The 272,453-nt window shown below is 33.0% G+C and overlaps 2 protein-coding genes across 3 annotated transcripts in view; both read right to left on the reverse strand.

Moving 5' to 3' along the window:
* Positions 1-5,410, reverse strand: part of LOC118182570 (dehydrogenase/reductase SDR family member 9-like) — a 43,620-nt gene extending 38,210 nt beyond the window's left edge. The window contains exon 1 of the mRNA XM_035351942.2: positions 5,257-5,410. The gene's annotated coding sequence lies outside the window, so the exon portion shown is untranslated. The remainder of the gene's footprint in view (positions 1-5,256) is intronic.
* A 99,605-nt stretch (positions 5,411-105,015) lies between these two features.
* LOC118182569 (laminin subunit gamma-1-like) lies at positions 105,016-236,190 on the reverse strand. Of its 2 annotated transcripts, XM_085825058.1 has the most exons (27): positions 235,985-236,190; positions 232,218-232,531; positions 206,864-207,165; positions 202,876-203,006; positions 200,269-200,450; positions 170,935-171,123; positions 169,557-169,674; positions 167,439-167,546; positions 163,855-163,991; positions 160,760-160,882; positions 157,659-157,961; positions 157,054-157,278; positions 155,738-155,923; positions 151,557-151,686; positions 151,350-151,462; positions 146,957-147,262; positions 146,593-146,730; positions 144,758-144,949; positions 136,035-136,344; positions 131,756-131,893; positions 128,057-128,234; positions 123,566-123,688; positions 122,787-122,901; positions 119,403-119,602; positions 113,567-113,725; positions 111,021-111,120; positions 105,016-105,900 (listed from the first exon to the last, which is right to left on the reverse strand). In XM_085825058.1, exons 1-27 carry the CDS (start codon positions 236,173-236,175, stop codon positions 105,647-105,649), a joined length of 4,965 nt encoding a protein of 1,654 aa, XP_085681184.1. In that variant the 5' UTR covers positions 236,176-236,190; the 3' UTR covers positions 105,016-105,646. The 2 variants fall into 2 exon arrangements, with proteins under 2 accessions (XP_085681184.1, XP_085681185.1); XM_085825059.1 differs by lacking the exons at positions 200,269-200,450; positions 202,876-203,006; positions 206,864-207,165; positions 232,218-232,531; positions 235,985-236,190 and adding an exon at positions 188,762-189,292.
* Positions 236,191-272,453: the final 36,263 nt, after the last annotated feature.

The following is a 272,453-nucleotide window of genomic DNA, read 5'->3' on the forward strand; positions in this document are numbered from 1 at the left end:
TTATTAAACCGATAAAAATAAGGCTTACTGTGTTCTTCTACTGAAAATTTAAACTTCGCCGTTTTAAATCTAACATTGGTAATTTAACTACTTTTCTCACGAATGGTTTTTGCCAGCAAATATTTAGTTTGTTATTTCTCTCTTTGACCAAAACTCTCTTACGAACACTGTACAAAATACATGAACAATGCACGAAACGTAAACGGTTACAGCCGAAAACATCGCGGCAAAAACATCGCGGACGTAACGTCGCGGAGAAAACAACGCAAGGCGAAAACGTCGTACTACAAAACATCGTGGAAGAAAACATCGCAAAGAGAAAACATCGCAGTTCGAAAACATCGTGGTACAAAACATCGTCGTCGAAAATAAAGCGGTTCAAAAACTTCGCAGTTTAAAAACATCGTCGTCGAAAATATCGTGGTAAAAAATAAAGTATCTACAAATCATCGCTTGACGATAACATTGCAGACATGCTTTTTTCATACATGCTTTTCGCAAACATGCGTTAACTGTAAATGGATATTCCCATAATGATTTGTGAGCTCAAAATGGAAAGAAGGATAATTTTTACTTTCACATTTTTTTATTAACTAATAAATTTTTTCTGAAAAAGTAAGAAGGAAACTTAAGCATAGCAAATTAATGCAACTTATAGCAATTAATAGAATTTTAAACCGACATATTTAACTAACAAAGGCCATTAATAAATAATTTTTTATAAAGTTTTTACTGGTAATTTTTCGTGAAAAGTATAATCTATAAGTTGCATTTAATTTTCTATGCTTAAGTTTCCTTCTTACTTTTTCAGAAAAAATTTATTAGTTAATAAAAAATGTGAAAGTAAAAATTATCCTTCTTTACATTTTGCGCTCACAAATCTTTATGGGAATATTCATTTACAGTTATTAAAGCATGTATGCAAAAAGCATGTCTGCGATGTTATCGTCATGCGATGATTTGTAGATACTTTATTTTTTACCACGATATTTTCGACGACGATGTTTTTAAACTGCGAACTTTTTGAACCGCTTTATTTTCGACGACGATGTTTTGTACCACGATGTTTTAGGACTGCGATGTTTTCTCTTTGCGATGATTTCTCCCACGATGTTTTGTAGCACGATGTTTTCGCCTTGCGTTGTTTTCTCCCCGACGTTTTCGTCCGCGATGTTTTTGCCGCGATGTTATCGGCGGACACCAACGTAAACTTGTTGAATAGCGGCTCCGTCAAGTAGCTACACTTGCAGTTACTTATTCACTATATTTATTATTCTTTAAATTATTGCTGCGAATTTTGTACTTAGATAGGTAATTTTAGTAGGAGTGTAAGTAAAATTGTTGTATTTCTTTGTGACAAAGGGAAAGAAGGGGGACACCAACTGAACAGAAGCTATGCAGAAAAAGTAAGGAAACAGGGGCAAGAGCATTTAACATTGAGTAAACAGATGTCTGCAGGGGCGTAGCTAGAGGGGGGAAAGGGGGGACATCTGTCCCCGGGCGCACAATCCAAGGGCGCCAAACTACTGTTACGACATTTTAGAATTAAATGTTTTCAATCCTTGGCAAGCAGTAGTGTGCGCGAAATCTTCAGTTGTCCCTGGGCGCTGAAAACCCTAGCTACGACTCTGGATGTCTGGGTAATTTGACGGGAAATCACCAAAAGTCACTAAATTTGGTGACCATTTGGCGACATTTTGATCCCATCTGTGTCACCGTAATTCGTATCGAAACTGAATAAATGTAACTGACCACTATGTTAGCGGTAACCGTAATTACTCCCCTCGTATTGCTTTCCAGTAATTTCGAGAAGCGGCACGTATTAGAAGTATCTCCGTCAGTTTGAAAACTATTTAAGACCGAATAGAAAGCATTTACTCTTAGCTGCTTAGTTACTGTTGTTTGTGATGGTATCTCAGTTCAGGCGGAACTAACGACTCGGGATTAGTTTCGCGTGAATTTAAATACTATATCCGAGTTAGCCTTTTTCTTCAGATGCGTTTTGCATTGCGTTGTTTACGTTCTCAGTAGTTTACAACATAACTATTAATTCTGAGTATCGAAAAGGAGCAATAATAACAAGGTAAGCCTCCCTGTTACCTTTATTCTAATATGCAATTGTTTTATTAAGCAATCATTGTTTAATTACGTATTTGGAATTTATTCTTCCCCCTGCTTAACTCCACTATTGTCGTAATGAAGGTATCATGAGTGATGTATTCTAGCATAGTATCAGTGTACAATTTTCTCAACTATTAATACCTTTTCCTGTAGCGCGTCATGGTTATTTTTGAACACAGTATTTGTTGTTTATTTATTGGCCCAAAGGGGCAATTTGGTTATAAGGGCTATTAATTTCGAGTTGGCATTTTGCGTCGGTATGTGTCTGTTAGTTGGTTATTGCGTCGCTTCACTATAAATGTCGGTTCGCTTTTTGTTGCCTCCAAATATTAGAGCCCTGCATTACATTTTAAATAGAGAAGAATCTGCATGAATGTATGTATGTTTCTCGCATTGTGAAAAAATAACGGTACCTAGAGATATCAAATTTTGAATAAAGTAGTCCTCCATTAAAATATGAGCATCCGGAAGCCAGAACTTGAAACTGATTATCTATTTCATATTTTGTCAAACATTAAAGACTTTTTGATTAATAAATTCAACGATTTCAAAGCGAGCAATAAGAAAACTGTATGACAAAAAAAAAAAAAAAAAAAAATCTCCACCACGCGAGACTGCGCATCGGAAATTCTGAAGTTATGCTTTTTTAAATACTTCGGGATATTGCTATTGAATTGACTTTTATGGTTTAAATGCGAAGAGCATGATATTTAATAAGTAACGGTAACACTCAAACTGTTAACAAACGCCCCTTTGGGAGTAATATAAATTCTGAAACCTTTCAGTTTTTATCCCAAAGAAGTAATTGGCCCAGAAGAGCTATTAATTTAGTTTCGGCATTTTGCGTTGATTCACTATAAACAGCGAATGCCTATTTAAATTGTTGCCACCAAATATTAGAGCCCTGTATTACAGTTAAATAAATTAAATAATGAAGAATCTGCGTAATGTATGCATGTTTCTCGCATTGCGATAAAACGACGGGATTTAGAGCCATAAAATTTTGAATGATGTAATCTTCCACCGAATATGGGCATCTGGAAGCCCAAATTTGGAATTTGTTTATTATCGATTTTATATTTTTTGACACTTTTTTCATTAAATAACTCAACAATTTCAAAGCAACCAATGGCCACACTGCACGGGAAAAAAAAAAAAAAATATCTCCAGCGCGCGAGACTGTGTATCGGAAATTCTAAAAACATGCTCATTTTAAAATTATTTTGCGATATTTCTGTTAAATTGAATTTTATGATTTAAGTGCAAAGAACATGATTTTTTAATAAATACAGGCAACACACAAAACGTTAAAAAAACGCCCCTTTAGACCTAATTTAAAATCTGAAACCTTTCAGATTTTGTTTTCCATTGCCTTTATTCGCTTTGAAATCGTTGAGTTTATTAATCAAAAATTCGTTTTAAAGTTATACAAAATATAAAATCGATAATAAAACAAATTCCAAATTTGGGCTTACGGATGCCCATATTAGAACGGAAGACGACGTTATTCAAATTTCGATGCCTCTAAGTACCGTTGTTTTATCACAATGCGAGAAACATATATACATTTATGCAGATTCTTTAATTTCTTCGAATATAGTACAGGGGGATAATATTTGGTGGCAACAGTTTGAAAAATGAAACGGACGTTCAGAGTGATTCGACGCAAAATCGCGAAACGAAAACAATAGTCCCTCAGGGACAAAGCCTGTTTGGACTAAGAAAATGTAACCAAGTAAGCAAGCAAAAAAAAAAAAAAAAAAAAGGCCAAGTGAATTTTTAATCATCAAAATGGGAAAAAAAATTTAAAAAAAAAAAAAAAAAATCTGAAATGTTTCAGATTTTAAATTACGTCCAAAGGGGCGTTTTTTAACATTTTGTGTGTTACCTTTCTTTATTAAATATCATGTTCCTCGCACTTAAACCATAAGATCCAGTGCAACAGCAATATCGCAAAATAGTTTTAAAACGAGCATATCTTTAGAATTTCCGATACAGAGACTCACGCGCTGGAGATAAAAATGTTTTTTCTGCACAACGTTGCCATTGCTCGCTTTGAAATCCTTGAGTTTGTTAATCAAAAATTCGTCAAAGTTTTAAAAAATAGGAAATCGATCATAAAACAAATTTCAAATTTCAAATTTGGTCTTCCACATGCTCATATTCGTTGGAGGATTACGTTATTCAAAATTCGATGACTCTATGTACCGTTGTTTTATCACAATACGAGAAATATACATACATTTATGCAGATTTTTCATTATTTAATTTCTTCAAATATAATGCAAGACTCTAACATTTTATGGCAACAGTTTGAAAAGTGAACCGACATTTATCCGTCCGACGCAAAATGCCAAAACGAAAGTAATAGTCCTTCGGGACTCAAGTCCCTTTGGACTAAAAAAAATAGTAGTAGACTATAATTTTATTTATGAAATTTCTCGAAAATGTTCCGGTGTACGATCATTTTTGTGGCGTGTTTTATCTATGCCCCCTTATTTTTTCCAATTTTAGAAAAAGAAAATAATCAATAGTAAAAAAAAGTTAAGTTTTATTTAAAAATGGAGATGATATGAAAAAATATTGGGTTTTATATTCGAATTCAATTTTTCGCTACAGCGCTTTTTCTACAAACTGCACACTCTTTCTACAAGTGCACGAACACGATTGGGAGCCATTGTACATATAAAATATTTTAATCCATCCCCCAAAATTAGTATTTTTATAGCTTTTAGGGCCACCTTATAATAATTTGTACTAATCCGAAAACTAATTATTTTCCTAATGAATTAATTTATCAAGAATAGAATAAATAAATTTATTTGGAATAACGAAAATATTTATAACTATTCTAGAATAAAATATTAAGAGATAAAATTCCCGATGAAAAGCTACTGTTAATAATGCTAGTATTACTTTCTTGGAAGCATTCATCAACAATTTAAAACTATTATAATTTGTATCTTGTAAGATATCTTTTCTCAAAACGATCTTTTTTCCCTCACCTGATATCGAATTTATGATCTTTTAGTCGCACAAGAGATTAGAATCTAACTTCACAATAACGTATAAATAAACGCTGCCTTTGATTTATATTTTCAAAAAAAATTTTTAATACATGAAATGAAAACATACCTTTTACGTATTAGATGATCATTTACTGCAAGTGACTTGAAGATAATTCCGCTGCTCTTTTAATCCTTGTTCTCCGGCGCGAGACGTGACAACGGTGAACAAAACCGAAAATATTTATGACATCCACAGCGCCCCCTGTTGGTGACAACAAAGAAAACAATCGTTTTGAGTGATTAAATAAAGAAATAATTGTATAATTTTTCCTCAATTTCGTGAAACATTAAAACCCTAATTAAAAATACAGACATCCCAAGTTTCTTATTGCACAAAAGTTGCATCTAAATCTAGATTCTTAGTGCTTTTAAAATACTAATTTATCTTGAAAAAGCATTAAGATAATAAAGTAACACTTGACTGAATGTTCTTTAGTCAATAACCCAAGGTTCCCAGTTTAAGGTTTTTTTAACCAAACATCTTTGAACGATCTTTATTAAATAGCTGAGATTTGCTAGATAGGAATTTTCTTTAAAAAAAAAAATTCAGAATTCTTTTACTTGCTTTAACTGACATCTGAAAATTCATGAATGATTTTTTAAAGTTTTTAGGCTTTCTTAAAACAGTAAAATTATGTAAATGAAAAATCCTATACAGTAAGTTTTTATACTGCCGTAGAAGCTTTTTCTCAGAGCCAGGAATGTGTACAGAAAACATGTTTACCTCCAACTTTAACTTTTGAAATTTTTTATATAATTTTGCCAGAAATAATGATAACAGTAACAGAATTCTGAATTCAAGTATCTAGAACATTAAAACATCTGGATACAATTTATAATAATAGGAATAGAAGATAAAACGCCATTTATTAGCAATTTTGTCTTAGCTTCACTAGTAACATTAGTTAGCAAAGTCATGGTCTGAAGGATATTTTCTTTATTATCTGTTTAAAGGTAGGTAGGAAACAAAAAGTATTCGATGTATTTTGATGACGTTATGAGACTTCTAGTAGAATACTAATTCCGATAAAATGTTGAAAAAATTTCTCTATATGCTCAGAAATGGGGGTGAAGGGATTTGGAAACTTTAATTTTCAGCATAACATTTCGAGCAAGAGTTTACCATTTAAAATTTTTAAACATCAAAATATTGATATGATTAAAAAAATCGCATAAATATCTCGCTTCTTTTCTTAAATAAAATGCTTGTAATGTATATGCTACTATAAAACTTCATCATAACTTAATTTTTTCCCAATAAAATAATCCAACTTACTTTGGTCCTCAGAAGCACACTTTTGTAATGTTCAATAGAAATGAAAGATCTTATTCATCGTCGATTAGCGAAAGCTTGTAAGATGAGCTTTATGGGCAGATTCCGTCCATTTCAAAAGGTATAAGCAAATACCATCTATATTTAAAAAAATTAGTTCGATGATAAGAAAAAGTATTCATAAATTTGAGTGGCTGTTTCCGTATTTTTTATTCCATTTTTGATTTTAGAAAAATAGCCATACATTATACAAACACACACATGTATGTGTGGTGTAGTGGCCGAAACCGCTATGCAAACCCTGGGTTGTGACATCAGGTTGAAAACAAAACACAGCATAAAAATTTTATTGAACGTTAAAAAAAAAAAAAAAACGGCTACATACAATTCTACAAGAGAGAAACTTAAACTTTTTTAAAAATCAAATTCTATACATCACTCGTGCGAGAGCCATGTGATACTTCTTTGGCGAAATGAAGCAACTCCAATGATAAAACACAGCAATAACTTTTATTTAACACTCAAAAAATGGCGACATACAAACAAGAAGAGAAAACATATTCTAACATTTAAAAATAAATTAAAAAATAATTATGACTGTAATACTTCTTTGGCAATATGAAGCAACTCCAATGATGGAACACAGCAATAACTTTTATTTAACATTAAAAAAAAATGGCGACATACAAACAAGAAGAGAAAACATATTCTATCATTTAAAAATAAATTACATTCTTCGTGCGAGAGTTGCACGTGGCACTCGAGTCTGGTTTCAAATATTGCCATTAACAAATACCTTAATGTTCATCTATTTAAATTATTTAAACTACAAGATTTTAATAATATGTAAAGCTGTTACAACCTCTCCCCTAACGGAGAGACTTTTACCGAAGGGAAAAGTTCTGTAAAATTCGAAGGTTTATAAGCTCGGCATGCTATAATTCACAGCAAAGCATTTCCTCAGTTCATCTGTGCCTTTTGGATAATATTCATTTGTCATTTGCTTTCGACAATTGTTTTCTTCGTCTATTAGTAGCGGCTTTGATATTAAATCAAAAGCCGAAAGATGATGATAACGCTGCATTGCAAAATGATTCTCAGTATTAATTTCTTCATCGTTTTTCAAATTTTCGTGAAAATCTTCCACGTTTAATTCCGGCGATTTAACTTCTTCAAAGATATCTCTGGATGCTTTATTTTCTTCTTTCATCGGCTCCAAGATCTTCTCTTCAGCTATTTTTCTTTTCCTTTGAACTCTAGTAGAGACGGCATTAACCTGGGGAGGATGATTATCAGGTTCCTTTCTTTGTTTATTCAACAGTGCAAAAGTTCGATTGCCTAATAAATACCTTCCTTTGTCGAGTTCATTTCTAATAATGGCAGCCTTAGTTATTACTCGCCCAAGATCGCAATTTAGTTCGATCTCAGCCAATGGTAAACAGGTTGGATTCAAATCTAATGGCTGTTGCACCCACACATATTCACCTGTCAGCATTTCCAGCGTGATGTATTTGCGACAAACTGTATCAATACTAGCACCTGAATCCCTTAATATAGGAATTTTATGACCATTTACGTAACCCATACTAGTATAAGGTAATAGAAATGTATCCTCTGGTTTTGCACTAATTCTGTTAAGATTAGCAGGAGATTCAGTACTATTCTCAAGTTTTGGACATTGGGGTCTTAAATGTTGATAGGATCCACACTGATAGCATTGTGGCGTTTTTCGTTTTTCATATTTATCATCTGGACGTGGACTTCTAGGTCTATGAAACCAGCTTTGCGAATTAAATCCTGATGAAATTTTTTTTTCAGTTTTATTTTATTATCTGAACTCAATTTACCTTGAGTTAGTGCATCGTATCTTTCTTTCTGCCGATCCACTACAGGCCTTTTTTGAAAGTTTCCGCAAACGTTTTCATAGGCATCAAGTTTTTCAGCTAATTTTTTAGATGAAATCATCTCTACCCATTCATCAAGAAAATGATCTCGAATTTCAGGAGGAACTCGACGTTTAAGTTGGTCAAGCACCATCAAATCTAGCAACTGATCAAAACTCTTAACTCCTAGACCAGTCACCCATTCTTTGCAATAATTTTCTATTTCATAATTGAAATCCACCCATGTAGATTCGATACTCTTTTGATGTTTCATAAATTTCTGCCTAAACTTTTCCGGGCTTAGTTTAAACCGTCTTAACAATAAATTTTTCACGTGTTCATAGTCTTTAGCTTTATCGGAGGGTTCTCTAGCTATTAACTGGGTTACTTCGTAAGGAAGTAGTCCTAGTAAATGAGATACAAATTCTTCTTTATCAATTTTAGCCCATTCTGCTTGCCTTTCAAACAATAGCAAATATAGACTGATATCTCCTTTCTTGTCATCGAATTTCTGCATAAGGTGACGCAGCTCCGTTTTCGGCCGGATCTGTCCGGTATTTTGAGACTTTTTCTCTGCTTCAAGTCTTAATCTCTCTAATTCATACTGTTCGTTCCTTCTCCGCTCTTCTGCTTCTTCCTGTCTCCTACGTTCTTCTCTTTCCTCCCTCTCTTTTCGTTTTTCTATTATTGTGTCTAAGACTCCTTTGACGAAGACTTCATCATAATCTTTACTTTCAACAATTTTCTGTTTTAAATCAACTATTTTCAAATCTGCAGTCACATGAACTCCCAGTTCAGCTGCGAGATTTTGCAAATCTTCCTTACGAGCTCTTCCTAAGTAAGGCATTGTTTCTATGTTTAAAATTAACGAACACTTTGTTTCTTATATTTCCTCAAAATAGCTCAAAAATGAAATATTTAAATTATATTAAGTTCATTCTCTCTACCACATTAATGGTGACTAAAAAAGGATAACAACATAGAGCAATATATATATCTACTGTCTGGACAACTAAAATGAATATTAAAAATAATATCCAATACGGTAATAAAATAAGACAATTCAATATTAAAAGGAAATAATAATCCGGTATCGCTAATATTGCGTTCAGTGATGAACTAATGACATAAAGCAATTCCTTATTAACAGGAAGTAATAATCTGGTATCCCTAATATTATATTCAGTGATGAACTAATAAAATAAAAATACGCACGATTATTCGATCTCGCCGGTGCCTCCAAAATAATTATGACTGTAATACTTCTTTGGCAATATGAAGCAACTCCAATGATGGAACACAGCAATAACTTTTATTTAACATTCAAAAAATGGCGACATACAAACAAGAAGAGAAAACATATTCTATCATTTAAAAATAAATTACATTCTTCGTGCGAGAGTCGCACGTGGCACTCGAGTCTGGTTTCAAATATTGCCATTAACAAATACCTTAATGTTCATCTATTTAAATTATTTAAACTACAAGATTTTAATAATATGTAAAGCTGTTACAGCCATACGTGGCTCTCGAGCCTGCGTTTTAACATTGCCAGCAATTTAATATTATTTTAATAACAACTATTTTTTTACAACTTAATATTATTTTAATAACAATTAAATAATTATATTTAGTCCCGTGATTTCATCACTTATATTGCACTCTGAATTTGCAATTTGAAATCATTCGTCGTAGATTTATGCGACCTTATCACAACTCCTCCCCTCATAAAGGAATTTTTCTTGACTATGGAAGGAAAAATTCTAAATACTTTTCACTGCTTTCAAAACACAAGTGGTAACCATTTAAGTGATAATAGAGAAGCCAGTTACATTACCCTACACTTATTTCTAGATAACATAACCGCATAAATACAACAAAAATAATTTAAACTACTCCTAATGTCTGCCTTATACAAAGCATATTCCTCAAATTTTACACAATGCTAATACTTAAGATAAAACATTTAATTCTAGCAATTTTTTTGAAAATGAAACACACAATGCAAACAATTTTGAATATACACAAATATAATTCCAAAACTCTACAAAAATCATTTTCACCCATTTTCATTACTTTTTACCTTACTTTGTATCCACTAGTGATATTCAGTCACTAGACTAGGGCATGACTCAAGTCATCTGCGTTACCGTGTAATTTGCCTGGCCTATGAACAATTTCAAAGTTGTACTGTTGGAGACACAATGCCCGGCGAGTCAAACGAGAATTTGATCCCATCATTTTGTTTAAAAAAGTCAACGGATTATGATCCGTTTGGATCTTGAATTTCTGTCCGTCTAAGTAATGACTTAGTTTCTTCAGTCTATAAATAATGGCCGCTAGTTCTCTTTCAATGGTGCTATAATTTCGCTCCGCTTTAGTAAACGTTTTGCTAAGATACAGTATAGGGTGTTCCTCACCATCCTGAATTTGAGACAACACAATACCCGCACCATATAAGCTGGCATCTGTCTGCAAAGTAAATTCTTTAGAATAATCTGTTGCAAATAAAACCGGACTTTTTTCTAGTTTGGTCTTCAGTTTATTGAAAGCCTCGTCGCATTCTTTTGTACAAATCACTTCTTCTTTTTTGTTTTTCCCCTTCAAAGCGTCTGTCAAAGGTGCCGCAATACTGGTGTAGTCTTTTATGTACCTTGCATAGTAGCCCACAGTACCAAGGTAGCTATGTATGTGTGTTTTAGTAGTGGGGATCGGAAAATCTCTGATTGCTTGAATCTTGGACTCACTAGGCGACCTTTTCCCAGACCCTACTTCATGACACAGAAATTTCACATGTCTTGTGCGAATTTGCATTTCGAGGGCTTAACAGTCAATTTAGCCTCCTGAAGGCGACTTAAAACCACATCCAAATCCTTCATATGCCTGTCTCAAGTCGGCGAAAAGACTGCGATGTCGTCAGTATACGGTAGAACAAAATTGTCCAGCCCTCCTAAAACTTGAGCGATCAATTTACAAAAATAGAAAGGCGCATTTAAAAGCCCAGACATCATTTTCTTCGGGATGAAAGACCCAAAATGCGTCACAAATGCGGCATACCTCCGTGCACGTTCTGTGAGTGGTATCTGGAAGTATCCTTTGGTTAGATCTATGATTGTGATAAATGGAGCTGCGCTGACTTTTTCTACCACTTCTTCAATATTGGGAAGAGGGAAAAATTCGGTCATAGTTTTTGAATTTAATTTTCTGTAGTTTATACAAGGAAGAGGATCTTTACCTGGGACCTCTACTAAGATCATAGGCGAAGCATAATCAGATTGCCCAACTTCTATGACTCCTAACTCAAGTAACCGCCTAATTTCCTCTTTTAGGATGTCGGTTTGTCTCGCCGACATTCGATAAGGCCTGACTCTAACCGGAGTCTCATTCAACAATTTAACATCCATTTCGACCAAAAACGTACAGCCGGGGTCGGACGAAAACACCGCTCCATACTTCCTTATAACTTCTTAGAATTTTCCTATTTCCTCTGCCGAAGCTCTTTCTTCTAGCTTACTATCTCCAACTATTTTCCAAAAATCTACCTGAGTTGGATCAGCCAAGGAATAAGGAATATCCACTTCTCCCTCAATATCTTCCATGACCTCCTCCATCACAAGATCCACAAACTCGGGGCGCTGATAATAAGGTTTCGTCAAATTTACGTGATAAATGGTGTCACTGCTACGCTTACCCGAAATCTCTACCGTATAATTGGTTTCGGAAATCACAGTTACTTTACCTGGCTCTATCCAGTTCAGAGCCATTTTGTATGGTTTAGACGTGGCTAAAACAAGCACGAGATCTCCGACCTTAAACCTTCTCGTAACAGCGTTGCGATCATACCAGAGTTTCCTTTTACTCTGACACATTTTCATCCTCTCTACAGCCAGCTCCTGACACTTCTTTAATCTGTTTATTAAGTCTAGAACATACTCGACCACAGTGGGGGTCTGAACTTTCTTCCTCTAGCCAGTTTTCATACACAATCGTTTGAGGCATTCTCAAATTTTTTCCATGTACTAACTCGCAGGGACTAAAATCTGTGCTCTCATGGCTAACAGTTCTGAGGGCGAACAAAGCACATGGCAAACATTCTTCCGAGTCCTTCCCGCTTTTCCAAGCACAAAGCCTTCAATACCCTTTTCAAGGTGGAATGCAACCTTTCAACAGAATTGCTTTGACAGACACAAAGAAGAATGATAAACCTTAATTCTGAACTTACTAAAAAACTCAGATGTAAGTTCACTGGTAAACGATCTACCCAAATCCCTCTGAATTTCCTTAGGGTAACCTGATCTAGAAAAGATTTGTATAAAGGCTTGAATCACACATTTACAGTTTAAATTCTGTACAGGAATGGCATCTGGATATTTGGAAGGAACACAAATAGACGTAATTAAGTATTTTATTTTCACGCGAGCTAGGGATCAGAGGTCCTACTGCATCAATATTTAATCTGCTAAACACTTCTGATATAACAGGCACAATCTTCATAGGGGCTTTCTTTTTATCCTTATTGTGATCTACACGCTGACAAATATCACACGTCCTCACAAATTCTTCAATTTCCTGGTAGCAATTAGGCCAGAAATAGTGTGTCAAAACTCTATCCTTGGTTTTTGTTACCCCTAAATGACCAGAGATTTCCAGACCAGAGGTTCATAGCGTAACTTCAAGATCCCTTTCCTAAAAACGAGAAGCACACACAGTTGACGCTTATCTTCCCCTTTTTTAGAAACTGCCACTGTGAATAGTCTTTCCTTGACTATTGTAAACTCTTTTTCATTTTCACTTTCCCATTTCTTCCACAGGGTTGCTAAACTAGCGCAAGTTTTTTGTGCTTCCAAGAATTCTGCTGGTGAAACATCCGCAAGGATAGCCCTTTCTTCTAAACTGATGTCTGCAATTTTAATTGCCTCCTCCGTATTACTGGTTAACTTCCTTTCTTCCGAATGCTCATTATTGACAAACTCTTTCACTTTCTTCCGATCTGGAATCCAAGTCTTTTGCACTCGCTCTCTCTAAACTTCTGCGCGCATGCGCCTGACTACGAGTCTCCACAGCATTCAAGAGAACCGGTCGTTCCCTAATTTCCTCAATCAACTGTGCAGTTTTATTCCCTAACAAATAGTACTCTTTTATCTAACTCTACAGGAGTAACCTCTGCCTTTGTGGTGACCACACCAAAATCACCTTCACTGGTGACTTTCGCCAAAGGTAAACATTTACATTCTGTGTCCAAAGGCTGTTTCACCCATACAGTTTCCCCTAATAAGTCACCAGTATTAATCCAAGTACTATTACACAGATCTATACCAGCTCCAGTATCTCTCTGATATTCTCTCTCTATCCCATTAATTACTGCTTTCTTGAAATACGGCTCAAAACATTTTCCTAAACTCTCCGTTCCTAGATTATTCACCAGATTAGCCTTATTTGTTTCCAGCGATGGACAGTTAGGTCGGATATGTCCGTCTTTTCCACATTGGTAACACCTTATTTTCCGCTGTTTCTTGAAACCTGCTTCATTGAAAACTTGCTATTTTTTTAGGAGCCTCCACTTTTCTATGCTCTTATATTCCACTTTTCATGATTTAATTCTTTGATGACCACTACTTTTCTGATTATAACTGCAGTTAGAATTTATATACCGCTCTCTATCTTTCTCAAATGGTTTCTTTAACCCCGCTCTATGTTCTAACTTCCTCGTATCTCTTCGCAAAGCCTCATACTGGTCGCATTTCTCTGCTAAAATGGAAGCTGTTTTAAATTCTTCCCAATTGTCTAAGTAGTGCTCTCTTATTTCTAGAGGGACTCGCCGCTTAATTTGCTCAGTGAGCATAAGTTCCTTAAGACTTTCAAAATCTTGAACTTCTACTGAATCCAACCAATTCTCTAAATACACTCTCAATTCATACACTAAATCCACCCATAACATTCCGTTTTTTCTAGAATGTTCTTCAAATTTTGTTTTTAGTGCCTAAGAACTAAGCTTGAATCTCTGCATGAGTAATTTCTTAACACGGTTCTTTCACTATTAACTGGGCTACATCGTGAGGTAATAAAGGAATTAATTGCGAGAGCCAATCAATCTCATTAACGTTCTCTTTTTGAGCTTGTTTCTCAAATAGCATAAAGAATAACGAAATATCTATATTACTCGGTTCAAAACGCGGTACTATATCTTTCAAATTAACCTTTTTTTCTCTAGATTGTTCAACTTTCGAAACCGTGGAAGCTAGGCTATTAGTCTGAACCACATTCATCAGTTTTAACCTTTCCAATTCAAAAATTCGCTCCCGCTCCCGTTCCCGTTCCGCTCTCTCTTGTTCACGTTCCCTTTCTGCTCTCTCTTGTTCGGCTATTTCTTCTGCTTTTCTCTGCTCATCCGCAGCCCAAATTCTTGCCGCGTATTCTTTCGCAGCTTCTTCTTCATAGTCCTCGGGATTTAGAATAGCCTGCCTAAATTCTCTTACTCTATTTGCCTGAGACACATTTGTTTCAAACTCCTCCGCTAACTCCAATAGCAGAGCTTTAGTAAATTTCCTCATAACTCACCCATTATGGAAAATTAAAGACAAATAACCTACGAGAAAATACAATAACACAAAAACAACAACAGGTCTATCTCTCCAAAACTGAATAATTCCGTAACAATTCTGAACACAAATTGCCTTACAACACTTAATGATAATACCTATGCCTACAAACAAAGCGTATATAAAAAATGCTAATTAAGAGGCAACCTTTTCCTGCTCTATATTCAAAATAAGCCTAGTCTCGAATAACTGGCATAACTTCTCCAAAATCACAAAAATGGTACTCACCAATTTTGAAGACGCCTTCGATTGACTCTCCTGGCACTAGTTGGATATTCTTCCGGGAAATTTCACTATTTTACGGCATTAGATCACGCTTCCTCCGGCGTTCCCTTCTGACACACTGTCACTTAGCACTGAAGAGGCTTCACCACGCGAACTGTCCTTGCACGGAAAATTAGATCGTTCTTGAAGAGAAGAAAGTCTTGACTGTTCACATAAAAATCAAGTTCACAGGCGAAAACGTCCGTTCCTAAATTTACTCTCAGGAACAATCCCTAAAAGCTGCCACCAACTTTTAATATTTACTGCTGTGGTGTAGTGCCGAAACCGCTATGCAAACCCTGGGTTGTGACATCGGGTTGAAAACAAAACACAGCATAAACATTTTATTGAACGCAAAAAAACGGCTACATACAATTCTACAAGAGAGAAACTTAAACTTTTTTAAAAATCAAATTCTATACATCAATCGTGCGAGAGCATACGGGGCTCTCGAGCCTGCGTTTTTAACATTGCCAGCAATTTAATATTATTTTAGTAACAACTATTTTTTACAACTTAATATTATTTTAATAACAATTAAATAATTATATTTAGTCTCGTGATTTCATCACGTATATTGCACTCTGAATTTGCGATTTGAAATCATTCGTCGTAGATCTATGCGACCTTATCACATATGCAAAACGTCCTCCAACTCCATATATGCCAAAAGTAAGAAATTTAGGACCAAATCCACAAAGACCCGAAAGAAATTAATTATAAAACCAGTAAAATCCAAAATTCCCTATATATACGTAAAAAACTAATTAATCATCGTCAAATTAGAAGAAATACATATATGGGAAACAAAAAAAATTACAAAATGTATATAGGAAGAAGGATGCAATCAAAATCTGATTCAACGTTATCAAGAAGGGGTAGATCAGACTCAATTGAACCTCTCCCTCCATGGAAAACCACTGCCTTTCTGTCCATTCAGAATTAATTGATGAACCAATCTAAGTTATTTAATTATAACAGTTCACCCGAAAATTTTGAACTCCTCCTCTGCGCGCAGGAATCCCAAAAATGAAATGAAAATATACAAAAATATTGCTTTACAGACACACACACACATATACATATACACCGAGGAGCCACTACATTATGACAACCATCCATCTATAAGAATGGGCTCACCCAAGAACAGGACAACTGCGCGCGCGCGGTTGATGTTGGAGTACATAAAGCGGTTATGCATTAGCTTTCCAAACAAATTCTAGCTGAGGATAAGAAATACCGTCCGTTGGCCGCCCATCTTCTGAACTTAGACCTCGCGGACCAACCCGGAGACTTCAACTCACCGAACGCCAACTGACAAGATTAGTGAATCTGTTCTCCTGAAATAAGGACTGACAAGTTAATTAGATTTCTCAGCGGACATAAATTCATTTTGTGATCATTTTAAATGTTCACACTGCAAGTTTCGATTATAAATCCATCTCTAAATTGAAAGAGATGGAAATCTACTGCTTTTCTTCCCATCTCCAGGATCATGTGACTGCGCGGACCAATGTGAAGACAGGATGCCTTCTTAGAACTGAACGATGACTAGATTGGTCATTTCCTTTTAACTGAGGCACTTAAGGACTCAATTTGGAGTCCAGAATGATCCGTGATCCGACGATGTGAACTTCAGTCAGGCAGTTTCCACACAGAAGTACGGTGCTTCGCGTCTCTTTCCCTTCAGATGAAACTCTTCGGGAGTAACTCTCTACCTGGATTTCTCACGGTCAGGCCCAGAAAGGGATTAAAAAGACATTAGTAAGAGCAGGCAATAATTACCTGTTGAACGCCAGTATAATCCCAAAGTTCTTTCCAAACATAGCGCGATTAGCGACATAATGGGGAAAGCAACTGATTTATTAGACTTTGATAAAGGTCGAATTGTTATGGCTCGGCGACTGGAAACATCAATATCAGAAATGGCGCGTTTAGTGTGCTGGTCACGTGCAGTTATTGTGAGCACATATCGAAGTAGTGTATGGATGGTGAAACGACAAGTCGCCGCCCAACAGTGTATTGTCGACGGCGCATTGATTCCAGAGGAGATTGCTACGCATTATTCGCCGTGACCGAAGAGCTACAACAGTGGCGACCCAGATAGTGATTCTCGACACACTGTGCAGTGTACATTGCTGCGTACGGGCTTACGCAGCAGGAGGCCGAAACATGTCCCTGCACTGACAGCACGTCATCGTCAGCTGCATCTGCCACGAGCCAAGAAACATCAGAATTGTACATTAGAAGAATGGAAGAAAGTTGCATGGTCCGATGAATCACATTTTCCGGTCCATCATATCGACAGGTGTGTGATAATAAGCAGAATTTCAAACAAAACCCTGGCTCCCGGATGCCCTTGGACGGAGGCAAGCCCGTGGGGGTGTTATTATGGTGTGGGCAATGTTTCCATGGAACACATTAGGACCCATAGAACAATCCCTGACGTCTGTTCACTAAGTGAACATCGTTGCAAAGCAAGTTCACCCTTTCATGACAACAGTATTTCCGACGGCGGATGCTGTTTATCAACAGGATAATGCACAATGTCATAAGGGTCGAATCGTCAGGAAATGGTTCGAGGAACATTCCAGTGACTTTCAAGTCATGTCTTGGCCTCCAGATTCGCCTGAGATGAATCCAATAGAGCATTTAGGGTTCTACCTGGAAAACCAAATTCGTGCTGCCACATCACCCTCTCATAATGTGTAGGAATTGCAGGACCACTTTGTGACAGCTTGGTACCAGACGCCTCAGACTACCTATAAGCATCTTGTGGAGTAAATGCTACGCCGGGTACTGGCGGTTTTGAGGGCCTATATGTTATTAACAGGGTGGTCATAATGTAATGCTTTTCGGTGTATATGTTACGGTGAAAGACCAAAATCTGGAGAATGTCGACTTTCACCGGTGAATTTTAACATTCACATAGTCGCTTGGTGTACGTCCGAAATATTTTCCAAATACTCTTATTTCTGACATACACCGGTGAATGTCGACATTCACCATGTAGTAATGGTGAATGTTGAACATATAAGAATATTATATTTCCTTCTCCGTAATTCATTCGCGAAAAAACGCACTTTACATTCAGAATAAGAACTTAAAACACACAGTACATTCAAAATGAGAAAGGAAAATAATAGAAGTTATAAACTTACCAAATCTTATTTATTGCAACAACTTAAACTATTATGACACTTTGAATTGCACAAGAGGCCCTTGCTTTTACAACTGCATTTATTTGTGGAAGACTTCCTTTTGGAATGGCAGCGTGTACATATACTCTTCTCTTTTCGACCTACACCAGAGCATATCTGTGATTGTCGACGTACACCGGTGAGGGTCCGAATGTACAAGAATGTAAAGAAATATTCGATCTTTCACCGACGTATTTGGTGAATGTTGACATTCTCCGGTGAAAGTCGACATTCTCCAATTTCGGTCTTTCACGGTAACATATATATATATATGAAGGTGCAAGCCCTCTTTTCTTCTGATTAATAATACTCAAGAGAATATTGATCTGTTCCAACTAATTAAAATCACTGCAGGAGATGCTTACTTTTCGTAGCGACTTACTTGTATGCAACTTGCGATTTTTAATAGTCTATAATAGTGGATTTTAGTAGGAGCTTTGTTTTTTCCCCTTCACCTTTCACACAGCCACAATTTCCTAACAAATTTGTCAATTTTCTTATGTTTCTTACTTTTATTATTATTAATTTTAACTGTAGGTGCATAGTATAATCGTTTTAGGGATAATTCTCTAGTTAAAGGAAATTTATTTTATTAAATTATTTCATGTTTTGCTTACATTAGTAAAGAACAGCGTACCAGGCTTGCAGTTACATGTGTGTTATTTTTTAACTTACTATTACTAATTTATTTTGCAATCTGACTGCATTTTAGATTAGTTTACAGCTGTTTACAAAATTCCCCAAATATTTCTCGTTATTTCAAGAGAATAAATAGGAGAGCTTTATGAGACATATTTTTACTCAAGATGATTTAGCATTATAATTAACTCTGTGAACACCAAGGTCAATTGCAGGTGAACAATATGTTGCGGACAGAGCGATAATATGGATGACGCCTCTGGCAATCTACTTTCTAAAGCTGACCAGAAATCAAAAGGCGGGGATGGGTTTGTAGAGTCATTAGGTTTTCTGATGAAGGAGAAATGTGAAAAATGTACAATGCCCTCGCCGGGATGCGAAATACCCGGACATCTCGAATGCGCCTCGAGTATGCTTCCAATTACACCACGAAGGCATTCAGAAAGAAGGGAGATAATCCCCTTGTAAAGGGTGACTGGGGATTAGGAGACCTACTCGCCAAATGCTGGTGGTGATAAAATTATCGCCCACTACCTTTTAGTCCAATCGCTACTTGTAGAATAATTTTGGTTTTTCGGTACTGAAGACGTGAAACATGTGTAGTGCTCTTGCAGAAATTCAAACGCCTGACCTCCCGATTATGCATCGAGTATGCTTCCAACTTCAGCATGAAGCCATGCGGAAAGAAGGGAGAAAATTCTATATGTTTACCAGATGATAGGCTCAGTAATTGTAGATATCATTACTCGTCTATTGTTTGCTACTTTAGAACAGGCATTTCAAAATCTTTTTTCTCTGGCTAGCCTCGTAACTATGGTAATAATTTCTGCGGAAGTTGGTCGAGTCCTCTAATTTGCTTAAATCCTCTATCTTCTTTGTTCAATGATGGCAACTCAGGTTACGATCGTAGAAGACGGAAGGACTGTTGCAACCTATAAGAGGTTTATTTTAAAGTAACGGTCTATAACAGCTGGTAGAATAGCTGTAGAAATAACTGAAAATTACCACTAAATGAGACGATCATGATTTTTAACTGGCACCCTTTTTGCTTGAGACCAGCGATTTCTCTAATACAGTAAAAGATGATGGCCAGACTCATGCGTCTGGCATGATTGAGACGCTGAATGTATTTTCTGTGATAGAATCCATCTGAATACACCACTGAACTGTCGTATTTTCTCTGTCCATGAATAACCTATACCTCTAATTTATCACTCAGCTTGATTGAGGTAAATTATTTGCCCTTTTCCAAAGTTTCTTTCCAGAAGTGCGAATTGTGCTTGCAAAGATGAGTTTCAAGAATTTTAAATACTTAACAGACCTAGACCTTCACAAACAAAATTTAAATAATTTCATTTTTTTAAAAGTGACCTTGTGCAAAAAGATGTGCATGAAGCATCCTTATTGGACAGATTTTGCCTTTTATAAGCTACAGAAAATGCGGAACTACAAAATAACTTTTCATTGTCGGAATCTGGATTTTCTAAATTACTTATTTCTTTTACCCTGTATCTTTATATTGCTATATTTTTCTCATAATTTTAACAAACCACAGTTAATAATACTTACTTTGAATTCTTCTCATGAAGACTTTTCACTTTGAATTCATCTGAAATTTCATAAGACTTAATTTTTAGACATAGCATTATTTTCAGTAAATCTTTTGATTGCTTTTTATCCTTGAATTCTTGACTTTTGTAGAAGGTTTTGGGGAAAATAATGAGGAATTTATTTCGATTCCTGGAAAATCTTTTAGACTTCTCCGAAAATGGTAAGCTAATTGCTTTTGCTGTTCTTTTCATTATTTTGACTATTTGTGCAGTTAAGGCAAATAATAAACTTTTTCAAATCAGCAGAAAAATATAAAGCTTCTGCTTACATATTTTTCAGGGTTAAAAACATAACAATTCCATGTTAAATTATGCTGCACTTAAATGCTTCAAATGGCAGAGGTGTTTAAATGCAGCCAAAGTTTTGCTTTCAAACAAATTTTTGGATCACTTGAAATTAGCATAGCCGTCATGAATACTTGCATCGCTCTGGCTGGCTGATCCAGCATGTTTACTTTTAAAAATATAACGCCGGATTTGGCAGCTTAGAAGCAACAATTTAGCTGTCAAGCAAGCATTTTTTTTTTTTTATAATGTCAAGGAAGTTTTCAACATTTTTGTTCGTTCAATAGGCGATAAGGCGATCTCATCTGATGAGGTAACGAAGATTTCCATCGAAGCATAATTGCTTTCTGGAGACCTTTTTAGAGCTGAATTTGCTGATGGATTCATTGATTTGATGGATTCATGTCAGATAAATTACGAAGTTTCTTAAATAAGCCGAAATAGAATAAAAACAGCCATTTGGAATATTACAGTTCCACTACTAATGATCTCTGTACAATAATAAGCCTTTTATTTTACAATAACTAGATGTTACTAACTGAGCTTCATATGAATAGTTAAACTTTTCTTGTGTGACAGAAAAAAAGATTGCAGCCAATTTGAAATTCTTTCCTTAGACCAACATTTCTCAATGTTTTTCGAATGATGATATATTTAGTGAATACCCGCGATCTTCCTATATTTCATATATATTGTTTGTTCAATCAATTAAAACCAAACACATGAGGTCTTTCTGCGTAAAAGAAGAAACAGAGCGCATTTCGAGAGAAAATAGCTTACACTCACTTTACATATTGTAAAAATTCCAGAAATATCCATGCAATCAGTCCATTCGTTGGGATTCGAACTCACAATGCCAGCTTGCAACAATCTTCTCCTTTTATCACTGGAGGGGGAAAGTTTGAATGATTATTACTATTATCAGTTTCTGTTTTTGTTTTACATTTAGTTATTAACATAAATTTCTGGATTAAAGTGATCGTCAGCATTTTTCAAACCTAATTTTATGGTGTATAGATAGCACGTAAATCACTTTCAAATGCCCCAGTCTCTTTTCCGCTTTATACTTAAAGATTTCTTTTCTTTAAAATATTGAATAAAAACGACTTTTAATTTTAGCCGTTTTATTTTTCTAATTAAAAACTATTGTGACTGATTTATATACCTCGTAAAAACAGCGGGCTGGTCTCGTTCAAAATGTTTGAAATTATTTTTAAGAGAATGTAAAACCAAGATTAATTTTTATTTTAGTTTAAATATGGATCTAGGAGGCTTCCATAATCCAGCCTTTGATAGTCTGATAAGCTTATAATATATTTTCTCCTTCCTTTCTGCGGGCCTTCGTGGTGTAACGATAGCACACTCGACACGTATTCGAGGTCCAGGTTCGAGTCCCGACTAGGGCATTGCTAATTTTTCATGAACACCTGCTTTAAAATAAACTACTAAATATACAATGGCGCTCGAACTAAAAGGTGGATGGTAACTCTTCACCACCAGGATTTGGCGATTGGGTCGCCTAAACCCCAGTCGCCATTTAAAAGGGGGGAGTACATAAGGTATTTTCTCCCTCTTTTCTGCATTTCTTCGTGGTGTAACGTATCACACTCGGCGCATATTCTAGAGGTTAAGATTCGAGTTCCGACGAGAGGATTTATCATTTTTCAAGTGTCCAGCACCGAAAAAAACCTAATGACTCTACAAGCTTGATCTCAGAATAAAATGCATTAATTATTTCCATGGTAAATATGCAACGTGCTTTTGTGTAGAGCAATTATGGATGATTTAAGAGTTACAAACGAAAACATCGTCGACGAAAATGTTGCAGAGGAAACAGAGCAACGCAAAAACATCGGCATAGAAAATATCGTGGGAGAAAAGAAATTAAGGAAAAAACATTTAAAACATAGCCGCCGAAAATAAAGAGGTACAAAATTCAGTGCAGTTTTAAAACATCGCAGTAAAAATTATCATGGTTAAAAAAAAAGCACCTACAAATCTCGCATGACGATAATATTTCAGAGATATGTTTTTCAGTCTTTGAAAGCTGTAAATGAATATTTGCATATTGATATGTGAGAGTAAGAATGAGGAATAAATTTATGTCCATATTTCAAATATTTGATTAATTAAAAAGCATTTGCTAAAACAGCTAGTAGAAAACATAAACATTCTAAAACTGAAAATGAGTATAAAATTAATCCTAAATATAATAGTTAAGAGAATTTTAAATTTATGTTCTTAACTATTAAAAGTTATTATTTAATTAACCTCTTTTATGAAAGTGTATTAGCATTTTTTAATGAAAAATGTAGTCGGAAAAAATTACAAAAAGGAAGATGAGTAACTGCAAGAGTTTGCCTACATAAAAATGTTTACTTAATTATCAAATTGTCAAATTATTTTATTTTACTTGTGGTGTTCCACCCTTTTATCAAAAAGCCAAAAGTGTAGGAATCTCGTGAACAGCTAAGCGAATAAGCTTTGGTTCAGGAACAGAGACGTAAACTCAAAAAAGGTTAATTACCCTTTATTTCTCAAAATAAGAATTAAAACAGTCGGCCCCTTTCTCCGGGCGTACAGCAAAGCCTCCACTTGGACTTGAAATCAAAATAATAAGAATAATAATAAGAATAAGAGCGTAGTAATAGCTTAGAGAGAGAGACGTAGCCAAAAGGCAAACGCCCGCTAGTCAGAAACTCTGAGGCTCTTTATCTCAGACAGTGGAACTTCGACTTAAATGCCACTCTTACTCATTTGCATTAAACGCGATTCTAAAAACACATTCTGGTAGGAAATTCGAAGCTGAAATTAGGAAGGACAGGAAAGTAGCTTTAACTAAAATTAACTATAAGAAACTTAGAATAAACCTTACATACTTCTTAATTTGGTGTCCGCCGAAAACATTGTGGCAAATACCTCGTAGACGAAAACGTCTCAGAGAAATCAACGCAAGGCGAAAATGTAGTCCTACAAAAACACCGTGGGAGAAAATAAAACAAGGAGAAAAGATCGCAGTTCTCAAACATCGTGGTACAAAACATCGCCGTAAAAAACAAACCTGTTCAATACTTCGCAATTTAAAAACATTGTCTTCGAAATTATCATGGTAAAAAATAAAGCAACAACAAATCATAGCACGACGATAACATCGCAGACATGCGTTTTTAGGTATTTAAAAGTTGTAAATGTATAGTCGTACAATGATTTGTGAGATGAAGAAGGAATGACGAATATTTTTACTTTTATATTTTATATTTTTCAATAAAATAATAAATTTTTGCTTAAAAGCTAAGAAGGTTATTCAAAAACTGAAAATGAGTAGAAAAATAACACTAGGTACAACAGCTAATGGAATTTTAAACTAATATAATTAACTAATAAAGGTCATTAATCAAATAATCTCTTTTATTATGTTTTATTGGTATTTTTTATACAAAATATAGTCTAAAATGATTATAAAAAGGAAGATGAATATCTGCGTGCGGTTACCTCTATTAAAATTGTTTAATTAATTTAGAATAATAAAATTCTATCAACTGCTATGAGTAGCATTAATTTCCTAGTCATTTTCAGTTTCTGAATGCTTAAGTTTCCTTTCTAATTTTTAAGCAAAAATTTATTAGTTAATTTAAAAAATATAAAAGCAAAAATATTCCTCATTCCTTCTGCATCTCACAAATCATTATGCAATTATGCAATAATAACTTTTAAAGTCTGAAAAACACATTTTTGTGATGTTATCGTTATGCGATGGTTTGTAGGTGATTTATTTTTTTACCTTGTTATTTCCGACGACGATGTTTTAAACTGCGAAGTTTTTTATTAGCTTTATTTTCGACAACGATGTTTTTACTGCGATATTCTAGAATTGCGATGTTTGTTTTCTCTCACGATGTTTTGCACGACGACGTTTTCGCTTCGCGTAGTATTCACCGCGACGTTTTCTCCTGTACCCCTTAATTTAATATATTGTTTTAGTAAAAATTAGTTTCGAGCCAATTAGTTAAATAATTTTAATATAGGTAAGCTCACGCAGCTACTCATCTCCCCTTTTCTGATGTTTTAGACTACTATTTTTTTTTAGTCCAAAGGGATTTCAGTTCCGAAGGACTATTGCTTTCGTTTTGGCATTTTGCGTCGGACTCATAAACGTCGGTTCACTTTTCAAACTGTTGCCACAAAATAGACAATGTTAGAGTCCTGCATTATATTTCAAGAAATTAAATAATGAAAAATCTGCATAAATGATTGTCTATTTCTCGCATTGTGATAAAACAATGGTACATAGAGCCATCGAATTTTGAATGACGAAATCCTACTGCGAATATGGGCATCTGAAATCCCAAATTTGGAATTTGTTTTATTATAGATTTTATATTTTGTAAAACTTTAACGAATTTTTGATTTACAAACTCAATGCTTTAAAAGCGAGAAATGGCAACGTTATATAGAAAAAAAAAATACTTTTATCTCCAGCTCGCGAGACTGTGTATATCGGAAATTCTAAAGATATGCTTAATTTAACATTATTTTGCGATATTGCTCTTGAACTGAATTTTATGGTTTAAGTGCAAAGAACATGATATTTAATAAATAAAGGTAACACTCAAAACGTTAAAAAAACGCCCCTTTGGACGTAATTTAAAATCTGAAAAATTTCAGATTTTATTAGTTTCTACATTTTAGAATAGTGGTAGATTACAATGATTTTTTTTTTCCCGAAAAACGGCCAACACATCTTCATAAAAAAGATTAACTAAATAATATTTTTAATAGTTAAGTACAGGAATTTAAAAGTTTATTAGCTGCCATATATTAGATTAATTTTTCATTTACTTTCAGTTTTTAAATGCTTATGTTTCCTGCTTGCTTTTTTAGCAACAAATTATGAATTAATTCAAAAATATAAAATATAGAGCTAAAATATTCCCTATTCCTTTTTGCGCTCATATATCAGTATGCTCGCATACTGAAACAGCTCTTAAAGCCTAAAAAGACGTCTGACATGTTATCGTCCTGCGACGATTTGTAGGTGCTTTATTTTTGACGGCAAAGTTTTATACCACTGTACAGACATTAAGATTAATTGGAAAAGCCGGAGAGATGAAAAATTAGCAACCGCCTTCACCGAGAACCGAACCACGTACTCCTGGAATACCGGCCCAGCGTGCAGAACCACTACACCACTAAGGCATGCTAGAAAAGCGGGAGAAATACCTTATATACTTCACTTTTTAAAGGGCGACTGGTGTTTTTAGGAGACAAAATCGCCAAATCCTGGGTGTGGAGATCCTTATCCAACACCCTTTTAATTCGGACGCCACTGTATAGACATTAGAATTTTTTTGGAAGCAAATAAGATGAAAAATTAGCAACCGCCTTCGCCAGAAATCGAACCACGGACCTCTGGAATATCGGCCCAGCGTGCAGAACCACTGTACCACGAAGGCATGCTAGAAAAGCGAGAGAAATACCTTATACCACGATGTTTTAGATCTGCGATATTGTCTCCTTGCTTTCCCACGACGTTTCCGCCTTGCGTCGTTTTCTTCGCGATATTTTCGTCCGCAATGTTCTTGCCACGATGCTTTCTATAGAAGCTTATATAAGTGCATATTTGTGAAAGAAAATTCATCCCGGACATCGCAAATCTTCATGAGAAAACTAATAGGTCGCAATTCATATTTTTGAAAATATTGGCTTAAACGCTCTTATTGATTAACTTGTTTTTATGTCTTGCCTTTTTTTTTCGATATGTAGCGTGCTTATGAACCAGTTTCCTTAAAAATTTTCCTAGCCGATGGCACCTCATTTGCTTTGGCATTATCAATTTAACAGCAATGACAACAAAACAAGCAAAAAATATTATTAACCCAAAGGGCATTAGCCCAGAAGGGCTATTAATTTCAAAACGGCATTTTTCGTCGATTCAGTTTTCAAACTGTTGCATTATCGACATGCATTATATTTAGGAAAACAAAATAATGAAGAATCTGCATGAATGCATCAATGTTTCTCACAGTGTGAAGAAACAACAGTACGTAGAGCCATCAAATTTTGAATTTGTTTTGTTATCTATTTAAAATTTTGTAAAACTTTAAAGAATTTTTGATTAACAAACTCAACGATTTCAAAGCGAGCATTGGCAACACTGCGCGGAGAAAAACATTTTTATATCCACCGCGCGAGAATGTGTATCGGAAATTCTAAAGATATGCTCTTTTAAAAATTATTTTGCGATATTGCTGCTGAACTGAATTTTATGTGTTTTAAGTGAACATAATATGTAATCGATAAGGTAACACACACACACACATACACACACACACACACACACAAAAAAAAAAAAAAAAAAAAAAAAATCTGATGTGTACACCACATGACTTCCTTGTACGGAATATTAAATTATATGCATTTTTCTTGCATTTTATTTAAACTTATTAGATTGAATTAAACCTACTTCGTCGACAGCGCATAAACCACAATAGAATAAATGCATTCACTTTGTTTACCATAGCGACACTCTGGCGCTAGGTTTACTTAACAGTATTATATTTCGTTCATATTATAACTCAGAATGCACAAAATTTATATCATTTAAAGAATTATCTAATCGTTGCCACATGTTCTATTCAACTACTATAATAAAGCTAGAACGATGTATAAAAGAAATTAAGCAAACAAAACAAAACAGAAACAGATTTTCACAGACGATTGAGTATTTCTCATTTAATTAATTCAGTTCTCACTTCGCGAGAAGGCAAAAATACATAAAAACTCAAAATATCTATATTAAAAATTACGAAGTAAATCTCAAACGTTTATTTCCTCGAAAAAATTCCAGAAAGAATCATTTAATTGGCAATAATAAATGAATGCGTTATCTTTGTTGTTGCGAAGCTAAGTTTCTCTAGATTGGCAACAAATCCACTAGTCTCCTGTTTCAAATGTAAACATCAATGGTCGCCATAAAAAAAGGCTTAGCTGCACTTAGACAACTTTCAAATTGTTGATAATTCTAAAAATATTGCGTACAGATTTATTAAAGGCATAAAATCCTTAACCGGAAGATAAAAACAACATAATTCAATCATTTTTAAAGCAAAAAATGTACAATTTACAAACATATAAGAGTAAAGAAACTGAGATCACTGAGCCGGGTAATAGAGTGGATATATATATAAATATATTTATATACGTTTGGTGCCGCCGATTGCAACCAAAATACCAGGTGCATATCTACATGTTATAGCAGCCGTATATACAAAATTTCAACGTTCTTGAGGCTACTCGTTTTTGAGTTATGCGAGATACGTACGTACGTATATACGTTCGTACAGACGCCACGAAAAATTCTCTTCAGAATTAATTTTAAAGCAGTTTTATAATTTTTTTGAAGGAAAAGAGTATTTTATTCTGTCCTTACGTACAGATATGACGCAAAAACATCGTTAAATTGCGTTCGATAGCGGTCAAAATGGATATTTTCGTTGAAATATGCTGCCTGAAACTTTTCGCAATTACAATACTTCCTTTTTACTTCGTACAAGGAAGTAAAAACGACTTTTGGGGCGCAATATTAAAATCTGAAAGCTTTCGGATTTTTTATAGTCTTTTGCAAACGATATTTGAAGAGTTAGCACTGAGTAAAAAGCAAAATCTTTAACACCAATGCAAGCATTTTGTATTTGTATCTGCTTGAACATGTCTTTTAATTAACTCGCGTAGATAGATTCTGTTGTTCTTTCAAGGAAAACCTAACTTCACCTGGAGATAATTTCCTTTGTCACATTTCATTCCATATTTCATCATGTTTATACATTTATACATAATTAGATGGTCACTAAACGATTGAATCTATTATTTAAATGAAATTTATTTTAGGCCATCAGCAACTTCTTATAATTTAGTGAGTAATGGCAATCGAAAGAAACAAGGTAAGAAATCCGGTGTTCAAATCTTTACAGGAATCTAGAAGATTGCAGTAATGCCACGCTACAAGAGAACCTGAATGGGATGAAATGGGCCCAAAGAATATCTTAAAGTACTTCGCGCACTTTTCATTGGACTTTGATTTGTAGAAGCTTAGTCATCAAGTTTTGATTTTCAGAAAGCTTCTTTCGACCTTATCAGTTGAAGATCAATTATGAGTTGACGACTTCAAGATTCATGACATAACATAAAATTATTTTACTATTTTTTATTAAATATTTCATAAAATTGCCCTAGGAACTTATTCGAACAAGCAACTCATCAAGCTATTAGCTTGAAACGAATATCAGTCATCATTGAAGCAAAAAATTTTCAATATGAAATCAACTACCATACCACTGCAAAATAATGATTTATGAAATTATCTAATGCAACTCTAGCGGAGCAATTTTTTTATAGCCAATCATAAACGTTAAAATTCTACTGGAGTGTGAAGTTAACTGGTGCAGAAAAGAACTTTGAACTACTAATAATGTCAGAGCTAATCCTGTGTGTTAAAGTCTCAGTGATGTTCCATGTCTTGATCATGTTGACTGCAGTGATGCAGAATACCTGTTTAGAGGTTAGCTGCAACAAATGTCAAAACTAAAAATACGGAAAACGTTCTATCATGAAACATTTACAGAGGGTGTTCGCATATTTTTAGACGATTTCCTTGGCTGTAAAAAAATCTTCTACTTGGAATTTGTTTTAACTGCAACTATATTTTTCAAAATACAAATTATCGTCTGCTACTTGACAATTTTGTTTTCTTGCAAAATGTCGCTTTTAAAGAAGAAGCAATGAATAAAAGGTTATATTTGTGTTCTTTTCGAAGAAACGTAATTGTATCCAGTTATTAAAAAACGTTGTGAAAGCCATGGGGTTTATCTGAAGGCTACTGTAGGTAATGTTGTCAAAAAAAAAAAAAAAAAAAAAAAAAAAAAAAAACTGAAAGGTTTCAGATTTTAAATTACTTCCAAAGGGACGTTTTTTTACCGTCTTCTGTATGAGCTTTATTTATTAAATATCATATTCTTTGCACCTAAACCGTAAAATTCAGTTCAATAGCAATGTTGCAAAATAATTTTAAAATGAGCATATCTTTAGAATTCTCGATACACAATTCCGCGGGAGCTGGAGATAAAAAGGTTTTTTACTCCCCCCCGGTAGAGTGTTGCCATTGCTCTCTTTTAAATCGTTGAGTTTGTTACTCAAAAATTCGTTAAAGTTTTATAAAATATGAAAAGTTTCAGATTTAAATTTGTTTTATGATAAAAATTTAATAATAATAAGATAAAAAATTTGTTTTATGATAAAAATTTAATAATAATAAGATAAAAATTTGTTTTATGATCGATTGATCATAAAACAAATTCCAAATTTTAAATTTGCTCTTCCACATGTCCATATTCATAGAAGGATTACGTCATTCAAAATTTCCTGGATCTATCTACCATTGTTTTATTACAATGCGAGAAATATACATACATTTATGCAGATTTTTCATTATTTAATTTCTTCATATAGTATAATGCAGGACTCTAACATATGGTGGCAACAGTTTAAAAAGTGATTTGCCGTTTATAGTGATTCAACGCAAAATCGCAAAATGAAAACAATAGTCCTTCAGGAACAAAGCTCCCTTGGACTTAAAATAAAAGGAAGAAAGGAAAAAAAAAATTTTTTTTTTTAAAATCTGAAAGGTTTCAGATTTTAAATTACGTCCAAAGAGGCTTTTTTTAACGTTTTGTGTGTTACCTTATCATACTCTTTGCACTTAAACCATAAAATTCAGTTCAACAGCAATGTCGCAAAATAATTTTAAGAGCATAATTAGAATTTCCCATACACAGTTCCGCGCGCTGGAGATGAAAAGTTTTTTTTCCCTCCCGTAGAGTGTTGCCATTTCTCGCTTTTAAATCGTTGAGTTTGTTAATCTAAAATTCGCTAAAGATTTACAAAATATGAAATCGATAATAAAACAAATTCCAAATTTCAAATTTGTACTTCCAGATGCCCATATTCGCAGTAGGATTACGTCATTCAAGATTTGATGGCTCTAGGTACCGTTGTTTTATCACAATGCGAGAAATAGACATACATTTATGCAGATTCTTAATTACTTAATTTCTTCATATATAATACAGGGCAATAGTATTTGGTGGCAACAGTTTGAAAAGTGAAACGGATATTCAGAGTGATTCAACGCAAAATCGCAAAACGAAAACAATAGTCCTTCAGGGGCAAAGCTCCTTTGGACTAAAAAAGGGATGAAAAGTCAAAATTTAGCTTCAAGTGGGAAAATTGCTCCAAATACGTGCCCAAGGAAAACGCAGAATACTTCGAATGTTGCAAAAGTAAGCTCTTTAATGTTAAAAGAAAATTCTCCGATTCAAAGCGCATTTGCAAAGTCATTAAAATGCTCAGTGTCAGATGTAAACAAAGGGATTAATGTTGATTCGAATTTTAAAAATGTGAAAAAACCTAATGCACATTGTCTTTCTCCACGACTTAATGATTGTAAAAGAACTGATTGCAATAAAAAGAGATCCATTTGTTATCATCAAAGAGGAGAAAAAAAACATGGTTCAAGGAATCTAAAGAAAGGTTTTATAAGGTATTTATGATTGATTCTAGTTTTTTATACAACGGTAGATTAAAAATAGAATAGCGCAGAAAAATGTTAAGAACAACTCCACATATTATCAAAAACATATTTTATACCCAGTTTGCAAATATGAAGGAGCTTCTCTTTACACACAATATGATCAATCAGTAGAACTGCATCAAGACAAAGAAAGCAGCGACAAGTCAAAATCTTCTGTTAATTTCCTAGAAAAAATGGAAGGTCGATCTACAACCTCCTTAGATTTTGGAAAGCTATTCCAGAAAATGGGATAAAATATCTCTTCCAGTACTACAAAAGGCTTTACTGTCTTAAAAATTACTGCATATAAAGGTAGTGAAGAATAAGGGTTATCAAACAGAATATTTGAAACATAAAAAACGTTAGGTAAAATATTTCTGTAATTAAAATGAAAACCAGCTAAAAAATGTTAGAACAACCTCGGTATAGCTTGAAATTTTCTCAACTTGTTTTTTTTTCTACCATTTAACATTAGTAGTTTGAAATGTTATATCATTAAACTTATGTACTTTAATGATATCAATTTCTATTATTAAATATTTAAATTTATCATTTTTCCTACCGTTAAATTATTTATTTAATAATAATTTTCTATCATTAAATATTTAAAGTTTGAAAGTTTCTCAACTTGTTGTAATTCTAAACTAATAATTGTTTTGAATCTTTAATTACGGTATCAAGCGAGATTAACTGTTTCGCTATTCTAAAAACATGCTGGTTATGCAATTCGAAGTAATTATTAAATGACAGTAAATATTCTAAGAAGGTTTAAACTATTTCCTTTCAGATTACTACTCTAATAATCAATGGTACTGATTATAAATGAAATTAGTTTTCACGCAGTTCTATTTACCTTAGAAAATGAATCTGCAAATGAATGTGTATGATATGTAGATGAAGCAAAACTTTTCGACAAATACATAGAAGTAAGCTTTTCATAACATATTGAATAATGAGCTAATAAAGAGGCTATTCGTCCATTATTAGACGACTTTGCTGTAAAAAAGTCGCCTGCTTGGAAAACGTTTTTAACTGAAGCTATATTTTTGAAAGCGTAAATTAACGCCTGCTATTAGGCAATTTTGCTTTCCTGCAAAATGGTACTTTTAAAGTAGAAATGAATGGAAGGTTACGTTTGTGATTTTTCCCAAAGAATTATTCGTATTTAGTTACTAAAAATGCTGTGAAAGCCATGATTTTTCGATACCTAAAGCAACGATAAATAATATTGTCAATAAGAAAAGAAGAAAAGGTCAAAGTTTGGCTTCAAGGAGAAAAATCGTTCAAAATACATATATAAGTATAAAACGGAATGTTTCGAATATTGCAAAGGTAAGAACTTTAATGTTCAAAGAAACTTTTCGAAGTCATAGGGCAGTTGCACATTCATTACAATGCTCAGCGTCAACTGTAGTTTTAAAAAGGAGAAAAAAACGTATCGTCTTTCTCCACGACTCCGAAAGTAGAATGCGCTGCAGAATTCTCTATGAGAAGCAATTATTCGGACAAAAATGGAAATGTTTTGTGTCACAGTTGATGAATTTTTGGTGTATCTAAATAACGGCAATAAAAAGCGACTCATTTATTATGATCAAAGAGGAGAAAAAGTTCTTCAAACATGGTTCAAAGAATCTAACGAAAGTTTTTCAAAGGGATTTACGATTGTTGCTGGTTTTTCATATGGCGCCAAATTAATAATCGGAGTGGATAAAATGTTAGTGGAGTGGAGGTAATCTTAACTGTACATATTATCATAAACATATTTTACACCCAATTTTGGAAAATGTAGTACTTTCTCTTTACCCATAGTGCCATATATCAGTAGAATTGCATAATGAGAAAGCAAACAGCCTCGCATTAAAATTCACTTTTAATTTCCTAGGGAAAAAATGGAACAAGAATTGGGAAACACAAAACTTTTACTTAAAATATTTCTGTAAGTACAATGAAAATCGTCTAAAAATGTGCGAATAGCCTTAGTATACAAAAGTAAACTATTCACAACATATTAGAATAATAAGCTAATACATGGAAGCAAAATATACATAATAATAAATAATATATAGAATTCGTAACATATAGAATACTAAGCTAGTATATAGAAGTAAGCTATATTCGCACATTATTCTTGTGTTTATTGTTAAAAAATTATTACTGCTTTCCTTCTGGTATTTATATATTTTGATCTTTTGTCAAAATGGCTGTGGATAAGTGAAATTCGCGTTATTTATTCTTTTCCTTTAACTTATATTGATTGTTTAAGACTTGCAGCAACTTTATGCTCGTATTATTAAGTCAGTCGTTTATTATAATTAGTCTTTAGCTTTTTTAGCCCACCAGCGGCAGAGCGGTAAAGTCGCTGAACACTGGTAGTTCGGTCCGAGGTTCGAATCCCGCGAACGGGCTGGCTGCATGGGTGTTTTCGTGGTTTTTCCCATGTGTAACGTGTATACGAGCCAGTTTCCCTTAGAAAGTCTTCCACGAAGGCATCCCTCCCTTTAGGCAGATAGCCCTAGTGTGCTTTGCCATAATTAAATACACCACTTTAGCTTTCTATATATAGGCAAATAATGAGTTAAAATGAACATAAGCACACGACATTATTAATGTGTTCTATATGCACATAGTTACAGGGAATCTGGATATTGTGGCAGACTTCTAGTTAAAACAACTTCTGAAATTAGGTATCAAATTTAGGCCTGTTACTAGTTTTAGCAAAATATTTTTCTTTAAAAGTATTGAAAAGCAACATCAAGGAATTTACATTTAGAACAAACTACAAAATTAATTTACCTATAGCTACCTTTTTAGAGTGAAAAAGAATTATTTTAATTAAAATCAAAATAGAGCTCACAAAAATTCATAATTTTCGGCCAATTTCCCTGGAATGTTTTAAAAAAATAAAATAGTTGAACTCAAATAGCGATTTAATGTAAACAAAACTGATAAAGCAAGTAATAACTTCAGTATTATTTAAAGCAATTCTGTAGTTCATTTACTGACACTGAACTAAATCAATGGATTACTTATAGGAAACTAAAACTGACGTTCTCTCCATTACAAAAAAACTTAAGGTATTTCATCGCAAACAAAATATTTCTGTCCACTCAGAATACAACAAATTTTTCGAACCTTTATTGGCCAAATTCCACAAAACTTCAGTCAAGTTTAGATTTTACCATAAATTTCACGAAAGGAATTCATTTTATTTTTGCTCTCAAGTTTAAGAAAATTTGTTCGATTATTATGGCATCTGTCAATAAAGAACACAACTTCAGTTGGATTACTAATAGTAACCAGCTGGTGATTACTAAAGTTAAGAATTTTTAGATTAATAACATCAAATACTACGGTTTTGCGAATTTACTTACCTCACTTCCTGTGAAACAAATTTACAACAGTCTAATTCATATGTCAAAAATATTTCCAGAAATGCTTACAAATTTGGATAAAGACAAATGGAAAGATTTCCTTAATTGGACATTTTTTCATAACTGCACTTCTGGCCATAAAATTGCAACATCACGAAGGAATGATCTGACGAAGGTAAAAATCACTTGAAAGGAAGAAGTCGGGATATGCAAATGATTAATATTTCAGTAGCAGGAGAGAGAAACGATATCTGAAGAAGATTTCTCATTCGGAAAGTGCTTTGTAAGGTTGGAGTTTGCTCAAAATATTGTGTTATGCATCGAATAAGGAGAGGAAATGCTTACGAGCAAGTTTCGAAATTCGATAGAATCTTCGCCTATCGAAAGTGTAGATTATCGTTCCGCGATACTGCCGGTCGCACTGGTCGACATTCAACCACTGCCATGTGAGTATGGAATCAATGGATTGTTGAGGGTTATACTGAACGGCATGCAGAATCTCAACGTCCTGCCATGACTAACGCCAGAGAGAACAGGCATATTGTGAGGTCCGCCCTGCAAAACCGTGCGACCACATCACGGACCATTAGTCAGGAAATGGGCATGTTCGCAACACGCCCAGTATCAGCTTGTAAGGTGCATCGACGTTTGCAGCAGCGTGGGCTATCAGCAGAATGATCATTACCTCGGCTTCCCTTGACAATGCAGCATAGAGAGAAACGGTGACTCTGCTACGCCGGGTACCGGAGTGGCGCAATATCGGCTATTCAAACGAGTCTCGGTTCTACGTGCAGTATTCTGTTGGCCGTATACGTGTCTGGAATGTCTGAGGAGACCGCACGTGGCCTGCTTGTATTCGATATCGGCTTAAGGGCCCTGCACCTGGTGTGATGGTTGGGCAGCCATTGGGTACACGAAACGCACATCTTTAGTTCCGATCGACGGTAACTGGAACGCAGATCGGTACATTTCTGACATCTTACATCCAGTAGTTGTGCCCTATCTTCGAGGCCCACAAACGCCAACAAGGTAATGCAAGACCACAAATTGCGCGTCGTGTTCAGACCTTCCTCGATACACAGAGTATTCGATTGCTGCAAGGTCTCCAGATCTGTCACCCATTGAAAACATCTGGCCATGGGTTGCTGAGAGACTGACCCGATACCCCTCTCTAGCTAATTTGGTTGATGAAATGTTGCATAGACTTGAAGCAGCATGGTATGAGTTGTCCATTTCTGTCATCCAAGCTCAGTTTGACTCCATGCCTCATGGGGTAGAATCGTTTTAGCTGCAAGGGGTAGCAGCTGTTTCTACTAATTTCGCATCTCTGTAAACCTCCAAAATGCTTACAAATTTAATAATTTTGTCTTCATGCCATACTGTTTATGTGCAATAAATACCTTTTTTGTATTTGCTTTCCTTCATGGTGTTGCAATTTTAATGACCAGCAGTGTACATACAATTTAAAGACAGTATTTCTCGGCAAATTAATGAAATTCCATTGGGTACTATCTACCTCACACAAATTTATAACCTTTACTTATTTTACAAGGAATTTCATTCCCAGAAAGCACTAAACAGGGAACAACTAAAATGTTTTGCTAACATTTACAGGTGCATTGATGACATAATTGTTGATTTTGAGACTCTTGAAACTCCACAAATTTACCCAACTTGCTTAGTCAATAAGACGAATGCCAATCAAAAAGAAATTGGGTATCTTGAGTGACAAATAATTAATTGATTATTATAAAATTAAAATTTTTGATTTGAGAAGTGGGTTTAATTTTACAACTATTTAATTCATTAACTGGCAATCAAATATTCTAAGGAAGTAACTGGTAACACGATTTATGATCAATCAATAAATTAGAATTAAAAATATCTGTACTAAAGTTTCTTGCTTACAAGAAGAAATTATTTTACTTAAATAATTTAATTGAAAACAATTTTCTCCAAAAGTTTATTAATTGTTTTTTTCTTAAAAAGCTGGCATTAACTACAAAAATTACTACTAATACGGCATCAACTACATTTATACCTCAGTTAAAATAATACCCAGGATAACGATTATTGGAAGAGTTAAAGCAAAAAGAATCAGCATAATATCTATAAATTTGCAGGTCTAGTTTCGAAGGTTCGAGACATCTTTACAGCAATAGAAATGCTAAATAAAGAAACATTTCTTTTCCAGCACTTTTCATTTCAAAAATTTCATTCCAAGAGAACATGAATCTTTGAGATTTTTTTCATTGATTATACAGTTTTAAGAAGCTGCGTTTCTTTATCAAGGTCTTTGCAACTATTTTCTTTAGTAACATTTGACAAATTTAAGCAAATAGCGTTATTCTGCAAAATCGCAGTCCCCTCATTTCGCGATTTAGCCTCGTTAAACCTATTGAATTGGTCGGCGACAGAATAGACAAAATAGCTGAACATTAATAGTATGACTCAGGCTCAGAACTTCGCAGACATTAATTAGATGGGCATTTGGGGGGTTTTCAACATTTTAATGTGAATGCGAGCCAGTTTCATACAGAAATGCTAAAAATCTTCAAAGCCATTCTTTTCTTACGGAAGTAGCTATCACGAGCTTTTACTTAATTCAAATTAACCATTCATTGAATCTCACAATTAAGGATTTTTAAAAGCCAATCATTTAGAAAACTGATTACAGAGTTTCAACAGTGACACAGATTTCTCCTTAAAATGTCATTTTGGAGCTTGGCTCTTTGTTTAACAAAGCCTTTTCACCTCTAGATGTATATTACTTAAAGATAAATCCACTCGCTAAATTTCCAGAACTGATCATTAAGGGATAAAACTTTTTTTCTGATTTGGTGCATTTTTAACAGATTAAAACATCGTAACATGTACCATGATTATTCTCATTTTACCATTTATTGACAATTTAGAGGATAAAGGCGATGTTCGAGGTCTACGTTAGAAATGCTATTTCTAAGCCCTCTCTGGCAATAGATATTCAACTCTAGGAATCTAGCAATGACAATAATTTTTTTAGAACATTGTAATTCAGTTTTAGCTGTTATTTTTATCTAATTTGAGACGCTGCTACCCATTTTATTTGAACTTGCTTTTCTGATGTTAAATTTACATAGCTGATGTAGGTATTTCTCATGTTAGATTTATGTAGCTGTGAATAAATGCTGTGAATTTTCTACATATTTCTTCGAAAGAATTTTTACATCTACTGATTTGTGTTGTATGTGGAGAATGAGGTGACCCTGACCATTATATCTTTCATTGCCCACTTACGGCTAACCTATACGTCGAACACCCTATTCAAGTGGGAATAGAATTCAAAAGATTCCTAATCAACCATCAACACCCCTACAAAAGCATCAAACTGATCATAGACAAGCTACAACAAGTAGGTAGAGAACTAATCCACTCATAAATAACAAAACCGATGCAATGATGAATGCCTAGCAATCTAAGTGCCACAACACAGCTGTCCAAAGAATCATGACTGTTTGCTCACCTCCACTGAAGAACGACTTCCAATCTACTGCTTCACCATTTAACTACCCATGGAAACAATATAAAGTACTCACTTGATTCAAATATGATATTCAACAGGGAGTGCTCCTATCCTAAGTCTATTTATACTATATATACAAAGTCCTACCCTAGTGCAACTATTTATGCGTGTAATCATTATCAACTACCAGTGCCTTCAAACTGCCAAAGAGCGATACCAGTACTCTACACTCTGACGCTCAGATATATGAACTATGAACATTACATTATTATCTGATGCTGAGAATACAAAGTGCTCTCCATATTGCTGCGCACAATTCTGTGCACATTAAACTCTATGTACAATGAACTTTGTGCACTCTGCGAAATCTGTGCACAATCACACAACGACACCACCAACACAAAAATATCATAGCATTATAACTCACATCACAAGCCATCTTTCCAAATGATAATGTATTCCTTCAACCACACCAACAAATGTCAAACTGTAAAACCTAATTATTTGTAACATATTATCTGCAACTTGATTCCTGTATACCAATATATCTGTACCTCAATTACCTGAACCCCAATTTGTCTGCATGTATGTTCTTCTTACCTTGTAGGGTTTATATTTATTTTAACTAACATTTATTTTAAGTTTAAACTATCTTTCCTGTCAAGCCTTACTTTCCCCTGGAATTGCCAATGCCAGAGTATATAAATTTTAGTAAAACGCGCAAGGATTCAAATTGTCAGCGGAAGTATTCTGAGTTAAATAGAAGGGAAACGAGTTCGAAAGTGTGCTTTCTTGCTTCACGAGCGGGGAGGTGGCTAGTTAGAAATTGAAGTACCACGCGTTTTGGCCTGTGTGCTTGCCTCGGCAGATTGTTAAATCTTTCAACGTAATATTCAGAAGTTTGCTGAATTATCAGCGGTATTTTAGAACGCGGTTAGGTTAGTTACGTTTAGAGAGCCTCGTAGTTAGTCACTTGTTATTATCTCTTTTTAGTTTCTTATTTTTATTTTACCGCCGGGTCGGCGTAGTTTGTGAGCGTCAAGAGCACGCATCTGTAATTTCTAAAGTTGAATAAAAAGGGATTTAAACCCTTCTCAAGACTTTGTATACTTTCCAGTTCATAGCAGTCACCACTATTGTTGCGTGCAGGTTGGAAGCGCGCAACATTACAACCTAAATAACTTCTTATTTTATATAATTTATTATGTCAACAGTGTAAGGTAATGTAACCTGATATGTAATCTTTTGTTTTTATACTCAATAAATGCCAGAAAAGGTTAGTGCAGCGGGGCAATACCATTTTTGTCTATGACGATGTTGTGGTGCCCCCTTGCACGTTTTCCTGTCCTGCCCTGTGAATAAATGTTTATATTTTAATTCCTGACTTCAGAGTGTTGATTTTATTACAGTCATGGAGTTCCAAAGCTATAACTCTCTCATTCGCCACATGTAAGGAATTTTGCAATGCAATTAACTGATTTATGTTGGCGTTAATAATCATCTATCACATTTAAGATAATATATGCAAGCATACATTTAAATCTCATGTTATTTTTGTTATTCAGAAAAACGAAAGTGTAGATTTTTTGTAACTGTATTATACTTCTAAAAATTTCTAAAAGTTCGTATGCATAGTACCAAAGTGTTGGTCATATTGAAAAAAAAAATATTGAGAGAAGATGCAAATATAAAGTAAACAACCAAAATGCGAAGTAGTTTGTCTGAATTCTTGAAAATGCCACTGAACAATACAAACTTTTTAATGTATCACTGAAGCAAGTTATTCAATTTGGGTGCCTTTTGACTTGTCAACATTTTCTAAAAGGAACAATGCTGGCAAATAAACATCTTTTATATGGAGATTTAGATGTTGACTGATCCTAATTGAACACATTTAGATTTAAAAGTGTCTCACAGCAATATTTTTTCTTCTTTGCATAAAGTAAAGGAAGTACTGTAATCGCGAAACATTTCGGGTACCATATTTCAGCGAAAACACCTGTTTTGACCATTCTTGAAGCCATTTGAAAGATGTTTTTCTGTGACATCTGTAAGTACACACAAAATAAAGGACTCGGTTTTCCAAAACGGATTGTAAAATGGCTAATCTGTACATACGTATGTATGTATCTCGCATAACTCAAAAACAGGTCTCCAATCATTGAAATTTTGTATATGGGAATGCTATAACATATAGTTGTGCAGCTCCCTTTTTGGTTGCAAACGGAAGTACCAAAAGTATATAAATACATAAATATATGTTTATATAAGTTTGTTATATATATACGTTTAAAAATACTGGAGGATTTCATGTATCATTAGAATGCAAATTAAAAATAATTACAAAGAAAATTATGCATTTATAAATATTTCTCCACTTTAAAAAAATAATTCCATAAACATACTAGAAGCAGAATGTTTACAAATAAAAATTCTTAAGCACGTGATATTCGCGCAAAATTTCTATACATGCGTGATTTTTCTTATTTATTGCAATAATTAAACATCCACGCTATGCGAATCTGAAGGAATTTTTTTTTAATAAAATGCTTCTTTAGAATCTATTCGTGGCAAAAACAGAGCTCCTGGTTAGTTATATTTAATTTAATATTAGTAATATTTAGCTTCTGTTTCGTAAAAGTATTATTTCGGCTTTTGCCCCATCCCCCATACTCAATAGAAAAGGCTGAAGGCTGGGGGTTAAAAAATTGCTTTTCAAAAAACTTCTATGCATTCAGAAGACAACCATTACTGACTTGAACAAAAAAAAAAAAAAAAAAAAAAAAAAAAAAAAAAAAAAAAAATCTGACATATGTCCCAAATAAATTTTCAAGGATGTTTTGGATCCTGATTGCTAACAGTCTCTTTAAGAGGGGACATTGAGTGAAACTTGGGGGGGGGGTGATTATTTCCGGTGTTATATGCGGATATTAAATATTCAAAAAGTGTACTCTGAAGCAGAAACAAGCTTTGAGAGCTCAAGGTGGCCCGCGGAAGCCATCTCTAAAATTCGTCTCTAAACCTTTTAAGTCAACATTTTTTATTTGTTTATTTGCTTCCTTGTATACTTATTCCAAGAAAAATGTGTCTTGCATGTTTATGATCATGATGTCATAAAAATTAAATTTCATTGTAAAGCTTAAATAAAATCAAATGGTTTTCTATATTACATGTGTGCAGCTTTTGGCATAAACTATCAAATTTACCATAATCAAATTTACTCTTTATTTTATATAATGTATGGGATAATTTGTAGTATTTTTTAAATTTTAAGTCTTTTTTAATTTAAAAATATTTTTTGGACATGCACAATTATTTACATTTTCGATTTTTGAAAAAAAAATATTTAATTAGAATTTCATGTTTTATATCTATAAGAAAAAGCGCGATAAGAGACTTATGTTAAAATTTTCGTATCTCCACTACAGAAAAGTAGACTCGGGTGAACCATTGCTTGATGGTTTTCTCGTCCTGACATTATTCGGCCGAACACAGGAGCGTAATTAAAAGCACTTCCCCCATGCTTGGTGCACAGTGAAATTACGGCTGATGTATTATTTGTTCAATACCACGAAAACACGAAGGCTGTCTACATAAAGGCGCCCTCGTGGAGAACTTCCAAGGAAATTCTGACTTCTGTTTAAGTTACGCAAGCCAGAAAATAAAATAAAAATAAAAATAAAAAATAATGATTAAAATAAATAAATAAATAAATAAATAAAAAAACCGCACGCAGCCCATTAGCCAGGATCAAACCGGTTAGTCCAATATAAATTCAACTGTCTTAATTACTATGCCGTTGATGGACCAATGCTTAGTAAAAGCTTATATTTAACTTTGGGGCTGAAAGCTTACATTTTCTGCATTATAAAAAATCACATAACATTATTGAAGTACATTTGTTCGTTTTGAAAGCTGAATCATTATTTAAAGATAAACGAGTATATTTAGGTTTCTGTTTGATTTAAGAGTTGCTGAAAGCATGGTTTCTTATTTAAAAACAAAATAGAGTGAATCCGTGCCCTCTCCTCCCACAGATAACACCTCTGAAGATGCTTAATGTATTTGAGAAATAAATAAACATCACCATTGATAATTTAATAGAATTTATTCTGTAAGACGACCGCATTCTAACCGAACAGAAATGACTCAATATGCACAGCAATCACCAAATTGTCTAATTTCGCTGTTAAAGTAAATTTCTTTATGTGTTTAATATGCCCAATGAGTTATTATACTTCCCGCTCTTATTACATAAGCTAAATTATTTTTATGGATAAAAAGTTCATCATTAACTCAGCGTGATTTGTACGGTAAAAGACATCACACGACAGCTTTTTGTTCATCATGTAGTCTATCCCATAGGCTTCCTTAGAACTATTTACGTTAACAGATAATTTGAATGGTCTGTCACATTTTCAGAGTGTTTATATTAATGTTTTCATTTTCTCTTCTGAATAGCTAGAACTCATAAAATAAAAATAAAATGGTCCCCAAAGCAGCTGTTTTTTTATTTTTGCAGTACGATAATTCGAAAGTGAGAGTTCAATGTAACCATCTATATCTTTTTTTAACTGCATAAATCTTAAGTAATTAGCCTTAAAGTAGAATAAAATAATTGCAAATAAAAAAAAAGAAAGTTTTGAATTTAGAGTCATGGTATAAAAAAACACCCTGAAGATATCACAGGGGTCTCTCTCAAAAGTCTAGCAGACTTCAACTGGTCAATAGCGTAGTGACCGGTGAGTGTTTATGAACTTACTCAGTGAAACATACTCGTAAAGTTTTATCTAACTTTCCTTATATTTTATATTTTTTATTTTTCGTCTTTTAGACTACAATTTACTACTGCAATTTAGAATTAGACTACAATTTAGAATTTCGAAAGCTTGTTGCAAAGTAATTTTTTATTTATTTTTGCTAGTTTTCACTGTTTGCCTTTGTAACTAATTTGTAATTTAATTAATATAAGAGTATTAATAAACTGACGCACCACAACGCTGATGGAACAAGACAGCTTCCCTCCTAATGCGACCTAATAGGCGCCTATCAGAATTAATGCCGCCCCCTTGGATCAGTCTCCATGTAGCGACCCCACAGAGCAAGGGCAGACAAGGCAGTACCAGTACGGTCCCTGCCGAGCCTTACTCTGTCCCTCAGGCCTTCTGTGAAGTCTGTTATTATGCCCCCGTGGTTGAGACTGCCTAGGTACAGATCCTAACCAGTACTTCCCAGGCGTTCGCCTGAGTCAACCCCCAGGGGGATACCCCAACTTTTTTTTAGCAGAGTCCAAAAACTTGAGCATGATAAATCTGTCACGCAAACCGGTATTCATCATCATGATGCTTTTTTAAGATATTTCCACTAACACAAAAAATTTGTGATCATGCTAGAAAACATTCATTATATATCGATTTAGAATTAATTATTTTCATCTATATGCTTCTGGCATGTGACAGTTTGCATTGTCCTATCACTTTGGACTTTGCCATGAGCTCGTTCCCTCCAGAAGTTTATGCAGATTTAGAGAAAAGCGTAGGGATTTAAGCAGTAGAAGGTAAACGTTCAGTCGGCGACAGCTTGCATTTGTTTAATGTCCGATGTCTGAGCTGAGTCTGGTCATAATCGTGGTAGATCATAACAATAGAACGATTGGAAGCTATAGCCATTGATTATTAACGTTAGAGTAAGTAACGACGAGAAAAAGACCTTCCAATCGTAAGCTAAAGATTTTATGCTAGCTTTGATGAAAAGTAGTGGATTGTGGTTCCTCGATCCTTGAACTGTGAATGCTCAAGAAAAGACTTTTGAAAGTTTTAGTGTTAAATCCTAGTAAATTTTCATCTGAATGCATTTATCCCTTCCATCTTGATAGCTCGGGAAAGGAAGTTAGTGGCATTTTATAATTAGATTTTATACAGCTATTTGTATTGGTCACTGTAAAGCAAGCCTCAGAAAAAGTGTCATAGGCAAGTTATGTAAAAAATCACTGAAGTCGTGCAGTAATGTCCAATTGTTTATAAACAATTATATTCTAATTTAATATTAGGTAACATATTTTGATTAAATTTTACTATAGCCAGTAGTTATTTCATTGTAACGTGCCTTATAAAATAATAACTCCGATTTGAAATTTCTGCTATAAATCTTTGCTGCGATGAACATTAATGTGAAATAAAAACTGTACATTCATCAAAAAGGAGAAAGAACATTAAAATTTGATTCTGAAAATTAAAGTAAAATGTATAAGAGAATTTCTAGATAAATCCGAAATAGTTTCCATAAGAAGAGGTATATCTGGTTATTGCAAAGAGAACAATGAATGACTAATTATGGCAAAACTGACATATGAGCCTTTTAGGGTATAAAAAGTGTTATTAGAGTTGTATTTCTAAGATTAACGGTTCTTTTTTGGTTTTTTTAGTTAAAAATTGAGTAATATTTTTTTTTTCTCATCTAGAAGAATTTGAGGCATTGAAATTGTAGATCCGTCTGTGTTTTCAAATTTACTGGAATTATGGTAAAGGAAATTAAGAACATTTGGAACAAAATCCTTAGCTGAACTTAATATAACTAGCTGAAACCAACGCAGATAAAAAATTGTTAGTGTTGAGGACCAGGACCATCGGTTGTTGGCAATACCCTGCTGAGCCAGATGCTCCATAACAACTATTGACCATTCTTCTGGTCTGGAATACACGTCTTAAGGGATTTTCTTGAAAAAAATTCGAGAATGGGTGTGAATTACTGTCATTTGTAGGTTTTTCAAATATGATGAAAATAGGATCTCTTCCGATTGATCATTAAATGATTGACGTACGCATTGTTACTTAAGCTTCTTTTCCCATTTACTTTTCTGTCTCCTTAATGGTATTTTTGCTTTAAATCATAACTTCTAAAATACAATAAATATAAATTGATAGAACTATAGTGCTTTGTATATGTTATCTGCTGTAGCCAATGTTAAAGTCAGATTGCTCACAAATTTCGAGTTTAAAAATCTTTTCGGTGAACAGATTGTAGAAGCGTATTTGCTTGTATGGTGATTCTATGGGCAAATGTATTTATAGCTAAAAAACGCTTTCAACTTATAGCTAAGTTCTGAGAGGTTACAACTTCATATCATTATTTATGTGAATATATAAATATTTATCTACGCTCTTCATGAGTGCAGAACGATTCAGAATTCTTTCTATGATAACAACAGAAAAGCAGATTCCATGTTCCTGTATATACATTATGTGAATTCCCATATCATGAACCTGACCAATCAACCGTGCAAAAAATGTGAAAGAAGATAATGTTAATAAGTTGATAACCGCTCAGCTCAAATGATCTAAAAGCTTAATGCACAACGTTTATGTGCTGTGATCCTAAACAATTTAAGAAACTTCCATGAAGCCTGAAGCAACCTTACAAATTTACATAAAGATTTTTCTGTCAGATTCAGAAATTAAGGAATCAATCACCATTCAAACGTACAGAAAAAAGTAATAATAATAAATTTCTGTTACATAATAAAAAAGAGCTAACAAAAAATGGATTAAATATGGCGAAAGTTTAAGAAAATTTTTATGAAGCACAAGATACTAAAATGTGCATTTGTAGTTGATTAAAAATTTTCTGGAATACTCTTTCGATGCTTTTTGTTTTATGATTTCGAATATTAGGAATGACTTCGGTGTTCCAATATTCCTTTAAATGGACGGAAATATTCCGACTTATTTCCAGTAAACATAAATAAATGAAGACGAAGATTTCTGCATGCCTTAAACAATAGATATAGTCACTGGTGTGAATATTGCCTATTTTGCGAGAATACTTAGTCAAAGCTTTCGTATCTGTTTGATATAATTTATAATTCCATTATTTTGACTAATTTGACTATTTTTAATGGATAGGTCAACTATGGGCATGTATGTTTTCATAAATGATTAATATTTTGCACACAGTATTAAACTTTTCAAGTGGATAAAAGTTTAGTTTTAATACAGTTTTCATAATTAGCAAAAAGGAAATCTTTTTAGTTTCCGAATCAGACTGAGTACTTTTGTCTGCATACTAATAGTAAATATTTATCACTATGTCTAATGTTTTAATTTCCAGATCGTACTATTAAAAGTTTTAATATTCTGCTGTAATAAGAATCGGAAAAGCATTCTTTAATTACAAAGGGGAGATTCGATGGCTGTTCAGGACGTAGTTCTTACAAATAGGTATTTCATGGATCCATGGATGTAGGATTCCATGGACGGAAATCCGTGGAAATAGGATTCCATGGACGTAGTTCTTACAAATATGTATTCCATGTTTGTAACATCTGTTTTACACAGTTTTGGTAATTTAAATGACGGAAACATGGCAAGATCATATTTCCCTCATCCGCAAACGTAGGCGTTAATTTTATTTAATAATTATGTAGTAACAATTATGCCCCCCATGAAGGCCTTTCGCAGCTGCTATTCGCTCTAAATTACTTCGTACCGCATCCTAAATATCCTCGAAGAAACTACCCATGTTGGGGCTGCTCTCCAGAAAACAGAGTAAAATAATCTGTGAAGTTGTCCTTTGACTTCCTTTTGAATATGCGATCGAAGTGAGTGTGTCAACAATTACGATCCCCAAGGTATCTCATATTTCTAACTATTTTAATATTTTTGCCAAGATGGCTGATGCACGTTGTTCGTAGATGGACCTACCTGGGCAGGTAATCATCATAATTTATGGTCATTGGCCCATTTGGTCATCTTGTCCATTGCTTCTTACGCCCTAGTCTCATATGCATTATAGCTGTGCCTTTTAGTAACTAGCGAGAAGTAATCTGCATAAGCTAATATTTCCGTATGAGGATCTGGCATTAAATAGAGATTCAGTGCTGTGTCCGTTATTTGATTCTATAATAACAGGCATGAACACAGTCCTTGACGGCAACCTTTACTGATGGATCGTGAAGGAACACATGCTTCCGTGTAGCTTGTATGCGGCGATTGTTAAGGTAACTATATACTAGGTCAAACAGGACCTTTGGGCAATCCAGATCCTGTATTTATCTTGAGTTCATGAGTCCACCACAACCAAATCGAAGGCTCCCTGTATGTTCACTAAAAGAATCAGACTGTATTGATTATTTATTCTGTTAATTAGTATTATTTTTCGAGTGTGTTGCAACGCGTGATAAGCCCATTTTTCAGGAATGAAACCATATTGCTTTTCACTTATTTTTTATACTTTGAAGGACAATTCACTCTAAAACTTTCTCCAAAGCGAGAAGGAGGTAAACGGGCCGATAGGACAACGCTACATTACAATCTTTGTTCATTTTTTAGATAGACACCATTTCAGCAAGTTTTGTACTGGCTGGAAATTGCATGTTGCTCCAAAACGCAGTTAAGTAATCAAACAATATAAAATGCGCGCTGTTTATGAGTCGCAAAATACCATTGTCTACACCAGGAATAGCCAACGCATGGTACGCGTGTCATAGTGTGGCACTGTGAAGTTTTAACTGTGGCACGCGAGAACTTATTAAAAATATCGTCTCTATCAACTCCGTTCATAGATACACACATAAACACATTATAATAAATATAATAAATCAATTTCTCTGCAAGGCGTTAATTGTTATCCAGCTAGAAATCCAAATAGAAATTATTAACCTAGAATAGCATACTTCACGGAAAAACAAATGTAAGGAACTTATTTCAATTGCAAGGGATCCAAATTATATTGAATTTTAGAACTTTGTACCAACAAGCAATTTTCCAAATTTACACGATTTGGCTGTCAGATATTGTTGTATGTTTGGATCAATATATGTTTGTGAACAAATGTTTTTCTATTATGAACATAATAAAATCAAAATATCATTCAAGATTAACTGGTATGCGCCTAAAACACCTAATTTTGTTAGCATCTTCAAGAGCTAGTCCCAATATAAATGACTTGGTAAAAAAATTACATATTCAAAAACTTCACTATTACTTTTTCCATAATCTAACTGACTAAACCTTCAAAGATATTTATTAACAATAAAACGTTTGTACGTTTTTTTTATTTATTATATATATTTTTTTAAATGTCCACTACTAAGACTTACATAAAATAATGGGCTACCTGCGTAAAAGTCCCATAACCAGCGCATAAAAATTTTTTCTAATTTTCGGTATGTTGGAAAAGTTGGAAGTGTCACGTAGGACTTTTGTCAGATAGTGGCTCTGTTCCCCAAAAGGTTGGTCTCCTCTGGTGTACACCATCAGGCCCTGGGGTTTTGCTAGGAAGTAATACTTTTACAGTGTCGCCCACTTCTTTAGAGGTTAATTGCGACTCTTAAGTCTATTATCTTAGTTCTGTAACATTGCCCAACGCCAGCTGTGATATTTCGTTTTGAGAGATTATCTATATCTTTGTTATCAGAGATTTAAGACACTGTCCAGAATGTGCGCGACTACTTCTGCGCTGGTATCTGTTCCATGGCTTATTGTGGTTGAAAGACTAGAAGGTTAAGGTATACAAACCGACTTCTCATCGACTATAAGCTACAAAGCTATAGTTTATGACATTATTACAACAATAAAAACATATTCAGAGTTAGACATTCTTTTTGGAAAAGACGGGGAAAAACCAGTTAACTGTCTAACATTTGTCAAACTCGGCTAATCTTCGGCCGTTGTAACCATCTGCTCTGCGAATCGATGCATCGAGTCGAATTCTACTGCTTTGCTAGTAAAGATTATATTTTAACCTATGGCGCTTGCGGCAAATTTGTATAATAATGGTCTGAGCCTGTAACGTGACTAAACGAGGCGTGAATGAAAGAAATTAAGGTAAAACTACCTGTTAGTAAAGCGTTAATCATAAATGTTGTACAATTATTAAACGTGTACTAGGGGAAACATGTCCGTTCTTATTAAAAATCGTTTTGAAATTTGTGTAAACTGGAAATTAATTTTAATTTGCTCACACATTCCTAGTACGTAATCTTCAGTCACGAAATTTAAGTTGAAACAAAACAAAATGGAAAAACAGTTCAATCGGCCTAAAAAGCGTCCGGGACGCATATTTCACAAGTGCACATCAGCGTAGCCATTGAAGGAGGGGTTTCGAAAATGGACCAATGAGCTTCTATTGCTCTTGTGACGCTGAATCTTCGTGCATGTCAGCGTATGTTGTTTACGTTTTAATTTGCATTTGTTTCGCAGTTATAAATGTATTGCGTAATAGTAGAAAATCTCGTAGTGCTTTTGTTTTATGAGTTTAATTAATCGCTGACAATTCACTTTCGCGATTTTTATCACTCATTGATATTTGGATTGATGTTCACGGCCTATTATCGCTCTTTACGTCGAAAAAATTACTCAGGCTAGAATTAGCCTCGAATATTATGCATTTACTAAGAAATGTGGATTAAGAGAATTCATGTGTAAAGTTTTTTTTTTATTTTTGTTCTTGAGCTGAGAAGGACTGGAAGTGTTACAATGAATCTAGTGTTTCTTATTTCAGTGCTTGCATTCTTTTGAAAGTGTAAGATTCAGAATACATATTGTGTATGATCTGATCATATCCATTGTTAACATTAAAAGTTATATTTGAATAAATTGAATATATTCGTTGTGAATAGATAAATTAATTCTGTTTGATGAGTATTTCTTGTGTAGATAGTATATTTAAGAGTGAGCAGTTATTAAATTGAAATTTAACACACTAAATGCAAATTAGTGTATTACGAATGCAAATTAGTGAAGTGAATGAATGAATAAAACTTTGAATATAATTATGCATTATCTATTATTGTAGAACATCTTTTTCATATAGACTGCAACTAAAAGTGCTGACTTTCTGTAAATAGAAATTTACATATATATAACTGGTGTAAATATTTTTCTCATATGCATAGTTTTATGTAAAGATAGCATTTGGGCTCAGATGTTTATCACATATTTCTTTCGTCTTATTTATCACTTATTAAGTAATATTTCGCATGAATATTTTTTCGGAGTATCCAACATGTGTTTGTATTTATTTCAACCAGGTAGTGAAATCTTCATAATTTCCTATATTTGATCTAACTTCGCAATGAAAAGTTTCAGAAGCAATCGACGATGCTTTAATTATTTTGTACAGAAAATTGCATGGCAGAATATTTTCAACCATCTTGCCTAAATCTTAAAGCACGCGAAAGGTCATGTGACATGACAGAAATATTACTGGATGCTCATTGGTCCATCCTAGAAGCCACTCCCTCGGTGGCTACACAGATGTGCACTTGTGAAATATGCGTCGGGAACAAACTACCGCAGTGTTCTGTGAGGTTAGCTACTCTGATATAATCAACCAGAACAGTAATGGAATCTGGCATTTGAAAGATAATTTTGCTAAGTATTTAAATATTACAATATTATTTTTCTTCTAAAAACTTAAATGATTGTGTATTACAAATAATCTATCCTAAACAAATTATGCAATCAATGATAAATTAAATTATTGCTTTAAATACGATTAATATCTATTTTCTCTATCAGTAGCAAAAAAACCGAATAAATCTTTTGCACCATATCATTAGCACAATAATCTGTCACTTAGATTTGAAAATGACATAAATTATTGCATATTCGAAAAATATTACCATTTTATGGAAATAAACAGTTTTTCAAAAACTAGAAATTACTTTTCCGTTTGCAATATTTGTCACGGACGTCGAAAAATGAATTCAAACGCGGCTTATTCCAATATATTTTGTCATTATTTCTAAAGCTATTACCTTACGACTGCATGAAAAATTCAATTTATAGAACGAAAATTATATGGTTGCTAAAAGTGTAACATGAAGTGCATTTACTGATATTGAATGAATTTTGATAAACTGCAGTTGTATATTCTGTTACACCATTCTGAATACTGAATACTCTTATTAATAATAAAATCAATGGATAACTCATAGATAACGGGGTGTTAAACAATAACAAACGAGATAAAACAATTTTTAGAATCCAGAAACGAAACCTATGAAGAACGTAGCTGATCATAGCTGTTATCTGATTTAGCCTTTCTTACAGACTTATCAACCAAAACGGATAAATTAAATCTTCATCTTCAGGAGAAAGAAAGACTGATATTGAGTTATTAGGAGTTATAAACACATTTAAATCAAAAGCAAATTTGTGGAAAAAATGTAATATTTTCCATAAATGAAAGGAAAGTAACTTTTGAATAAGAAAGAGTAAATAACTTTTGTAAGTTTTAAATGTAACTTTTAATTAATTGAAACAATTAATTTTGTGAAAATTTTGTTGAGCTTAAAAATTATTTCGAAATTAGATTTTCGAATTTTCGTAAAATTCAGCCTATTGTTTTATTTATTTCAGATCTTTTTGTTGATGCTAATATTTCTGAAATATCGCAACAGATTGCAAATATGCTTAATAAAAATTATACTGATCTAGAAGAAAAATAATTGGTTTTCAATCTGATCTGTAATTAAAAACAAGAATACCACAAACAGACTTTTGGGTACTGGTAGATGAGGAAAACCACTCTTAAAAGAAACCTTTCCTTTCTTCCTTTAAAAAAAACCTAAAAGTTTTAATACTGTTTTAGGCCAATTTACCACTGTGAAAGAGTTTTTTTAGTAATAAGCTTATTAAAAGTCAAAGTTCAGATCAAGGATATGAAAAGAACATCCGAGTAACTGGACGAATTTAGCCATAACATCACATGCATCAGAGTACATTTAACTCGCAGAAGATGTACAGTTTTAGGTTTCGCATTAAAATATGCTTTTCCTGTATTTAATTTGCATCTTAATGAACTTTTAATAAACATTAGTGTAAAAAGTACATAATCACACTTTTTCTTTAACATATTACAGCACGTATTTTTATAGTTTGTGTATTATATATGGTACGGTGAAACGCCGAAATCTGGAAAATGTCGACTTTCACCGGTGAATGTCAACATTCGCCATGTACTAATGTGAATGTTGAACATATAAGAATATTATATTTCCTTTCTCCGTAATTCATTCGCGATAAAACGCACTTGAGACTCAGAATAAGAACTTAAGAATATAAGAACTTAAAACACACAGTACATTCAAAATGAGAAAGGAAAATAATAGAAGTTATAAACTTACCAAATTATGTGATTGAAATCTTATTTATTGCAACAACTTAAACTATTATGACACTTTGAATTAATAACCACAAGAGGCCCTTGCTTTTACAACTGCATTTATTTGTGGAACACTTCCTTTTGGAATGGCAGAGTGTACATGTACTCCTCTCTTTTCGACCTACACCAGAGCATATCTGTGATTGTCGACGTACACCGGTGAGGGTCCGAATGTACAAGAATGTAAAGAAATATTCGATCTTTCACCGACGTATTTGGTGAATGTTGACATTCTCCGGTGAAAGTCGACGTTCTCCAATTTCGATCTTTCACGATAACATATACATTTATAAAGGGAATATTAAAAGTGCAGTATATAATTGTGGCTCGCCAAAATTTTTTGCCCAAAGGGGCGTTTGCCCAGAAAGGTTATTTTTTTTTTCAAAACGGGATTATGCGTTGAATCACTATAAATGTCTGAATCACTTTTCAAATTGTTGCCACCAAATATGATTCCCCTGTATTATATTTAAAGAAATTAAATTTTGAAGAATTTACATGAATATATCCATGTTCTTCGCATTCTGAAAAAAAAAGGTACCTAGGGCCATTAAAATTTGAATAACGTAATCCTCCACCCGAATATGGACACTTGGACACCCAAATTTCGAGTTTCTTTTATTGTGTATTTCATATTTTGTAAAACTTTAACAATTTTTTGATTAACAAACTAAACTACTTCAAAGCGAGCAACGGCAACAATGTACGAAAAAAGGCTGTTTTTCAATGTTTGTAACCTAAAGTAGAGTTAGCTCAAATGCTCTCGAAATGTGTGCGTGTCTGTAAATGAAAAAAAAGTCCATTTGGGCGTAATGTGAAATCTGAACTCTTTCAGATTTTTATTTGTTTATTTTTAAATTCTAAATTGGCTAATTTCAAATCAAAATTTGGTCTAAAGAAACGCTTGTCTTTTTATGTAAATGTTAGCTAATAAAATCAAATTATTTAATTTTCTATTTCGTTTCTTTCGTGAAGTATGTAAGTTTAATACGACGGCCTAAATATGTAATGATTTTCTTCTTAAGAAAATTTAAATAAAATGCAGTCGAACTAAACATATATTCCTCACTTCCAACATTAACTTAGAAGTTCAAGTGAGGGACCTTACAAAGTAATAAAGAAAAACTACTCAAAAGAAAAAAAATTCTTAATAATAATTTTTATTTAAAACTCATACAATGAAAATGTTACCTAATATATACCATTGCACCCTTAAGGTGTGATTTCACAAACCTTTATTATTTTTTCTTATTGTTAATGCAACCAACAATCCATCTTTCAGACTTGTCAATAAAAAATATTTCTGCATAAATAAGTAGTACAGATGAAAAATCTGCAATCAATATCTAATAAAATTCCCATTATTGAGTAAAAATTCACTTAACTGCATAATTTTTCGATTTAAAAAAGTTCTGTGTTGTTTTCGAAGTTTGAAATTGTCCACAATGTTTTTTCCATCGTTCAGAAATGCTAATCTGAAAGAAAATAAGTACATCTGAAGAAACCTGCCCTGAAATCTGAGATGATAACTATTATTTTATTTCCATAAAGTTTAATGATGTTTCAAAATGAGTTTTAAAATATCACATTTTTATGTTACCATAAATTTTACATTCTGAGCCTCATTTGATACTGCTGCTAAATTTTTTGTTGTTTACATGAACAGAGTTCTTTTCTTTTGTTTCCAATAAGTTGATTTACCAAGAAAAATGTGTAAAGAACTTTATGCAATAGTATTAGCAAGGTATCAACTATAAAGAAGAATATTTAATGGTGACGGTAACATCAAGTTTCAAACTTTGATGCGTATAGCAAAAGACAGTTTTTTTGATTTTGATTCACTATATTACAGAGATAGCTATGGAAGCTTGGTTATCAACATCGTCTGCTGTAAAAGGCAAAAAACGAAGAGTGGTAAATACAAAGAATACGGAAAATGTCAATCTGTCAGCGACTTTCCAAAAACGCTACGATCCCTTTTTCTTCATTTTCGCAGTTTGTGGAATACCTGTTCCAAAATATCCAAAGCGTATGTATAACATAGGATGGATTTTCGGAGTTATATTCCATGTTTGTTGGATCATATCATTCTTTCTTACTTGCGCATGTCTATCAGAGGGCTACTCAACTTTCTACTTGTACTCATTCGGACAGAAAATAACAATATTTATAGCTTGGTGCATCATATTCGTTAAAAGGAATAGCTTTTCGGATCTTTTAAGCAGTTTAAGAAGCATACAGCAAAAAGTAAAATCAGAAATGAAGTTTACGATTATGCGTTATGGAAGAATTGCTTTCTGTATACATTTTTTAATAATTTTTGTTCAAGCTGCGCGATCTTTAGTTAGAAATTTGTACCACGCAAGGGTACCAACTTGCCAAGAATTCTGGTTGCATCTAACTGCAAATAAACGAGGAATTTATTACTTCTTCATTGATATTGCCCGTAAATTCGTTAACTGGGAAGTTCCCTTCTCGATAGCAATTTTTTATAGTCTTTTCTGCATCGAACTAAATACTCAGATCAAGTTATTTCATAAATATTTAACTCGCCTTCACCGCTTTACAGTTACGGAAGCGAACCAAATATATGCAAACATAGTAAGCACCATTTTGAAATTGGAAGATTCCCTTTCATTGTGTGTATTTTTTGCGCTGTTTATAAACTTTCAAGAACTCTTTAGAGCCTTCACGTTGTTCTACTTCATGTCCAAGAATATGCAAAGTTTGCGGACAATGCTCACTTCTGTCGTGTATTTCTTGCAGTCGGCTACACTTTTCCTTTTGTTGATTTTTTCCGCCGATGGAGTACAATGTAGTTTTAATTCTGTGAGGAAAGCTATTCTAAAGATGAGAGACACACGAGAGGAGGAGAATTCAGAGATTATTTTCAGTCAAAAACTGAAGATAATAGAAGACGGAGAAGTGGTAAAATTGACTGCTTGGGGAATTGTGGAAGTAAAAAGGACTTTACTACTTACAGCTATAGCGTCGTTAATTACTTATGGAGTATTACTTGGACAATTAAGCACTTAAACGTTATTTAATCCAACCATATACTTTTTTTTGATACCCTTAGATCAGGGATTCCCAACCTTTTATTTGCATCGATCCCTTTCAAAAGAATAATTTACTTCACCGACTCTTTTACATTTTCTTCTTTAATACAGAGCACACAACATAATCGCAATGGCGGGAGGGGGGAACACCAAATAGCCTATAGTGTTTTGTCAAATGTACAAGGTATACTTGCATATAGTTTACATAATTATTATTATTTACATAATTTATTATTTATTATAATTAGCTTCTGTTAACAAGTTTCAACAGCCGAAATGGGTGAGAAAATAGGCGCAGACTTTGCTATGGTTTGAATATCATATTTCAACGAAAATATCCATTTTGACCACTGTCGAATCTGTTTGAACGATGTTGTTTCGTAACATCTGCACGTATTCACAGAATAAAAGACTCTTTTTCCCAAAACGGATTGCAAAATGGATTTAGAAGAATTTTTTTCGTGACGTCTGTACGTACGTACGTATGTACGTATCTCGCATAACGCTGAAATTTGGCATACGGGACTGCTATAACATGTAGTTGGGCCCCTCTCTTTTCGATTGCAATAGGCCGCACCAAACATATATAAGTTTGTATATATACGTTTATTATATATATATATATATATATATATATATATAGACGTTCAATGTATATACGTATACTTTTATAGCAGGGTATATATATATGTAATAATAAAATTCCATAATCAAGATTACACTTAAAGTTCTAATTGTATGTTCTTTTCATTTTTAATGGTGACTGTCTCCTATTTGAAAGTACGTGGAATTAAATCCACAGCCCCGTAGTCAAGTTGTTTTTCCCGCCTTTTCTACACGTACAGTTTTAGAATGTTCTGGAGATATTTAAAACGAACTGGCTTAACTGACGAGGCTGACGTCATTTCTTTGAAGCTCCGCCTTTCCAGAGGCTATAAAAGGACTCGCAAAAGAATATCGGGGGGCCTTTTTCTTAAATGTCACGATGCAGTAAACTTCATACAAAAAGTTATTAGTAATTGTTTTTATTTACTCCGGATATCTGATTTTGTAACTGCTATTTCTCCTGAATAATAATAAATGGATCCTGTTTTTTTTTTTAAACTTATCGTCTGATAATTTAAGCTACGACTACATTTATGATTCTTCAACAATCTATTTATTCCTGACAAAAGCTGGTACATCACACATATATACATACCCACTCTGTTACACGGCTCAGTGAGCTTAGTTTTTTATTCTTATGCTGGCAAATATTTTGTTCTTATATTAGTAAATTATGCATTTTTTGCTTAAAGTTATTGAATTATGTTGTTGTTATGTTCCAGTTAAGGATTTATGCTTTTAGTTAACCTGCATGCAATAGTTGTAGAATTATCAACAATATAAAAATTGTTTATGTGATGCTAAGCCTAATAAAACCGCCATTTATTTACATTTAAAAGTCTTAGTAGAACAGTGAATTAAGACAATATGTGCACCAACTTCAGTGTCTTTTTTGCTGAGTGGAAGCAAAAGTAAACTTTTAATTTTGTGTCCCGAAAAATCTGTTTTGCTGCCCGCTGCCCGAATTGTAAAAAAAAAAAAAAAAAATTAATTGTTTTTAACTGTATTTGGTGTTTTACGTGTTTCTGTATTTTACAACTTTAACGAAGATGTTTCGATTTTTTTATGTATTTTTATCTCACCGCGAAGTATAAACTAAACTAAATTAATTGAATGAGAAATACATCTGTAATGAAATTCGAAGAAACAAGCTTAAATGATATGCAGCAAAAAATGTGTATAATTTAATAGGCCGTACGAGGATGTCACGTGGTATCCACATCAGATATTTTTATTATGCTTTTTTAAATTCCTACGTTTTACTTTTCTATACTGCACTTTATGGCTTGAAACGATTTATCTATTTGTAAAAAGTATTAGTGATTTTAAAAATCTATTAACTGATTTTTGAGTGTTTTCCCCCTTATATTCATTTTTTATGATTTCTTTCATCATACATTAGTACTTTCTTCGGCAGTACATATAGATCAATCAATAAACGATGACTTATCAAACGATGCCATATTTTTGTTATCAAAGAGATACTGATTGCGCCGATCATTGGTCTATACGTCTTGCACTGTTGACCCCCAGTCGACCCTTGGCCATCATAGAACCCTTTTAAAATTTCATCAATCCGTAAGGAATCTATACCAATCCAATATAATTTCCTTTCATAAACTTTCAAAGAAGATAGCGGAAATTTAAAATAAATATAAAGAGGTATCTTAGTGTTCGAGTGAAACGAATTCTGCAAAAGAGTAACGGCATTATTTGTGAATATTCAAATAAAATTTAATACATGAAATCAAATATAGAAAAAGTAAATTTTCATACAGAAGGCGAAAACCTTTATTTTTATAAAGCAATTAGACAATATAAATATTTTAAAAGATTCAAGATTAGATCATCCATATTGGACCTGAATTTCGCTTGAATTTAAAAGCCTTTGATTTTAGTTTATTTTTTCGATGTTTTCGAATCGTTAAGATCAGCCATTCGATTATTAACAGAGCAGTTTCCATGATGTCACAGATGGCAACCAATGAAATTCCTAACCAAAGGCCCAAGTATCCTCCAACATATGAAAACAGAGAAACATTCTGAAAAGAAAAATCTTTCAATAAGCGAAGCAAAAATAAGAAATTAGACATTTTATTCGTAATAAATTAAGTACGATTTGATTTTCGATTAAGTACGATTTGATTTTCGATTAAGTACGATTTGATAAGTTAAAATTAAGTACGATTTGATAAGTTAAATACAAAAAGCAAATAAATAATGTTGTTTTTAATTTTCTTGATTTAAGTACTAATGCTTAAAAAATTACGTAAAAACTGGGTGCAGCCATGAAAGAATGAAAAGAAGACATGTATGGAGATTGATGAAACAGTGATATAAACTGAGCATATTGAATAAACCTGTAATAAATAATTTATATATATGTCACAGTAAAAACACACTAATTTTTAACAAATCAATTAAAAAAAATTAATTTTTTAATAATTTAAATTCTAGATTTGTAGCATTTGACTTAATTTTTCTACTTAAATATTAGCTGTCAATATTGCTTACGTCTGTTATAGTAGAAGGATTGAGTGTATTAATGAAAAACACATTAAATTTCAGATTGTGGTGAAAATTCATTGTGAACAAATTTTGGTAACATTAGATTTTCGCAGATCTCAAATAAAATAATCATTAATATACTTTGTTAATGATTCTTTTAAAGTTATACCATTTTAACCTTTTTTCACCTACAATGCGCAGGGTGGTCATATCAGTTAAGGGGACTCGTGCACTTTAAAACCCATAAGATCTTTAAATATGTGACTACTGCAAGAGTTGGGATAACTTATTTATTTTGAAAGCAATTACTACCATTTTTTACAGCTGATTACATAATATAGCTGCTTTCGGAAATAGTGATCAGACAGTTTGTGCTGCCAAAAATATTTTTATAATTTAATCCTCTTTATGACAAAAGTTTTCGTCATGTTTTCACCTTGCGCGCACAGTTTAAAACATTCTGTTGCACAATTTAATTCCATATTTAATATATAGCTTTTGTACCATTTGGAAAGTACTGTAAACCAAAAATTCTAAGAATTTTGTGTTAAATTTTTATTTTATTTGGAGTTGAGTTTATAAAATGTATTTTGATAAAAAAATCTGTAATGTTTTCGTGTATAAAATTTTTTAATATTAAAATATTCATCAGATTTTTGGTTCAGTTAGAAAATAGTGTCAATATAAAGAATTCCGTCAAATTTCAAATATGTACCAATAGCCATTTTTAAAATATCATGCGCGCAAGGTGGAAACGTGACGAAACATTTTGTCACAAAGCGGATTAAATTACAAAAATATTTGTGGCAACACAAACTTTCTGGTTAGTAGTTCCCAAAGCAGCTATATTATGTAGTCAGCTGAAAAAAGTTGGAAGTAATTGCTTTTAAAATAAATAAAATATTCCAATTCTTGCGACAGTCACATATTCGATGATCGTAAGGGGTTTAAGGTGTATGAAACTTAAAGAAAAAGTGTGCAGAGCTATGAAATGAAGTAAGTCTCGGATAAACTCATCAGGTTAGGTATATTAATTTAGTGCTTACCACATGTTCGAGGTATGAACAGGTCCCTAAATAATCAGTGGGGAATAAGGTATCAGAGATTTTCTGCTGTATGCCTTCCATGACGACTTTGTTCTGTTAAATTTTGTTTTTATTTAAGAAAACCAACCCAGTAAATAGTGTCTAAGAGTCTCTTACTTGTTTTCCCCCTTTGCCCAAGCACTCAAAAGATCTTATGGTGCGACATATTTTAAGCGTGCTCATTCCACAAAGACACTACTATTGTAAACTCCCATAATTTTTCAATGATTTAAAGCCAAACCCAGCCTACATAGTGTCAGCTTCTGCAAATCACCATAGTTTCAAGAGTGACCCACCCATCACGAGTCGAGAAGTAAAGCTGAACGCTGGTGGTTCGAACTATGCTCGATTCCAGACGAACGGGCTGGCTACAATGGTGTTTCCATGGTTTGCCCCATGTGTGACATAAATACGAGCCTGTTTCCCTCAGAAATTTCTCTACGAAGGCATCCCTCCCCTTAGGCAGCTAGACCTCGTGTGCTTTGTTGTAATCAAATAACCTTCAACAGCGACCCAGATAGACTTTTGTACTCTTTAGAACGTGAAGTTTTGATTTATTTCAATGTTTTCCAAAGAAACTCTAGCGTGAAAGCTGCATAATTAAGCTCTTTTTCCTTGCGATTTATTGAATGGAGGAGCTTAAAGAAATAATTCGCATCATAATGCTAAGAAAGAAGCGTCATAATAAGGCTTCAGATCGATTACTGCTTACCAAGCTGAAGCTGAATGCATAAAGCTCTACCAGCGTGCTGGTAATATCCAGGCATTTCTAATCTATATCATAATCCGTAGAATATCACCACTTTCGAATTGTGGAGATGCTCCAGGTGGGAAATATATGTGTAAGCTCTAGTCTTCTCTCCCTCGCTATGGAGGACTCCATCAATGTCGGGGGGGGTAAGTGCACTGAATAATGGTAGTTCGACCTGGATGCGAACACAGACGAACAGGTTGGTTGTCCATGCAGCCAGGCTATTCGTCTAGGTTTGAAGCCTGGGTTGTATTTACATAATGCATGTTTTTCCGATTTTCAGAGGGCAATTGGTCCCCGAAGACATCCTTCGCAGAATCCTCTGGAAAAGACATCCTCCCAAAGAATCCTCTGGAAAAGACATCCTCCCAAAGAATCCTCCTCACACAAAAGACATCTACCTAAGGGGATTAGATTATAGCTATGATAATACCTCTAGTATACACTAATAATACCTTTAGTATATCTGCGTGACGAAAACTTCTCGGATGGTGTTTCAGAGCCATATCGGTTTCTTAATTTTTATTTTAGCACAAGAAACAAGGTGGGGGGGGGTAATTCATATCCTTAGAGCAAGCTTGAAAAGTTTGATTTATAAGCTAGTTTTTCTCATTTTATCGCGTTCCCAAATCACGTGATTGAGAAGGAACAGTTCACATAATTTGTTATTATAAATACTGAAATAAATATAACTACTGAGGAAAAAGCTTCCATGATTTGTATTTCCTGTGTAGCTTTTCTGTACCCTGAGCTACTCTATAATAAATAGTTTTACTTTACTCTATACCTGCTCTATATTTACTACTCCAACAAATTTTTTCTCTTTATTGGCTAAAGCAGTTTCTTTGGTATGCCTGTTAAAGAAGTTTTCCCTAACAACTATATATTTCACATCTAAACTCTTTTCTAACTTACATACACCGCGGACAAATGGATCAGACAAACGTCTTCGGCCTGTATCCATGAAAGTTACATAAATATTAAAATACAAACCGTCTTATATTCCCAAACCACCGCTTCTTCGTGTTTAGAAGCAGTATTTTACGGTTAACAATATACGAGCGGTTTTTATGGTATTTCTTGTATGAAGCTATTTTTAGCTAAAATTTAAATCCATTAACTACGATGAGAAGGTAGAGGTAGAATTGCTCAAGTACTCCGTAGCACCCTTACTTGGTCTTTTGTCAGTCCGATAGGGAGATATGATGTAGTTTCATAACATTACTTGTCGTTGTTTAACACCTTTTTCAATGAAATACAGGCCAGGAGGGTTGCTGTTAAATTATAAAACAAATGCTGCCCAACTTTATTTTCTTGAACCTGAGCAAAAAAAGGCTATTTTCATATGGAATTAAATAATACCTTAGGCTAGATAATCGGCTACACGAGTAATATGTCAAAAATTAGCAAAACATATTTACGCATTTCAATGGTATGGCTAGCTCATTTCCTTGATTTCTACCTCTGTCATCTTGAGTTCTAAAGATAGCCTAAAATACTCGGTATTACAAAAATATAGTCTTGATTTTAAAATTTTGGAATATGAATAAAGCTACAAGTTGAATAAAAAATTGAAAAAGGTAAAAATTTAAGCAATTTTCAGTTTTATGAGATTTTGTTGAAGAACCGTATTTATAAGTAATAGTACACACTATTATTTTAACTTTCCTAGTAAACAGCATATTTGTAAAGTTCTCTAGTTTTAGAGTTTTAATGTAAAAAAAGGCATAAGTTTCATGCTAAAGGTGTCAGGAATGAAATTATCTTTAACTACGCAGCTGTTAGCTTCTAAATTGAATCACATCTCAGCTTCTAGTGTTCTCACAAACACATTGCTGTCTATCATAGACACACTGATTTACATTCTTGTTTTATGATAAAATCAGAAAAAAAGGTAGGTTGCTATTTTTATTGCTGTTGGAAACGATTTCTTTGCAAGCTACTTCTGTGTCACTCATAACATACAACCCAAAATAATCCTGCAAGTTCAGAAAATGCAACAATAAAAGTAGCCATTCTCACCCTCATAATACTTTGCAGGAATGCCTTTAGAAATACACTTAAATACCTCCATTTATTGAAACAACCGTGACTTTTCTCATACTACTCAAAGTAAGAACTATGAACTAACTTCATACTGTGAGATGTGTGACAGATACACCAGTATTACGTACTCAACACTGTGTACCATGAAATGAATTCATAAACTGTGTGCTGATCTATGAACTGTACTATGAATGAACTTATAAACTGCAAACCATATAGCAACAAAAGACCAAGCAAACAACGAACCACGTACCATAATCTTCCCCCTCCCCGCCAACGAAACTCCAAACTGAAACAAAAGAAATATGCATATACAATCTGTAAATAACTTGTTGTATTTATCCATTGTAATTATTGTATTTATCCATGCAACTGCAAAGTACCCGTGTAAAGTGTATCTTAGTCAATATTGTCTATAATGCAAGTTGTGCACCATTAATATGTAACCATTATGAATGCTGCATTGTAAACATATGCCCGAGCATGGCGTTAGCGTGCCCCGTGAGGGTGTACTTCCATAGATGGTTAGGGCAGTGGCGCGATACCAATTTTGCCCATGGCGATGTTTTCGTGCCCCCTGTACTTCTTTCGGTCTGTCTGTCTGCAAGCTGCTTCTGATGAGGAAAAAAATCCGACTTTAAGTCATGATGACAAATTTACTTTTACAGATATTTTTATTCACATGAAAAGAATTATGCATTCATACTGTTTCTCAATGCTTAATATAGACTGGTTTCCAAAAATTAGGGAAAAATCACAAAAATAGCGATAACCCTTTCAAAAGTAATCCAGTTCGAATAAAATTTGAATATGTCGTCAAATAAGAGTTACTGAGTGAAGCAATAAGTGGAGCTGCAATCGGGATAAGTCATCTGCAAGCAGCATAAAATTGCATGTTTGAGAGCAAGCCTGCAAACTTCGCAGTGATACTGAGATAAGAAATCTGAGATAACCAGTTCGTATCGATGACTCCAAGGCATCATTTACCCAAAGAACTGCGATAGAGAGCGATTGTGAGACTAGGGGCAGGAAAATGTCAGACAGAAGTGGTAAGATGGCTATGTGTGAGGCCATCTGCGGTTCATAGACTTTGGCAACAATTTCTAATCACAGATTTGGCATCCAAGAGTTACATCCAAGTACTACCAACCGCTAAGACGTGCGTCGATGACCAATATTTGTTGTTATGCATACGAAATAATGGAACCACAACTCTGACTCACGGTTGGTGTGAACGTTCACCGTGTTTAGAAGGCATCGCGAAGGGGGTCTGTACACGAAACGACCAACCATTTGCCTGCCGCTCACGTCACGTCATAGAAGGGAACGTTTCAGATGGGCACGCCAACACGTCCACTGGATGGCTGATCAATGGAGGGCTGTTCCCTCTACGGATGAGCCCAGTTTTACCCTCCAAAGCGATAGTATGCGTTATTTGATTTGGAGAGAACCTGGAACCCGTTATCATCCATCAAACATCTGTGAAAAAGATGCATACGGAGGACGCAGTGTCTCTGCTTGGGGTGGTATCTCTTTGGGTGTACGCACAGACCTCCATGTCTTTCCACGTCGAACCGTGAATGTTCAGGCATACAGAGATAAGATCCTTGAAGCGTGTGTGCACTCTTATACCGGGTCAATAAGGGATGTTTTCCTGCTACAGGATGAGAACGCAATACCACACAGGTCTCGCATCGTGGATGATTATCTTTAGTAGCAAACAATTAAGCGCATGGAGCGGCCAGCTCGATCATTGGGGACCTGAATTCTATCGAGCATGCTTGGGATGTTTTAGGAAGACTTATAGCCGCTCTCAGTCCTCCTCTTCAGATCCTTACCACGCTTGCAACTGCTTTGCAAGAGCAATGGCTCTCGCTTTTTACGGAACTGATAGACCGCATAATTGACAGCATCAGACATCGCTGTACCTGTTCTATTGTTTTCAGGGGAGATTATACTTCAAATTGAAGGTAGTTTTCTTATACCAAACTGACATATACGATTTGTTCATTTTATTCATATCCTAATTTCTATGACACCATAATTGTCTGGCAATTTCTTTTCCTATTATTTTATACCTTACTATGCGTTGTATACTGTGGGTTTCGTTAAATTTTACATATAACTTTTTGAGTAATCGTCATTTTTGTAAATTTTCCTTAATTATAATAATCAATGCATTATTATTATAAATCCTTTAAGATATCACCACTATTGAAATTCTTTTTTCGAACAAGACATTCCTGTTAATATGTACTTTAATGAGAAAGTTTTAGGACTAGTTTAAAAAGACTACTAAAATCCCGTATGTTTGAAATAAAAGGACCTACAACAGCAAATTGAAGATTTTAAAAATCACTTATGTATATTTAGTGTTTTAAAGCATTTTTAGGACTACTGTGCTTTTACAATGGAACTAATTTTAATAGATATTAAGACTTTCCAATATATTTAAAGTGAATACAAGCAGATGTGATTTATCAGAATTGAGATCTACTGCATAAAGATGAGATACTAGAGCATATACCAGGATTTATTCAGAAATGACCATGTACGGGTGAAAACTATCCGCATTACCTCGTATTTTGGTGAATGGCTGTACTTTAGGACTCCCATTTTATTGAAAGATATGGTGATCACCGAGGTGCACCTAAAAATAAAATATAAAATGAGAAAACTTTTGGCTGGCTATGTGTATTTCTAACAATAAAAATTCATTTAATTTTAAATTAAACACATTCGATCAGTTGAGGCTCAAGAAAATAAATAAAATGCAAAATATACTAAAAACTAAATTTTACCTCGCTGATTAAACAGATGCTAATTCAAAATAACATTTAAAAATTTTTTCATACAAATTTTTAAAAAATTGAAATACCGCACTTTAAAATAACTGCACTTTTTTTTGAATGATTCTGAATTTAAAAATTATCAGCGGATTCCTCATTTTCCAATAAGAAAATGTAAAAGATGTTGTGGCAAGTGGAGCACACGCCCACAAAACAGATCCTTAATAATATTTGAAGTTTTATTGTAGTCTTTAAACTTCTCTTACTATTTAACCAAACAAATAAAGCCGTACTTACATATTTTTTCACTTGAGGCAAAAAGATGTATGTGCCCTCCTATGCAATATACAAGTTAGGCTACGTATAATAGATACGTACACTTTTATATTCAACCTAAGTGCTGATTTTTAGCGTAGCCCAGTTTAACAGTTATAGGATTTCATTGATGTTTCATATTTTATCCCCATTACTCTTCATCATTTAGATCACAGGGCTTCAATGTCTTAAATTTTAAAAATTTGATAGCTTTTTGAGACTATTACGTAAAACGTATTTATGTAAAACATCAGTCACAACAATAAAAAAGTTGGTAATCCCCTAATTAATTTTGATGATTTTATTTTCAGTATTTCTAAGCTTATTTTCATATCTTTACCATTATAATTACTTTCTGCGTGTTGTCTGTTACAGGACAGAACGAGGCAAAACATATACCACAGAAAAATTTGCATACCAACGTTGCCTGTTGGTCGCAGTTAAATGCGTTAATCTTATGTCTTGCAATCTACTCTTGTTCCAAAATGAGTATTGTAAATAAAATGTTTAGAGCATGTTATTATTTTTTATTGATATCATCAGCTTAAAAAAGCATTTCTTAAAAAATTTCACAAAATTAAATGTTACTGATGACGCATTGTAGGAAGAAGAACTGTAAATCGCAGGATTTTGCCTCAAAACAAGCAAGGCGTAATCTTTATTTTTAAAGAGCAATGGAAAATTTGCTCCAAGAACTGTTAAATACCTAGCAATTAGCGTGCCACCGTGTTGTGATTGATGTCACAATGTTCCAGGTGAATATACTCTTTATTGAGAAGTTAAAGGGACTAGTAAGTACTTTGCGCTCATCTTTCACCTATGCCAGTGTCAACGTGTAACTTTTCTGTAAAAGACTTGCTATCATTACTTTGGTTTGCTATTTCCAACATATTGTTGATTATCATCTTATCTTAAGTATCGGGAAATAAAGAGCTTGCCATATTTGTCTCCATTCAAATAGTTTTCTCAGTGCAGGCAAAAATGTCACCCCTCTAAAATTTGGGCATGTGTGAATGTATATGTGCGCGTGTGTGCACATTTTGAAGAACTGCTGAGAATTCATACTCATTGCTGATTGCCGTGAAGCTGAGAAGTAGTGTTATGAAGATTTGGTGTGTAAGTGGAAGAACAACTCACAAGTCGCGATCTACGGTCATGTGCAATGACAAGGCTCGCTTCCTTGCCTTTAAAGATGCCCGGCTGATGCCTTTCGAAGATCATTGACCCTTTCCGGGCAGTTCTGCAGCGCTTCTAATTTTCATTTCATAGGGCATGCGGGCGATTCCCCATGGCAAGTTGAACAAGACTGTTAGAAGGTGCTAGTTTCATCTCGAGCCTAAGTTCCTGTATGAAAACAAGAAGACTTCAGAAGTTAAGTATCGATGACGAGTCAAATTGCTCAAACCTAGAACTAAACACCTCGCGGCACAAATACTGGAATGAGCAATCATTAAATTGTGTTGGATTCTGGCTATGACTATGGATTCTGCTTTGGACTATGGAGTATCTAAAAAATATTGATATCTCCCCTTTATTTTAATTTTTATTTTTCTAACATAAAATCTCTACGTATAATAAAAGAAAGAGTCTGTGTGTGTGTGTGTGTGTATGTGTGTCTTTCGTTCGCGCTGCGCGTAAGCTAATAGACCCACGGCTACGAAGTTTGGTACATAGGTGCATCTAGACAAGAGCCAGTGCACCTCGAATTCAATTTTTTCGAAATTCGATTTTTTTTTTTTTTTTTTTTTTTTTGATGTTTTGCGACAAAATCGCGTTATTTTGAGACATAATGGGTTATAGGAAAGCGAGATTTTACTCTACGCACTCCATTTTTACATCGTCATGAAACGTAGGCACTTAGCTATTTTACGAACTTAAAATAAATTTAGTGTTTCAATAAATCGATTGAATACGAATTTATTTAACAAAGGGAGCTTAACACCTTTTCAACGGGATTTTTTCTAAAAAAGTTTATTTTTAAAAATGTACAGTTTATTTTTCTTTGATTTTTGGAAACGTTAAACTTTCAACCCTGCGACTGCTTTTACGAAAAGAATTTTGGAAAAATGATAATATTATGTATTTTTAAATTTTTTTAAATGAAGTACACTTCTCACATCTTTAAAAATGTGATTTTGGCAACAATTTTCCTGTCTTATTGTTGTTGATAGATTTTTGATGAAATCGCATCATTTTGAATAGTTTCATTCTTTTAGAAATATGGGTTTGGCAACAACTTTTCATCGTATTTCTTATGTCACTGTTTTTAAGAGATTGGCATATTTCGTTGTCATTTTTTTATATATATATAATACATTTTTATTGATTTTTTTTTGATAAAGTTGTTCTGTAAAGTAAACTTCTGCACGGAATTTTATGTTTTTTGAGTGGCTTTCATGTTATTTATTGCTCATTTCACTGTTTTTAAGATATTGAAAAGTTTTGAGTGATTTTTGTTTAGGAAACGAAGTTTTTAACCTCCTTTATACCATTTGAGTTCTTAAGATTTTGCAAAGGGAAGTTGGTTAATTTATTTATTAGGATAATTAATATTTGTATTAAGGGATATTGCTTATTTCATTGTAATTTTGTTATACATAATAACTTTTTTTTATCGAATTGTTTTGCAGAGTAAAATTCTACGCAGTATTTAAACTTAACGTTTGGTGTTTTCTTCAGCCATTTTTCCAGTACATTTAAAAGCCAGACGAAGGCTGGCAGCGAAGCTGCTAGTTATATATATAAAGAAGGAAGTTTTTGTGTTTGGCCTCTAATAACTCAGTCACTACTATATCGTTACCAAACTTTCTACAATTCTTTTTTTGGGTTCTGGAAAAGTTCGACGTGCACTTGTTTTCCGAAAAAAAAAAAAAAAAGTAGCTGAACAAAATTTAACTAAAAACCGGAAAAAAAGATAATTTTCGTCCTCATTTTTCTGAATGACAACAGTCTCGCAAGCTGGAGATGAAAATATGCTTTATTTCGAAAGTTGTTGCGACTGCTCGCTTTCAAATCAGCAAATGCTGAGTTTGCTGATAAAAAATTTCTAAGTTTTACGATAAAATAAAAATAGCATTGCCAAACATTTAATACATTATTCCCGATTCCAAAAATTCGTGGCAAGCCATTTCGACTATTCCCATCTTCTTACGACTTTAATCAATCGAAATACTAATTAAAAACTCTGAAAGCGCTCATTTTCGTAGTCATTTTTTCCGAGTGGCAACAGTCTCGCGCATTGGAGATAAAAATGCTTTATTTCGAAAAGTGTTGCTGCTGCTCGTTTTCAAATCGTAAAGTTTGATAATCAAAAATTTGTGAGTTTTACAAAATTTATACATATAAAGAAAATTTTGTAAGTTTTACAAAATTTATACATATAAAGAAAATTAACTGTTTGTGCATTTGTTTTTCCGCATTATTGATTTCTGATCAATTATGATGCATTTTTTGGCAAGTTTAATTGACTAAAATTGACTATAGGTGAAATATTGGATGAAACTTGAGCTTTTACGACTATTTGATTAGAAAGACGAAAATCATCAAAAACTGCGTGCCATTGCTGCTGATATAATGAGAGATAATTAGCTTATTTTTCTATAGAAATTTTTATGTGGGTTCCATATAGCATCAAACTGAAAAATATATGATTATGAATCGTATTTTTTGCATCTTTATTAGAGAAAGATTACAGCGGTATTGTACTGGAATCGGGTACTTTAGCTAGTTAGGAATAATTTAATATCATGAATTCATGTGTAATTACTTCATAATTCATAAAATGTAATTGAATGCAATAAAAATTAGAGCAACATATAAAGTTAACAATACAAAAGCGAAAATTATGAAAGTGATAAAAAATACAACATTTTTAAGCAAACTGAAAAACTAAATGCTGCTATCAAACAACTTCAGGGTGTATTGCGACCTCATACCCTTGATCATTTCAAACATTATTCAAAATAAATTTCTTTGTGCAAATGGTATGTAGAACTAGTAGTTAGCTAAAATGCTATATAGTTTGAAAAAGTACAAATCAAGAAGCGATTTAAAATAAATAAAATAAAAAAAAAGATAACTTCCATCAGCGAAATACAAGTCATTAAGGCTAAAGTCACATTTATAAGAAAACTGTCTTCAAAGTATGCATAAATAAGAATAAAAATAATGAAAATATTACCTATTTTCTAACGTACTACTTACTCGTTTCCTTTAGCTATTTAGTTTATTAAACGTAACTACTTACTCGTTTCCTTTAGCTTTTGCGTGCTGAAAAACAAAATTTTAAAATGTTAAATTATCCTTTGTTGAAATTTTCCAGATCTAATCAAAAAAATATTTTTCTACTTTACCTTTGACGTTTGTTTAGAATGCTCTTGAATGTCAACAGATATATCTTCCCGACTGCAAATAAATTCAAATGCAAGATACGCAATCTAAATATAGCTTGAAGTAAATATTCAAAAACTGTTTTAAGCAAATATATATAAAAAAACATTCAATTCATATTATTGTCTAAATCCCTAAGAAATTTAATACAAGTATTTCTTATGGACAAGCTGAAGCAAATTAAAATAGTTAAACACTAAGAACTGGATCATTTTTTATCTTTTATAGAAAAATTGAGAATAATTAATGAAAACCCTTGTATAGATTTAAAATTTAACGAAGCATTTGTAAAAGACCATTAATTTCGAGAAGTATTTCTTTTATTGTGATAACGACCTTTAGATGTTCATATAAAGTAATAAAGGAATAAATGCTAAGCGCATTTATTCCTTTATTACTTTATATGAAAAAGTATAAAAAAGTAAAAACAGATCAAAATCTAATGCAACTGTGCGTTGATAGCAGCAACAATTGGTAGTAGTAATGCAAAATAAAATAAAAAATAAATATGTCATCTCATATTCAGTTCGAAATAAACCACAAGCAAAAACCAAAAAAGAGAAACACAGTAGCAGACCCCAAGAAATGGAGAACAAAACAGGCCAAAACCAAAACTGAAGAATGAAATTTACTCTTTCGGCTGTATCATCATCATATGGGTAATGCAACAAAAGAAGTAAATAAATAAATCAGACTGTTGACGAGCTGGCAAAGACACAAATTAAAGTTTGAAATTTAATAGTAATCTTAGAAAAACAACCAAAGTAATCTGTTTCTCTAATCAGTTCAACCCCTACAAGCCGAAGAAAGCAGTGCAATAATTGTAGTACCAAAAAAGAAACAAATTAAAAAAGCCATATAATAGAAAAACCTAAAAAAAAGTAATAAATATATAGTTATATATATACAGATAGAGAGAGAGAGATGATCAGAATTAGTAAACAGAGTTATTCCCTCAGTACAAAACTGCCCACGTTATACAGAAACTAAAAGGCTAATCATTGAAAACTCGAACATATAGCTATAGTGCATGATACAGTAAGAATAAAAATGTCATGAGCATATATATTTAAACATTAACAGAAAAGTCTGATATGGACACCACATGACTTCCTTGTACCGACCGATTAAATTATACACATTGTTTGCTGCACTTTATTTAAACTTATTTCCTCGAATTTCAGTAGACGTGTATTTCCTAGTCAATCAATTCAGTTCCCATACCTCGGCAAGGCAAAATTACCTAAAAGCTCAAACATCTTTATTAAATACTGTAAAGAAGAAAAGAATACAAAGAAAAAAACAAAGGAAAAAAACTCTCTAAAATATCGAATATAGTTAAAAAAAAAAAAAAAAACAGTTAAAAATGAGTTTTTGCAGGTAAAATTAGAGATTCTACTTACTCAAAAACAAGCAATTCGGTCAACATCCAAGAAGACAAAATTTTTGGTGCACAAAAATTTAAAGTTAACTTTTGATTTCATTGAGCAAGCTATTGCTTAAAAGCAAATGAGATACTGCGGTTCCCGTGTAAAATTTTTTAATACTACGCAAAAATAAATTATAATATAAAAAGTTAAAATACAAGAAGTATGAAATACCAAACAAGAAAAACTGACAAATAAAAAGTGAATGTAAAACTCAATTCAAATTTAAAAGTTAAAAAATGTTGATGGAAGTTTAAACAATCCTAAAACATTTTAAATTTACAACAAAAATTATTGAAAAACACAAGTAAAATTACAAAGAAACGGTAAATTATAAATTAGCCTAATTCGAATCTTATTACGGACTTATCAAGGGAAATGCACAATGAGTTTCGAATCCAGCTAACTCCATAACGCGTTTCGTCAAAAAGAAGAATTGAGACTGAACACGAATAAACTTTTTGAGTATTAAACATACAAAAATACCTAATATAATTCAAGTCTCAATTTTTCCGTTTCATTTCCCGACGTGCCTGCTGGTGAAAAGTAAATGAGAAACATATTAATGGTGGGGAAAAAAAAAAAAAAAAAAAAAAAAAAAAAACACTATACAAACTATCCTGGTAAGGTAAATGTATAGAATAAAATAAATAGCGAATTGCTATTAGTCAACATAAAAATAAATACATAATTTTAAGGAAGTACCTACTGAGCTCGAAGAGTTAAAATTTTGTAAAAGAAGCAATAAAAACTTTTTAAATTTAAACAATAAAGCGCAACAAATTGGGTGAAGTTTATAGTATATACCGCCTTGTTTTATTTTTGGTCATAGATGTATTTTTGGTCATAGAATAGTAATGCAGAAAATTCATTTAAAAAGGAATAAAAGAGCATATATATTTTATTCGTACTCACTGGCATGCTTGTGGGCAGCCATTTCTACATTGTCGATATATTTCCGAAATCTGAGGTTCTAAAAAGCAAAAAGAACGGTGAAATTTAATTAGAGCCACTTATTTAACAATTTAACGATTTCTAAGTGTCACGCAATAAAGATGAAATTTGTGTATTATAAGTAAAATGTTGATTAAATTTTTAAAACACTGTAACAGTACGAAATGCTAAAAATATACAATATTAATTACACTTTCCTCTTACAGGTGAATTATCAAATTAGCAAAATATAATTATTATCAATTAGCAAATATAATATCAATTAGCAAAATATAATTATATTTTTATACAAAAATTATATTCTTGCTATATCTATTTAGTTAACGAATAATCCTAAAATTTAGTTTATTTTATTGAGTTGTATTGATTAGCGTGGTAAATTTTAAGGCTTTATAGCCAGTTCAGTACTTTTGCGAATCTTTCTATTATTTTACTACTAACTGATAACTTTCTACTTTAACTTGATTGCGAAATACCAATCTTCTTTTTTAAGTGGAGAGGGAATTATAAGATAAAATTCATCTTAAATTGGTATATTGGAACTTTTTGCTTATAACATTTGTTGCGAAAATTTATATTGGACAAAAGCTATTTTTCAAGAACTTTAGATAAAACTTAATTATTTTAAACTAAAAATTGCTTATATAGATAATAACTTTAAATGATATACATTTTATTTTGTAAGATTTATTACTTACTTATATTTAATAACTCTCCACGTAATTACAATAAATAGCTCATAAACTTTATTGAAAAGAATATTCTCTCTATAGTACATAATGAAAGTTCTAGATGAATAGACTTGCATTACTTATAATGAAACTAGATATAATCCTTTGAATATTTTGATTATACGCAATATATTTTAACTTTTCAGTACATCTATGTGCTGAAATTCAAGATACTTTTTGTGCTACAATTTGGAGGAAAAGTGTAGCAATTTTGAATCATTTGTGAAATTTATAGAAATGAGTTTAATTTTTTTTTTCAATTTTAAAAAAGTAAATATTGGTTTCAAGTGAAAGAAAGCACATCAACTGCTGGAAAATTATTTTTTAAGGTAGAAGAAATAGAAAGATAATAGCTTTTCTATGGTTACTCAATCGGGTCGAATCTTGAAATAACATTAGATCTTTTTATTTTTCTTGAAGTATTATATATATATTCACGATAGAAATAGAATATTTTACAGGGACTCTTTGTCAAAATTCGACCGATACTATTTTGAATGTAGAAGCGATTTTTATGGAATTTTCTCATATATCCTAGCTTAACAGTCAAAGTTTTCATTGCAGATGTTCAATCTTTATATCTTCGGGTGTACTAGAAAATTGTTTTGAAATGAAATTTATTCGGAATCTTTAACAAAATCTATCTAATTTTATGCAAAAATCGCTTTTGGGGCAGCTAATAATGATGGATTATTAATTTAAATCGTCAAAGAAAAATTCAAATACATGTGATAAATATAAATCTTATACCAGTGGATGATTTTAATTTCTAAGCTGATTTAAAATCATCCACTGGTTCCTGGTTTCTAAGCTGATACAAGAATTAATTTCCTACGTTTAGATCTAATAATTTAATTTATTATTTTTACACAATTTCTAAGGACTAGAGTATAAAATTAAATATGTTCAAAAAATTTTAAACTGTAGGATTTCACTACAATATACTCAAAAGAAATATCTTTCTTTTTCTCTCTTAAGGTATGATATTAAATTCAATTTAAATTTTTAATTTGAATATTTGACTTAGGGATGTCATTTCGACTCGCATATTACCATTTCCATTGTTCATTAGAATTGTGCTAGTGTTCTAGTGCAATGCTTTGATGAGTGTCCAAAGATTTTTATTAAAATAGTATTTTACTTTTTGTGCTTTTTATTAAAATTATGTAGCTATAATATTTCTTTAATATATATTTTATTTAAGCAGTTTTATCGCAGTATTCATTCAGCATTAATTCAGTTTGTAATTCAATGAATGTTCGGTAAAACAGCCAAAGAAATGAATAAGCTCTGGATATCAGAACTGAACATTTCTTCCCAAATGGTAATTTTGAACTTAATACTCAACTTATTATTTGAGCCATAGTATTGTATAATAATCCTTTGAACGCAGACAGACAACCAAGGGTATCCAAGTTCTTAATTTTTTTTAAAAAAATGTAAGGCATAGCATTAACATACCTATAGTACATATCTTGTCCATATTTGGATATGTAATAAAAAATGGGTCAGCGCATCCTAAGTACTCCACAGACTTATTCAAAAGGCATTCTTCTGTACATAACTGTAAAATTTAAATAAGAAAGTGCATTAATAATAGTCATTGTGTTTAAGACTTTATAATCGGTTTACAGAATATATATATATATTCTATAAACCGGAAAGTATTGAAATTATATTACCTCGGATATTTATTGGGTAGGCCAATAAGACCTACAAATGTTAAACACAAATAACTTTTTATTTTTGGATATAATTTTTATTTTGCAGGTTATAATTGAATTCTTGGAAATTTATTATTTAAATTTATTAGCAGGGTTGCCAGATTGCGCGATTTTGCGAAAATTTGCGACTTTTGACAAACTTGTGCTACTAAAATTTTAGTATTTGAGATTTTGTGAAATTTTTGCGACCTGCATCATTTCCTTATGCTACTTTTTGCGACTTCAAAGATTTTTTTTTGATATATCGTAAAAAGAAACTGTTTGGATCCTGGAATTGATGGAGCATCTAAACTATGTGGAGTAAAACATTCGCGTTTTACATTAATGAAGGAAGATGTCCCTAATTTGATATTAATTAAATGCATCTGTCACTCACTGCATTTGGCTAGTTCGCATGCATTCGAAGAATTCCCATCTAATCTAGATTACATGATTAGAATAACTTATAATTGATTTCACTTTGCTTTAAGAAAGGAATCTTATAGGAATTTATATAAGAAAATAAATGCTGGAAAGAATCCTCTCCTATTGATTTCTCTCTCTGCAAACAGATATCTAGCAAGAAGCAAGTGCATCAAAAGAGTTCTTGATCAGTGGGAGTCTTAAAACTTCATTTTCAGATTGTTTCATCAACATGTGATAAACATTTAGCTTCAGAACTACACAAAATGTACATAGATCCAACAAATGAGTTGTATTTAACATTCGTAGCGCCCATTTTATCAGACTTTGAAAGAGTCAAGTTACCTTTTCAAAGTGACTAAACGGATCACTGTAAATTACTCAGAGAAACTGAAAATTTTACACATTCTGTGCTCAGAAGGATAATTCACACAGAACATGTAAATTTTGCAGTTAACATAATCTGTGCGTCTATTTATTTACCAATAGAAAATGTTAATTTTGGTGATTCTTTTTATCTCGTATGGCAAATAAAGCTAATGAAATTTCAGCAGAGTCTCAAATTATTATTTATAAAAGATGTCATGAATTCTTAAAAAAGTGCATGTACAGAACTTCTTAAACGCATTTCCCCAAATTACACGGCATTAAAAACAATTGAGAACTTTTCACCCAATAAGTGACTCAGTCAAAGTCGCTCTTTGTTTTCTGAACTTCCCATAGAATTTACAAATCAATCTACTAGCTTTATATTGATTCTTTCTTTTATGCCTCGTTTCATCATATACTCCTCAGTCCAATGGTTTCTGCAGACTTTATGTCTGGCATAAGTTAAATTAAGAAGTAAAATACTAATCAGCATGACTCATAACAGAAGCTTGACTGTTGCCACTGTAAGCATATTTCACAAATGCACATCTGTGTAGCCACCAAGGAAGTGGCTTCTAGGATGGACCAATGAGTATCCAGCAATATTTCTGTCATGTCACATGACCTTTCGCGTGCTTTAATATGGTTGAAAACATTTTGGCACGCAATTTTCTGTACAAAATAATTAAAGCATTGTCGATTTCTTCCGAAAATTTTCATTGCGAAGTTAGATCATATACAAGCAGTTGTGAAGATTTCACTACCTGGTTGAAAGAATTTGAAATAAATGTTGGACATCCCGCAAAAATATCCATGTGAAGTATTACTTAATAAGTGGTAAATAACACGAAGAAATAAATATGTGATAAACATCTGAGCCCAAATGCTATCTTTACATAAAACTATGTGTAGAAGAAAAATATTTGCACCAATTTTATATATTATGCAAATAGAAGTCAGCTCTTTTTATTGCAGTCTATATGAAAAAGATGTTCTATAATAATAGCCAATGCAGAATTTTATTCAAAGTAAACTTTGCTAATTTGCATTCGTATATATTTAGTATGTTAAATTTCGCATTTGATAACTGCTCGCTCTTAAATGTACTGTCTACACAAGCAATGCTCATCAAACAGAATGAATTTATCTTTTTCACAACGAATATATTAAATTTATTCAGATATAACATTTAATAATAACAATGGATATAATCGTGTTATACACAATATGTAATCTGCATCTTGCACTTTCAAAATCAAAAGAATGCGAGCACTGAAATAAGAAAACACTAGATTCATTGTAACCCTTCCAGTCCTTCTCAGCTCAATTAAAAAAAAAAAAAAAAACTATAAACTTGAATTCTCTTAATCCACAGGTGTTAGTAAATGTATAATATTTGAGGCTAATTGCAGCTTGAGTCATTTGCTCGATGTAAAGAGCGATAATATGCCGTGAACATCAATTCAAATATTAATGCGTGATAAAAATCGCGAAAGTGAAATGTCAGCGATTAATAAAAATCATAAAACGAAAGCACTATGGTATTTTCTATTATTACGCCATACATTTATAACTGCGAAGCAAACGCAAATTAAAACGTAAACGCTCACATGCACGAAGATTTAGCGTCATAAGAGCAATAGAAGCTCATTGGTCCATTTTCGAAACTCCTCCCTCGGTGGCTACGCTGATGTGCATTTGTGAAATATGCCCACCGTAACTGCTTACTTAGAGACATGAGTCACTGATCAGAATAGGTGTGAGCTCCTGATATGGTTGGTACAACACTTATCAACCTGGTATGGTTGGTAAGTGTTGAAAGTTAGCTGCACTTTGTCTTAGCTTCGTGCAGATTTGCTGAAGTTGTAACCCAGTTAATATACAGTATTTAATATATTTAATACGTTCCAATGAACCGTTAAAGCAGTAGAGGTGATAAATTGTTTTGTATTATCTGTTAGCTTAGGCTCTTAGCTGTAATGAATGAAGTTTTATGTTTATTTTTGCATTTTTGTGTTGTATCTTACATCCACAATAAGGCGATAAATTACCTTAATATGTAAAATAAAAAGGAAAGGCGATAAATTACATTAATATATAGAGATAACTTCTAAAGCTGAGCAATTAGTTACAAATAATAAAATTAGATATCCTTAGTCATAAGGATATCTAATTTTATTATTTGTAACTAATTGCTCAGCTTTAGATTTACATGGTTACAATTACAGTTTTTTTAATTTCTAAAAATAACATTGAAAAAGCACCAAGAATATTTTACAGCAGATATAATTTATGATATTTAATTTAAAATGATATTAGTATAATTATGCATTAAAAGTTGTAAACCATTTATGCTTCGTAGCAGCAACAAAATATTTATACGTCTTTTTAATTTGAAAATTTTCCAGATATTTAATTTAAAATGATATTAGTATAATTATGCATTAAAAGTTGTAAACCATTTATGCTTCGTAGCAGCAACAAAATATTTATACGTCTTTTTAATTTGAAAATTTTCCAGATATTTTAGATAATTTACATTAATTTCCTTCTCTTTACCTTCTTTTCTAAGTTAATTTTTTTTCAATAAACAAGTCAATGTTCCCATTAGTCTCTGCTTCATCTCCTCATTTATTAACGTTTCAACAATGTACATTTGAAGAATAAGTTTCTTTCTCTTTATAAAATCAATTTTTTATTCAATGAGTTTCCTCTTCATTTTAAAATATTCAAATTTAATTAAAGATTCATGTTATTCTGAAGATCTGCTTGCAATTGGAATATATAGAAGGCACTTTTCGTTTTATTTCTCTAATAATATGAGTATTGAGATATAACGTCAGAGGCAGCGCCAAAGTGTGGCAGAATTTTTAGAATTTAGTGAAGGATCGACCAACAAAATTTAAGGATGGCAAAATTTTTAGGATTTGGGGCAGTCAGTGGAGTTTTGGATGGTGCACTACGATATACAAGATGAATCTTTTAATAAATTGTCGGCTTTCAGTTTCTTTGCTTGGTTCAGTGCTCGTGTCTAGTGAAAAGTTACGAAAATAAGGGGAAGGTAAATGGTTTAACCGGAACTTCTTCGGATTCTTCGAATTCAGGAGAAAACACGGATGTTTGTAAATGTATAGTATCAGCTCGGCATGGGGACTTTCTAAACATGCGGCCATATTGAGAGGTTGTTGGTAGGCCTGGCAGAACTGGGCAAAGTCATACTATAATGGTGCTCAGTGCTATTGCCAACGACGAATAAAATCTTGCACTCCTTGCCACGAGGAAGTTCGTGTGTTTGTTCCAATGTTACTCTCAGACAAGTGAGATAAGTCACTACAACAACAGTTTCTAAGGAAATTTTGTACTGAAATTTACTCACGCTTTTTGTCAGAGGAGTTCTACCTGAGCGTTTCATCCACAGAGCTTTGTAATCGTAGCAAGCAGTAGTATAAGGGGGAGGCAGAAGTTCACTTACTTGCTAGAAAACAAAAATGTGCATTCAAGTTGAATAAAATATTTAAAAGTTAGATGCTTAAATGAAAGTGTAATTAAATAATCGGACAAAGATCTGTTATTTTAAAAATGTATTCTAAACTGGAGAAAATTTCATAGTTTAGAATTTAAAGTACTTAGTAAATAATTTCTTTAAATTATTCGCCTTCTTAGAATAATGATATTATATTTAACTGTGTAAGGATCTTAAGTTTTACTAACGTTTATTTTTATTTTAAATCTTTACTATCACTTCTTATTTTCTACTTCCGGCCAGAATTAAAAGCGTTAACTTATTTATGCAAAATTTTGTCTGGCGAACGCCAAGTACTTAAGTTGTGGCTTTTTGCCAAGCGAGAGAGAGGAAGGAGTTAGTCGAAGCAGGCCGCTTACCTTAGCAGTTTTACTCTGTTGCTGGTTGCCTTCCAGGCCAGAGGTTTAATCCTCGTGATAATTTTTTAAACGTATTGTAGTGTTAACAGTTCTCTGTACTACATACGGCTTCCTGTTAATATAAGGCCAATCTTCCACGTAGGCCCTTGTTTATTATTCCAAAGTTAAGTTAGAGTTTAGTTAAATATTTTTATATTCTTTCGTTCAGACCACAAGTAGTTGGTCTCTGTATTCCGAAGTACGGAAATTATTGTAAAGAGTGAAAAATAAAGGGTTTCGTATACCCTTCCTGTGTATCTTGTCTACTTTCCACATTTATTGAACATAGCTTTAGTAAGCTCCCTGTTCCGAGTCAGGTCTGTGCATGTTCCCAAAGAAAGTAAGACGGAACATTGAACCTGATAACTGTTCCTATGTAAGATGAATCTTAAATAATAAAAGTTTTTTTATAATATAAAGAATCAAACTTAAATTTTTCAATGACTCTTTATTTTATATAGCGTTTTCTAAAATTTAAGCATGTTTATTAATAATATAGCATGCAAAATACGTGATCAAGCCGTTGAAATTAAAAGAATTATCAATTTCAATATCCTATTTATTTGCGCCATTATTATAAATTATCTAGCTAAAAACAATAATTAGTTAAAAATAAAATTTGCTACTATAAATGTGCTGCTAATGAATGACACTTACTCATGATGTAATTAAAGAGAATTCTATTTTTTTATCAAATAATCTGATGTGGCCACCACGTGACTTCAATGTACGCCTATTAAATTATGCACATTTTTAGCTGCACTTCATTTAAACTTATTTCCTCGAATTATTTTAACTTAATTAACCGATGTCTCAAGGGAAGTTGAAAATTACATTATAAATTGCAAATTTTGAAACTAAATATCCGGATAATTTTTATCGAAGGGGAGTCAAACTTCTTATGATTTTATCTTTTCGTAACGAGCACAAAACTTACTCAGATATTAGTATAAGAATCGGTAGACAGCATTAAAAGTTAGATTTGGTTATTTTTCCCCACCCCCCTCCCAAATTTTGTTTTTAAATTTGAACTTCCCAAAACATGAATATTTCGTCACTTAAAACATTTCCACATTTGAAAGTATATGTCTTCGACCAAGGCCGTCTAAGGAATTTTAAACCTGGAAGTGGGAAGTTGATATACTCAGATATACATACGCTTTGCTGCCGATTGCCATAAAAAAGGGAGGTGCACAACAAGATATTAAAGTTTTCCCTTATACAAAATTTCAATGCTCTACGGCTAATCGTTTATGCGAGATACATATGTACAAACGTACATACAAACATCGCGAAAAAATCCATTTTATAATCCTTTTTGGAATACAGATTCCTTTATTCTATCCATACGTACAGACGTCACGAAAAAAAAAAAAAAAATTATTCAGAAATGGAATTTCCGTTCAAATCCGAAACCTGAATTTTTTTTTGCAATTACGAAACTTCCTTTACTCTACAAGGTAGTAAAAATACAACACAAATGTATAATATCTTAGTACTTATTATGCAACTAGGAAATAAAATGAAAAGAAAGCAATGAAAATAATTATGGTATGCTTCGATACATTTTAGCAAAATTTTGAAAGTATAGTACCAAATGAAAAATTAAGTTTGTATAAAAGAAGACAGAATACGTCTTACTTTCCATGGGAAAATATAGTAGTTGGAGCATGGTTTTATAGAAAATCCACTGCTGAATGGATTGACAATACTGTAAGGACTATGAATTGATAATTGCGTGACGAAAGGTGATGAAGAATAAAATTGGTTCCTTCGTGTTCTTTCTGATTTTAGAACTAGAATAATAACTGCAAAGAAACAATGCGATTTCAAATACTTTTTCTTGCACAAGAAAATTAAGTAAGCCATACAGTTATTAGAAAGGATTATTCATAAAACTGAAAAAATATAAATGAGACAAAATGTATCAAATCAAAACTCACGTGTTTTCGTTTTAATACTCCTAGCTACTTTCGTCTGACCCCACAGACTGTTATAGGCATAGCAGTTGGAAGGAAGACCCATCGTATCGAAAACATTCACCATTTGATAATCTTTTCTGAAAAAGATAATTATTATACGATTTATGTTTATTTCTATTACATAGAGTATTATAATACATTGGAAGCTTGCCCTGCCACGAACAAATCAGTTCAGGGTCAAATTTTGCAAATGGAAAATGTCTAGAATGACGAATGATGTCTCAAGATATGAACAAATAGGTTGGTAACAAATGATATTCCAAAATGCAATTAATGCAGTAGAGAAAGAAGTCTTCAAGAAAGAAGACCGAAGGAAGGATGTTCCTAGTCATCTGACCCGCGGAATCTGTGCAAAATGGGGTAACATGCAAAGAGTCATAGAATATTATCACTGTGATAAAGCAGTAGTAAGCAATAGCAAAAATGTTCGGAATGACAATGCCATGTCTTGCTTTAGTAACATTTTAAAACACAGACAGAAACTAATCACAGTGGATGAATTTTTTATGGGGCAAAGATTCAGCAATTTTTGTGTAGAAGGCGAGTGAAGAAAGCGAGAAAAACATTTTCCAGAAAAACAAGAGTATTTGTATGGTATTATTTCTAAGATGGCTTCCCCGCAAAGCAGTTTTAAGGTTGCCATAAAATTGCAAGAAAGTCCGGGTTGCCACATTTGGTGAAAAATCGCCAATTTGGCGACATTTTGCGACAAAATTGGCGATATGCCATGGATGAATGGAGAACCTTCTGGAACGAATTCTTACCGGTTCAGCTTATAATGTTCTCGAACACAAGCCGAAAGCTATGATATATAAACCCTGCTGGTCCTCAGTGTGTGTGTGTGCCTCGTCTAGAGTGCGAGATAGTCTCGACTTAGTCAGTCCGTGCGGATTCGATCGAGTTGACAGCCGGGCAGCGAGGGCCGAGTGGGTCGTCGAGTGCATCGAAGAGTCTCTCAGTGTATCGCGATTATTGCATCGTTGAGAGAGTGTGTTAAGCTCCGGGAACGACTGAACCGAAAAGTCGGGAGCTGTGCTCTGTGTGTGGATCGCGAGTTGTAGCGTGGAGAGTCTCGAGAGTACGTGGAGTTCCGAGAACGACTGTGCAGAGTCGAGTACTGTGCTCTAGTGCTTTTCGGTGAAGCTGTCTCCGCCGTTATTGCCTGACTGTGTGAAGGCTGTGTCGCTGATTGTTCCAGCGTGTTTAGAGTAGATCTTCGACGACTGTAAAAATGTTTTGAAGCTGTTCTGATTAATATTGGTAAATAAAGTGTGTTTCGATACTTCATCAAGTGTCGTCGTTATTCACCCCAAATCCACGCGAACCCCGTACGAACGTGAAGGAAAAAAATAACGTAACAACTGGTGACAGAAAAAAAAGTAACAATATAATACTGGACCTTTAGCTTCTTCACCATTTCATCAACTTTCCTTTGTAGAGATACGGTAAAATTTAATTCAATTTTTTCTATTTTTTGTATGTTTAATACTGTATATATTAAGACACAATAACACGCCGAACAAATATTAATTTAGAAGTCAAACAACAAAAATCAGCGTTATATTTTCAAAATTTTCACAGGACTAGTTTCGATGGTTTTACCGAACCATCATCCTCAGCTTCAAAACCGCAAATGAACGAGATAGGATCATTCTAGCTAGTTCATTTGCCTTTTTCCTGAGTGAGAGTAGATATTCACTGAATGAAACTTCCTAAGGCTAAATCCTAAGGCTAAAAAAGCTAAATCCTGAAATAAAGGAAACAAATAAACAACAAAATAAAGTCATATCTTTTCAAATAAAACTCGTATCAAAGTATATTCAAAAGCAGTATCTTTTTCTGAAATAAAGGAACAAATAAAGTCGTATCTTTTCAAATAAAATGAGAGTTTGGAAAATAGTCCAAGTGTCAATAGAATGAGAACTAGTATTTAGCATTACTATGTACTAAGCATTTAGCATTACTATGTACTATTCTTGATGGCATTACTATGTACTATTCTTGATGGCATTACTATGTACTATTCTTGATGGCATTACTATGTACTATTCTTGATGGCATTCCTATGTACTATTCTCTTGGTAATACAGTCAATTGTAGGATCATAATTAGTAACTGCAGCGATTTCAGGATAGATGGAGGTGAGCATATTATTCAAAAAGTAGTGAGAATACATTAAAATATAATCACGAATATTTGGTATGTCGATGCCGCGGTGAATAACGGAATTTCTAGCTAAACCAAAGTGCACCAAACATGGTGCTAAAAACTTTATTCTGTAGAATTTCAAATTTTTTTCCAATAAGTTTTGGGGGCAATTGCAGAATTACATTAATAAGAATTGGCCAGATGAAAGTCAGTAAAGATTTCGCTTGACACTAAGATACAGTTTGGAGTTTCTTCATTTCAGACAGTAAACAGCCATAAAAGCTGCAATGGTTTTATTGATAGCATAAACTTTTTGGTCTTTAAAGGTAAGTTTTTCATCAAATATAACACCTGAATACTTACATGACTGAACGATTGGGAGATTAGTTCCATGAATAGTAATTCGTGTCTGAAACAATCGATTTTTATAATATTATTACGAAATGCCCAGCTGCGGTAAGATAGCTTCCTCGTTAAGCGGGCTTAGGGTTGCCAGAAAATGGCAAGAAAAGGCAGGGTTGACAGATTGAATGCGAAATCGCCCATTTGGCGACAAATTTTTTCGATAATTAGTTCGTCTCCAGCAATAAAAATTATACTCAATTCGGCCACGTCTGTCCACAAGTCTCTCCTTCGAGGTAATCTTTCTAGCAACGTATTAAGTATTATGCATTATAACTCTGTCCGCGTTATAATCTCTGCATTCTAGAGAATCATCGTCAAATTGTTAAAGCTTACTCCAAGTCTTCATATTGCATATATACAAAAAACTTGGGTTTTTTTCCTTCACTTAAATGAGCCAGCTCATAGTATTACGATATATATACTATGACTGTGCAAGTAATAATCAATTTTAAAATTAAATTCTGTAAACAGAATAATATTAATTCTTAAATTCTGTAAACAGAATTAATTTTTATTTTTGTAATGTATTTGGTTTATCTTTAGCCTTTTTAGGCTTTTTAGATAATTTTTGGCATTTGTATATACTAATTGCTTGTACTATATGAATGCGAAAGCGTGTAGGGAAAAGAACTAAATTTTATGAGACTTTTAAAATAAATTCAGTTTGAAAAGAAAGTAGGATTAATTTAAAGTGGTTTAAAGTGTCAAAGAATTTAGTGGAACGAAACACGTTTTTCGTCACTCATTAATCAACTTGGTTTAAGGCTTCAAAACAGTTTTCTCTTGGCAAGTTCTATTTGAAGCGTTAAACTGAGGAGATAATTTTTTTTAAAATTTTTTATTGTTTTGTTTTAATATGTACTAATTTCCCGATTTTTTTTTTACATTTTTTCCTCTCTGAAGTGAAAAATTTTATTGCCATTTTATAATTCTCTTTGATTTGCGTTCTGCCAGTTTGTATTGTAACACGGAGAAAATGGGATTAACCTTCAGGTATTTAGATGCGGCATGATTTTGGAGTATTTAATTTATTATGTTTAAATCTTGGAGCACATTGCGCAGATTTGTGTCTCAGTTTTAGTTTCTTTTTGTTTTTTAAACTCCTTAAAATATTTGCAAGAATATACATACACACACACACACACACACACACACACATATATATATATATATATATACAATATATATACTAAATAAAGTTATAAACCGAAATCATCCGAAAAGTTTCGCATTTTCGAGAAGTCTTCGCGTTGTCTCTTCATGCCATTTAGAAAAATTTTAACTTAACTTAAATTCACTTTATAATGTATGATTTAGGTTCTTGAATTACTTATTTAAATATGATTTTGATATAAAGTACGTTAGTATTTAATTTCAACTTGGAATTTTCCTACACTTTTATACTAAGAAAATACTGAGTAGAGAATAAAAGCATTTAGCAATAAAAGTACTTTTAAATATGATGAAAATGAGATTATCAATTAATGTACATATTACAGTGTGCATAAACTTAGCAACAGACAATTTATTGATGTAAAACAATATTAAATACAAATATTAACTGATTAAACATTGATTGAATCTTTAAAAATTAAACAAATGTCTATAGTACATTAAAGCAAATCAGATCAAACAAACTTAAGAAGAAAAATTATGCTGGAAATCATTACGGAGGGGGGAACGGATTTCACAAAATTTCACTTTCAATAATACATAAATTTAATTTATTGCTGGCAAACATTTACTTTAGCAGTTCTTCTTGGTAAAGGCTAAAAATTAAAAATTTTGGAAAACAGTGTCCTCTGAAAAGTGAGCAAAACCGAAAGACTCGGCTATAAAATCAGCGTTGAAAACTTACAAGCAGTCTTGGACTCTTGGTGAGTCGTATATGATGCACTGTGTTACTAAATCTTCTGCTTTCATACCCATCTCTTGATATTCAGAACGCGGTAGAGGAGGCAAATGTCTAGGCGTAATTGTTGGAAACTGAAGAGACTATAAATAAATAAATAAAAACAAAATTTAAGAGAAATCAGGAAAGGCTTACAAATAAGTTTTAAAAAAAATCTGAAAAGCTTTTCAAATTTTATATTACGCGTTTATTTCGTTTAAAGACATATACACGTTTTGATAGCATTTGGACTAACGCCATTTTGAGCTCAAAATATTTTAAAACAGCACATCTTTAAAATTTTCAATAGACAACCTCACGCGCTTGAGATAAAAATGTATTTTTCCGTACCACTGCTCGCTTTCAAATCGTTGAGTTCGTTAATCAAAAATTCGTTAAAGTTTTACAGAATATGAAATAGATAATAAAACAAATTCAAAATTCAAAATTTCGGCTTCCAGGTGCCCATGTTCGGGTGGGGGATTACGTTATTCAATGTTTGATGACTGTAGATACCTTCGTTTTTTCACAAATGCATACATTCATGCAGATTCTTCAATATTTAATTTCTTTAAATATAATACAGGGCGATAAATTTGGTGGCAACAATTTAAAAAATGATACCCGTTTATAATGAGATGACGCAAAATGTTGTTTAGAGACTCTAGGTTAAAGCTGCTCCTTTGGGATAAAAAGCAAAATAAAAGAAACAAAAAATATTCCCCATTAAGAGATGGAAGCAATATTTATCAAGAATTTCAGTAGCTTTCATGTATGAATAATAATAATAATAAATATTAAATGAAAAAAATAAGCGCAATATAATGACTAATATCCTTCTCCACATTAAAATTAACGAACTGTTTTGAAATAAAATCTGACCTCTTTAACTTAAATTGTAGATACATTAGGTTTTTGGAAGCAAGAAGAGATGAAAAAATTAACAACGCCTTCGCCGGGAATCGAACCACGGACCTCTGGAATACCCGCCCAGCGTGAAAAACCACTACACCAAAAAGGCACGCTAGGAAAGCTGAAGATATACCTTATAAAATTTACATATTCTTAATATATCTTGCAGACTTCACATTGCAAGCAGGATCATAACTGAATAACATCTAACACCAAAAATATATTTAAAACTAGTTTATTATACCAGATAAAATGAGTATACATAGACAAAAGAATACTATATTCTGTATTAATGAATTGAAAAGAAAAGAGTTGTGTTGCCGCAAGATTTGATAGGAATAAAAAGGTATGCAAAATACTTGTATTTCCAATTGTAAAGTTGTAAATAATATAATATCAGATTTCTGTATTATACTATTGCAAGCCAAATGTTGCAAGAATAATACTATTGCATATACTATTGCATATACCATTGTAACCCAAATTGTCTTCTCAAATGACTGATAATATATTTCATCGATTCTGATTAATGAATAAAAACCACGAAATATTATTTGATATTTCTTCCATTTTTTAGCCATTTATTTCCTTACCTTTTCTTTTTCATTTTATATTTAGAGTTTTAAAACTTTATAAGAATTTTCAGCTTTACCTACTTTTTTAAATCGTCAGAAAAGTTATAAAACTTCCAAAACTTCACTAGATATACTCCTGAAATGCAACACTTTACAATCATATTTTGTTATTAAATAACATATCCATTTTGAATAATGATTATCATTTGGTTTATAAATTTTTTATCTTACTGAGTCATTTTCTTCTAGCATATAATTCATATCACAAAGCCTTCGGTTTTTCTTACAAAACTCTTCCAAGCTGCTGTTCGAAGAACACAAGTTTGGAAATCTGCTACAGAAAATCTCAGATTTTATGCTGAAAAGAGAATGAAATAATGATATATTTATTTTCAAATTATTTGATGCTTTTAAATGGAAAGATAAAACTTTCGGATTACATGAGAATGGAATTAAGTCACAAGTAACTTCCAAAGGCATTTGAACAAGTTACAAGTTAACTCCTAGAGTCATTTGGTGTGATCACTTATGTCATCTTTGTGACTGAATATTTCTAATATTATCAAAACATAATAATTAATATATCACCAGTTATCCGGTTAAAAAATACTACATAGAAAATAAAAGATTTTTAGAATAAACGATGGAACCTAAATTAGTATCAAATATTTCTGAAGAATTAACTAGTTCAAATCCATCAAAAATATAATGTGTTGAGTGCTTTATTAAAAACTTCAGATGTATTAAAATATTTCACCACTTACCTATTGTGGCTACAGACAGACAATGCCGGCAGATCAAAAGAATCTGGGAAGTAATACTGAACATCGATCACGGTGGGATACGTCCAATAAACACCTAAGAAAGAAAGTGTTTGCCAAAAAAATCCAAAAACGCAGCAAACCAAAACCACCACTCTCAGGCATTTTCTACTAGCATTTCTCTTGTCAACAATCTGTGGTATACCAGTGACCACAGAATTCTTCAAGAGCTTTTTGAATCGATTCCAAAACTTCATTTTAACTAAAACAAAACAATATATATAGAAACAAACAATTGCATTAAATATGTATTATAGCTTAAACGAAGTTTGAAGTGATAGTTAAATTTAGAACTTCGCTTAAAAGATAAAAACTGATGTAACTATTTTATGAATTAATATATGCCGTGAAATTATAATCAGCCGTAATACATTGCACAGGTTACATTAAGAACCCAAAGGGCCATCCCCTTTTGAAGCCTTTTGCCACTACCCTCTCGGTGCAATCACTGCGGCTTCTAAATTTCACCGTCTAAGTAACTCCTTGAATTGTAAACATTCTGCTGCTCCAAAATTCTTTCTCCTTGAAACATTTATTAGCTATAAGCTTTGAGTACGTGTGAACTATAATTAAGTGAAAACAGGCAATTAATTGCTTAAATGTGCATTAAAAATTATTTTTTGATACCGCCACTCCATACACGTACCCTGTATTTCAGAAATCAGAGAAAAACTAAATCATATCTCCTGTTTTCTTTTTCACATCAAAGGTTGTACACTTATTTAGTTGGGGAACTACTAAAATATTTATGATGACACGTGTAGCCCAAGGAGGCCTGGCACAAAATACTAATGCTGAACTAATAAGTAAAACATTATAAAATATCAATGCGTTACTATTGAACTAAAGTGACGGACGTGTAGGGCTAATGCATTTTTTCACTGCAGTTCGTGAGATCAGTCTGCATTCAAAAACATGTTGAAGGTAAGAGTAAATGGACGCAAAAATACTAAATAACTCGTATTTCTTTTTCTTTTATTTTTTCTTTCCTTTCTTTCTTTTCTGTTTCTTCATACATACGATATCGAAATGGAGCAATCAATCGTAAAGTAACTTTACAGTCATTTGCTTGTTCCTAGAAATACTGTTATTAAAGAGAAAGCTAAAAGCATCAATTCCTCCACCCACATTTAAGGCGAAATGAAAGTTATTTAGATATCTAATAAGTTCCTTATTCAAAGAGATGGCATGAAATCGATGGCTTGTTTTCATTAAAAGGACGAGCTAAAAATGTATAAAAATATGATGAGTTAGAATAGCATAAACTAAAGATGATAGAATAGTCATCAAGACTAGTCATTACTATTAAAAGCTCAAGCTTGAATTTTTTTATAATTTAAAATAAGCATATATATCAATAGCCGAACAAACGACGCAACGGTTATAAAGAATTTTAATGTGGAATTTTGAATTCCTTGTGCCATATTAAAAATCCTTGCGAGACGGATGTGCAGTTTTTCGATGATATATAACAAGGATGGCCAGACTTCAAGACAATGGGAACCACATTGTCTTGAATGCAATTTATGAACGTTCGAGAGCCGCAAGCCCAAAGGTTTCAAATATAATGAGACAAGTTTTAAATTTAAAGAAATTTTTGAAGTAAATTAATGAACATGTGATTAACATCATTACGTATAAATATGAATAAATACACCTTATATGTACTGTTTTATGTTGAGAAAAGTTAAGTCGAAAGAATATAAAAATGTATAACTCTTGTACTGGGCAACTGAGCATTTTTCTTTGGGTATCGAAAAGAAATTCTTCTGATTTCCCTTATACCTTTCTGCTTATAATTATTGTTGTTTTATTTTAGTAGAATTAAAATGAATCGGAAGTATTGGTGTATTAAATGATTCACGTCAAAAGTGCACTGCAGAGAAACTGTTAGAGAAAGAATATTTATTTAAAAGTAAGCTATTAACTTGTTTAGGCTTTTGCTTTAAAAGTAATTTTGTTTTTTGTTTCTTCACACAATTAACGTAAGAACCAAAATACTGAGATCATTCGAATCTTTGGATACTTACCTGAGAAATCGTTAAACATTTTCCCCTAAAACTTTGGAATAACTACTTTTACCCAGTATAGAAGAATTCACGAAAAAAGAATATGATTGCAATTCCAGTGGTATTTGAATAATCAGTATCTCTCATGACGGCTCTGACTGGCACAGTATTTCAGCGTGTCATGCTGCAGATTGAGTTCGATGCGTGGTATCCAACGCAATCTGCAAGAATTTCGAAGAAATCAGTACACTGCGCATCATTAAAAATTCTCGAAACTATCTCTCAGATCGCCTCGATAATTTTGGACATAGACAAAGAAGTTTATACACATTATTGAAAACTCTCGAAACATTCCGATAATTTTGGACATAGATAAAGAAGTTCATGCGTATCATTGAAAATTCTCGAAACCACCTCTTGAATCGTTACGATGATTACATAACCTATTGCTAATAAATTTAATATAGTTCTTGCCGGATAAAAACTGCCGGATATAAACGCTTCGTCGAGTACTTATCCCATCCGTCTACCAGCTGAACTCTTCAACCTATCTATTTAATTCTGAGCAGTTTTTCAAATACATGGCAAATCAAAACCAATGCTACAAAATGTAACATACCATTCAATACTATAGTGAATTTATTTCGAAAATGCAAACATAACATTTAAACGCATAATTCTTCATATTTCTATGGACATGCGCAGGTGTTCGATGTAGAGGCCTTTTGTAACATGGCCAGACGTCTGCACAATAGTTTAGTTCCTAAGTTTTTGCCAAATAAATGAACGGATCCACCATATTCTAACTGCTGGATCCATAAAGGCGATCAAATGACTTACGGTCTTGTCTTGATTTTCTAAGTAAAATAATTCAGAAGAACGTTTAAAATAAATTATTATCAGCATAACTATCATACAACTTTCCATTGGGTTACCTAATCTGTGCACAGAAAATAAATCTCAAATGGAGTTTGAAAGAGAGTCTGTAGGCAGATGATACTTTAGAAAACAAAAGTTGAGACTTTAAAAATAAATGTTTACGAAAGCAAATTTTCACATTTATTGCCTGAAATTTGTAGTGATAAAGCAGTGGATCTTTGTACAACTTTTCGTTTGGCTACTAAGCTTTCATGAAGGATGTGTCAGACATAATGATCTAAAATTAGGAAGACAAAAAATATCAACAGATTAAAAGAAGAGTAATGCAGGCATCAGAGCTGGAGCAACCGGTGTAGCTACAGAGCGGCAATACTAGAGGGTGAACAATTTTAGATATTTAGAAAGTAGCAAGATGCCTCTAGCTAGCCTAATGTAATATTTACCGGCGACTCTAACCTAGTGCAACAAAATGCCTCTAATCTATTGCGAGGTAGAAAGAAATAAGATATCAAATAAGAAAAAAAAAAAAAAAATACTAGAAAATTATCGCAAACTAAAGAGATTTCAACAATATTAATAAGCCGATTCCGACTGAAACTTTGGAGAAGAGAGACATTTGTGTTCTGTTGATCCCTCATTGCTTGATGTAACGTTATAGATATGAATATTCCATGATTAAAGTGAAACTTTCCATCTGGAATAACAATATTTGATAAAATGGGAATTAAAAATTTTGACTAAAATTTAAATTGTTGCCAAACCAGTGATTCTTCTCACAACTCCAAATATTTCAGCATGCACAACCATTGGTGAAAAAAATGATGATCGCTGCCTGGGATTACCAAGGAACTATTATGAAAGATAGAGATTTATGTGGGGAAAATGTTCATTAAGCATATTATTGTAAGTGGTTGAAAAATACATAAAAATTGCATAAAAATGCCTGTCGTTTTAGGGATAGGGAATTAATTATGAAGGAGGTCTCCAGAAAATTGAGATAAGTCTCGTAACCAAGTAAGAGGCTGAAAGCTTACACCACCAGAAATAAAATCCTTGTAAAATTCTTCCTCAGAACAAAAGAGCTGAATTGCAAGGTGAAACATGTTTCTTCAGCAGTTACTCACGCCATCCAAGGACTGAATAAAAGTAGTACCCTTCAACGAATACCAAATCTTCCATGTGGCTCACAAATGTTATGAACAATGTGATCACACAGGAATGCAAGCAGATACTGCCTGAAGTAAAATTAACTTGAGAGAAAAAATATTAGGGAGAAAATTTAAATAAAAATATTAGCATTAAGTTTTAGTTTAACTTCGTAATTAGTGTATTCCGATGACCATTTCCTGTTCAAAAAGTAACATAACTGAAAAATGTAATTATCAGAAATGGAATTATTTGTAATTTTACGTATTTCTTGTTCTGACGATAAACCAGCAGTGGACAGTTTCAAATCTATCAAATGTTTTTATATATAATATCAGAAATTAAATTAGCAATTAATAAAGAAATGTGGCACGGCATGATTTCTATTTAAAATTGCATTTGCATTAAAGAAATAAACTATATTTATTCAAAACAAGTCGTATTTCAGACGGCAAGGGACCGCAAATAGCTCATGAGCCGCACTTAAGGTGTCGGAGAACTGCATGCGGCTCGCGAGCCGCCGTTTGGCCATGTCTGATATAGAACAAGTGTGGTCACACTTCAGAACAGCAAAAGCTTTATGTTAGGATTCAGAAAATTCCGAGAGCTGCAACTAGATTTTCTAAGAATTAAATTTTTTTATTGACAGTGTTTTAAAAATGATAAAACAAATTTTTATGAAAAGAAACGTTTGAAATAAATTAATATGAATTTCGCATTATTTGTATAATCAACATAAATATAAGTAAGAATGTTTTTTTCAGTTGTTACATCTCACCTACTGTAGATTCGGAAAAAACCTATTTATACGATATACAGATTCGAATCAGTAGTACAATGCAAATGACCATTCTTTTTTTCAGAAAGAAAAACAAAGCTTTCCTTCTGGTTTCTTTCAGTTCTTTCCTTCCCCTTCCTCCCTGTTTGTTAGAAGAGGATAGATTTGTGATGACGACAACTGCAGCGTAAAATGACATTCAATTATCTATTCAACGTAAAATGATTCATGTGAATAAAGAATAAAGCACTAATTGGAAAGAAAAATAGACGCAGTTTATTTATTTACTTCTTTAAAAAAATTAACTCATACGCATTCTTCTGAAAAGAATCAAATAACGTAAGACGTGAGAGTGTTCTGTTACAAAAAAATTTCTATTCGAGAAAGGTTAGTTTGAATTTAGCAGAGAACACAAGGCCTATCTACCGAAGGAAAGGGGGGGCCTTCGTGTAAGACTTGCTAGCCGAAACTGGCTCATATGTGTCAGGATCAAACACTAGCTGTCCAATCTGAGTTGAAATAACACACCGAATAGCGATAATTGAAAGTGGTAAGGCAACAATAATCAGCATAATATTCATTAATTTGCAGGATTATAGTCTGTTGCTTTAAAATAATCATTGCCATCTCTTCTTGTCCGCGATCGTAACTCGCGTAACCATCACCTCACAGCATTTGTATATTTCCACCCCGTCATTGAAGACTGTAGTTCAAGTCAACCTTCATTCCCGCGCTTTTCACGCTAAACAGAAATGTAATGGGTGGGGGAAACTAAGCGAGGCGCTCAGCTGTTATTCCCGTGGTTCTGAGCCAAATCGAGCGGCGAAAAATCTCCTTGAAGTTCCTGTTTTAAAGTAAAAGATTATAGTTTCGAAGGTTTTTAAATATAGAACCTTCTTTAGTTGCAAGAATGCAGAAATTTTAATTAATGTATTTTGTCTCTCCAGAAGCTGAAGAAAGAAGGTAAAAGGAAGTTGTAAAAAATGGAGTAAACCTTCTCCCTACAAATTCGTTGATGCTCCTTATGTCCGGTGCAATGAAAATGAAGCCATGACATATCACGGTATGACGTCATGGTCGCTGCTACAGACGAACTTCTTGTTGGTTTTGTTTACATTCTAATCAGTGTTGCTTATATGCTAGCTAGACATCATTCAACGTTTATAAATCTGTCGTTCTAATTTTAATACTTAACATAATTGATTTTCTACTTAGATATAAAAAAATCGCAAGATCTAAAATAAATTTTCATATTTAATAAAATTAATGAAAGTGTGTAAATGGTAACTATAAGACAAAAGTATACATGGTAAAACCTGCAAGACCAGTGAAAGATTTAACGGTATTTTATGCAAATTATGCCTAAACATACATTTCTGAAACTGCGGACGTTGATATTTGCTCTCAAAGTCACGTTAGTTTTATTTAACAATATGTTTACGTCACCTTGTTGGCATTTTCTTGGCTTCACTTTTGTGACGTCATGCTTTCTTCATTTATTTTAACCTCCTTGTTTTTACATAACCATCCAGACTAATACTGTAAATTAATGAATATTACGCTGATTCTTGTTACATTACAACTTCTAATTGCTATCTATCGATTTATATTTTTCTTGGATTTCTTGGCAATATTCTAAAAGAAAACCACGTAACAGAACGGACGTTTCCTTCTGTAAGAATCTATGTTTAGGTTATAATTATGTTTGTCTTGAGTAAAAATTAAACATCGTTGTTGAAAAAATGACTGATCGCTCCTTAAAACACTACTAGATGAACCATACCACATACATACGTTCTTCAAGAAAGGAATAGCTTCAAAATAAGCTATTAACTTTTTCAAGATTCTACATAAAAGTATTCTCATACAATTATCGCAAGGATTAGTATGCTGAGCTCGAAGTATATACGTCTAAATAAATAATCGATTTAATTCTTCAGATGCGAATTGGATTATCAGTTGTGTTTTATTTTTCTGACATTGGTATTCTCAAGTCCACAGATCCTGCTGATCTTCAAAAGGATTTCACAAAATTTGGATCTTAACGCCATTTTTTAAAATATCAATTACTTTTTATTCGAATCTCCAGAATCCCAGCCTAAGAAATCATCCACGTTTTTAATTCTAAATTTTAAACAGAATAGGTGTATTGGTTCACTAAGAAACTAATGCGATTTTTGCACTATCAGTGGTAATTGAATCACTGAATTCACTCCGTGACGGTCCCCTTCTTGTTTCAGTATGGCGTCCAACGAAATCTGCCAGAATTTGCCACTTAAGTAATCGACGTATTCAATACTCGGAAGTAATCCTCGAATAGTCTTAATAAAGTATGAATTTAAATAATCTATTACAAATAGCTCTTGAATATTTTTAAGAACTTATGGCATGATGTTTAAAAGCTGCGATGCAAACATGGTCCAGTTTCTTGTCAGTTGAATTATTCAGCTATGTTTGCTGAGTTTTGGAATTTTTAATTGAAATTTATGCTCAAATATGTTTAACACACTATACTGAGCAAATGACCAAATCAAGATCCAAAAGTTATAATTTCATATTTCATTTAATAAATTTTATTCCCATATTTTTAATAAATGCAACTGTGTAGTTAAAAAAAATCTTGTTATCTTTGTTTTTCACGAAACACAGATTTCAAACTTTATTTATAAATCTAATTTTAAATACATTTTTTTTCCCCTTTTTATTCTTTGTTGAAGGATACGAGAGATCTCTATCCAAAAAATTCGAAAATCTTTCAAGCTTTGGATTCAAACTCGAAGGAATTCAGAATTCAACCGTGTTTAATTTTTCCAATACAAATTAAAAATTATGCGTATTCGTAATATTTATCTGAAAAATCTGAGATACATCATCGTAAATCCAATATATGTAGGTTCATTTAAAAATTGTGCAAAAGACAGCGACGTTACAAACTGAGGGACGAAAATGGAATGAATACGAACCCCCCCCCCCACGCCGCCTGTTATATCAACTTCGTCATGAAAACGCCGATTAGAACAATAAAAAGGAAGTTTTATGAGCTAAGTTCTAACTGAACGGTTAACTAAATGGAATGATCGAGAATATGAAAAAGAAGAACCACATTAATATTCCTGCCAAAATATGTCACAGAAGGAGAGTTTCGGATCGATAGCTTTTACAAATGATGGACCTTTTCCGACATATCGTAGAAAATATAATATAAAATACTGTACATGTCCGTGTTCCAGGTCCAATGCTGATATTACTATATAAGGTATTTCTCCCACTTTCCTAGCGTGCCTTCGTGGTGTAGTGGTTCTGCACGCTGGGCCGGTATTCCAGAGGTCCGTGGTTCGATTCTCGGCGAAGACGGCTGCTAATTTTTCATCTCTCTGGCTTTTACAATTAACCTAACGTCACTACAGGGGCGGCCGAACTAAAAGTTGGTGGATAATGATTTCTCCCCACCCAGGAGTTGGCGAATGGGTCCTCTAAAAATCACAGTCACCCTTTAAAAGGGGGAGTATATAAGGTATTTCTCTCACCTTCCTAGCGTGCCTTTGTGGTGTAGTGGTTTTGCACGCAGGGCCGGTATTCCAGAGGTCGATTCCCGGGGAAGGCGTTTGCTAATTTTTCATCTTGCCTGCTTCCAAAAAATCCTAATGTCTCTACAACTATATTATTTTAGAATCCACTTCGTTTCAGAGTGTATGAAAGAACTAGTGATCCTATAAAATGGTTTAGTGTGATCTAAGCAAGAAAAAGGCACCATGTATAATTAAATACGAGGAATGTTAAATATTATTTGAAAAATAAAAATTCTCCTGTCTGTACATAATAAATATATTTTTTATTTTTCTATATTTCCATTTTTACTTCCTTGCACGATGTAAAGAAAGTATTATTAAAAGCAAAAAAATTTTAGGTTTCAGATTTTAATGGAAATATCCATTTTGATTTGGTTTCCCCCCTTGATGTCTGTACCCACGGACAGATTAAAGGATTTTTTATTCGAAAACGGCCTGTAAAATGGAGGTTATTGTGACGGCTATACGTACGTATCTTCATAACTCGAAAGCGATTAACCGTAGAAGGTTTAATGTTTTGGGACTGCTATAATATGTAACTGTGCACCGCGCTTCTTATTGCGATCGCTGGCACCAAATATACAAGGTGTTTTTGCAGATCGGCAAGTTTCAGGAGAGGTAGAGTGCACCTAGAGATGATGGAAAATCACATAGCTATGCATGGTCGGAAACGCTTTTCTGGAGCAATAGTAAAAACACAAAACACAAGAAAGGAAGGACACGTTCAGGGTGAGAAAATATGTTTACTCGTATTTACTCGTACAACAGAAACCAAGAAATAAGAACAAAAACAGCCAACGATTATCATCAAAGAAGGTGTTCGAAATTACGACCCCGGACCGTGATGCAGGCCTAAATCTCGGGCCCATGGAGGACCTGACGTTCTGGGAAATACCAGACACGTCCCGGACTTTCTCAGCAGTGCCACGATTCCTGCAACATGTTCCTCAGAACTGTTAACGGAGTTTCGTACATCAGTGTCTTGACGTACTTCCAAAGGAAATAGTCAATACAAGTGAGGTCTGGCGATCTTGCTGGCCAGTGCACTGGACCTCAGACTGGAGTGTTGAGGATAAGTTGCGAACGTAATTTCGAACAATTTCTTTGATGACGATCGTCTGTTTTTGTTCTTATGTCTTGGTTTCCGCTGCACTAAGCATAGTAAGCATATATTTTCACCGTGTTCATGTCCTTCCTTTCTTGTGTTTTGTGTCATTACTACTGCGCCAGGAAAGCCTTTTCGACTATGTACTGCTGTGTGTTTTTCCATCCTCTATACCCTATCTCTCCTGAAAGTCTGTGACCGATTTGCCGAAACACCCTGCATATATGTAATACAATGATTTGGGAATAACCGAAATAGACTGGCAGATGGACGTGACCAAATTCATCATAGTTTGGTCATTGAATAAAGCAATTCTGGAGACATAATATTGTCTTAATAATAATCACACATGATTATAGGTACAGTGTCCTATAATCATGATTATAGGTACAGTGTACATTTTGAAAGCTATAACGTATTACATCTTAAATAATAAAAGATACTACAAAACGGCTAACAGATATGGGTTAGCTAAGCATCAGCAAGCATAGAAAGAGAATGAGTAGTTGGATTGTAACGGTATTTTGCTGCCTCAAACTTTAATGAATCATCAAATTCGTTTCCGGTATGTAATATAATGACATATTCAAAAGTGCTGTGAAAATCATTGAGTATCTGTAAGTTAATCGAAAAGAAAAGGTGTTTCGAATCAAGGTCAGTGCCGCAACGTAGTGAAATATGGTTCATGGTTCTCGCTCGCTTCGAATATTCACAATGTTTATGCATTTCCGATCATGGCGTAAAATGAAAAACATCCAAAGTGCTTTAAAGGTCAGCAACCTCATCAGCGAAATGTGAAATACCAAATAGTATTTTGTGCTCTTTTGCGTGTTCAGTGCTTTATTCGACAAATGCTTCATATTCAAAGAACGCAATATTATCAAAAGTCATCAAATGGGACAGTGAAGTGGTATATAAAGTTCCAAATTGAGTGAATTAATATTTCATAAAAAATTTACATTTATAAGTTATTGTTATGATTTACTGTTGGTAATATTTTGCTTAAATCATTTTGAGATCAAAGTTAATAATTCAAAAATTTTATGATTTATTTAAAATGTAGTTTTATATTTCTGAATTAAAAAAAAAAGTTATTGATAAATTTGATAAAAATTAAGTAAAGAATTTGAAGGTTTTATTTAGGGAAGGTTCCTAATAGGAATAATATTTTTGTACGATTGTTTAAATCTGTTTGAATTTATATTTTTGAATTTTTACTGTATTTTAGGAATGAAATTATTGTTTGAAATTATTGAATTGTAGGTATTTCTTTAATAATGTTTTTGAAGATAAACGTTGAAGGCTCTCACCTTATGGAAAAATACATTTTTTTAAATCTATGTATTTTTATTTTTTCATAAAATACAGTGTGTTTTTAATTTTTATAATGGATTGACAGCAGTTCGAAAAAACGGAGGCCTTTTCTACAGTAAACTGCTAATTCAGCAAATCCTTGGCCACTGGTGAAGAATAACCATCAGTTTGCTCAACTGATATGCCAATATGATTGATATGTTGGTATTTAGAGAAGGTTGTGGGGTCTTCATGTTTAGTAAAAAGTAATTGGTATCTCAATCTGTATTACAATAGAAATATTTTCATGAACAAAAATTGGAAAGACTTATTTGAACATATATTTTGTGAAAAAATTTGAGCGTTTACTTTGTGAAACTATTTTCATCAAGACCTTTACAAAATTTCATTGGACATACATTATCTCAGAACTTAAAAAACTATTATTGAATTAAAAATTTTATGACTTTCAGTGAAATGTTAAATTGAGTCAAAATATCGGCCAAAATTCTATGACAATTTTTTGTTTAAAAGTTAAATAGGTTTGTTAATATGTTTTGTATTTTCAAAATTATATCTTTCATATTTTGTTGCTCTATGCTTTTTCTTCTCCCCTGCTCACCCAACCTTTATTTTGAAGGGGGGATATGTAAGATATAATAAAATACGATGGCTGTTTTGAAAAATAATTGGCGACTTCGGAATTAACATTCTAAATTTGGTGATCTGCCCCTAAATTCATTTCTTCTCCCAGATACTAGATTTTTATATTTTACGTAACGTTTTAATGCAGATACCACTTGTCCAATCAAATTAATTGTAAACCAAAACTCGGAACTGAAACTTTTCCGACTCCCCACTTTTTTCCTATGAAATACTGTGACAGTGTTCCTTTTTCGCTTTTCGCATAAGCTCTCCTGCTGGCAAGGCGCATTTCATCTATGCTGCTGCTGCTGCTTACTTTCTTAAGATGATGTCGTGTACTTCAATATGGAACTTATTGTATTCAAATATAATTAGGAAATATTTTGTCTGAAAAAGGATGATTTGATACACGTAAAAAAAATAAAGATTGTGATCCTTCAAGCTCATTTGTAATAAATGCGTCGTTATGCTTTTCCACTCAGCCACCTTCAAGCCACTACGGTCTTCTCAGCCATCTACGCAATATTGAAAGCTAATAGTTCCAATGCCTTCATCTACGCATTTAGAATCATTACATATGTATGTATCCATCTCCTTACTCGACTTTTATTTTCGCAATCGTTCGTCGTAGGCATAAACTTCTTACAATCACACAAAAGTTTTTTTAAATGACGAAAATATTCATGTTTTGGCAACTTCAAATTAAAAAAAATTAATGGGGAAAGTGAAGAATCACCCACTCCTTGGCGCGTTTTTAAGAATTGTACAAACTCTGTGTCCATGTTCACACCGACCTATTTTTACTACACTATCACTATCAATACAAGAAAATTGCACAATCTCGGCATTGTGCACTCCCTTGACTTTGTCCCTGTACACACTGATCTATTTTTACTTAAAAATTCAAAAGAAATTGACAAAAATCCAGTTCTTCTTACTCTTGTCAAAAGCGGCAAATAAGTGGGCGATTCTGCACTTCACACAAATTAATCTTGAACAGATAACGGCATGTAACTTTTAAAGCTGTCTCTCGGATTCTGTACTTCTGTTTGGGAAAAGTTTTATACACATTATGAAAATAAAAATATAAGAAGTCTGACTCCAGTACGATTGAAATGGACCGGAATATTTAATATGCCATATCTGTTGGTATAAACTTGTTTGACGCTGGACTAGCTGTTCTTCCAATCAGTTTTTACAAATATGCTTTGATATACCCTACAAAAGATCTTATATTAATTCCTGGTAAAGCTTAATGGTGGGTCGATACAAATGCAAATGCATATAACGAGTTGTATGTATTTGAAAATTTCAGCTGAAGGTTTGAAACAAAAGCAAGTACCTAGTTGAAGTCTCTAGAATATAGCATTTTGAAGTTATGAAGGTTTAAAATGTAGCCTGAAGTGCTACGTAAGTATAAAAAATAAAACATTGTATTTCAAAATTGAAAAAAATTCCAATAGAATTTTACCTGTAATAGTAAAGTTTAGAGTAATTAAGCAGTAAATCGTAATATATTCTTATTTTCAGCTACCCGCTTTTGTGAAGAACCTGCCAAATGTCAGGAAGACCAAAATATCAATACAAGAAGGAAATATGATAATTGTAACGAGTTAGAAGGGAAGAGGTTCATCGAGCAACATGCGAAAAAATATCTTACAATCATGTCACCAGCGCCAGTATACCGTATTTTGAAAAACGCTTTGTGGAGAAAGAAACTTATGTCTGCTAGGTTTATTACCGCTTGACGTGATTATTGCGGTCAGTCCCATGAAGAAGTCCACCCTCCTTACAACCACAAACATTTTGACATGCACAAACAGATGAGGTAAGTGATAATCTCTGCCTAGGATTACCAAGGCGTTGTTATAAAGAGTTCTAGCTGGAGAAAGTACGATTGCAGCATATTATTACCAGTGTAGCGAAAATTTTCTAGAAAAGGTGCAAAATCACTGACTTGGTTAGGGATGGTAGTGAGAGAAGCAGTTGTAACTCCATACGCCTCATCAATCATAGTCCATACAAAAGTCTATCACACCTCAAATATGTCTGTAATTTGAAACAGCCCTTGTAACTTAGTGAGGTTTTCTTCACCTGCAATAAGGTATCTTCAGAAACTGTTCAGGCCATTCGAAGACTGACCAAAAAAAAAAAAAAAAAAAAAAAAAAAAAAAGGGGGGGGGTGGAACAACATCCAGCAAAAAATACGTAATTTCGGAAACTTCAAGCAGGAGAACTGGTAGCAGTTTTAACGCTGAAATTTATATATATTTTCAAACTAGCACAGACCTTTTACCAGAAGAAAGCTTCCAACATGCAAATTTATACACTTTATCACCAAATCTGCAAGAAAATAAATTATGTAATAGTTGTCAGGTTGATGGTGATGCTTGGCATTTCGTGGTTGATTGTAGTTTAACAGTCCCTATTAGACAGATTTTTAACATTACTGATTTTAATGTAAGTGTCATTAATTTTAAAGTTTTTAAATCATATTCTATTGCTCTAATGAAGATTATGAATGAAAATAGGACGCTAGTAGGAATCTTCTCTTAAAATTGAATTTTGTATTTATATGGGTTTTGGATATCTGTGGTGTTCTATGTTGTGAATTTGTGTTTATGGGTTTTTTTTGTTTTGTTTGTTAGTCTGTAATTTTGTGTTAGATGTGCTTATTTAGTTTTGATTTAGTATTTTTGTTTGTTGTTTGGGGGTGGCTGGGTTACTGGCTGCCCTCGTTTGTGGAGATACGGGGCCCCTTCTTTTGAGCTATGGGGACACTCGTGTCCAGGTGGGCTGAGGGGAGCCTCCAATTCTTACACTTTATCACCAATAGTTCCTTAAAATACACACCAAACGTGACTTTTCAGGGCTAGATTTATGATAAGCACATTTTGGTATTCTGAAGATAAATAAAGCACAGATCATATCCTTATTAATTTATAAAATTTCCCAACGAACTATATCATGACTATTGCAAAATACTTGCATAAAAGTACTCCATTACTCCTCACTTGAAATGGCCACCTTACGGGGTGTCAGCTATAAAGAGTTTAGATGTCATCAAAAGATAGGCTATGGCAGTGAGATGAGTTCTGTTGAACTGACCACTTATAGATAGGAAACTAGTTAATGATGACAGGACACTTTGATTTACAGAAGACTTGAGCACTCGCATCCCTTTCAGCAATCAGGGAAAGACAAAATCAATACAGCACTTTAAGTTCATCTGCAACTAGTGAGTAAGTCTATATCCTATATCTAAAGTTCCTATCTCCCGTTCTATTGGGCTGATTGTCAAAATTTAATTTGCGTTTTTATTCATGTCTCAAAAGCATGGCTTAAGATATATATTAGATTTCTATATAACGTTGTTCTAACATACGCATATTGACATAAAATCGGACTTTTTCTGACATGACATACCTATTTTTTCCCATATTTTGATTCTATGATTCAAATTATACCCAAATATGAAATTTCGTAAAATTTAGTGAGAAATTTTAAAACTTTTCTTGGCGCACTTTTTCAGTTTGTGCCAAGAATAATTCATTTAGCAAAATTCTTAATTTACAGTAATCTATTTCCCTTTCCCTCTTTTTACTGTGCACAAGCAGGAAAAAAGGACCATTGTTCATTCTTTCAAATAATTTTAACAAAGTGCTTTAAGCACATTATTATCGCTTATAACAAGTATGCCAAATTTCAAAACGCGCCAATATTTAAATTCATATATATCTTAGGAAATTTTGAATAAAAAGCTCTAATTTTTTGCATGTATGCTTAGAAATACATGTACTTTAAAATGATGGCAAAACTTTTAGTTCAAAATGTTTTTTGAAAAACTTATAAATGCTATTAAAAATACAAATTTTAAGAACAAATAAAAAAAGCTACAAATTTTATTTAGATTGAACCTAAATTCTGAACTTTGAAAGAAAGAATCATGCAAGTTTAATAGAAAAGAGATATTAATAAATATATACCAAATTCAATTGACACTGAGATGCTAAAATGTTGAGAGCTAATTTTTTAAAAACTCCTCGTGCAATTTTTACAAAATTTGGCACTTCGGCATAATCTGAGTCACAAAATCGAAATGTGGAAGAAAATAGGTATTTCATTTCAAATTTGATACAAAGTCCGATTTTGTATTAGAATATCTATGTTAGAACAAAGCTGTGTATTAGTCTAATATATATCCTATGTCGTGCTTTTGAGACATGAAAAATGCAAGTTAAATTTCGTCAATCGGCCCATAACCTGAATTGGCTGAGTAGACTGTTGTGCAGTTTTCAATGACCGAGCCAATTTTATTTTGTGCTGATCTATTACTACTAGTATATTAGTGGCCTATGTTGACCAGTTTGTGGAAGTTGCTTTTTTAAAGTGGTATTCGAATATCTGTGGGCAGTCAAACATACAGTGGTCTACTGTTCCTTCCCTACTTCACATACAATGATTTGCGTCACTGTGCCAGAAGAAGTGCAGATTTGCTGGGAATGGAGCATGTTCAGAGAAGTGAAGTGTCAGTGAAGAGGAGCTGCTGCATAAATTTGCTGCCACCTTTAGAAAGGAATTCTTTGCAATTCATGGTGGCTGTGAGCCATCTCTCCTGTCAAGTTTTGAGCATGTGCTCCTAAGTAGTCCACTTAAGATATAAGAAGGAGAGTTGAAATCACTTTTTCTTGGACATTATTTGCTGTCACCTTCACCAGATTAAAATTCCAAATCCTAATTATGAATTTTGAGATATCTCTGCTTGTTCTAACATTGTGGAGGGGACATCAGTAATTTAAAAGATACAGTGATAATTTTATTTGATTCCCAATCTAAAAAGTTCTTATAAACCCCAATTCATTACTTCTGTCTTAACAACTTTTGTTTAAGTACCACAGTTAAGTTTTTGTTTTTTAAATCATATCACAACTACAGCTTGCTCCTCAGTGCATAAGGTGATGTTTCATCGTCACAGAGCTTAAAATTCAAAGCTAAACAAATAAATACAGCGATGGGGAATACGTAAAAATAATTAAAATATATGAATTATTATAAATTTTACCAGCTGATCAAATGCATATCAATAACAAACAAAATGTGTAAGGTATTTATATACTTTTTAGCTTCAAATGAGAAAAGAAGTTAAGAATGTATGGAAATAAATCACTACAAGAAAGTAGTTTATTTTCTTTATTGCTTTATATTAGTATGTACATTTTATATTAGAAAACATATGTGAATACATTTTATTATTATTGTTAACAAGGAATAGGCACAAATTTTCTGCTTTGAAATGGAAGTCCAAAACATATTTAGTATATTGCAGTTTTACAAAACACAACACATTTTCTTTTTCTGATTTTAATGGTTTCCCTTTTAAGAACATTGAACTGTCTTAATTTAAGTAATATAAAGTGAGATACACTTTAGAATTTATGTTACATTCAAAAATAAATTATTCAGTTGCTTAGGGTAAAAAATAAAGCAAATAAAACATAAAAAACTTTTTGTAATTTCACAAATTTATCCAAAATTTATAAACTTATAATAATCAAAATACTGTATGAATAATTAAATCAAAAGACTTCAAATCTAAGAAAGTATAAGGATATAATTCTGGAAAGGTATGCATAAAACTATATGTATAATATTTTAAAAGGATTGCCCGAATTATTATAAATTTTACCAGCTGATCAAATGCAATATCATACAAAATACAGTATTGTACTTAATGAGAAGTGTGCTATTGCAGCACACTCTTTGGTAATGCAGAAAATTATTTTAAGTATTGATGTTTCAGATAGTAATTAAGGTTCTAAGACTAATCTTCGATAACAGTCTTCTGGTAATGAATGTCTGATAGCTGCAACATTTGCAACATCTTTTTTGAGCTGTTCAATTTCATCTTCATAATCTCTCATCCACTGCTTTTGCTCTTCTTGTGCTTCCTTCAAAGCTTCAGCCCTAGCTCCAAGATCAGCATTTATAAATTCTCTCTCAGCAAGAGCTAGAAGTCTCTCTAAATCATCAAGCTGTGAACTGTCAACTGTATCTAAATCAACTACATAAAGGGAAATGAAAACATTAATAAATACCTAAAGCATATATACAACGATAAACATTCTCAAATAAAAAATGCTGAAAGAAACCAATATTTAATATTGCAGTCCGACATAAGGAATCATCTACGCAGTCTAAACATTACTTTCCAATGACAGGATAAGGCTTTTAGTTTTTGCTCAATATTTCAAGTATTGGAACAAAATAAGAATTATTCAACTAAGAACATTAATTCGCTTGCAAAATTTATTTCTGGTTAAACTACTTTAGCAATACGTCTTTTAAAATTCAACAGCATTATAAAATAAAATAAAAAATCTGGAAGCTTTCAGATTTTACATTATGCCCAAAGGGACTTTTTAAAACCTTTTATGTGTTACCTTTATTTATTAAATGTTCTTTGCACTTAAACCATAAAATTCAATTCAACAGCAATATTGAAAAATAATTTTTAAATGAGGATATCTTCAGAAGTTCCTGATACACAGTCTCACATGAAAAAGACTTGCTTTAGAACACCGTGTTGTGAAATTTGTAAAAAAATATCATTATCATTAAGTACTAGGTGTCTGAAATGGTACTATCATGTTATCAGATTGGAACCATCATTTACTTCCAGTTCTCTTGCAAAACGTCAGCTACAGAATGTCACCAAATCATGTATACAGCTTTAGGTACTAATGTTGTATCGTATGACAATGTGAAGGTTTGGTACTGAATGTTCAAAAACAAGGACTATGATATTAAGCAGGGAACTCTGGCTGGCCTACCGATGCTGATGAGGCCTGCCTGCGAGAACTTGTGGAATATCAGTATGCAATCACTAGTAAGCTTGCTAAGGAGTTACACATCAATACTATGTCCATTAGTCATGCTATGCATTGCATAAAATTGATGTACAAGTTCAATTGTTGAGTGCTGCATGAGTTGACTCAAACAGATAGTGCAGATTAGTGCAGGAGCAGATGTGTTGGCTCCTGCACTAATCTGCTCGAATATCAAATGCAAGAACAAAATTTTGGATTGGATCATCACTTGTGATGAAAAGTGGATTTCCTTCAAAGGAGGTTGCTCTGCACCCGCTGAGCCTGTCGGCAGCGGTGCAAAGCCTAATCTAACTAATATAAAGATCATCCTTTGTATCTGGTGGGATTGTCATGGTATTATTTACAAAGGTTATCTGGAAAAAGCTAAAACCCTCAACCGTAAGGTGTACAGTGAAATGCTAGTCCATGCTAATGCTGCTATCAAGGGAAAATGTCAAACTGAAACAACTGGTGCAAAAACATAATGTTCCATCAAGATAATGCAAAACCACATGTGTCTGAATTCACTGGATGGAGTACAGACTCAAATGGGATCTTTTGCCACACCCACCATATAGCCCCAACATCGCTCCTTCAGACTTCTACCTTTTTTTCACACCTACAGCTACATCTTGCTGGTGCTATGTTCCATTCAGCACAGGATGTCTGAAATGAGTTGATCTGTTTTTGGATTCACAGCCACTGTTTCTGGGCTGAAGGCTCTGAAAAACAACCAAAATGTTGGCAGAAAATCATAGATTTGGGTGCTGATTACTACTTACACTATAGGCACTGCTTTCATGTTTTTTTTTTTTTTTTTTCCTAACTTTATTAAGAAAGTTTTTTCGTAGAAAACTTTCATTACAACCAGATATTTATTTATTTATTTTTTACAGTTCTAGATATTTGAATTGGTTATGTATTATGCTCTATGTATTACATTCTTTTAAATATCATTGAACATTTTGTTTTTACTGTTACAACTCTGCTTTCTAAAACTATATTTCTAACAATGCTTTATACTAATTCTACATTATGTCAAAACATATGTAGTAAAAATTTTAATTACTTTTAATGTAAAACATCATAAAACTTTCTAAAACTTAATTTCTATAGAAATTAGGAGCTAAATTTTTATTTGATGCAGTGGTGGGCACAGATTGAGCAATATTTTGCACTCTGTAGTTATACGATACTATCTTTTCATTTAGCTCCATTTTTAGCACTAAATAATTTGTGTTCCAGCCTTTTTTGGACCAGCATATATTTCTGAATGGAAATTGGGACAAGCGGCACAACTATAACAGCCCTGCATGAAGCTTTGCTTATTTCCCAAACCTCAAAACAAAAAATATGTTCCCTGATGATGAAACAAAAATTACAAAATTATTAACAAAATTTTGAAGAACAAAAAGATAAAATATGAGAAGTCTGAATAATTGTCCATACATGTCTGACAATTTGCATGTCAAAGCTTTACTGCTCCATTCAATGAAATTCATTCAAGATTATTGTGATCACAGTTTTAACCAATATTCAAAGTTCACATTACAGAAAATAGCTGTCATAAAAAATAGAATTAAAACACCACGCTGATCAAAAGATTATTAATTTATTCCAGTTTACAAATAAGATGTTGAAATCAATTTCAGAAATAAAACATCTGATATAGATGAAAATTATTGTTGAGTTATCTATTCTATGCAGTGCAAGGGCATAGAATCTCTCTACTTCATACTGAAGTTTGAAAAGCTTCAGGCAGTATTTATTAGTCAGCACCCGACATAATTTTTCATATTTTTAACATCTTAAAGCTAAATATGGATATGTTGGATCTTTTCTACGTGTAAATAGCCTAATTATAGTATTGTCTGCATAACAGAAATGAAATTATAAGACAGTAATTTAATAAAATGGTATTTGAATAAAACACATCTAATTTAACAATTAATATATTTTCAATGTTCTCACCACACACTTACTAAGGCAAATAAACACCTGAATTTGTAAAAGTATCTATTTCTAATCCTTTTTATTTTTACATTTGACAACATTATTTAATGCTAATAAAAATTTTTCTCAAATATTATCAGGATTAATTATCACATTTAGTATATTTAATACATTTAATTTATGAATAAGTATTTTGAAAATTTATATGTAACTTATGATCATCAACCTTATTTAATTTAATAATTTGGATATATATATATATATATCTATATATATATAATGAAGCAGTATACTGAGATGTAATGTTCAGAAATAGTGATGGTGTAGAATGTTGAGATGCTTCATTTCTAAGATGTTGATCTCTAATGAACAGCAAACTTGGGCACGGAGGCAAATTAAATATAGCTAGGCCAAGCTACAGAAAGGAAGTGCCTTGTTTTCATGAAGAGTGAATTCTATTTGAAAAAATGAAATGATGAGATCTTAATTCAGAATGAGTTAGTTTCAGTTTCAATGCATTCAATTAGATAATTAATAATGTTGTAAAATTATTATTGGCTGTTTGAGTTTTAGTTCATTTACATCACAAGCATTTATTAAGAGTATGTGACAGAGTATGTGATTAGTCTCAAAATAGCACAGTGCAGAAAAAGATATTACTATTTTTAGAACAGAGAGGATAAATACTCAAATTAAAATTAAGCATTATTGGGCTACTGCTAATTTAAATTGCAATTTACATTTAGATATTTTTTATCTTACATATTAAATATGTAAATTATTATTATAAATTAGCAGCAGCCCTTAATGTTTACTTGTAATTTATACTATCAGACACACACACACACACACACATATATATATATATATATATAATTTTTTTAAAAAATTTTCATCAACCCATGGTAAATTTTTTATTTTATTCACATTAATTTCACAGCATTTTATTCTAATAACTTTTAATAAAAGATATTCTAATTTTGTTCTCTTTTTCTGCCTGCATATATTAAAATGCATCAGTATTTTTAAATATTTGCACAAAATTTTTACGGCAGATATATGCATGTATGTCATAAAAACATGAATATTTGTTCATATCTTATACTTTTAATTATCTGAATTTCATTACATATGGTTCTTTTACTAAGTAAGCCTGGAAGGCCCACCAGCAGCCGAGCGGTAAAGTCGCTGAACACTGGTAGTTCGGTCCGAGGTTCGAATCCCACGAACGGGCTGGCTGCATGGGTGTTTTCGTGGTTTTTCTCATGTGTAATGTGTATACGAGCCAGTTTCCCTTACAAAGTCCTCCACAAAGGCATCCCTCCCTTAGGCAGATAGCCCTTGAGGCTTTGCCGTAATTAAATAACCTAACCTAAGTAAGCCTGGCCATTTCTTTCATACCCTCAGTGAAGAAATGCATTACAGGAATTAAATTGTTTGTAACTTCTCCAGCTTATATAATAACAGTTTATTCCTTAAAAAAATAAATTCAATACTGAGAGATAATAAAAAAATAAGTCAGCTAGTGATTAGTGCTCCAATACTGATGGCATTTCTAATATTCTACCAAATATTTTATGATATTTTCACAACTTCTAAGTTTAAATACAGTTTGTAAAAAATAAATTTAATGCTTTCTATGCTGTTTATGGGATTGATAGGATAGTGATAATATGTGTGAATTTCAAGGATAACACTTAAGAGGCATAGTTCAATGCAATACACAAAAAGCATAATTAACATTACTAATTTATGATTTTAATATTCTCAATACTGATATACTAGCTAGAAATCAGACGAATTTCGCTCTCTTCTTGCTTTATGTGGAGACAAGCAGTAATTCAATTATGATCTGAAACCAAAATTCAGTTTAAATGTATTTGTAATTTAGCTCACAGAATACTAAAATTATTTAAGGAAAATCTACATCTTCTGGCCCATACAATGTTTTTTTTTTTTTTTCAGTTCTTATGATTTTATGTTAAAAAATTAAATGCCATATAGAATAGAAAGTTCCAGCAACTTACTGATATTTTATTTGAATTATATGCTTATAGAGCAAACATTTGTTTCTCAAATTCAAAAGATCTGAGTATCAAAGTGAATCTGTTGTAAGAAAGCAAGGAGATACTAAACCCTAATAAGATTTGCATTAAAATATATAACAATTTTGTTAAATATGTATAAAAGATGCATTAAAAAAGTGCATACAAAATTAAAGTAAAAAATAAATCAATTACAAAAGCTTTTCTTTTTGAAATACATTGATAATACAAAAATATCACCACGAAACATAATTACTAAGAAATAGTTACTAGAATAATCAAAATCTTCCAAAAAAATCCAGAAAGATAATAAATACCTAAAGCATCTAGAATATTATCTAATTTTGCAGTAGCAGTTCTTCCTTTATCAATAGCTTCTACAGCTGCAGTCTTTGCTTCATTTGCCTTCCCTAAAGTCTTTAAAGAATAAAATAATGGTTATAGTACAAGAAGATGACATACTTTTTGAAAATAAACATATTTATGGTCAAAGTCTGTTTTAGGTAATATGGTGATGTTTCACATAACGAAAACTTGCAGGGACCTATAAATGTTTAGCAGAATGAACCATGTGTGATTTTCATTAAATATCAAATGCAGACGAATTTTTTAAAATTTTATTTTCTGTTTTAATGGTGGGTAAATACTTAACCCCATTCCCCCCCCCCAAAAAAAAGAGAGAGAGCAAAATAATGGATGAATAAACATATTTCTTACTATTATAACTTAAGAAGTGCAAGCTATTCTTGAAGATGATGGAACCACACAGGGAAGTTTTCTTTGGTAAGGAAGAACAGGAAAAAAAAAAAAAAAAGATTCATGTCAGCTGCAGCTAACAAGGAACTTCTGAAGATTCAAAAATTAGACTTAAAATGAAAATGCATTGAATTAGAAGTGGGAAGAGGTCCAGGTCACAAACATGATGTGATATCTCAGGAAGATGGGATGAATGGAATAAGCTATCCATTCAATGATAATGCTATGAATTACTTCTGGAGCATTCTAAAGAAGAATATTTCAGAACAGTCCTGAAATAGTGTATTGCCATTTCAGATAACTTCATAACATATGGATGTCTCATAAAACAAAAGACAGATTTGCAAGCAAGGGAAAGAGGGGTGAAGCTGTTTAACTTCCAACAGACGGCTAGAATGACAAATTAAACTGAACTAAAAAATGTGAGGTTGCATATAAAAATATATAATTATTGCATATATAAAGTATCCATACACAAATATTTTATAACTCAGTAAATTTCCATCACTTCCAACACTGGTGGTAGTTTTAATATTCTACATAATACTTTTATGACCATTTCACAATTTTGGACCAGGCCTAGAAATGAATTAAAACTATTTCCCTAGAAAGCTATGGAAAACAGCATAACACATAGAAAATGATTTGCATAGCGGATTTGCTATTGAGGAACAGACAATACTCATTACGTGAACCACCACTGTAATTATGCTAAAATGTAACATTATTCTAATTGTATCACTTTTTTAAGAAATTTAAAATCTAACAATGCAGAAACACTATTAAAATAAGGCACATTTCATCTTAAATATTATAAAAAATATTAACTTTCTTTTCTAATACTATAAAAGAGTGATTCTAACCTAAAAAACACTTTTAGCATAAAATTAAACAGGGCGAAGAAGTAGCTAACAAAAATTTTTATTTGATTTGCATTTTATATTTTCTATATTTTGCTTGCAAAGTAACTGAAGAAAAGTAATGTACAGTCAAAAGTTGTTAATCCGGACACCCATAAACCGGAATGATCTATAATCCGGACCTCAAAGCTACAAATTTTCTGCGCATGCATCAATGCATTAATGCGTTGATGCATGCTCGTAATACGTTTACGCATGCACATAATACATTTACGCATGTGCATTTAATGTGAAACCAACAGTATAAGCTAAGCTCAAATTATCTAATTATCTATTTCAGTTGATGTTGCAGATTGCGTTGTTCCTTAATCTTCGAACTGGATCCGGCTTATTATTTTTTTGCAGACTGTTAGAGCAATTTTATAAAAGTAAGTTGGAACATTCGATTATGTCAAATAGAATTTCCAATGCTGGAGCTGCAAAAGGATCTACAAAGGGAAAGCATGTTTCGAAGTCCATCAAACAAAACGTGGAATTGCTGAAAAAATGGATAAAGGCATATATTTTGTTTCTCTAACCATTCCAAAATATGTTTATCAATTTCACGCTGCTCTGCGTGGGGTGGGGGAACGTCGTGGCATGCAATGAACTGGAAGTTGATCTGTCAGCACTATCCTCATCTTCAGGGCAGATGGTTTTATTTTATTCGGCTTATAATTCCTTACTAAATGCAGTATTTCATCTCAATGTACTCCGTCTTTGATATGATTTAAATAAAATTCCTCGTCATTATAAATATCACAAATACAAATCAAATAGTTTTCTGGTTGCAATTTTTTAATTTTGACTATGCGCGCGTTGAAAACATTTTTTAATAAAGTAAACAAATAAATATTAAGCTTTTTTTTTGTAAATTTTGATACCCTTTAGATCATAATTGCTCTTTATTTCATAAATTATGGTTTCATATTTTTAATTTTATAAATTTTGCATGCCATCTTACTAGATTTAAACTGATGATCTATAATCCAGAAAAATCGATAATCCGGAATCGCCGACGAGTCCGGATTAAAGACTTTTGACTGTATAAATATTTTCATTAAAATATTCTCTGAATATATAAAGAAAATATAAGAAAAGTTATCAATTAATTTACCATGTGAATAGTTATTAGTTTGCTAATTTAAATAAAATTAGCATTATTTGAAGACAAAATATCAACATAATGATTTTTAATTTATTCTTACTTCTTTTGCCAATGCTCCTCCCATCTCTGCTTCATCTTCATAACGTTTCATTCTGACATCAGTATCTTCAATTTGGTCAGTCAGCTGGCCAGCTTGATCTCTTAATTGACCGGCCTGTTCTTTTGCCTGTTCTGCTTCTCTGCGAATCTCACCAGCATCCTAAGTACAATTTACACAATAATAACATTTTCTTGCAGATATGTATGAAAACATCACATAGAGTGGATGTGAAAGATTGAATATTATAACACTCCAGAATTAAATGTAAGACATTAAAAATGATAATAAGCATAATACAGTGCATAGAAAAAGTATTTCAGAACATCTGTTATATAAAATTGTAAACTTTGCAATATAACATGACACAGCTTGATTGCATCTGTTCAGCCTTTGTGCATAATAAAATTAACTTTCTGGATGTAGAAATTTACATGCTATATTGCATGTCAATAAAGCAAGCAAGTATAACTTAAGGTTTCTCACTTCTTGAGACCATTTGAAAGCTGAAGCATTTACCAGATCTTCTTGGTATGTTTCTTCAAGAACAGAGCTCAGATGGAGGCATTTAAATGCTCAAAGCAAAAACCACTGCTGGCAGCACTCTCAGTATAATAGCACTAGGAATATTGTCTACTTCATGTGTTTAAAATTAATTTTTAGGGGAACATACCAGATCTGATATTACACTAAGCAACTACCTAGATAATTTCCCCCTAATTTTAGTGCCCAACTATCAATGTTCACTTTTTAAAAGGAAGTATAATCAAATGAAGTATATTTGTAAAGCAAGATGATATTTTCTACTCTTCTGTTAATGGGACCGGATTGAGAAATGTATGTATGTATGAATATATGTGCATATACGTGTATGTGTTTACACACACATACACGCATACATACTTATATACATACACACATGCATACCTACATACATTTCTGAATTTCATCCTGATAACAGAAGAGCACCTGATATTTTTCACATTTGATGTTTTTATACTTGTCATATTTCTGAATATGCTATTCACATAAATTTATATTAATTGAATTTCCTGTACATAAGTATCTTATTTAATATCATTAAATTTTAATGTAGTTTTAACTAATAATATTAGGGTATTTTTCTGTAATTTTTTGCTCAATTGTTTATTGACTTAAAAATATTTATTAAAAATTACTCACTACCACTCAAAATTACATTTTATTTGTCATTTCTAAATCTCTCTCTTTTTAAATCTACTTAATGTCATTATAATTATTTTATTTCATAATGTTACAAGATTAGAGAAATATTATTAACTTTTATTATCAGCTTGAAAAATTTTGGTCATAAAAAGGATGAACACAAGAAAAAGAAATAAGGTTGAATCTATACAATAACACATCACTATTAATTACATAAATTGCATCAATAAAAATAGTTAAGAACAAAATTGGTATTACTGATGACCAACAGTTTTTTTTAATGGATATTTTTTTAAAAAACTACTAACTGTCAACATGATCATATTAAATGGTTAGTATTGCAATTAATTACATCTACAGAGAAGCTCTGAATATAATGATTATAAGTATACTTTTTTTTTGGTAGTATTATCTATAGCCTTAACTAAGAAATAGAACAAATAGAACTATATATACGTACATTAAATCATTCAAAAGCTGAAAACAAAAACTCAACAAAAAAAAAAAAAAAAAAAAAAAAAAAGAAAAAGAAAAAAAATATCAAACAGTTTCCAGTAGATAAAAATATTAGATGTAAAAACTCAAATAAGGCATATTTCTTTTGAATGACCTTGATGTACTAAACTTTGCAAGTACCTCCTTTTTTGAGAATTGACAGCTTCTGGAAATTTAGTTTCAAACAAGTGAATTACTGCCATTTTGCATATTTCATTTCTTCACTCCATATCTACATCATATTTTGGGAATGCTTTTAACATTTTAAACTTTTTCATATATTTAAATTAGGCCATTTATGTAATGACTTACTTATTGGTTCATTGCTATAACTTGCAACGTTTATTTTTTTTTTTAAATTTCAAACTTTTAGAAGAATTACAATTTACTTACACATTTCTTTATACATGCTTAAAAAACTCACAGACTCCCGATTGAATTTCAGTCAGATATACTACAAAAACTTTTCAATAATGATGACTGCTTACACAATGTAAACTAGTTCTCAAATTTTTTATTTTCTCATTTAAATCTCATTTCTCAGAGCCATATTACTAATTTAAAACATATTAAAATAACTTATTAGATTGGAGATGCATATTGCATGACCATTTTGCCAATATCAGCTTATTAAAATTAAATTTACTGAAAATAGGTACACATTGAGTAATAACTTGACGGCAGTAAAAACGACTCATAAGCAATACGTGACTATTGCTGCATTTATTGTGAACAAATGAGGTATTTAAACCCCTGAATTAGCTTATCACTTTTATACAATCTAAATTACTTTGGGCAGAATTTCAGAGATCATACACAGATATTACTAATGCACTAAGTTCCCAAATAGGAATTTTTAAAAGTTTACTTTTACAATGAAAACATTAATTTATTTAAGCCCCCTATTATGCATTACTTTTTTAAAAATGATAAAATTTGAATTTTTTCCCTTTAAGATGAAAAAGGTGCAAGTTATACATTTGACTTTTTTCATACCAATTTTGCATGTTCTAGATTCATTTTTTAATCCCTAAAACAATCTTAGGATAAGAATGACTTAGTGAAAAGAATTTTTTTTTCACAGAGGACCAGAATAAAAATTTTAATTTATAAGCTTATATTAAAAGGTGTCCTATGACCCAAAATGCCACAGTCTAAAAAGCTTCTTTATTTATTTAATTCGTTTTTAAAATTAGAACTGTAAGTCTATGATCAATTTCCCACTTAACTGTGCAATTTTTTTAAATATTCTATATATAAAGGTAAGAACAAAGACTAATAACATTTAACTCAGTGGTTCTCAACCTTTTGACTAACACATACCATCTAAACAAAAGCTAAAAAATTTTAGTACCACCACTACATTTTACGATGATTATTTTTCAGTTTTTCAACAGAAATATTAATACATATATATATATAGAGAGAGAGAGAGAGAGAAATTGCCATTTGCACAACATATTGGTTATTTTTATTAAATATGCACACATACAAAATATTAGATTAAAAATTGGTTACCATTTTAATTATCAAAATTTAAGTTATAGTGTTTTAATTCTAAAATTTAGTGCAAAATTTGGGCCTGTTTAAGAGAGATAAATTTCTTTATGTCTGGCCATATTTCACTTAAATTTAACCGTAAATTAGGATCCACTTTTAATTTTCTTCCACATTTATTTTTCAGATATAACATAGAAGAAAATCCTTGTTCTTACAAATAGGTTGTTCAAAAAGGCCATAAAAATTTAATAGCCTTATTTGAAAAGCCTTTAAATTCTTTTTTTTTTTTTTGGTTCAGCCAAAAGTTAACAAGCGTGTTACTTTTGAAATTTTCAGTTATATTTCAATTACAGGAAATTTTTATCATTTGTTCTTTTTCTTCACGAGGTAAAATTTCAGGTACATTTGAACAAAGTGAATTTCTAATCCAATTTTCTTTTTCATAGTTCTCGGAAAAATACATGTTGAAATTATTTATCAAAGAAAAACATAGATTTTTATAATCTGATGCTAATTCTTCTTTTATTTTCAAATTACTTTCAGCTAGAAAACTTTCTAAAAGTGGTAAAAAGTTTAAAATATTATTATGCAATTCTTTGATTATTAGTTCAAGTTTTTTTTTATCACTGCATTTATTTTATCTCTAATGATAAACAAATTAAGACTTTGTTCTTGTAATCCTAAATTTATTTCATTTAATTTTCCAAAAATATCAGCTAAATTCTAACACGCCAATCATAATTTACTAAATAAACATTTCTGCAATTCAAGTTTTGAATCACAAAAGAAAATTTGAATTTTTGATCAAAGTTGAAAAAACAATTTAAAACTTTGCCTCTAGATTTAAAACCTTACTTCAGAATGCAATAAAACCGTTTCATGTTCACTGCTCATCTCTTGGCATAAAATTGTAAATAATCTTGAATTTAAAGTTTGGCTTTTATTAAAATTAACAATTTTCACAGCTTGATTCAAAACGATTTTCTGGTTTTCAAGGATTGTAAAAGCTTTACGATGAATGGAACAGTGAGTAAATTTAGTTTCAGGCACAACTTTAATTTGAGAAACAACAGCGGAATATTTTCCTGTTAAAAACTGAGCTCTGTCACTGAATACAGCAATGCACTTATTCCAAAGAATATCATTCTCAGACATAAAACTCTCAATTACTATGAAAATTTCATTTGCAGTTGCTCTATCATGAAGATATTCACAAAGTCAATGCTCTTTGTTTATCGCAATTTGTTTATCTTCTTCGAAACGTATGCAAACTATTAACTGAAGGAAGTTTGTTATATCAGTATTTTCATCCAACTGTAAAGCTAAATACTCACTGTGTTTTATTTTTTGAGTAAGTGTCTTTTGTATGGAATTTGCCATTTCATGAATTCGTTTACTTACTGTATCATTTGATAACAAAATATTATTAATTTCATTAGCCACTTTTTTCTTGAATACTGTTAAAATGATATCTTTAGTTGCTAGTAATTAAAGGTTTTTCTCCAATAGTGTGAGCCTGCTCAATCATGGCAATTTGTAGGCTTACTAAGTAACTAGCTACCAAAGCTTTTTCACTTGAAGTAACAAAACCTTTCATTACTTATTTACGTTTTTTAAACTCCTATAATTTCCTCTTAAAATATTCTACAAATTTATTCTTTAAATTCGCATGCTTGGATTCAAGATGTCTTTTAAGAAATGATGGTTTCGTACTTTGAACGGATAACAATTAACCACAAATAATACATTGAGGTTGAGGGTCCTTTTCATCTCCATTCCAAGTAAACCCAAAGGATAAATAACTTTAATTTTATTTTCTATAAACAATTTTCTTTTTTTCCTCCAATATTTTTAATTCTAGTAGATTGTTCGGTCTCCAATCACCTGTGAATCATCACTTTTCCGCTTAGTCAATATTTTTCCATTTTGAGAATCTAGGTTTGTTTTGTTATTTTTTCACAAATATTTAAATAAACAATATATTACGAGTTTTTTCAAAACAAACGAAAATATTCTCAAACTACATAACAAAGTAAGAAACAGATAGCAACAAGATGACAAAATAACTGCTGTTAGAGACAGCAAATCGAGGTAAAAAATTTCTAATTGAAAATAGATCAACATGAGTCAGGAAATGGTGGCGACACAAAGTGTAGACATGCTATTAAATGGATCAACTCTAAAAGAATTAACAAGTTACTATTATCTTTTTATAGAAACTATTTTTATTGCCTATTAAATACGACATCCATTTCAATTACTCCATTAAAACACATTATTTATGAGAAATTCTGCTATGTCTATGGCTAAAACGTATTTCTGAAAATAAAAATGGATTATTTTGCTTAAGTCTACGAGCGTCTACTAGCCTTGAACAAAGCTCAGATCGCATAAATTTATGAGTGTTATGGAAAAAACTTAAACAATATATTGGGGTATTTAATGTTTGAATTTAATAGTTAAAATACTTTGTTTCTTTGTGTACTAGTTGAGAATCGCTGATTTAACTCAAGACATGGATTAAGCATGGAATTATCTATTTATAGCTGTTTAAAGAAATCGGTTATTATTTTCCTTTCTTCAATTATTTATGTTTCCTAATCACAGTGGATGTGTATCTTAAAAACTATTAAAACAGGATATTTAAATATGACCTCACTTTTGATGACTGTTCCGCAAGTCTTTTAGCTTCTTTAGCTATATCACGAGCATCAGCTGCATCTTGAGTAGCACCACGCAAAGCATCTTCTGCATCAAAAGTTTTGTTTTCAGCTTCTCCAACTTTTCTCTTGACATAGGGTATCTTTTTTAAAGTTTCATTTGCCCTTTCTTGACTTTCTCTCACTTGCTGATCAAATCCTAAGCAATTTTTTAATGCACCAATACATGGTGCATTTAAAAATTAATTAATTTCATATTTAACAATTTAAAATTAATTTCATATTTAATAAATATGAAAAAAGTATTAAATTACTTTAAAATTAGCTGTTAGGTAAGGCATTTTAAAAATATAATAAATTGTATATACAATATAATTTATTTTAAACATTATGATATGAATCATCAACAATAATTAAGTTATTCCAATAAAATTAAAAAAAACTTTGATAAGATTCTACAGTGAAAGGCCAAAAAGCCATGGGAGCAACGCCAACATTTTACACATTAAATAATTACTTTGCATATGCAAAATGGCATGGAAACTAAATCAATCATTTATCCTGGCTCACTTATTATTTAACATGATTAAACCAAAGAGTTTGCACATGTTATGACTATTGCTTCTAGAAGGATGGCTCATGTAGTTTTAGAAATCACTCATTTCCATTCACATAAATTGATAAAAAACTGTATATTGAAGAGCATACTTAATGTTACCTTGCATAATTAATAACGAATCACAGATGAGCTATAATGCATGAAACTGATATCAGATTCAGTGCAAGGTTCTCATAAAATGTGCCTGAAAGGAATGTTCATTGTGTAAGGATTTATTTTGTTCCAACCAATTATTTTTAGTTTTCCTTTATCTTCTGATTTCAGTTTCCTGCCACAATGTAAATTTTGTATGATGTACTATTTAAATTTAAACATGTTTCAGAAGCAGTATTTAAGCTGTGTGTCAAGAGTTCAAAATGAGGAGTAGCGGACTTAGTTCCAAGTTTATTTTGTGTGTTGAATTTAGCTCTCTATCTGGTGTTAGACACCTTTCAGTTGATACTGATATATTTCTCGGCTCGGCTTTGCTGTGTGCAGCCAATTTAGCATTAGTTAAGCTAAGGAGCCAGCCATTAGATATCTTAATTTACTAGTGATTTATTACATTCTTATTTTGTTAATTTATTTATTGTAATTTTCTGTAATTTTAAATAAAAACGTTATTTAAACCTTTCTTCTGTAGTCTATTCTTCAAGAAATAGCGAGTATTCGCTACTTTGTCTTCAACGTAAAGTGAATGTTGTATGCTCCTTAAAAAAACATGCAGACTCTATAATTGCACCTCTATAATTATACCTTGATGAACATTGTAGAATTCTAGGACTGGAAAGGGCACGAAGATATGAACTGGATGACAGAATGGCATGGTCTGATGAAACCAGATTCTAAATCTTTAATGTTGACCTGATTAGATAGTAGTATATACTCCACAGAGCTCTGAGCCTGCATGTCTCTAAGATATAATATAAATTGGTGGAGATTTTGAGATAGTTTACGATGTGTTCATATGGTTGGTTTCAGGCTTTCTATTTCTTTCACAGCCTATTCCAACTAGCCCAAGATATATCAGCATTAATTAAATAATGCAATATGCCACTAATCTATGGTTGTTATTAGATGCTTACAAGAACATTACATAGATTTTACCATCATAATTTGATCACTGTTGTCCCCCAACACAAACTTCTGGGATCATTTATAGAGTGCACAGGGAACAAGTTAAATGATTTAGAAATGGGCCTAGTTACACCAGTGCAATGCAATTTGGGAATACACTGCAGAATTGTAAGCAGCCTTTTTGAATGGTATCACCAATTCATTGATTTTATGCCATGATGTATGAGATACTTCTGAGGACTACAGGAGAGCAACCTGTTATTGAGCTCTTAATCCTACGAGTTTCTGCCTCACTGTATACACTGACTACCAATAAGTATTTGGACACCTATGCAAATGACGATATCTGCGGTCCTAAGGTACGACACGGACTCCGCTGGTATATATTGTGTACGAAAAAGCATCGGCTTTAGTTGCATGCAAGATGCCTCGCAGTTCAGAGCTCTCTGATTTCGAGAAAGGTATAATTATCGGGTATCACAAATGTGGCCGATCCTTAAGGGACATATCTAGCGATCTGAAGTACCCAAAACCGACAGTGGCCTATGTGATTAAGAGTTGGAAGGTGAGCGGAATGTGCCCCAAGTCGGCAGACCAACGAAACTGGGAGATAGAGACCTACGAGTGCTGTCCAGAGAAATTCAGAAGAATCGCACCCAACCGATGGCCGTCATCCGCAAGGAGTTTCAACAGGCATCCGGGAGTATTGTTTCAATGAATACCATCTGTAAGAAAGCCCATCTGCTTGGTTTTCATGGTCGTGCTGCTGCTCACAAGCTTTTGATCACAAAGTCCAACCGCGCTGCTCGGTTAATGTGGTGCAAAGCACATCGAAATTGGACCGTAGATCAGTGGAAACGGGTTCTTTGGAGTTACGAATCAAGGTTCACCCTTTACCGTTCGGATGGCAGGGTCTACCTGGAGAATGTCTCCTGCCAGAATGCATTGTGCCAACAGTCAAGTTCGGCGGAGGTGGAATTATGGTCTGGGGGTGTTTCTCCTGGTATGGGCTGGAACCCTTGGTCCCCATTCATGGTAAGCTCAACTCCGATGCCTACTGCACTATTTTGAATGACAATGTGCCTACTACGTTGTGGCAGTTTTATGGGTTGGACCCCTGTTACTTTCAGGATGACAATGCCAGTTGCCATGTTTCGACGTTAACTAAGGCTTGGTATGGTACCAATGTAGTTCATCGAATGGACTGGCCTGCCTAGAGTCCAGACTTGAACCCTATCGAGAACCTCTGGGACGAGTTGCATTGCCGAATTCAGGGGTACACTACCCGTGCGAAATCGGTGAAGGAACTTGTATGTCTTCTCCAAGCCGAGTGGAAGAAAATACCACTAGCTATCATACAAAGACTTGTGGAAAGTATGCCCCGGAGGGTCCCCGCTGTAATTACCTCTCGTGGAGGCTCTACCAACTATTGATTTTGAATAAAGTTAGTTTTTCTTTTCTATCACAGGTGTCCAAATACTTATTGGTAGTCAGTGTATAACACAGAACTGATAACACCCATACCAATAGAAGAAGCCCTATATTGCAATTGATAAACATAAGTTTTTCAAAATACTACTGCAAATGTTATACAATATGAAAATTTCAGAATAAAAATTTTAAATATGTTCAAATAAGTTAAATATGTTAAATTATTTAAAAACGCTCATATAAATTAATAATTTTTAAATGATTTTGATAAATTTACCCTTTAATGTATCAAGTGTTTCTTTGGCATCATCTAAAATCTTTTCACCAGATGCTATGGCATCAAGAGCTTTAGCTAAAGCAGCATCAGTATCAGTTAGAAGCTCATCTGTAATCTACAAGCACAAAAAAGTTAAGTAAATTAAACAATCTATTATTTTTACATCAGAATATTTTTAATAAAGTAAATATATTATTGAATTCATTGAACATTGTTTACATTTTATATGCATTCAGAATATATTATGTTGATGTATTCAGTGAATTCATCTTTAGTGCTTTAATGTAATTTCATATTAAATGCATGTTAGAGAAATTTAAATCAAACTTACTGAGTTTCTTTTTAACAATAATTTGAGTGGAAATTGAATTTACTGTATACTAAAAATATTATGACATCAGAAAGAAATGCATCTCTACATCTAATACAAATTAGTACTTTAACAATTTTAATATCAATAATCAAGTTTTTAAGAGAATATTTTGAGTACCTTAGCACCACGTGAAAAGGCCAGGTTAATTTTTTCATATACCAGTAGTATTATAAGCAAAAATAGGTTTATACGATATCAATTAACTTTCAGATATTCTAATTAGATTTGTATAAAAAAGATAATACATTAAAAAAGTTAATGGACTTTTATTAAATCATGTTGTGTCTTTTATCCTATAAACTGGACTAGCAATAAGTCAGACATATTCTTTTAAAATTATAGTGTATTTTTCCCCTTGACCAACTATTTTAAAGGCAGTAATCTTTTAAGAAGGCACTAAGTATACCTGTTGTTGCCGTATTGCTTCATTCAGCAAACCCTCTGCATCCTTAGTCTGATCATCAAGCCTGGACAAAGTTTCTTTATGTTCATTAGCTAAACTATCAGCTTGTCCTTTCACTCTTTGTGCCTGAAAGCAACATTAATTAATATTAGTTTGAACAGTGTTAATATGGATCAGCTCTTAGTCTTTTCTTAAAATACAAAAACAAATTTTTATAATTCAGTATTGTTTATAAAATAAAATTATAAACACTAGAATGCAGTGAAATTTACAACTAATAAAATTTTTAATAAGCCATAGAAAGCATTCATGAATGTTATTAAAACTTCTCAAACATTACTATTAAATTATTTATTCTTAAGGAATAAAACCAGAATTCAATAAAGGGATTAAGATAATTGTAATAAGCACAGTAGATGATAAAAGAAAAATATATGCACATCATACATTATAACACAATTTGCCAATTAAATCAATTAACAGAAATTTACAGAATTATATTGAATTATGCCAAAATTTCATCTAGTAAAAAAAGGGAAAGAAAAGAAAGAGAAATGCTATCACAAATATAATAAACTAATTATGAATTTCATAATGATGATGAGAGTTAATAACTATTTCCATATGTCACACAAAATAAACCACAATTACAGCTATCAAAAATACAGTAGCAAAAATGCATCTGCATGGATTATTTTATTTTCCTTTCTATTATCTTTCCCTAGGTATAAAAGAGCTGTTACATTGTGGTAGAGTTGCATTTGAATTCTGTACTTACTATTACTGTTTTTTAAGTGACTGTTTTGTTTCAGGGTGATATGTTTGTTATATAAAGTAAAAAAAAAATTCTTGTATTCGTCAGTACTCGCCAAAAATTAGAGAATCCACTGAGAAACTGAATGCTACCTGAGAATTATAAAAATAATGTCAAACTGCATCATAAACTGCCTTTCTATACAATAATTTAAAATATAAACTGTAATTTATTACACCAGACAGTTCTTAAGTACAAGAATATGAAGTAAAAGAAACCCTAAAGTTTTCCATGACAATAGTCATCACAACATATTAGTCTCATATCATCTTGCAACAAGATTACAGATGCATCCCCCCCCCAGATACTATCTAAGCTTTATAAAGCAGGGCACATTAACTATTACATGGAAACATTTTTACATCCACATTTCTATCTCTGCTATTGTGCATATATTACAGCTAAAAATGCTTCACTGTCGGACAGAAACAAATTCTCATATTCTGTTACTTCATTAATCCAAGTGAATGATACATATCAAAATTATTTTGAATGGCTAGGTATTACTAAATGATTACTAAATGGGGGTAGGGAATGTTTTATTCAGCACCATTTTGTATGGTACAATAGAAGTACTATTAAAAACAATTTAGAAGGAGGAAAAGTCTTGAGCAAAGTAAAATCATGAAACAATATATAAAACTGGGCTTTAATTTTTATTGGTAGAGAAGACTAGTGGATAATAAAATTTGACATTTTTAAACCTACTTTCAGATTATTTACTTTATTTTGCTTTTTTACAGTTTTGGGTATGACAGCTCAGCAATGAATCTTGCATTATAGGAAACATTGAATTTTTCCCATTAAACAAAATTAAACAACCTGCTTAAACAAAACTATTACTCATACAAAATTTGCTTACACAAAAATTAAGAAACTTGCTAAAAGCAGGATTTTCCAAGCATAAAAATTAGGCAGTTTGTTTAATTTATTAAAAGGAGCATTTTCTAAGCATTAAAATTAAGCAGCTTGTCTAATTTCTTAAAAGCAACATTTTCAAAGCATTTCTTGAATGCATAATAAATGCTGCCCATAGAACAGTATATTATAATCAGATATTTGGGTCAGCTAATCAAGAATAAACAAAATAAAAGTTTACAATCTAAGTTAGCAACTTTGGAGAAACGTTTTACAGTGTGAAATGAGTCTATTATTTTAAATAAAATCTCACTGCATTAAAAAAAAATGTTTGTTTACTATTTCCATGATTATGACCCAGAATAAATATCCTACTCAGTAGTCCATTGGTGAAACACACATTTTGAAAATCTTCTTTAAAGTTATTTTCATCAACAAAATAATAATGTATATTTTATTATTTACTCTAAATGCAAAATTTTAGTCAAATTTAGTGAAGTACATATATGATTTATTCTTATTTTAAATGTAAGAATTAAATTAACTTAAGTGTTAGTATAAATATCATTAAAATATATCTTACAGAAAATTTTATACACAGTCATGTAGCTTACTGGTCAAGTGACTAAAGCTGCAAAATGCTTGCAGTTTGCCCAATTCTAAATTTACAGAACTTGGAACTGCTGGTTGTATGGGGTTTCTGTGACTTTGCAATAGATGTGAACCTTGAATAAAAATAAGTTCAGTTTCATTTAGGAAGTCAAAGTTCCTTCAAGAAAGCATCCATCCTCTAAGCAGACAGTTCTTGAACATCTTACTGAAATTAATTAACCAAACATACATACATAACAAATTCCTCCTTGAATTTATAATGCTATTTTTTTTAAACTCCTCCACTTTCTTAGGCTAGTTTATCTGCTTACTATTCCAGCCACCCTGCATCAACTGCTTTCTTGAGAAGTATTTATAAAGATTTAATCTTCACTTATTGAGGAGTATTTAGAAAAGATTTATCTTGACTTTTTGAGAAGCATTTATGAAGGTTTTACCTTCACTTATAATTCACAGTCTTAATCATTCGTTTTTTCCACATATGCTTTGCATTTACTTTCATTTCATTCTCATCTCCATATGCAAATAGTAAATAATACAGTAATTACAAAGATGGAAAATATTATAATAAAAATTAACAAAGTTTACAAGGTTAGTTTCAATGGCTTTAATTGCATGTTTTTTAGACCCAATAAATGATACTTTACATATGACTACATGCATTAGGAATGATTATCAGAAGTTTTAACTTCAACTAATCTTGAGTGTATTATTAGTGCCATATAATCATGGAAGATAATTTTACATATCTTTATATATTCAGAATTATACCAAAGATATTTCTAGCACTACAAACAGCTAATTGATTAAAACAATTATTCAAAACGTCAGTTCCTTAAAAGTTATTGTTCTTAACAAAGCTTTCTGCTTATTTATTATCATTTTCAAACTTTTGAAAAGTTTCTTTTCTGGAAATGAGATTTTTTCATTAAAAATAAACAGAATACTTCTGCTTGAACTTTTCTATTATTTATCAGCTATAAACTTTACCAGATTCTCTAACAGTTTAACTTTTAAGATATTTTCTCTTCTATTAGTAAAATTCAATGATTTAGGGCTTAAAAAACTTCTTTCTTATCTAAATTCCAAGATCATTGACAGTATCTCTTAATAATAAGGCTTACAATACCTTTGGCCCAAAACTAAGAAAACAAATTACAAGTTCAGAAAAAGAAAATGTTGACAACTGATAAACACTGATAAAGTTAAGTCTGATGAAGAAACTATAGGAATATTTTATAAATTTAGTTGAAAAAAATTATAAATAATTTCCTAATACTTGTTCTTAACGTGTACTTATTACTTTTGGCTTTAGCTGATCAGCAAATAAAGCCAAAATTTACTTGTATCTTTTTATTACAAGGATTAGGAGAATAACAAAATTATAAATATTTGTTATTTGGAAAAACTAGCCCCTACTGCCTTGCACAAAACAAGCCATGCAGGGAAAATCCATGTAGAAGTTACATGATTAACACATTGCAAGAATGACAAAATTGCATTTTGCAAAGTTAATTTCCTATGGAAATTGGTTAGGTGCAGTTCAGATCAAGAAAGGAATGAATAATTTACACAATCTTAAATATTACTGTAATTAAAAGGAAAACTTGAAATAAATGTTGTCTGAAAGGATTTCTTATATAGACTTCTTTAATCATTTTATATAGTTTTCCCCTGGCTGCCGAGATATTTCGAGTACTTTTTGCTTGTCGAAGTTATTGGAAGGCATATGAGGTACAAATGATGCTACATTTACACAGCTCATCAATTACAATAGCCATTATACAGGAAACAGAACAAAATGTCACCAAATGGTAGCCAAGTTTGGCGGCTTTTGGTATTTTCTCACCAATTTAGTGAGATAAGACATTTACTCAGTGTTAAATAGACTTGCCCCTACATTCTTATTTTTCAGGCATAGTGTCTTCTTTTTCAAGTATTTCTTATTACATTATACAAAAAATATTACAATTTCACATATAATTTTATTTAAATTATTTACTTATGTACAAAATCTGTAACAATATTTAATATAGAAGATTTCATCAACATGACATATTTTATATAAAACAGTAATAGTAAAGACTAATTGAGAATTATTTATTATTATTATTTTGTTATTCTATCAAACATTAATTATTCAGTTTTCTTTCATGAAGAAAAACTTAGAATATTAGGCAAAATGCAGTTTTCTGTGAATGAGTTATTACCTCTATTTTAATCCTTGATGCTTCATTTTTCATAGCTGCAACATCTGCAGTGGGCACATTTAAAGAACTTGCATCTGTATAAATGCCTAATGCTTCCTCATATGCTGTACCTGCTTCAGTGTTTGCATCTTTGGCTAACTGCTTTGTTCTCTGCATAAAGTCAACCAAATCGTCTAACCTGCAAGAATGAAGTTTAAAAATTTTAGTAATTTTGCTCAAACAAGCTACTTATTTCCTCACAGAAGAATTATTTAAAAAGTTACATTAAAATATAAAAGAGTGACATATGTCATACAGTGAAAACTCATTGATATTCAAATTACCAGCAAAATTATTTCTCAGTTAATAAATTTTGATTGACAAACATTTTTTAGCAATTCTTCCCATACTTAATGAATCTAATCTAATTAAATGCAACTACCTCAATGTTCAAATTGCATGCATGAGTATTAATAAAGCTGCCAATAACCATTAAAAAAATCAGTACTTTTCATTTTTCAAAAAGTATTTTTTATTTCTGATTAACATTTGGATCATTTATTTATTTATGTACATATAAAGGAGTACACAAGAACAACAAAAAATATTAAGCTATTATATTATACTTTACAATGCCCATTTTAAATTCCTTCACATTGTTTTGCATCAGTATCAGTAAACTTTTTTTCAATGCTTTGACAATTACTGGAAATAGGGAAACGGTTTTCACTTGCTAGTGCCTCTTAATGTTATGTGCCCTTAATGGCATTATGCATGATTAGCTTTGGTAAGTAATACCGCCCTACATCAGGCCATATAAAAATATATCCATTAACACAGCAATTGAAATAGTTTTGGAATATTTGACATGTAATGTTTCAGCGTAACAATGTATTTTCTTGTACCTCATTCATATTATGCAACTGCTTTTCGAGAGCTTTCTTTAGCCATGGGAAAAGGAAAAAGTCAACTGAGCAAGAAGATTTCATGAGTAAGACACAAGCATCATGTTCGTTTTCTCTAAGAATTGCCAGATGAGAAGAGTTTGTTCAGATATCTGCTGAATTGTCTTTTGATGATTTTCATTAGTAATCTACTGCACTTTTTCAGTATTTTCATCATTTCTGTTCTTCAATCGATAGTCATGGTATAGCAGTCTTCATTTGACGTGTTGCCATATTTGAAAAGGTAAAAGAACTTCTGCATTTGTGATTTACTCAAAGGTTTACTTAAGGTTACTCAAATGCTACTTGCGATTTACTTCCTCTTTGGTAGACAGACATTAGAAATCCTAAGGTGACCTACCAAATGACATGTTTCATAAAAAAAAAAAAAAAAGCCTGCTTGCAATGCCCTCATTTTGAAGTACTCTTACATAAGCATTTCAAATCACATACAGTACAAAGTCTGTAATCCGGACGTCTATTATCCGAAATGATCTATAATCCGGACCTCAAAGCCACAAACTTTTTTTTTTCTGTATGCTTTACGCAATGTTTATGCATGCAAGTTTAGCACAAAAAACGAAGCAACTTAAACAACTTACATTGAAAGAAATGTTTAATAAAGTAAACAAATAAATATTGAGTTTTTTTTTTTTTTTTTTTTTTTTTTTTTGTAAATTTTGATACCTTTTAGATCATAATTGCTCTTTATTTCATAAATTACGGTTTCACATTTTTAAGTATAACTTCTGCATGCCATCTTACCAGATTTAAATTGATGATCTATAATCCGGAATCGTCAAAATCCCAACGAGTCCGGATTACAGACTTTGTACTGTATAAACAAAATAATCACAACATTATAATGTTTTTATTTTACATTTTTATATAATAATATATTTTTAAATACTTTACTACTTTGTAATATATCTGAAGAACTGGCTTTAAATTCTGCTTCTATACTTCAGTTTAATGAACAGCATGAAAAAGAAATTTCACAGTAAGTATAGCCAAACAAACTGCTTCATTACCCACAGCAGCCAGCTAACTCATGGTGCTTAAATCTTTTAATGGAATGTATGACTTAAGCTCCTGCTTTTTATATTACAATAATTTGCCATCAAATAATGAGTCATATAGTAAACAGTAAACAAAGTAATTTACTTTTGATAAGAAGAAACAAAAAGACTAATATTGATGATTTAATCAAGCAAGTAAATTACATAGTAAACATATCTGAATTAAAAATATCTCTCTAATTTCAGACATTTTTTGGGATACTAAATTTTCGAAGTCAAGAAAGAAGGCTTAAAAATAATAATAAATCCATACCATACAGAGTGGCAAAATTTTGTGTATCCAAAAACACACCCATATTTTCCATTGTTAAGGTAGCATTGGTTTACACACTTCGGATAATCAGACTGATGTTATGTGCTATAAAAACCTGATTGCAACTGCATAAAATATTTATAAAAGTAACAGTAATAAGGATATAATTTAATTCGTAACATAAGGACAAAAGGCCCTTTTTGTCCATTGAAACTCTTTGTTCAGATATTTATTTATAATTTTCAGCAGAGAGTGCCAGACATTTTTTCTAGCCTTAAATGCACATAAAACATTTCTTTCAGTATCAAGTCTTTCAATCTAACAAATATTTCTTTTCTTCAAACAAAATCTTATTTTGCCAAATTAATGATAACTGCTTATATACTATTAGTAGCTACCGACCTTCAACTAAAATCTAGGAGGTTTTTCACACTTTATAATAGTCACTTAGATGTTTAAACTAGTTATAATTAAGCTCTCAAGTAAAATATATAAGCTTAATATTTAATACAATATTTTCAATTTAAATTTTACTTAATTTTTTTTGGTTTAATTCATCAGATTTTGCAATTTTAAAATTTTATGCTGATGACAACATCAGCAGGAAAAAATTGTTTTCAAACAAGGCAAAAGTTAAATTAGTAGCTATTCTGCAAACAATCATGTTAATAAACTTATCTGTGTACTATTGACAAATTTAAAGCAAAATTAAATATTAATATCTTCAGCTCAAATAGAACTTAATCAGAGAAATCAGTAGTAAAAATGGGAACAGGTTTAGTTTTAAATTTCTTGAAGGCATAATAATGCATTAAATAACTTCATATTTTTGAAAAGCTTGTTATGAAACTTTTCTTCATAACATTTCCTTTTCATTTAATGCTTAATGATCAGTAATTTTTAAAAAATTCATTTGAAACTCAGATAAATTTAAAAACCAGGAGATGAGATGAAAAATCAGGAATCTTAAAAATGAGAAAGCTGGAAGCTCTGTATATAATACTTATATTATGGACTCTCATTATGGACTTATTACTAATATTCAATGCTAATAAGTCTATAGAAAAGCAAGACCTGTCAGCTTGCAAAATCACCTTCACAGCTAAACTGAACGATGCATAGCCACATCTGCATCAAGAAACTTTATACTGGAAATAATAAAAATGAATTACACACTTGCCTAAGTTAAATATAGAATAGGTTAACAGTGTAAAATTAACCTCACACAAGTTTTTAGCTGACTAGGAAAGTTTTGAAGTAATTTATTACTAATTAAATATGCTATCATATCAGGAAAAATATTAATGAAAAAATTTCAAATAACTTAATTTTATCATTACAAACTTTGCATTATGAAGTTATCATATCATTATGAAGTGTAACTACATATAACTGAAATAGCTAAAAGCATAATTAAATATTTTTGAATGCTTAAGGAACTTACTTTCGACCAAGGTCATAAACTTCATTGCTCATCCTTTCTTGAGAATCAACTGTTTCTCTGGCTAACCGATAAGCTTCTGTAGAGGTATTCAATGCCAGATTTGAAACAGTGTCACTTACTTCTGCATCTTCTTCTTGCCTAAATAAAGATACAATATAACAACAATTCATTCAAGATCACAATATTCAATAAAATAGAAAAATCACAATGACATAATATGTACTAATCAAATACATTAAAAGAAGCAGTAAACATTTTGAAATTTTATATTTACATTTCATGTTCTTATTTTAAATCTCACAGTTAAAATCTACATTAAAAAATAATATATTTATAATTAAGACACAATAACATGCCGAATAAATACTAATTCTGAATTAGTAATATATTTATATTCTATCATAATAGTAAAAAATTCTATTTGTGTCTATCGCAGAATTGATGTTTTTGCATCATCATATCTTAACTCGTACAATGAAATGTATTTGCATTTTCCATGCAAAACAAAATTCTATCCTTTATGCAAAACAAAATTCTATCCTTTCAATTAATATGATTAAATTTCAATGACCTTTAATTTTTTATTAAAAAATTATTTGTTATTATCTTTTGTTTTCCTAAATTTTTAACAACAATGTCTATTATATTACTAATAAAATATGTAAATGACCAAAATTGCAATTTTCTTTAGCATTTTGAGTTTTAATTCAAAAAACAGGAGCTTTATCTATAATAGTCCTATGAGGCAGTTCTGATTAAGAAATAAAATGAAAAGCATCCCACAAGATTAATTCTTAAATTTAACAATTATATTGTTATGATATAATTTCATATTATGGAAATTATTTTACGGTTTTTAGAGTGGAAGCAGCCTAGCTTAATAAACTGGAAATTTCCTCATCTGAAGTTCTGTAGTTTTAAGAATAGCACTGTAACTTTTAAGGTTTTATGAATAATTAAATAACATACATATTACATAGTATTCATGGCTCCGTGGTTAATACATAGTTTGAAAAATTTTCTATGATATGGTAATGGCTTTTATTTATTTTTTTATACTTCAGAAATGATGATAAATGCTTTATTATATGATTTCGATGATAATATATGCTTTATAAGTCTTATAAAAGTTTTCTCTTGTAGTGTAGTTTGTAGTTTCGATTGTAAATACCATTTGCATTAAAATAAATTAAATGGATGTAAAAATTTATTGCATTTATTATGTTATCTATGCTGCAATAGCCTGAAATCTGTATCCAAAGGTTTCTGTACTCCCTTCAAATCCAACCATTACACATTTAGCTTCTTTAAATTTTCCACATCATATTTTGCTTTAATGAACATTAGATCCAGTCTATATAGGTGTCTATTTTTGCTGATTTCTTTCAATCATTTGAAGCCGTTTTTCACTTTTAATGCCAATTTACTCATTTCCTCCTACCCACTTTGAAAAGTATTTTTTATCAAGTACAGGAAGTTTCCATCAAAAAATTTTGTTTCTTCAGTGTTAGCTTTTGATATTTTTTACTGCCCAATTGTTGAGAGGAAAATTTATTGTTTGTAATACACTCTCCAAAAAACTAAATGTGTGTACAAACAAAAGTTTTGTCTCTTATTTCAATCATAGTCATCGCTGTGATCCTGCTTTAAGGCAATATAGTGTTATAATGGCACTCTACTTGCAAATGCTAGTACTAGTACTTCTGGCACTGAAAGCATTATAGGACTTCGGGCTGAGGTTAATACTTTCAGAATTAGGCATTCTGTATTGTATTCAACTCTCAGTAATAAATTTTGGTTTGCCTTTTATACTTTCTAAAACTCTCATATTCTTTAAATAAGCCCCTTTTTTTGGTAATCTGTAAGCTTACTTATTTTTGTTTATGTGAATTATTTAACAGAGTTCATATCAGAATTTTTATAGCACATTTAATAATTTCATAAGGTTTAAATACTGAAAACAATATATATTATAAATTTTTACACTTCTATTTTAATTATAATGGACATACAGATGCATTTCAATATTAAAAGCATTATAAAAAATTACATTGGTAAATCTCAAAACATGTTTTTGCATGATGAGGCCACACTGCCTACAGCAAGCCTAAATCTTCTTGTGATATATTGCACTGTTTTGGTTTTTCCCTTTTTCCAACCAAATTTTATAATACCGTAATTTCGCGCGTATAGTCCGCGGACTATCTGTGTTTAAAATGCGAATTTTTGAAGCTGCGGACTATCCACCAGTGCGGATAATACGCTGGTTGTTCACGGTTAAAATTGTTGAAATTTAAAAAACACGCTGTCGTGAACTGCCGATGATCAAATATAAAAAAAGCGTGAGATTCCAAGTATCCTTCGCACTGCTTTAGCACAACTGCCGGGAGGGGGAAAAGTAGTTGATGCGTCAACTCGGTTTATAGGAGCCATAGTAGCAAGTACCTGGAGTACGAAAAAAAAAAGCGTGATTCGTTTACTTATAGCGTGGTTTGGCAACACCGAGTGAGTGGAGTCGAAGGTCACATTTCATTACCACTTATCACGAGGATAGCATGTTGCACAGTATTTTGTTTTCGTATTTTGTCTTTCATCTTTGCTAACGTTGATGAAACATCGCCGGAGATTTACTGCTGAGAGGTAGTTGAGAAAACTGAAAAAGATGGAACTAGAGAAGCGGGCCGTTATTGGTTTAATCCTAGTACCCGGTGCACACGGGATTTGACTACTTTTGGCGACTTTATGATGAGCAGTAAAAACGGGACATACACGATGAGTAGTTAACAGGTCATTCAAAGAAAATATATAGTTAAACATAGTATATACTATTTATATAGCATATATACTATGCGTGTATAGTATATATATAGACGTTCTTTGGATCATTTTTGGTGTTGGCGATAATTTTCAAAGTCGCGCCAAGGCTGCACCGTATACTAGGATTTTACTCCGTTATTTTGAAGTGGACAAGAAAGCGGCGAGAAATTTGCGCAAACAAAAGGATGTGTTTAAAAAGCATGGGAATATTGCCGTATTAAAAAAACGTAATTTCGGATGTATAGTCCGCGGACTATCCGGTGGTGCGGACTATCTGACAATTTTTAAATTTTTTTTTTATATAAAATCGTGTCTGCGGACTATACGATGGTGCGGACTATACGTGCGAAATTACGGTATTTTATCTGATTCTACTTCTTGCTGTGGATGGTATATATTTAGGATATTTGTGGATGGCATATATTTAGGAGAATAACAGTCTCTATAATAATATTGAAAATAGATAATTAAACAATCCATACACTGACAGAATTAACTAATCTGTACACTAATGTTGAAACTAACCAATTGAACAATATGTATACTGATGTTGAATTTTGAGAATCACTCAGCTCAATATTCCTTTCATATAGCTCCATTCTACAGATCAGAATCAATGCATTCAGACATCAAAAAGCTGAAATGTTCATTATTTACTATCCGGTGGTGCGGACTATCTGACAATTTTTAAATTTTTTTTTTATATAAAATCGTGTCTGCGGACTATACGTGCGAAATTACGGTATTTTATTTGATTCTACTTCTTGCTGTGGATGGTATATATTTAGGATATTTGTGGATGGCATATATTTAGGAAAATAACAGTCTCTATAATAATATTGAAAATAGATAATTAAACAATCCATACACTGACAGAATTAACTAATCTGTACACTAATGTTGAAACTAACCAATTGAACAATATGTATACTGATGTTGAATTTTGAGAATCACTCAGCTCAATATTCCTTTCATATAGCTCCATTCTACAGATCAGAATCAATGCATTCAGACATCAAAAAGCTGAAATGTTCATTATTTACTATTAAATTTATGATGATTCAATGTTTACACAAGTAAGTTTTCAGAACAGTAATAAAATTTCTGTAATAATCTGGTTTGATTAGGTTTATTTGGCTATGGTAAAGCCCACTAGGGCTATCTGCACAAGGGAAGAGATGCTCTTGTGGAGGGCATTCTAAGGGAAACTGGTTTGAATCTACATTACAGACAGGGAAAACCACAAATGGCCCATGCAACCAACCTGTTCACCTGAAATTGCACCCTACTACCAATGTTCAGCGATCTTACCACTTGACCACTGGTAGTCTTTCAATAATCTGAATGTATTCTAAATATTTCATTTCTCATTACTGTTAAGAACTTCTCACTAAATTTATGGAAAACATTCCTAAATGCATTTTATTACAAATAGCATTCTAATTTAATTATATAAACTTACTGATCAGCCAATTGCCTTGCTTCTCTTGCTATTTCGGATAATCTTTGAGACTGCTGGCCCAGACGATCCTTCCTATCTAGTGCAGAATCATAGGCAGCCCTTGCTTGCTCATTTAAATATTTATGAGCAGCAGCTGCAGCATCCTGGGCTTGTTTAATCACATTTTCTGCTAATGATGTATTTTGAAGACCATATCTACGATATTCTTCCCCATCATCTAGTCTTTCTCTTACTTTTCCAGCAGTGTGCCCAATTTCTCTTATTCGTTTGCGAAGGTCATTGAGTTGACTGATTAAACTCTTATCAGCAACTATATTAAATTCAAATGTTTACAAAAAATTACACTGAATGAAGGTAAAAAAGGAAATTTCTCATTATAAGATAAGATAGGCTATAATAAATCAGTTAAATTAATAGTACTCAATTAAGCCAATGCAACATAATATAAGTTTATAACTATGGTAAAATTAGGCTGAAGAACATTACTCTGGATTAATTTCATCTCAAAAGTATCATAATAAATGAACAAAAATATCATAGCAAAATGTTTATATTACAAATGAGTTTAAATAAGTGTCAGACTGCAGTTAATATCTCAAACCAATAGCACAAATTAAAATGAAATATATACTTAAGATTCGAAACTTGCCACACTTTATAATATAAATAAATGTGTAAGCAAAAGAAAAAAAAAAAGGGTCTGGAAAAAAAGATCTTTTAAACTTTCATAACAAATGCTGACATAAGAAAATAAAAGTCACATATTTTTTCTCTCTTTCCGAAGAATATCAGTTAGTATCCCCAGCATGTTCTTTTGTAGTTATGACATAAAATGATGCAAATGTACTACTTGGACATTTTACTACAGTGATGCCTGTTTCCATTTTTTAGAGGTCATTCTCTTTTATTATAATTGTGATTTTAAATTATGTTTTAAATTAAAAATGCTTAACTGATAAAGATATAAGGATATAGACAGATATTTATCCGATGAATGCAGCAATAATGAAGAAGCAAAACATTACAAGTATTTTTTCAAGATTCATGAAAATGTGAATGATAGAAATGCCAAACTTAATAATCACAGCAATAATTCTAAAACCATCTTATCTGATGATACTTTTGCAAGTGATGATAATTTCTACTCAGGTGAAAGTAAAGTGGAGAGAAACAAAAGTGCAACACTTTGAAAGTGATACAAAAGAATATTGCAAAAAAAGTAACAGGACCTCCTAAAGAAATGAAATGAAACATTTCTGAAAATAATTGATAGCAGATTAATTGATGAAATAGGAAAAAGCAGTGGTCAACATGCTGAATGCATATATCCAATTTATAGTCTAATCCAGTGGTATTCAATCTATAGATTATGACTCCAAAAAGGGGTGGAATGTGGATGAAAAAATTGTAAGTAAATTTAATTGAATACAAATACATGACTGGCAGAAGTTTTGAGAAAACAATTTAATTTTTAAATTGTGAAATTTTAGTAAATTCTACAGCACTTATTCTCTGTTAGAACAATGACTTCAAAGATATATTTATAGTTAAGACACAATAACACGCCGAATAAATACTGATTCAGAAGTCAAACAACAAAAATCAGCGTTAAATCACAAAATTTTCACAGGACTAGTTTCGATGGTTTTACCGAACCATCATCTTCAGCTGCAAAACCGCAAATGAACAAGATAGGAAATAATGTTTAGATAAGATAAGAAAGCCTGGACAAGAATAAGCAAGTGGCGCCATCTGTTGGCGAAACCAGAACTAAAACATAATTTCTCTAAAAGCCGAAGGCAAATTTGGATTGGAATTAGGATCGTTAACTAGAACAGAAAGATTTTTATGAATGTGAAATGCCTCTAGAAAATCCAGTTCTCCAATGGAAGATGTTTTTTGAATAATTTTGGCAGCAGAAAAATTGAAAGTGTGATTTTCGGACCAACAATGTTGAGCAACAGAAGACTTCTGTGTTTCCTTTTTTCTAACATATGCCTCATGTTCTTTGACGCGAAATTTTAAGGCTCTCTTAGTTTGGCCAATGTAAATTAAACCGCACTGGCAAGGAATCCTATAAATACCCCAGGAATTCATATCCGGAATGGGGTCCTTGAGTATAGAAGTTGGAATTTTATTGATAACATTTACACCATAAAAAATTCAATAGAGTTTGTAAAAAAGGTTAAAAACATTTCTCCTCGTAATTTACTCATGGTTTCTTTTGATGTAAAATCATTATTCACCAATGTCCCAGTGGAGGGTGCATTAAGATGTCTAGAAACCAGACTTCGCGAATTTCATTTCTCTTGCATCGAAATTGATGAGCTAATTTCTCTCACTCAACTCTGTTTGAAACAAACACATTTTGTTTTCCAAAATAAATATTACAAGCAAACTGAGGGATTAGCCATGGGAAGCCCCCTCAGTCCCATCCTGGCTGATATCTACATGCATTATTATGAATCAAAATTGTTTGAAACTTTAAACTTCCCGGCATGGTTCCGCTACGTAGACGATACTTTTACCCTGTTTGAAGGTAATAAAGATGATTTAAATAGAGTTCTTTCAACAATGAATTCTATTGATCCTGCTATTCAGTTCACTTTTGAACTTGAGACTTGCAATTCTCTTCCGTTTCTCGACATTCTGGTCACACGTAACACATCCAACTTCAGTACTACAGTTTACCGTAAACCTTCATCGGTTTGCCTTCCACCACACTTTAAATCATGTCATCCGACTAAACAAAAGTTAGCTTCATTTTATTCCTATGTTTTCCGTGCTCTTCAAGTTTGCTCCTCCAAACTAGCCCTTGATGAAGAACTAAATTATTTAAAAGCAATAGCTATTGACAGGGGCTTTTCACCCAACATTATTAATCAAGCAGTTAAAAAATTCTCATCTCAACACACTAAAAGCCACACTCTTATTTTAGGAGATTATAAAAATTCTGTTGTCATTCCCTTCTTTCCATCAATTAGCTATAAAGTTGCACGTATTTTGCAGAAATTTAACTTTCGGGTTGTGTACTCTCCCATCAATAAAATTCCAACTTCTATACTCAAGGACCCCATTCCGGATATGAATTCCTGGGGTATTTATAGGATTCCTTGCCAGTGCGGTTTAATTTACATTGGCCAAACTAAGAGAGCCTTAAAATTTCGCGTCAAAGAACATGAGGCATATGTTAGAAAAAAGGAAACACAGAAGTCTTCTGTTGCTCAACATTGTTGGTCCGAAAATCACACTTTCAATTTTTCTGCTGCCAAAATTATTCAAAAAACATCTTCCATTGGAGAACTGGATTTTTTAGAGGCATTTCACATTCATAAAAATCTTTCTGTTCTAGTTAACGATCCTAATTCCAATCCAAATTTGCCTTCGGCTTTTAGAGAAATTATGTTTTAGTTCTGGTTTCGCCAACAGATGGCGCCACTTGCTTATTCTTGTCCAGGCTTTCTTATCTTATCTAAACATTATTTCCTATCTTGTTCATTTGCGGTTTTGCAGCTGAAGATGATGGTTCGGTAAAACCATCGAAACTAGTCCTGTGAAAATTTTGTGATTTAACGCTGATTTTTGTTGTTTGACTTCTGAATCAGTATATATTTATAGGTCTTTGATTTTATCATTAGCTGTAAATATCTCTTTGAAGATATTTATAACTTTCTTTGCAACAAAGAAAATTTATTTGTGGTGCTTATACTGCAAGGAGATTAATTTTGCAGCATTTCCTACTTTAGAAGATTTTGTTATAGTACACAAACTAAAAGTTGATCAATCACTTATTAAAGATCAATCAGTTATAATTTCAATATTAATCTTCCAGAAGACTTTTCTGACTTCAATGACTTGAATGTATTCAAAATCCCTTTCAGTGTGTATTACTCAATTACTTAAACATCAGTAGGTGAAAAACTAACTGAGTTATCATTTGAAGGAGAGTTAAAATTTGTTTTCAAAGAGTTTGGAAGGAAAAGGTTTTACCTTAAAGTTTGAAATGACTACCTAGAACTGTCTGATGCAGCTCTAAAGGTTGAATTTTTGCTTTGTTTTATTTTATATCTGTGAGATGAAATTTTCTCAATTTCTCTATCTGAAATCTAAATATCGAAAGAAATTAGCAGTATAGCCTACTTTAAGATTAAGCAAAATATAGCCAGAAATATCCCTACTTGTAAGCAAGAAGCAGGCTCATATATCTCATTAAATCCTTTCCTTTTGTAATTCATTTAAGCTGATGTTCTGTCATGCTTTAATTTTAAATTATAAATGATTAACGTTAGTTGATTTTTAAACTAAATATTTGGTAACTACAGAGTTGATTTTCAGTTTAGTGTACTTGCTTTGATACTAATGTTTGTTTTCTATGAAATAATAATAAAAAAAATTAACATCATCCCAATTTTTAATATAGTGCTAGTTTTTGAGCAATTAGAACCAGATTATATATTATTTTAATTCGCATATTACTTCCACATCCTAAGTGGGGTTGCACTGCCAAAAGGTTTGAATTTCACTGGTATAAGTTATTTTCATAAAATGTTCATAATAAAAGAAGCTTCTTTGATAAAAAGTCACATATTTTATGTCTTACGTACTGTTATGTTTTTTTCTGACACCAGTAGTTATGTTTTTCTCTTTTCTTCTGACACCAGTTGTTACGTTATTTTCTTCCTTCACATTCATACGGGGTTCGTGTGGATTTGGAGTGAATAACGACGACGCTTAATGAAGTATTGAAACACACTTTATCAGTCAGTATTGTTAGGACAGCTCCAAAACACGCTTTACAGTCGTCAATGAACTACTATAAACATGCTGGAACAATCAGCGACACAGCATTCACACTGTCAGGCAATAACGGTGGAGATAACTTCCTGCAAAGCACCAGAGTACAGCTTCGGACTCTACTTGGTCGTTCTCGGAACTCTACGAACTCTCAAGACTCTCTACGCTAAACTCACGATGCACTCGACGACACACGAGCACAGCTCTGACTTTTCGGTTCAGTCGTTCCCGGAGCTCAACATGCTCTCTCGACGATGCACTAACCATGATACACTAAGAGACTCCTTCAGTGCACTCGACGACCCACTCAGCACTTGTTGCCCGTCTGTCAACTCGATCGACTCCACATGGTTCGCTACACTAACTCTCTGAGACGCACTAACTGACTGTGGACCAACAGGGTTTATATAGCTTTCGGCTTGTGTTCGAGAACATTCTGGGCCAAACCGGTAAGAACTCGTTCCAAAAGGTTCTCCATCCATCCATGGTATATCGCCAATTTTGTTGCCAAATGGGCGATTTTTCGCCGAATGTGGCAACCCTGCCTTATTGTACTATTTTAAGCCAACCCTAAACCTGCTTTGCTGGGAAGCTATCTCACCGCGTCTGTACATTTCGTAACAATACTAAGAAAACAGATTCATAAAAATAAATCAACTAATTTTGTAAAGAAAGAGTACAATTTAAAAAATGACTCACATAAAGAAGAAATACAAATAATTTGCAACATGCTTTATGTTGGAAAACTATAACTTTGCAGTAAAAAATACAATATGCCAGGTGAATATTTATGTAACAAAACTTTCTACATCTCAAAGAAATTTAATCATTAAAAAATAGCAATGGTTTGATTTGGTTTGGTTTAGCTGATTATGACAAAGCATACTAGGGCTATCTGCCTAAGGAAAGGCATGCCTTCGTGGAAGACTTTCTAAGGAAAACTGGCTCGTATACATGTTACACATGCGGAAAACCACAAAAATGCCAGTGTAAAGAAAGTAATAGATATCATATAAATGTAAAAATCCACTTGCCGTGGTGACAAACAATTCATCAAGAAATCCTTCCCCCTTTTTAGTTAGCAATTAATAGTCAGCAAAGTTGATTTTGACATAAAACCATCATTACATGTTTTCAAACTAGCATATGAAAAACTGCTTTCATTAATCTTGAAATAGGCCACATTAAAAAGTTTTTATAAATTATTACATGCTGCCATTCATATTATTTATACTGTTCAAAAGTTATTCTCTAAAGAAAACCAAAGTTATTATTCCTAACTTTGATTCCTGCAAATGTTCAGTAACCTAAATGATGTTCTGAATTCAATGAACTTTCTTTTTCTTCTTTTTTTGCTATTTGTTTGAAAGGAGGGGGGATACTAAAAAAAATGGGATTAACCCTCATACATTGATTTCAGACAACCACAGAAAGCCTATATCTGCACTGCATAATTTTGGGGGGGGGGGAACTTTTCTCCAGGGTTCATAGCCACATTTTAGTTAAAAAAATAAGCACCTATAAGCACTTTTCAAGCACATTTTAAGAAAAAAATAAGCACTTGTCTAATTACATTATACACAACTGCACAACCTTAAAAATTAGACTTGTAATTTAAAATAATGAGAAATGCAGTATTTATTAAGAGAGAATAAGCATTACCTCAACCATGGAAAATAATTACTTTTTTTTTTTTTAAATTTTAAATAACAGTTCAATTTACAGAACTAGTTTACAATGAGAGGGAAAAAAACTATGCAGAACTAAACTATATTACAAGATTTAATGATGAAATTTCAGTTCAAAATAGAGAAAATAAATAATAATAAGGAATATTTATTGTATTCGCTTGGAACCTAATAATAAATACAATTTATTTTCCCACTCACATTGATATTTAAATAATTTAAATCTAAATTCTGAACATTTTCTAAATTTTCATTGTATATCAGTTTTCCCTTAACAGATATTGCAAGCAAAGTAATTTAAGTAAAAAAGAGGAACATTTCTGAAATCAGAAGACAGAAATTTGCTTCATGCAGTCATTCTTTAACAGTAAAAGCTTAACTAACCCGCATACTTGGAAATTGGCGAATATTCGGACAGTCGAGCATTACTTGAAAAAGAGGAGAGAAAGGGGGGGTAGACTGTAGCCGCTCTTTAGATTTCTACGCTAAATAAATGCTTTTGACATTTTGAGATGTGCATAATATAAAAATAAACCAATGGAACTAAAAAATATTCTGCTTAGCAAGCACAGTAAAACTCTTTTAAATGTTCATAAACAAATCTCGGACAGAACATCAAAATTAATTATCTCTGCAAAATATCGCAAACAATATTGCGCAATATGTGCACCGTAATTCTTCCCTGCGTGATATTACACAATCGGAATCAATAGCTGCCGGTATTGGGAGAATAAAGAACTAAATAACTGGGATGTTTTTCATTCTAATTTTCAACAGAAAGTGTTAAATTTCCGGAATAGAATCATTCTTCGCTCGGGTTGGTAGATCGCAGAACTTTTAGTCCTATTCAATCCAAATTTGGAAAGTGACAAAAAAAAAAAAAAAAAAAAAAAAGGTCCATTGCTTGTTTTGCAGCGAACTGTAACAGTTTCAATATTCTAGATTTTGTGGAGAAAGGGGAGAATCTCCCAATCTTCATACTGTATAATGTATTGGCAAAAAAAATGAAATTATTTTGACTATTCGATTACTTTCCCTTTATGTAAGCCATTCCGAATATTATTCCTTAGAAAGCTAATCTGTGTTAAAACACAACCATTTTTGGAAGTTTACTATACTTCAACAGTTACTGCAACATGTTATTATAAACATTCATACATATGCTCATAATATAAGCATAATAATCATAATAAACATGAATATGAACTGACCAAGCAGAATGAGAATGCTAATTATTAAGATCTTGATAGAAATTCAAACGTGTGTAGTATTTGAGTGGGAGGAAAAGAATGCCGAATGTACCGGAATTTTCTACTGCTTTCGCAATTCTTTCACCAATGGAACGACAGGCACCTGTCTGTACTCTTTGTGCACACCAAAGGTTATGTTAATGCAGAGAAAGAGGGAAAAGCTATTTCCGGGAGTATGATTCACCATCTGACATTCCATATTAGGAAGAAATGTTGTTTATTTAGTTTCGGCTTTGGTACGGGGGAAAATAGTGCGCTCATTAAAAAAAAGCACTAAAAGCAAACAATAAGCACTAAAAACAAAAAAATAAGGGCTTTTAAGAAAAAGTAAGCACCTATAAGGGCCTTTATATTTTATTTTCAAATATAAGGACTTATAAGCACTTAACAAGGACCGCTACGAACCCTGTTCTCAATCTTTGGATAATGTTTGTTCATATTGCATTTGTTTTTAATGCACTTTGCATAACACCTTTAAAAGATTTGCAGAGAAATGAAGTATAGCAATCCATATTTTTTCCAGATTTACAGTATTTTGCTAAAACGTCACAGATATTACAATTCTTAGGCAATGAAACTGTACAGTATGGAGGATATATGTATATATGATGGAAATATATATTTTCAAGAATGCTCAGATTTTAATTCAGAACTAAGTACTGATTTAATGTTAAAATACTTAATTAAGAAAGAATGATATCAAATATGATACAATTTTATGTGTATTTTAAAAGTAAGATACAAAATTAAAAACCAGCTGAATATTCAAAATGAAGAGCAGGGGAAAGATTACTGAAAAATTTTGAGAAGAGACAAGCATGAAAAATAATTAATCTTACATCATTCAAAATAAATCCAACAAATAAAAAGATAAAGATTACAAAACCATCATAACTTCAGTAAAAATTGAAATAAATTAAATCAAATAACATATAAAACAAGGAATTTTATTTCATTAACATCATGCAAATATAATATTTCAAAAACATACTTCCAGCTCTTCTGGCTTCTTCTAATAAGTTATCAACTTTCCTATCAGTTTCCCGCAATTTTCTTTGAAAATCAAAATCTTCTACAGTCTCTGGATGATTTTTCATTTCTTCCATAAGTTTAGCTAATTCAGTTAATTTGTCTTTGTAGCGATCTATTGCTTCTTCCAAAAGGGAATAGCATGGAGGGCAATCTGATATAGCAGGGGGAAAAAATTATGCACATCAGAATGCTTAATAAACTAGATAGTAATTATGAAATATATTTTTTTTAATGTGTAAATACATGCTCTAAAATACAAAATGATGTGATACTAAAAACAAAACAATGAATTAATGATTCGGCAAATGATACCTGACTTAATGAAATTAATTTTGAGAGATAAATCAGTACGAAAATAAACTACTTTACAAGTTCAGCAAATGTTTAAAAAATAACACATTTCATCCAAGATATTATTAATTTCTTCTTTCAGAATGCCAAAATGTAGATAAAACAGCTATATGCTGAAACTAATAATACATATATTAGGAATGAATAACAAGTATTAAAAATATTGCAATTTCTTAAAAACTGATCCAAATACACATGGTATTATTATATGCATTAGAATTACTGCAATGTAACATCAAATACAACAGTTTAAAATTCACATGCATTTAAAATATCTGTATTACCAATGAGAGCAAATTTTATTTTTCATTCTTGATATTTACTAAATAATTCCTCATATAAGTATTTTATGGGTATTTACAGAAATACAATAGGCACAAAGATAAATTTAGCTGCTATGAGTAACCTTTATAGCAATCTAACTGACTTGCATGTTATTATTTCTGATTGATGTTGCCTAGCCGTTACCTCCACTATAATATAACAGAGTTTTCATTTTAGTTAAAAAGCTCTCAACAACTTCACTTTCATATTTTTTTCTTTCGTTTCCTTCTTTTTAAGTTACACGAACTTTGTGAAGATAATTTCTCCAATCTAATACACTTTTATTTTCAAATCTAATACACTTTTCCCAATATAATACACTTTTTTATTTTATTAGTTTTACTACAAATCTTTCTGGCAAAGCTTAATTGATGTCAAGATCTTGAAATAATAGTAAATCAGTACATCAAAGTGTTAAATAGGACTAAGCTTTTTGAAAAAAACTGATAGATTACTTTCATCTTTTGGTAAATTCCATAAACTCTGAAGAAAACACCGAAATATTAAACATGGTGAAATTAACAGAAGAATTATTGAAAACTTTAATGAAATTATCAGCGATTAAAAATATGGTTGCAGCAGGGATGCAGATATTTATTTGCAAGTTATTTGTAGTTCCCAATTTCAAATAATTAACAGTGCTCTTTCTTATATAACTGTTATATTGAAATAAAAAACAGGAATCCAAATTTTATATTATCCACATCAGGAGAGATAAGCTAATTTACTGAAAGAATTCAACAATACAAATTATGAAGATTTTTTTTACATAACAGACATTAAAAAATAAAAACACAGTGGGAATTCTTGCTAGTAGACATTCAGGGGATCACGGCTGTGTCTGGGCAAGTGCCTGTTAGCAGAGGTTTAAGAGCAAATAGTTAGTGAATAATTGCAGGCAAGATAAAAGATTAAACATTACTTTTTTCTACAATGAAAGGCTAAACTGTGTTTAGGTCAGATTAGATAAAGCCTCTAATAAAACTAAAAAAAGAAGCTGTAATAATTTTAAAACACAAATTATTACTTTGAGTATACAATTACAATGCTTAAAAATTATGCAAAAACATACAAAAATAATTTATAAATAAAACACATAAAACTAATGTAAAAAATTACCTATACAGACTGTACCCCTGCTGTATTTATTATCCATACATATAGAACATCGGCGTCCTTCCCTATGTGGTCTGCATTGACACTGACCAGCAGTGTCACACTGTAATGAAGTCGAGCCAGAAGGATCACATTCACATGCTGAAAATTTGAATGCATTTTGAAAAAAGCTTTCCTCAATACATCAAAAAAATATCCATTCTACTGAATAATAAAACAAATTCAAAGCAGAAGTTTGTAACAAAGGCATAAAGGTAAAACAAACAGTTACAGTATGAATATCTTGATACTTATTAAACTAGGTTACAAATTAAAAGACAAATAAGTACATTTCAATCAATTTAAAAATGCACAGACATTTGCATACCTTTACATCCTTCTTCAGAAAAGCCATAATGATATGGTGCACATGAATCACAATGTCGACCAACAACTCCTGGTCTACAGTAACATTGACCAGAACGTATATCACAGGTTTGATTATAAGATCCTATTCTATCACAGTTGCAAGCTGAACAGCCCTGACCACTGTCTATATTCCAGTATCCTTTACGACATTTTTCACATCTACGACCTACCACATTTGCCTTGCAGCGACACTGACCACCAGTTGACTCACATGGATTAGAACCTCTCTCTGGTTCCAGGGTTCCAGGTAAATAACATGTACAACCTATAAAACAAAACATAGTTAAAAACATATACTTCAACATAAATTAAGCATACTTTGAATAAAAGAAATTTTCAATACAGGGAGGTAATTAATTGTAACCATTTATGCTTCTGAAAGTACGGAGTAATAATTCTTTTTATGAAACCTGTAAAAGTTTAAACAAATAGCATTGAAATGCTTTAAGAAAGCATGTGTGCATTACTTATACAAGGTCGAATTTAATATTAGAGATAAAAATTACAATCCTATTTCTAAAAATTAAAATTCAAAATGAAGAAAAAGAAGGTTTCTCACAGTATAATATGCATATAATAACAATAAAAATTGATGTTTACAATGCTGTAAATCTTAAGTTTGGCAACCATGCTCATTTGCAGAAAACTAAATGGATGAAAGGCACAAGCAAGATAAGTTCAGTTTCAATGTTGCAATATTATAATTTAACTAATTTCATAGCTAATATTATGCACATAAAATACTATTTCGCATAAATTTTTCGCACATAAAATAATTATAAGTTAATCCTTAACTGGTTCCTATAAATAGAACTAATATAAGAATAAATACTATGTGCTATTTTACTATACTAGTACATATAAAAAATAGATAAGATTTCTTTGTTTAATTATGGCATGGCTCTCTACCTAACAGAAGGGATGCCCTTGTAGAGGATTTTTTGAGCAACACTGGTTCGTATTCACATTACACATGAGAAAAATCTATGAAAATATCCATGCAGCAGGCCCATTTGTCAGAATCTAAACACATGCTGAATTACTAGCGTTCAGCAATCTTATCCATTCGGCCATCGGTGAGTTCCACAATAGAGAGAAAACTTCAGATTTTTAAAATTTATTTTGATCAAAAAACATAGATACACATGTAAAATTATATCTTGTTTCACATATTATATCAAACAGTAAAGTTAAACTGAATTGCAGATTTAATTTGCTGTAAAATATTTCAATATATTTTCCAAATTTAAATGGTTTTTTTGGTTTTATTAGATTATGGCAAAGCAATTGAGGGCTATCTGCCTTAAGGGAGGGATGCCTTCGTGGAGGACTTTCTAAGGAAAACTGGCTCATATACACGTTACACATGGGAAAAACAACGAAAACGCACATGCAGCCAGCCCGTTCGCAGAATTTGAACCTCGGACCGAACTACCAGTGTTCAGTGACGTTGCCGCTGGTGGGCCTCCAAATTTAAATGAATGCGATATTATGTGAATTTAAATGAACTCTTGATATCACAATATTTGAGGGGGAAGAAAATAATATAAATATAAATAACATATTTATTAAGTTTAAATATAAGCTATTAAATTATATATATGTGTGTGTAAAATAAAAAGGATGTAAAGCAAAATTCTTAACACTTCTCTTAATTTTCTATTTTAATTTGGGTGTTTCTCCTTTATGCCCTGAAAATAGTAACTGCTTATAATAAACTTCTCTAAACTGCATCATTTCAAAATTAATCACATTCATATGAATCCTTTATAATGCTAATGGTGCAAGTACATCACTTCAGCAAATAAGATTTCAACTTTTATAAAACTAAAAATATGAAATAGTGGTTTATGAAACCATGAATCATTTATGACCTTAAGAGAATGAAAATTTACAAAATAAATAAATAAATAAGTAAAAATAAAAAATAAAAAAGCTCAATATTTTTTAGTTTGCTTTATTAAACATTTCTTTTAATGTAAGTTGCTTTGATTTCTGTGCTAATACTTTTAATTCTATGGATAGACATAGTTTCTCGTTCAAGTCTTGTATTTGCTATGTCGAGAATTCCCACTAAACTGTCAGATGAAATTTGTTTATTCTTAACAATCTCTCTGCTACTTTTTTCACTGTCAGTAGTGATATTTTCTGGATTTAGAACCAAACTACAGATTTTGCCATTTGTTACCTTATTGATGATTGGGGTATTCTCATCGTAATGAAAAACTTCTGTTATATTATCTTTATTCATTACCATTTCTATACATTTTTTTTCAGAAATTCCATTAACTGGAAAATTCTGCCTTTTGTTTCCAATATCTGAAAGCTTTCAAATTCATGGCTATCATCATAAAGCTTAGCTAACGTCTGTTATACGCTGTTGGCGATGTAGAATGAGTTTGGCAACTAACGACATGTTGTTTGCTAAATTTTCTGCTGCTTCGATCAAGCACTGAGGAAATTAGGCCAGAATTATATTACTTTTGTTATTTATTTTACTTCTATTTTTCGCACATGCTTAAGGCTGAGTCCTGAATAAATAAATTCCCACATATACTTTAGGCATCTGAACAACAATTAGTTATAATTAATTCAAACAGAACAAAATGTTATCTTTTGGCCTATTAGCTGAAGGCCAGTTAGCTAAAGTCTGTAATATCATCAAGCATAATGCCATTGTAAAAGATTACCATGTCTTTTGTATTCAGTTACGAATATTTTTAAAGAGTTGCTTAGATATTGCTGCATTAGTCATTTCTCAAGCTGCCATGTATTGATAGTCATGCAGCGATGAGAGCAAAAAATAAATAAATAAATAAATAATGGTTCACCAGGTCGGAGTCAGGGATACAAGTTATTCAATAGGTGTAAAATCAGTGATGTTTTGATGCAGTTTTGGTTTGAGATGCATGCATGCAAAAACGAGGAGCTAAATTGTTGATCATATAGATTTATTCTAATAAATGGTTCTTTCTTCATTATGCAGCTAATTTATTTAGTACCGATGGGAAATTAAGAATCAGGACTCTCCCCATATTTTATTATGTAAAAATATCAAATATGCATGTGTAAAGCAGGCCCAAAAAAGTCTTAAAAAATGTTTGTTGTGGTCCAGAAGTACAGATATTAGATCATTCAGGATATTGGATGGCCAGATTTGAATTTGCACTGTATACATTAATATATATATTTTTGCAGCTTATTATTATTACACATACACTAGTAAATTACATACACATGTTTCATCTTTTGTAATTATTTTGAGCTACACACTCTTATTTGGCTCTTATCATTAGAAAACCAGTTACTTCATACTCCAGTTGATAATAAAAGGATAATAAAATAAAAATGCATTCTTAGCTATTAAACTTAGATCCAGAATAATTAGCAAGTATTGGGTTGGCACATAAGCTCTGGCATTTTTTTTTTTTTTTTTTTTAGATTTCTATAAAAATAAATAAGAAATGAACAACAAATCAATCAATAGCATATTCTCTATTGGCCTTTCCAACTTCACAGCATTCAACAAGCTGTTCAAAAAATCAATGGTAGAAATCACTGTCTTTGAATAGCATAAACTATTCTTTGCCATACACTTCCCGAATTTCTCAAAGAACTTCTGCAGCTTTGGCATTTCGATTAAACACAAAAGGCAGAAGGTGTCAAAATTTTTTTTTCCAACTTGACACTTCATTTTAATGATACGAAAAGAAAAGTGTATCAGTATATAAAATTAAACACACTATTTTGTAGAGCACATCAAATAACATAAAAGACATTGAAAAAACATTTTAATTTTCATACAAAATTTTCATTTGTAAAAAACTCCAAGACTTATGGGCTAATCCAAACAAAACTGTGAATTATTTTTCTTTTTTGATAATATTTGATATTTTACCAGGCTTGATATATGAAATATTTGATATTTTACCATGACTGGACTCAATATATAAAGATCATATATAGTTTTGCAATATTAGCTTAATGATGCATATAGCAATTTGTATTTTGACTTGAATTTTTTTTTAAATATGATGATTTTAAAATATCCTGTTAATAATTAAGCAATTTTAGCGAAAGTAAATTAAGAAGAGGTTTTTTCTAATTATAAACAAATGAATCAGGGCGAAAATGAGTTCAATGCTAGCAGGTCAAAGATCAAAACGAATAATGAAAGGTGAAATAACAGTACAATTGTGTATTATAAATCTGTGAATAATATTTAATATATCTATGTTAGAAACAAAACAAAGTAAAATTTATATTTTTTTCTAAAAATTGTACAACTAATTGAAGAAAATAATTAAAAAAGGGCAGATTAATAACTTAAGCTAAATTTAGAACATACATACGTTTACATCCTCCTTTAGGCACAGCCAAAGCATCTCCATAGTATCCTGATAGACATCTCTCACAATTAAATCCAGCAGTATTATAAATACATTTTAAACACTGACCAGTAGTTCTATGTGAAAGGGGAAAAAACAATGCATAAACAAATTTATGAAAAATAATTGATGCAGTTTTAAAAAATAACATAATTCACAAGTTTTACTTACGTATTACAATTACCAACTGCATTAGGATCAATATTACCAGAACATTCACATTTCCTGCATGGCCTGGGAGACCCAAATCTACCAAGAGGATCCCCAAAGTATCCATCAATACACATGTCACACTGATGACCTTAATAACATAGAAAACTATTACAGACAGTTAATAGGGCTACAGTTAACTACACACTTCTTAATTTGTAGGCTTTTATAGAATGACAAAGTAAAAATCACCATTTCAAATAGTGTTATGGATAAAATTAGCAAATATTCTTAAGGTAACATATTAAATAAATATTCCTTGCATCTAAAGAGTTCAAATTTAAATAAAGTATTAAAATCATAATAATATAAATACTCTGTTTAATCTAAACAAATAGTACAAGACTTTTATAAATTCTCAAATAATTCTAAACCAACTCTGATACCTAATATGACATCATGGAAATCAACACTAGCCTAGCTCAGCCTCATTCGTGGAAAAGGCAGGCTGATAGTCAGATGGGTATGAAGGAAAAAGCAAAGGATATTTCAATTACTAGAAGATTCAGTATGACAAGGAGATCTACTGCAATACTGAAGAAAGCATTAAAAGCTTTTTGTTGCATCTTTTTCCTTCACAAAAAATTTCATAGTAAGGATTTACTGTTTCATTTTAAATTTTCCTATTAAAAACAATTTTTTTTCAATTAGAATATTAAAATGCACAGGGGTATATTAAAGTCATCAGTTTTTACAGCATTAACCCATTAGCCGCTGGTGTTGCATTGATGCAACGGTCAAAATAAATGCGTATATAAATATAACTACCTAAGATATTTTATACCAGCAGATGATTTTGTGTAGGGAATATTATGAAGATTATTTCTGTAAAAAAATATTTGCCTTCAACAATAATTTTGTTTATAATAATTAATCTCATACTTTAAGCAAAATTTAAGCAAAATTTTCGACCGGGTATTTTTGCTGAAAATATTTAACAAAAGAATCGTGTCTTTATGAGAGATCTATTTTTAGTCAAGGTCACCGTTTATCAGAACATTACATCAGTCAGATGTTTATATTTGTATTGCGAAGAAAGGGAAAACAGGTGTTGCGCTGACACAACGTCAGCAGAAAACGGGTAGTCAATCTCCTTTTCCACTAATTCCTTTCGATGTTCTGGTTTATGTTCTGGCTAAAAATGCCTAGAATGAGGTATCTTACATTAGAAGAAGCCCTTCAAAGATATTTTGATGAAGAAACAGATGATGATAATGTTAATAATGACCAGAATGAAACTGATATTGTTGTTGTTCCCCTAGAAATTGCAGAAACTAGTGACAAAGAAGGAAGGACTGGCAATGTTTTAAATAATGATAATGATATTTTACCAAATGATATTGCTGGGGAAGTTGAAATTCACGTAAGAAGTAAGTTTCAGCCTTCTAAAAGCAGTTATAGTCATACTAAAAAGTTTAAAATGCAGAAGACTGAAATCTTGAAGTGGATAAAAAAGAAACTGTTAGTTATGTCTCAGGAAGAACATGAAGAAAGCGATAGAAGAGAAATTATAAAAGACAAAATACAAGGTAAAATTAGTGTGCAGATTTTCGATTTTCTTTTTGGTTTAGACATTTACTCTCTTCTTGTTGAACAGACAAATATATACGCTCAGAAAAAAAAAAAAAAAAAAAAAAAAAAAATATTGCATCTGAAGCCTATATGAGAAGATTTACTGGAATATTATTGCTTACAGGATAGCATTCTTTACCTCAAGAAAAAATGTATTGTTCTTTTCATAAGGACATTTCTGTTCCTGTTGTACGAGAATCGATATCACGTTTGCAGTACAGGAATATGAAGCAGAATTTGCATTTGACAATAGTCAAATTGACAATACTGATAAAGTATGTGAGGTGAGACCGTATATAAACTTACTAAATATCATCACTTTTTACTGGTGGAAATATACTCGTTTAGATTTCAGATGCGAGAATGCATTATTCCTTTTGCAAACTCCTATTGAGAGTGTAGAATTAGCCAGAAATAGATCAGCAACAGGAAGACCTAGTAAATTCAGCATTCAAAAACCATTGCATGGGGATGGTAGACATTTTATCGTAAAGTCCCTTAATAACAAAAAACTTTGTTGTAAAGAGTACCATAGCCAGACTGTTTATAGATGCAAAGTATGTAATGTAGCTTTACATCATGACTGTAATCAAGCTTTACATGCTTGAATCTTTCAATTGAAATAATCTGTATTTGTAAAAGAAATACAGTGTATATTTTAGTATTAAATTAATTGCAATTAAAGTGATTTGTAGATTTATAAAACGTTATACAGCTAAAAAGTAATCCTGCGCTCCACTCAAAGAAAACATCGCACACGAGTACAATCCTACTCACTAAATATCCGTAGTCTTATTCCGCTGACGCTGCGCGAACGCAACACTCGTTTTTTCCACAGGTAAGAGCATTTTTTTTATTTTAAATGTAAATTTATGTTATAAATGCTTAATTTAATATTTGTTATTATTTTCATGAGAAAAGAATCATTCCTTGTAGTTTTGGCGGTTAATGGGTTAATGACTCCTTCTGTTTCAACCTCCTACATCTTTCTCTGTCTTCAGATGCATGAAAAAGTTGTGCTTACTCCAATTCTTCTGTTGATTGGTTGCTTTATTTAATAACAGTAAAGCTTTCACCTATCTGCCAAAAGAAAGAGATACCTTCAAGGACTTTCTAAGAGAAACTGGCTTGTATACTCTTTACAGATGGGGAAAAACACGAAAAAACCCATGCAGCCATCCCGTTCACCGGGATTTGAAGCCCAACTTGAACTACCAGTGTTCAATGACTTTACTACTCAACTGATAGTGGGCCTAAGTTGAAGATCTTTTTGCTTCTTCATTCCCGCATATTACATGATCCAGGATGTCAACATTGATTACTATTTCAAGTTTACTATGACTATTTTACTGCCATTTCCCCATTACATAGGAAGAAGCTTCACAGTCTTGACTCAAGCAAAACATTCTTCCAAACCTCGCTTAACCAGTTTCCTAAGACTTTTCTCATACAGCATCAAGAAACTAGACAAACTATCTGTAATAACATTGGGCACTGCAGAAATTATATTATATTGAGACACACAAAGAACAATAAGTTTTTTCAGCACTTTCTCAAGGTGCGAAGGATGAGCAAAAACATTATCTAACACAAGAATAGCATTAGGTGGCAAATTACTTTCTCCAAGCAACAAATAGAATAAAGCAATGCAGCTTGAATAAGTCAGATATAAATGCAGTTATTAAAGTTTTCCTTGCAGTCATCATTGTTTTCAGCTTGCAAATTTTGTGTCCAGTCAAAATAGAATGTATTACCATTTGAGGGAAATTCTTTGCTTCAAGCTTCATGAGCAAGTGATCCGCTGAAATGAACGTACAACCACATCTTGAATAATGAAATCTTTTCTCCATTAAAAACATGCACAGGTATCCAGGTAGGGTTAATTTATGATAAAAAGACTCATTCCAATAAAAAGATTTCACAAAAAGGTCATTACATTAAAAAGTAAAATTATCATTTGAATTATTAAACATGATATTCATTGCTTTGGGTATATTGTTTTCAGGAAATCACAGCAAATTGTTTCTACCATTTGTATTTGCCATTTTGCTGATTTTAGAAGTAAGATTTAATGTTTTATGTGTTTAACTTTATTTATACAAAGGGAAATGTAAGGGTACTTATGCACTAACACAACTACCTTGGCAAAAGTTGCCAAATTTTCAGAATATGCCAAACTGCGACAACCATGCGCAAAGCCATTCTTCCAGCAACCATCCTCATAACAATCCTTTAGTCTAGCAATGTTGCCATTTTCACATGTGTTCTTTTTAAAAAATTTTTTATTCTAAGTTCCAATAGATTTTATTAACAAACCGTTATTTTTTTTGTCTTGAACTTCATTTTAAAATATGAGTTTGTGGCATTTGCCAGCTATGGAAGAAACTGCAGTAAAATTTCTGCAAGAATGCAGAATTTTGATGACAGTCTTCTAAAGAGTACAAAGAGGAAATGCACTTCCTCAATAGCTATAACAATAGCTTAAATCTCAAACTATAATTAAATATTGTCTTAAAATGTATTTTTAATTTAAAATAATAATTGGAATAATTTCTGCAAAATAAACACACCTGTATGACCCAAAGGGCATTGCTGACATGCAACTTGTCCACCAGGTAACACAACACATGGTCCTTTGTCAGGACATAAGCAAGGCTTACAATCACCGGATGTTCCCTCTCGAGCATCACCATAATAAGATTGTGCACATCTTTCACAGTGATTTCCCTCCGTATTATGTAAACACACACACTTTCCTAAGGGAAGAAATCGAAATTGTATAAACTATAAATAGAAAAAAAATGATATCTTCATTACGCTAATCCATTTTAATGACATTTTAAAATAATTATTCATTTATTCATATCTAATATAAAAACAATAATAATTTGCACAAAATGCTCAAATCAAGACAAAATCTTCAAAATATACAAATTTAAATATATTTCTTGTAGTATTCAGTCATAATTTTTTTTTTAAATAATGCCATTTTGATATTCCTGTAAAAAACCAAAACATTTATATCTGATCCAAATATGATGTTGCAACATGAAAATACAGAACATCCTGCCTATTTCATTTAATGCATGAGTCCAAATGCTGATTTGGCTAATAATAATGCTGGCTTTAAAAATCAAAACTTTAGAGAAATGTAAGTTGATGTGCTTGTCAAATATTTATATTAATCACTGATATCCGGATTACTTATAAAATGGATATAAATAAAAACATCATTACATGAATATTTATTGACTATTCTCAAGCTTACCTTCTCTTTGCTCAAAAGAAATAGAAGTAATGTCCGCTGTGTTGAAGTTTCAAAATGATATTACACATTAAAAAATTCTTAGCTTTTTTTGTGACAATATAAATAAATACATAAAATAAAAAATATAATTGAAAAATAAAAATAATTACATATAATTGCTAAAGTGATTCATTTTAAGTTCTCAAATAAACATGATGAATAAGGAAAAACCAAGTGTAGCATTATTTAAATTTAAATTAATAACATAAGAATACATCAATACAAGTGGACTGTAGTTTAAGTTTTATTCAGCAGTTTCAACTTTAGAACACAACACAGCAAACAGTAAAGCATGAAAGTAACAATTAGCGTTTGCAAGAATGCGAGAACAAAATGCGAGCTGCGCATACGATCTGTGCATTGCAAAATAATATCTCACAGACAGGCAGAGAGCTCTGGTGGCCGAAACACCAAGAAATGAATGAAAAATTGTAAACAATAACTTTTATAAATTTTTCTTTTATAAAGTAAATGTATGTGATGGAAAAGATTATTGCATATGTCACATCTAAAGATACAAGAATTGTTTAAAATCAGTTTAGTAAAATTTAATTACTTAAGATTCGTAATAGAATTTACCTGTTTTAGGATCACAAGTTTCAGCATGGTTATGACAAAAGCACTTTACACATCGAGAATATGGACTGTCACCCAATGGATCACGTCGATATCCTGGAGCACAAAATTCACAGGATAATCCGGTATAACCTTCAGGACAGGCACATTGTTCTACCCAAGTTGCTTGATAGTTTCCTGGCATGTTACGTGCAGATTCAAGGATGACATCATCAAGATAACCAACACCTAAATGGCATAAGTAGAGAATATGTTTATTGGTTAAAAAAATGAAAAATGTATTTATTAGTTTCTTATTATTAAGGAAGTTTTGAAAATATTTTAACGAAGCATAAAATTTAATGGCATTCAAAAGTAAGAAAGTTATCCAGTATGTGAGCTATAGAAGACAAACAAAATGACTTTATTAACAAAACTTGTCATTTTAAATTTAATTAAAAAGATTTTAAGAATAACAAACTGGAGAAGATATGTCATTATTACACAAATACGCAAAATACAACAAATATTTTTTATCAAAGTAAAAAATAACAAAAATAATGCTTATTAAATTAAACAACTAAACAAATTGTGCTACATAAAAAACATCTAAAATAAAATATAAATACCATCTCTTGAAAATGTAGCCTTAATTTTCACAGCAGTCAGATTGGACAAAATTTTCATGAAGTCAAAAGCACTAACTCTTGGTGTCCAACCAAAATCTGGATGTTCATGGAGACGGAATTTGTAATTTTGAATTCTATGTGAAGGAATGGGATTCCCCTGCTCTGTTATAGGCACACTAACTCGAATACCAGCACCCTCAAGGATTACATCATGTGCACTAATTCGAACATTCTCAGCACCAATTCTTAAAGTGAAAGTGAGATAGTGATTATATGAAGCTCGTTGATTTCCTAAATAGCATTCTGTAAATATATATATATATTTTTTGTGTGTTAGAGAAGTTATCCTTCATCAGCAATATAAATCTAAATTATTAATAACAAAAACAGCAACAATAACAATAGCAAAGTATAACACATCCAGGTGAAAAAAGCTCTTTCTTTTATATTTTTTTTATATTAAGGAAATTACCCTACATCAGTATCATAAATCTAAATTATTAATAATAACAGCAACAACAATAATAATAGTATAATACATCCAGGTGAAAAAAGCTTTTTTTCTTTCTTTCTTTTTCTTTTAAAATTTCATAGAAGTAACACTTGCATGATCTGCATACAAAAAATTTAATAATAACAATTAATACAATACAAAGTCTTTAATCTGGATGTCCATAATCCAGAATGATCTATAATCCGGACCTCAAAGCTACAAACTTTATGCGCATGTGTAATGGGTTTACGAATGCGCGTTTAATGCGTGCGTCTGCTACGCATGCGTGTAAAGTGAAGAGATACTCTTTATAGAGAAAGAGAGATTGTTTATAGAAGAGAGAATTAAAGAGAAATTATTAGCACAAAAAACGAAGAAACTTAAACAACTTACATTGAAAGAAATGTTTAATAAAGCAAAGAAATAAATATTAAGCTTTTTTTTTTACAAATTTTGATACCTTTTAGATCATAATTGCTCTTTATTTCATAAGTTACGGTTTCATATTTTTAATTGTATAATTTCTGCATGCCATCTTACCAGATTTAAATTGATGATCTATAATCTGGAAAAAACCCTAATCCGGAATCACCAAAGTCCCGACGAGTCCGGATTATGGACTTTGTACTGTATTTACTTAGTAGTAGTACCTGAATGAAGTACAAAGGTGCTCATATAAGGGCAGCTGCCAATTTATCCCTTTCTAACAATCAGAATAATTTTATTATGGATAATATCTTTGACTTGGAAGAATTGAATTGTGGGCTTACATTACTTTACAATTACCAAATCATGTAATTCATATTGATTTTTTCATGAAAAATAATCAGTGCTCTAGCAAAGGTAACTAAAAAGTTAGGAGGAAAAATTACTGGACTAATCTTTATTCTTCTCACCTAGTGCACAATGTGAGCTAGCTGGGTGTGAAGCTACCACATTTGGCATTTTGATGCACAACTGTGATTGGCGTTCTGTTCACAGAAAAGAACCCTACATTCTACAAGTTGTTCAGATATATGCAAAACTAATAAACAAAATGAAAAAATAAAGTATTATACTTAATACATTCTTGCTACATATTTTTAGTAGAAAACAATTCTAAAATAAAAGATTTAATTTATCTGAATGGTATCATGTAAAGGTCAAACAACTTAGATATGTAAGAGTTCAGATGGTATAGATCAGGAGTGGCCAACAAGTCGATCGCGAACGACCAGTCGATTAGGAAACCCATTTTTGTCGATCACATGCAATGTTAAAAATAGAAACTGATTACACGCCATGATAAATAGAGAACCAAGTTTTCAATTACGATTACAGTGGCATTAGGGCATTTTGTTTACAATGCACTAGAGTAGATATATAAATGAGTCTACAACTACAATGATACGAAAGATCCCATGCTTCCATTAGGTACTGAATTTCGGCAATAAAGATACTTTGTTCTTTAATATAGGCCAGCATAAGTGTGAATTTTATCACGCTATTTCTGACACCTCAAGTAATCCTCGGGTGGGGAAACCATGTGTACATAACCTCATAGGAAAATCCCAAATTGAAGAGCAAAATGAGGCTTCAGTTTCTTGGGTTGGCGAAAAACTGGCAGCCAAGGTATTTGACTTTTCGAAGTACGGTAGACGAAAAAAAATAAATATCTGAGCATCACCAAATGTAGTAAATATATCTATTCTTGTTTCGGATCCACTTAATTCTGTGAATCGGCATTTTACAACTTGAAGTTAACAAAGACTAAACAATGTTCTGTGTTGACTGATGCACATACTGAAGACTTTTTAATATTATCTTTGTCAGGATATACTCCTAATTATAATTCCTTGATTAAAGACATGCAGCTTCAATATTGTCATTAAGTAAAAGAAATAAAATATATTCTTTTTCTATCTTTAATTTTTTGCTAACATTGTCAATCGATAATTTTTGTTGCTTAAATTTATGCGAATGTTAAATTTTAGTCCATAAACTGTTTATTTTGTAATTTAAAATAAACATATAATAGTAATTTAACATATTAAGTACTTCATATCCCTCTTGCCCCCTTTAAAGGTGAATGATGTAAACAAAAGTTGGCCACCTCTGGTATAGATAATTTAGAATTACAATCTAAAAATTAATTCGTAAATAATTTTTGTCAAAAGTATAAACTATCCTTGAAGTAATGCATTTATGGTGAGAAAAACCTTTCTAATTCAGAAAATAGTTTTCTGTGTAAGCATAATCAAACAAAGGAATTCAGATACAGGAATTTTAATTCCATTTAACATAAAAATCATTGCTGATTTCATTTACCATAGAAATGCAAATGAAATGTATTTTAACTAAGAATTTTTAGCTTTTGTGTAATTTACCACCAGATTCCTGCACAATTCCTTGTAAGTAAAATACATTTAAAGAAATAAGCAGTCCAAAAGTCATGATATAAAATACATTCCAAATGACCTGAAAACTAAATTTTTACTGATGATAGGAATATATAGATTACATAGATATGAGCCTCACCAGACCTGTAAGGTTATTTCCCTGGAAATTATCTTCATAATGTTCTGTAGAATTAAAATATTTTTTAAAATAAGACATTGAGGAATACAACCTGGAGCTAGGAAATATATGAATTCTCCTCCACGACCTCGAACTTCAATTATTTGAAGGTCTGCATCATAAAGTACAGGCACCGGACGTCCTCTCAAGTCAACAGCTGTCCAACTTTCAGCATCTAAAATGTTATAAAAATATTTACAGCTGTTCATAAAACATAAATAAATCTTTTTTCATTATTTTATGAGCATAAGTAATATTAAAAACTCCATTCAGTGCAATGTTATAACACTTAAAAACCGCAACTAAAGTGAGAGAACTAAGATATCAAGCCTGAAATTAAACTACAGTTAAACCAGATCCTATTTTATAAACATTAATTATAATTAGGCACAAAAGTACTTTTTTTTTTCCTTTGAACAATCACGGCTAAATTCACATCATTCCAATGAAAAAGATTTTTTTTGGGGGGGGGGAGAAAAGTCCTTTTCCATAGGAATGATGTGATGATTAATATATTACATTAATGATATAATAACATCTGACATAACACAACACTCCAAATCACATATAAAACAACAGGTAAGAATATACCACATTAATATTTTTTCCCATTTCTTGCATTTACTATATTTATTCATATATTTTATCTTTTTCCATTTCAGCATAAAATTTAGAAATTTATGTCTTAAACAAAGTACAAAGATATAAATAAATAGCAAAGCACATCATATAATTAAAATTAATGATATTGAAAATTATTACTGTCCCTTTTGGATTATGGAATAAAGTTATATTAGAATTCTATTCATATGTACTTTTTAATCTGCTGAATTCTCCTACCCTTCAGAAATGAAATAACTTTTTCCTCTTGATTTTAAAGATAGAAAGTGACATTCATAAAAATAAAGGAGTTTAATAAGTAAATAAAATTAATATTTACTATAATATTTTATCTGTGTATCTGAATGTGTGTTCCACTTTTTTTCTGGACTGGATTCAGACGCATTCATACATAAATGGATGGATGTGTTCATGTATGCATGTATATATGTACATACATATGTATGTGTGTACACACACAAATATATGCACATGCATACAAATGTGCATACATACACGTGTGCATACATACATACATTTCTGAATGCAGTCCTGATAACAGAAGAATACCAAGGAATCTTTGCAAAGTTTTATAACAAAGAACATATAAGAAAATGCGTAATCATACCACTATTTATCATGGTACAATATAGATAATGATAAAAAATTTGTTATCAATAAGATTATATATTTTAGCTCTGCAAAAATTATCCAGAGAAAGGAAGGAATGTGATGCAGTGCTCAGATTTTTCATTGTTTAACACAATGACCATATCCAAATCACATGAAACAAATGCAAAATTTCAAAGACCAAAAATCTGAAAGATTCTAAACCTTCTTAAGCGATATATTTTGAAAGCAAATTTGGAAAAAATCTGATAAGCAACTTTAACACAATTAATTTAATAAATTCCAATTAACCCTTTGTGGCACAGTGTGTCCAGTCTGGACACACCTAAAAATTTCAAAGGATTTATAGGTTACTCTGAACCTTCTTTATTTATAGTAGATGGCAGCTCAACACAAACCAGTCCATATATTTTAGCCATGTTTAGTTTTTAAGGACCCTCATTTTTCAAAGAAATCTTCCAGATGTTTTTTTAGGGTATAAAAGGAATTGTTTGAAAAGAAATTTCTATGTTATTTTTTTGGCTGTATGCTAATCTCCTTATTCTATATTAGTTTTAAAATTTTACCTTGAAATCTTGCCTAAAATCAAACGGCAAACCCTAAGTGTGCCCAGACTGGGCTCACCAATAATCTAGGACAACTGAGAGTCTGTATTCTTTGTTTCTTCGAATCTTATCGGTCAGTTCATTGACAACAATGCTTGTTTTAGCACTCTTTTTAAAGCTCTGTTCAATCAGTGTGCCCACTTTGGGCACACCCACAGAATTAAAAGATAAGTGCTATCTTCCCAAAATTTTACTTGTGTACTCCTCTAGGTCTAATTAGACTGCCTATCTTTCATTTTTCTATCAAAACTCCAATTTTAAAAGGTAGCGTGCCCGAAAGGGTTAACCTGAAAGCTAAAATTACATAAATATTGATTTCATACAAAATACAAATTTTTCTACTATTTTGCATTGACAGGCCACTGTTATCTAAATTAAATGAATAAACATTCTTCTGATAGTCTCTATTCCAAATTATTCTTCACATAATTATAAAAAGTGGGGGAGGGAGAAATGAACAGTTCTATACATTAATTTAATAAATTTAGGGCTATATGTAATTATGTATAGTAATATAGATAACAACTACAGTCTGAGGAATGATAAAATATTTCAGTATTTGTAGTCTTTTAATATAAATTAATGTGCTAAATTACACATTCAGCATTACAAATATCTTCATTCTAAAAGATAAAAACCTAATAATAAGAACATCTGTTCACAACAAAAGCAACTAATAAGAACAGCACTGATAGTTTATGCTCTTCTGTGTGTGTGGGGGGGGGAGCTTAATAGGTTTTGATAGTACAAAACCAAAACTTTTCGTAAAAAATATACTATTCAGATATTCTTTTAGATTTTCATTCTCAAATTTAATTTATTTTATATTACATATTTCTAAAATATATTTTGAGAAGTACTGAGAATTTTTCAATCAATATAAATGAACAAAATAGACTTTTGAGCAAAGCAAATCATTATAATCTTGATTAACTATTTAAGAAAAGAAAGAAAGAATTTTTTATAACAGAAAAAGTATCACACTTTAATTTTCTCCCTCGATCTTCTACATTAAAACCAATTCACAAATATAAAAATAAATTTTTTTAGCTAATTTGTTTCAAGCAAACAAATACTTGGTGATTATTAATAATTTTAAATCAACCTTTAAAGGCTTAAAATAATAAAAGGTTTTAAGAAAAATTTAAAAGCAAAGACTAAATTTTACGTAGTTTATTTAAATTTTTAAATTATAATATTTTAAAGATACACAAATCTGATGACAAAATTTCACAAGTTAACACAAATATTTTAAAAAGTAATGCAAGCCATAAAACTTTTCATATTCTTAAATAAAATTAGCAATATTTACCATTATCAAAATTCGATTCAATCAATTTTTTGTAAAACCCAGGAGCACTCTGACATTCACTAGAATGCCCATAGCAAAAGCATGGAACACAACCAAATTCATTTTCCAGCTGAAGGTCAAAATAACCTCTTTTACAGCTAAAAGTAAAAAATTGTCTTTATTATACTGAAGAAAAACATTTAATTTCATAACTTAGAATGATAAACTTCTAATGTTAAAGTAGAAAAATTTCTTAAATCAGAATTCCTTAAGCAGGAAATATTTCATGTATTGCATTATATTTTGAAACATGTTATGTATAATAGATCTTCAGTTTCAGTGATTATTTATAGTAAAAGCCCGATTATCCAAAATTCAACTAATCGGAAAGTTCAAATAGCTGGAAATGCTTTTTTAAAATAATTTTTTTAAAATATCTCTTTTAAAAAATTAAGCAAATAAGAGACTTAAGCTATCAAAAAGCATGCATAGGATTCTCGAAATCATACTGATAGCTTCTAAACTGTGAACAGAATTACACAGCTCTCTTTCAAGAAGACATGCCCTCCCCCTTATCATTGTATCCATCTTTTTGTCCCAAGACTTCATCCTTAGTGGGGAGTTAAAAAGAACTTCACAGGAACTCCCATTGTTACTCTGACATGGAAGTATAGGATGTTTACATTGTATAGGATTCAATGTTTACGATCAGCTTTTAGTTCGTCTATCATGATCATTATGCTTGCCAGTAGAGTGAGGGGGCGATCACTAGACTTCTTAGTTCTATTAAATGTATTTTGCACAAAAGTCTTATAATTATTGAAAAACTTTAGTATTTAATACTAAAGGGTACACTAAAGGTATTTAATACACTTTCTTGTAGATTATTTTTAAAAAACAAAAAATGACACCAAATAGTGTGATTTGGCACTAATAATATAAAAGCAGAATGTCTTAGCACAATCATAAATACGCTATTTCCATGACCTGAAGCTTATGATCTAATTAAATAAAGAACAATCTTTTACCTGTATGCTTTTACCAAAATGATTGGCACATGTTTGGCAGCACCTCCACCAACTTTCATGATTGATGGCATTTTATAATTGGATCAGATGCTTTAATTTCTGGTACTTATGTACACTCTTTGACCAAAAAAAAAAAAAAAAAAAAAAAAAACGCACCAAGAAGATATAAAGCAAATTGGACACAAATTGATATGCATATAGGTTTCGATGGGAAAGGCAAAATTTTACATTTTGACTGCTAATGAATGAACGGTTGTCGCTACAGCGCATCTGATCTGCGCAACTGGCAGAATATTTAAGAGCAGAAATTACGATGCCAGGTCATAAATTCTTCACGAATTTCATTCCGTGTACTCTGGTAGACAGTAACTATGCCTCACATACAAGTGTGCAAACCATATGTGCAGATGTAAGAATTTGAGAGAGGTTGCGTAGTTGGGCTCAAAGAAGCCGGTTGGTCTTATTGCTGAATAGCTCGACATTTGAGCAGGAGCGATGCCACTATTAGATGATGTTGGCAGGAATGGGTGAACCATGGCCGCACACAGTGTCAAGAAGGACGCGGTAGGCCTAGAGAAATGAGAGAACATGAAGACTGAGCGGCACTCACAGCCCCAGATGCATCATTATTATAAATTGTACGTGCACCTAGTGCTTCAGTGACCGCAAGGACCATTCATAGACAACTAACAGAAAGGGGGCTGAGGTCACGACGCCCCTTGCACCGACTATCAATTGACCTCCGTACAACGTCAAGCCTGTTTGCAGTGGTGTTGGGCTCATTTGCACTGGAATGTCACTGACTGGAGTAGAATAGTCTTCAGTGGTAAGTCCCAGTTTGAATTGAGCCCCGATGACCAGCAAAGGCGAGTTTGGAGATGTCCCGGACAGCAGCATGATACCAAGACCAACCTGACTGTCTTCCGGCAGACAGGCCGACAACCAGGAGTGATGGTCTGGGGTGCCATTTCATAGTAGGACCCCTTTGGTTGTCATCCATCATAACCTTACAGCACAGCAGTACGTCGACAAAGTTCTAAGGCCCGTTGTGTTGCCCTTCATGTCACACCACCCTGGGCTTACATTTCAGCAAGATAATGCCCACCCCCACACTGCACATGTTTCTACTGCTTGTTGTAGTGCTTGCCTAACATTACCTTGGCCAGCAAGGTCGCCGGATCTCTCTCCTATTGAGCACATTTGGAGCATTATGGGCAGGGCCTTTCAACCAGCTCAGGATGTTGATGATCTAACATGCTAGTTGGATAGAATTTGGCACAACATCCCTTAGCAGGACATCCACAACCTCTATCAATTGATGCCAAGCCGAATAACTGCTTGCATAGGGGCCAGAGGTGGACAAACTCATTACTGACTTTTCACTTTGTGAAGCTCTATCACTTCAAAAAATCATCCAATTTTTCTCAAATTATAATAATTTGTTTTTCTGTATATGTACATCACATCTACCATTTTTGTCCCATTTGGATAACTCCTTCTTGGTGCATCGTTTTTTTTTTTTTTTTTCTAAGAGTGTATTAATACAACCACCTCAGTAGAAACTGCCAAACTCTGGCAACAATGCAATTAACTGTTCTTCTGGCAACCATGCTCATTACAGTATTTCAGTCAAGCAACACAACCATTTTCATATACATTCTTTTTTGTAGTATTTTAAGTTCCAATGGTTTTTGTATAAACAAATTGTGATATTTTTTGCCTTAGTTTTAAAATATGAGTTTGTGGAATTTGCCAGCAACAGAAGAAACTACAATGAAATTTCTGCAGCAATACATAATTTCGCTGAAAATTTCCTAATGGGAAAAACAAAGGAATGCATATTCTACATAGCCATTTTTACCTAGAGCTTAGAGTTGCAAGAAACTGAGTCTCTGCAATTCTGTGATGTATTTTAAGCAAAAACAGTATCACATAACCTTTATTTAGTTCAAATTAGTATTTTAAATCGCTACAGTAAGCTTCCTTTTTTATATGTTGATAATGTTTACTAACTTACAATAAATATTGCTAGTTTAGGATTGTTTCTAAAAAAAAGTGCAAAAACCGCCAACTTGCACCTGATAAGTAACTTTTACCTTTTCATCCGTAAAAAATTGCCAAACTGCAACAAGGTGGTTGCGATAATATGTAGTTACCCAATTTCTCATGTTGAAGACCGACAAAATACGTCAGATTTTACACAAAAAACACTTTTTTCCAAAACCTTGTATAATTTTAAATACAGATTTTTGATACTGAAGCTGTTAACAAAGAAGATGACTGTTTTTATAATTTTAACTGGATTTTTTTTTCTCCATTCACATGGCTTTTCTACTGTGAATTGTGTTTTGTATAGCCTGAACTATCTGGTATTTGGCTTTTCTTGAGCATTCCAGATAACTGAACTTTTACTGTACAGAAAGATAAAAGCAATAAAAATGTTATATTTTTACCTACACTATTAAATTAATATTATATGCAGAACTGATAAAGCAAGATTAATGCAATCCCAATGATTTAAACTAGAAGTTTCATTTACTTATGTTACTAATGTTAAAGCACACTGATATTTCTTACCTGTCACACTTTTGTTCAATAACATGTTCTTTGCATGGACAGTACCCTAAAGATGGATCACAACTAGGAGCATCTTGAGCAATACCTGCTAAATTGCATCCACACGACCTGTTTGAAAAACACATTTTGCTTACTGAACAAACTGAATATTTTTCATGTCTCTAAAAATATCTAATAAAACTGATATTAAGATATTAAATATACCTTTAAAATATTTGTTTCATAAAAAAAGACATTATTATTTTTTTTTAAAGAATTATGTTAGCATTTTAACATAATGAAGTTAAAAATGCTGAGTGTTAACACTTTTTGTTTTGCTCTCTGAAAAATAAAATGCTAAAAAAAATTATTACCTCTACAAATAAATAGTTCTCAGACCAAATGCTTCAATACAGTTTTGCATAGCATTTACTTTCCTTTCAAAATTTTACATGAAAAATGTTTTAAAGGAATGGATATATTTCTTATGATTATCAGCTGTAAGAGAAGCACTTTTTTGGGGACAGATTCTCAGAAACTTAAACTTCTAAGAACTTAAAAAGATGAATGTGAAAAATAGGAATTTTTAAAATCAATCATAACAGTTAATTCCAAATGTAAAATTTAAATGTTAAATATAAGAACAGTGATAGAACTAATAAAATACCACACAGATTTTGCAGCTAATAATAGATAACATACATGCACAATTAATTAATTAATTAATTAAAGATGATTATGATTATCCATACCCTTACGAAAAGCTGTCAATGCATTTTGGCTTGATTTCATATGATTTTCAAGTAGATCTATATCCATAGAAAGAATAGACTTGATTACAACTTGCATTTCAGACAGAAATTCAGTGCCATGTTATTGTTTATAACTGGTTTAAGGACTTCCGTCACAGACAACAAAGTGGGTGATGCCCCTGAAAATTCATACATTTCTAGAAATTGGCATGCGTCAAATTCAGAGGATTTTGCATGGTTATCAGATTGTTTGAAAGTTTCCTTGCAAAAGAATCCCCCTTAAGTTCATAACAAAAGCTCCCATTAAATTTGCAAGCTCCCTTTAATTTTGGATGAAAATGTTTGGATGATTTAGTCAAGACTGCAGCAAATTATATCACAATAGGTGATGAAACTTGCATACACTGCTATCAGTTCACAGCAAATGGTACTTTGCACAATGGGTCTTTCCAGAAGTATCTCCACCAAGAGTGAAAGGGAATGCACAGTTGAAAAACAAATGGTTGCTTCATTCATTAGTCAACAAGTCATATTATGACATAACTATCAATGATACACACCTGCTTGCTTATTGGCACTCATGTGAAAGGTTCAGGAAAAATGGGTGTAAGCAAGAAATAACACCCCAAGTACAGCTAGATTAACAATTAAAGCAAAATAAGCACATGCTACGGCATCCACCAGGGAAAGAGGGCATCACAAGTGCTTAGAAATTAAAGGAAGGGGCACCATTAAAACTTTTAGTTTTACCATGAAATTTATAATGTAGCTAAACCAAGGTGAGGGAGAAAGAATGGAGGAGAAACGAGTATTATACTGCAAATATATATGGGGGCTCCAAAAGTATTTTAAGTGCTTAGGTCCTCTAAAAAGTCTTAATCTGGCCCTGACCCAAAGCAATACTTCTGCATGGACAAATGGAGATTTTTTCCATTTCAGACAACAAAGCAATAATCTGGGTTTCAGCCTGAGAATTTTTATTTTCTAAAACAGAAAATGGCTGCAAGAAATAACATTCCTAATTTTTGATGCAGTAGCTGTTACCTTCATCTAGACCTCTGAAAATGTGTCTTTCAATATATAGACCAACTATTTTAAGAAAGTGTTTCAGTGGATGCCAAAACCTCAAACAGTAATGGGGAATATTTTGAAAAAATAAAATGTTCATATTTTGAGTCTACTGTTTTTATCTATTGTTTGTCTTAAATGTTCAATTTTATTTCAATTTTCTATAGATATTCACTTTCAGGTTCTCTGAAAATGTGAAAAATTTTAGGCAAAATTCATGGGTCCATGGTCAGGTAATTAGTTTTATTAGTTGCTGCTGTTAATATAAAATTTGAATTAATATCATCAATTCAAATGTATTACTATTAGATATTCTTACTTGCAGCCCTCTGTTGTCATGTCATAAAAGTTTGGGGCACATTTTGAGCAAGTTCGAGTTCCAACACCAGGTTTGCATGGACACTGGCCTTCTTTTGAACACTGTGCACTAAGGGAACCTTGATAAAATTTAAAAGAAAAAAAAAATTGCATGAATGTTGATTTAAATTTGAAAATAAGCGATAGCTGTAAAGTTTTAAAATTTTAATTTAAACCTACACTGTAGGGAAAATTCTATGTATCTTCCGATTATCCACACCTCTGGTATCAACTTTCAGTAGAATTAACTGGTTTTTACACAATAATAAATAACCCATGCATGTATATATCACATATGCATTTAAGTATACTCAAATTTACATTTTTTATATTTAATGGTAATTTTGTTAAACAGTATCCTCTGGATGTTAAGAATGTAAATATTGATTACATTGATTTTTTTTTGTAAAATTTATTGTTTTTTAGAAATATTTCCTTTATAGTTATAGTTTATGAATGAAACAGTAAAGCTAGCAAAACAAATGCTTTTGTCCAATATAACCAACTTTTCATGAGGGTGCAGATAATCAGAAAGAACTAAATACAGTTTCAAATACAATGGAAACAAAATACAAAACACACTCAAATATAAAATGCATGTAGAATATAACATAAATATCAAATAATTCCCTCTTCCTTTCAGAAGCAGCACTTAAAATTTTTACTAATAAACACAGTTTTGAGAGGTTTATACCAGATATACAAAATTTTATATGCAGGTAGATAGAAAATTGAATTTAATATTTTGGGTAGATATTTAACATTATTTGGTTTCACAACCATTAAAACTGAAATTATGTATGCAACTATTAAAATTTCTTTTACCTGAGAAAATTGATCAATCTTAGTTTTTCACCTTTTTTTTTTTTTTTTTTTTAATGTAACTATTTTATGCAAGTTCCCAAGCCTCACTGCATCATTTGATAATGTGAATAATTAAGGTGAAAATTTAAAGAGAAGATACAACGAATTCAGAACTTAAAGAGTTCTTTAAAAATAAAATTATTAAAATAAATAAAAACAGTTTGATCATCAATTTATATGCATTTTATACAAAATACGAAGTTTATCTGATTAGTACTACTTTTTGTTTCAAAGCAGGTACTGCAGGCTCCTAACATTAAGGCTTTAAATTCTGAAAGCTAACCATCATCCTTATGAAATAAATAAATAATCAGAAGGTCTTAAGTTATAGCAAATGTATTTAAGAATGTATTAAAGCAGTGACACTTTATTTTTATATGACTGCAATATGATTGCTTTTAATATAAATTACATATTTTTTTTTTTTTTTTTTTTTTTTTTTTTTTTTACTACTACAGAAAAACTTTAATTTTTACCAATAGGATCACAGTTGCAAGCAGCACATTCATTATCTTCCTTTCGTCTGTAATGAAGACTTTTACAACGTTCACAATGAACACCTTCAGTGTTATCTGTACAATTGGTGCAGCGACCACCACTACCCGTTCTATCAAAAAGTTCTTGATCAAAAACACATGTGTTTGATTTTCCATTACAGTTACAAGCTAAAATGGAAGGAAGAAAATTAACAGAAACTATCTGTTGAACACAAAACAAAATACACACAAAATGAAGGATTCCTAATATTCTGATTCAAACTTAACAAAACTTTCTAATGATTTTTTAAAATTTTACTTCACAATTAATCACAGCTGAAACTTTATAGCATTTCATAACTTTACAATAACAATAAACAATAAAATATTTAAAAGATGATTAGCTCAATATATTTATTAAATATCACACATTTCTTCAATAAATTAATGTTGTTGTTAATTTAAATCTGGAAAAATAAAGGAATAAATTGTTAATATACCATTAAACCAACATAGTCAAACTTAAATCATTGAATTTTATTTAAAAAGATATTGGCTAATCTTTGGAATATGGTAACAGGCAGTTTGGCGACATTTTGGTAGGCGATAAAGGTTACTACCTAGGACTTTGGCAATAATGTGAGAAGTACACAGTTCCAATTATGCATTATTTTGTGTGAGAGAAATGAGAGATCATGAGACATTTATGGACGAATCACAGTTCTTTAATCGGAAAAGGGGGAAATTTGGAAAAATATCTGCAGTTATAGCATTTTGTACTTAGCTTCATTGTGTGTTGCTTAATTTTTGGATTCCATGGCCCTATCTAAAGTGAATTCGTAATTTTTATTGTGTTTAGCATTTTGTATTTAGCTTCATTGCATGTTGTGTGGGAATGAAATGAGATTGTGTGAAAGGAAGGATATTACAGATAAGTTTGAATGGCGGTGCAAGAAATCTGGTGAAAATGGACATTTTGTGATCCGCCATGCACTCAAGATTCTGTAGAAGATTAGGTAAGTTAGTATTTTTAATCATTTGAGGATATTATTTTTATGCATTGTTCTAAATATAAGGAATAAATAAATTAATATGCTATTATTGGAAAATTTTTATTAGCAATGAATTAGTTTAAAGTAATTAAGATTTTAAGTTAATTTTTATTAATTTAATGTATGTGTTTATTTATATTTTAAGTAGTGTTTTTTAATTTAATTATATTTTAATTAAATGATAGTTATTTTGTGAATTATATGTTTGTAGCATTTTGGAATACGTTTCAGTAGAAGTAAACGTGCATGGAAATAATTTAAATATTTGACACTAAGTATTTGCAACCATTTTTAATGTTTACATTATAAATTCGCAGGTGACGTTTATAATAGATAATTTAGAGGGAAAAGTTTTTTTTTATTTATTTTATACATGCAAATGTTTATCCTTGGAAAGGGTATATACTTTTTCGTGATCAGGTAATTTCATATATGTCCTTTTTACCGACTTTAAAGATTCACAAAATTTTCCTGCATTTTCGTGCAAATTTTCTAATTTATGAGAAAAAAGCAGTGTACATGGATAAAGTCAAGAGTGTGCGCAATGCCACGCAATTTTGTGCAATTCTGGGATGTTTTTTTAAGTAAAAATAGGTTGACATGTACATGGTTACTGTGTATGTGCCATTCTGAAAAATGTAACAAGGAGTTTGCGATTCTGCACTTTCTCTTAATTTTGCAGTTAATATTCGTTATGATTAAGCACTTTTGTTCCATAAAATTTCTAGCATAAGTGTAATTCGGCTAGCAGATTGTTGGAAAAAATTTTGAGTAAATAAAAAAAAAGGAACCTGTTTTTACTTCGTGAAGGCAAAATGGCGCCGAAAAAAAAAGTAGAAGGTTGCTGTAGCAGGGTTGGTTGCCAATTTTCGCCAAAAATCGCCAAGTTACCATAATCCAAAGATTAACCAAAATATTTTTCACATGGTCATGTGGTTTTTTTATTACACACAAAAATGGCTTGTGTAGCAATGAACATATAAAATGGTTGATGCTATTATTTCATCATCAATACGTTCATTACTATGGCATTTTGCTAATTCATTATATTAAAAACAAATTTATAGGTCAAGAAGTCACAGAATGTATGCTTAAATGGTTTATACTAAAACACTGACAACACAAGATACAAATATCTTATACAAGTTTCATGGTAAATCCAGAATGAAAAGTTCGTTTCATGTATTCATTGACTTGAAATTGAATTTAAATTCCTGCATTGGATACCATTTGCAACATACAGTACTTTCTTTCTTTTTTTTTTTTTTTCTTTTTTTTTTTTGCCTACAGCATAACATAAGGAAAAAAATTTTGATTGCAGAGGAATTACATTATGTTTTGGCTATGCAAGACTTGATGTTGATAGGGACAATTCTAAGAACCCACACATTTCCAGGAAACCCACGTAGCTAGGTTACCATTCGCACTTACTACAAAGACTTGAACACCAAACAGCAATCGATTATCACTCAGATTGGGATCATCTGATCCTTCACAAGCAGAACTTTCGTCTGATCATTTGATCTCTACCTGGGACAGAGCTCCAGCCAAGATATTTTCGGTGAGGTTTGAAAAAATTCCGCGTAGCCACTGCATCCTTTCCGTAGCTAGGTGAGACTTCGCTTCCAGCGGGGGTTCCTTTTTTAGGAATCCTCTTTTTTAAACCAGTGCTACCAGAATCTCGTGATCACTATAGCAGTAATTTAAAAATCAATACAATTCCAAACATAAAAAAGTGCAGTTTGATTTTTGAATTCAAATTCTTGCTTAATATTTGAAAGAGTTTTCAGCTAAATCTTTAAGATAAAGGCTATTAATTTGCAAATTAATTCCCAAAAATTCAAAGTACAGAGCATGAAACTATATGAGTAAATAAAGCTGCTCAAACTAGTAATGGCAAGAGACAGAAGGAAGAACTGCCTGCAATAATTATATTTCAATTTAATTCAAAATTTGGCTAGGTTTGTTTAATTATGGCAAAGCACTTGAGAGCAATCTGCCGAAGCGGGGATGCCTTTGTGGAGGACCTTTCTACGGAACCTGGCTCATATACATGTTGCACTTAAGGAAAATACTGAAAAGATGCAGGCAGACCAACCTGTTTGCCAGGAACTGAACTCCCGAGAGAACTACCAGTGTTCACCTACTTTAACACTCGGCCACTGTTGGGCCATCTATTTTAAATCAGATATGTGGATATATTTCCATGTATTTAATCAGAAAAAGACATTTTAAAAGACATAGCTAGTCACCCTTCTTGCACAAAGTTTGAAAAATATATTTCATATAAAATGAAGTGACAACATTTTTATTTTATTTGCACATGAAATTTGTATAGCAAAAAACAATTAGGTAAAATCCTAGTATACGGTGCAGCCTTGGCGCGATTTTGAAAATTATCGCCAACACCAAAAATGATCCAAAGAACGTCTATGTATATAGACTATACACTATATACTATGTGTGTATATCTATATACTATGCATACAATTCTGTATAGTGTATATACTATGCATACAATACATAGTATATACACTATATACATAGTATATACTATGTATAACTATATATATTCTTTGAATGACCAGTTTACTACTCATCGTATATGTCCCGTTTTTACTGCTCAGCATAAAGTCGCCAAATCCCGTGTGCACCGGATACTAACAATTATATTATGCAAAAGATATAGTTACTGTACATTTCTAAAAACAAAATTAGCTATGGTGAAAACTGTCTTTTAATACCATTTAAAAAATAAATCACTGTTATTGCACTTTATTTCTCAATGAAAAAAATTACAAATAAATTGTCAGCTATATGATTTTTTTAACACAGTATTTCAGCAGTTTTATTAAAAATCACTATTCCAATTTGATAGATTACGTATATTCATTAGTTGCAAAATCCAAACATTGTGCTAAATAATTTACAGTTTGATGTACATAATACTAGGCTGATGATACATCTTACTTTAAACAGAACAGTTCTGTTATTTTAGTATATCATCTATTCATACTTTTATAAATACTTTTAACATAAAGTGAATTCTCTCTATGGTAACCATTTAAGGTTCTAAATTATTTTGATCTTCTGAAGATGGTCACCACACAAAGGTGATGTTCATATTTACTTATATTCTGAGAAATACTGGTTGTTTTCAGCGGCAGTCATTAACAGGAAAATGGTTACTATGATATATTTTCCCATATGCCTAATTGCTGCTTAATCATAACTTGTAAATAAATTTATCCTGGTGAAGAAACTATTTTAAATAAATGAGTAAAATCCTAGTCTACAGTATGGCCTCGGCACAATTTTGAAAGCTGTCGCCAACACCAAAATATCATGTTTACTGCTCATCATAATGTCGTCAAAAGTCACCAAATTCCTTTATTACTGTATAAATGTGAAAAATATGTATTGGCATAATAAATATCATGTCTGTTCCAAGACATTGCTATGTCCTCCAAGAAAGATCCTTCCTCTTTGGAAAATAGCCCCTGTGTGTTTCGCCATGGTTGGCTGAGTAAAATGGCATAGTCATTATAGTTCTTTTTTAAAAGTATGAATCATGAACTATGAAAAAGTGAAGGAATACTTATTAGCAAATCTAAGAGAGATTAGTAGTGGTATAAAATTAAATACATTAAAAAAAATGCTGCCTACACTGCCAATTTTCATAGACTGGACGTAATTGGGCATGCTATTAGCTATTAACTCTGTTTCATCTTATAATTCATTCATCATTTCTGCAAATGCTCAGAAAATGTTTCTAACAAAAAAAAAAAAAAAAAAAAAAAGTTACGGAAATAAAAATGTAGCAGTGAAAAAAAATATTATACTGTTACTCAAAAATTTGACTTTTCACAACTGAAGAAAAGCAAATTTTTAAAATGATGTTTTATATATGATTATAAGTATATTAATGAAAAACTGAATGGAAGCACTGTTTTTCTTTATGAAAAAAAGCCAGATCATCTTTTCATTTTTAAAAGCATATTTTCTAAAAAAATATTGCAGTAAAAAATAAGGCAACATTAAACGATCACATTTTACATTTATAGTACTATTAACTGGGTTTTGTAAACGGGGTATAAAGCCCCGACTCCGTGGCTTTTCATTTGGAATTGTTTCTTTACTTATAATTGTAAGTTAGGCTTCAAATTCATCATTATAATGTAAAATTTTTTTGAAAGGCAAACATATATAAATTTCGGAATATTTTTTATTAGTCATTTTTTCCCTTTGATGCATATATAATATAAAATCAATTACCAGCAACTTTTACTACTTGCCCCTTTTTCATTAAAGAACTGTGCAACAAGACTTTTCTACTTAAATAATAATAATAATAAGACCATCAGATTTCGGGAAATAGTAAAAAAAAAAAAAAAAAAAATTGATTATTTAAACATTTTGTTACAAAAAAAAAAATTAAAGCTCATTTAACGTCACAGAAATCTGAAGAAATAAATAATATTTCCTCTCGCGATATATGAAAAGTATGGAGAAATCTAAACACCTATACTATAATACACCTAAATATACATTAATTTACCGTTGTATAGAGCACAGAGATAGTAAATATTTCAGAATACATAGATTATGAACAGTTTTATCGATAGAAGACAAACAATATTTTCTTACAACAACCAGCACGAGTTAAAATCGAAAAATATTTAAATCACTTGTTTTGAAAAATAGTGAAATGAGAAGTAACGTATTGTTGCCAACTAAGACTAAAGCAATTTTTAAAATTGCATTCGTACGGATGTCGCGAAGGCATGCTTTTTACCATCAAAAAGTTTTAAAGGTTGACATATACGTATTTCACCAGCTTTAAATTAATTTAAAGATGTTTTAGTCATTTATATAAATTTCTAATATTAATAAGGTGCATGGCATTTATTAAGAATGTAAACTGGAAGAAAAGGAAAAGCTAGATTTCTGAATCTTTCTTAACAACGCGACAGTTTCAACAATTTTTCTCAGTCTATACGATCAGTTTATCTTGCCAGATAAATAGCATTACAAAATCAATGCTTTTGATTTTGTAATGCTATTTATCTGGAATGCTCATTGAATTCATCTTTTGTTGGTGAATATTATGATTTCAAAGTTTTACAGCAGACTACTTTCGAGAGGCATAACGCAGATAAAACATAGATGGTCAGATAATAAATCAATAAATGAGATGTAAATAGGGAAAAAAATCTGAAATCTTTCAGATTTTAAATTACGTCCAAAGAGGCGTTTTTTTGACACTTTGTTTGTAACCTTTATTTATTAAATATCATGTTCTTTGCACTTAAACCATGAAATTCAGTTCAATAGCAATATCGCAAAATAACTTTAAAATGAGCATATCTTTAGAATTTCCGATGCACAGTTCCGCGCCCGTTGGAGATAAAAAGTGTTTTTTTTTTCCTCCGTAGAGTATAGCCATTGCTTGCTTTTAAATTGTTGAGTTTGTAACTCAAAAATTCGTTAAAGTTTTACAAATATGAAATCGATAATAAAACAAATTCCAAATTTCACATTTGGTCTTCCACATGCCCATTTTCGTAGGAGGATTTCGTCATTCAAAATTCGATGGCTATAGGTATCGTTGTTTTATCACAATGCGAGAATTATACCTGCATTTATGCAGATTTTTCATTATTCAATTCTTCAAACATAATGCAGGACTATAACATTTGGTGGCAAGAGTTTGAAAAGTGAAACGGACATTTATAGTAATTCAACGCAAAATCGCAAAAGTCCTTTGGGGACAAAACCTTTTTGGACAAAAAAAAGAAAAAAAGAACAAACATTATTTTGATGTGAGTAATAAAAATATTTTGATTTTAAATGCATTAATTCAATGTTAATATAATTATAGGAAAGTTTTTCTCGACGAATTTATTTGGTATTGCGACATGCACCCTTAAAAACGATTAACCATCTATAAAAAAACCGCACAGAAACATGCATTTTTGCCTAACAGAAATCAGGCACTTTGCCTTGGACTTTGCAGACAGTATTTAAAGTATCTTTTTGCTAAAAATGTTATGCAACGGTAATAAATATCTAACCTTAAACGGCCTTATACGGGGATATAGAGACTTATCTACACAAATCTGGGCCGTCACAGGGCCTTTATCATAAAAGTTCTTTGAGGCCGTCCTCCTAAGTTCTTTCCAAGCAAATTAATCGTCATAATGGAACCATTATCTTTCACGGATATGGGACGAAAAGCATCATCTTCCGTTCAAAGAATAAGTGTTCAAAGCGAATCTGTAATCATCAGTTAAGAATACTTGGACCTAGCTGCGTAGCTAAGGGGGCAGAGACACTTGCCCCTGGGCACAGCATCTAGGGACGCCAGACTGATGTTACAAAGTTTTAGAAGAAATTTTTATTTTCTATTCTTCGTAAACAAGAAAGGAAGCAAAATCTTCAGTTTCCCTCGCGCGCTGTAAAACATAGCTACGACTCTGCTTGAGCCCAATTATCTCGGTTGTATTGATGACGAAGACACCCCTCCTTAAGCACTTTCCATTGGAGAACTCAAAGAATGGAAAATAGTGCAACAATTTCTCGTAAGCAGCATGTTTACGAAACTTTTAATAAGCATTAGGGCTCTTTTTGAGTATCACTGATAACTGAGATTTTTGTTCTAAGCCAACCTCCCAGTGGTTACGCAATTTTTTATATTTGCAGAGTTAATTAATGGCCTTCAGATGCTGCATTGAACATGGGCCATCAAGACGACTAACTATTCTTATGTTTAAAAGGCTCTTCTAGACAGAGACCGCCGTTTGAAAAATACTCAGCTTTCAGAAGACGTCCAGTTATGTTTGATCCACCCCCGAATCTAACGGTCACTACCTATATCTGGCCATCATCTAAATCAGATGTGTCCAAGTGATGGCTCGGACCGCATCCGGCCCAAAGCAAGTATCAATGCGGCCCAAGAAGAGAGCGCGAAACGCAGAAGAACTATTAAGATCCCATCCCGATGATTCATTTTACTCCTAGAATCGGGGTCTGAGGCTGACTTTCAATTGCTAGGCGGGTTATTTGACGCTACGATTCGAGGCTAAATAAAATGCGTTTTGAGTGGACAGTTTCATATCTTCTTTTGACTTGTGCGCTAGATTATTTTCATTTTTTGTTTACGTTAGTAAGTATTCACGTTGCTGTTATGAAAAAGGAGTAAGTCTGTGTTGCATTCATTATACAGGGTTAGCACAAATGAATGGCAGGAATTTAAATATTTACACTTTCGAAACTAGTGCGCATATTACAATAAGTGATACACGAAATAAAAGGAAAATACACCATTTTTATTCCTACCATTGATCAATAGACGGCAGCACATTGAAAGACGCTGGGATTGAAATCCCAAATGGCGACAATGATAGAGAAGAATTTTTGCGCATTACAATATGCAACGGTTTTGTCAGTTATTTCAATGCAGCGTGCTTTCAGAAATATCTACGGAAAGGAAGCACCAAATCACAAGAATATTCTGCGGTGATATAGGCAATTTAAAGATACAAATTGCTTGTGCAAAAGGAAAAGCAGTGGCTGTCCATCGGGACTGCTTCTTCCCAAACGGACTCGGAAGAAACGGTAAAGAGGGTTAAGCAGAGTTTTGTTCGAAGTTCACAGAATTCTACGACAGTTGATGCCCGTAAACTTATGTTTCGGCAATAAAATTCTTTCTCACATCTCCTCGAAATATGTGAGTGAAATATATACCTCGTAAAGGAAATAAACATTCCGTTCGAGGTAAAGTTTTTATGATTACCTTTCATGATTCTTATAGCAAAATGCCTTAATTTTAATTCAAATTATTATTTTATAAGGTATTTCTCCCGCCTTCCTAGCGTGCCTTCGTGGTGTAGTGGTCAGCACACGGAGCCGGTATTTCAGAGGTCCGTGGTTCGATTCCTGGCGAAGGCGTTTTTATCTTGCCTAATTTTTTATCTTGCCTGCTTCCAAAAGATAACTAATGTCTCTACAGTGCCGCCCGAACTAAAAAGGGTGTTGGATGATGATTCTCCTCACCCAGGATTTGGCGATTGGGTCTCCTAAAAAACCCCAGTCGCTATTTAAAAGGGGGAGTATATAAGGTATTTCTCCCACCTTCCTAGAGTGTCTTCGTGATGTAGTGGTTCTGCACGCTGGGCCGGTATTCCAGAGGTCAATGGTTCGATTCCCGGCGATTTATATAAGGTTTTTCTCTCGTCTTCCTAGGCGTGCCTTCGTGGTGTAGTGGTCAGCACACTGAGCTGGTATTACAGAGGTCCGTGGTTCGATTTCAGGCGCAGGTGGTTGCTAATTTTTCATATTTCCGGCTTTTACAAAAATACCTAATGTGTCTACAATTAACATTTATTCTTATACACTTATTTCATTATCATTACTCATACATTGCTTTAGATGCAGTTATCCAACCATTCGAGAGGGACAAATTACTTACAGTGCGTATTATTTTAATTGGTCATAATTTCTGACAAATTTTCCATAAGGTTTCTGAAATTTCAATTCAAATTAGGATCTAATCACAAGGCAGAATACGAATTTACAGAGACAGTAGTAAAAAGCGCTAAGTATAGATTCATTGCTGAGTATTGGTTTAAACTTCTGGGAGACACTTTCCCCTGCTTCACAGTCATCAGACTTCGGTCTTCTGATCGTGACATCACTGACCATTCTCTCGTGCTCAGGCCTATTTTCGAGTCGGTGTTGGTAGTGGTCAGTATGCTCGGCTCGTATTCGAGATGTCCGTGGTTCACTTCCCAGGGAGGGCGTTGCTCATTTTTAACATCTCCTGCTTCGAAATAACCTAATGTCTCTACACAACAATTATTTAAAGAATATCTTCTTGATTTAATTTATATTCTCTACAGAACATAGTGATTTTTAAAAAAAAATCTGATGTGTACACCACATGACTTCCTTGTACGGAATATTAAATTATACGCATTTTTTTCTTGAATTTCATTTAAATTGATTCGATTGAATTAAATCTACTTCGCCGACAGCGCATATACCACAATAGAATAAATGCACTCTTTAAAATTCACTATATTTGTTTACTATAAGGACACTCTGAATGCACAAAATTTATATCATTTGAAGAATTATCGTTGCCACATGTTCTATTCAAATACTATAACAAAGCTAAAACGATGTATGAAAGAAATTAAGGAAACAAAACAGAAAAGAAACAGTTTTTCACAGACGATTGAGTATTTCTCATTCAAATAATTCAGCTCTCACTTCGCGAAAAGGCAAAAATACATAAAAACCTCAAAATATCTGCATTAAAAATTACGAAGTAAATCTTAAACACTTATTTCCTCGAAAAAATTCCAGAAAGGATTAAGCATGATTTAATTCGCAATAATAAATGAAGGCGTTATTTTTGTGTTGCGAAGCTTAGTCTCTCTAGATTGGCAACAAATCTACAATTCTGCTGTTTCAAGTGTAAACAAATATGTCCGCCATGTTATTTAAAACTTAACCGCACTTAAACAGCTTTTAAATTGTTGATAATTGTACAAATATTGCTTCCAGAATTACGAAAGGCATAAAAACCTTAACCGGAAGATAAAAACAACATAATTCAATCATTTTTAAAGCAAAAATTGTACAATTTACAAACATATAAGAGTAAAGATACTGAGATCACTGAGCCGGGTAACAGAGTGGATATATATATAAATATATTTATATACGTTTGGTGCGGCCGATTGCAACCAAAATACGAGGTGCACATCTACATGTTATAGCAGTCCTATATACAAAATTTCAACGTTCTGAGGCTACTCGTTTTCGAGTTATGCGAGATACGTACGTACGTACATATACTTTCTTACAGAGGCCACGAAAAATTCTCTTCAGAATTAATTTTAAAGCAGTTTTATAATTTTTTTGGAGGAAAAGTGTCTTTTATTCTGTCCTTACGCACAGATATCACGCAAAAACATCGTTAAATTGCATTCGATAGCGGTCAAAATGGATATTTTCGTTGAAATATGTTGCCTGAAACTTTTCGCGATTACAATACTTCCTTTTTACTTCGTACAAGAAGGGAAGAGGGAGTAAGAGAATTTTTTTTATATTCTATGTTTTCTGAAGCTTCTTTCATTTTAACATTAGTTATTGGCAACGTTAAAAATATTAACGCTATTTCCGAATTAAAAAATTATTGAAATAAAATTTATTAGTCTTAATTTTATTTAAAAGATCTAGCAATCAGAATTATTGAAATAGCAGTAGTTATTAAAACAGCATGATTTTTCAAACTAGATATTTCTGATAATGAATTTTTCACGAGTTGGAAACTAGAAATTGGAAACTATCCTGTTTAATTCTTTATAATTCTATTTTAGGCCTGAGATTAAAACACTTCTCATTTCTTTCCTTTCTATAATGAAAAATTATTTTTAATAAAAATTAATTCTTTTATGAATTGATTCCTGACAAGATGACTTATTAACCTTTCTTTTTCCCCCTCTTTTTATATTCTTATAATAAATTTATCTTTAAAGCTAAATTTTGACTATATTTTGGGAACATTTTCTTTCATTTTTTCGTAACGAAAGGGGATATTACTTTCATTATGCTTCCTTGTTTAATTCAGTATCACAAATCATACGATAGCTATTTGTCTAAGGAGTGGGATGTTTCGCAGACGATTTTCTAAGGAAAACACGCTTGTATTTAGGTTACACAGGGGTGAAAAACACGAAAACACTTATGCAGTCAGTTCATTCGCAGGGATTCGATATTGGTTTAATCTGTTTGCTAAATATGCAATTTCTTATATCTTTAAAAATTTTAATTGCAAGGTTTTGTTTGTTTTTCTTTTATCTTACAGCCTTAAATTCTTGACTTGCTTAAAGAAATTATTAGTTTTCAATCCACTGCAATGATTTATCATTGATGCCTTATATTAGTTTGAACTTTGTATAAAGTAACAATGACGAGATCAAAATTATGTAAAATACGGAAAAATAATATTTCTGTTTACTTTTTAAATATTTAATCCGTAACAATTAATTAAATTTTAATACGGAAAATACGGATATGTAAAATACGGAAAAATAATATTTCTGTTTACTTTTTAAATATTTAATCCTTAACAATTAATTAAATTTTGATTTTGTTGGTTAACTAACTAATGAAGGGAAAGCATGTGAGTGGCCAAGTTTTTCAGAATATATCGATTTTTTTTATTGCTTTAAAAGGACTGTTTTGTAGCGGTGTTTCTGGATGCACTTCACTATTGAAATTAACAATAATAATACTATGCAAACAACAACTATGCAAATATAGGGAAGTAACGTCTTTGGTCCAAAAATTCGATTGAGGTTTTCAGTGAATAAACACGAATTTGGTGAAAGGGAATTGTAGAAGTCCTGGAACGTGATTTACTATTTTTGCAAGCCGCCCAGACGGGTTCGAATCCCGTCGAAACCATAAATGTTTGTAATATATAGTGTCCGTGCAGCATGGGGGTACCTCTAAATATGTTGCGAGCCGAAAGTCCTCTCGAGAGGCTGGCGGTAGGGAAAAAAGGGGTGTGAGACTCTCGGACCCGTCCCCCGGGGTTGCTCTCCATCAAAATTGGGGGCGGAACGGAGCGAAGTCGTACTGTCACCAGTATGGTGCTCAAGATTCTTGCCAACGACACTCTTGCATTCTTTGTCGTGATGAACTTCGTGGGCTTGTTTTTATGTTATTGTCAGACAAGTGAGATAAGTCACAGCAAAAACAATTTTTGCAATGATGTCTGCCTGTACGTGGGTATGTATGTGACGAATTTTTCTTCCACGATAACTCTTTCTGTCAAACTTCCAAAAATATCTCTTTCATATTTAAGGTTTCTGCATTCATATAAGATGATTGATTAGATTTTGAGTAAAACTGGACAAACGGAAGTGGTACTTTACTTAAAGCTCAGCAGTTTTGCAGGAATAAACGCGACATACACTGGTGTGCAAATATTAAGGACGAAGTCGAAAAATTAGCATATCAGCTGAACGAAGAGGCAGAGCGGACAGAAAGACCAATCAGGAGATTAAGTAAGGTGATGTACGGTAGCACATGCGCAGATATGCAGGTAGACGTAATGGGGGAGTGTATGAGTAGTATAAAGCATGTTGTCGGTGTAAGATCAGTAATTCTGGCAAAGAGATTGCACGCCATATAGCAGTTAAAATCACAACGAGTTACTGCCTCAGCGAGAAATGGCGAATAATCAATCCGTTAGACGATATCTGGATGCTTTTACCCCGAGGTCGAATCATTGGGAAGTTGGAGGAAGACCGCAGTGTGATAAGTGTGGCTGCAGAGTTCGGAATTGCTCACAGCATCGTTTCACGACTTTGGAGACAATTTCAAACTACAGGAACAGCTATCGGGGGTTTAGTAGTGATAGTCCACGAGGAACCACACCCGCAGATGACCGGTATATTGCCTTACAGGCCAGAAGAAATAGGCGGCAGACAGCGGGAGAAATCGCTAGAACGCGACACAGGCGACGAGACGACCGATATCGCGTTTAACCGTGGGCAGAAGACTGCACAGTGGTGGTCTGTTTGCACGACGCCCTGTACGGTGTGTACCTCTAACGCCTGCCCATCGGAGAAGGCGTTCTCCTGTGGTGCCGGGAACACCGAAATTGGAGAGACAATGAATGGGGACGAGTACTCTTTACAGATGAGAGCAGATTCAGTCTGAATAGCGATTCTCATCGCATACTCATCTGAAGAGAGCGGGGAAGCCGCAATCATCCCTCGAACATCATTGAAAGGGACAGGCTATGGAGGTGGCGGTGTTCTCGTTTGGGAAGGCATCATGCTTGGTAGTCGTACAGACCTTCACATCTTCGACGCAGGTTCAGTCAACGGGACCCGTTATTGTAACGAGATTCTTCTTCCATATGTGCGTCTTTTTAGAGGCGCTATGGGTCCGCAGTTCCTTTCATGGACGACAATGCACCATGTCATCGCACAGTAGCTGCCGAACAGCTCTTAGAGAGTGAGGATATTGAACGCATGGATTGGCCGGCACGATGTCCGGATCTCAATCTCATCGAGCATGTATGGGATTTTCTAGGCAGACGCTTGGCAGCTCGTACCTTACCACCAGTAACGATTCCGGAGCTTCGATTGGCGCTGCAAGACGAATGGGCAGCAATGCCTCAACAACTCATTGACACCCTCATTCTCAGCATGGGCAGACGCTGTGAAACCTGCCTAGCAGTCAGGGGAGATCATATCCCCTATTAAAGACCGGATGTTTCTTGCTGAACACCCATCACAGGGATGTTTCGGCCTTCAGTCGCATTGCGCTCCATGCTACTTTTCAATAAAGCTTCTTTTTATCCTCTGATTTCTCTCTTAGTACGTGTTGCTTACATTACTGATGTCCTTTACGTACTGGGGATCTTACGGTATTAAATGTGTTGATTTGGAAAGCTTTTGTACAAAGTTATATTGAAAAAACCGTGTCGTCCTTAATTTTTGCACACCAGTGTATTTTTCCATAGGTAAATGATAATATATCGCTGCAGATGAACCAGCATTGTTTTACCGATGTGTAAATATCGCGGGGATACATGTGAAGATCAAAATGATTTGTTGATGCTACAAGAACCACATAAAAGAAGAATAAACTAGAGTATTTGTTCATAGTATTTACTTAAAATGTATTGTGAACACCTAATTTTCTTCAAATAAAAAACCAGTTAAATTATATGTTCTTCAAATGCCTAATATAATACTATTATTAATTTAATTTAAGAGGCAGTCCCTTATTTGCGCTGGTATGAATTTAGGAAAACAGTTTTTTCCACGAACAAATATACCTAGAAAGATACAATCCAAAATTTCGTATTACAGATTTTTCTATTTATTGGAACAATATATTGAATTTTGTTTAAAACTATCAACCGTAAATGATACTTTACATAAAGCTCGTTGCTATTTAAAACGTGCAACTGGTTGGAGATCATGTTCTGGTCATATAAAATTTTTTAAATGTAATTTTTAATTTAGTGCCCGTCCTTGCCTTTCACCTGAGACAAGTGCCTCACTTTCCTCAATCCTGCTCTACCTATAGCTCTGTCTAGCGCCGGAATATGGTTGAGGCCTATGATTATACTACAAGCCTATGACGAAATTTCCTTTTCTTAAAATTTCTAAGGGTATTGCTTTCCATTACTCTTCATTATTTTCCATCAAATGTGGTGGGTTTTCCCTTAGAATGATCTCTTCCAAGAGAGCAAATGGACAATAGTCCATAAGTGAAATATCAGAGGACTTCACAGGAATACGTTGAAAAGGTATATATGCAATACCTGTAACAGTCTTCATTTATTCAAAGAATGCAGTGCTAATGTTGTCGGGAAGGGAAGGAAGATGTGTGTTTTTTCTTTTCGTCGATGAAGTATGAGTTGCTTTGTCTTGAGGAAGTTTCACTAATTGTATTAGGATAGTGATAAAAAGAAATGGAATTTTTATTATAAATATCGGACGTAAACTTTATATTGATAGTGTATTGATAGTTTTAAAATTTTTTTCTCACTTTTCTTATTTTTAATTTTCGACTGTAACAGAATCCTGAGGCAATCATAAATGTGTTCACTGAAACTTTCTTTGCTTTGTACGAAACCAGGTTTATACAATTTTTTCTCTTCGTTTTCGGTAATAAATATATCTTTTTTTTTTTTTTTTTTTCGTTGTTGTTGCAGTCATTTAGGTAAACTGATACTTCATGAAGGGTCACAATGTATTGTCACTATCTCCTAAACAGCCTTCATACAGGCTTCTACAAATTGCTCTGCTCTGAGCCATATGACTCCGTAAAAGCTGGTGAACATTATATTTTTACCTTTTTAAAGTTTTAAATCTTGGTTTGTTATTTTATTTATTGTTGCTACAGATATAGTATTTAGACTTTGAAAATGATTTCTGCGTCGGGCGAATTTTCTCTTGTTACCAACGGTTCCACTTCTCAAACAGATGTAACACGTGCTTTTTTCGGTTATTCGTTTGTACCCTTCTTTCCCCGTAGAAGTAAAGTCTGATGGGTTTTCCATTTACGATTAATAATATTGTTTATTTTGCACTTGGAAATTTAATAAGATGCATTTCACAACGTTTATGAACTATGGAATGGAAATATTTCTCTTCCGAGAACGCAAAAACATATCCTTCAATCTGCAGTTTGTTTACATGCTACTTTTTGAAGGAAGAAAAAATTTGAAAAGCAGCAGACCATATTTCTGATTTCAAATAAAACGTTGTTGCCAGAATTTTTTTCTTTTGGCCCACCAGCGGCCGAGCGGTAAAGTCGCTGAACACTGGTAGTTCGGTCCGAGGTTCGAATCCCGCGAACGGGCTGGCTGCATGGGTGTTTTCGTGGTTTTCCCCATGTGTAACGTGTATACGAGCCAGTTTCCCTTAGAAAGTCCTCCACGAAGGCATCCCTCCCCCTTAGGCAGATAGCCCTCGTGTGCTTTGCCGTAATTAAATACACACACACCAGAAATTTTTTGTTTCAAACCATTTGCAAATTTTTTAAAATTCTTTATCTTTTATATTATTACTGGAGGACATTGAATTAAGCTTCTATACAAGTAGAACTCTGCAATCTATAGTCAGATTAGAATAAATTGCATTGCAGTCGACTATCTAAACAAAGTTATTATGAAAATTTACAAATGTTTAAAAAAATTAAAAAATATAAAATTACAAGATTAAAAATAAACTGGTATCTGAGATTGATATGCAAATTTCAATTTAATCCTTGAAATAATTGCAAGCTAAGCTATTACGGTAGGTAGGTAGGAAGTTTAAGAATTAGGTCTGAAGAAATCAGACATAGAACATAAAATCTTACAAATAAAGTCGTCAGTACAAAATGACAAAGTTAAAATGAATAAATAAATAAAAAAGACTAAAGTATTATTTTATAGTAAATTAAGGCAGTGTAGAGACACGTGACTTATTTACATAAATGTTATTAATCATTAATATAATATATTATTAATCTATTGCACTATTCAAAATGTAACTGCGTATTTATTTCATTGGATCGCTTGCAACAAACATTTCCCTCAAACGACAATACTATCTATTTTATGAGCACATGAACTCAAAAAATTGAAATTAGTAAACATCTTAATCAGGTGTTCTTGAGGCATATATAAAAAATTCCATAGAGAGGCTTGCAATCTTTACATTACTGCAAAATTAAAACATTACCAATAATTTTTACTATTAAATGTGAAAGAAGAGCGCGGAACGAAGCAGAGTTAGAAATTTTTCGATCTTTATCATATGAGTTATAGAAAAGAACTTTATTTATTACACATTACGGTATAAAGCATAAGACAATTTGTTCAAAATATCATCAAGAAACACATACAAAATAACTTTTTAAGACAACTTTTATACTGACACGTTTAATAACATCGGAAGTTATAATCGACAAAAATTATGCATTGTCGATTGGCAACAACACGCTCCCATACTTCTCATTCTTATTGTGACAGAGATGAAAACACTAACGCATCTTCGAAGTATTAACAATAAAAATATACTTATTAACTATTATTATTTCCAGTTAGCCCTTCGAAAAAGCAAATAATAAGGTATATTTAAACAGCTAAGAAGTATGCAGTACATGGTAAATATTTTGCATTCCTATTTCGATACACCTAGAATCATTTATGAAGCAATCATTAAGATATAAAGAGTTTGACTTACCATGCAAAGTAAATTCAAAATCTTGTCTTACACGTGACGTTCGTTTGACGTCTGTACGTCCCTCACAAAACGCGATAAAAGTAAACAAAATGCAGAAATAACGAAACCACATTATTGGAAACAAGAAAAAATCACAAAACAAATAAATCCGATATACAATATAATCCGATATATAAGTATAAAATATCTATATCATGAAGATTCGTAAGTATATTCCATTATTTCAGAGCATTCTTCTTCATTTTACTGACTGAATTCACGATCCTTAGTATTCGATGAGGCTGCCGCCTTCTAAGTGAGAGATGCAGAATTACAGCTGTCAAAGCTATGTTCACACCTGCTGTTTATTTTCTTGACATTATCTTTGATTTTTAAAACAAAATGATTATTATTAATTCACACTCGCATCATGAAGATCAGAAATGATGGAGTAGGTTCAACTAATATTTTAGACCTATTATTAAAGGAAAAAATAAATCAAACACATGACAGAAGTTCGCATGCAAAAAGCAAAGAGCAGACGAACTAGCCGGCGGTTTTTCTTCCCAGGTAGTTTAAGGTTTACAACAGAGTGGAAAAGAAATTCGTCCTACATGACTATTTATGGAGGGAGCCTGGAGGCAAGATGCATTTGAAATTTTACAGCAACACCTCTGCAATCGCAATGTAATTTAAGGTGCAGTGAAATTCCCTAAGACGACCACCACAGTTTCAGAGATATTTTATTTTTTATTCAAATGATCGTCTGAGCATGACGAGTAGCGATATCCGACACCGTTGTTTAATTACACATTAAATAAAAGAGGTTTCATTTAGAGTGGTCATCTTGGGGAGGTGGATACTATGAAAAATTTCAGTGTACCAAAATAATAATTAATTACTTTACTTCGCATAAACTAAACTATATTACTATTAGGATAGACAAGAAAGATAATTAGTTTCATAATTCAATAAATTTAATCAAGTTTAGGAAGAAATTCGGAGTAATTAATCGGCAACTTTCAATATTAAGAGCTATACATTAATTGGATAGCTATTTTAAACGTGAGATAATTCAAAACTTCTTGGTTTTTAGTGAAGGAAGTTTTTCAGAAAAAGGAAAAAGAGTTGTTGTTCAAAAATAATTTCTATCAAAATATTTTATTCTAATTAAAAAAAAATAATGAAGCTGTATATGCTAATTTAACGAATAGAAATATGGCTGTAATAAAATTCAGGTAAAATAGAATCCAGTTAAATCCTTACAAAAGGCGTAAAAATATCAGGAACTGAATCTAATTTTTTTTAAATAAAATTTATACTTGACACTTTTGTTTACAGAGTTATTCAGTAAATTAATGTATTTAGAAATTTTGCATTCGAGTGTAAATCTCTCAAGTTTTTCATAATTATTCAATTTATTATGTTTAAACACAGCAAGGTAATAATAATTCTTAGCAATTTCTAATTTTAAATTTATGTTTAGTATTTCCTGATTTAATAAAATGATATTTATCTTTAATTACAATTGAATAATGGTTAATAAAATTAAAGTTCATAATAACAATTATTAAAAATATTTAAATGAACAATTATTTTGGGCAGATTAATTAAACTTATTATTTGTCATGTTAATTAAGTTAATTAATTCATTGGTTTTACTATCTGGATCTCATTACAGCTAATTTTCAAATCTTAAATACATCGAACAGGTGCTCATTGTTTTCTTATAAGCGGGTTTCTTGTCCTAGCAAAATAAAAAAATATTGCACTTTGAGGAAAATATTTGCTGCGAGTCTCGTGCGAAAGCGATCAGGTGATATATATGTAAATTTATGTTTTGAATAATTGAATCTTTTTTTTAATTAAATAAATATACAAATATTCAGATGGTGTTAATTTACCATAAAAATAATATTACAGCAAGTTTCTTTTAGCTATTAACTTCGTTTGGCATTTTACGTTGAAAACTTTATATGTTGGTTCACTTTTTAATTTGTAGCCACCAAATATTATCGCTCTGTGCTACACTCGAAGAAATTAAATAATGAAGAATCTGAATAAATGTATGCATGTTTCTTTCATTGTGATAAAACAACGGTACCTAGAGCCATCCAATTTTGAGTAACGTAATCTTTCATCGAATATGGGCATTTCGAACCCCGAATTCGGAATTTGAAATTTGTTTTATTATCGATTTCGTATTTTGTAACACTTAAACGAATTTTTGATTAACAAATTCAACGATTTCAAAGCGAGCAATAGTGTGGGAGGGGGAGGGGAAATCTTCAGCGCGTGAGATATGCTCATTTTTAAAATAACTTTGCGATATTGCTGTTGAATTGAATTTTATGGTTTAAGTGCAAAGAACATGATATTTAATAAATAAAGCTAAGACGCAAAAAGTTAAAAAAGTTTCTTTGGGCTTAATGTAAAATCTGAAAGCTTCCAGAATCACCCCACCCCCCAGCTATTCGATTTTGCCGTTTTGAACAGCTCATTTTGAAAGTTTTTTGTTTTGTTTCTGAAAGAAGGCATTAACTCTTAAACTAATAGGTATATTGTAACTGCTTAAAATTGTTTCAGGCATTGAATGAACTACGCATACTAAGATCAGATCAGCTTTAATGATAAATATTTTCAAAGTGTTAAGAGTGCATTCTGATTTTTTCAAGCTGCAATTTTTTAAAAAAATTTTGTTTATTTTTGGACTAACGTAACTATTTTTTTTATTTTAAACACTGCTTGCAAATTTTCATCTCCCGGTGAACTTTTTAGTACCTTAGAATAGGTACTGAAAATTCATTGTAATTTTATATTTCTAGTTTCCATAAATAGATAGAAATTAAATTTAATTTTCTAATTTTCACGTTTACAAAAAAAGTGGTTGTTTTTAATTTTCATTCAAAGCTGTGTAAGATATTTAATTATTCTGTTTCTTTCTTTTTCTTTAGTCTAAAGGGCACTAGCCCAGAAGTGCTCTTGATTTCGTTTTGGTACTTTGCATTGCTTCACTAAAAAGTCTGAATCACTTTCCAAATTGCTGCCACCAAATATTAGAGCCCTGCATTATATGTGAAGAAAATTAAACAATAAAGAATCTGCATGAATGCATGTATGTTTCTGGCACTGTGAAAAAACAACGGTACCTAGAGATATCAAATTTCGAATAACGTAGTCCTACACTCGAATATGGGCATCTGGAAGCCCAAACTTGGAATTTGTTTTATTATCTATTTTATAATTTGTAAAATTTTAAAGAATTTTTGACTAACAAACTCAAAGATTTCAAAGCGTTGCATTAACATTCCTGCATCTTCAAGCACAGATATTTTAGGCGCAACATTTCTTCTTTTGTGATTTTGCTGTTAAGTAATTGAATTTGGTGGTTTAAGTGTGAAGAACATAATATTTAATAAATAAAGTTAACACACAAAATTTAAAAAAAAAAAAAAAAAATTAATATAAAAAAAAAAAATCTGAAATGTTTCAGATTTTAAATTACGTCCAAAGGGGCGTTTTTTAACATTTTGTGTGTTACCTTTCTTTATTAAATATCATGTTCCTCGCACTTAAACCATAAGATCCAGTGCAACAGCAATATCGCAAAATAGTTTTAAAACGAGCATATCTTTAGAATTTCCGATACAGAGACTCACGCGCTGGAGATAAAAATGTTTTTTCTGCACAACGTTGCCATTGCTCGCTTTGAAATCCTTGAGTTTGTTAATCAAAAATTCGTCAAAGTTTTAAAAAATAGGAAATCGATCATAAAACAAATTTCAAATTTCAAATTTGGTCTTCCACATGCTCATATTCGTTGGAGGATTACGTTATTCAAAATTCGATGACTCTATGTACCGTTGTTTTATCACAATACGAGAAATATACATACATTTATGCAGATTTTTCATTATTTAATTTCTTCAAATATAATGCAGGATTCTAACATTTTGTGGCAACAGTTTGAAAAGTGAACCGACATGTATGAGTCCGACGCAAAATGCCAAAACGAAACTAATAGTCCTTCGGGATTCAAATCCCTTTGGACTAAAAACGCCTCTTTAGGCGTCATATAAAATCTGAAAGCTTTCAGAATTTTTTTTTTTTAAATTTTTTTCTTGATCGTTTCAGAAACAAAAAAGCTAACTTAATTATAAAATATAATCTATCATAAGTGGAAAACGAAAAGCGCACTCCTGATGAGCTTATCTTGATGTCGAAATATGTAGGCCGGCATAGCCGCCCGCAGCGCCTTACTTAGTATGGCTAGGGCGAATAAGGAAGGAATCACCATCCGACTGCCAAAACCTGTTCGTTGCTTTGGCGTAGGCACACGTTCGGTGTCGAAATACGTCTCCCGCTATCGGAAAATTAGTGCGGAAGTCAATATACAAGAAATAAATCAAGGTGCCATTTATTTGGGGAAAGAACTTCCAACGCACTCATGTTAAAAGCTAGGTAATATAACTATGCAATGGAAGCGAGCAAAGCCATTTCAGAAATGGAGTTTAGAAAGCTGTACGAAGAAAAACTATTTGGCCAGAATTATCAAGATGCGGTGTCCTTTATCTTTAGCATTCAAACAGATTAGTGTATTTGCTATCACACACATTTTATTCCAATCTTATTTGGAAGAGAAATTTTGCCGCAATAAGCTCAATTCAAAGTGGTTGTTTTTGAAGATAAATATTCTTATTCAAATTTATTGTTAAAAATAGATTTTTGCCTCCAAAATTAAAAACAGTGGCATAGCTAGAAGAGGGCAGAGGAGGAGGAGGTCGCCCTCGGCGGCACATTTTTGTGGGCGGCGTTTTTAGCTTGAAGCAATATTTTATCGAAGTTAGTGATGTAGATAATAGAAACACGCAAAGAATAATGAGATTTTATGAGTTGCATACTGATATAAATTGAGGAGGAAAAAGTTTGTACTTGAGGTAACGTATTCAAAAGAAATCAGCACGAAATTTCAACGCCTACATATACTTGCAAGTTTTTTTATTCCGTCGAAACATTTGAATGAAAATTACGATTATTAATTAAATTATGATCATGGTGACGTTAATTAGGAATAATTCCTTGTGAAGAAAGAAGTATTTCAAGAGTTTTATTGCTGGGCGGAAACGAGACAGGAACGTGTAAAGGCGGTCCTTTTGAATTTTTGCAGTTTATTCTAAAAGGCAGCATCTAGAACGAAGTTTCAAATATTGTAACACTAGTGTGAACTTTTGTCACATTAACTGTATAAGGAATTTTCTTTCTCCTTCCACCATGCCTTCGTGGTGTAATCGGAGGGATATTTGACGCGTATTGGAGAGGCACAAGGTTCGAGTCTCGACGAGGCATTGCATATTTTTAAATTTTCCTGCTTCAAAACAATCTAATGATTCTAAAAATGGCACCTGAACTAAAAGTTTGTGAACAATAATTCATCACCTGCAGAATTGGGCGAATGGATCCCCTAATCCCCAGTCGCCCTTTAGAAGGGGGAGTAGATAAGGTATTTTCTTCCTCTTTCCAGCATGCCTTCGTGGTGTAACGGTAACACCCTCGATGCGTATTCGAGAGCTCTAGTCCTGGCGAGAGCACTGCACATTTTTCACGTCTCCTTTTCAAAAAACATAATGACTCTGCAGCTGTAAGCGCTGGTGGTTGTAAAAAGGCATTTCTAATTACAAATTATTCAGAATATATTTTACAGCTATAAATTTTTATTTAGCATATAAGAACTATAAATTTTTATTTAGCATATAAGAACTATAAATTTTTATTTTACATTTCAGAAATCTTTCTATACTCCCTATATTACAGCAAATGGAACAATCAAGTAGATATATACGATGTTATCCACAGTTTGGGGGGGGGGCGCAAGCAAAATAATAATGTAATTGAAATTTGTCTTAAAAAATTAACATAAAGTTTAAATTTATTCCCTTATATATCAAGTGACATTTTTTTAAGTTATTGTTTGTGTATCCAAAGGAACAGAAAATCAGGAACCACCCCTAGCGGCAAAAACCCTAGCTCTGCCACTGATTAGAAATATATAGAACTGGAAAGGACTACGGTGGAAGTCCTTTACAGAAAATACTCATGGCTGCATACTTAATTTAATTAAATGATTATGTAGCGTACTGTTAATTACCCGGGCTAATGCCGAAGAAGCAGGTCACGGATAATTGAAAAACACGAATAATCCAAACTATCAATTTTCATGCATATTGCAAGAGTTTACTTGAAAAAAAAAAAAAAAAAAAGTCAGTAATTTTAACTTGTTTTTCAGAGAGTTTAAATATTTGTTGAACTTCTTTACATAGTTTTCGAAGTGCTATTTTATAATTGTATTCGAATCCCCTTTGTTCGACGAAAAGCTACTAGGAATATATATTAATGCGAATTTTAGGCAACAAAATACCATCCTATTTCTTTAGATATCTGAATTTCTTGAATATCTCAGTTCGGTGTTTTTTAAAAGGAAATAAACGTAAAAAAAGGTGAAGACATTTTAACCTAATTTATAATAAAGAAAAATTGGTGGAACCCAGGCACATTATGCGAACCTTCTCAGAAATTAAAAAAAAATATTTTCCATATGAATTATTCTATTAAGAAGCATGGAAAGAGGAAGGGGAGTCTGATATCTCTGAATTCGAAAGTAGAGAAATTCTACTCTGGTTAAATTAAAGTTTCTTTAAAAAGTCACTTTAATTTAAATAGGGAATAAATATTTATAAGAAATATGAACATAAAAATGATATGTGTAATGAAATGCGCGTCTAATCGCCAAGCAACATTTTATAGATTCCCCCCCCCAAAAAAAGCTCTTTTTAATAGTCTTATGGTTAAGTATGTTAAAGACTACTGAATTCTAGTAGTTCTTAGGTTTGAACTTGAGTGAATGCGCTAGCTGTATGGTTGGTTTTCGTGTTTTTCCCCATGCGTAATATGAATGTATATAATTTTCTATTAGAAAAATGCAGATATCCTCATGTCATTTGCCATATTCAAGCGACCTAACGTAATGTAATAGAAAGAAATTGCACATATAGTGATCTGCTCTCACTTCACTGTCAGAAGAGGATAATTTTTAATTATTACGACATTTATCATCGCAGTAAGTCAAAGATAAATTTTGAAAATCGGGAATGCCAAATCACTATGAAAGACCATCACGAATGCCGAAGAGAAATAAATATGTAAAATAATGATAAATAAAACAACATATAATTAGCAATTAAAATAAAATAAAATATATAAAAATAAGTAAATATATTTGTAAAGGAATACGCATGATGACTAGAAAAATAGTAAACAGAATTAAAGTAAAGCATCCTAAAAATGAAATGAAATTAAAAAAAATTAAAGGTGGCTGAGTTAATGACAATAAAGTACAATAAGCCGGGGACAAAAGAAAGATTTCGAACAATAATTTCCAAGATAAAAATAAATTGCTTCATGTTTTGACTTCTTTTTAAGTCCTCGATCGAATGGGATCATAAACATGCTTCTTGTCCCTTATGTATTCAACATTTTCCGCTTAATTTGGTCTTCGAAGGAAAGTCAGGCATACATTCGCTATCTGATTTATCAATGTCAGTTTATTAATTACGAAAGAAAAATCTTGCATTAATAACAGAATTTTCTGTTCATATTGCGATTCAGTTGTAGAACAAAACATCGAATTCATCTTTCTTGGGACTACAGCTCGCTTCGGTTGGATTTATGATTCGGCTTAAATATGGAGAATCACCGAAGCCAAGTTTTGACTGGTTTTGGCTGAATTTAAACCCTGAAACAAGTAAGTTTCAATAAAATGGACTTCCCCCCCGCTCGGACAGCTGATATTTTCTCATGGACAACAGTACATGTCTCTAACCAGTACTAAGTTCAAGAATACTTGGAGTTTTTTTATTAGAAGAAGGAAAAGAGCAAGATAATTTATTAAAGAAATGATAAATTATAATGAAATATTTAGTTTAAATGAAAAACAGATATTTTATGTAAATTTTAAAGTAAAGTTTTGTTTGTTAAATTCTTGTTCCTGATTTTAAAATGACTATACATTTCTTGTTCTTAAACTTTACAGTTCAAATACTACATACTTAGGAAATATATCTGATATATTATCTTATATCTGAAAAGAAATTATTTTTGTTAATACCGGCTGATTTTTTTCCAATGTTTGTTCACTAGTAGAATATACTAATACCTTTCGATAGTACTTGAAATGAGAAATCTATAACAAACGAGAAGCTGCTTATTAAACAGTGGTTCAACACAGATGCTCAAAAGCATTGAGAGGTTAAAAAATTCGTTTTAAATAAAACATGAATTTAAATTTGCTGTGACATATGATTTGTAAATTTAATGCATATACTTAAAAAAAATTATACAGAATTACCGTTATGTTTTCCTACATTTAAATGCGAAAATGAATTTCGATATATTATCCGATAGCAAGGCTGTTTAAAATGATTTCTCTCTAGTAGCTCAGGATAAGCTGATCTCTTTTATGTGTTTCTGAATAAACGGCTTTTCTTTTTCTTGTGAGACGGTTAACCGTTTTTCTTGAAATTAAGTTTGATTTAAACAATTTGTTTACAGTCCTGTATGACATATTGAATAAAATTTAAGCCATAGTTACTGACATGATATAAAACAGCAAAATTCTAAAAATAAAAAGCATTGTTTTGAGTACAGAAATTAAAATTTGTTAAGCAGCGTGATTGTGGCTTTAGAGCATGAACTTAACAGTTTTTTTTTTTGTAATTCTTTTCCGTTACACATTCTAAGACTCACCTTAAAAAACATGATGCACCAAGAAGGAATTCTCCGACTGTAACCCAATTTCGTACATGAATGCTTTTCCATCTCACTGCAAATAAACGGTTAAACGTTGGAGTCTATTAAATGAACAGCTGACCATCCAAACGGTGTATGAAAGGGAAACAACTCCAATACTAGGGTATACTTCAGATTAGAATTTAATTCTATCTATTCATTTTGAGTGTAGCAACGTCTCGCAAACGGTTTTGGAGTAAAGACACAAGTCACCAGTTGAGAAAGAACATGCAGTGAACCAAAAGAAGAGGGTAGTTAAATCAAAGAATCTCTCGGCATTTGAGTCAAAGTAATGCCGGCGGCCGGTTTAGGAAGACAACACAACAGATCATTCATAATAGCGGCTCTCATAGCACCCAGGTTCGTCATTATGAAAGATCCGGCCTCTAACCTGGACAACATTGACTGCAAGGACTACTGGTAAGTGACTCGGTGAATGGGATCTGCTTTCAAGACGCTCATTGCACCTACTTGTTCCCCTCAGCTACGCGTAACGACAAACTCATTTGTTCGACTTGAAATCTCACTGACTGAAGTAGAATTATGTTCATCTATTAGTCCTGCTTCAAGACGCTTCTGGAGACGCCCGGTGGATACTGACCTGAATGTCGTCCGTTGCAACGCCTGACAACAGGGAGTCGTGGTATTGGGTGCTGTTTGATTTAACAGCTCTTTGGTTGTCATCCGCAAAACCCTTACAACAAAGCGTTTATACGTTTATAGGTTTACCATATTCTGTTTTTAATATGTTAAAACGATACTCTATATGCTGTGTTTCCTTTGCTTTTAAGTAACTACAGGGTTATATTTCAACAGGATAATACCCAGCCAAATACGCCAATCATTCCTACTCATTGTCTTCATGCTTGTCAAACACTTCTTTGGTCAGCTAGATAGCCAGATATCTTCCCAGTAAAACAACGCATCAGAGGTCTGATGAACAGGCACTTCCGATTGTACCAGCAGGTCGCATATCTAGTTCGATAGCTAAAACGAGTTTGGAAAAAGATCCCGCAAGAGGTTATCCGCGAACTGGAAACATTGACAAGTTGGATAGCAGCTTGCATAAGAGCCAGAGATGGGCCAACATCATATAGATTTATTCTCTATATTCAATTGAGTTTCCTGAATGAAAAAATTTATTTCGTCTAAAATTTTAATCATTTCTTTTTTAATGCGTATACACCATATCGAATTTGTATATTTTATACTTTTCGGATAACTCTGCGTCGCTTTTACCTTAAAATGCATTTGCAGAATGAAACTTAACTGTCTGATTTACTTAATCTTGTTTGGATTTTATGCGGTATAATTTCAATTTTTAAAACTGAAGTCCACCTAACCTATTTTCTTTTGGTGTTAACCTTTAATTAAAAGAAAAAAATATTTGTTTTATAGGTCTACATTTACAAAGACGGGTAATTAAAGTATTGTTTATTTTTCATCATTAAAAGAACAATGAAGGCGAAAAAAAAAAGACTTTTAAACGATAATTTTTTTTATAATAACAAACAAGTAACAATGACACCTCCCCCAAAAGGAGTATTTCAAAATGGACACGTTTGAAGGAAATTGAGTTTCGCTTGAATATGAATGCCCCTCCTTCTTCTTAGATGGCCTGTGCTTATGTGTTGAGCTACTGAAGATAACAGCAGGAGTTCTGTATTTTCTGGTTAAGTGAGATTCAGATGATTTCACTTTTACGATTTGACCTCAGTTACGCTCTTTACCGCTTTCCACTGCATACGGAGTCAGCCATGTATCAGCAAAATCATATAAATTATGCAAAGATTATTGATTTTTTGCAGAATAGGAAATATGAAAAATCAAATGTTTCCTTGTTGGTTATCGAACCACTTATTTCCTAGTTACCAGATGGACATATCACTGCACAGACTAGTAAGTTTGTCGAAGATAAGAAACAAAAACAAGATCAAACATTTTTTCTTCGGGACTTGAACCACGGATCTCCCAGTTGGTAGTTGAACTTACTAACCATTTATATCACAAGCCGAAGTCTGAGACGGTTCTTTACAACTGAAGAAAGGTAGCAAAGACGCTTCTAAAGATTTTTTCTTTAACTAGGCGCTTCTGTGAGTGTTTATCTGAGAACCTTCAGAAGATTCGTAATTAAAATTCCTAGGAAGCACTATGATCGTGAGCTGTCAGCGTGATAGAATTAACCAAACTGGCAACGCACTTACGTTAATTTTTATTTAAATATTAGAAATGAATGATCCGATCTCGACGAGGTGATGTGAGTGACTGCTGGCAAGGTTTCTGTCTACGTAATCTGATCAGGTGCGTTTTTTGTACATGTTTATCTAACGACCTTGCATTTTTAGATAGAGAACAAACTATGAAAATTTCTTAGCAAAAATTAAGCTTAATTCTCTAAGTATGCGACTTGAAAACAAAGTTTCTTTGCGTGCATTTACAATGAAGACTGACTACTAAACAAATCACATAAAACATTCTTTTGAAAAGTTCGGATTCTCCTGTATATAAAATGAGAAGTCTAAAAACAAATCGAAAAATAGGAATTCAAAGGATTTTATACATTTAAAATATTTTTTTTTATATAGTTAAATTTTCTTTCTGATTTCCTGCGTTTTATGAATAATTAATTATCTGGTTTTAGAATTAATAATGTAATGATAAAAATTAGGAGAATAATAGACACTTACGCCGACATTCATTTGCATTCGTCGGAGAAGCAGGTTCCCAGGGTCGTTCGTTGTAAGCTTCTAAACATCTCTCGCAATCGAATCCAGCAGTGTAGTGTTCGCACCGGCAAACAAGTCGCATGATTCCAGTGACATTATCAGGAGCAGGTATGCATGCACTCGCATGACCATAGCACCGGCATCTAGAAAGAAATGGGAATGGGAAGAAATTTATGTTATTAAAATAACAAGCAAAGAATTCGAAATATACCGCTACTTTAATGCGCTGATTTTTGATTTATTTTCCTATTTATAAACGTGAGTTACTTCGCTAACAACCATAATACCATTTCTTGCCGCTGTGATGATTGTGAAGTAGGACAGTATAATCATAACCTGTTACGATATGAATGCAAAGATGACGGAGGACTGAACGTGGAATACATGCTACATTAAATACTAAATCCATTGGAAATTATCATTGTAATTAATTAAAAACGTTAAGTGCTGCTAATTCTAGAACACCAGGAAGAGTTTAAACTTCGACAGTACTAAAAAATGTTGCCAGACTGCTGAATCAAGTAGCTCGGGAAAGTAGTATCTCATATTAGATACTTGCGAACATTTTTAAGTACACATTTTTTTTTAAGTTATGGAAATTACATTACATTCATCAACTGATTCCAGACGACCATGACAGAAGAATAAAATTTAGAGAAATATCGCTGAGTTGGCATGAGGATTGTTCAAACAGTTTGACAATATTGGTGAGATAAAACTGTGTTTTATTTCTCTGGTTTTGTTACTAAACACAACTGGGCAAGTGAGAATGCAAACAAAATGTGCTGAAAAGGAAGAGAGTCGTTCTAAATGTTACTGGTGTGGCATCATGTCATCTGCAGTTGCTATTGCTTTGTTTCCGGGAGAAACAAGAATTAAACAAAAAGCATATGGGAATTTTAGAAAATCCTATTTGTCTAATAATTTCACATTATAATAATCCATAATTTTCTTTATGCACGATAGTGTCCTTTCCCCAGATGTTTACGTCTAGCTGCCTGATTCCTTCTCAAAATGTTGATTTGGCAGACGTGACGTGAATGGCAATGATTAGTCTGTTTGCAGCAGAAAGATATTTTTTTCTTCTTTTCGGGGGGAAGCAGACGGGTAGCATAGCTAAGGAGATTAGGAAGAGAAAACCCGTGATTTGTATAAACTGGAGACAGCAATTTTCATTTTCCCACGAATGTTTTTAATCTTAAAGCAAAAATCACTTATTTAATACAAAAAAGCATTTGTAGTCCTCCTAAAAGTAGCCGCCAAGACGAGAAAGTAATTAGTGACTCTGAGTGCGGTAAGAGCCTTGGTTCGTATCTCGGGTAAGGCACGAATGTAATTTGTCTGCCCTTTCTTTGGAGGCAACAGTGGCTCACCTATTAAGTGTCTCCATAATAAAGAGACCACCGCCTCCGGCCTCAGTAAAGGCCTACATCGGCTAGAGCCCACCACTGGAAAAATTAATGAATACACCAACACATTCGAGGATGCTGAGCTTCTGAATTAAAAACATTCTTTATTGAATTTGCGGGGTTAACTCCGGTACACTTTAGCTACACTTCCCGAATGAAGAAAAAGTTGAGCCACGAGGAAGGCAATCACTTCCTAGTGACTTACTCTTACTACTATAGGAATATGCATTACTATAGGAATGGGAGCCATGCCACAACAAGCGATCAACAACACTATTCAGTTTGCCTCGCCCTTCTCAAGCATGCATTTCAGCTGGAGGGTATCATGCCCCGTTATTAGCGTGATATTTTATTTGCGCCTTCTTCCGACTTATTTGGTCTTTTGCAAAGTGATGGTTGTAATTTATGTGTTTTTTATGTCTTTGTTTTATTGCTTGTTATGTGGTCTAGTAATGCCATACCAACCTCTTAGATTAATTTCACGCATATCCATTAAATAGTTTTTTTGTTTTATTCTGAGTTTTGCTTTTTGTTGCTTATTTTTCTACCAGGAGTGTAATACTGTAGCTATTCATAGCGGCGTTTCGAATAAAACTAGTTTCAGTAAAGTATTTTTTATGCTTATAAAGCTAGAAATTGGAATAATTTAAAAAGAGAGACTGAGTTATCAGACAGTCTATTTGGTTATTTTGTTTAAAAGGGGCATGCCGGACTTCACGTCGTTATTGCATAAATTAGCAACGAGATATTAGTTTTTTAATTTAATTCTAAAATAAATGAAAATTTGATAAAAATTAATACATTAAAATAAATGTTACAAATTATGAAAAGAGGCTTAATATTAAGAAAGAAAATTCTCCCTTACTGTACCTAATTCCTGCACTTGTTACTCACTGGATTTGGAAACTTTTATTGATTTTTCACAAAAGTACATCGCTTTTGCAAAACCATTTATTCATTTTTCGCCAATCGTTTTCAATTGATTTTTTACTAATTTAAAAATTTCACCTATTTTGGTTTAATTTTTTGTTATATTTTATGTAGAAGTTTCCTAGACGTTTTCAATCATGATTTGCTGAAAAGTCATATTAACTCGAATTTTTTGTCTGCTCCCTTCCGTTATGAATTTTCTCAGTTACAAAAGAAAGTTAATACACACCTAGCGCCTACTGAAAGGTCACTAATGGCATAATAATAAGACTTCAGTACAAGAGGATCTTCAAAAATTTCGTCTCCAAATGTATTCATTTTGTCTAGTGTAATACGTATTGCAGTAGCAGTGACCCATTCCTGCAAAATAAATAATTTGCATAAGTATAATAGAAATACACATAGTAATTGCAACACATTTTGAAAGTTACATTTTCATGCTGGGAAACTATCGAGGATAAATCTTTTTTCACTTATTTAAGTCCTTAAAAATATTACAATCTTTGATTTTTGACGGAGATTAAAAACGTATCGAAATTTTACGATTGTCTACTAAAATTCTCAGAATTCATTGTATCTTCAGAGAGACCTTCTTTTATAATATATTTGACTTCAAAGCGTTTTATGTTTCTTTATTCACAGTGCGAATAAAGCCTACTAATATTATGCCGGATAAAAGTGCTGAATAGTTTGACCCAGTTCTAAAAATGAGTTTAGAATTCTGTTAGAAATTCTGTTAGAAAGTCTTTCACGGTCTTCTCTTTCGGCAGACAGCCCTCATGTGTTTTGCTACTAAATCAAAAGATTATAGAAACACATCTTAAGCAGAATTTCAGAAAAGCAGCTTTATTTAAAAAATTTAGAAGCCATTTATATGACTTTATCTATTCTTACAGAAACAGAAATTATATGAGCGAACTCATACACTAATAATGTAATTTCTAGTAGTATTAAAAACTAAAAACTGTACAAAAACAGTATTGTAAGAAATTTTCTTCCTTCTCACTGTCTCCTTTTGTGGCATAATTAGAAACACGTCTGGCTATCATGGAAGGTCCGGATTTCAAATACCGGCTAGGCGTTACTCATTTTTCATGTTTCCTACTCCAAGATAAACCTAATGTCTATGCAAAATCAAAAAAGAAGCAAGAGAAGCAGAAATTAAGTTTTCATTTGAAACATTTCGAACTAGTAAGACAAGTTAACGAGCACTGAGCTTCCTATTTAAAAGCAGATTTCTTTACTTGAAAGCGGATTTTTTGCTTAAAAACGGATAAGTTTGATGAGCATATAGCATACCTTGTGGGAAACAAAAATTAAAAAAAATTTTTTTAAATGCACCACGACGCACTGAGAAGATATAAAGCAAATTGGACACAAATTGATATGCATATAGGTTTCGATGGAAAAGGCAAAATTTTACATTTTGGTTGCTAATGAATGAACGGTTGTCGCTACAGCGCATCTGATCTGCGCAATTGGCAGGATATTTAAGAGGAGAAATTACGATTCCAGGTCATAAATTCTTCATGAACTTCATTCCGTGTACTCTGGTACACAGTAACTATACCACGCATACAGGTGCGCGAACGATATGCGCAGATGTCAGAATTTGAGAGAGGTCGTGTAGTTGGGCTCAAAGAAGCCGGTCAGTCTTATTGGCGAATAGCTCGACATTTGAGCTGGAGCGATGCCACTATTAGACGATGTCGGTAGGAATAGGTTAACCATGGCCGCCCACAGTGTCAAGAAGGAAGCGGTAGGCCTAGAGAAACGACAGAACGTGAAGACCAAGCAATCGTCAGAGCGGCACTCACAGTCCCAGATGCATCATTATCATCCATTGTACGTGAAACTAGTGCTTAAGTGATTACAAGGACCGTTCATAGACGATCTCACAGAAAGGGGGCTGAGGTCACGGCTCCCCTTGCGCCGACTACCATTGACCTCTGTACAACGTCAAGCCCGTTTGCAGTGGTGTCGGGCTCATTCGCACTGGAATGTCACTGACTGGAGTAGAATAGTCTTCAGTGAAGAGTCCCGCTTTGAACTGAGCCCCGATGGCCAGCGAAGGCGAGTATGGAGACGACCTGGACAGCGGTGTGATATCAACCTGACTGTCTTCCGGCAGACAGGCCGACAACCAGGACTGATGGTCTGGGGTAGCATTTCATTTCATAGTACGATCCCTTTGGTTGCCATCCGTCGCAAACTTACAGCACAGCGGTACGTCGACGAAGTTCTAAGGCCCGTTGTGTTGCCCTTCATGTCACGCCACCCTGGGCTTACATTTCAGCAAGATAACACCCGTCCGCCCACTGCACATGTTTTTAATGCTTGCCTTAGTGCTTGCCAAACATTACGTTGGCCAGCAAGGTCGCCGGATATCCCTCCTATTGAGCACGTTTGGAGCATTATGGGCAGGGCCCTCAAACCAGCTCGGGATGTTGACGATCTAACGCGCCATTTGGACAGAATTTGGCACGATATTCCTCAGGTGGACGTCCTATCATCTATCAATGACCTCTATCAATCGATGTCAAGTCGAATAACTGTTTGCATAAGGGCCAGAGGTGGACAAACGCGTTATTGACTTTTTCACTTTGTGAAGCTTTATCACTTGAATAAATCATCCAATTTTTCTCAAACTGTAATCATTAGTTTTTCTGTACATGTACAATACTCCTACAGATTTTCGTCCCATTCGGATAAGTCCTTCTTGGTGCCTGTTTTTTCTTTTCATCTAAGAGAGTATAATGCAATTCATGTAATCCCGGAATGGATAGTCGTACTGATTAATCACAGCCACCCGGCGGGGTTAATATTTGATAATTAAAATCCCAATAATCCAAAATATGGTCAAAACTCGAAATACATGATCTGTAATACGTGATATACGTACTACAAATCACGTAACCTTCGATCACTAAACTAAGAAATATCAACTTATTAAACTTCAAAGAAAAATATTGGCACGTAACAAAATAATGGTTGGCATAACATTGGGAAAATAGAGTTCATTTTGGGTTACCAGAGAACTGGTATCAACGTCGTTATTTGGCGCCAATACAAAGTGCACCCTTTTCTACACTATAACCAAAATATGCTGCCCAAGCAGGATAGTTATTAATGTCTCTGACTGCCGCGTCGAATGGCCGGGTTCGAATCCCGGAGAAGATATGGATGTTTGTAAATCTATAGTGTCTGTGCAGCAAGGGGACTCTCTAAATATGCGGCGAGCCGAAAGTCCTCTCGACTCTTGATAGATTGGTGGTAGGGAAAGAAGGCTAGCAAACCCTCGAACCCGTCCCCTTGGAGTACTTTACTTCAAACTTGGAGGGGGGGAACTGAGCAAAGTCGTATTGTCACCTGTATGGTGCCCAAGGCTGTTGCCAACAGCAGGTGCTGTTTTGCCTCCTTGCCACGATGATTTTCGTTTGCTTGCTCTGTTAGCAGACAAGCGAGATTAGTCACAACAGCAGAACTAAAATATTAAGGTTAGAAAATAACACTGAGACTAGGATTGTGTTACAGAATGATTATGTTGAGAAATAGGTAGAAATTTCTTTATCGTTTTTTGAGCAAATAGGCTCACGAACTGTCATTCCATTCTCGTATGTGACAAGCGAGATAATAATATATATATAATATTTTCATATTAAAAATTGCATATCATATTAAAAATCGCATAACTATATCTGCTAACTTAGACAATGCTGCAGTAATGCTGGAGGGATTTTCTTCATTAGTTTAATTAGTCTAGCTACTATGAAAAGAATAAAAAGTATCTTACTCAAGACTAATATTTTACTCTATTATTCAAAACAAGGGAATGAATTTGTTTTAAAGATTTGTTTTGCATCTACTTCAAGAATATATGTTAACCATGTGTGACTTTTCAGTGTCGTTTGCAGAAACGAGTTCTTCGTGCTAATTTTCTTGTTAAAATTAAAAAAATAACTGAAATTTAAAATAAGTAATTATGATAGATTATTAAAACTTATATTGTTAATTTAAAAAATAATACCCATAAGGGAACATAATGTCACATATTATAGAATATCATATAAACATTTATGATAAATATATGTCACATGTTGTAGAAAAATATATGTCATATATTATTATAGAAAAAGGAATGTATAGAAATGTCACACATTAAAAAAATTATTTAAACTTTAAGATAAAGATTCTGTGCTACTGTATACGTTTCATACCTGGAGTTCAGTACTGTTTGCAAAATCGTATTTACCAGGGCGACCTTCTAGGGTGCTAAAAAGTATTGTGCCTCCGGTCAGTGGTGATATATCGCTGAACTCAGATGTGCACAAAGGTTGTGTTTCATTTTCTCTGGTGAAATATCCGCCTTCAGGCAGACTGTATGTCTCGTTGCATGTAGCACTGTAATACTGATATGGCGTCCAGCTGGAATCAGGGCTGGTGCGTTTGTAGATGGCGAAACTTTCAGGGCGACTGCTGTAGAATCTAATACGGATGTATGAAATATCAAACGATTTACCTGCAAAGCACACGAAAGATTCAGTTCAAATAAAGTTAAATGAAAAACATAATACCGGCTGAAGCCACAAATTTAATTTCTAACATAGAGACCTTCAGTGGAAAATCGAAAATGTTGTATTAAGATTTGTTTGTGCGTCCGACATCAATGTTGTTTTTCCTATGCAAGGAAGTGATCTTGACCTACTCAAACATGGTAGTTGTCGTGATCAAACATCTCAAAAATGTTCTTATCGCTAGATATTAATTCTTTATACACCTGTCCGCAATAGGATCCGACATCGAACTTGCAGTCGGTCCACCAGCGGCCGAGCGGTAACGTCGCTGAACACTGGTAGTTCGGTCCGAGGTTCGAATCCCGCGAACGGGCTGGCTGCATGGGTGTTTTCGTGGTTTTCCCCATATATAACGTGTATACGAGACTCTTTCCCTTAAAAAGTCCTCCACGAAGGTATCCCTCCCTTAAGGCAGATAGCCCTCGAGTGCTTTGCCGTAATCTAATGCACCGAACTTGCAGTCAATTACGACAAAATAAAATTACCATTTTGAAATTTTTTAACATTTAATATAATTCTACTTACAGTTATATTTACAAATTAGACACCTACAATAACATAAAAGCTGTGTTTATTTGTAGATTGAGAATAAACCTGGAATATTTTCCTGAACTTGAAAGCTTTTGACGATCGAAGATCGCAAACACAGGGAACCTCATTTCCTTAGCGCAGCAAAATGAAAGAATTCCCGAAGATACGTAGCGGATTTTATTTCATACGTCACGCAACAAACGCAGAACTCGGTTCTACAGAGGCTGTTCGCACATTTTTTAGACGATTTTGGTAAGCGGTAATAAAAAATCTTTTGCTTCAAAAGATGTAATTACAATTGTACTATGTTTTTAAAAGTCAAAATTATCGTCTGTGGCTTGAAAGTTTTGTTTTTATTCAAAATGGCGAATTTAACAAAGCAGTGGTTAGAAGGCTACATTTAAGCTCTTTCCGAAGAGAAATATGCATACTCCGTTACCCAAAAACGATGTGAGAGTCATGTTTTTGTGATATCTAAAGCGTCGATAGGTAATATCATCAACAAGAAAGGAAAAAAATGTCAAATTGGAGCCTCAAGTGGGACAAAAATTCCAAACAAATATCCAAGGAAAAAACGGACATCTTCGACTATTGCAAACGTACGTTGTTTAATGTTAAAAGAAAATCCCCATAGTCAAAGGACAGTTGCAAAATCATTAAAATGCTCGGTGTCCACTGTAAACAAAATGATAAATGCTGATTTAAATCTTAAGAAAGCGAAAAAACGCAATGGGCATCGTCTTCTTCCAAAGCATATCGCTCAACGCAGGACACGCTGCAGAATTCTATATGAGAAACACTTATCCAAAGAAAAATGAAAAACAATTGTCACAATAGATGAAGCATGGGTGTATTTAAATGATTGTAACAAAAAAAAAAGAGCCATTTATTATCATTATTAATTTTTTTATTATCATAAAAGGGGAGAAAAAATTTAAGTACATGGTTCAAAGAATCGAAAGAAAGTTTTTCTAAGGGATTCATGATTGTTGCTGGTTTTTCTTATAATGGCAAGTTAAAAATAAAGAGAGTGAACAAAAATGTCAACTATTAGTTAACTCCAAATACTATCAGGAACCTATTTTATCGCCAATTTTTCTGAATAAAATACCATCGCTTTACCCACAGTGCCATCAATCTGTGAGACTCTATCAAGACAAAGCTAGCAGTCACACATCAAAATCCACTGTAAATTTCCTAAAAGAAATGGAACAAAAAACTAGTATCAAGGCCATACCCTTCACTGATATCCCTAGTAAATATCCTGATGTGTCACCTATAGATTTTTGTGCTTTCGAACTTTTAAAAACTGCATTATCCAAACGTTGTCCCAAAACCCTAACAGGACTTTGGAAAGCTGTTCGGGAGGAATGGGAAAGAATACATCTTTTGCCACTTCAAAAGGCATTATTATCCTGGAAATTGCGGTATCGAAAGATAGTTCCGAATAAGGCATGTTAAATAGAACATTTAAAACACAAGAATTTTATGTAATTTAGTTTTGTGAATACAATATACATCGTCTAAAAAAATGTGTGAACAGCCTCTGTATAACGCAATTGTTGAAAACTAAAATCAATTTTTAGAACGAGATACTCTCAAAAATTATATGAAAGTCTTTTTAATTTGCTCGCGCAAAATTCTGTAACCATGGTTACCATTGCCGTTATTGGCAGGTTTACTCTTGGATATACGTGAATGATACAACAGCAGAAAAGCAGTGTCCTTATAACAGTGTACAAGGTAACAGCAGTAAAGTATTCTGAAACTTCTGTTTAGAAGAAGTGTTAAACCAAAATGAGTTCATTATCGAATAAAAATTCAGTTCGGTAGATAAATATAAGAGGAAGTATATAAGTGTATGAATAAACTGAGAAGATTAAGATCATCTTTAGAAGGTTCTCAGCCGAGTTCAGCGGTAATGGAAGCCTAGAAAAAAAAAAAAAATGGTTCGGGGAAACTAGTTCGAGAAAACTAATCAAGAGATGGCACTAATGTTGGACGCTAATGTTGAATAAACTTATTATTCATGATAGGTCTGTAATTCCTGAAAGTTCATGCAATACAACTGCAGAATCACTTAATAGCAAAAATGAAGAAGGCAAGTGTCTTTCCTTGGGAAAGCCTATTAATCGCTAGAAGGTTGAGGATGAAATTGCAACATATTATCAATAAGCGAGATGTGGATAATTCTGAGGGGAACGGATTTCTAAGATGAGTCATATTCTGTCTGTGATAAATTAGACATGGCGCATCAGTTTGAAAGAATTCTTTTCTGTGTTTATCATGTGCTAGTGTAAGAGCAGACAAGGTAGTGTAGAAATAGACAGCTAGTGTAAGAATAGCCAAGGGTAAAATTGAAAAACGATAAAATAATTAATTTAGTGTTTGTGATAAGGATTTTCCAAGCAAAAACGTTACAGTTTTCCGCTGAAGGCAGCAATTTAATGGTTAGTTGTTTTTAATATTTAACATAATATACACATAAAACCTTAAAATTCTTATGGAAGTTACAAAAATGTAGAAATCCATGATGAAAGAATTTCTTATAAAACTCTGTGTTTAAGGATTAAATAAACATGCTATAATAAGTACAGAAAAGCACTTCAAAATATTTGAAGAATAAAAGTATTCATTCACTATTAAATATCACTTATTTTCCCTTAGGTCACATAAAATTCAATTTAACAGTAAATTCGTAAGTTATATTAAAAAAAAAGCATATCTTTAGAATTTCCAAAAGACACTCTCGCGCGCTGGAGATAAGAATGTTTAATTCCGTATAGAGTGAACACTACTCGCTTTCAAACTGTTGATTTGTTAATCAAATGTTGAGTTTTTTAATGTTCATTATTTAATTTCTTTAAAAATAATACAGGACGATAATATTTTGTCGCAACCATTTGAAAAGTGATTCGCTGTTTATAGTAAACCTATGCAAAATACAATTTCGAGACTAATACCCCCTTTTGGGCTTTAAAAAAATTCTGAAAGCTTTCAAATTACGCCCAAAGGGCCATTTTTCAATTTAAGTACACATACGCATTTGGCCTAATACCCCTTTGGTCTAAAAACGTTTAGAAACAGCATATCTTTAGAATTTCCGACAGACAGTCTCGCTCACTGAAGATAAATATGTTAATTCCGTACAGTGTTGCCTCTGCTCGCTTTGAAATCGTTTTGAGTTTTTAATCAAAAATTCCTTAGAGTTTTCAAAATATGAAATAGATAATAAAACAAATTCGAAATTCAAAATTCGGGCTTTTAAGTGCCCATATTCAAGTGAAGGACTATGTATTTCAAAATTTGATGGCTTTAGATACCATGATACGTTGTTTTTCCATAGTACGAGAAGCATACATATATACACTCATATGCTTCATTTAATTTCTTTCAATATAATACAGGGCAGTAATATTTGGTGGCAGCAATTTGAAAAGTGATTCAACGCTTTTGGTGATTCAACACAAAATGCCGTTTCGAGACTAATAGCCCTTCTTGTCTAACGCTCTTTTGGGCTGAAAAAAGCAAAATCTCAGTAATTCAAGAACAAGTCCATATTTCAAATAAATCTACTTGATATAATATTAAACTGAATAGTTCTAGAGCAAAATTGCATAAAGTCATATTAAGATATCTAAAGATAAATATGCCAGTGAAAAATTTAAAATCAGGTAAAAGAGTAATCTTAGACTGATTGGCTAGAAACCTTAAATTTAAAATTTAAGGTTGCCAATCTGAATTTTCTTTTTTCAAGTTAAGCTACTTTACAAATTTTTCAGTAATTACTTATATTGTTTGGACCATTGTCAATGCTTTTTTTTTTTTCATTATTATATGACAAAAGCATTTCCAATGCATATTTCTTTTACATCACTTTATTCAAATCTAATTTCATTTTGAGTAATATATATAGAGTGATTAAAAATGTCTAGCTAAAACGTAAGAGCAGACATAGTGGGCTAAAATAAGGAGATTTGGTTATTTAATGTGTATACAGAAATGTTGAGGTGGAGCAGGGGCTGTTGGATGGTAGGCTTATATCATCATTCCCAATGCAGGATTCGAGTGATATACATCGAATACTAAAAAAAACTTCTCTTACGATGCTACCTCGATATTCATCAGCCAGGGGCTCCATAGCAAGAAATCAGCTCCTTAGAAATCAAGAGTCAGGTATCAGAATCTGAGTAAGAATTGATAATTTATCGTCTAGACAGTTCCAAAGTTTTGAAATTCTTCAGTTAATAGTTTAGATTTTTAATGTCGTGAGAACATAGCTCGAGATGTTATTATTATTTTTGCTGCGAGAATAAATTCTGATCAGTCAGCGTAATTTAACCGAAAAGAAAAACCAGTCAGCTTGAAAACAACCTTTTATAAATAAGAATTTGAATCACACCTATCTTCCTGGATATAACACATCGCTACACGAAACGCAGAACTCGCTGATATATATTTCATCTATGGAGCTGCGGACCGAAACTAAGTAGTTGCTCAATAGAAGTACTCGGAAATGCTTCTCTATCTTTCTAGAATAGTTGCTTCGTTTTAGACGCAACACTATAGATATAATGTATACCAAGAGCTTCACGTTCACGTAGCGAGCCACGCAGATTTTGTTAATCCGAGTCACTAATCCCTAAGTTGTTTGTGACTCTGACTGCCACACCGAAGGCAGTCCCGGAGAAAGTGAAATTGTAAACTGTCTGTCCCTTCACAGGAGGTAACGCTGGCCGCCTGTATGCGATATGCGATATGCGAAGGAGGACGTGGGCACCATCCCTTTACCATTGGGTTAATTGGTACAGCGCCACGTCCACCTTTATCTAGAGATTGGATATTAGAACAAGGGGAGATTACATACATATTTGACATTGGTATTAAGGAGTGCACTACATACAATACTTATTGGTAATACATATAAATTATGGGTTAAGGTACAGTTGGCCTGTATATATACCATAAACAATGATAACAATGACATATTCGTGTATGGTATGATAGATTCACATAAAGCTGCGCCATATATATCTGCGCATTAGGACATACATTACTGTATTGCAAATATCTAGCGGTAATTAACACAGACAGAGTAAAGTGGACAATGATTATGACATTACAATATTCATATTGGGTGAATAATACTGTACCTTGATAAATCACATTCACTGCAATTCATATTAAGAGACATATGATATATAATAATTAGAGTTGAGGACTTGTGCTGGGATTACATTGAACACAACATTGCACTACAGATACAGACTAATATTAAGAGTGCTGGCCGCCTGTAATAAAATGACCACCGCTTCTTTTCATAGCAGTGGTCAAAGCCTAAAAGGGTTAGTTACCACCAGTGGCGTAGCGAGCATAACTGGCGCCCGGAGCAAAAATACCTTTTTGGCACCCCCCCAAAAAAAAACCACTTACAGTAATATAATGTACAGAATATGAAGAAATAATGCAATAAGAAAATAATGCAATAAGAAGATAATGCAATAGGAAAATAATAAAATGCTGAATCTGCCATAAAATACTCTAAAATATATTAAGAATAGTCTCTACCTAACAACACTAGTATTGGATTCGGAAATGTATCTGTGTCAGCGAAAAATCAGACATACGATGACTATAGAATTAGTTGAAAAGGTATTATTTATTTTACTGATTTATATAATTTTTTTCAAAAAAGTACAATTTTTAAACAATTAAATGTTTAATATATATTATAGATAAGCAGATATATTTATTAATAATAATATAATATACATTAATACAATTAATTACGATGTATACATCTTTCTTGCCTCAGATGAAGCAAATTTATCAATTAGATCATCAAAGTCGATCCATTTCAAATTTTTCTCTTTCCACATTTAAAAACGCTAGATGACTTGGAGGATCTTGTGTCGTCGTTGATTGTAAATATGTCAAAATTTATTTTAATTTGCTGAACGAAGGTTTATAGCATTTGATAATGAAATAGTAAGGATTATTTGAAGTGCGAGTCTTAGGTTTAGAAAAACATTTTCTCCATAGATCTGTCATGGAGTTTTAGGATCAGTTTCTTTTCTACTGCGGGGTAACATCTTGCAGTCACATTCGCAGCTCAAAACAATTAGAGAATATTGAGAGTTCGGTAGGAAATGACCATATAATCCACAACCTTTTTTAACAAAAGGAAATAGAAGAAGTTATAAAAGAAAATTACAACATTTATAAAGTAGGGAATATGCAAATTTAGTCCGTGACTTCGAAAACTATGCGTTTTAGATAAAAAGTAAGGAGCGACCTGCAGCATTCCTTCTGTATTAGGAGATTAAAAACAATTGACACGCGTTGAATGCTTTGTAGTAGTGAATATACGATGTCTCAGCAAGATGACTTAGTTTAATCGGTAGCCAGAAAGGCCATCAGTCGTTTACAGGAGAGTTAAAAGCAATCCATTGTAGCGGAAGAGTTAGGAGTTTCCCTAAATGTCATTTCCAGACTATCGAATTGGTTTTGGGAAACTGGATAGAAATTCGGGACAAGGTTGTGTTATCGTCTTAAAGTAAAAAGCGGGAGCTACGCGTGCATTTCATTAAAAAAATAAAATATTTCTCTATTTTTAGAGAAATAAAGTGGTCAGAAAGAACGCTTTGTATGTGGAGATATTTGGTTGATGTACTGCAAACATTTTACTACACATTTTATCAGACAAATCAATAAAATTAATAATTAATTATATTACAAGAGATCAAGAAAATAAATAATTAATTATATTACAAGAGATCAAGAAAATAAATAATTAATTACATTACGAAAATTAAGAAAATAAATAATTATATATTTTAGAGAAATCGATCAAAATAAAAACTGACATTTTCTGAAAAATTTTTTTGAAAATTTCTTAGAGACCATTTGGCGCCGTTCTGCGACCGGCGCCGGGCATCATACACCCACCTGCCCCCCTCTCGCTACCATGGAGGTAGGAAGTAAGATGGAGTCGCCCTAAACAAGTTTCTCCGTACCTTGCTCTGAAGCACCGGCGATCCCTACGTGGTGACCAAAACATTGGGTCATTTACCATTGAGTTCTATGGGATTTGACGCGTTCGGGTGTAAATATTTTGTAATTACGTCGCAAATATACATATAAATGTATATATTTTCTTTTTCTACAACACTTCAGAGTCCTAAGTATGTGAAAACAACATATTTTTAAACAACATTTCATTCTGAACGGAATTAAATGCTATACTTTTCACAGGACAGTTTTCTCAGAATGGTTTAATTTGAATGAAATATTTTCACAAGTTTTCGTTAATTACATTAGAAAATAAAAATTTAAGGTAATTCGATTTTATTCGGTTAAGGTACAAAAATTAAGATCAAAGTTTATTGTAATATAAATATTAAAATTATGCATTATTTCTTTTCTATTTATAGAGCTTCTTCCTAAAATACTTTCTTAAATATGACATGATTTTTTGGCTTCTTTTAAATCGAAAAATGTAAGTCAATTTATAATTAATGCTCTATTCGGTTCATTTTAAATTAGAGAATTATTAGGAATTAGCGAAATACTTTAAATAAGTATTTTGCTAATTCCTAATAATTAAATAGGTATTAAATAGTATTTGACATTCTCTGAACATTTCTGAAAGGGAATAAATTTTTTTTTAAGTATTACTTAAAACTTGTAACTGAGTTATTATAAAATGTAAAAGGAATAATTCTTTTAATTATACTTATTTTTTTTTACCCTTCATTTCAACAATACGTATTCCAAAACTCTTTATTACGTTCTTAAGTGCGCATCTCATAGCATTTGCTTTACAATACCTTTAAACTGATTGCTTTCCAATACGAACAATTCTTGCTTAAATAGTTTTATAACGTATTTGTCAACAGGATTTCAGTTTATGTTTACAACTCAATATTAAGGTTATTATATATTTAGATAACATTTATAATCATTATAAATTAGATACATTTAATCATTAGATTTCTTCACAGTACTTTCACAGTTGTTTATAAGTGAATAAATTCTTCATTTCAAATACATTTATAAATAATTTAATGAATATTTAAGTATTTTGTCAAAGGCAGATACATGCTTTTTGCAAGCACAGGCATAAATACCCATACATATTTCCTATTTATCATTTCCGGCATGTGCAAATCTTTAATTTCTGCGCATTCACTATATTTTTCGTGTAAAGTAATTTACACTAATTTAGCATACACCCGAAAGTTTGACATAAAAAATATATATGAATATAATTTGAATGAAAATTATAAGTATTATTTTTAATACCCACTCAAAGGTAAGTTTTTCTTCAAAATTCCTCCACGATGGCATCTCTCTCTTTAGGCAGATAGCCCTTGCATGCGTTACTCTATTTAATAAAAACTTAATCTGACCTATGTGCCTAATTACAAATATTTTAACATACATAATTTTATATTTACATTTAGCCATCAAGTTTCAAACTTTTCAAATCTTCTAGAAAATAAATTTTGGCAGATCTCTTTTAGCAATTTTCTTAAAATCTATATTTTTGTAGTGCAACAGCTTAGAATTGTATAAAACAAATTCATAATCAAAATCGCTGTTGTTAATTATCGAAAAATAACCAAGATGTGATTTTTGCGTAAATGTCACTAAACTATACAAATTGCTGTTATCCATCACACTATGAATGTTTCTTTCATGCGAAAGTGTCCCTTTTTCGATTTCTATGGAACTGTCGTGTGTCGAAATACTATCAGAATTTTGTCAAGCGAGCTTCTGAATGTAAACAAAGAACACCCCCTCTGGTGACCCAAGCTTCAAAGCAGTGCTTCACTTCTAGCGCGGAATGGCCCCTCCTCCCTTTCCTACCTCCATGCTCGCTGCGCTACTGGTTACCGCTAGCGATGCATATACCATTTAAAATCCTCACGATTTTATGAGAGAAGAACACTTTTACTTGCTGTTCAACAGTGCCCTATCCGACATCACCTCATTGCATTCTGGTGCATATATTTCCACTTCCACACGCCAAATTTGTTTATTTTGATCGCTTCTACCTGCATTTTTCTCAGCTATTTTTGAATCACCTTGCATATGTATACATAAAATTGCATTCATTATAAAATTTAAATGTCTTTTATTTAATTGAATGCCTTTAAAAATTTAAAATTTAAAAAGTAAGTGATATTCATCTTATTTTAAAAACAGATGTCATATTGCCGTGGTCTCAAACTGAAATTGCATGCGGGTTAAAGACAGCTGACGGGCCAGAACACTTTTTAGCAAAATTAAAAAATATTTTTAAAAAAATAATATTAATCTTTGTTTACTAAATACATATCAAAAGATACATAAACAATAATAAAAATAGCTCAAAGAAAAAATTCAAATTTATATTTATTTTCTACTTGAAGTCTGAAAGTTGTTACCTGCAAAAAATTTCTTTCGCTTATGCTTTGCAGTTCAAATATATTGACAACTAAATATTAAATTTTAGACTGACTTTATTTATTTCAGGTAATTCCAGACTATTGAGTTAACCACCAAAAACTACTTAACTAGTAGTATTACTAAGTACTAACTTGCCACCCAACCGGGACAGTGGTTAGCGACGCTAACTGCCAAATGAAAGGGCCCGGGTTCGGATCCCGGAGGGGTGGATGTTTGTAAATGCATAGCAGCATGGGGACACTCTACATATGCAGCGATCCACAAGTCCTTTCGAGACGTTGGTGGTAGGAGAAGAGGGGTGGGAGATCCTCGGACTCGTTTCCCCGGGCTGCTCACCATCAAAATTAGGGACGGAACTGGCAAAGTCATGCTCAAGGCTCTTGCCAATGACATTCCAATTTTCCAACTTGCCACGATGAATGGATGAATGTTATGGACTTTTGATGTTACTGTCAGACAAGTGAGATAAGTCACAACACAACAGCAGTACAAACAAACTTTCCGAAAAACTGCAAACCACCAGAATACTGAAGCGCTATTAACTGTCAGCTGGCAAATTATTTCATATATTTATTTGTTCATGTGTTTAATTGTTTTATAAAATTAACTTTAATATTTTTTTAATATTTATATTTATATTTCTTTTATGCTGAATGGTAATAAATATCAAAACATACATAAACAATAATACTATGTTGAACTGCGGTGTTTAACCACCAGGGTGCCTGGGCGCCATAGCCCTACCCCTCATCGAATGATAAAAATGATAAAAGTTTCGAATTATGAGAAATATAACTGAATGTGCTAAATAATTAAATGAGCAAGAGTTTAAATTTGTAATTGCTAATAGTTAAATACAAACAATAATAAAAATAGCTCAAAGAAAAAAATTCAAATTTATATTTATTTTCTACTTGAAGTCTGAAAGTTGTTACCTGCAAAAAATTTCTTTCGCTTATGCTTTGCAGTTCAAACATATTGACAACTAAATGTTAAATTTTAGACTGACTTTTTTATTTCAGGTAATTCCAGACTATTGAGTTAACCGCCAAAAACTATGCGTTTTAATTCATATTTATATTTAAATTTCTTTATGCTGAATGGCAACTAGTTCTGATTCATGATTGCGAGGTTTTGGTTTCAAAACGTTGCTGTGCTAGTAGCGTCGCATTTCGATAGCTGGAAAATAAAAAGCAATAAACTTAGCTATTTGTTTATAATTCATGCTGTTTGACAGTACGAGGTAGGAAATTCTCTCATTTTACGTGGTTACATTTATCATTTTTTTTAGTCACGTGACCTGACGTACAGGTTTATAGTGACAAAGGTAAAATCCTAGTATACGGTGCAGCCTTGGCACGATTTTGAAAATTATCGCCAACACCAAAAATGATCCAAAGAACGTCTATATATATATACTATACACTATATACTATGTATGTATATACATAGTATATACACTATAGAGTTTATACTATGTATAACCATATATATTCTTTGAATGACCTGTTTACTACTCATCGTACATGTCGCGTTTTTACTGCTCATCATAAAGTCGCCAAAAGTAGCCAAATCCCGTGTGCACCGGATACTAGGATTAAACCGTGACAAATCCCCAGCCTATGCATCCATCTTTTTTTGCTTCAATAGTAGTTGCGCGCATAATAAAAACGCTCAATCTGTATCTTTTATGTCTCTAAAACTGTAGGTTCCGTATTTGCAATAAATGCATACTGAATTAAAATTGCTTGAATTGCGGGCAGCATAAAATTGCTTTGGATTTGTATGCGATTTGCAAGTTTGAGGCAACTGCTTTATTGTATTTGTCACTTGATTCATGAAATTTTAATACTTTCTATAGATACATTTGAAACTTAGATGCTCCTAAGTACTTCCAACATTTAAAGTTATTTTTAGGTTTACAATGTTGTGGTAAAAAGTGTGTCTATTAGACTTCTTTTATGTATATTTTCTCTTACTGTGAAAAATTTTATATTTCTACTCCTACGTATGATTGAAATTTTTATAATTTATTTAAATTGGTTATTTTTCTCATCCGTTCGTTTCCGCTACTGCAATTTAGTTCAATTAAAGAGGCGAATATTCCATAATTTTTAATGCTTATTACGCTTTTATTTAGATCAAGGCCATCTTAACAAGTTAAAGCACTCTAGGCTAAGAAACATTAGTCGCTTTAATCACACTGCTTCAAGAAATTATTAAATAATCCATGTAATTAGCCAATTATCTTTCACTGAAAATATTTTAGTTTAAAAATATCAACATAATTTACCTTACTTAATACTTTTAATATAACCAAAGCAACTCATTTTCATATTAATAAGCACACAACAGATAAAAAAAGCTTAAAAATTTAATTTTCTTTTTGTGAGGACATTTGCTTCTGCAATACGTAGTAAATTTGCTTACGATCTGTGCTTTATATCACACTCTATGGCTAAAATACTTATATAAACTCCTGGCTTATATACATGTGCTTAAGGTTATGATTACAGATAATTTTTAATTTGAGTAAAAAATATTCTTTTCCTATTGCAATTTTGTGCAAATAATACTGAAATGTAATTATACATTCATTGCTATAATGAAAACCAGCACCCGATTTGTGATTTAATTATTGTTTATGTAATATATTCAGATTTTGATAGTGTCAGTTCTTTTAATAAAGCTTACACTTCAAAGGCAGACATTTCTGAACTAATCTTCTAAAACTGATTAAACAATTAACGCAAAAAATTGTTCCTAAGAACTGAATTTCTTCCACTCTACTCGATTGGCTTGCATTTAAAAATGTTCCATCTCAGTCGTCCTACTTTTTCCATAATTTTAGAATACTAGCTTTTCGTCGAAGCACCATCTCGATTTGCTGATTTCTGAGCGCAGCAGAATACTCGAGGCGAAAACGAAATTTTTCAGCTGTGTTTAAAAAAAAATCTGAATTATTTTATTTGAAAGGAAATAAATTAAATGATTATTGAAGATGTTTTGAGCTATATTAAATATTTAAGTTTAATTTTGATGAGATTTCAAATTAATTTTGCATTCAAAATTGAAGAAAACTTTCAACATACTTGTGTCGTAAGCGCCAATGAACAGAGGTGCTCCCGATTAGCCCAACTGATTATAAAAAGCCTGATTTAAATCAATTAATTCTTCAGGTACAACTAAATTTAAAATTTCCTGTTAAGAATTCTAAATCAGTTCATCAAAATAAATAAATATTAATTTACGCAGATTTTACTCAGTATATACAACAAGGTTTATGTTTCTGTAGCCGGAGTTGAAGGAGAAGACGCATCTTACATTCATTTCTCAGAAGAACGAGTTAATTCATTTCACATCATGCATTCTGAGCGTTTTAATTCGGAGGCAAATGAAGACAATGGAAAGTTCTGACCCCACTAAAAGGTTGTCACCCAAAGCTAAAAGCCGTAACATGCGGCTGTGAACTCTAGACCCCTTCTGAGATCGATAAACCTAGACTCCGGACATCCTGGAGCCTTCTCAGTGATTTTTTTTTTTTTTTTTCTTTTGTTGTTCTCAATAGGCGGTCGGAGATTCTGGGAATGCATCTGGGTTGAAACTAAATTTCTTCGTCAAAGTAAAGTAATTTACTGATAAAAGAAAGCAAAATGTCGGGAAAGTACAAAATCGAAGAAGGTTAATGGATTTTATTCATGTAAACAGAATCTTCAAAATTACTGAAATTTTTACAAACATTTCTCCTTTAATCGAATTCAAGTGAGGATAATTAACGAAAAAGGCATAATTCAAAACTAACATGCACATTCTTTGCCTGAAAGTATTTCGGTTACAGAGGAAAAAACAAAATAAACAATAAATAGTTGAGTTATATAACATTTGCTGAAGTTGAGAAACTTTTTAAAAAAACATTTCCAGTGAATAATATGCGATATCGAAAAGTCCTGTTATTGCTTTATTGGCTACGCCTATCCTAAAAATGGATGAGTACTTATTCATTGCTCATGAAACTCTATTTAAATTATAGTCGATTTCAAATGACCTTAAGTAATTTATATGAAAAGACGAAAAGATACATTCAGCTTGAAGAGCCTGAGTCACAAAATATGACGACATGTATTCACATGGGTTGGAATTTTAATAGTGGCAATCATTTCTGTGCTTTTCAATTACACCAAGCGTTGGTTTAATATCTAATCTTTCTTTGAATAAATTGACTTTCTTTTTCGAGGTTAAACTCCCTCCTTTCCGCATGCCTTTATGTACCAACTTATGTACCGCGTCGAAAAGAATAGTAATGCAGTGCAATTAGGTATTAGTCGGAGCAGAAAATCAGCGAAGAATTCAAACTCCAGACTTTCCGCTTGCTTGTCAGACTCTATCAATTACATCATGAAAGCAGCGGTGAGGAAAGAGAAAATTCCCTTACATTCTTCCCCACTTTAAGCACTTGGGTGGAGGAGCACCTAATAGCTAAATTCACCACATATTATTCCGGTGCCACTGTAACAACTAAAGGATTTTAGCTACTGAATTCAACTATTTGTACCTAAAAAAGCTAAACTTAAAATCTCTTACATGTAAGTGCTGACCCTTAATGATTATTATGGACACAAGATAACTCACTCAAAAGCATAAATTTTTATTTAATGCACTCCATATGAATTACACTTAAAGTTATAAGGCATTTTCTCCCTCTTTTCCAGTATGTCTTCGTGGGGTAACGGTAGCACACTCGAGGCGTATTCGAGAGATACAGGCTCGATTTCTGGCGAGGGCATTACACATTTTTTCATGCTTCAAAATAACCTAATAATTCTACAAAGTAATACAAAGCAAGCTATTATTGAACTACTCGCTGGAACAACTCTACGCAAAGCTGCAACTCTAAATGGGACAAACTGAAAAGCACAATTAACTTTCATAACTTATCAAACCGTGATAACGGCAAGCTTTTCTTCCGCTTGGTTTAGCCGCTTTTTAGGCAAGCAGCAGCACCAGCTACCAAACTTGTACTGAGAATCATATCGGTTATAATTTCCTTCTAACTTTAACCTACACTGTTTGCCATAAAAGTTTCATAGACCTGGACTGAAGCAAGACAGCAGTGAAATAATCAAGATAAAGTTAACTGCTAGTTAAATATCACACATTATTTTCTGAGTTGGTCTTAAATTGGTGGTCTAAAGTTGTACAGCCACGATGTTCTCGAAACAGGAACAGCTGAGGTACTGGATATATACAGAAATTGCTATGATAAGACGTTGCTCGTTTAAAAGCTAAGAGAAATAAGAAGATGCTTTTTTATGCCACATCATTACACTAGATAAGATACGGGCCAAATTCGTACGAGCTAAAACTGAGATGCCAGTTAAATGAATGACATCACGATTAAAATCGTGATTAGTTACCACGAAACTCAAACGTTCATCAGAACTCCAGTCGTGATCATTCTCCTGCTCCGTTGTGACATACTGCATTTCAAGGACAGAACATCAATGAGCACTATTACCGTTCATTTTTGGAATTTAATCTGCGGTTAGTTCTAAAAAAGAAGCTTTGTCCCTTCCTGAAGATTTCTCTCATCTGTTTGCTGGATGACGCTCGGATGCATGTTGTTGTTGTTGTCTTGTCCATATTACAGGGAACAATCTTTGCCACAGCCTACTCCGAAGAGAGGTTGGACTTCTATTGTCCAGCCCAATTTTGAGCGAGTGCACCGGGGGGGGGATCCGAGAGTCAGCCACCCCTCTCTTCTACCACCAATTCACACGCCACATATTTAGAGTACCACCATGCCGCAGCGACACTATATATTTTACAAACATCCATGCAAAGAATATGTATTGTTAAGAAGGAAAACTTCTCCGCAACAAGAGTGGCTCCGTTCGAAAGTACAGAAAAACAGCAGCGTATGCGCGAAATATCTGTCGCCAAAGCTCGAAGCCAGCGTCGAAGTTCGAAGGTCACGTTCATCAAAAGCTATAAAACGTATATCATTTTAAATTTCTTTAAACTCTAAAGGAAAAGAAAATATTTTTTCGCGCAAGTAAATTAGTTAAGGATTAGTTATTTTGGGCACAAAAAAGTACGAAAATCTGAGTTTAAATTATCTCGAAAAGTCAAAGAACGTTTCTTCTTAACACGTGTTCCTCAATTTCCTGTACACATCACGAAGGGGGGAAACCTCGCCGGCAGGTTCCGTCGCCAAATCCCTTGACGAATTTTCCCTCCGCTTTCTAGCCGCATAATAGCAAACTGCTTTAGATTACGTCTATGGAACATTTCCTTCTTTACATAGACATTCTTTGATCTATGTCTCTTCCGGGATTCGCACCCGGGTCCTTCGGTACCGTAGTAAGCTCCCTTAACCACTATGCCATCTGGACGACGGATGCATATAGTGCCACCTACGACTGATTTGCTTGCACGATGAGTTCAGGAGTGCTTTACCATGTACCACATTCTCCGAACTTAAGTTCCCTTGATTATGATTTGATCCTTAATGTGAAGAAATCATTTCGTGGTATTTATGAACTGTTTCAGAGATTATTTAAGCAGTAGACCACTTCATTCGAATAGGTATTTCTGCAGGAATACTACGACTTCCACATGCCTCGTAACGAGATCTACGCAAAGCTGGTAACAACGTCAAAGAACAGCAAAACTAAAATAGAAGTATCTATTTTATATCAGTTATAAAACCATAGGTACCTCTATTAAAAATTCTGGTTCTTTGCTTTGCATATCGTTTATTCCGAACTGAATATGGGATGAATTTTTAATGCATTATTCATTTTAAATAATTTTGCGATATTACCACCACCTGTTTCTGCCTTCAGCTCGCAAGTGGATTAAGTTTTCAATTGCTTTTTACTTTATATTTATTCTTCTAAGAATTAGTTTCTCCTCTTTTAATTTCTTTATTCTTTTATTTATTTTACATTTTTAGATAAAATTTTCATTTATTATTTTTTCATATGTTGGATTGCTTCTGTTTCACATGTTTTCTGGAGTCGGTGCACTTAAACTGAAAATCGCTATTATCAGATTTTTAAGCTTTTCTGATTATTTACGATTTTTAACGCTATAATTTGTAGAGACATTAGGATTTATTTAGAAGCAGACAAGATGAAAAATTAGCAACCGCCTTCGTCGGGAATCAAACCACGGACTTCTGGAATACCGGCCCAGTGTGCAGAACCACTACACCACGAAGGCACGCCAAGAAGGTGGGAGAAATACCTTATAAATTTTTTAACCCAGCTTGCATGGTTTCAAATCTTACTTATGTTTTTATTTTTTTCATGTATTGGATTGTATATATTTGCATGTTTTGTTTTTTGACTGGGTCTGATAAAAAATAATATTTTTATGCTTTTTAAAATGTGTTTATGTTTTTGATGCTATAAATTTGTAATTTTACACTGCTTCGATCTATAGGGTTTAGACTGGTAAAGAAAGACACGTATTACTTTCATTGTACTTCTGAGACTATTTTAAGTTTTAATCTTTAATTTGTGTGGTTCAGAAACAGGCTGATTTACTTACTTCTTTCATTGCACAAGCTAATTTATTTAGTTTTTTCTTTGCACCTTCCCTCCCCTCCCGATGATGATGCGGCGAAAGATGTCAATTTCTTAAATTTCTTATTTTATTTTGTTTTTGGCACATTTATCCTCCTTTTTCTTACAGTTTGCCATTGTGCTTCTGATTTTTGTTTTGAATATGGTTTATTTTGAACGGAATATGGAAGGAATTTTAAACAAATTATTTTTTAAAATTTATCTTGCTATATTACCACCACTGAATGCTGCTTTCAGGGCGCAAATGGATTAAATTTATGAATTGCTTTTTACTTTGCACTTATTCTTTCATATATAAATAATACGAGGGTAAGTTGAAAAATAAGTTTCCCCTGTCGACTGTGGTCAGAGTTGTGTATGGAAGTCAAAAAATAGAATGAGACATTAAAGATATGACATACCTTTATTTTATTATTCTCGTACGAGTACGTTGAGACATTTGTCATATCGCTTGATAAGCTTCAAAAAGTCCTCCAAGAAAAATTCACGCTTTGCATATGGAAGAAGCGTTGAATGGCTATGGGCGAAAGGCGACACAGCGGCCTGGCCTTCTCACATCTGGCGTTCTGCTGTTGGATGACAATGCCAGACCACATTTGGCGACGGCAACGCAAAACCATATTGCAACTCTTGGTTGGGAGCGCCTACACCTACCGCCATACAGTCCTGATCTCGCACCAAGCGACTTCCATCTGTTTCCGGCTTTGAAGAAAAATCTCGGGGGAAGGCGCTTTGGAAGCAATACTGAAGTGAAACAGCCGTTCAACGCTTCTTCCATATGCAAAGCCCTGATTTTTTCCTGGAGGGCTTTTTGAAGCTTATCAAGCGATATAACAAATGTCTCAATGTACTTGGTAGCTATGTGGAAAAATAAAGGTATGTCATATCTTTAATGTCTCATTCTATTTTTTGACTTTCATACACAACTCTGACCACAGTCGACAGGGGAAACTTATTTTTCAACTTACCTACGTATAATATATACATGTGTTAAATTTTTATGTATGTAGGTATATATAAATTCAAAAATGGAAGATCACGATTGAGATTATAAAAAAGCTATATTCAAGGAAAAGTTAATATGAAATCTGCTCTATTTTAATGAGAAGTGTTTGATACCGGGGATCCATAGCCTCATCTAATATGCTTAGAGGGAATGTATACTAATTGACTTTTGTAGAAAAGAAAGATTTTTGAACCTTAAAAGATTCTGGATATAAGAAATGGTTTCAACGCTATCTTACAAATAATCTCTGTAGCGGAGGTGACAAATAACTTTTCTGAGGAATCCAGGCTGGAAAATTTAAGGATTTAGGGAAGAAATACCCGACGAGGCCTTCGTGGTGTAACGGGGGCACATTCTGAGCGTATTCAAGAGGTCTGGGATCGAGTCCCGGCGAAGGTATTGCATGTTTGTCACATCTCCTGCTTCAAAATAACCCAATAACTCTACAAGTTGCGCCCAGACTAAAAGGTGATGGATAATAATTTAATACCACAATGATTTGGCGATTAGGGTCATCTAATACCGAGTTGCCTTTTGAAAGAGAAGATTTTCTTCCTTCTTCCAGCATGCCTTCGGGGTGCAACGGTAGCACACCCGACGAGTATTCGAGAGATCCAGGTTCAAGGGCATTGCATATTTTCCCCATCTCTCCTGCTTCAAAATAACATAACGACACTTCAGTGTTACTGCTGATATTTTAAGTTACAAATTGTTTTTATGGAGGTTAAGCTTGGTATTCAGTATTGCTTTAAGTCAGAAAATTTGTTATTAATTTCTCGGTACAGATATAATTTTATCATTAGGATGTACGAAGATATTGTATATTAAAATATAAGCTTTGTTGTATAATGTGGTATGTTGAGAAAGTTCTCATTTGAGTTCTGCATTATCTTTTTAAACCTCAGTGAAGAAGCATGAAGGCAGTCCTTCAGGACAAATGATCAAACTGCTGTTATAAAAAGCATATGCATTCTATATTTTGCAACAGATTTAAGTCTTCTAGCATTAAACCGGTAAGAACTTTAACCTGCTTTAAAAATTCTTGTATTATGAAGAGGGATTATCTGCGATCTGAAAAATGCCACCATCGAGTAGCTCTTGAAGAAAATGCTGGAAAAACTGCTTAATGTGGCCAATTAATTCATCAATATAAACTACGAGGCGTATTCGGAAACTAAGTACCGTTTTGGGAAAAAAAAAAAAAAAAAGTAAAACAATTTTTTCGAATCCAATTTTATTTTTACATGAAAATACATGTCTTAAACTATTTTTCAACATATAGTTTCCGCCAATGATCAAACACTTGTCATAGCGGGTGACCAGTTTTTGTATACCATCGTCAAAGAAACTTCCCGCCAGTTTCGATAACCACGACTTCACAGCATTTTTCGTGTTCTCCATCGATTGTTGTTTCGATTCTGGTGTGAAATGACACACCCAAGTTTCATCACCTGTCACAATTTGGTTTAAAAGTTTTCTCCCTCATCACTGTACCGCGTGAGAAATGTCAGGGCACTACCAAGTCGCTTTGTTTTGTGAACATCAATGAGCATTTTTGGAACCCATCGCGAACACAGTTTGCGATAATTCAAGCGGTCAGACACAATTTCGAACAAAACAGTACGTGAAATTTGTGGAAATGCCTCTGAAAGAGTTGTCATTGTGAAGTGTCTGTTCTCATGAATTGCTTCATCAACTTTCCTTACCAAATCATCGGTGACAACAGAAGGCCGACCACTCCGAGCCTCGGCGTGGACATTTGTTCGACCTGCATTAAACATTCTTACCCACTTTCTCACCATTCCATCACTTATCGCGTATTCACCGTAATGTTCTGTCACTTGACGATAAATTTCGGCCGGTTTAACATTCCTCGCGTTCAAAAATTTAATCACGGCACGAATCTCACAGTCAGCGGGAGAACTAATTGTGTTAAACATTTTGAATGTGCACAGCAAACTGAAAACACAACATAGAGCAACAAAAATGGCGACAATTGAAAGTCAGTGAACAAGAAAGACTAGTGCGCATGCGCGGGACGCCTACCACAGCGCTGCGACGGCGCTAGAATGAAACGGTAGTTTCCGAATACGCTACGTACTATATTAAATGGTAAAATCATAATAATAATATAAGATATTTTCTCTCTCCTACCAGCATGCCTTTATGAGGTTATGGTTAGCCCACTTGGGCGTATTCGAGAGGTGCAGCTTCGAGTCCCGGCGAAAACGTTGCTCATTTTTCACATCTCCTGCTTCCCCCCCTACAAAAAAACTAATTTCTCTACAGTGGCGCCCGAATTGAAAAGGTGGTGGATAATGATAATTCACCGTCAGAATTTAGCCACTGGGTCCCCTAATCTACAGTCGCTCTTTAAAAGGGGGAGTATATAAGGTATTTTCTCCTTTCTTTCTGCATGCCTTTGTGTACCACTTATGTACCATGCCGAGGAGAATAGTAATGCAGAATCATATCAAGAACTGCAGAATTTAAAGATCTCTGACTTAAAAATTGTGAGTGTATATATATTTTCAAAAACGCATGTCTTCATGATGATAATCATAAACGTTTTTTTTTAGAAAGAATAGGAAAACAACAGAACTTACTATATACGATTTTCTTGCGTTAAATCAGGCGATGTGACAATTAAATGACTTCAGATAAAACTTGTAGGGGGCCTGATTTTATTATGGCTCAAAGAGTGATTGTCAGAGTTATTTAATCTTCTTCAACTTCAGAAGAAAATTTTTTCTTTGAATGTAATGTTAAGTTTTGGAGCAAAAGGGACCCTAGAGAACAGAGAGATGGTGACTGCACATATATGTTTTAGGGCCAGAAACTGCTGCATGAACACTGACTGAAAACTGCTGCATGAACACTGAATAGCGTGAACTACGTTGTTGCGTAACACAAAGCGTTTAGAATAATGTCTTTACAATAAATAATACAAAATAAAGCATTAAAAACCATTTTCATAACTCTCATGGCAAAAATTCGTCTGCTCAACGAAATGGTGCTCAGAGTTTTCAAAATAGATTTTAACTATTGGATTCGCAGAGATTAGAAAGCTAAAAATTTCTTTTCGTTATTAATTAATTATCACACTGTTGCCACTATCCTAGGCATTTGATGCAAATCTGCTGAATAAATGCTTTACAACAAGAGATGCCATTAAATTAAACTCGTTTGAATTAGATTTAATGTTAATGGACAGTTTTTAATAAAAGCTTATCAAAGAAGAATTTATGTTATAAAATAAGCAACAGTAAAATGAATTTACAATAGCTTTTAAAGAAAAGAAAGTCAAGTATAAATAAAATTATTGGCGATGTTTACATTTCCATTGCTCTATATTATCAGCAATACAAGATAAAAAATTACTGCCGGATCGAATATTTATTGTAATTTATATTTATTTATTATTTTACAACTATTATCTTATTAAATTTGAATTAAAAATTTAGTTGTAGGTTATGTATTTATAACAATGTGTTTATAACCATTGGAAATATTTTCCTCCATTGTTTTGGGCTACCCTGTACTTTTCGATATTATTATTATTATTAACTCAAAGGGCGTTAACCCAGAAGGGCTATTAATTTCCTTTTGGCATTTTGCGTTGGTTCACTATAAATGTCGGTTCACTTTTCAAATTGTTGCCACAAAATATTAGAGCCCTGTCTTATATTTAAAGAAATTAAATAATGCAGAATCTACATAAATATATGTATGTTTCTTGCACTGGATAAAACAACGGCACCTAGAGCCATCCAGTTTTGAATAACTGGATGGCTTTAGGTTCAGTTTTGATTATGGGCATCCGGAAGCCTAAATTTGGAATTTAGAATTTGTTTTATTCTATTTCATATTTCGTAAAACTTTAACGAATTTTTGATTAACAAACTCAACGATTTAAAAGCGAGCAATGGCAACACTGTACGCTAAACTCCGAAACGAAATTAGTAACCCTTCTGGGCTAACGCCCTTTGGGTTAAAAATTTTTTTATCTCCAGCGCGTGAGACTGTGTATCGGAAATTCTAAAGATATGATCATTTTAAAATTACTTTGCGATATTGCTATTGAACTGAATTTTATGGTTTAAGTGCGAAGAGCATGATATTTAATAAATAAAGGTAACACACAAAACGTTAAAAAACGCTCCTTTGGGCATAATGTAAAATCTGAAAGTTTTCAGATTAAAATTTTTTTATTCATGTGTTTTTTGCCCATATGATTGTGTAAGGTATTTCTCCCGCCTTCTTAGCATGCCTTCGTGGTGTAGTTCTCAGCACGCTCGACGCATATTCGAGAGTGCGTAATTCGAGTCCTGGTGAGGGCATTGCTTATTTTTCATATCTCCTGCTTCGAAATAATCTAATGTCTATACAGCTGAAGAAAGAAATGCATGAAACATTTGCTGTCTTTCCTAAATTTTCTTTGAAATTTCTCTTCGTAGTAATTTTGATATTAAATTGCAGCTTTAATTCGACTTTGAGGACAAGCAGAGGTAGATTTATGGAGTTATTAAAGTAGAAATTGCGACAAGGCCCCAAATTTTCATTATTTAATAAAAAAAAAATAGTAAACAATTTAGAATGAGGTGTCCTCAAAACTTCAGCTGAAGTGAGCTACTTACTTCATAAATCCGCCACTGGTACAGTAACGTTTAGCATAAACATTCACTCACTTAAGAAATTCGTTAGAAGAGTATTAATTATCCCAATGATCAACAAATAATCAATATTATTGTAACAAAGTTCTTATAAAATTCCATTTTAATGAGTACGAATATAGTCATATAATTTTAATTTCAAACCTATTTATATTACATAAAATAAAGTCTCCTCTGCATAAAATATGCGAAGTAATTAATTTAGAAAAGTTCTCAATATACATTTTTAGATGGGTATGCTTAAAATATTTTATCTTTTAAATTTATTTAAGGCAACATCTGTGTGTTTCGTCTAGGGTTATTTCGATTTTCTTTTCATGCATATATTATTAGGAAAGTATGAAAAGCTGGCATTCTGAAGAATACCTAGACATTTCATAGAATGCCTTGCGCTCATAGGCAAAGTTTGAAATACAAGAAATATTATGCACGTTTCCTAGGCATTGTATATAATACCTAGGCATTCTATAGAATGGCAAATGGTCTTTAGACAAAGTACGAAAAAACGGTCACGAAGGGCTATTATTTAATAGGGTGACTGGAAAAATGCTTACAGAAAAAAAGCCCACAGGAATAATGCTCACAGGAAAAAAGCCCACACAGAAAAAAGCTCACATGGAAAAATGCTCACTTAAGAAATATGCTCACACGGAAAAAAGCTCTTATATGCTCTATGCTCACATGGAAATAAGCCCACTGATAAATAAATAGGTAGAAAAGGATATTTCTACGTATTTTATTTATCAGTGAGCTTATTTCCATGTGAGCATATATCTATGTGAACTTTTTTCCGTGTGAGCATATTTCTAAGTGAACGTTTTTCCATGTGAGCATATTTCCATGTGGGCTTTTTTCCTGTGAGCATTTATATCTGTGTGCATTATTCCTGTGGGCTTTTTTCCTGTGGGCATTTTTCCTAGAACCATTTAAAAGACGTTGATTCCTCCAAAATGCAAATGTTATTTTGAAAAAATAATGAAAGAGTGCCATTAAAAATTTTTTATTCAAAATACATAAATAAACATAAAAATTGCCTATTATTTTAAATTAAAATCTTTCAATAAGAAATTAAAATTAACATATTTGTAACATGATAGGCTTGAACGACATTTTGAATTCACTTCATTACTTCTTTCACACAAAGACATTTCATATTTCGGCCCTCTGTTTCACACATAGGAAGTTTCTAGAACATAAAATGAACTATGATTTCGTATATAGTTGTTTTAAGATTCTTTCAGAAGTTCCAAAGTCGTTAGAAACTATCCTTTGTCATACTCATTGCATTGCCAATATATTTCACGAATTATTATTATACTTTCCATAGGCATTCTGTATATGGAGATGTGTTTCGTACTTTGCCAGTTTGTCATTTATCATTCTATAAAATGCCTAAGCAATGATGAAATGTTGAATCATTTCATACACTGCCGGACAGCTTTCGATATTCTATACAATGATTAGGTATTGTGTAGAATTCATGCTTTGCTGGTAACACATACATATTTTAACTCATTTTATTAAAACAATTTATTAAAATGTTTATCAGCGACCTGATTTCTACTTAGTTTCATCCAGGTCTTTTCTGCAAAAGAGGAAATTTATTTTTCTCCAGTACTTTAACTATTGTTTTAAATATGAACTTAAGATCTTGTACCTTGACGTGATTGTGTTCTCGTATCAAAGTACTAGTTTGGTTGATTCGTTGTGATGAGAAATAAAAAAAAAAAAAAAAATTAGCTTACCAAAATCCAGAGTGAGGTTCACTTGACCAGGATAGTTAATACCTTCTTCCATTGTTTCACTCATCCACCACGTAAGATTCGCTTCAGTGTTAAAATCAGTCATGTGATGGGGTAAGTGTGCCCGGTGAGGAATACTGGCATCGCATATTTCGCAAGGAGCTCTGGCCCAAGGAATCCCCATCTGCCTGCAAAATTCCTGAGGTCCTGCCATTCCACAAGTGTTTGTAACCTCAACAGCTCGATCGGCTGCTACATTGGAAAATTCCGGTGCACACATCTTAAACTGTCTATTTTCATCAGTGCAGGAAGGTTTTCTGAATAAGAAACGTCATAAAAATACGATAATTAATTTTTAAAGTTCTTTAGCCCACATTTACAGGTAAATCATTACTGTAATTTTAATCTCCTTTTTACCACAAGGAATCAAATTAACGAAGGAAACATTTTGCCGTCTTTAGGAAGTTTATTATATGAAAACTTTGACAGATAAATAAATGAAGGTTTTATTTTCACTGTTATTCGATTTGAGGCAAGAACACTGGACAATATGCAAACTTGTTATAATTGTATTTAGACGAAATTACTTTAAATAATGTGATTAATATGATATGGTTAAATATTTCTATGTAATGTCGATATAATAATTTTTGAAACATAAAATGCACACCTAAATTTTACGCAAATTTTATTTCGTTCTTTTTAGACCGTTTAAGTGTTACGATGCTACCTAATTCTTTTTTAGATAGCATTGTAATTTTTTAAAATTTCTTTTGTCGTTTTTATTATTAAAATTAAGACAATAAATTTGTGACAGATCTACAGGGAGGAATGCTCTAGTTATTAGAAAATAAATCAAAGTTAAGAAACAAATTTTGACGAAAGATATACTTCAATTGTTTTATGAAGTAAATTTTAAGCTTCTGTAGTTGTTTTTCAATGAACATTCATATATATATATATATGTGTGTGTGTGTCGGTAAAGAGACCATTTATTGCTAATAGAGCAATGATAATGTTTTTATTTTTGGAAAAGAAGAGGAGTCTATTAAAATTAATAAATTAATAAAATCTGAAAGCTTTTAGATTTTATATTACGCCCAAAAGATTTTTTAACGTTATTAGTGTTGCCTTTATGTATTAAATATCACATTCTTCACCCTTGTATCACATTAAATTCAATTCAACAGCAATATTACAAAATAATTTTAAAAACAGCATATCTTTAGAATTTCCGATAGGTAGTCTCCCGGTCTGGATACAAAAATGTTATTTTTCGTACAGTGTTGCCATTGCTAGCTCTGAAATCGTTGAGTTTGTTAATCAAAAATTCGTTAAAGGTTTACAAAATATGAAATAGATATTAAAACAAATTCGAAATTCAGGAGTCCGTGTGCCCATGTTTGGGTGGAGGATTACGTTATTCAGAATTTGATGGCTCTTTTTGGTGGCAACAGTTTAAAAAGTGATTCGCCGTCTATAGATAAACGCCACAAAACGCCGTTTTGAGACTAATAGCCCTCCTGGATTACCGCCCCTTTGGGCTAATAAATGAAAAAAAAAACTTTAAAATTACAATCAGGACTTTGTATGACTTTATGTTAACACCTGAAAAAAATTAAGCAGCTATAATAAGCTTTTATTTCCAAAATCAGTTCTTCTGGAAATTAAATATAAGGAACATAAACTATTACTAAAATGAGCTGTTCACAATCGAAAAGTAAAATTTTTATTTCGATATTAGCTTATCGCAAAATTACGAAACACAGCTGAAAATTTGTACGCTTATTTCATAAAGAGAAAAGTGCAGTTTTTCAGGACATACGTCACGTTTATTTTACGTAACCACTCCTGCATAATACTTAATACTTAAACTTAAATATCTCGTTTAATAGCAATATCTCTTGCTTTACACAGACAGAAAATTTGGGAAGGAAACAATAAACACCTCGAAGAGGTTTTCTTTGAGAAGTTTAATATAAAAAATAATATTATTAAATAAACTAATGCCATTAATTCAACTGTAACTCTAACCAAACTTAAATGCATACTCATTGAATCTTCATAGTTTCTTCAGATTTAATTTGTTACTTTAAAATTTTGTTTTATAGTATTTAATATTAATCGGCAAAAAATAATATTGCAAATTACGAAATTTTTTGTGTAATACGGGGAGGGGTAAAAGCAAACGTAAAATACTAAAATTGTTATTATATTTATAAAAGTTTTTTATAAGACATCATAATAAGCACTTTATTTTAAACAACAGTGAGCTGTGTCGTAAAAATCAACAATGTAAATACTTTCGTATGCACTTGGAAACCTTCCGCATATTTTTGTTTGATAACTTCGATAGTAGTAGTGTAGTCTTTTTTTTATTCTATAAGTTAAAATGCATACTTCCAGAATTTTTTAAACCTTGTGAAGTTCATAACAATCTAGGTAATTTAATATATACAAACAGAACAGCAATTTTAGCTTTCACAGAAACTGAAACTGATTCCTTTTTGATTTTAATAATTATTTATTTATTTAATATGCTGAATATGATTAATGATATTTAACGTTAGATATAAGATGAGCACATCAAACTGAGCAAAATTTATACTATTTCCATAATCATTCTCTGAATAAAATGGCCACAAGAGGATGATTGTGTTGAAGCACGACGTTATGAACTATTAAATAAATTTTTATAACTGAACTATGAAAAAAAATTTATGCTAAAAATGTTATTTGGATTTCACTGTGTCTGATATAAATACAATAAATATAATGAATAATAATAATTCAATTAAAAATTAAATTCATAATTTAATTAATTCATAATTCAGATAATTCATAAGTCAATTAATCCATAATTCGATTAAAATTTTACATTGCATATTTTGTACTATTAAAATTATATTTCCATTTTTAATGCTTAACTGTATGAGTAATATATCATGCATGAGTATATTATTCTATTTATTCATTAAGATACGTTATTGCAGTTTACACAGCATAAGTTTCTACTAGATTTTAGGGTTTCAAATACATATTTACATTTTATGAACAAAAAATTTAATGATGGAATTTTATGAGATTTATGCAATTAGTTAAAAATAAAGCAGATTTGTGAATTTTTAAACAAGTGTTACAGGCAGCTGAATTTTTAAAAGTCTAAAGAAAATACAACTGTGTATTCTACAGATCTTTCAGGGTGAGGCAGACATGAAAAATAGAAACAAGCATGCAATAAATCTTAAAATGCTAATTTTAAATTACTGCTAGTTATCACATGTAAGCTAAAAATTTATTAAATGAAATTGTATAAAAAGTCGTATTATTTCAAATTCTAATATGTTTGCTGCTTGAACCAATAAAGCAAAAAAACGGAAAATAATATATAAACATATTTTTCATTTAAACTACTGTTTCTGAAATACGCACACTTGGGATAATAAAATCAAGTTTTTTATAGCATATTTTGAAAATAACAAGAACTTTTAAATTAAAAGTAGGTAATTAAAAAAATGTTCATCATTTTAATGAGTTTTAAAAAATGTAATTTAGAATTATAAGTAAACTAAATTAAATCCTTTATTGCAGAGAAAGGACTACTTATAAGAATGGCGAAATTCTTTAGACTAATTAATATACATGGAGAAAATTTTCTATAAACATTTAAAAAACGAATAAAGAAAACGTTATTTGAGAATATGTCTTCACATCAAATGAAATCAAATTAAGGGCATTTAACAAAATTAATAATGTAAAATATTTCTTACGATTCAACATCCAATGGAACCCACGATAGCTTGAAATCTTCATCATAATAATCTTTCAACAGTGATAGTTTGTTATCGTAACTAAATGGCAAATCGAATTCATATTCATCGTCGGTTGTTGACAATTTTAACGGCAGGAAGCTAAAGAATAATGAAAACGAGAATAAAGAAGGGATACGGATCCACTCCATCTTTCGAATTATCTGCTGGAGAAAGACGCAGTTTAGAAAACTGAGCATGCGCAGAGTTTTTATTACCGAGAGTTGGAATCTTCTTTTCTCTGTTTTCTCGATAATCGCAAAGTTTCTGCTTTTTAATGTGATTTGAATATTGCTTTATTCATGGAATGAATCATTGACTAAGTTACGATAAATATGAATCGTTGTAATTTGAAACCGAAATTTCATAAAAGAGTATTTAATTACATAACAGTAAAAAATTTGTGTAAGAGGTTTGTTTAAGAGCAGATTAAGAGGTGTAAGTCTTCAGAGCATTACAAAATATTATTCAGAATAGATAAATTTATTAAAATTATAAAATATATTTGGAATGGTGAAAGCTTGTGCATCCAAAAGAGCTCTAGAGGAAAACATATTGTAAATTTAATTAAAAAATACAATGCCGTATTTACAATCGATTCCATTTACAATACACAAATTATTTTGGCTTAAAATTGTTATCAATATTATATTACGCTACTTAATTTATAATTTTCGTTATAGAAGTAAACTAAAATGAAAATATTCTTTTTACTTCCTTGTACGAAGTAAAAAGGAAGTATTGTAATCGCGAAAAGTTTCAGGCAGCATATTTCGACGAAAATATCCCATTTTGACCTCTTTCAAATGCAATTTAACGATGTATTTCCGTGGTATCTGTATGTAAGGACAGAATAAAACACTCTTTTCCTCCAAAAAAATTATAAAACTGCTTTAAAATTAATTCTGAAGAGAATTTTTCGTGGCGTCTGGACGAACGTATGTACGTACGTGCGTACGTACGTATCTCTCATAACTCAAAAACGAGTAGCCTCAGAACGTTGAAATTTTGTATATAGGACTGCTATAACATGTAGATGTGCACCTCGTATTTAGGTTGCAATCTGCCGCATCAAATGTATATATATATACGTTTGGTGCGGCCAAACGTATATATTTATATACGTGTCAGAGTGAATATTTATATATATATATACCAAACGTATATATATTTATATATATATCCACTCTGTTACTCGGCTCAGTGATCTCAGTTTCTTTACTGTTATATGTTTGTAAATTGTACATTTTTTGCTTTAAAAATGATTGAATTATGTTGTTTTTATCTTCCGGTTAAGGTTTTTATGCCTTTCGTAATTCTGGAAGCAATATTTGTACAATTATCAACAATTTAAAAGCTGTTTAAGTGCGGTTAAGTTTTAAATAACATGGCGGACATATTTGTTTACATTTGAAACAGCAGAATTGTAGATTTGTTGCCAATCTAGAGAGACTAAGCTTCGCAACACAAAAATAACGCCTTCATTTATTATTGCGAATTAAATCATGTTTAATCCTTTCTGGAATTTCTTCGAGGAAATAAGTGTTTAAGATTTACTTCGTAATTTTTAATGCAGATATTTTGAGTTTTTATGTATTTTTGCCTTGCCGCGAAGTGAAAACGGAATTAATTGAATGAGAAATACTCAATCGTCTGTGAAAAACTGTTTCTTTTTCGTTTTGTTTGCTTAATTTCTTTTATACATCGTTCTAGCTTTGTTATAGTATTTGAATAGAACATGTGGCAACGATTAGTTAATTCTTTAAATAATATAAATTTTGTGCATTCTGAGTTATAATATGTTGTTTTGTACATCGATAGGATAGCTTGACTTGGTAAATATCGATGAGATAAATGATTTAGCAGTCCTTAATAAGCGCGATATTCTTGAGAATATTCTTAAACATGGCACGATTGAGGATTGTAGGCAGATTATGGCTGAGTTTAACTTAGCGTTTAACACGCTTAGAAATGGCTTACGGAAAATCACTCCAGAAATGGAGCAATGGCTCCAAAAAACCTATGCAGAGCTTGAGAAGTGTGTAGCTATTAAACAAGCTACAGGAGATTCAGTGCAAAATATCTGCGGTAGCATCCCGTTTGTTAATACTAGCAATGATTCGACATCTAATCAAACTACAAAGCAACCCAAACCAGTTTCAAATGTTATTCAGGAAATAAGCAAAATAAATAATTATAATGAAAAATGGATTACGCCCAAAAAAATACCAGAAACGCACACTTAGTGAAAGCAGCAACGCTTCAATGACGTCAACCAAAAATAAATACGCTTCACTAAGAATAGATGATAAAATGGACACTACAAATGTTAGTTCGCTAAACTCACAAGAAGACAGTACTAATAATGAAGGTGATTTCATTACGCCCAACAAAAAGGCTAACAGAATTCCACCGATTATCATTTCAGATGTCGCGGACTGGAAAGCCCTCAGAGATAATATTAAGCAATTTACCATATCCATGGAATGTGTACAGAAAGGTGGTGATATCCACATTAAAGTAAAATCGGACACTGAGTATCGTGAAGTCACGAGATGCCTAGACGAAAAGGAAATTCCTTACCATACTTTCCTTCTCCCTCAGGATAAACCGATAAGAGTTGTAATAAAAAAATTATCTGTTCACACCAAACCCGAAGACATTATGGAAGAACTAATAGATAATAACATCCCGGTTAAAACAGTAAGACAAGTTACCAAGAAAATAGACAATGAAATTGTCAAACTACCCACTTTCATGGTTGAAGTCAAACGCAGCATGGAAGGCAAGAAAATATACAACATAACGCATATTTTAGATTTGGCTGTTAAAATTACTCCCTTCAGACCCACTCCAGGACACAAACAGTGTCACAACTGTCAGAGGTATGGCCACAGTCGTGCTCACTGTAAGCACAAGCCCAGGTGTTTAAAATGCGGGCAAAACCATATTACTACTACATGCACGAAAGACAGAAACTTACCTGGCAAATGTTGCCTCTGCGGAGGCCCCCACATTAGTTCGTACCGTGGTTGCGAAATGCATCCGGATAACTTGAAAAGAAAAACTGCAGAAAAAGAATTTCAAAAAGAAGCGAGAAAAACTTCAAAAAATAATCCCCCTGATATAAACTTAGAAAATTTCCCACCTCTGCCAAGAAGAAACATAACCCAAAATAGCAGTGAAAATGTTAATGAGCACAATGCTTCATCCAGCAATCAGGCCGCAGCTGTCGAAAGTGAGAACTTAGGCTCCGTTTCCGATTTCATAATTTGGCTGAAGAAATTATTCCTGCAAGGAAAAAATCTCTTCGAGCGGCTCTTAAAATCTAAATCAATATTGGAAAAAATCCAAGTCGGCTGGGAAGCCTTTGAACTTTTATCAAGCATCAATTATGAATTTTAACCACATTAACAGTAATTCAAAAACTCACCTCACTGCCCCCAGCAGTTTAAACCTCGCATTTTTTAACGCCAACGGTATTCGCCACAAGAACGTTGAAGTTGCAAACTTCCTTAATCACCATAATATTGATGTGTTTCTAGTGATAAGCGATAAGCGATAAGCAACAGAGGACGTGGGCACTGTCCCTTTACCAAAAGGTTAATCGGTATAGCACCACGTCCACCTATATCTAGAGCCTAAAGAGGAATCACAAGACGCCACGCACCGGGCGCCCAAACCCAGAGCCAAATTCAATCCGGGGCAGTCCAACAGACCAAATGCCCACGAAAGACAGTCGCAACAACCGCCCAAGCCCCACATTTATTAAATAAAATAACAAAAGCATGCGGGGCCAAAAACGGCGAGTTTTGACAGTAAGCAAAAATTTTACAAAGGTGTAATACACACAAATATAGAATATACATAAGCTAAAGTACAGTCTGATGTTGGGCAGCCCAATAATATACAATGAGTAAAATATAGACAGTAGAATTAGACTTAATGACAATATAACATAAAAATAGAGAACATAGTGACATAATGAATGTAAATGATTACAGCAATACACAGAGGATATACCAAAAGAAATAAAAATAAAAGAATACAATAGCCATCAGTGTGTGACTGGAAGTACTGATACATGGGAAATGCGTAAAGCATTCAGAATTCGACTTAATTCAGAAGACTAACAACTGGATCGGGATACATTGCATAGCCAAGTACATATATTTGACAAAGCAACATATTGAAAGTCAGTGTAATAAACTAGATATTCGCTATGACAAAGTCATGTTACAATACCGCAGGTAGTGATGTGATACAGAAGAAGTAGGTAGCGTACAATATAATTTGATCTCGGTACGCATTCATTCCCTATAGTACAACAATAGTTAGGAAAAAGGAATATGTTATACAAAATATATTTAGCATGCAACTGCATTTAAGATATACGAAGGTCGATACATTGGTTACTAGCAATTATGGTACAGGATTCGTACCAAACTTAGTAACAGAATGCAATAGCGGTACAATACAATCGATCACGTGGTATTGTGGGAAAAACATGCAATAAGGCTAATTATACGATTATGAGGAATAAAAATACATATTTAGCCTGCATAAAAGTTAACGAATATAGGATACCATACAATACTATACAATATTACAATACAATACAATACAAAAAAAAATTAACATATTTAACCTGTACTAAAAGCCAACTGATATAAGATACTATACAATACCACAATACAATACGATACAGTAGATGATATACAATACTATACAATGAAAATACAAAATACATTGTGTTGGTGACACAAAAATACATTTAAAATTGTCATGACACCAGTGATCTTAATGTAGCAAATAAATTGATGCAGTTACCTGCATAAAAGATAACTAATATAAGATACCATACAATACTATACAATATTACAATACAATACAATACAAAAGCTAATTAAACGATTATAATGAATAAAAATTAACATATTTGACCTGTATAAAGCCAACTGATATAAGATACTATATAATACTAAACAATACCACAATACGATACGATACAGTAGATAATATACAATACTATACAATAAAAATATAAAATACATTCAGTGTTGGTAACACAAATATACATTTGAAATTGTCATGACACCTGTGATCCTTATGCAGCAAATAAATTGATGCAGACAGTTAAATGTGTTACTATACATTTGCAAAGGATGAAATATACACTTAAGTATGCCACAAATTATGAACATATATTATACCGTGAAAAACACAAAATGTATACAATGTTGGTATAAATACAATGGATATATTTAAAACAATGGATAATGGTTGGATATATTATACAATGAAAATCTCTAGCGACCCCAATACATTCAGTGTTATTATTACACAGAGAATTAAATGTATGATATTACATGGGCAATTGATGAAAAGAAGACAGTAACAGTATAATGTATAGCCAAATATGCAAGTATATGGTATACCGATGTCTAACAGCAACTGGCAAACATTGTATCATTAATACGCACAACTAGATATGCCAAGATATTATATACTATTATACAGTGAAAAACGCAAAATACTTTCAATGTAGATATTATCATAGTGCATTATGAGGGAATACAGACAGTTATATGTATGATAATACAAGGGCAAAAGATAAAAATATAGACAATAACATGTAACGTTGCGCGCCTCCAACTTGCATGCAACCAAGGGGTGACTGTGAACACAGGATAAAACACAGAGTCCTGTAAAGGATTTAAGTCCCTTTTTATTCAACGTAATAAATTACAATTGCGTGCTCTTGACGCTTACAGACGGCACCAACTCGGCGGTCAAATAAAAATAATAACCTGAAAAGAACTTAAAGACAAGACTCTAACTACGAGGCTCTCTAAAATAACTAACTCACCTCGTTTTACAACACCGCTGCTAATTCAGCAGACTTGAAGCTCGCTTGAACGATTAACACTACTTCCCGCCAAGCACATAGGCCGAAACGCGGGGTACTTCAATTTCTCGCTAACTACCTCCGCGCTCGTGAAGTAAGCATATCACCCACCGAACTTGTTTCCTTCCTATTTAAATCAGAATACTTCCGCTGATAATTTGAATCCTTGCGCGTTCTACTCAAATTTACATATCCTGGCATTGGCAGTTCCAGGGACTAATGACTTTTATCGGTGCACCGTATTTTAAAATGTATCTGTGTAAGAATGCATCTGCGACTGCTTTGGCTGACGCGCGTTTAAGTGGAACAATTTCTGTCCATTTTGAAAAATGATCTACTATTACTAAAAGAAAACGATTTTTATTTAACTCGCTCTGAGGGAAGGGACCAAGGAGATCTATGCCTAAAATTAAAGTAAGTAAGGCTTGACAGGAAAGATAGTTTAAACTTAAAATAAATGTTAGTTAAAATAAATATAAACCCTACATTTGCCGCTGCCAGAATTTGGAAAACTTGGAAGCAGGTCCTACAAACGACCTGTTGTAAGTTTCTCTAATTCTGAACTAACTGGCGAGAACCTCGTTTACACACACACAAAAAAAAAAATCTTATGTAACAAATTGTATACTAAATTCTGTTGATCGTTATAAAGCTCTCTTCTTACAGCGACTTTTCCTGGACTTCATCAATCAATCTTGGTCTTTCCTTCCAGCATCTGGAAGGAATAAGTATCATTATCTTTCTACATACATTATAATTTACACTTTCTTGACACAATAAATTTTTGTTTTTAAACGATTCGTTTTTCTTAGTTATTGCTTACTTCACATTCATTCAATTTTTCAAGCATTAATTTAACTTTACCCTGGCTCTCCACCGTGTGTGGTGTCAAACGGGAATATTCGTGTTTTAGTCTTACAACACTTCCCCTAACCACCATGATTTGTAAGAATTCAACTACCAAATAGACACACCTTACTCGACATTCTACAACTCCATGAGCTACTTTAATATTCTTAAAAATTCAAATGTAGGTGGAGAACCCTACAAAACACATTCATTCTAATTTCCCCCTCATTCATCTTTAAACATGTAGGCTTTCGCTCTAAAGCATGACTTTATCTACAATTTAATACTTAAATTTTGACTTCATTGCTTTTAAGCATTCAATTTTAGCATCTACAATTTTATGCTTCTAGACTAAATTCTACTTTTACATAACATTCAAGTATTTACGTACATTTACAAGATTTTAATACATATGATTTTTACAATTTACCATAAAATGAATAAGAGAAAATAAATTTTAACTTTACTCATTCTTCGCCAAGCTGGCGGCACTGAAACTAAAATTCTTATTAGTACAAGAATACGAAGTTATTTTTATCTTCGGCCAAATTTTGGCTTTAACATAACAGAATTAGTCTTTCGACCAACAGAAAATGCTTGTTTTTAGCTTTTACACTTAAAGAAAATAATACTTTTGCCTTAGCTAAATAAAGTAAAACAAAACTAAGTCTCAACCGAGACATATTGACTTTCGTCAAAACATAGAACTTCGTACCTATGCATAACATTTCGGAACAAAAGAGAAAAAAAAATATAGAAGGTTTTAACTTATCTTTGAGTTTTCGATGCTTGAAACTCCGTCATTCGTTTTTGGCAGAATTGGTCCCAAGTTAGAGGTTTCATGGATGTTAATCTTCTCCTTACTGCCCTCCGAGTGTCGTCCACCTGACTTTTTCTTTTGCGTCCTCTACATGCTGGCCTCTTGGCGGAGTAATCGTCTGGTTGTTGGCATTTCCGTTTATCACTGGGACGGCTGGTCTTGACGTCCTCCGGTCTGGAGTCCTTCTTGAATTTCTTCTGTTCGTCGTATTTTTGTGCCTGCTGTTGTCGCTTCAGTTTCCGGAATGGCGGCCTTGCTGGCACCTGACTCTGTGGCCGTGTGCGCGTTCTCCTTGATGTGTAATTTCTCCTGCTATCCTTTGTAGGTGGTGTTTTTCTCTTTACCACGGTTTCTTTACCCGGTGCATCTGTATTTTTGTTTTTCTTAAACGCTGGAGTTTGAAAATTATTTTTTCTTTTTGATACCGACGTCCGGGTTGTAGAAGTGCTAGGTCTCTCTTCAGTTCTCTGTTTCTTGGGTGGTGGAATAGTTGTTGTCTCTGGACCTTCTATTTCGTTTAGACTTGAGTCCTGCAAGAAACTTTTAAGGATTTCAAAATCATTTGGATTATAGTATTTTTTCACCTGGTCGGGACTTGCTTTACAGATTTCCCCTCTCTCGTTCTTAAGATATAAGACTACTCCTTTGATTTCCTGAATTACATAGGGGCCTTCAAACTTTGGAGCTAGCTTTGCCATAAAATTGTCTGGGGCACTTGATAAAGAAAATTTCCGCTTCAATACTTTATCCCCAACTTTAAAATCTGCTTCACGGCGTTTTCTATCGTAATATAGTTTCTGCCTATTTCTTGCCGTATCCGAGCTTTTAAGCGCCTGATCAATCAACTTTTGCACATCTTTTTGTTTAAACTCCTGCTCTCTTTGTTGCACAAAGAAGAATTTATCTAAAGGCGTAATTAATTTTCGGCCTAAGAATAATTCTGCTGGAGTTTTTCCCGTAGTATCATGATGTGCCGTTCTTAAAGCATAAGCTAATTCATTTATGTAGCCATCCCAGCGCTTGTGATGTGTGCTCACGTAACTGCGAATTATTTTTACTATGTTTTTATTAACTCTTTCTGCTATGTTAGCCTGTGGTCTATACGGAACCATTTTGATATGGCGTATGCCAAGTCCATTGCATATGTTTTCAAATATTTGACTAATGAATTGTTTTCCGTTATCGCTAATGACTTTTATCGGTGCACCGTATTTTAAAATGTATCTGTGTAAGAATGCATCTGCGACTGTTTTGGCTGACGCGCGTTTAAGTGGAACAGTTTCTGTCCATTTTGAAAAATGATCTACTATTACTAAAAGAAAACGATTTTTATTTAACTCGCTCTGGGGGAAGGGACCAAGGAGATGTATGCCTAAAACTTCATTCGGAAATGTAGCGCGAATGCTATTTAAGTACCCGGCCGGGCTGTAATTAATATCCTTTATTAACTGACATTGATTGCAGGACCTGACATACGCCGTTACTGTTTTGTATAATTGCGGGAAATATACCGCCTCGCGTACCCTTTTTAAAGTCTTTCTGACCCCTAGGTGGCCGGCTGTTTTTGCTTCGTGCAACTCCTTCAAAATGCTTAATCGAAGCGAGGCTCGGATGACTGGCTTATACTCAAGATTTTCGTTTGTTGTTTTCGTATAGAATAATAAATTATCTATTATTTCATAGTTTTTTGCTCTATTTCTTATCGCATCGATATCTGTGTGCTCAAAGCTTTCGGGGTCTTTCAAATAAGCATAGATATTTCCAAATTCAGGATCAGCTTTCAGTTCAGTAATAACCGTATCTCTAGAATCTAAAATTTTTGAAGTCAACACAGCGCATTTAAGTTCATTTCCTTCATCGTCCAGTTTTATACGAGAAAGTGCGTCAGCTACATTGTTTTCCTTACCCGGTTTATATTTTATTGTGATATTATATTCTTGGAGTTTTAAAGCCCATCTTATTAACATGGGCGTTAGGATTTTCCCGGAGTAAAGTCTACCAACAGCCGCATGATCCGAAAAGACTGTTACTGGCGATTTGCCGAAATAAACTCGAAATTTGTGTACAGCCATTAATACGGCTAATGTTTCTCTTTCTGTAGCTGTATAATTCCTTTGTGTTTGATTCAACGTTTTACTAAAAAATGCCAGCGGATGGTTATTTTGCATAAGAACCGCACCCACTGCATAGTCTGAGGCATCTGCTGCAATTTCCAGGTTTTCGTCCCCCTCCGGGAATTTTAAAACAGGGGCATTAATAAGCGCTTCTTTTAATCTTTCAAAAGCTGTGTTAGCTTCCGCTGTCCACGTAAATTTACTCTTTTTTCTTTTGATTACTAAGAGTGGTTCAACAATATTAGCGAAATCTTTTATGAAAGATCGATAGTAAGAACATAACCCAAGGAAAGACGAAAGTTTCTTGGCGGTGTTGGGCGGTGGGAAATTCTTAATAGCTTTTATTTTTGAATCTTGCGTTTCTATACCCTTTTGCGAAATTTTATAACCGAGATATTTAAGTTCTTTAGTTGCGAACTTGCATTTTGAGGCGTTAATTGTAAGACCGGCCTCTTTTAATAATTTAAAAACTTCTTCTAGATCATTAATATGTTGTTCCAACGTACTACTCGTTATAATTATATCATCTAGATAAATTAAAGTTGATTTTCCTAGGACAGGCTTTAGAACAATGTCCATAGCTCTCTGGAATGTTGATGGGGCCCCACACAACCCAAAGGGCATGCGTAAAAATGCATAAGTGCCCGATTTTGTTATAAACGCGGTTTTATGTATATCTTCGGGTCTCATAGCTATTTGATAGTAGCCAGACGTTAAGTCCAAAGTAGACATATATCTTGTCGATTTGATCTGTCTAATGATCTCGTCTATAACCGGCAAAGGGTAAACTGGAAATTTGGTAATACTATTTAGTTTTCTGTAATCAATAGCAAACCTCCAAGCCCTTTTATCCGAAGGAGGAAACTCGTTCTTTTTCCTACATAGTACGACTGGACTCGCGTACTCACTATTTATGGGCGTTATTATTTTATTCTTTAACATCTCCTGAATATGTTCTTCGATGATTACGTCTTTTTGTTTGTCATAGCGGTAAGGTTTAGTCCTACAAGGTTTTTCGGCATTTAATTGAATCTTGTGCGTCACTATTTGGCAGTTTCCTGGTTTTTCTGAAAATAAATGAGAAAAATTACTCACCACTTGCTGTATTGCTTTCCTTTCATGGTCATTCAGATGGCTAAGGTCCAATTGCGGTGTCTCCACAGGTTCCACCACCCTCTGGTCCATCTCCAACACCACGGAACTATCTTGAAAATTTAATTTCGCCCTCGCGGCCCTTAAAAACTCCATACCTAAAATAAGAGAATGTTGCAGATTTTTCACTATAAAAATTAATACTTTGAGACTTTCCTCTTTTACCTATAAGTTTAATGATAATTTCCCGATGCAGTGACATGATTTTCCTTGCGCCGCTATAATTTCCGTATTTTTGGTTTTAAATAGTCGTACCCTATAAAAATTCTTTTTGAAGAAATTTTCACTCATAAAATTTCCTTCTGCTCCTGTATCGATGAGGGCTTCTACTGGTACATCGCCAACCAGGACTTGTATAATTGGTAGCTGTGAGTTTTTTACGATGACCGTATTTAAATGTCTATTTGAGGATTTTTTAAAAACTTCCGGGGTCTGGACCCTCCCTTTCACAGGCCCCTCTATTCGTTTAAAGCTTTCCTTTCAATCTGTGTCTTCTGGGTACGCGGATGTTTATTTTCAAATTTTCTTTTTGGGCCTTGACCTTCGTGTTTCAATGCGTTAGCTTGATAGCTTTTTCCCCCATAAGAGCGATTTCCATTTCTGGTTTCCTCCTTTGAAGATTTCCTTCGGGTACTTTGAGAATATGTTTCCCCTCTCGCTTTTTCCGCTATTATGCGATTTTGAAACTTCACCGCCAATTCGAAGAGTTCCTCCAATGTTCTTGGGTTTCTAATTTCAAAGTAGTCTTGAACAGCGGGTAAGAATCTTGGTAATATTATTTCAATAATCTCCGCATCGGGTTTCTTCCCATACAGCATATCCGTTAGCTTGATTTTTCGTAGAATAAAGTCCGTCAATTCTGCTATATCCCGTTGATAGAAACTATATAGCTCGGCTTCCAGCCGTGCGCGATCTTTCACTATGGGGAAGGCCTTTACTAACGATTTTTTTAAATTTTCAAATGTATATGTCTGGCTTCCAAATTCACCTAGTAAAAATTTGCCTATGTTTTTCCACCATAGCGCGGCCTGTCCTCTTAGTGCTGCTGTGGCTATGGCAACTTTTTGTCTTTCAGGCACAGGGTAGAGCTGAAAGTGGTTTTCTAGACCTTCTAGAAATACCGCCACCGAATTTTTTCCGTCGAAATGGACGTTTGGCTTGATTGATGCTCTCAAAGTCTGGACCAGGTATCCAAATCCTTCTAACTGGCTTGTCATTTCTGGGTGTTGTCCAGAGGCTTCCATCCAATTTTCGGCCATTTCAGTTCGATAATTGTTCGGGCGCCAATGTAACGTTGCGCGCCTCCAACTTGCACGCAACCAAGGGGTGACTGTGAACACAGGATAAAACACAGAGTCTTGTAAAGGGTTTAAGTCCCTTTTTATTCAATGTAATAAATTACAATTGCGTGCTCTTGACGCTTACTGACGGCACCAACTCGGCGGTCAAATAAAAATAATAACGTGAAAAGAACTTAAAGACAAGACTCTAACTACGAGGCTCTCTAAAATAACTAACTCACCTCGTTTTACAACACCGCTGCTAATTCAGCAGACTTGAAGCTCGCTTGAACGATTAACACTACTTCCCGCCAAGCACATAGGCCGAAACGCGGGGTACTTCAATTTCTCGCTAACTACCTCCGCGCTCGTGAAGTAAGCATATCACCCACCGAACTTGTTTCCTTCCTATTTAAATCAGAATACTTCCGCTGATAATTTGAATCCTTGCGCGTTCTACTCAAATTTACATATTCTGGAATTGGCAGTTCCAGGGACTAATGACTTTTATCGGTGCACCGTATTTTAAAATGTATCTGTGTAAGAATGCATCTGCGACTGTTTTGGCTGACGCGCGTTTAAGTGGAACAATTTCTGTCCATTTTGAAAAATGATCTACTATTACTAAAAGAAAACGATTTTTATTTAACTCGCTCTGGGGGAAGGGACCAAGGAGATCTATGCCTAAAATTAAAGTAAGTAAGGCTTGACAGGAAAGATAGTTTAAACTTAAAATAAAGGTTAGTTAAAATAAATATAAACCCTACATTTGCCGCTGCCAGAATTTGGAAAACTTGGAAGCAGGTCCTACAAACGACCTGTTGTAAGTTTCTCTAATTCTGAACTAACTGGCGAAAACCTCGTTTACACACACACACAAAAAAAAAAAAAAAAAAAAAAAAAAAATCTTATGTAACAAATTGTATACTAAATTCTGTTGATCGTTATAAAGCTCTCTTCTTACAGCGACTTTTCCTGGACTTCATCAATCAATCTTGGTCTTTCCTTCCAGCATCTGGAAGGAATAAGTATCATTATCTTTCTACATACATTATAATTTACACTTTCTTGACACAATAAATTTTTGTTTTTAAACGATTCGTTTTTCTTAGTTATTGCTTACTTCACATTCATTCAATTTTTCAAGCATTAATTTAACTTTACCCTGGCTCTCCACCGTGTGTGGTGTCAAACGGGAATATTCGTGTTTTAGTCTTACAACACTTCCCCTAACCACCATGATTTGTAAGAATTCAACTACCAAATAGACACACCTTACTCGACATTCTACAACTCCATGAGCTACTTTAATATTCTTAAAAATTCAAATGTAGGTGGAGAACCCTACAAAACACATTCATTCTAATTTCCCCCTCATTCATCTTTAAACATGTAGGCTTTCGCTCTAAAGCATGACTTTATCTACAATTTAATACTTAAATTTTGACTTCATTGCTTTTAAGCATTCAATTTTAGCATCTACAATTTTATGCTTCTAGACTAAATTCTACTTTTACATAACATTCAAGTATTTACGTACATTTACAAGATTTTAATACATATGATTTTTACAATTTACCGTAAAATGAATAAGAGAAAATAAATTTTAACTTTACTCATTCTTCGCCAAGCTGGCGGCACTGAAACTAAAATTCTTATTAGTACAAGAATACGAAGTTATTTTTATCTTCGGCCAAATTTTGGCTTTAACATAACAGAATTAGTCTTTCGACCAACAGAAAATGCTTGTTTTTAGCTTTTACACTTAAAGAAAATAATACTTTTGCCTTAGCTAAATAAAGTAAAACAAAACTAAGTCTCAACCGAGACATATTGACTTTCGTCAAAACATAGAACTTCGTACCTATGCATAACATTTCGGAACAAAAGAGAAAAAAAATTTATAGAAGGTTTTAACTTATCTTTGAGTTTTCGATGCTTGAAACTCCGTCATTCGTTTTTGGCAGAATTGGTCCCAAGTTAGAGGTTTCATGGATGTTAATCTTCTCCTTACTGCCCTCCGAGTGTCGTCCACCTGACTTTTTCTTTTGCGTCCTCTACATGCTGGCCTCTTGGCGGAGTAATCGTCTGGTTGTTGGCATTTCCGTTTATCCCTGGGACGGCTGGTCTTGACGTCCTCCGGTCTGGAGTCCTTCTTGAATTTCTTCTGTTCGTCGTATTTTTGTGCCTGTTGTTGTCGCTTCAGTTTCCGGAACGGCGGCCTTGCTGGCACCTGACTCTGTGGCCGTGTGCGCGTTCTCCTTGATGTGTAATTTCTCCTGCTATCCTTTGTAGGTGGTGTTTTTCTCTTTACCACGGTTTCTTTACCCGGTGCATCTGTATTTTTGTTTTTCTTAAACGCTGGAATTTGAAACTTATTTTTTCTTTTTGATACGGACGTCCGGGTTGTAGAAGTGCTAGGTCTCTCTTCAGTTCTCTGTTTCTTGGGTGGTGGAATAGTTGTTGTCTCTGGACCTTCTATTTCGTTTAGACTTGAGTCCTGCAAGAAACTTTTAAGGATTTCAAAATCATTTGGATTATAGTATTTTTTCACCTGGTCGGGACTTGCTTTACAGATTTCCCCTCTCTCGTTCTTAAGATATAAGACTACTCCTTTGATTTCCTGAATTACATAGGGGCCTTCAAACTTTGGAGCTAGCTTTGCCATAAAATTGTCTGGGGCACTTGATAAAGAAAATTTCCGCTTCAATACTTTATCCCCAACTTTAAAATCTGCTTCACGGCGTTTTCTATCGTAATATAGTTTCTGCCTATTTCTTGCCGTATCCGAGCTTTTAAGCGCCTGATCAATCAACTTTTGCACATCTTTTTGTTTAAACTCCTGCTCTCTTTGTTGCACAAAGAAGAATTTATCTAAAGGCGTAATTAATTTTCGGCCTAAGAATAATTCTTCTGGAGTTTTTCCCGTAGTATCATGATGTGCCGTTCTTAAAGCATAAGCTAATTCATTTATGTAGCCATCCCAGCGCTTGTGATGTGTGCTCACGTAACTGCGAATTATTTTTACTATGTTTTTATTAACTCTTTCTGCTATGTTAGCCTGTGGTCTATACGGAACCATTTTGATATGGCGTATGCCAAGTCCATTGCATATGTTTTCAAATATTTGACTAATGAATTGTTTTCCGTTATCGCTAATGACTTTTATCGGTGCACCGTATTTTAAAATGTATCTGTGTAAGAATGCATCTGCGACTGTTTTGGCTGACGCGCGTTTAAGTGGAACAGTTTCTGTCCATTTTGAAAAATGATCTACTATTACTAAAAGAAAACGATTTTTATTTAACTCGCTCTGGGGGAAGGGACCAAGGAGATGTATGCCTAAAACTTCATTCGGAAATGTAGCGCGAATGCTATTTAAGTACCCGGCCGGGCTGTAATTAATATCCTTTATTAACTGACATTGATTGCAGGACCTGACATACGCCGTTACTGTTTTGTATAATTGCGGGAAATATACCGCCTCGCGTACCCTTTTTAAAGTCTTTCTGACCCCTAGGTGGCCGGCTGTTTTTGCTTCGTGCAACTCCTTCAAAATGCTTAATCGAAGCGAGGCTCGGATGACTGGCTTATACTCAAGATTTTCGTTTGTTGTTTTCGTATAGAATAATAAATTATCTATTATTTCATAGTTTTTTGCTCTATTTCTTATCGCATCGATATCTGTGTGCTCAAAGCTTTCGGGGTCTTTCAAATAAGCATAGATATTTCCAAATTCAGGATCAGCTTTCAGTTCAGTAATAACCGTATCTCTAGAATCTAAAATTTTTGAAGTCAACACAGCGCATTTAAGTTCATTTCCTTCATCGTCCAGTTTTATACGAGAAAGTGCGTCAGCTACATTGTTTTCCTTACCCGGTTTATATTTTATTGTGATATTATATTCTTGGAGTTTTAAAGCCCATCTTATTAACATGGGCGTTAGGATTTTCCCCGAGTAAAGTCTACCAACAGCCGCATGATCCGAAAAGACTGTTACTGGCGATTTGCCGAAATAAACTCGAAATTTGTGTACAGCCATTAATACGGCTAATGTTTCTCTTTCTGTAGCTGTATAATTCCTTTGTGTCTGATTCAACGTTTTACTAAAAAATGCCAGCGGATGGTTATTTTGCATAAGAACCGCACCCACTGCATAGTCTGAGGCATCTGCTGCAATTTCCAGGTTTTCGTCCCCCTCCGGGAATTTTAAAACAGGGGCATTAATAAGCGCTTCTTTTAATCTTTCAAAAGCTGTGTTAGCTTCCGCTGTCCACGTAAATTTACTCTTTTTTCTTTTGATTACTAAGAGTGGTTCAACAATATTAGCGAAATCTTTTATGAAAGATCGATAGTAAGAACATAACCCAAGGAAAGACGAAAGTTTCTTGGCGGTGTTGGGCGGTGGGAAATTCTTAATAGCTTTTATTTTTGAATCTTGCGTTTCTATACCCTTTTGTGAAATTTTATAACCGAGATATTTAAGTTCTTTAGTTGCGAACTTGCATTTTGAGGCGTTAATTGTAAGACCGGCCTCTTTTAATAATTTAAAAACTTCTTCTAGATCATTAATATGTTGTTCCAACGTACTACTCGTTATAATTATATCATCTAGATAAATTAAAGTTGATTTTCCTAGGACAGGCTTTAGAACAATGTCCATAGCTCTCTGGAATGTTGATGGGGCCCCACACAACCCAAAGGGCATGCGTAAAAATGCATAAGTGCCCGATTTTGTTATAAACGCGGTTTTATGTATATCTTCGGGTCTCATAGCTATTTGATAGTAGCCAGACGTTAAGTCCAAAGTAGACATATATCTTGTCGATTTGATCTGTCTAATGATCTCGTCTATAACCGGCAAAGGGTAAACTGGAAATTTGGTAATACTATTTAGTTTTCTGTAATCAATAGCAAACCTCCAAGCCCTTTTATCCGAAGGAGGAAACTCGTTCTTTTTCCTACATAGTACGACTGGACTCGCGTACTCACTATTTATGGGCGTTATTATTTTATTCTTTAACATCTCCTGAATATGTTCTTCGATGATTACGTCTTTTTGTTTGTCATAGCGGTAAGGTTTAGTCCTACAAGGTTTTTCGGCATTTAATTGAATCTTGTGCGTCACTATTTGGCAGTTTCCTGGTTTTTCTGAAAATAAATGAGAAAAATTACTCACCACTTGCTGTATTGCTTTCCTTTCATGGTCATTCAGATGGCTAAGGTCCAATTGCGGTGTCTCCACAGGTTCCACCACCCTCTGGTCCATCTCCAACACCACGGAACTATCTTGAAAATTTAATTTCGCCCTCGCGGCCCTTAAAAACTCCATACCTAAAATAAGAGAATGTTGCAGATTTTTCACTATAAAAATTAATACTTTGAGACTTTCCTCTTTTACCTATAAGTTTAATGATAATTTCCCGATGCAGTGACATGATTTTCCTTGCGCCGCTATAATTTCCGTATTTTTGGTTTTAAATAGTCGTACCCTATAAAAATTCTTTTTGAAGAAATTTTCACTCATAAAATTTCCTTCTGCTCCTGTATCGATGAGGGCTTCTACTGGTACATCGCCAACCAGGACTTGTATAATTGGTAGCTGTGAGTTTTTTACGATGACCGTATTTAAATGTCTATTTGAGGGTTTTTTAAAAACTTCCGGGTTCTGGACCCTCCCTTTCACAGGCCCCTCTATTCGTTTAAAGCTTTCCTTTCAATCTGTGTCTTCTGGGTACGCGGATGTTTATTTTCAAATTTTCTTTTTGGGCCTTGACCTTCGTGTTTCAATGCGTTAGCTTGATAGCTTTTTCCCCCATAAGAGCGATTTCCATTTCTGGTTTCCTCCTTTGAAGATTTCCTTCGGGTACTTTGAGAATATGTTTCCCCTCTCGCTTTTTCCGCTATTATGCGATTTTGAAACTTCACCGCCAATTCGAAGAGTTCCTCCAATGTTCTTGGGTTTCTAATTTCAAAGTAGTCTTGAACAGCGGGTAAGAATCTTGGTAATATTATTTCAATAATCTCCGCATCGGGTTTCTTCCCATACAGCATATCCGTTAGCTTGATTTTTCGTAGAATAAAGTCCGTCAATTCTGCTATATCCCGTTGATAGAAACTATATAGCTCGGCTTCCAGCCGTGCGCGATCTTTCACTATGGGGAAGGCCTTTACTAACGATTTTTTCAAATTTTCAAATGTATATGTCTGGCTTCCAAATTCACCTAGTAAAAATTTGCCTATGTTTTTCCACCATAGCGCGGCCTGTCCTCTTAGTGCTGCTGTGGCTATGGCAACTTTTTGTCTTTCAGGCACAGGGTAGAGCTGAAAGTGGTTTTCTAGACCTTCTAGAAATACCGCCACCGAATTTTTTCCGTCGAAATGGACGTTTGGCTTGATTGATGCTCTCAAAGTCTGGACCAGGTATCCAAATCCTTCTAACTGGCTTGTCATTTCTGGGTGTTGTCCAGAGGCTTCCATCCAATTTTCGGCCATTTCAGTTCGATAATTGTTCGGGCGCCAATGTAACGTTGCGCGCCTCCAACTTGCACGCAACCAAGGGGTGACTGTGAACACAGGATAAAACACAGAGTCTTGTAAAGGGTTTAAGTCCCTTTTTATTCAATGTAATAAATTACAATTGCGTGCTCTTGACGCTTACTGACGGCACCAACTCGGCGGTCAAATAAAAATAATAACGTGAAAAGAACTTAAAGACAAGACTCTAACTACGAGGCTCTCTAAAATAACTAACTCACCTCGTTTTACAACACCGCTGCTAATTCAGCAGACTTGAAGCTCGCTTGAACGATTAACACTACTTCCCGCCAAGCACATAGGCCGAAACGCGGGGTACTTCAATTTCTCGCTAACTACCTCCGCGCTCGTGAAGTAAGCATATCACCCACCGAACTTGTTTCCTTCCTATTTAAATCAGAATACTTCCGCTGATAATTTGAATCCTTGCGCGTTCTACTCAAATTTACATATTCTGGAATTGGCAGTTCCAGGGACTAATGACTTTTATCGGTGCACCGTATTTTAAAATGTATCTGTGTAAGAATGCATCTGCGACTGTTTTGGCTGACGCGCGTTTAAGTGGAACAATTTCTGTCCATTTTGAAAAATGATCTACTATTACTAAAAGAAAACGATTTTTATTTAACTCGCTCTGGGGGAAGGGACCAAGGAGATCTATGCCTAAAATTAAAGTAAGTAAGGCTTGACAGGAAAGATAGTTTAAACTTAAAATAAAGGTTAGTTAAAATAAATATAAACCCTACATTTGCCGCTGCCAGAATTTGGAAAACTTGGAAGCAGGTCCTACAAACGACCTGTTGTAAGTTTCTCTAATTCTGAACTAACTGGCGAAAACCTCGTTTACACACACACACAAAAAAAAAAAAAAAAAAAAAAAAAAAAATCTTATGTAACAAATTGTATACTAAATTCTGTTGATCGTTATAAAGCTCTCTTCTTACAGCGACTTTTCCTGGACTTCATCAATCAATCTTGGTCTTTCCTTCCAGCATCTGGAAGGAATAAGTATCATTATCTTTCTACATACATTATAATTTACACTTTCTTGACACAATAAATTTTTGTTTTTAAACGATTCGTTTTTCTTAGTTATTGCTTACTTCACATTCATTCAATTTTTCAAGCATTAATTTAACTTTACCCTGGCTCTCCACCGTGTGTGGTGTCAAACGGGAATATTCGTGTTTTAGTCTTACAACACTTCCCCTAACCACCATGATTTGTAAGAATTCAACTACCAAATAGACACACCTTACTCGACATTCTACAACTCCATGAGCTACTTTAATATTCTTAAAAATTCAAATGTAGGTGGAGAACCCTACAAAACACATTCATTCTAATTTCCCCCTCATTCATCTTTAAACATGTAGGCTTTCGCTCTAAAGCATGACTTTATCTACAATTTAATACTTAAATTTTGACTTCATTGCTTTTAAGCATTCAATTTTAGCATCTACAATTTTATGCTTCTAGACTAAATTCTACTTTTACATAACATTCAAGTATTTACGTACATTTACAAGATTTTAATACATATGATTTTTACAATTTACCGTAAAATGAATAAGAGAAAATAAATTTTAACTTTACTCATTCTTCGCCAAGCTGGCGGCACTGAAACTAAAATTCTTATTAGTACAAGAATACGAAGTTATTTTTATCTTCGGCCAAATTTTGGCTTTAACATAACAGAATTAGTCTTTCGACCAACAGAAAATGCTTGTTTTTAGCTTTTACACTTAAAGAAAATAATACTTTTGCCTTAGCTAAATAAAGTAAAACAAAACTAAGTCTCAACCGAGACATATTGACTTTCGTCAAAACATAGAACTTCGTACCTATGCATAACATTTCGGAACAAAAGAGAAAAAAAATTTATAGAAGGTTTTAACTTATCTTTGAGTTTTCGATGCTTGAAACTCCGTCATTCGTTTTTGGCAGAATTGGTCCCAAGTTAGAGGTTTCATGGATGTTAATCTTCTCCTTACTGCCCTCCGAGTGTCGTCCACCTGACTTTTTCTTTTGCGTCCTCTACATGCTGGCCTCTTGGCGGAGTAATCGTCTGGTTGTTGGCATTTCCGTTTATCCCTGGGACGGCTGGTCTTGACGTCCTCCGGTCTGGAGTCCTTCTTGAATTTCTTCTGTTCGTCGTATTTTTGTGCCTGCTGTTGTCGCTTCAGTTTCCGGAACGGCGGCCTTGCTGGCACCTGACTCTGTGGCCGTGTGCGCGTTCTCCTTGATGTGTAATTTCTCCTGCTATCCTTTGTAGGTGGTGTTTTTCTCTTTACCACGGTTTCTTTACCCGGTGCATCTGTATTTTGGTTTTTCTTAAACGCTGGAGTTTGAAAATTATTTTTTCTTTTTGATACCGACGTCCGGGTTGTAGAAGTGCTAGGTCTCTCTTCAGTTCTCTGTTTCTTGGGTGGTGGAATAGTTGTTGTCTCTGGACCTTCTATTTCGTTTAGACTTGAGTCCTGCAAGAAACTTTTAAGGATTTCAAAATCATTTGGATTATAGTATTTTTTCACCTGGTCGGGACTTGCTTTACAGATTTCCCCTCTCTCGTTCTTAAGATATAAGACTACTCCTTTGATTTCCTGAATTACATAGGGGCCTTCAAACTTTGGAGCTAGCTTTGCCATAAAATTGTCTGGGGCACTTGATAAAGAAAATTTCCGCTTCAATACTTTATCCCCAACTTTAAAATCTGCTTCACGGCGTTTTCTATCGTAATATAGTTTCTGCCTATTTCTTGCCGTATCCGAGCTTTTAAGCGCCTGATCAATCAACTTTTGCACATCTTTTTGTTTAAACTCCTGCTCTCTTTGTTGCACAAAGAAGAATTTATCTAAAGGCGTAATTAATTTTCGGCCTAAGAATAATTCTGCTGGAGTTTTTCCCGTAGTATCATGATGTGCCGTTCTTAAAGCATAAGCTAATTCATTTATGTAGCCATCCCAGCGCTTGTGATGTGTGCTCACGTAACTGCGAATTATTTTTACTATGTTTTTATTAACTCTTTCTGCTATGTTAGCCTGTGGTCTATACGGAACCATATTGATATGGCGTATGCCAAGTCCATTGCATATGTTTTCAAATATTTGACTAATGAATTGTTTTCCGTTATCGCTAATGACTTTTATCGGTGCACCGTATTTTAAAATGTATCTGTGTAAGAATGCATCTGCGACTGTTTTGGCTGACGCGCGTTTAAGTGGAACAGTTTCTATCCATTTTGAAAAATGATCTACTATTACTAAAAGAAAACGATTTTTATTTAACTCGCTCTGGGGGAAGGGACCAAGGAGATCTATGCCTAAAATTTCATTCGGAAATGTAGCGCGAATGCTATTTAAGTACCCGGCCGGGCTGTAATTAATATCCTTTATTAACTGACATTGATTGCAGGACCTGACATGCGCCGTTACTGTTTTGTATAATTGCGGGAAATATACCGCCTCGCGTACCCTTTTTAAAGTCTTTCTGACCCCTAGGTGGCCGGCTGTTTTTGCTTCGTGCAACTCCTTCAAAATGCTTAATCGAAGCGAGGCTGGGATGACTGGCTTATACTCAAGATTTTCGTTTGTTGTTTTCGTATAGAATAATAAATTATCTATTATTTCATAGTTTTTTGCTCTATTTCTTATCGCATCGATATCTGTGTGCTCAAAGCTTTCGGGGTCTTTCAAATAAGCATAGATATTTCCAAATTCAGGATCATCTTTCAGTTCAGTAATAACCGTATCTCTAGAATCTAAAATTTTTGAAGTCAACACAGCGCATTTAAGTTCATTTCCTTCATCGTCCAGTTTTATACGAGAAAGTGCGTCAGCTACATTGTTTTCCTTACCCGGTTTATATTTTATTGTGATATTATATTCTTGGAGTTTTAAAGCCATCTTATTAACCTGGGCGTTAGGTTTTTCCCCGAGTAAGTCTACCAACAGCCGCATGATCCGAAAAGACTGTTACTGGCGATTTGCCGAAATAAACTCGAAATTTGTGTACAGCCATTAATACGGCTAATGTTTCTCTTTCTGTAGCTGTATAATTCCTTTGTGTCTGATTCAATGTTTTACTAAAAAATGCCAGCGGATGGTTATTTTGCATAAGAACCGCACCCACTGCATAGTCTGAGGCATCTGCTGCAATTTCCAGGTTTTCGTCCCCCTCCGGGAATTTTAAAACAGGGGCATTAATAAGCGCTTCTTTTAATCTTTCAAAAGCTGTGTTAGCTTCCGCTGTCCACGTAAATTTACTCTTTTTTCTTTTGATTACTAAGAGTGGTTCAACAATATTAGCGAAATCTTTTATGAAAGATCGATAGTAAGAACATAACCCAAGGAAAGACGAAAGTTTCTTGGCGGTGTTGGGCGGTGGGAAATTCTTAATAGCTTTTATTTTTGAATCTTGCGTTTCTATATCCTTTTGCGAAATTTTATAACCGAGATATTTAAGTTCTTTAGTTGCGAACTTGCATTTTGAGGCGTTAATTGTAAGACCGGCCTCTTTTAATAATTTAAAAACTTCTTCTAGATCATTAATATGTTGTTCCAACGTACTACTCGTTATAATTATATCATCTAGATAAATTAAAGTTGATTTTCCTAGGACAGGCTTTAGAACAATGTCCATAGCTCTCTGGAATGTTGAAGGGGCCCCACACAACCCAAAGGGCATGCGTAAAAATGCATAAGTGCCCGATTTTGTTATAAACGCGGTTTTATGTATATCTTCGGGTCTCATAGCTATTTGATAGTAGCCAGACGTTAAGTCCAAAGTAGACATATATCTTGTCGATTTGATCTGTCTAATGATCTCGTCTATAACCGGCAAAGGGTAAACTGGAAATTTGGTAATACTATTTAGTTTTCTGTAATCAATAGCAAACCTCCAACCCTTTTATCCGAAGGAGGAAACTCGTTCTTTTTCCTACATAGTACGACTGGACTCGCGTACTCACTATTTATGGGCGTTATTATTTTATTCTTTAACATGTCCTGAATATGTTCTTCGATGATTACGTCTTTTTGTTTGTCATAGCGGTAAGGTTTAGTCCTACAAGGTTTTTCGGCATTTAATTGAATCTTGTGCGTCACTATTTGGCAGTTTCCTGGTTTTTCTGAAAATAAATGAGAAAAATTACTCACCACTTGCTGTATTGCTTTCCTTTCATGGTCATTCAGATGGCTAAGGTCCAATTGCGGTGTCTCCACAGGTTCCACCACCCTCTGGTCAATCTCCAACACCACGGAACTATCTTGAAAATTTAATTTGGCCCTCGCGGCCCTTAAAAACTCCATACCTAAAATAAGAGAATGTTGCAGATTTTTCACTATAAAAATTAATACTTTGAGACTTTCCTCTTTTACCTATAAGTTTAATGATAATTTCCCGATGCAGTGACATGTTTTTCCTTGCGCCGCTATAATTTCCGTATTTTTGGTTTTAAATAGTCGTACCCTATAAAAATTCTTTTTGAAGAAATTTTCACTCATAAAATTTCCTTCTGCTCCTGTATCGATGAGGGCTTCTACTGGTACATCGCCAACCAGGACTTGTATAATTAGTAGCTGTGAGTTTTTTACGATGACCGTATTTAAATGTCTATTTGAGGGTTTTTTAAAAACTTCCGGGGTCTGGACCCTCCCTTTCACAGGCCCCTCTATTCGTTTAAAGCTTTCCTTTCAATCTGTGTCTTCTGGGTACGCGGATGTTTATTTTCAAATTTTCTTTTTGGGCCTTGACCTTCGTGTTTCAATGCGTTAGCTTGATAGCTTTTTCCCCCATAAGAGCGATTTCCATTTCTGGTTTCCTCCTTTGAAGATTTCCTTCGGGTACTTTGAGAATATGTTTCCCCTCTCGCTTTTTCCGCTATTATGCGATTTTGAAACTTCACCGCCAATTCGAAGAGTTCCTCCAATGTTCTTGGGTTTCTAATTTCAAAGTAGTCTTGAACAGCGGGTAAGAATCTTGGTAATATTATTTCAATAATCTCCGCATCGGGTTTCTTCCCATACAGCATATCCGTTAGCTTGATTTTTCGTAGAATAAAGTCCGTCAATTCTGCTATATCCCGTTGATAGAAACTATATAGCTCGGCTTCCAGCCGTGCGCGATCTTTCACTATGGGGAAGGCCTTTACTAACGATTTTTTGAAATTTTCAAATGTATATGTCTGGCTTCCAAATTCACCTAGTAAAAATTTGCCTATGTTTTTCCACCATAGCGCGGCCTGTCCTCTTAGTGCTGGTGTGGCGATGGCAACTTTTTGTCTTTCAGGCACAGGGTAGAGCTGAAAGTGGTTTTCTAGACCTTCTAGAAATACCGCCACCGAATTTTTTCCGTCGAAATGGACGTTTGGCTTGATTGATCCTCTCAAAGTCTGGACCAGGTATCCAAATCCTTCTAACTGGCTTGTCATTTCTTGGTGTTGTCCAGCGGCTTCCATCCAATTTTCGGCCATTTCAGTTCGATAATTGTTCGGGCGCCAATGTAACGTTGCGCGCCTCCAACTTGCACGCAACCAAGGGGTGACTGTGAACACAGGATAAAACACAGAGTCTTGTAAAGGGTTTAAGTCCCTTTTTATTCAACGTAATAAATTACAATTGCGTGCTCTTGACGCTTACAGACGGCACCAACTCGGCGGTCAAATAAAAATAATAACGTGAAAAGAACTTAAAGACAAGACTCTAACTACGAGGCTCTCTAAAATAACTAACTCACCGCGTTTTACAACACCGCTGCTAATTCAGCAGACTTGAAGCTCGCTTGAACGATTAACACTACTTCCCGCCAAGCACATAGGCCGAAATGCGGGGTTCTTCAATTTCTCGCTAACTACCTCCGCGCTCGTGAAGTAAGCATATCACCCACCGAACTTGTTTCCTTCCTATTTAAATCAGAATACTTCCGCTGATAATTTGAATCCTTGCGCGTTCTACTCAAATTTACATATTCTGGAATTGGCAGTTCCAGGGACTAATGACTTTTATCGGTGCACCGTATTTTAAAATGTATCTGTGTAAGAATGCATCTGCGACTGTTTTGGCTGACGCGCGTTTAAGTGGAACAATTTCTGTCCATTTTGAAAAATGATCTACTATTACTAAAAGAAAACGATTTTTATTTAACTCGCTCTGGGAGAAGGGACCAAGGAGATCTATGCCTAAAATTAAAGTAAGTAAGGCTTGACAGGAAAGATAGTTTAAACTTAAAATAAAGGTTAGTTAAAATAAATATAAACCCTACATTTGCCGCTGCCAGAATTTGGAAAACTTGGAAGCAGGTCCTACAAACGACCTGTTGTAAGTTTCTCTAATTCTGAACTAACTGGCGAAAACCTCGTTTACACACACACACAAAAAAAAAAAAAAAAAAAAAAAAAATCTTATGTAACAAATTGTATACTAAATTCTGTTGATCGTTATAAAGCTCTCTTCTTACAGCGACTTTTCCTGGACTTCATCAATCAATCTTGGTCTTTCCTTCCAGCATCTGGAAGGAATAAGTATCATTATCTTTCTACATACATTATAATTTACACTTTCTTGACACAATAAATTTTTGTTTTTAAACGATTCGTTTTTCTTAGTTATTGCTTACTTCACATTCATTCAATTTTTCAAGCATTAATTTAACTTTACCCTGGCTCTCCACCGTGTGTGGTGTCAAACGGGAATATTCGTGTTTTAGTCTTACAACACTTCCCCTAACCACCATGATTTGTAAGAATTCAACTACCAAATAGACACACCTTACTCGACATTCTACAACTCCATGAGCTACTTTAATATTCTTAAAAATTCAAATGTAGGTGGAGAACCCTACAAAACACATTCATTCTAATTTCCCCCTCATTCATCTTTAAACATGTAGGCTTTCGCTCTAAAGCATGACTTTATCTACAATTTAATACTTAAATTTTGACTTCATTGCTTTTAAGCATTCAATTTTAGCATCTACAATTTTATGCTTCTAGACTAAATTCTACTTTTACATAACATTCAAGTATTTACGTACATTTACAAGATTTTAATACATATGATTTTTACAATTTACCGTAAAATGAATAAGAGAAAATAAATTTTAACTTTACTCATTCTTCGCCAAGCTGGCGGCACTGAAACTAAAATTCTTATTAGTACAAGAATACGAAGTTATTTTTATCTTCGGCCAAATTTTGGCTTTAACATAACAGAATTAGTCTTTCGACCAACAGAAAATGCTTGTTTTTAGCTTTTACACTTAAAGAAAATAATACTTTTGCCTTAGCTAAATAAAGTAAAACAAAACTAAGTCTCAACCGAGACATATTGACTTTCGTCAAAACATAGAACTTCGTACCTATGCATAACATTTCGGAACAAAAGAGAAAAAAAATTTATAGAAGGTTTTAACTTATCTTTGAGTTTTCGATGCTTGAAACTCCGTCATTCGTTTTTGGCAGAATTGGTCCCAAGTTAGAGGTTTCATGGATGTTAATCTTCTCCTTACTGCCCTCCGAGTGTCGTCCACCTGACTTTTTCTTTTGCGTCCTCTACATGCTGGCCTCTTGGCGGAGTAATCGTCTGGTTGTTGGCATTTCCGTTTATCCCTGGGACGGCTGGTCTTGACGTCCTCCGGTCTGGAGTCCTTCTTGAATTTCTTCTGTTCGTCGTATTTTTGTGCCTGCTGTTGTCGCTTCAGTTTCCGGAATGGCGGCCTTGCTGGCACCTGACTCTGTGGCCGTGTGCGCGTTCTCCTTGATGTGTAATTTCTCCTGCTATCCTTTGTAGGTGGTGTTTTTCTCTTTACCACGGTTTCTTTACCCGGTGCATCTGTATTTTGGTTTTTCTTAAACGCTGGAGTTTGAAAATTATTTTTTCTTTTTGATACCGACGTCCGGGTTGTAGAAGTGCTAGGTCTCTCTTCAGTTCTCTGTTTCTTGGGTGGTGGAATAGTTGTTGTCTCTGGACCTTCTATTTCGTTTAGACTTGAGTCCTGCAAGAAACGTTTAAGGATTTCAAAATCATTTGGATTATAGTATTTTTTCACCTGGTCGGGACTTGCTTTACAGATTTCCCCTCTCTCGTTCTTAAGATATAAGACTACTCCTTTGATTTCCTGAATTACATAGGGGCCTTCAAACTTTGGAGCTAGCTTTGCCATAAAATTGTCTGGGGCACTTGATAAAGAAAATTTCCGCTTCAATACTTTATCCCCAACTTTAAAATCTGCTTCACGGCGTTTTCTATCGTAATATAGTTTCTGCCTATTTCTTGCCGTATCCGAGCTTTTAAGCGCCTGATCAATCAACTTTTGCACATCTTTTTGTTTAAACTCCTGCTCTCTTTGTTGCACAAAGAATAATTTATCTAAAGGCGTAATTAATTTTCGGCCTAAGAATAATTCTGCTGGAGTTTTTCCCGTAGTATCATGATGTGCCGTTCTTAAAGCATAAGCTAATTCATTTATGTAGCCATCCCAGCGCTTGTGATGTGTGCTCACGTAACTGCGAATTATTTTTACTATGTTTTTATTAACTCTTTCTGCTATGTTAGCCTGTGGTCTATACGGAACCATTTTGATATGGCGTATGCCAAGTCCATTGCATATGTTTTCAAATATTTGACTAATGAATTGTTTTCCGTTATCGCTAATGACTTTTATCGGTGCACCGTATTTTAAAATGTATCTGTGTAAGAATGCATCTGCGACTGTTTTGGCTGACGCGCGTTTAAGTGGAACAGTTTCTGTCCGTTTTGAAAAATGATCTACTATTACTAAAAGAAAACGATTTTTATTTAACTCGCTCTGGGGGAAGGGACCAAGGAGATCTATGCCTAAAATTTCATTCGGAAATGTAGCGCGAATGCTATTTAAGTACCTGACCGGGCTGTAATTAATATCCTTTATTAACTGACTTTGATTGCAGGACCTGACATGCGTCGTTACAGTTTTGTATAATTGCGGGAAATATACCGCCTCGCGTACCCTTTTTAAAGTCTTTCTGACCCCTAGGTGGCCGGCTGTTTTTGCTTCGTGCAACTCCTTCAAAATGCTTAATCGAAGCGAGGCTGGGATGACTGGCTTATACTCAAGATTTTCGTTTGTTGTTTTCGTATAGAATAATAAATTATCTATTATTTCATAGTTTTTTGCTCTATTTCTTATCGCATCGATATCTGTGTGCTCAAAGCTTTCGGGGTCTTTCAAATAAGCATAGATATTTCCAAATTCAGGATAAGCTTTCAATTCAGTAACAACCGTATCTCTAGAATCTAAAATTTTTGAAGTCAACACAGCGCATTTAAGTTCATTTCCTTCATCGTCCAGTTTTATACGAGAAAGTGCGTCAGCTACATTGTTTTCCTTACCCGGTTTATATTTTATTGTGATATTATATTCTTGGAGTTTTAAAGCCCATCTTATTAACCTGGGCGTTAGGTTTTTCCCCGAGTAAGTCTACCAACAGCCGCATGATCCGAAAAGACTGTTACTGGCGATTTGCCGAAATAAACTCGAAATTTGTGTACAGCCATTAATACGGCTAATGTTTCTCTTTCTGTAGCTGTATAATTCCTTTGTGTCTGATTCAACGTTTTACTAAAAAATGCCAGCGGATGGTTATTTTGCATAAGAACCGCACCCACTGCATAGTCTGAGGCATCTGCTGCAATTTCCAGGTTTTCGTCCCCCTCCGGGAATTTTAAAACAGGGGCATTAATAAGCGCTTCTTTTAATCTTTCAAAAGCTGTGTTAGCTTCCGCTGTCCACGTAAATTTACTCTTTTTTCTTTTGATTACTAAGAGTGGTTCAACAATATTAGCGAAATCTTTTATGAAAGATCGATAGTAAGAACATAACCCAAGGAAAGACGAAAGTTTCTTGGCGGTGTTGGGCGGTGGGAAATTCTTAATAGCTTTTATTTTTGAATCTTGCGTTTCTATACCCTTTTGCGAAATTTTATAACCGAGATATTTATGTTCTTTAGTTGCGAACTTGCATTTTGAGGCGTTAATTGTAAGACCGGCCTCTTTTAATAATTTAAAAACTTCTTCTAGATCATTAATATGTTGTTCCAACGTACTACTCGTTATAATTATATCATCTAGATAAATTAAAGTTGATTTTCCTAGGACAGGCTTTAGAACAATGTCCATAGCTCTCTGGAATGTTGATGGGGCCCCACACAACCCAAAGGGCATGCGTAAAAATGCATAAGTGCCCGATTTTGTTATAAACGCGGTTTTATGTATATCTTCGGGTCTCATAGCTATTTGATAGTAGCCAGACGTTAAGTCCAAAGTAGACATATATCTTGTCGATTTGATCTGTCTAATGATCTCGTCTATAACCGGCAAAGGGTAAACTGGAAATTTGGTAATACTATTTAGTTTTCTGTAATCAATAGCAAACCTCCAAGCCCTTTTATCCGAAGGAGGAAACTCGTTCTTTTTCCTACATAGTACGACTGGACTCGCGTACTCACTATTTATGGGCGTTATTATTTTATTCTTTAACATCTCCTGAATATGTTCTTCGATGATTACGTCTTTTTGTTTGTCATAGCGGTAAGGTTTAGTCCTACAAGGTTTTTCGGCATTTAATTGAATCTTGTGCGTCACTATTTGGCAGTTTCCTGGTTTTTCTGAAAATAAATGAGAAAAATTACTCACCACTTGCTGTATTGCTTTCCTTTCATGGTCATTCAGATGGCTAAGGTCCAATTGCGGTGTCTCCACAGGTTCCACCACCCTCTGGTCCATCTCCAACACCACGGAACTATCTTGAAAATTTAATTTGGCCCTCGCGGCCCTTAAAAGCTCCATACCTAAAATAAGAGAATGTTGCAGATTTTTCACTATAAAAATTAATACTTTGAGACTTTCCTCTTTTACCTGTAAGTTTAATGATAATTTCCCGATGCAGTGACATGTTTTTCCTTGCGCCGCTATAATTTCCGTATTTTTGGTTTTAAATAGTCGTACCCTATAAAAATTCTTTTTGAAGAAATTTTCACTCATAAAATTTCCTTCTGCTCCTGTATCGATGAGGGCTTCTACTGGTACATCGCCAACCAGGACTTGTATAATTGGTAGCTGTGAGTTTTTTACGATGACCGTATTTAAATGTCTATTTGAGGGTTTTTTAAAAACTTCCGGGGTCTGGACCCTCCCTTTCACAGGTCCCTCTATTCGTTTAAAGCTTTTCTTTCAATCTGTGTCTTCTGGGTACGCGGATGTTTATTTTCAAATTTTCTTTTTGGGCCTTGACCTTCGTGTTTCGATGCGTTAGCTTGATAGCTTTTTCCCCCATAAGAGCGATTTCCATTTCTGGTTTCCTCCTTTGAAGACTTCCTTCGGGTACTTTGAGAATATGTTTCCCCTCTCGCTTTTTCCGCTATTCTGCGATTTTGAAACTTCACCGCCAATTCGAAGAGTTCCTCCAATGTTCTTGGGTTTCTAATTTCAAAGTAGTCTTGAACAGCGGGTAAGAATCTTGGTAATATTATTTCAATAATCTCCGCATCGGGTTTCTTCCCATACAGCATATCCGTTAGCTTGATTTTTCGTAGAATAAAGTCCGTCAATTCTGCTATATCCCGTTGGTAGAAACTATATAGCTCGGCTTCCAGCCGTGCGCGATCTTTCACTATGGGGAAGGCCTTTACTAACGATTTTTTGAAATTTTCAAATGTATATGTCTGGCTTCCAAATTCACCTAGTAAAAATTTGCCTATGTTTTTCCACCATAGCGCGGCCTGTCCTCTTAGTGCTGGTGTGGCGATGGCAACTTTTTGTCTTTCAGGCACAGGGTAGAGCTGAAAGTGGTTTTCTAGACCTTCTAGAAATACCGCCACCGAATTTTTTCCGTCGAAATGGACGTTTGGCTTGATTGATGCTCTCAAAGTCTGGACCAGGTATCCAAATCCTTCTAACTGGCTTGTCATTTCTTGGTGTTGTCCAGCGGCTTCCATCCAATTTTCGGCCATTTCAGTTCGATAATTGTTCGGTCGCCAATGTAACGTTGCGCGCCTCCAACTTGCACGCAACCAAGGGGTGACTGTGAACACAGGATAAAACACAGAGTCTTGTAAAGGGTTTAAGTCCCTTTTTATTCAACGTAATAAATTACAATTGCGTGCTCTTGACGCTTACAGACGGCACCAACTCGGCGGTCAAATAAAAATAATAACCTGATAAATAAACTTAAAGACAAGACTCTAACTACGAGGCTCTCTAAAATAACTAACTCACCGCGTTTTACAACACCGCTGCTAATTCAGCAGACTTGAAGCTCGCTTGAACGATTAACACTACTTCCCGCCAAGCACATAGGCCGAAACGCGGGGTTCTTCAATTTCTCGCTAACTACCTCCGCGCTCGTGAAGTAAGCATATCACCCACCGAACTTGTTTCCTTCCTATTTAAATCAGAATACTTCCGCTGATAATTTGAATCCTTGCGCGTTCTACTCAAATTTACATATTCTGGAATTGGCAGTTCCAGGGACTAATGACTTTTATCGGTGCACCGTATTTTAAAATGTATCTGTGTAAGAATGCATCTGCGACTGTTTTGGCTGACGCGCGTTTAAGTGGAACAATTTCTGTCCATTTTGAAAAATGATCTACTATTACTAAAAGAAAACGATTTTTATTTAACTCGCTCTGGGGGAAGGGACCAAGGAGATCTATGCCTAAAATTAAAGTAAGTAAGGCTTGACAGGAAAGATAGTTTAAACTTAAAATAAATGTTAGTTAAAATAAATATAAACCCTACATTTGCCGCTGCCAGAATTTGGAAAACTTGGAAGCAGGTCCTACAAACGACCTGTTGTAAGTTTCTCTAATTCTGAACTAACTGGCGAGAACCTCGTTTACACACACACAAAAAAAAAAAAAAAAAAAAAAAAAAAAAAATCTTATGTAACAAATTGTATACTAAATTCTGTTGATCGTTATAAAGCTCTCTTCTTACAGCGACTTTTCCTGGACTTCATCAATCAATCTTGGTCTTTCCTTCCAGCATCTGGAAGGAATAAGTATCAGTATCTTTCTACATACATTATAATTTATACTTTCTTGACACAATAAATTTTTGTTTTTAAACGATTCGTTTTTCTTAGTTATTGCTTACTTCACATTCATTCAATTTTTCAAGCATTAATTTAACTTTACCCTGGCTCTCCACCGTGTGTGGTGTCAAACGGGAATATTCGTGTTTTAGTCTTACAACACTTCCCCTAACCACCATGATTTGTAAGAATTCAACGACCAAATAGACACACCTTACTCGACATTCTACAACTCCATGAGCTACTTTAATATTCTTAAAAATTCAAATGTAGGTGGAGAACCCTACAAAACACATTCATTCTAATTTCCCCCTCATTCATCTGTAAACATGCAGGCTTTGGCTCTAAAGCATGACTTTATCTACAATTTAATACTTAAATTTTGACTTCATTGCTTTTAAGCATTCAATTTTAGCATCTACAATTTTATGCTTCTAGACTAAATTCTACTTTTACATAACATTCAAGTATTTACGTACATTTACAAGATTTTAATACATATGATTTTTACAATTTACCATAAAATGAATAAGAGAAAATAAATTTTTACTTTACTCATTCTTCGCCAAGCTGGCGGCACTGAAACTAAAATTCTTATTAGTACAAGAATAGGAAGTTATTTTTATCTTCGGCCAAATTTTGGCTTTAACATAACAGAATTAGTCTTTCGACCAACAGATAATGCTTGTTTTTAGCTTTTACACTTAAAGAAAATAATACTTTTGCCTTAGCTAAATAAAGTAAAACAAAACTAAGTCTCAACCGAGACATATTGACTTTCGTCAAAACATAGAACTTCGTACTTATGCATAACATTTCGGAACAAAAGAGAAAAAAAAATTATAGAAGGTTTTAACTTATCTTTCAAATCGGCGGTCAAATAAAAATAATAACCTGAAAAGAACTTAAAGACAAGACTCTAACTACGAGGCTCTCTAAAATAACTAACTCACCGCGTTTTACAACAGCGCTGCTAATTCAGCAGACTTGAAGCTCGCTTGAACGATTAACACTACTTCCCGCCAAGCACATACGCCGAAACGCGGGGTTCTTCAATTTCTCGCTAACTACCTCCGCGCTCGTGAAGTAAGCATATCACCCACCGAACTTGTTTCCTTCCTATTTAAATCAGAATACTTCCGCTGATAATTTGAATCCTTGCGCGTTCTACTCAAATTTACATATTCTGGCATTGGCAGTTCCAGGGGAAAGTAAGGCTTGACAGGAAAGATAGTTTAAACTTAAAATAAATGTTAGTTAAAATAAATATAAACCCTACATACATTATTATTCATTGGTAAATATGCAGATTTAATATATTCAGATATTTAACAGCACCTGGTAAAAAATATACCATAAGTACATTGATAGCTGCTATGGACAGAAAAGAGATTATTAGGACGGGACATATGCAACAGATAAATATGCGAATTCAATATATTCAGATATTTAACAGCACCTGGTAATAAATGTACCATAAGTACATTGATAGCTGCTATGGACAACAAAGAGACTATTAGGACAACACATATGCAACAGATAAATATGCAAATTCAATATATACAGATATTTAACAGCACTTGATAATAAATGTGCATATGCAAAAGATAACATTATTATTCATCGGTAAATAGGCAAATGCAAGATATACAGATACTAAACAGCACCTGGTATTAAATGTATCATAGGTACAGGGACAACTTTTATAGACAATATTACCTGATTGCACTTAGAAAAAGATGCTGAGAGAGAATATACAAATATTTGACTGCTGCTATACACAGCGACCTATAACAGATGGATTATAATAGATTACAATGGTTACAAACACTTCAGAGCATAAAAGTAGATGGGTTATAATATATACAAGCAGTTGAAGAAGTTGAATCATATGTCGATATTATAAGGCACAAAGATCAAGTCCCAGATTCAACAGTTTGTCAATTAAACGGACTATCTTTTTGACTTGATGCCGTTGCTTAATCAAAAAACGACTAAAGGCAGTCCTATCCGTTGGTGGAAAAGGAGTATGGAATTCAGTAGTAAGTGGACAATCGATTAAATAGTGTTCTGGATTGCCCAGTTGTCCACAACTACAGAGTGCTGAGGAAGAGAGTCCATGTCTCTCGAAATATAAGGGAAAAGGCCCGTGGCCTGTAATGTAGAAGATCAGCTATGGTGGCATGATTAATCGGTTTAAATCTACTTTAGGGACATGGGCAAATGCTCGGCGACCAGTTTCCTCCGAACTCCATGCATTTTGCCACAAGGAGATGGATGTGAGAAGTAAGTGACGCTTTAGATTAGATACTGGGCGTGAAACCGTCAAGGTCTGTGTTATCTCGTGATTCTGTGCTGCTTCTTTAGCAAGCCTATCGACAGTTTCATTACCGTAGTTCCCCACATGAGCTTTTGTCCATTCTAAACAAATGTGTAGATTTTTATGTCGAGACAAGCTAGTTTGAATGTCCACAATAATGGGGGATGAATGCAGAGGATTTAAAATGGCATACAATGTGGAGAGACTATCGGTAAGAACATAGGAATGTGAATATCGATGATTAATGATTGTTTGTATGGCTTGTCGAATAGCAATAGCCTCACTCTGGAAGACGCTGTTAAAAGAAGACAGATGACATTTCCACTGGTGAAGAGTTGTCTGATCTTGCAGTATGGCTATATATGCACAGCCAACCTGATCTTCCAATTTAGAGCCATCAGTATAAAAGACCAGATCAGCATGAGAAACTTGATGACTCGGTTTGAGATTAACTTTAACTCCCGTTCCATAGAGGGAGGGGTGTTGATCTTCTCTGTTTATTGCTGCTTCGTAATCATAGGAGGAGAAAGAGTGATCTCCAAACTGAACTGAACAGCCAAGTTGTCTAATCAACTGATAAGCTGCGTCCTTTTCAACCGCAATAGGTAAAGGCAAGACTCCAGCTGCAACTGCAAGGGCGTTAGTTGGTGATGTGCGGAAGGCACGAGTGATATTTAAGAGAAATGGTCTCTGTATACTATTTAAATGTCGGACTTTGCGTCCTTGCATTGGTGCTGCCCAAATTGCAGCACCATATGAAAAAATCTTTTCAGTTACTGTTGCATATAAAACTTTAAGAAGATGTGGATTTAAGCCCCAGTGGATTCCCTTCATAAGTTTAAGGCGTTGAGCAATCACAGCAGTACGCTTTTTGAGATCTAACACATGGGGAATCCAATTGAGTTTGTCGTCGAAAATAATTCCAAGGTATTTAAGTTCACGTTTAATACGAAGACGCTTGCCATTTATGGTTATTCTCGGCTGACGAGTCATAGAACCACCCTTCTTAGGAATGATCAGAATTTGAAATTTCTCTTCAGAGATTTGCAATTTAAAATCTTCACATCTAGTCTGAAACAAAGAACAGGTCTCCTGTGAGTTTGCTTGAAGTTGATCATGAGTCCTACCTCGCACTATGAACGCGGTATCATCGGCATAAGTAACCACATTTGTATGTTCAGGCCATGGCTGCTTAAGGATAAGATTGTATGTTACATTCCAGAGAAAGGGGCTCGCACATGAACCCTGCGGGCACCCTCGAGTCTGACATCTATGTACCAGGCCTCCATTATAGGAAATGATCAAATGTCGATCGAACAGATAATGTGCAAGAGTATTATATAAATTGCGGGGGCAATTGGCGTCTCATAATGCATATAG

Source organism: Stegodyphus dumicola, chromosome 10, assembly GCF_044657685.1.
Source record: "Stegodyphus dumicola isolate Sdum_Otavi_A_Nest chromosome 10, ASM4465768v1".
Lineage (NCBI taxonomy): Eukaryota > Metazoa > Arthropoda > Arachnida > Araneae > Eresidae > Stegodyphus > Stegodyphus dumicola.

Bases quoted from the DNA above. Each gene is read 5' to 3' on its own strand.
- LOC118182569 (XM_085825058.1), bottom strand. From the start codon at position 236,175: ATGGAGTGGATCCGTATCCCTTCTTTATTCTCGTTTTCATTATTCTTT. The intron at 146,731-146,956 runs GTATGCAAATGT...TCAAATTTTCAG, and splicing joins TTCTGAAGAAGGATGTAAAG to CATGTGAATGTGATCCTTCT. The intron at 111,121-113,566 runs GTAAGAATAAAT...TATTCTTTAAAG, and splicing joins GAGGAGCATTGGCAAAAGAA to ACTTTAGGGAAGGCAAATGA.